We start from the raw sequence: 280,527 nt of genomic DNA, 5'->3' as shown, positions 1-280,527 counted from the left end.
CCGCCTGGGCACGCAGGAAGGGGGGGGCACGGTCGCTGCCGCGCGCTGTGGGGTGACCACATGGCCGGGGCGGGCGCTGGGGCTGCCCCGCGGGTCACAGCTGGCCCGAGGCGATGTGTCCGGAGCCATTAACGAAGGAGGTGCTGTAACGTTAGAAGCCAAATGAAAACATCCTGAGAAGTGTGTCCTCAACAAAGCAAGCACGGCCGGTGTGCCCTTAAATACCCCGTACATAGGATCGTACAGAATGGTTTGGGTTTGAAGGGACCTTGAAAGTCATACAGTTCCAATCTCCTGCCACGGGCAGGGACACCTTCCGTTACAGCAGCTTCCTCCAAGCTCCGTCCAACCTGGCCTTAAACACTGCCAAGGATGGGGCATCCACAACCTCCTTGGGCAGCCTGTGCCAGTGCCTCACCTGCCTCACAGTAAAGAACTTCTTCCTAATGTCTACTCTGAATGTACCCATGCATACTTGTTTCCATTTGGTGAGACAAACATGAGTGACTCTGTGTACAAGGAATAATTCAAAGAGCCACACATTTATTTGTATGTCTTGACATGGCTGTGCTTTACAAGAGCTTGATATTTCACGATCAAGTTGAATACAGGGAAATGAAATGCCACATTGCACTTGGAACTGAAACTCTGCTTGAAACTGAGTTGAGTCGGGCAGGGAGCCACTGCATCGAGAGCATTGGCAAAATTAGGAGCCGCAGAAATAGGAGTGCGAGGAGTCCCACTGAGCGAGAGACACCTAAGATGGCCCACACCATCTGACCTTCAGCGTTCGGCTCAAGTGCTTAATGCAGGAGCCTCACTGGGATTATAGCCGAATGAAAGCACTTCACTTTTAGGTTCCCTCAGTTGCCCTCTGAAGATCACTGACTGCATCTGGAGCCTTGGCACCAGAGATCAGGCACCTATTGTAGATACCTAGAACGAAGCAGCATAACACACACACCCCCGTTTTGGTGTGCTGGTGCAGAGACACACACTGGAAGCACTGGAGATCGGCTCCAGGGCCTTACCACAGACTGCAGAGCAGTGCCTCCATCCGTTGGCAGCCCACTGCCTTCAGCTGTATTGAAAGGGGAGGCACCTTCATCTTCTCCCTTGGAGCATCAAGGTGCCAACTGCCAGCTCACTCCTCCAAAACACAGAGAGCCACAGGAGTGATGCCTTCTTATGTCTCCATCGCAGCCCTTATTTCAATCCCCTCCCTTCCTGAAGGGATTCACATCCATGTCCCCACTGTTACTAGACCGCCACCAGCTTACAGACTGGTTCTGGTGAGAGTGTTTCCCTTGGGAAGCTGTGCCACACTACAGAAAGGAAACCAAGAGACATTGGGCCAGAGGGAAGACAGAGCACAAGTGTGACTGCAGTTCAGCAGTAACCTGCTCATGGGCATTATTAAATAATTGTCTTTGCACCAAGGAAAGGACCAAACAATTCACCTTTCAGGTAAGAGTGCTAGTAACTAAGATACAGGAACCCGCTCGGGTTTGTGTCAAGGAAGTGCCAAGCAACTCACCCAGAATAAATCTGGTTTGGGTGCCTAATAATTGCACGTAATAAATCATTAATCTCTGGTCCATGACTTGCAGGCATTAGTCTGCCTGCAACTCTGGACAATGGCGTTCATCACTGTAGGAAAAAGGGCCCATGAAGTATTATACAGCTTGGAGGAAAGTATGAACCTATTTGGAGGGTATTACTTATTCAGTATCATTCCTAGGGGGCAAGGGGACCTGACACTACTACATCACTCAAATATATGGTCCCAATTTTAATCAAACTATTAACAATCCTTAAGTTTAAATGAAAACCTAGACATCTGTAGGATTTAGGCTGTAAATACTGACAGACACTAGTATCAAACTTCCGATTTGAAATAGCCAAAGTTTGTGGTTTTCATTAGCTGAGATTTTACCATTTGCCCTTATCTGAACACCTCCTGCCTGAACATCTTGCTATTTAAGTAGGAAAGGTAGCCTTGAATATTAAAGGAACATTCAGTATTGTATCTGTAGATGTGCACATCATAAACCATCCCTACAGGAGACGGTTTGTCATTAGGATCATAACTGTTTCTTCTGGGGGGTTAGATTTACATGTAAGAGGTACAATATGTTATAAGAATCATTCATCACAAGGCGTTGCCAGTAAACTGGTGAGGAAGATGTGTGCTTTCTGTCATTTTTCTACTTAAGATGCACATATGAAAACACCAATTCTAAGGCCTTTAGCAAAATTTGATCAGTCCTGTCTCACAGAAAAAAAGAAGAAAAAAATCTTCCCTTTTCAACTCTGCTTATCTGTCCAACCTGTATAGAAACAAGATAACACCACTGAAAAAGAAATCATTTCACTTTAGCCTTGGCAGTTCTGTAATGAATGATATCAAGACCTGCAGACATTGCCAGACTTTTGGCTGTAAAAGTGATGATTTAATGCAAAGGAACCAGTAAAACTTCCGAACGTCCTCTTGAGGACACATGCCTGCAAGTCAATGTAATAGTACTGGCATTATGCTTATTCTAACTACTGGTAAAAACATGGTATCAAACAGTAAACTAGAAAGGTTGAGCTAGAAGTATGAAGGTAGCAAATAATTCTTTCACCAAATCATAGATTCACAGAACAGTTTGGGTTGGAAGGCACCTTAAAGATCATCCAGGTCCAAACCCCTGCCATGGGCAGGGACACCTTCCACTAGACCAGGTTGCTCCAAGCCCCGTTCAACCTGGCCTTGAACACTGCCAGAGTTAGGGAAGCCACAGCTTCTCTGGGCAACTTGTGCCAGCGCCTCAGCACCCTCACAGCAAAGAATTTCTTCCTAATATCTAATCTAAATCTTAGATTTCTTCTGATGATTATTCAGTGATTTTTATTTGCCTCATTCTGTTTGCACAACTTCCTTAATATTAGCAAAGCATTTATTCAGATGCATTTTGAATGCGTAAGTTGCAAAGTGCTTCCATATACAAAATGAAGCATTTCTGATAAACCAAAGTCCCAGCAATGGTCTATAGAGACCTTTTTATTCCCAGTGAGCTCAGGAAGTAGTTCACATTATACTGACATAAACCATACACTTTTTTTGCCACAACATTTTGGATGTCATGGGGAGAAGAAACTTTCTCGTTATCATTATTCAATATTGGCCTCAGCAGGCTCTATTTGTTTAATTGTAAAATGAAATCAGGATTATAATGGAATCAAAAGACACTTCTGTGACAATATTTAACTGTGAGAACTTGCTGTCACATGCACATATTGGATATTTTCATAAAATCCTATTAAATATCAGAGTTCCACAGCTAAGCTAATATTGCCCATTGAACTTTCCTAACTCAAACAGTGTGGCAGCAGAGACTGGCCAGGAAACAGGCTATGTTTAAACCTCTAACCAGTGACTAAATGACCAGTATGTAAATGACCCAAACACCAAATCATTATTAATATCCTGAAAACTTTTTATTCCAAACACGAAAAATTGTAATTAGCAATTCTCTTGTTTAAATAATGCTGCTTCTCTGCCATGTCTGCTTGGAATATGTTTTTTCATTATTGTAAGTATCTCTACAATTCCAGTGATAATTTTTGTAATTGCCTGACTTGATTGTTCAGGTTACACTCTTGCACATACTTGTTTATTATACTTGTTTATAATTAAGTATACATGTTTAAGCAGTCCCATTACAGTCAGAATCTAATTCATAATTAATCCAAACCAAAGTTTAGCTATAAATAATGCATTATTGTATACAACATCTGTAAAGTGCAGGTGTGTTGTATGCACATAAAAAGAGCAGACAGTACAAGTAGGGGAATATGAACGGATGTAGGTAGGCAAACATAGGCTAAATTGACAGATTTGTTTACTGGAAAGCATTTGTTAACATTGAGTACTTGAAATTAATTATGTTTGTAATTTTAGAAAGTTCATTATACTATCAGTAGGTGCAAGGATTTTTTTTTTAATCAAGCAGATCAACTATTTTAGCTTATCAGTTGCTGCCTAAGGAATGTTTACTGTCTATCCTACTGTCATACCAATTAGTTTGGCTATCAATCTACTAAATTTGATAGTTCAGGGTTAACAAGACATTAACAGTAAGTCATCTCCTCCCCTGCACATTATTGAAACCTGAAGGACAGTTTTTCCAAATCAAGATCCTTCCAAAGCTGTTCTCTGAACTATCATGCTGTGGGGTTAGTTGGTTGCAGTGTAGCTTTAAATCAAATTGCTTTGAAAATGAAACTGTTTGTATGCTTAAAAAAGGGTGAGGATTTTTCAAAACAGAACAACAGTATTCCCTGACTTTAAAACAGTGAACTGGACACTTCACTGGAACTTTAAAGAGCAAACATGAAGGACTCTCTGGAAATCAGGCTCCCTTAAGCCCTCAGTTTGAAAACTAGAAATTAAGTCTCTTTTGAAAGTCGTGACCTAGGCACTAATTTTGAGTAACCCTGTTGGGGATCCTGCAGTTACCTTAACTGGAAATTAGAGCTTATCTTATTCAGTAGCATGTTGGTTGTTCACCACTCTTGAAATGGTTGAAAATCAAACCTTTTCATTTTAGTACCACAGTTTGGAAAAAACTTATTTTCTAACAGTAATATTTTAAGTTATACTGGCTGAGGTTTCTATGGAGCAATATTTGTATTTTCTTCTATTAGCAAAGATAGATAGAGTGGATAAGACTTGCATCATGTGCATTTCAGCTGAGGCACATATGTTTTACCAGAGAGACTGCAACAACAAACCTGTTCTTGAAGTGTTTCTGATGCATCATTAAAAAGAGCATACAAGCAGTGTTTGCAGTCTCCCAGCCTTGTACTCTGCCCTCTAAGGAGAAGTTACAGAGTTACAAAATGGGCTGAGAGCCAGAATTCTGCAAAGGTTTGGGTTTCATTTTGTCCCTCCTTATATTTGTTAGTAACTCTTGGATATATACAGAGGCATTTGACTTCTGGGACAGAAGGCATTTCTTAAGTCATCTATTTTTGTAATTTGAGGCATCTGACTTGGTTATTACAGGAGCATGCAAACAAAATATCCCACAATGAGATTCAGACGTCTTCAAACCTAAACTTTTGTTTTGTAAACTAACCAAAGAGTTAATGCTGATCAAAACCTTTCATTAAATTCTCACACAGAAAAAAAATAATAAAACCAACACATAAAGCTTTTAGTTTGTCACTTCAGAATGATATGCTTTACGAATTCTCTTCATAAGGGAATATTAAACACTGTCACTGCTTTGAGGAAAACTGAATCTCTTCCATGATAGGAGCATAAGTAAATAAAATAGGTTGATTTTTGTAATCTGAGTTCTCTCTAAAATTGTCTTCATTTTATCATGTCCATGAGGGTAAACACTGGGTCTACACATGCATAGTAGGAATCACAGTGTGTTATGTCTTCAAAGTGAAGACATAATAGGAAAGTTAACACATACAAACTTGTGCTGATAAACAGTTAACTATATGCTGGGGTCAGTTTCTCTTGTTAGAAAGCTTACAGCATGCAACACCACAGAAAGAGGAAAGATATGAATAAAAGAGGAATGAATAGCAATCAATATCTACATTATTCACTTTAGCCTAGTAACTTTTCTGAACTACAAGAAATTATATTATATTCTTAGTATATGCCCACGAAAGATGTGGAGAGAGAAGAGGATTTGATGAAACTCATCATACCCCATGACACAAATGAATTTCCTTTTAGTCATTTGAGAAAAGTCACACAGCACAAATTATTTGAAACAGGTTTTAAAAAGGTTATTAACACATGGTGGAACATAGTTTTTCATGCTGTTTGACATGGAGACGCATAGACTGCATCATAACAGCCAGTGAGATTGTATCCTGTACCAAAGCTTGTAATGCAGCTCCTTAATCCCATTAATTTCTTTCATATTGCTCACACGTGTAAAATCAACATCGGCTCTTGTCCAGCAGGGATTGTAGGCTTGGGTATGTTGCACTAACCAGCACAGGTCTTAACACAAGTCAATTCTACCATTTAATTTGTTACCTAATCTTTCAACTTCTGAAGCATAAGTCAACAGTCATATTTGTTTTCTTTATTTTTAGCTGTAAAAATGCTAGTAAGTTACAGTATTTATAGATGCTTTCATATGCATATTCAAAACTTCTCTACTAAAATAGCTTTATGGTTGAAACATCTGGTCAGAACTTTAACTAAGTATCTATTGTACCACTACCACAAACTGATAGGAGTGCAGTAGGCAGGAAATGCTCTTCTTCATTTCTCTAATACATTTATATTTCGCATAAACCATCCATGAAAATCCAGGGTCCTGAGAGTTAATGTAAATTTTCCTATATTCTCTGGATTTTCAGATAAATCTCACTGTTAATACACGGCACCATCATTTTCTGAGTAAACAGCAGCTGAAGTAATGGGAAGCACCACTTTTCTTCTGCCAAAAAACAGAAAGGAAATTCCCCACTTCTGTTCTTTGCTATGGCAACATACTCCTGGAAGAAGAGTCACCAGGAGGGGAAATGTCTAGACAATGCCAAAACTAAGCAGTACTTGAAGAATTTCTAGTTCTCTCACCTTTTTGCCTGCATGTATCAGGTGCCTGGGAAAACAAAGTTGTTCCAGCTGGCACTCCTCTAACTCCTTTTTGTACAGAAAAAAATCCTTCCGTCCTTCATTTTCCCATCCAGATCCTCCTTCTTGTTAGGGGTCCACACATTTCACTTTCCTTGGACTCATTGTACAAATTGCTTCTTCCTTCTCCGTCTAAGATAAGAATCTACAAGTTCGATCTTCTCAGCAATTTCTAAGTTGCTGCCCAAGGACAGATGGAAGAAACACCAGAAAAGTTAGGAAAATAGTATATAGGGGAAGAGGATGAATGAAGAAAATTAATGAAAAGGGACAGCAGAGAAGGACAAAAGGACATAATGGTAAAAACTATTAAAATTTACTTATAACAAGTTCCAGGATAATTGTCATCATATTCCATAGCTGTTATACAGTGGCAGGAAATGTAGAGTGAACTGTGAGGTAAAGGGCAAGTCAAAACTGGAGAGGGAGATAAAGCCGAGGAACTGGTGAATGGAAAGACATGGTAGGAGAAAGGGAATAAGAACTGTTAGCCACTGGGATTGGGAAACAGAGTTGAAACCAAAAGAGGACAACATGAAATAAAAAAAAATGTTGATTGGATAGAGAAAAAATACAGCAAAGAATGTCTTGAGATACAGTATTACAATAAAATTCAAAGATCTTACTTAGCTGTCAAGGGTTATGACTGTACAGAGAAAGAAGAAAACTGGACCGATCTCATGACATGATTGTGAATGCAAGAGCTCCTTATGTCCAGATACAATGACACAGGCTGAAGAAGGGATTTTCTCTTTCAGACTATACTGCAGACATTGATATGTTCTGCATGCTTTTTGTCCAGCAGAAACAGCTGAGGCCTAAATGCATGCTTCTGACTGTATGACATTAGTCATTTCAGTACTTAATAAAGCCACTTTCAGGCAAAAAAGGATGCTGGGGTTTCACTCCATTGAAAAATCTCTTTTTTTCTGCCTTTAAGCTCCTAAATCCTTCCTAAGCAAGAAACAGAACACAAATTTGCATATCTATACAGAATAAGATCAGATTACTGATTTTAATCTTTTTAAAATTTATCATATTTGTATCTGCATTACAGAAAAGACTAAAGGCCCCAGTCAAGATCAAGGCTCACAGCTGTTGCCACTGTATAAATATATGGCATCATACACTTCAGAGCTGGCACCTAGCCACCCAGCTTGCAATGCAAACTGTGTGATCTTGGATCTGCTAGCAAAAGACCACAAAGACATTCTTTGGGTAATTTAGGAAATGTCTAACAGTTGAAAATGGATCCAGGACTTCAAAAATTCCTGACCCCTTTTCTAATCATTTGATCATTTATCTTCTCTGGAAAAATGTCTTCTGGTGTGCATGCATGTATCTGGAAGGAATTTGGGACAAAGAGCAGTGAAGAATTGAAGCACTGCGTGTGCCCTGAGGATCCACTAATGTACATCAGTAGGCTTCACTGATTTCTACAGGTCTGCACCTTTGTATTTTCATTTAATTATTTTAAGGCACCTCATACACTTGAATATTATTTGAAGTCTCAAGTAAGAGGCTCTATAAAAATACCAGCCGTTTTACATGAATGATTCTGTACAGGTGCAAAGGGTGACGGTGTCAATGAAAATTATCTTGATTAATCTTCATTAAGTGTAGCATTCTAACATACAATAGGCAACGAAATTCAGGGACTGATTTACTCAACTTCACATCTTTTAAAGCCTCACAAAGGCTCCCTGGGCATTTAGAAATGCAGGTGTGTTTATCTCAAACCTTAAGTTCAGCTCTTTTTCTGACCAGTTATTTCAGAACTTTCAATTCTGCTGATTTCAGTCATTGCTTCTGATTGCGGAGGTACCACTTCAAATGTTTAAATATTGTCTGCCTGGGCAAAAAGAACCAGAAATAGTTTCTTCAGCTTTTTTTTTTTTTTTTTTTTTTTTTTTTTTTTTTTTGCTTTCCAGCTTGTTGAATTATTAATAATGCTTTGTTTCACATTGTTTATCAGCATGGTTTCTGGATGATGAGTATGCGCGCACACACACACACATATTCACAACTATTTTCTTTGTTTCCACATTTTGTGGTGACAATTCTTTGTTTTTCCCAATAAAATACAGAGCTATGCTCCGGAAAAATATAGATGTAGTTACACAAAGCAGATGAAATAGATGTTTCAGGAAAAACAAACTACGAGAAAGGCCTAAATAAAGCTAAAGAACAATATACAGCACTGTTCCCCAGTATGGAAAGCACCTCACAAATACTGGTTGTAAACATAAACATGAGAAAGGAAAAGAGAAAAACTGGCCAGAAATACAGTAGGCTCCATAAATAGGTACTTTATTTGAATTTCTGGGGTTTGGAATCGACTTAAGATTTTAATATAGAATCATAGAATAGTTAGGGTTAGAAAGGACCTTAAGATCATCCAGTTCCAACCCCTCTGCCATGGGCAGGGACACCTCACACTAAACCATCTCACCCAAGGCCCTGTCCAACCTGGCCTTGAACACTGCCAGGGATGGAGCACTCACAACCTTCCTGAACAGCCCATTCCAGTGCCTCACCACCCTTACAGTAAAGAATTTCCTCCTTACATCCAATCTAAACTTTCCCTGTTTAAGTTTTAACCCGTTACCCCTTGTCCTGTCACTACAGTCCCTAATGAAGAGTCCCTCCCCAGCATCCCTATAGCCCCCCTTCAGATACTGGAAGGCTGCTATGAGGTCTCCACGCAGCCTTCTCTTCTCCAGGCTGAACAGCCACAACTTCCTCAGCCTGTCTTCATACGGGAGGTGCTCCAGTCCCCTGATCATCCTCGTGGCCCTCCTCTGGACTTGTTCCAGCAGTTCCATGTCCTTTTTATGTTGAGGACACCAGAACTGCACACAATACTCCAGGTGAGGTCTCACAAGAGCAGAGTAGAGGGGCAGGATCACCTCCTTTGACCTGCTGGTCACGCTCCTTTTGATGCAGCCCAGGATACGGTTGGCTTTCTGGGCTAAGAGCACACACTGAAGCCGGCTCATGTTCATCTTCTCATCGACCAGCACTCCCAAGTCCTTTTCCGCAGGGCTGCTCTGAATCTCTTCTCTGCCCAACCTGTAGCTGTGCCTGGGATTGCTCCGACCCAGGTGTAGGACCTTGCACTTGTGGTTGAACTTCATAAGGTTGGCATCAGCCCACCTCACAAGCGTGCCGAGGTCCCTCTGGATGGCATCCCTTCCCTCCAGCCTATCAACCGAACCACACAGCTTGGTGTCATCGGCAAACTTGCTGAGGGCACACTCAATCCCACTGTCCATGTCACTGACAAAGATGTTGAGCAAGACCAGTCCCAACACTGATCCCTGAGGGACACCACTCGTTACTGGTTTCCAGCTGGACGCTGAGCCACTGACCACAACTCTTTCTGTGTGGCCATCCTGCCAGTTCTTTATTCACCGAGTGATCCATCCATCAAATTGATACCTCTCCAATCTAGAGACAAGGATGTCGTGTGGGACAGTGTTGAACACTTTGCACAAGTCCAGGTAGATGACATCAACTGCTCTACCCCTGTCCATCAGTTCCGTAGCCCCATCATAGAAAGCCACCAAATTGGTCAGGCAGGATTTCCCCTTGGTGAAGCCATGCTGGCTGTCACCCAGCACCTTGTTGTTTTTCATGTGCCTTAGCATGCCTTCCAGGAGAATCTGCTCCAAGATTTTGCCAGGCACAGAGGTGAGACTGACTGCTCTGTAATGCCCTGGGTCTTCCATTTTCCCCTTCTTGAAAATGGGGGTTATATTTCCCTTTTTCCAGTCGTCGGGAACTTCACCTGACTGCCATGATTTTTCAAATATGATGGCCAGTGGCTTAGCAACTTCATTCGCCAGCTCCTTCAGGACCCACAGATGGATTTCATCAGGTTCCATGGACTTGTGCACGTTCAGGTTCTTAAGATGGTCTCGAACCAGATCCTCTCCTACAGCGGGCCCAAGGTCTTCATTCTCACAGTCCCTGCATCTGCCTTCCAGGACTTGGGTGGTGTGGTCAGAGCATTTGCCAGTGAAGACTGAGGCAAGGAAGTCATTAGGAACCTCAGCCTTCTCCAAATCCAGGGTAGCCAGTTCTCCCAACAGCTTCCTCAGGGGGCCTATGTTGTCCCTAGTCTATCTTTTATTTGCAATGGAACTACAGAATCCCTTGCTGTTATCTTTCGCATCCCTAGCCAACTTTAATTCTAACTGGGCCTAAGCTTTCCTAACCTGGTCCCCAGTTTCCTGGACAACATCCCTGTATTCTTTCCAGGCCACCTGTCCTTGCTTCCACCTTTCATAAGCCTCTTTTTTCCTTCAGAGTTTTCTCAGCAGCTCCTTTTCCATCCAAGGAGGTCTCCTGGCCCTCCTGCTGCGCTTCCTTCTAGTCACAACACAGCACTCCTGAGCCTGTAGCAAGTGATCCTTGAATATCAACCAAGAGTCTTGGGCCCCTCTGCCCTCTAGGGCTATATCCCGTGGAACCTTACTAAGCAGGTTCCTGAAGAAGCCAAAGTCTGCTCTCTTGAAGTCCAGGGCAGTGAGCTTGCTGCACGCTCTTCTCACTGTCCTGAGGATCTCGAATTCAACCTGTGAATGACCTACAAATCCAGCAGAAATCCAAAATGAATTCAGCAAAAATATCTTTACCCTACAGCAGCAAGATTGTTTCATTATATGTGAACTAGTTTTCCTGATGTTGTCTAGTATAGTTTTCAACTTAAATAGGAGTATGTAAAATATACAAACTGCATAGTAATTCTTCCTCTTTCTTGTAGTTAAAGACTGACCTATCAGTTCACTAGCATAAATTTCTCTGAAATACCAGCCAGGCAAGGTAAATATTCCATCTTGACTGGACATTTTCATACAATAGTTTGAACATTACAAAACCACCAAGTATTAAAACATATTATTCAACATACAGAGCTGCTTTTCTTTCAATGCAGACTATAATTAGCCATAGCCTCCCTCCTGCTCTACCTTAGCCTAAAGAAATAGTGCTAGCTAAGCTGATAAAAAGTTGGTATAATGCAAACAGAGGACAGTTATTCCCAGAGAAGCAAAAAGTGCTGGGCAGCAGCTTGACATTATATATTTTTACATCTTGCAAGCTATGACTTAATTAAAACTTATTATTACTTATTACTTATTAGCTCAATAGCTGTATTTTGTTCTGTAACCTAGGGCTCACAGGGTATTCTTTATCATGCTTTCAACTAAAAAGAACTACATACAGGATTTTTTTTCTTGTGGAAACACAGCAGTTGAGAAAGTCAATGCATAAAGTAAAGACCACATATATGAAGTTAGGTTGGCTATGTCGACAGAGTGTGACTTGCAAGGCCACAGCTACATTAGCTACCCTGAAGGGAATTCTGTTTGATTCATAGTGATGTGCTTGGGCTCACATGTATTCAATCGGATCAAGATAAAGAGAAGAACATTTGCATTTAGATTTTTCCATTTTTTAACAGGGCCAAGAGGATTCAGCTGCACTGAACCTTTATGGGCTGCAATTCATGGACTTCAGACCCTTCAGAAACTAGGGATCAGGAGGGAAAGGGTGTACTCCAATCTTCAGGAAATCCAGTTTTGAAGCTTGATTCATTTTTATATGACCCCCCTTCACAGCTGGGACTCAAAAGCAGTAACGTATAAAATAGTCCTCCACTGCAAAATGAGCGCTAAAGAACCCATAACTCTGAGTCACTAAAAAGATAATCATGATTGCGAAGTCCCTCCGCTTTCCAGGCTTACTGCATGTTTCAAATACCTAGTGATGTTTCTTTTCCTTTCCCTGGTATTGCTGTCGTTTATTAATGATAAACTGCATTCCTTAAATAAATGAATAACTATGTTACAGTGTGATACTGTCCTTTTTTATTTTGCTTCACCTTTCTGGGACTCTGCAGACTACAAGGTCTTCTTAGGGCCTTGTCTTAGGAAAGACAAAATGTTCTGGCCCTAGTCCAGGAAAGCACTTAGATACATGTTGACATTTAAGTAGATGAGTGGCCTTAGTGAGGTCAATGGGACTACTTATTTGTGTAAAGCTAAACCTGTCCTTTTTTGTTTGATGGACACAGACTATTCAGCACTTTGAATGACTGAACCTTTCATGAGATCATACACAATTATTATTATTGCACAGATACTTTACGCAGTAATAATTGCCTTACAAATTACCTAAAACACGCAAGTTTATACTCAGTGAACAAAATCAAATTTTGATCTAACCCCATGGAAAAGGTATGCAATCACTTCCAATAATTATAAGGTATTTCTAATTGTCACAGTGTATTTCTGCAGTGTTGTGGGGTGTTGAGATTGAAAGAAAAAAAGTAAGGCCTGAGTGTGACCCCAAACCTGCCCTACAGAGCATGGGTAAGTTTCTGTCACCCCTGGTTTGCTCTCTGGCAAACGTTTGCAGCAATGATAGTTCCTGTGTCTTTGTGAGAGAGCTTTTTTTAAGATTGGGCAAATGACCAAACCCCAAGCTTGCTAGCATTTGTGGTGGAAAAAGAATATCAAGATACTTCAGCATCATGTTGCCTGTCTAATCATAAGCTAGTATTGCAGTGTGGCAGCTGAATGTTGGTTCTTTGCCCTACAATCCAGCAAGTCAATTATACAGTGTGAGACATAGCTCAGACTTAGTTTTTATTCTTCCTCTACAGTAACTGAATGACTGTCTGACCTTGTTACTGATATATTTTTCCTGTATAGCATCAGTAACAGTAATTCACAAAGAATGAGGTTTTGTGGTCACTTACTTGTTCTTTCTTTGAGGTACCAAGCACAGAAGGAAAAGAGAATTACACAGTTTATGAGGCCTGATAGGAAAATCCACCATGTCTGGCCCTTACAGATCTCTCCAATAGCGCTTGTTTGTGCAGGATGCAAGGCTTTAAGAGCTCAGTGAACCACTCTACTAGGAGGAATTCATTTTTTAACAAGTGACATGATCATGGAGCCAGAACAACAGTGTTCATATTTAAGCTTCCTTCAGACTTTCATCAAATAACTTGGATTAATGATTCTAGCAAAAATTCCAAGGCTTTCTATTAGGCTAAAATTACTTCTTGGTCCTGATATGCATACATTAGGTATATATTATAAAAGAAAATATTAATCAGTGAGATCCTAATTAAGATTTTTCCAGTGCTTTTGTACTTAGTATTTTTTTGTGATATTCTGGTTGTTCTGGAAGAGGAAATGTGAAAAGCTAACACATTGATTTGAAGGGTATCATCATCTTCATGCTTTCCTCATCCTGCATATGAACTCTCTGCTACCAGCTGAATGCCACAGAAAGTTATTACAAAGGAATTGATCTCTGACCTTAATTTTTCCAGCACACAGTAATGAGTGAAATGATCAACATCTAAAGATGCATCACTCCTTCTTCATAGTATACTGGTGTTCAGCATGAAGTAAAACATTATTCTACAGGTAAAATCAATAAGGTTCACAAAGCTGCTGAGTTTACCTAGCTGCGGTAAAAAGAAAAGTTGCATTCAGTGCCATTCACATTAACACCTTGAAGTTCAAAGACTATCTCAAATCTCACTTGGGCTACACAACCCTTTTAACTTCCCCAAACAATGTTGTAAATCTTGCAGCAATAAATTGCCTTGCAAGCTTTCAGCACTTCCTGCTCACTCTACAGTAAGAAAGACCACGCAGAAAAGACCGCCTGCCTCTGACACTGGTCAGAAGCAGGAAGTCAGGGAGGCGTCAGAGAACAACACGTTAACCCAGTCTGTTAAACTCCTCACAAGCTCTTTGTCTGATCTTGGCCAAAGGTTAAACTGGTTCCTATGAACTAATCTCTTCTGCCTTAATTTTAAACTGACGTTCTGTTGCATGTAAAACAGGAAGCAATGGCCAGACTGAATTACAGCTAAAATATTGTCTGGTTTTCTTTCATGTTCACTTGTTTGTTTGACTCAGCAAATCTATTGTTTATTAATTGTTTTTATTACAACACCTCACACCTCAGTAATTCAGGAACTGCCAGAGCATTTTGTCTTTGAAAATACATTCATGATCAGTCAGAGTCATTATCAGTTCAAAACACTTCTGCATATTTGCTTTGTTACCGCACTATCAGTGCATGATTCTAAGGAGAACACACCTTCAAAAAGTATTCAAGAATGTATGTTCAGAAAAAGTAACATTCCTCTTTCCAAAGTACGCAGATTTTAAACATGGCTTGAAAAAATAAGCCACGTCATCAAATTCTAACACAAGAAAATAACCTGCTGGGTATTTTAATGGGGAAAAACTCACAAAATCGTATGAGAACCTTGACCCAAACTCTTTTCCAGACCTACCTGGAACAAATACCAGTTTCATAAGTCTTCTGCTCAAGTGTGTGCAGTTAAGCTTTCTCTTTCTCTTTTTCTATCAGTGTTTCTGAAGTGCCTCCCTCTCACTGGTTACCAGGCAACTGAACAATATTGCTCTGCATGCACATCCAGCAGGAACTGACATTATACCGTATTTTTGCAGAGTTTCTCAAAGAAAATAAAGATGTCCTGGAATACTGTCTTGCATGATAAACAGCTACTGCCCAGAAAACATTTAAATGCTTAAAATGCTGATTTCTTTCTTCATAAAAATGTGGAGATTGAGAGGAAAAAAACCTTCTCTAATAGAGGAACTCCCATCCAAAGTGAATTCATGACACTAAAATAGGCCATGGTGCAGAAGAAAGCCGCTTCAGTTGTTATTTCAGACAATTAACAGCCTTTTAGGTTGTACAGCCACTTGCACAAGCCCTTATCTTACAACCAAGGCAGAACTAATGAGGCAGATACAGACATCAAGTTTAAGTACTTTTCAGTGTCCTAAAGACTAAAATGCTGTCTGTATGACAGTTCTTTTGCCCTTGTTTTGTTTGCTGGTTTGATGTCAATAAAAGTCAAGAAAGTTCAGCAGTTTGCCTCAAAAAATCTTTGCTTTTGAGGCCAATTATTAAAGATGAGCCCAGATCCAGTCTCACCACACACCTTCTCTGAACCCAAACCATCACTGAGAGGGAGGGATGGTTTGCAGTCCTTCACCTGGAATGAAGTTGCATTCCAGGAAAGGTCAGGTTCTAGGTCTTGACCAAAGGAGCTCTAGGTCCTTTGATGTAGTTGTGATTCAGCTTCAGATTTCACACTGTAGGTCAAATTCACATTTATGTAACATTAAAATAAGAAATTGAAGGCTTTTGCAGTTTTTTCACTCCCAAAACAGAAGAGACATCTTTCATTATAAATAAGTATCCCATGCAATCCCACCAAAACATGCAATGTACTGAATTCTTAATCCCTAATTCTTACATACTAAAAAGGTATGCAGCTGTTACCAGTGAATAGCTTTCACAGGTGTGCTACACAAACTTATCTTAAAACAATGTCAAGGGTGAATTCTCAGAATACTCAACAGCCTGGTTTTTCATTCTGCAGGGGTCAAATTGTATAATTTTATCATTGCAACATTTTTTATTTACATTTATAATGGTAAGCTTTCATTTTTGTTACACTTCTGTTAGGCTTTTTTTGTTTGCTTTACTTTAGATGTAAAACTGTGAGTGATTAACATAGATAAAAATCTGTTCCCAGAATGATTTGAATCATGACCTTCAGGACAGTGTGTCAGGATATATATGACACCTGAAAAAAATGGTTCCATTCCCTACTGGTGTTGGTGTAAATGTGGTGTACAACTGCTTGCTAGGTAACAGCAGAAAGATTTGTGGTTTGCTTCCTTGGATCTGGGAAAGCACGGTATAGCATAGTGGTGCATTCTCAGCTTGTCTAGGTAACATAAATAGCATTGCTCAATGCATAGATTGACACTTTATTTACTCTGAAAGCATAGATAAGCATTGAGTCTGTCCAACTAACACCTTGGTTCTGTTCCTAGCTCTTGCAGGAGGGACCAAATGGAAACACTGGATTAACTTATTTACAGCATGGCTGGAGTGTCAGCTGTGTTTTGCCTGTAGTGGGAATATTATGCCTTGGTCAAAAGAAAGACTCCAGGCTGCACTGAAATATAAATGGCAGTCACAAGAACTAACACCTCAAGGCATGACCTGGCTTGTAGTTTACTTCCATTTCTTGTATGCCAGTCCTTCCCATGTATAACTTCTTTTAACTGAACAAAAAATATCTTCAGTTTGTTTTACAACGCACAAAATCCAATACACTCAAGAGTACTTGTTGAACATTATATAAAATCCCCAAGTGGTAGGCAACAGCATATTTTCTCTGCAGAAGAGAGCAAGCAAATCAGATGGGATGAGAATAAGCGAATAGATGATATGTCTACAGAAATCAGCTAGATCCCTCAAGCGTTCATTCTAACAGTTAACTTTATTCATAGATTTGTTTTGAGAAAAAAGCTCAAGTTGGGCAGCAGAGGGGAGATGGTGGCACCTGGATCCCCATGAAGCCAACTTCACTTTTTATCTTATCAAAGTTATATTTGAGCAGTCCTACTAAATAGCAGGGGAGGAAAAAAACACTTAAAAATACATTGCCAGTGATGAAAACCAGGATTTGCATATTGAGTCCCTTTCCACATATACAGTCACTCAACTTGCAATCCAATTTGTTCAAGCTAACCTAAATGAAAAAATAGATTGTGCTATCTCCTAAAAAACAATCAATAGCCACTGTAAGGATCAATAGTCTAAAAATCTATTGCCTGCTCATGTCACAACCTGCACTTTCCATGCTACACTAAATACAATTGTAGATCAATATTTGCCAGATGTCCATTTCGAAACGAAACATCCTGGCTATGGTCTCTGTCCTTAACCATGAAAAAATATTGCTTTTTACATTTCATTTAAACGTCCCCTGGTGTGCTGTAGGATCCCACTAACAGTGACTCCCTGAAGTCTTGTTATCCTCCTTTTCTAAACATAGTGAGGGAGGAACTTCCATTAGTTAGAACTGTCTTCCATTAGAGCTGTCATTAGTCCACCTGACATGGTATGAATCAGACTTCACCATTCTGACAGTAGAGATGTGTTTATTCAGAAAGGGATGAGAGGAAAGAGCCCGATTTAGTAATGAGGGGCAGTTCCTTATCTTTAAAGAGAGTTGACTGTCAAGACACACACCCAGCATCTCCTGCACACCTGTATTATGGATGTATCTCCTTCTAGAAACAAACACAATACAAAAGCTCCTCAGCTATTAAAATCCCACTGCTACTCCCCCAAAACAGATTTGAGACACCAAATTTCTTCAGTGTGAACATGTTCCTATTTCTCAGTCCTAGGTAGCCTGGGCACAGGACCTGCAGCACTGACCAAGGCTCCACTGGTGTGGCGGGGGGGGGGGTGGGGGGTGGGGGTGTTGGGGAGCAGCACTGAAGAAACTGAATAAGTGCTGTGGCACCTCACATCTGAAGGAGGAGCAGGATCTTGTGTTGTCAGAGAGGGAGAGAAGGTTTAAATAGGTAATTTTTAGAGGCTGTCAAAACTGAAAAGTGTAAACATTGTTAACATTTCGTTAAAATCCTGGCAGGGAATGAAAGCCGCCTGGATGTGTGCCAGCCTACAGTTGCAAAACCATTTAGCAAACCATATGCTGCCCTAGAAGACAGGTCCTAGACAGATCCTCCGCAATAGGTTTAGAGCAGCAGCAAGCAGGCATAAGAGTGCTGTTGCCATTTCCCCATCCAGCACCACTGGCTTTCCTGTTCCTGCAACAGGCTTTGCTAGATGTGCTGCTGCATAAGGTCTGAGAGATAGTGGGCAGCTCTAGTTTTGATGTGGGAAAGTATGGGTGCATCCCTTTTCTACTGTAAAGAGTACCTCTGTCCATTTGCAATAGTATAGTAGGGATTCAAATACTTTTCTGATTTACTTGTGGTTGTTAAATAGTCTAAATTTCCTTTGCATTAGATTTTGCATAATACGGTTCTACAGAGAATTGTTCCCCTTTATCAATATAATTGCGCAGTAACTTTATGTGCATCTTTCGTTCTACATCATGTGAAGTGGGTGTAAATTATTTCAGAGTCAGACATTAGGATTTTTCACAGGTTTTCTGTAGCTTAGAAAAACCACAGATTTAATAACTGCAATGTAGATGTTTTTAACATGCTGTCAATGACTGCTATGCAGCACGACTCCAGAAATTAAAAAGTCAATTGTTTACATTTTACTGTCATGTCTGAGCAGTCCCGCTGAATTTATCAGTACCCCAGTGTAACTGAAGCAGAATTTGGCCTGCTGATGCAAGATGCCATTAGCATTTCAAAACAGGCAACATTTTGCAATAACGACAAATATCCTATAACTCACATAAATTACATACACTTGCACAGCCTGCTGTTTGGTCACACAAAAGACTCATTTTTTTCCTAAACTCCAAATGGCTATATCTGGATCCCTTGCCCTCAATCCGAGGTTCCCGCATGCCTACCATCTCAACATAAATTAATTGTACACTTCTCAACCCTGTGTCTTCTCAATCCCATGAATTATTCTGGCCCTTTCAGCCTGACATTAATTACAGTGCCTCACAATTCACACTGACACACTTTGTCTTGGACTCAAACTAAGTCTAATGGTGATAGCTCCAGCCATACATACCAGTCCTTCTTCAGTTCATACTGTTCTCTCCCAGCATTAGTACCTGCAGCCTATAACTATCAGCTTCACCATCCTGTCTTGTCCACTGCCCATCTCTGCTCCTCCTGCATTTACAGAGGTTCTCCACTCCTTTTTCAGGTCCAGGGAGGAAACTTCTGGTACCGTTCACAGCAGGGAGAAGGCGAAACAGGGTATTTTAGCAAACACTGTGGCACAGAGAAAGCTTAAGAGCTTTTCTTGTAGATTAATGTCTTTCCTTAGTAGATTAATAAAGGACTGACTTGGTTTAAGCACTATATTCACACCAATAGATTGCAAATTTTTCAGCTACTGGTTATAACGGGGAACTGCAAAGACCCTAATGGTGACTAATCCAGACACCCCGGGCAGGCTTGCCTAGCTGGGCAAAAGAGCAACAGCTTGGTCAACTCCTGTGGGAAATTTCCAGCCCGATGGCTCTGCAGCATCTGTATTTTGTGGCTTCACCGAGCACTCGGGAGCACGCAGCTGCCAGCTGGAAGCTGGCACAGCCTGCAGGGATGATTGCTGCCGGCAAACGCCCTGGGGGCCTCGCTGCCTTCCCCACGGGCTTCTCACCAGCTGTGAGCTGCTGGTGCTGAGGAGAGAAGCCACTGCCCCCAGGGGCAAACAACGGGGAGGCAGAGAGAGGTCTCAGGAAGGCTGCCGCAGCAGGAAGGCTGCAGAGCTCTGCACTGAAAATTATGAGATGACAGCAGGGAAAAAAAACAACCTACCTGTTTTTCGCTGTACTGTGTTCTTCCTCCCTCCTCCCATCCCATTTTTAGGATATTTAGGAAGAAACAGACCACTACCACCCTCTAAAAACCTCTGTCTTTACAGTGAACATGCCCTCAGCAGCTTATGGCACTTCTGGGACTCTGGCTGTGTATTTCAGGCATAGACACGATAAGGCTGTTCCAGCCACAGCCAAACCACCCCAAGGAGAGCAAGCCCAGTACTGCTGTCTCGGGACAAGTTCCATAGGGCCACAAAGATGACCAGGTGGCTGGAGTTCCTCTCTATGAAGACAGGCTGAGAGAAGGTTGTTCAGCCTGGAGAAGAGAAGGCTCAAGGGACACCTTAGAGCAGCTTCCAGTTCCTAAAAGGGGCCTACAAGAAAGCTGGAAAAGGACTTTTTGCAAGGGCATGTAGGGGCAGAATACAGGATGGTGGCTTTAAGATGAAAGAGGGTAGATTTAGACTAGACATTAGGAAGAAATTTTTCCCTGTGAGGGTGGTGAGGCGCTGGCACAGGTTGCCCAGAGAAGCTGTGGCTGCCCCATCCCTGGCAGTGTTCAAGGCCAGGCTGGATGGGGCTTGAAGCAACCTGGTCTAGTGGAAGGTGTCCCTGCCCTTGGCAGGGGGTTGGCACAGGATAAGCTTTCAGCTCCCTTCCAACCCAAACCATTCTGTGAGATTCTATGATTCCCTGCAGCTGCAGGGAGAGACTTAGGCTGGATGTCTTACATTGGTTGGGGAGCCTGGAGCCCATGGACTGGCACACTGTAGTGAGAAACAGGAATGGAAGCAAAGTAATAGCACAGCAAAGAGCTATGGTTCCTAAATATTGTGACTGCTGGCCTCTGTGACAGAGAAAAAAAAACCCAAAACTAAACAGAGAGAATGGAACAGCAAAGCAGAGAAAAAAATCCAGGCTTGGGGATAACAGCAACATTCAAGGGAAGAATTATTTCCAGTCAGGGAGGAAAATCAAAGCTTAGTAGTAGGCATCAGAAAGGCACAGTGTCCATGCAGGAAGGGAACCTGCTCAAAATTGCATTTTCATGTTAGAGAAATGTAATATGATCTTTAATAACAAATATGCCAGATCTTTCCCTTACTCTAGCAGGTTATTATTCTTCCTCTCAACTTCACAATCAGAAGCCTAAATTCCAGTAGTATGTCCCAACCTTTTTAAAAATAGCCTACTTAGAATTTTCTTTATTTGATTACAGGACCATAAATATTTCCAGATGCATTTTTTGGGATTACACTGCCAAGAAACTGAGAACCTTAACTGTCGCAGTCAGCTAAGGCAGTCACTCCGGACAGCTGTATTTCAAGGACAAATACCAGCATCCCAATCCAAACAACAATGACTTGGAGAAGCCTGAGCAAACCAACAAGAACGTGATGCAGAATGCTGTAGAAACCATTGACATAGTTTACTAATTAGATTAGAATTAGCTGGAGTTTTAGTTGAAACATGTAAGTATTTACTGTGTTATGTACCCTGATGATGTTAACATGATGCTGAATTGCAGTTATGTAAGAACAAAAGCTTTTTCAATGAGCAATGAAAATCAATATTTTCCTAGTGAACTTTTGAACCTCTATTATTGCAAAATATATTAACATTGCTGGTAAAGGAAAAGAGACAAATTTATGATTGATAGTTTGGAAATTCTTGCAATGTGAGGCACACTGAGGACAAAACTGTCATGAGAAATAACATCTACCCCCTATCTCCCCAAGCAATTTGTGCTCTAAAGCTTACCAGGAAACAATCCCAGACAGTATAAAAATGAATGCCAAGAACAAATATAATCTGTTAAAGAAAATATGTTAATAATGCTTTAATCCCCAGTAGATGTAATCGATACATAAACAAGCTAACAAACATATGGCTGGAGATCTCACCCTAAGACTGGAAAGAAATGAGCTAGCCAGACCTACCCTGATGGTAGTCAAGTAACATTTTCTGCTAACTTAGTAAAGCTGTTTTGTTTGTCTGTGATTCAACAAAATCACTGTGTCACCAGTAAGTTTGGATTTGAATAAGACCAAGATAGAAACCACAGTATTCTTTTTATTTTGGTTGAGACAGAAACCTCTACTGCAACTGGAAAATGTATTCTGTAACGCTGACAAAGACAGGTGAATATAGTGAGCATTGGCCCAAGCCTTACATGTAGTAGGACTTGCAAAGCAACTGTGCAATGGCAACATCACTACATATCCCAGTGCTGAAGAATGTCCCTGATATCACCTGGCACAGTATTATCTAGTAATTTATAACAGAATGAAATATTCTGCAGTTTTCCTATTTGTAATGGGATTAATGAAAGTTTTCAATAGTGTATTGGAAAAGTTATTTCAAATCCATTAATGAAAAGCACATTTTTAACAGATAAGTACTCATTCCAGTTTTTATACTTGTTACTGTCTCTCTTGTAACCCATTTCTCATTGTTACCTTCTTGTCCTCCATGTTATCATCTGCTGAATATGCTGGTAAAGCCTGACTAGTCTGACCGCAGGCATGACACACCAGAGAACCTAGCACAACCATCTATGCACCAAGCCCATATACTTTGGTTGGGTTATGCCCAACAGAGATGTCTGTTCTTCACTTTGTAGCTTTAGTGCTCTTCCTCTACTCTTTTCTTCTTCTCCAGGAGGCTGAAATAATTTATTACACTGGCGACATGGGAGCTGTGTGACTCATTTCCTCGCCTCTGGGGTCCATCAGCTGAAAGATTGTGTTTTTTTCTTTATTACATAATTTTAAAATACAGTAATAAATTGTAGCAGAACTTTGAAATTTACCACAGGCTACAAAGAGAAGCAGTGCGTTTTACTGGAGTGGAGTCTATCTGCACCGATGTTACAACTAACATAATACTGTATCGCACAAACTCCACAAACTGGGATTTGATTTAACAGATTGGGAATATTGTTTAAATGGTTAATTTACTGACTGCCTCTCTAAAACAGATTATGCAGAGAATTCAAGCCCTAATTATTTCCAGCCCTGTAAAGAGTTTAGGGAGTATCTAATCAAAGGTGTAATGAGTTGTATGTTGTATTGTATATTGATACTGTATTTGAAATAATTTTTGAGACAAATTGCTTTTTTCAGTGGATTCATACTCACAGGTCAGTGTAAAATCTCTCCTTCCCCCTCTCCCTACTGCTCTTATCTGCCTATCACACTTCTTCCCTTATTTTTAAATACCTCCCACACTTCCTGCCCTCCTGTGCTCTCCCTCTCACCAGTCTCCATCTTTTCCACTGTTTTGCACTTTTTTTGTTTTCTTCATTCTTTCTTTTGACTATCAGGATCTTCATGTCTACTACTGCCCTATATGAAGTCTTTCCTTCAGTACTGTTCATTATTCCCTCCCTCCGTACAGTATCAGAAATACCACAGATGTCTGCCTGCATCTTTCACTCCCTTCTCAGAGCCTCTCCCTGTACCCTGTTCCTCAGAACACTTTTTGTACATGCTGCATACTCTGCAATCTTCTCCTATTATCCCTCCCGCTATTCATTCAGGCTCTTGAAGCCCATCCAGTTTCTGTTCTATATTCTGCTGCCAGAAAATGGTCTAGTTCTCATATTTCTGGGCAAGGAAACAATCTCCATTTCCTATCTCACTTCCTGGATACTGTTAGGCTATTAAATATCTCTGTCCTTTATATTCAACCCCTCTTTCTCCTCAGTCCTAGCAGATCTTCAATTTCTGCTTTGCTTTCTGCCATTTAGAGGTTCAGGTATCACAGCATGATTTATCTTTAAGGCATATCTGCCTCTTTTATGTATAACTAATCCAACATCAAATACAGATAATCAGCTTACCCCACACTCCTTGCAGAGTATGGATTTATTGAGAGCCAGTTCTCTCTAGGCAAATTATTTACAGGTCAGATTTCATTGTAGAATAAGGAATGACATATCCCTCTATATGGAAATCACTAACTCTCAAAGGTACACCTGAAAATCCCATTCAGCAGCATTTGGTGCTCTGTGGTGTTTTGCATTTAAACCAGCAATAGAGATTTTCATTAGTATTTTGGCCAGGTTAAAAGCCTCAAAGAACTAATGCTGTTTTCTCTGAATATCTTGGTTTTCCCTCATTCATCTGCCAATGCTTGTTCCTTGTTGTAAATATCAAAGATCTTTCAGGTGATAACTGCTCTTGTGGTCACTTCTACTTAAAGTCTTGTACATTATTTTGATCATAATTTCCTTACAGTGTCCCAGGTCTCTAAAACCAAGGTCAAGCTTCTCCTTTCTCCTCCCAGGAATGCCCACTTTACAGGTTACATACTTCATCTTCAGCTCAGAGGGTTAATTCTCTGCTAGATTGTTCTGAGATGACACAAGTCATATGTGTCCTACCTGTCTGCTGCTTCTTTGGAAGGATTAATTACAGTAGTGTTTGCTTCAATTCTCCAATAAAGTGGTTGGATTCCTCAATATAGTATAACCTTTCATACTCAAGGAAAAAAAAAGAACAGCGTTTCAGTTGGGCTTACAGTTAACTCTTCTTGTCTAGACTTTAAAGTGAGACTGTGTTTATGAGATACAGTGAGTCCTGAGAGCTCTTACCCTGAAAGTCACTGCAAAAGTATCTGAAAAGCAAAAAGTTTAGAATCTTCCCTCTCCTCATGGAACAAAGTCAGGATTCATCATCAGCAAGGAGGCTAAAACAATAATATCAAAAATAAAACCAGTGATTAGAGTCCAGTCACGCCGTATCCAGCATACTAAGGCTCAAGACTTTTTCAGTGAAAGCAAATTCTGCATTTCCCCTTAACAATTGCTGAAGAGATCTTATCCAAACTGCCTTCATTATGGACAGATATTAATGTCAGCTACTTAGAAATGAGTCTGTAATAGTAACCAGTGATAAACCCTGTTATTTTTCAGTGCTGCCAATTCTACAGTTCAGTTAGAAACCTGAAGATTAAAGCTGCCCATCATTTGTAGTCGTGATCACTGCTGCTCCTTGTGGTTCAGGACTACCCCCTTTATCTTAGAGGAAGCTTCTTGTAGGTCACAAAACCCGGAAACGTATCCAAATAAACCTGGCCAGAGAATTCCCTTCCTTTAACCCTCTTCCTTTGCTTTGATATACCAACCATGGGGAGAGGGAAGTAGTAATGTTGCTAGATGGTTTCTATAGCACACACTTCAGTTGAAGGAATCCCTCCTGTGCCAATTACTCTGTCAGGGGGCCAGCTACTGCTATGATTTTATAGCACAAAGTGACTGTACTGTGTTAAAGACTGGGACCAGTTATTTTCCTTACTGTCTATACAGCACGTGTCATGCCACCTTGTAAATTCTAAATGTTAAAACAGTAGTTCAGGTTATATTTTATACTGGATGATCAGTCTGCTTTTCTTGAAAACATTTCCTCCTTCCCTCGCCTCCAGCATGCCCATAAATGATTTCAGTCTTTTCAGGATAAGGATTTCAAAGTGTCCATTCAATTAAAAACCATTTTTACTAGCTTGGATGGTACTCTGGTTACAGCTTGGGTTTTACAGTTCTATTTTGAGGAATATGGTAATCTGAAACTACGAGCGAGGGAATACCACTGGCTCTTCCAGCAGCTGGAGATGAAGCATATTGCAGGGTTAAAAGGCTCTTGGTTAATACTTGCAGTCATTTGTCTATAATTATTCCCAATGCCTGGGAAATGTCTGAGTAAGTGGGAAGATTATGGTTCTGTGGTTGTCCAGAGGTTCTGAAATCCTGCTTCCTCCATTGTACTGCATCTGGGAGTCTGCTAAAAAGTTAAAATACAGCTGAAATTTGCCATTTCAGAAGACATGGCTGGTGCAGGCCTTGAGGAGTGAAATTTGTGTGGTGTAATTAGAGGAAAAAAAGGTAGCTGGAATTCTTCCAGACATGCCATCCTCAAGCATGTTACCACAGACATTCCAGATCAAGCACTTTTCAGTTAGCGGTATCTTTAGGAAGGATGTACAGATACCCAGTCTACTTCTGCACAGAGCACGGGCATAGAGCGTGCATTATCCCTCCTCACTTGCAGAATTTCCAAGAAAATAAAGGGACCCGGAAAGAGGGGATGGATTGTAAATGATGGAAGCACACATGGCTAACGTATCCTGGATCTCTGTTGACAGAGTGGATCTGTGCACAGGCTGTCCTGCTCACTGTAGGCCACAGGCACAGACAAAAGAAGAAAAGATTTAATCCTTTTCAAACAGAAGGATGAGGCTTGTTTGCCATCCCAGGTGTGACACGATGCCTTGTCCTTAGAAATGTAAAGTCTGTGAAAAAACATCAGCAGGCTCATGCTCTGATTCTGGTGAAAATCAAATTTAGCACAGGCAGAAACTACCTGAGAGAAACAACAAATAACTTGTTTTGTGAAAAAGTCTATGTAAAGCTTTTTGCTTGGTTTAAAAAACCAAGCCAAACCCCCCACCTTTAATGCGCACCACTAGTGCTACAAAAATGAACTCAGCTAAACTTGGGCTGAGGAGGGCAGAAGAGAATAACGATTTTTTAAAGTTTGGAAACTCTACATAGAACAAATCAAAACCTACAAGACCCAGTAAAACTCCGAGCAGTGTACCTGCAGTTACAGTTCCTGCCATGAGAGCCACTGCAGAATTACCCTCAACTCAGCTCAGTCAGTATAAATAAGCAAGCTATCTGAAACCACGATTTAAATTTACCCAACTTTATGTTTTGTACGACTACAGGTAACGTGGGCAAGACTCCTCCAAGTTTTTACATTAAATGCTCCAAGAGAAGAGGGGACAATACGCAAGGAATATTTTCTGGGCTTCTATATGTATATATATTTTATATATGCTGAGCTGGGGTAGAGGCTGGATGACACTGAAAGTCTCTTCAGAAATGCCTAGTGCCTAAAGGGATGAGATGAGGTAGGTGTGACAGGTAAAACAGTAGCTCTTGCTGGCTGCCTGTGTACAGGATCTGCTGGCCCAGTTTTAAAGCTGAACGGGTATCTTTATGAAGGTCAGGGGAAGGGAGATCAAAACAAGACTCCCCAAAACCTTGCTCAGAAATTAAATGAAAAATTCTCCTACCTAGTGTACCCAATTGTATTTATCACCAGTTTTATTTTATTTGGTTTATTGTATTTTTATCATTTTTAAAGTGTATTAGTATAGTACTGTAGGCATTCAACAGGGACCCTAAGACAGGGTAGCTTTATGTTACAGACTGTACAAATACAAATGTTTTTTGCTTCAACTTCAATCTGCTATTGCTTATACAAAGTAAAAACAAAGGGGAGGAAGAGAAAACCAGAAGCAGAACAATCACACCATAAGTGAGCAGCATGGTCTCATTTTGATGTTGCTTATACTGAAATAAATCTGGAACTGGGTCCACATCAGCCAAAAGCTCTACCACAGAAAAAAAGCTGCATCAATCACAAGAAAAGTAAAGTAAATTTTGTGATTTCTGGGGATTAAAGAAAAGCCACAAATGCATTTTTCCTAAGAAAAAAAATACAAGTAAAAAAATTACACAGGGTGGAGAAATAAGATGTTGACACTTGTCTAGGAAGCCTTTGATAGCATTTATAGCAAACCAGTGCCCTTTCTGTGAAGTGAACATAGATGGGCTCACAAGGGACTTCATATAAGTGAAAACAGTTGGAAATTTGGAAAACAATTTTTTTGGTGGAGAAGCAGCTTCTTCAAAATACATCAGGATGGGAAGAAAAGATAAAAATTAATATATTAGCATGAGAATATACAACATAAATGATAACGGTGGGCCACTAAAGACACAACTCTGAGGGTTACGCTCTCCCCATTCTCCTCCCTATACTTCCCACACGGGGTTCCCCAGCAAGCCTTCCACAGGTCTGACTCCTGCTGGAAGGGCAGGAAGACCTTACCTGGAAGGACACACATGAGGGGAAGCCCAGCAAGAGCTCCCAGGCCTCACGTTCCTTCCTCCCAGGCTACCAGTGCCCATGTCAGCCAGCATTTTGCCTACAAGCACCTTCCCATCAGAAGACTGGGGAAAACAATTCATTGTAGGTGGCCCCTGCAGCCAAAAACTGGGTATTGTCTGTGTGGCTGCAGGAGAAAACTCATCCCTCGACTGGTTTACCATTTCCCAGGGTGACACATAGCACCACCCGAGCCACAAAGGAGTCAAACTGTGTTTCAGCTGCCGATGGGCAAAGACGTTACTTGGTGGACTAACTAAAAGCCTGGATGCAATGCAAGGCACCTCCTCTTGTTTGGGTTTTTTTTTCCCTTTCCATTAGGTGACAATATAATGAGTCTGTATAAAACAACTAGGAGCAAGCACAGTCAGCAAGATGAAGCTGGAATAGTGGGACTCTATGAACAAGATGTTTTAAGTTGATTGATTTTCCTCCCTGTGTTGCCCTGTGATAAATGAATGCATGGCCAATTGAAAGTGCAAGATAGGTATATGGGTAATTCTAAAATTTTAACATCCTTCTTGCACTGGCTGATTTCAATGTCGGAGAGGGAGAAATTAATTCCTCTTTTGTATGCTGCTTAAGTTGGAACCACCGGATTAGGCATATTGTTTCTGTCATCTTATTCTATTGTGCTGTAGCTAGAAGAAGAAATCAATAAATAGACACTAAAAAGGTGCATCTCCAGAGAAAGAGAATCAACCTATTATTGACTCACCTATGGTTATTTTCTGAAGTGAAAAATATTAAGATGAGTTTCAAGACTCAAGCATCTTGATTGAACACAAAGCCTTGGCAGCCCATACAAGAGCCATCATAGCAGCAGAAAGACAACAGGAAACAGCTTTCACTGGGCAGAGGTCACTGCTAGAATATAGTATTTCACAACTAAGGACTCACTATGCATTTGAAAGGAATACAGAATTTGCATTATGTTTTCACCTCTAAATACTGTAACCACAGCAATAAACAATGGATGTGGGAATGTGCATATGCATATTTGCATATCTGATTTCAATAATATAAACACTTATCCAAAGTTAGATGCTCTGTCACTTGAAACCTTTTGCATATGAATCTTCCTAGCGGGAAACTATTCATCAATGTCCATATCCAGAGCGGACAGACCCTTAGATGTGATGAGTAATGCAAGAGCTCACTCACACTGTGCAAGTTCCAGTACAATATGTTATGTACCATGTAACATTCCTTAGTCTTTCTGCAGGGCAATGATTTCATCTGCAGTACATCTGCTCTCTCTCCGCTGGAATAACTCACCTCATTTATTCAGAGAATATTTTCTAACAACAGAGCTGCTCTCATGTCTCAATTTAACAAGGACAAATAGCCCTTTGAAAAACAAGTGTCTGGCCAAAACTCCTGTAATAATTGCAAATGTTATCCTGTAATTTAAAGGAAAGATCTTTACTGAACAAGGTTGTTTCCCCTCATACACCAAGAAGGCTTTTGGTTACTTTTCCTGCTACTCAAATAAGCTCACATTTTGTATTCATTGTATTTCAATTAAAGAATTACTAGAACCTGCAGCATTTGCTTCCTAAATTGATTTTTTTTTCCATCAGCATAACCTATTAAACCAAAAGCATTCAAATCCTTAGGCCAAACTTGATCTTCTGATGCACTCAAGTTTTATCTTAATACAGCATTCAACTTTACTTTTTCTCTACAGATGTGAACAGTAAGCTGGCTTACAGTTAATTCTGTAATTCCTCAGAATTAGATTAATCAAATCACTGCTTATTGATTTAACAGATAAGGGGTTTATTTGATTTTGAAAATGTTATTTGTTATAGCTAGGTATGTTTTTATCTGCATCCATCAGTATTTTTAAAGTGCAAAATACATGATGGAAAAGTCAACTTTAATACACATAAAGAACTGTATCTGCCACCTTTATGTCTAATTCCTCATCATGCACGACACTGAAATTCCAGGTAAATCAGTATTTCCAACTGCTCTTACAAACAGTACTGGTTAAAATGTGGATGTGGCATAGTAAGTATAGTAGCCTAGCTATCAGGAGGAAAGCCTGTTAAAAAAAAAAAACACTGAAGAGAGTTGGATGTAGCCACCTGTCCTCAGCAAGTAGACTGAGACATCAATCTTCTATCAAAATTCATGTACATCCACCGTGGATGAGACTGGTGGACATCAGAATGTGACATTCTACCTGCCAGAGGCTGTAGAGTTACTCTTTCTGACTCCACATCCTGCTCTGCAAGACAGAAGTTACTGAGTTATTCCCCAGAGTGGTTGGTTGAAGTTCTGTTCATTTTATCAGGCTTTCTGATACCCATTAATGAATGCATTTTGCAATGAGTAGGATTTTCAAATGCCTTTAAATTATATAGGCAGCATAAGACTTAAAATCCCACCTTGCCTAGATTTTTCTTTGTACAGGATCTGTTTAGTTATGATGCTTTAAAGAGAAAATGAAAGAGATGTTCCTTTCATAAGTTCTAGTCCTCCATATGAAATTCTGAATAAAATCTGTTCCCAAGGGTTTTATAGCAAACCTAAGGGGTTTATAGCAAAGGAGTTTATAGGAAACCCAAGGGGCTTATAGGAAAGCCCCTTCGGGAGACAGTTACTCATAACTTCCTTTCCCAAACACGGCAGTGCCAACAGACAACATTAACACAATTCAGGATTTCACATACTGGTTGATGTATTAGCTGATGGTATTTGAATTGCTTTGAAATGCTGCCTGAGCCTACAGGTGCTGCCTTGAAGCATCAACAGCCACTTTGTCAGGTGGCAATAAATCCACTGCTGCTGTATTCAGGAATAGTTATCTCTTGCTGTTAAGGCTGCTCCGTACTGTACTCCCTGCCTGAGATATTCTCATACAAAATACATTGAATCAATGCACTTATCTCCCTCCTTCCTGGTATTTAGATAAGGCACTTTTTCTCCATAATCTGCATCCTTCTGAGGTAAAAAGACAAACAGTCATGGAACCATTGCTTATTTCTTATAGCAGCACTGCTTTTTTCAAACATTATTTTCCACAATATGGGCAGGCTGTCATTTTCACAAGGAAATGGCACACTCCAAAGCCAAAACACAGGGGTGGCTTGCTCTATTTACCTGCCTCTTCATCCTTCTGTGAGTCCCCAGCATTTCTTGTATCAGTTTCCAATGATATGATCATATTGGGCTTATGAAACCAAAGGTTGAATGAATTGTAAGTACTGAAAATCTAGGTTTCACTTGTTCTGCTCTCTAACTTGGTAACACTAAATATGATTTAGAGTTTAGCTTCATGTATTTTCAATCATTTATTTATTATTGTGACATTGCCACCAACCTGTAAGATTGACAATCAGGGTAACTAACATTGGTACAGCTCAACCGCACTCCTCTGCAAACTACCTAAAATCACACCCAATAAACGATAGCCTACAGCAAACCTGGATGTACGTCATTTGTAGCCAGAATTTCCCCAAAGGTTTATCAGCAGTCTAAGTTGTAAACACACTTTCTAGAACCAGCAGAAAGAACTGTAACTCATTGTAGTACTGGAGGATCAAAGAAACACCTGCCCACATAAGCCAGAAAACAAAGAACTGGGGAAAAGCTGACCTTGTAGCAGAGAAAACGTTACTTGCCTTCCACCCAGTTTAGTGGTAGCACAGAATAGGTGAGGCAGTTCTGGAGACCACAACAGGGAGGAGGGGATGAAAGTCAGGGTTGGCCATCCATGGCAAAATGGATGGAGTCCCCAGTTTCTAGATGAACCAAGTTCCGCAGAGCACCCAGGAGCTCCTGGGGGGCTCCATGTCCTGGGCTCAGGCCCAGCTTTGAAGTAGTACAGCTGGTGACCCAGAAAGCAAGAAGAGACCTCATCAAAGAGTGCACTGCTTACCAGGGAGCTGCTTTTAAGGCGAGGTTCTCACCTCAGCTCCTGCCTGAGGTATGCTGCAGCTGCGTCACAGCTACACCTGTGCCTGCCATGGACCCATCTATCTGAACCCAAACCTCACCCTGTAGATTGTGCCTGTCCCTCTGTGCCAGCGATGGGGACTCTGGGAAGACCCTGCCTGCCCCCCAACCTGTCCTGCTGGCCCCTTGAGGACACCCCCTGAATCCTGGTTCCCCAGGCCCCAAGGAACAGCCTTCCCAGCAGGTGTGAAGAATGAATCATGGGTGTGAAATGGAGAGGTGAAAATGGAAAAGAACGTGCTGGCCCTAATCCCATCCAGACAGTGCTCCATGAGGCAAAGAACAGCAAGGTGCTCAAGATGTGTAAAATATGATCAAATCTCACCCACAGCTTTTCTAATCTGGAGTAAGCAGAGAGTTAATTCAATGTAGCTTTTAGCTGCTGGCAATCAAGTCAGGCCTCAGGGGACAAAGTATGGTCACGCCACCCCTGCTTCTCCTTTGAGATGGTGTGGTAACATGGAAGCGCGATTCATCCTCAGAGGAGTATCAATATCCTGCATCACAAGGGATTCCCTTGCTCTCTTACTTTTATAAACCAGCTGGTGAGTGGAGTGAAAATCTTCCTTTAGTTATCTGGATGGAACACTGAAAGGCAGGAATCTGCTACTGGTGTGCAACAAACAAAGATAGATTGTATCTTCAGCCTGTCTCCACAAATCTATCCTTGGTTTGCTTTAGGAGACCAGCAATTTCCTAGCTACCACCTTGGACTCTTTTGCTTGTCTCTGCTTCATGTATCCATTTTCATGTATTCTAGTGTAACACCAATCTCTGTCCTTTTTCTTTCAAAACAGATAAAATTGAAACCTGCCCCTTGAATTGTCAAGTCAGGGCTGGGTAATGCTGTTCTGGTCATTCTATGATAATCTCTTTAGGACTTCACAAACAATTTAGTTAATCAGACTCCATTATGGCTATGTTCAGCCAGGTTTATTTGGTTGGTTTTACTTTTCAGATCAGTATATGTATAAACAAGTTTATGTATAAAGCAGTTTATTCCACTGAACCACCATGCAATGCTCAAGACAGTGTCTGCCACCACTGAAGTTTCTTTTGGAGGTGCAGTCTGCTTGTGAAATATATTTGTAGGTGAAAACATGTCCCCTGCATTCTTAAGGAGGTTTTTAGCAAGGCCTTTTTGACACGAACAGCTTATGACCAGTTCTGCCTAATGCTAAACTCTCAAAGACAAGAGGCTTTTTCCTCCTGCAGATGCCTACCAGAGCCTGTGACCCTGCTGTGCCTACAGGCTTTAGCTTTTCAGTATTGACTGTGATGCTCAAGTGCTGCACTCCAGACTTCACACCTCTGCAGCAAGACAGCTTCCTTCCACAGCAGCAGTGAGATGAGGCAAACATTTCCCCTCTTCATCTTCACATATTCTCGCCTTCAAGAATAAGACTCAAGTTTCGCCCATTTCCCTTCTGCCAACTGTAGCTTCTCTTCCTGAGCTCAGGCGGCTGCTGCAGATGCAGCAGCGCCTGGTGCACTTCACTCTCGCTTAAAATTGACAAAGCACTTTCTATTTGCTTGGGAAGCGACAGCCTCGCTCGCTTTGTGCCGCAATGCTCTCCAGCAGCTCTGGGAAGGGTTGCTGCCTGCTGCACTGCTCAGGCTGTGCGTGGCTTGAAGCTGCCTACAAGATTTATTCCTGTGTCTGGAAGCAGTCTCTCCCTGCGGTGTCCCAGTCACAATATGGGCTTTTTTAATAGGATCTCTGTCCCCACCCCTACTTGCAAAATGGCTCTTCTGCCTTAGATCAGTCGTGAGCATTGCTCTCTCATACTGCTCTGTTTCCACTAAGTGCCATTTCTTAACACGTTTTTTCCCCTGTCCCAGAGTTCAATCAATCAAAGCCACGGAATAAAGCAGAAATCTGTCTCACTCAGCATGTGATTTTTTAATTGACTTCTAACTATTTTTCCCCCCAAAACAAATTAATAAAAACAACTCTCTGAAGAACACCAGAAGTACTGTGGCCTTCAATAAAAGACAAGTACCAGGATGCAACAGCAAGTGCTCAAAATTAGGACCCAACAGCCTGATAATTGACTGTGTAACCTAGGCATAGCCGAATACTTTCTCGCCTAGGGCAGAAGCAGACTATGGGGCAATAGAACTGTGTTTGGACAAGCAACCTTAGCTTGATCTTCTGGATATAGCATATTTGACTACATTGTAGATAACGTCTGTGTTTATATTGGCTTATATTGCATTATTTCATACAAAACAAAAAATCCTCTCAGAAAGTCTGCAGTGAAAATCTAGTTGCTCTTATTTCACATTCACAGTTATGCTGTGAGAATTACACTGAGATCACGCCTTTAAGTTACTTATCACTCCTCCTAAATGTCTCTTCTGCTGTGCTCCCATTTTCTTTTCTCTCTAGACATATTTAATTCCAGGATCATGAACGTTTAGCCCATGTAGGTGCGTAACAAGGACACTGAGATTAAGTGTAATTAAAATCCTTCTAAATAAAATTATTTCACATCCAATTAATAGAAACATACTTAAAATTCTCCTTTGATTTTAATCTGTTGAGAGTGGCAGCTGCTACTTCCAGTGGTCTTTCTGTATGCATTGACTCTTCCAGTCAGCAGTATTACATCAATAAATGCATATGCCTGTCATGGTCTGATTAAATAACAAAACCAAATTATTTGAATTCTATCCAAACCCTTCTGTGTCATCTGATTTCAATTTTAATTTCAGTAGTCTGAGCTTCAGACAGCTACAGTCAAGGCAAGTGGCTTCTGAAATTATTCCACTATGTTTAGGTAGGAAAAAGAATGTAAAAAGGATGCAAATCCTCCAAGACCAACCTACAGTTTGCTTTATAAGTTGTAAACACTTTTAGAGGGATCATTAAATAGTTAAAAGAGACAGTACCTTGCAAGATGCAACCATTTGATTTTGCTCTGTTTGTCTAGAAATCAGCATTACGAAGACAGAAGCTCAGCTGGGATTGCCATTTACTATCAGAGAAACTATATAAGTAGCTGAAATGATGTCACTTAAAGAAGGCGCAAAACAACAGTTGAAAATACTGAAAAATAACTTGCAATATGAAGAAATATGTTACAAAATATATTACAATACAAGAGTAAAATATAAGGAAGCCCAGGCATTGTTTTCAATATGACAAATGGAAAGTACCTTTGCTATAAAGCTTCCAGACTTTATCATGTCAGGTTTACTTGCTTTGGCCCCAGTTACCTCTTCTCACAGAGATTTTCCATGGGAAAAAGTGAAAAAAAGAGGAAAAAGAAGTCAGGAGTTAGCACAATAAATTGTACATAAAATTAAAATAGAAACAATATCCTTGAACTGTTGGGAAAAAAACCCCAAGAGTTCCCAGAATGCTCTTCACACTTCAAAAAGTGCAGGAATGTGGTCAGTGTGGTGTCTGCTTTTGGGGACTGATCATCTATTCACTTTGGAAACAAGGGATTTTTTTTTAAGCTTTAAAGCACATGGAAACACCACCTGGAGAAAACATAATTTATGAGCAACCCTTATGAAACCTTTGAAGTCTTTGGGCTGCCTCTTGCATTTGGAAATATCAGTGCTATGCATGTACTGCAACTGCGTGGCCAGCTGTCTGAGACACCCGATAGCATCATGCACTGATTGACGTACTCTGTATGCATGGCCTGAAATAGGGGTGAAGGAAAGCAGTGGAGAAACACAGTGACCCGAGGGATCAGGTTTTAAGCTTTTGGCTTAGGAGAACATGTTTACACACCAAAATTACACTATTTTATTCTACAGAAGTCAAAAGAATGTAAGTAGCTTGTGTCACCTCTGGTACATCAACTAAAAGGTGTTCAATTAGTAATACTTCATTCTCTCATAGAACAGCAGAATAAGCTATAGGAGTTTGTTGCTCTATAAATGGTGCATGCAAGGAACTGCGCAACGTAGCTCTACTGGAAAAGAAATTGTAACCCTACCACCTCACATTCTTCTCACGTTGCTGTAACTACGTGTTGATCAAGCCTTAACAGGGGCAGCGACTTGCCACAGCTGAAGCTGTCCCTGCAGATAACAGAGAAAGGCAAAACAGTCAGGAGGAAAAGACTGAAAATACAGTGAAAAGCATCATAACTGACTACAGTCTTATTAGTTAATGCACAAAATAAGCCAATATTTTTAATGACGGCAGATAATACTTAGTCGAGAAGCAGCCATGATTCTTTTTCTAATTCAGGAAGTGCTCAAAACTGATTGGGGAATTGGAGTGCATATTTTTTATGGTTTAGTGACTGAAAAAGATGATACAAATGAAACCACTGAGCAAGAAAGTTCATTTCAGGCTAATGCACAAACAGAGCTAAAAGAACTCAGGGCTCCATTTATCTTATAAAAGTAATCATGGCATTCATCTCTACCTGATGTAGCATGCTTTTCTAGTAAACAGCCATACAGATGATGGGCTTAACCATCATTTTTCAATAGTGGAGAAGTTGTTCACAAATCTAAACATAATTGTGAAAAATCAGTTTATTAAATACATACTTTTCAAAACTTGTAAGACGAAGAATGTCATTAATTATAAGTACAGAACTGTCCATCCTGCCTCCGGAGCTTAAGGATTGCCACTCAAGGTGTGTTCATTTCACTCTTTTGTTCACTCAAGGATGTTTTTTACAAAGAGGGAGATGGAATAATGGACAGTAAAATGCTATTTTCTTCACAAAAAAAAAAAATCTTTGTTAACTGCTAACCACAACTAAATGAAATACAGAGTGCAAAACTCTTCATTTTTGATCTGAATAGCACCATACAAAGACAGCCAGAGAGGACAGGGCAGGATCTGTTCTCATTACTGCCAGTCACCCCTGTGCTCACTGTTGCAGCACAAACTGCACAAACCTTTTTCCCCACTGACTACATCGTGGCCACATCAACTTCTAAATGTACTTAAAGTAGCCCATTTACACTATTGGAAATGTTTGGTTGTCATGGAAGGGAACTTGATTCAAAGACCACATCCAGTCCTCTAAACATGTCCTCCCAGGCAGCCTCCCAGCCCAGGAGTACAGAGCGACACAGACCAAAAAGCAGTGGTAGCTGTGCTCATGTGCACAGCACTGATTTCAAGTCTCCCCTGATGCCCTTGCAATCCTAAAACATCACTTCGCCCCCCCCCCCCCTGCATTTTTCCATCCCAAGTGCCAAAACCAAATGTGAGGACAGTGTTATTGTAACATGATGCTGAGGGCATGTGCTGCACACCATGAGGGCAGGGCACGTAGGGGTTGAGATGATGTTGGGACAGCGATGGAGTCAAATTTAGTGTGGCCTCAGCTCTACTGCCATCTGGAACAGTAACTGAGGCAAAGCCTCCAGACACACACAGGTTTTCTCCTGCACAGGCTTTGATCCATAGGAGACTCTGGGGTCAAAGGAACGCGCACGCAGTATACACAATTGGGCACGGGTGCAGGAATGAACCAGAAAACTAAGGCAGATGAATTTTATTGTAGCCCTTTTTTCCATAGGAAAAATTGGTATCGTCCTACCCTGTCATCGAGCAGAAGTCATCAAACTAATGGAAACTGAACCTGGAAAAATTCAAACCAAAGTGAGATACACATTGTAACGGCAGAATTAATTACTCATGGGAAATGATGTATGCATTGTAACTGCATCTGGTTCGACATTATAGAGCTCCTTCTAATAGCAACGCAGTGGAGTGATGAGCACAGTATAACAGTTTGTGACAGAACAAAGATAAACGCATCGCAGAAGCAGTCCTGAAAACCAATTATTTAACTGCATAGGTTTGTATCTGTCTTCTATAAAATAATATTAGCTATATATGACACAACTGATATGTTAAGAATGCCTCCACGGTTTGAGAGAAATCTATCAAAAAAGGACACACTGTTTTTCTTTGAAAATTCCCTCTGCTGATATGCTAATCATATTATTGCTTATCCACAGGGATGTGGGAGGGGATAACCTAACACAATGAGAGAAACAAGAACCTGTGAGTATAAAGCAAGGCACAGACATACATTCTCATAAACCTCAGTTCACAGTCAATGTAATTGCTCAGTTGTGCTGACAAACAGTTTAAATCACAGTGACAATGAAAATGAAAAATTCTATTGGCTGTAATATAACTATCCTGAACTTCCTTATTTTTTTCCAGCAGCTTGAATATATTCAGACTAACAGGCAAAAATGTGTTCCAGTTTATAGCTGCTGAGCTGAAGCTGCAGATTCATTTTTTTAATAAATGACACTTCTTTCCGGCCTCCAAACAAGCTTTCAATTAGGTTGGGTTAGCAGAGGTCACAGAAGATAAGAATTTTGTAGTATTTTTCAAATACCAAATCCCTTTCCAGAGCAACTCAAACCCTGTGGGACCTCCTCATGTCTTCCAGTGCCCACTTGAGCAGTAGTAGCCCCTTACCGAGGGTTAAATGCAACAAGCTGTCCCTTGTTGCCAAGATCTTCCATACAGTACTGCAGAACAAAAGCAAAAAGCTCAGGAAAGAAATATTTAGGAAGCAAATAATTTCTCTAATTAAAATGCTTGCACGTGATCCTGCCCCTCTACTCTGCTCTCATGAGACCTCACTTGCAGTATTGTGTGCAGTTCTGGTGTCCTCAACATAAAAAGGACATGGAACTGTTGGAACAAGTCCAGAGGAGGGCCACGAGGATGATCAGGGGACTGGAACACCTCCTGCATCAAGGCAGGCTGAGAAAGTTGGGGCTGTTCAGCCTGGAGAAGACTGCATGTAGGCCCCATAGCAGCCTTCCAGTATCTGAAGGGGGCCTATAGGGATGCTGGGGAGGGACTCTTCGTCATGGACTGTAGTGATAGGACAAGGGGTAACGGGTTAAAACTTAAACAGGGGAAGTTTAGATTGGATATAAGGAGGAAATTCTTTCCTGTTAGGGTGGTGAGGCACTGGAATAGGTTGCCAGGGAGGTTGTGAGTGCTCCATCCCTGGCAGTGTTCAAGGCCAGGTTGGACAGAGCCTTGGGTGAGATGGTTTAGTGTGAGGTGTCCCTGCCCATGGCAGGGGAGTTGGAACTTGATGATCTTAAGGTCCTTTCCAAATCAAACCATTCTATATTCTATGATTCTAAGCCTACATGTGTTAAAATCCAATTTTCAACAAAATTGCCTTTCTTTCCAGTAACATTCAGTGATGAGCACTCCTGTGAATATATATACATATATACACATATATATACACTCAGAACTTGTCTACACAAGCGCACCCATACCCCTGCTTCTGCCCAAGGATCTGCACCAAGTACCACATTGTTCAGCCAGCACATTTACTTCAAGCAGCTCCTTCAATGTGTCCCACAATAGCTTGCTTTCTATGAATAAAGATAGGCAGAAGCAGCCCACCCACCTTCCAATTCTGTTTTTTCTGCTGCGGCTGTAGCTGGATTTTCTGATAACTGGATGGTCTTTGTCTTACAAACAATGGGTCACCAACTGAGAAGCTGCAGACACAAAGGTAGGTAATTACTAGATGTGGTGAAAGTCTTACTACGATAGGAGCCAATTTTATCTGCACATGAGAAACCACAGCTGGATCACTGGTTTCTTGAATAAATGAGAATTCAGCCCTCTGTGCATTATTTTCCAGAAACAACAGATTTATGAGCTGAAGTCCAATGTTAAAAAAACCCCAAACCAACAACCCTATACTATTAAAGCTACTTCACTGTATATCATCAAGCCCCAAGTGCACAAACACACACAATCTCTTTCCCCTTCTCCCCCAACCCAGGGGTCTGGCTGTCACTCTTCAAGGTCAGCTCTGAGATGGTGGAATTGTGTAACTTTGGATCAGACCCCTCTGAGAAGTGTTGTGTGAGAAAGAACTGCAAGACGTTATCTGGGGCCTCTGCCCCTTGGCTCACAAGCTGCATTTGAGCTCAGGCCCTTGCTATCAGTCCTCGCCTGAGCTGCATTGTAGATATGGCTGTGCCTGGCTATATCCTTTGCTGATCCCATGATTGGCTTGCTGATTTGACTTCACAGCTTGGCCTTGGATCTCTCTCATTGCTATGGACATTTCTGTGTCATTTCGTACTGTTATCATTCACAAGCAGTGGAATTAGTGAATCCTGATCTACTATGGATTCACATATACTGCAATTACCCTCCTCCACCCCTTATATACTCCACTCACAAGATACCAGGGGTGCCCTCAATGTGTCTACAAGACCTCACATGTATTAAAAGCCTGAGTTCTCAACCCACATTACCTCCCCATCTCCAAATCTCTGACTATGCAAGACCATGCATGATGTGACTGCCCTACGAGTGCCCTGACTAGTCATCTGTGCTGACGGGGTAGCAGCAGATTATCTAGAGCAAGTAACTCCTGCACACACACATCAGCCTTTCCTTCACTGGGGCACCCATTTGCCCAAAGCTCAAAGGAATTTTGCATCTTTGTAATCCTCTGCTCCTCTGCCAAGTTTGCATTGACCAATAGATACAAAAGCTATCAAAGGGTACAAATGATACAGTCAGAGACCAGATAAGAAGCATTACTTGAGCGCTACTGATGTGTCAGATTTTAAACATGATTACGTGTTATCTGGCCACGTAGAAAGAAGCTTCAGAAGTTTATCCTATCAGTATTCACTAATTATGCAGCCAGGAAGTAAGCAGCCAAGTAACTAAGAAGCAAATTGACAAACTGCTGTAGAACTAAATAATTCCCATGAAAGGCTCCTTCAGGTCTTGCACATAACTGCTTGTATCTTTACAAGCAGTTGTTTACAAGGAGGTGATTTGAGTAGGTTTGGCGGGATGTTGGTCGTCTATATCCCGTTGTGCATTTTACACTGGAAAGACTAACACAAAGCACAGATTACAGGTGAACATACCAAAATGCTTCCATGTTACCACAGGTAAGACATGCACAGTTCAAAACTCTTCATGTTTATCCATCAGATAAACTGTAATAATAGATCCATTTTTTCCCTCAAACAGCACTGAGATGTAAACTGTGATCCCCTCATCTAACGGGGTTATGCATCCTCAAACAGATCATTGCAAACTGCAGATCCTTGGTAGCACAGAACCAATCTATTAACAGTTTTCATCTCTCCTGTTTCCATTGCATGGTTTCTCTTGAATCCTACCACATTGGTTTTTCTCCTCCAAGTACCTGTAACAGAACAACATTCACCTTATGCTTTGAAATCCCGATCCCCACACCCACCCCCCCCCCCCACTCCCCTGGCTTTGCTGCATTTCACCTGGCTGTTCGTATTTTTAGGACATTTGAAGTGAAAGTTTCCCTACATTTTCCTCTCAGTTTCACAGCCTCTTACCTTTCTTTCAAAGCTTTATTGGAGTATTTAGGTCTTCATTAGTCTAAGGATACAATGCTGATGGTTGTCTATGTACAATGACTCTTTTCCTCAGGAAATGTATTGAAGTTGCAAAGAATAGGAATCGTCATCTGTTTGTGTACAGTAGTTTTTTGAGCTTTCTCTGGTAAAAAGACTAAATGGAAAGTCATGACCAAAGCAGATAAACGTGTGATAGAGGCTACTTCAGGCCATTTACTGAAGAAATCTATTAATATGACACCATAATATTCATCAATAGTAAATGAGCAACAAGGTCTGTAGTGTCAATTGCCACCTTTTCAAATAAAAAGATAGGGTGGAATTAGCCTCTACCAACTCATGTTTGTTCTGTCAAGTGAGAGAAACTTTTAGTGTAGCTTGAGCATCCAGTTCTGGCTACTGACGGAGAACCTATAATCACCATTACAACAACCCACTGATATGCATCGTGAGCAAAGTGTATTGATTTTGCCTCTTATTCTTCCAGAATAACACATTTATGAGTTATTCCCCTGTCTTGCAGAGAAAGTTCAGTCCAGTTCAAAGCCTAGCAGAGATGAATTAAATTTGTGATGAATATGAGTCTATTTTATTCTCAGGATGCCATGTAATTTCCGCTCAACAAAGCAGACTAAACAAGCAGCTTTCTATTATTCTTCTGAAACTTCAGCAAGGACATACCCAATTTGTCCAACTGCTTCCATAGTAGAAGACAGTACTTCCGAGTATTCAGAGTATTCGGGGAAGATAAAGATGAGCAAAACAAGCAGTGAAACATCACATTTTAATCTGATTTGCTTTCAATGTCACATATAAATAAAATAATATTACTTCACACTTCTCTGAGTCTTTTCCATGTTGACTGTACAATAATAGGCAAACATGATCTGTGTGAAGCTGAATTTGTGGCCAAAAGGCAGGGTGTCCCTCTTCCACTTACTCCTGTGCAAGCCAGTATTTCTTCTCCAAGGCCAGAATATTTTCCCTTTGCTTCTGTGACTGTTCTTGAAGACCCCATAATGGCTTTCTCAGGGTTGACCTCATATATTTGAGTAACTGTAGCTACAAAACACTATCCCAATGCATTTCTACCTCATTCAGCAAAGATAAAGTAACACAAGATTATAAACTCTGGTCACTTGTAATTATGGTTTTCAGCAGTTTGAAATGAAGCTGTGCTCCATTTGTTCGGGACACACTCTTGATTTTGTGCTTTGAACAGTTTTATAGATGAAGCATAGTTTGGAATGAAGTTTTTGTACTGTAATGTAAGAATTTAGGAAAATAAAAATACCTGTAATTGTCTTAGTAGTGGGGCAGCTTATTCCGCACGTGGTTCAGTTTGCGTAGAGAAATGATGTTTCCCTGAAAAGACAATTCTATCTGAAGTGGCATTTGAGAAAGAAAAATGTCAATTCTGCTAAGCTAATATATTGTACTATATCCTGTAGGTGTTTCTATCCTTGTTTATGGCTCACAAGCTAACACTGGACTCCAGACTCCTTATTGAAAACACTGATCATTAGTTCCTTTACAAGCATTAGATTCAGTTTCAAAGATACAACATCATTTGTTTTAAACACAAAAATGATCCAATGAATATTACCTGAGGGCTGTGAGGGCTCTCTTAATTTGCAAAACAGAAATCAAGATTTAAGAGCATCTGTTCACTCTGAACACTTGCATTAAGCCTGTATGTAGACATGGTTGGCTTGAGAACATTACAGCTTTATTGAGCTTCCCTAGATCTACCCAAAGACAATATATTCTTTCTTCCTTGTCAAAGCCAGTGGAAATACCCACTCAGGAGATATGATTTATTTGATAGAAATGTTTGGAGCAGATCTTTAAGCTCTGGCAATGCCTCATTTCTACAGAAATTGACAGCTGACTCAGAGTTTACTGCCTGGTTATCACACTATGTCAGAGTCTAACTCTGAATAAAACACTTCACCCAGCTATAACTACTTTCTGAATTACCTCATGTAATTGATTAAACTTGAATCAAAGTTATGGGAGTGTTTTACAGCGTGGAAGTATTTTTGCTTGTTCAATGCGGCCAATACAAACTTACTCCCTGTAGGAGTATACACATCAGGAGTATGAGTCAAAAATCACATTAGCATGCAGGCAGCCAAGCACAGGATTTGTTTCCTCAGGTGGTTTATGAGATACAGTCTTGACTGGGTAAGTGCAGCAGCCCTCCTACATCGGGAACTCTTCCTTTTGCGCTGGGAGATTGCCGACCTCTGGCTGTTTTCTGTGTCAACTGCCAAGGGCTTTTCTTATCAAAGGCTATCTGAAGGGCACCCTCTTCTGTCCAGCACCTACATTGCACCACTACGTTGATTTTGCCAGAGATGTCTTGATTCTGCAAGTTAAATTGCAGTACTGGTGGTTTGCCGGGAGACCAATAATGCCATTGTCCGTCCCATTCCATTACATGTGTTAATGAAGACAACAGGTGTAAAGGAAAAATTATCACATGGAAAAGCAGGATAATTTACAATGGATAGGACTGATGGAAAGAACTATTTTTCCAGTGGAAATGCAGGCAACAGAGTTATAAGGACTATGATCTATGTTACTCACTGCATAATTCTCCAAAGAGCTGTCCTTGCTGAGTAAATAAAGAAGTGTACTGTTTTTCCTGTGTGGATTGTCTCGAACTCCAAGCTTCCATCAGAGCTCCAAGCTTCCATTAGAGCAGTCCAGGACCAGGAATTACTGCCATGTCTGCTCCAGAAGGAGGCTGTTTTGCTCGTTTTTGTCAGTGTCTTAAGGAGACAGTGTCTGTCCCAGTTCACATCAATCCTCACAGGTACCTATTTATTTAACCAAAACATACCAACCCTTTAATTTTAACTACATTTCAGGTGATTTTAAAGTGGCCATTCTAAGGAAGCAAGGCTTCTGCAGCTACTTTGTCTCTCCACTGACCCCTGATAATGGCGGAAACAACTGGTCCATGTCAGACAGATCGGACAGATGGACAGAGATCTCAAACACAGTAAGCTCCTACCATTTTCTGATGTAATTGGCAGCTGGATAGAAGAATCTAATAGAAAAGGCATGCTAATTAGTGCCCCCACTCAGCATGAGTCCACAGTCTGTTCAGATCGTGCCCAGCCATGCCACGTCCATGTGCCATCCCATGTCCTCAGTGGCTGCAAGGAAGAGGAGAGGGAACGGTGGGGAGGTCAGGGGAGGTCCAGAGGAGGAGGAAGCTGGACAACCACACAGATATGGAATACAAATCACCAGGAAAGTACATTTCATTAGGTCAACTAACAGATCAGCTTAGTTTCTCTCTCCCTTGTGGCTCACAGTGTTTCAGATCCATGTTATTTGGATTGACTTTGGCAGCAGGTAACCAGAAGATCAAAATGCTGTCTATCCATCTGTCGTGTCGATTACTATAATTTCTTCCCCTATATGTTCTTTATATCATGATTAGATGTTATTTTCAGATTTTTTTTATCAACACGGTAATAACTACCAGTGCATACAGATCTTTACCACTGTAAAAGGGGAAAATAAAGCTAAAATGATGTGTTTGGTAATGTCTAGTGAATTAAGAGATGGCTCTTTAAAACTTAGGGGTTTTACCAATTGCTTGAGTGCCGTATAACAACTGCTTGGAGAAAAAATATCTGGTCAATGGTTTATCAACTTTTGGTATTGTTCAGCTTTTAGGACAGAATGAACCCAGAGAACATTAAATAGGTTTCATTGATCAGGTCATGTCAGGTTCACACTTTTTCCATGGAAAACAAGAGCTGACCTTCACCTTTATGTCACATATAATGCTCCAAGGCAGCCGTGAATTTTAGATTTCACAACCTATCTGTAGGCAGTGAGAGATACCTGTTTCAATAAAAGATACACCGACATAAAAATGCGTAGCTCAAGCACTAATAGAATTTCTACCATACTTCATCGCTACACCCTGTGTAATTTTAGGCCAGAAGAACATTTACTTGGATGTGGTATAAAGCCAAGTGTATCTCTTTTGATCCTCAATTTTTCATTTTATCACAGTAATCATGCAGTTAAGAGTCAGGTGTCTCAGGAGGATAAAGAAAAGATCCCTATGTTTTCCATGATTGTAGGAATGAAAAAAAAATTCCATTAATCTACTTTATTTTGCATAATTTGTCTTTAGAGTAGAAACCAAAAAATAAATACTTTAACATAAAATCAGAATTTTAACTCTGCCCGTATAAAGAAAATTTCTAAAAAGTGGGAACTTTGTTTAAATATTGAAGATGGGAATTGTTAACCATGTGTACTGCAGCTACAGAACTCAACGGTAAGTCTCCTTGCTGTCAGAGCTTAGGCACATCAGACTCCCCCCCGCAACTCTCATAAATACAGTTGAGGAGCTGCAATAAACTTGCAAGGCTGCACTAAACTGAGCAACACCTACGAGATGCTGGAGGAGGAGAAGATGAATGATCCTCCCTTGTGAATTTGCTCCGGCATGCATGGGGTACTGAACCCAGGACAGACCAGGATATAGACTAGGAAAATCTGGATGCCCTTAGAGAACAGAATAATAAAATGGAATGAAATATAGTGTAAATGCTCTGTCAGGAACAACAAGAATCTGAACTGAGAGCTGGAAGTAGCAGAAGAAAAGAAACAGCACAGTCACTGAAAACTGTCAGAAAACTATCAGCCACTCAAACTATGGGGCAAAACATGCATAGATGTGAAAAAGGCAAGTATCATTAAAAATGTATAAGGGAGGTGTTTCCAACAAAGATACCTGAACTCTACTGGGTTTTGAAATGCTAAATTCCCATCTCAAATGCTGTGTACCCTTTGTGTATGCTTCAGGAGAGATTTTACATTGGACCACAGCTACTCAGATGACAAGGAGAGCACAGAGCCCCTCTCTGACGTCCAACTGAAAGAGTGCAGTGTACTTAGTCTGAAAAACTAAGGGCTGCCAAGGAAAATGACCACACAGAAATCAGATGGTAAATGACATTCTGGAGAAAGAGATACAACCTAAAGGATGTGGGTTTTCATAATGGTATAAATGGATCATAAGTACATTTAACCGAGGAACTAGAAAAATATTTTGAATACTCAGAGAGTTTTGAGGCTCTGGAACAGATTTTCAATGGCAGTAACAGTAACAAAAACCCCGAAATATTTAAAGATGAAGATTCATAAATTTGTAAATGAAAGGATTATATGTGGTGTGACCTGCATTAGGGAGAGAGTAGCAAAATTGTCCCAGAAGTCCTTGCCATGCCTACATTCGTACCTACATCCTCAGAGAAACAAAAGCTCTCACTGGTACAAGGATATTGTAAGAAGTTCTGAAACATAACTCTGTAAGTCCAGATACCACCATTATTAATTATTATACTGTTGCTAATTCTACTGGAAATCTCTGGGTAAATCAGGCTTCTGTTGCAGTGATGCATTTTCTTCCAAACTGGAAGACTAAGCTATCTCTGAGCTCTCAACATTCCTATTTTCTTAACACTCATCTTGCATTGTTTAGATTTTATTTACCTACTTTCTGGACATGCCACCTTCAGTTTTCTTGCTGAAGGGCAGGGTTTCTCTGAGATCTGATTTTGTCTCCTTAGAATCCTTCTGACTTTGGAAATTTTCAGATAAATTCTCCATATCTTTTCATATTTACCACTGTCTGCATGGCTTAGTGGAGCCATAAATTCTCTTCTATGTAAAATTACAGACTCTATTCATGCAGAATTTCACAGCAGAGTTCCAAAGGCATTGTCTTTGCTGCCACTGTTTTAATCGCTCCAAGGATAACTTTATAATATCTGCAATCCCAGTAGGCAATAGTACAGAAAGGAAAGACACAGCCGCTTTGTTTTTCAAAACCTGTCATGTACTGTAAGCAGTGATGAATCCAGATCCAGAATATCAAAAGACACATACAGTGTTCCCTTTCGTTTAACAAGTATTTCATTTTAAAACATGTATTGACTGTCAACTACAAATACAATGTTTTCTAGATCAAAGAGTCTCTGTGAGATACAAAATCACTGACAGTGGTTGTCATCACAGCACTGGATATGCATATTCTTTCAGAATACTTTAAACAGGTGCGGCCAAGTCTATAACCAGGCAGCAGAACCAGACCAGCTTGTAAAAGGGAAGTTCATGGTAAGGAAAAGCTCGATGCTGCTGGCACTGGGACACTTGCAGTACCTGTGCATATATACACGTGTAAGTAGGTGATTTATGCATCCACTGCATTGCAGTGTGCAGCAGAAGTACATCTGCAGATTTGGAAGAAGCAAAGGGAGTAAATGGTGATGCTGAAAATGATGCACTGGATTTCGGGCAAGCAGCTGGGATGCTGAGCATGCACAACAGTTGAAGGACAGAGCAGAGATTATCTACCCTGCACCCTCCCTGCAGGAGGACAGGCAGTGAGGATTGGGTCTGAGAAAGGCAAACTCAGTAGGAAAATCAGGAGGTTTTTAAGGTGAGGCAAAACTGCTGAGGTTTCACTGCTGATACCAACTGTCTTTGAAAGAAGGCTAGAAATGGCCCATGTAAAGGATGACAACCACTCTACTGACAGGAGCTGGCTTGTCAGCTTGAGTTGGCAGGAGTTTCTACAGTTAACACAGCAGTTACCGCTTTCCTGATGACCTCTGTAGATGTCAGCAATGACATTTCTTTTTACTCAACATGCATTGATAAAACCATGGGCAATGGCACATTGAAAGAAAAGAAAAAAGTAAATGTCTTTAATAATGAAAAAAAAAAAGAAGCATTTTACAAGTTTTTAAATGCCAGGATTAGGATTACCTGTAATGCTGTAATTTCCACTTGTTGTGCATATTTATACTAATACATTCTCTAATTAAATGATCATATAACCCCCTCCCAATGCTTACTGCAGAGGGTGTTGCAATTGAGCCTTTTTTCTGTAGTAGCAACCTTCCTCACTTGCTGCAGAGATGGAAAACTGCATGGTTAATCTGAAGACTACAAGAAAAGAGAGTCCCATGATGTAAAATCACATACTGCTGCCCTGATGAAAAGTTGTTTTGAAAGTGGTTCTCAATTGCATTTTCACTCTTAATCTATGCATCGGTGAGCATGCTCACTTAGGAATACTGGTTGCTCTTTGACACTTGGTATCTGGAAGGTTTCAAACTGCAAACAAGGTTGACATAGCTTAGGCTTCTGAAAGGAGAGAGATGTGTTCATAGGTAACAAACTGATACCCAAAAGCAAGCTGACAGTCTGACATACACTCAGCAATAGCAACTTAAGAGCTCACGCCCTTAGGAGGAAATGCAGTATCACATGCTTCCTCATAAATAAGCACCAACTATTTTTCTCCTGACTGCAGCACAGCCCTTGTGAAGAAATAGTGTGACTGTGAAATCAGGAATTATATTACACACACATAAAATGACTAAAGGCAATTGCTCTATTACAACATGAGCAATGCTGTGTGACTTTTTGTTTTTGCTTAACTCTGCAATATTAGTAGCATTCTTTTAACAGTATTTGTCAGTAAGTTTTATAAGATAAGATGAAAGGTACTAAGGAATTACAAAATAATGTTATAACATTAGGCTGAAGTACAGCAACGCAATTCAGTTCATTTCAGGACATATCCATTAGGATCAGAAACTGATGACAGTCTTTAAAGTTATCTAGTTATGCCAAGAGTTACAGTTCCACAAATTACATTTCCTTGAACAAAAGAGAGATCAGTCTTTGATTGCTGAAGCAGAAGAGAGCAACAAGTTAGTTGGGATATAGTGAAGGATTGTCTATGGTAGGATTAACGTTAGAAATTTCCAGGACTATGAGAGGATTAATAACAATTATTTACATTTCCCCATGTGCTGCAGTTTGGCTGTACTGTCTGATATTACTGTATATGTTAAGCCAGCCACATACAGATTTATTTTCATTCTGTATTTCGCAATTGTTACATTTTGCCACTCATAGCTGGAACTCTGAACCAATTCTGAGATTTTGATCTCTTTTTGTAAAGGACCATACTTTTACTGTGTATCTGTACCACAAAACACTGGTGCTTTCCTGATACTGCAACAATATCAATAAACTAATACGTACCACCAAAAAAAAGAGAAACACAGTCACTTTCACTTACTAAAGCTTAATTAACAAGTATCAGTGGGATTTTCTAAGGATTACAGAAATCGGGTATTTTTTTCGAAGAAAGTAAGGAAAATTAGCAAATATTTGGACTAATAATTATTAGTGGAATTATATTGAAATAAATGAGCTGGTAATCAGGACAATGGATAATAATTTATCCTTGGTTTACTAACATTAATTCTTATATTATTACAAATAGAAATTATATCCACATTTTACAAGTGAAGAGAGAAAGAGCAAGGATTTTGCCCGGTGATCAAACAAATACTACAATCAGAAGTACGGAAACTCAGCTGCTGCATGTAACATGCAAAATGTAAACATGAATATATATATGAACGTCCTGCTCTATTTAGGAGTATATTATCTACATTCATTCAGAATATCAGAAGTATTTTTAATCTCAGCTTGAGTCTTTGCAGTAAATTATTTCTGTCATAAGAATTAAATTTCCATTTTAATTTACAACAAATTGCTTGAGAGAGGCCTGGCCCCTATGCATAGAAAAATATTGTATTAATAATCATTCAGATGGTACTTATACATACGCTATGCTGAAAACTTTGTTTTGTGAAGCTCACTTTCTTTTTGCTTTGAAACCAATTTTTAAGCAAACCACATGTGAGTTGGTGCCAACAGTGAAGAGAAGCAGTTTGGTTTAGAATACATGAGCCAATGAAGAAATGTGCGTCATTCTTCCAAATCAAGTGAATTATTAACACACACAGGTTTAAGCAAGTAAAAACATGAGTGGTAATGTGAACAGGCAGAAAAGGCATTGAAAGTGGTGAAAGAACCAAGCAGTGAGAGAAAATTAGCACAGACACAGAAAGCTAAGAGGAGCTGGTGGACTAAAGAAATAAAACTGGGAACCAAGTGATCCTTCAATTAGCCTTTTAGGAAAGTAAGTTCATAGAGTCATAGAGAGAAGGCTCATAGGAGTATTAAAAAGAAAACAATAAAAAATGACAAAATTAAAACCTGTGTCTTCTTATATACTGACTGTGCCCAAGAGGCCAAATGTAATCTCATGTCAAAATACAATATATTTTAGATAGCTTACTATCAACATGATTTATGAGACAAAGACCAGATACTAAGAGTGAAAAAATAGTAAAGCAAGGAGGCAGAAAGGGGAAAGCTGCACAAGGTAACATCACAGTGAGGGATGAATGCAGATATGTTCTGTTTTGGTTTAGTACGCATTCAGTTCTATGATAAATACGTGTTTCAAAATGCAGTAAATTGCATACATAAAGGATATGAAAAGAAACATTGCTGTAAGATTCTGCACTTATCTGAAGAAGTGAACTGCAAATTCAAGATTAAAATTCTGTATATTTCACTAATACATCTCCATCAACTATGGAAAAAGAAACATTTATCATGCTGGGTATTAAAATGCATTATTTTATGTTCTTATATCAAACATGAACTTCACTGTTGCTTCCTCACTTTATGTCAGCCCAGTGAACAGACAAATCCTTCCGATCATGGACATGCCTAGTTGTGGACAGTTATTTAGTAAATGGCAAACTAACAAACAGCCACATACCCCAAATTTTAAACTGCTCCTTGTTTCTAGATGTGGAGATTTAATTATAGAATGGTTAACTACATATGCACAAAAGACAAGTCTGCAGCCAAGGAATATGACTGCCATGCTTACTGGTAGTTTAGGGTTTGAATACCCACAGCAGTGAAGCTGCAGCAGCACAGATTTCTCCCTTATCTGTCCAGGCCACTTGTCACACTGCTCACATGCATTGCAATAGGCAACTAATCTGGGGTAGGACTGCTGACATCTGCTGCACTCACGTGTTTCTATGATCTCTAGATATAACTTCAAAAAAACTGGAAGGGTCTCTAAGGGAGGCACCTGAGAAGACCAAGAAGGACTTGTAAGTGGCATGAGAGAGAATGATAAAAGGCTGATTTGTAGTTTATGTTCTAAATGCTCCACTTGTCCTAGCTTCTTAAGTTATTCAGCAGACTTAGCAGAACTTTTACATTTGCAGTTTGTTTTTCAGGTGTGTGATTTTTGCTTGGAAAAAAGTGTGTAATGTTAAAGCTTCATTAAGTAATCCCTTAAGAGCAACTTTGAGAAGCGTCTGTGAGGGAACGAAATGGAGACGTTTACTCTGAGCTAAAAATACATACTCACTGGGTAGCCTGGTGCACAATGTTAACTTCAGGTGGTGTAAGAGGGAAAATAAAATCTCAAGGACAACTGTACTTATGGACTGGGACTTCCATTCAGAAAAACGCATCATAAAACAATTCTAAGCCTCAGAGAACTGTCTACCTTCGAATTTCTAAGTATAAGGATATAGGAAGCCATGCAATAGTAGGACAATGAAGTAGGTAAGACACCCCCCTAACAAAAACCTGACATTAGTTAAATTGCTCAATAATAACAACAGGTTTTTTTTTTTTTTAAATGACTGAGAATACTATGGTACATGTTAAGTGATCCAAGACAGGAGAGCAGGTAGTTTAATGGTATGAATAGTCTATCTTATAGTCAACACTATACATGACAGAGATATCTATAACCAAACTGATTCCATGTTACACAACTATAAAGGTGGACATATACTCTTAGTTCTAGGAAAAGCAATATCAAAGTAAACAAAAATCTTATTTAAAGGAGTTGGGCAAGGAAACAGAGAGAAATAAGCAAGTATTAATCTTTGCAAATATAGTAGAGCATGAGGATTTATTGTGGAAAAGATACAGTTAATTTTTTCATTTAAAATTAAATATGATACAAAGGTGCTACATTTGGGAAGGGCCATATACATTTCAGAGTAAAACTAAGAAGAAGAAGACAAGTGATTAAATTAGATGTTAGATGCAAAGAAAGCAAGGACAGTAAATGGCCATCTAGGAGATTAAAACATTCTCAGACATCTCTCAACAAATTTACTGATGGGATGAATATTCTCTACAATGTAATAATTGCATGCAGGGTTCTTTTTTCACAGAAGTACAAAAACTCACTCATTTTTCTTTCACCTATATGCTTTTTTGCTAATATTTTAGATTATTTGGCTCTCTTGTGTCCCATTCTCTCAACCACTATTTAGATGAAGGTTACTGTTTCCAAAGTATTCACAGAATCACAGATTCACAGAATGGTTGAGGTTGGAAGGAACTTAGGTGGTCATCTGGCCTATCCCCCCAGCTCAAACAGGACCACAAAAAGCCAGCTGCCTAGGACCATAACCAGACAGCCTTTGAGTATCTATCTCCCAGGATGGGGACTCCACAACCTCCCAAAGCAACCTGTGCGAGAGCTCAGTCACCCTCAAAAAAGCGTTTCCTGATGTTCAGACAGAGCCTCCTGTATATCAACTTTGTGCCCATTGCCTCTAGTCCTGTCACTGGGCACCACTGAAAAGAGCCTGGCTCTGTCCTCTTTGCACCTTCCCTTCAGGTATTAATGTACATTGATAAGACCCCCTTGAGCCTTCCCATCTGCAGGTTGAACAGTCCCAGCTCTCCCAACCTTTCCTCTTAGGAGAGATGCTCCAGTCCCTTCATCATCTCAGTGGCCCTTCACTGGACTCTCTCCAGCATGTTGATGTCTCTCTTGTACTGGGGAGCCCAGCACTGGATGCAGTACACATGGTGTGACCTTACCAGCGCTGAGTAGAGAGCAAGAATTTCCTCCCTTGACCTCCTGGCAACATTCCTCCTTAATGCAGCCCAGGATATTGTTGGCTGCCTTTGCTACAAGGACACACTGCTGGCTCATGTTCAACTTGGTGTCCACCAGGACTCTCAAGTCCTTTTCTGTCAAGCCACTTTCCAGCCAGGCAGACCCATTGTATATTGAGCGCAGCTGAGGTTGTTCCTCCCCAGGTGCAGGACTTTGCAATTGCCCTTGTTGAACTTCATGAGGCTCTGTCGGCCCATCTCTCCAGCCATATAAATCTCCAAATTAGAATTCCTGTAATCATGACAGTTGTAATCTACCAAACGCTGTTGAACAGCTGAGTGCATGCCTAATCTTAAGCATGAGTTTACTTCATCTAACAGACTTGAAAGAACAAAGAATGGTTATACAAAATGTAACAAATGACATCACCATAGAAAAATGTTTGGCACAATTCAAACCCATGCAAACAAGAATTATCCTCAAAAAAGTAGCTATGAATAATTATTTAACAGTAGATGAAATTCAGGACATAGAAAACATGGCCAGGGTGAAAAGGCCAAATCCTGGTCTTGGTGAAGTCAGTATTTAAACTCAAAGAGATTTCAAATAAATCAGGATTCTGCATTTCACACAGCTGCAGTGGACAAAGGGCTCTTACAATCATGAAATCTTGGTGAAAAATGTGAAAGTAACAGAAGTACAATATGCAAAGTGCATTGGGCAAAGAGATGATGAAACTTTCAAAGATTATTTCACAAAAATGTAGGGCCAGATGAAGCCATAGGAAACCATTTAGACTGAGCCTCTCATTTCTGTTGGTTTCTTCTGCACCTCCTATAGTTTGCCTTCATCTTTTCAGAGTGTGGTGCAAAAACCAAATATAGGATTCCAACTGAGGTCTCACCATTGCTGAGCATACCAGAATAATTTGTTCATTACCTAATTCATTACCTTCCTGCAAATACTTCCCAAAACTACATTATTTCACTCCTTTCTGACACTACTGTATTATTTGCTTATATTTTTCTTGCTATTCGGAATAGGCTCTGGATTCCTTCTGCTGTGTAACTGACTGATGGTCCTTCCTTGTTTTGTTTGTACGTATCTGATTTCTGACTTTGTAAATCTTTATTTTCCAGATTTATTAAGTGAATTTATCCTGCTTATTGTGGACCATGATTCCAATTTGTTAAGATAGTTCTGCCCTTCACAGTACTTGCCCCTTCTTCCAGCTTGCACTTACTCATAAATTTTGTAAGCACATTCTCCTTTCCACTACCCAAGTGCTTAATTATAATATTAAATGGAAATGACCTTAGGACAGACTCTGCTGAAACCTAACTTAAAATTCCCTCTTATTTTGAAACAAAACACTGATAACTCATCTTTGAAAGTTATTTTTCACTCTGCCTCTAGACTCTAGTTTATTGTTTGCTTGCAGTATGGAACAATGTCAAACCCATTTCTAACAGCAAAATATATCACCCACAACCCCTTTGGTCATAAAGCAAATTACTTCCTTACACTGTAGCTGTTGATGCCTCTTTTCTTCTCAACTCTTAATAAAAGAGCGCCCTGTAGGTTCACAGGCTGAGAACAGGAAGGCAGCCCTGCATCCCTGATTCTTCTTCATCCCTCACTGAGGCCCTCACCATTGCTCTTCTCTTCCAGACAGTAGTAAAGCATGCCCAGAAAGCAAGTAAAAGAAATACCACTATACAATCTTATCACTTCTGCCTCCTTCTCATTCCCTGTTGCCCAGGTCTGCAGCACCTTGTGTCTAGAGAGGAGAGAAAGCATTACAGATGCAAAGGGTAGCATGAGGGAAGTTGCAAAAACTGCCTAAAATGGTTGTCAACTGTCGGTCTAGAGTAATGTGGTTATATTCTCCAAGTCTGAACATCCCTCACTCTAAATTTCTTTTGACTGTTCTGCCTCTCATCAGAATAAATTTTAAAAAGCAGGTGGTAAAGCAACTAGCTCAGTTTTCAGATTTTGCTTTTAAAATCCAGATGTTCATAACAAAATGACATAGTCCATAAAATGCAATATAATTTGTTTATATTAAATTTATATATTTTTATAATTTTATTATAAACAAAATTTATAGTAAATTTAAAATACTATTGTAAATGAAAGTATTTATATCACATAATAAAATTGTTACATTTATATGTAAACATTAAATATACACACATGTGTATTATATGTAAATATTATATACACAATAAAAATTACCGTAAATAAATTAAATTTATTGTAAATATTAATTTACAAATACATCAACAATGCACTGAAGGAAAATGTTAATAGCTTAGTGCTCATCTCAATAGCAAGAGAAATCAAATTACTCAATTATACCTATAACCCATCCTTCCCCCTTTCAGAACACAAAGCAAGGGACAAGTAGCTGTGATGAGGAAAAGCAATCACCTACAACATCAAAGTTTGAACAATCACTTGTTTTTCAAGAGATTAGAAGTCCTGTTTTAATTCTCCTTCTCCTTTTCTTCCTTGCTGCTAAATCATATGGTTAATTTTGAGCATATAGAGAAGTTTGCTATTTAAAGGCATTCAAAAAAAAAATAAAGTTTCCTTTTTTCAGGCCTGAAGCAGGTTAAGAAGCCGTGAGGTATGATAAAGTAGTAGAGCTAAAGGGGGGAGATCTGCATAATAACTTGTACCACTGCTGAGACCAGCTAGTGCTCTAAAAATAATTTGCACCCACTGATGTGAACAATAAATTTTAAGCTAAGACTGCGATGTCTGAATCACTGTATTAAAGGTGATGTGCAAACAACACAATGGTAGAATTTCCTAAAAAATAATCAAAGCTGCACACTACACAACTAGAACACACATCTTCTAGGTGAATGGAATAACTACTTTTAAAACCATCCTTACTCTCTTAAGAAAATAATTTAAAAAGAATAGAGAGAAGTCTGCAATGTTTTCCTTTGGGCACTCCTTAGACATTCTTTTATTCAGGGACAGATGAAAAGTATTCTGCATACTCCTACTTTTTATGAAAAAAGTATTTTGTGCAATTCCTAGGCTCCAAAGGATTCCTCAGAGATACAAGACAAAGAACATGCATCTCACCCATATTTTCCTTCTGGTGTACAAAAGGAAATATTCAAACATTCAAAAACCTGAAATCCACTGATACTATTCTATTTGTTGGTATGAGCATGTTACATGAGTTAAAATCTCTTGTGAATTCTCTTCAGTGAAATGAGTTGAAGTTTATGCTTACATTTATGCATGTATATGGTATGAGCTTTTGTGAAATTTTCTTTCTTTAAAGAAAATGTTTAAATATAACAGAGGTTTACTTTCTTTGTCTTTATAGTGCTGGGTAAAAACACTTAAGTTGTTCCAATGTAGGGCCATAGTATTTTCTCTTTTTTTGGCAGCCATCAGATTGCTTTATCTTCATTCAAACTCAAATGAGCAGTGCTATAGTAGCAGGGAAGGTTGGATTTCATATTGCATGTAATGTGGTGTAAATGTAGGTTTCTATGACAGAAATTCTCCTGTTTGTGTTACTATTCTCTTCCCCTACTCTCACTCTTAGCCTCAGGAAAGGATCTCCCACCGCTCTAGATTTAGTAATTAGGAGCACAAGAAAAGCCCTTCTGGGTCCACCCAGCGGGCTGAACTGTCTCTGACAATTGCAGTAGCAGATGCTACAGAGTAAGAATAATCTCTGCTCAGGATAAATTTTGACACAAATTTTAACAAGGGAGTACAGGATCCAGGACAATGGCAGACAAACATTGCTTTCGGAAATTATCAATGTTATGATACTTTTAAGAAAAGAAAACAGAATATTCTCTTAACATGGACATGTTCTATCAACTCTTAATAGGAACAGGGAGAAGAGATTTTCTCCTGCTTGCACCACTGCTTTACATTTACCTTTTTGCTTTTTTGTAACATGCCCCTATTTCTGTGACCCTTCCTGCTGAAAATACTTGGACACACTTTAACTATTTTAACCCCATTTAGCTTCTCTAATTTGAAAGATGCAGTTCCAGATACGGTCCAGTGTTTATTTACCTCCTGAGCACAGTTTCTTGGTTTCCAGTAGGCATCCGGTTCATTTTTATAGCTTGATCTCTTTTATTGATTACACTCACTAACGCACTGCTCTCTTTCCTTCATTCAGTAGCATGAATATAGCATATATGTGTGAATTTAATGAATTTAGCTGGCTGTTAAGACCTAGAAACTGAGATATGTAGCCACTTACAGGAAATGCTGTACAGCATAAGAATTATTTTGCAGAGATGGGTCTCTCCAGGCTAGGGTCTTTCTTTAAAATTTATATATTCAAATGTCTGCTATAATAACTGAAAAAAACCCAAACAAACAAAACAAAACAAGAAATAGAAGGATTACAGCATTCCACTGGCATGGTAAATATCACGTTTATTCCTCAACTCTTCCTCTAAATATTTTTTTCTCTTATTTCATTTTTGCTTTATATGCTGCTACCTAAGATTGCATGTAACTCATGCTTAAGCCAAATAGATAATTCAAGAATGATTACACTTTATGACACCATTACGAAACCACAAAGCACTATTCATGTTTTTATTACTATTTTTGATAGTTTCCTTGTATTTTTGGCAGCCATACAATTGTATTCACTACCTCAGTGAAAACCTCTCCCCCAGCCCCACCACAAAACTGAATCACACAGTACCCCTTGAAAGAACTTTGGTACTTTTTTTCATCCCCCGTCATAACCTCATCAAGGATTATTTGCTACTTCAGGCATAGCCATCCACAAAGACTGCCAGTTTTCATTCATGTGACTCCAGATTTGCTACAGATTGTGGGTTTTAGAGCATTTGCTGCCAGCACTTAAACTCCACTGATACAGAATGCTTCTGAGCAGCCGTACAATTTGAGAGGGTGGACTGCCTTCAAGTACTTTGTTATGGGCAAACACTAAACTTTGGCATTACAGTCATGACATCATTGGCATAGTCACAGAGATAAACTAATTTTTCAGTTCCTGCAACATCTTTCAGCACTCAAAAGAGATAGATGGTTTATTGCATTTAGTTCTATACCTATTGCTTTTTCCATTTCTTAGATACTTGTCTAACTCTGGAAGCCCATATGTTCAGTACAGCCATTATGATTTGTCAGCTATTATGCATCATGGTAGTAAATCCTTTGTCAGAGCTTTCACAGATATAGGGGACAACTGCAATTGTGTCTTTTTCAAGCAGTCTTGCAGGATGATTACTTTTAAGTCATGAAGTCATTAAGCCATTAAGTCATTAATTTTGCAGATAATAGCATTTGTAAGCATACATATACTTTTACATTAGAAAATGTGATGATGATCTCATTGACTGAGGGTTGAGAAGGCTCTTCTCAAGAAGGCTGAGAGAAGACCAGGAAATATGCTTTCATGTTGTCCATCTGGCACTGTGAATGACTGAAATGTCACAGCTATTTCTTCTGAACATAAATGATAAGGCATCTCTAACTTGGACTATTGGAACAGTCTGAGAGCAACTTCAGAATTTGTGCACATAATATTACAATCTCTTGAGGAGCTGAGGGGAAGTGAAATATAGTAAAAGTAAATGAAGTCTTGCAATGACTTCTTAGTATGCTCAGGATGACAAATTTGTGTCTGCTCTGTACATTTTCATATGCCTCAGGTTTGCAGATATATCACCTTAAATATTGTAGCATTGAAAATATGCTACTTCATAGTTGGAAGATATCTAAAACTACTTCATACGATTAATGTTTTAGTATTTTCTATGACATGACATTTTTTTCATGTACTGGTTGGCTCTTGATTTGCAAGGCACTTTGTAAATATTTTTCTATGATAACTTTTAAAAATCAGGTATGTCAAATGTTACAGTGGGGAAGCAGGAAGAGGAGCCAGACTAAATATTATAATGATTGGGGTTAATGAGGTAAACTATTAAATTCTTACTATTGTGGTAAGTTCTTAACCGGGCCCCTAAGAGTCCCCATTTTTAGCATTCAGGAACCATATTTGGAAAGGTTATTGACCCACATCCACTTAACATAATAATGTCAAGTTGTACCTGACAAAAGCAACCCAACTGTAGGTGTAAACACACAAAGTGATTATATGCAATTAAGACAAATGCAATTAAAAGTAAATATTCACCAATTGTACTGTTTTCTGCAAGGTTAATAGATTGAGTATTCCAATACTAGGAAATCAACTGAAGACAAGATTGTAAGGCTGAGTGCGTATTTCAAGTCCATGATTTGTTAATCCTTTGAAATTCAGTTAGCCTTTTTTCTTCCCTGAGAAAAGCTCTTGGCTTTTAACAAGTTCTTATATCAAAAGCCTTACTGGTCTCCAAGTCATCAGCTAGCAGAAGTGATGGCTTATCACAGTGATGTGGGCAGCTACTCAATAAGGAAAGAATAACAATTAGATGGTTCTTTTAAAAGCATTTCCTGCCTTTACTATTGACCTGTCATGAGGTCCTGGCTGAGACCTCAGTTTGGAACTCCCTTGATGATCTCTAGCAAAAGCCTGAAAATACTGTAATATTTCATCACCAGAACGTTTTGAATCTTTTCATAATTCTTGAGTGGATAAGGTCATTACAAATGTAAAGTGACTGACATCAACATGAATACAACTCTCCTGTATACGCAAAGTCCCACATAAAACCATCCAGTGACTTCTAGTCACTTGAATTTTATGAGACAGAATAAGGAAGATAGATAAGCTAGCTAAAGCACAGTGATTTCACATGAAAATACAACTTAATACTGTAACAGCTGAGAGAACATAAAAATTAAGTGGACAACAGCTTAAAAGTCTCTATCTCTCCTACAAGAAATCATACATATGAGCTAGAAAAAATATAAAAGCTTCAGTAATTATATTGCATCATACTGCTCTCTCCACCCCTTCATGTTCAAGTAATACATTAAAAACTGAAAGAACACAAAAAGGTGGATTTTCTGTTCAGTTTTCTTTTTTGTTTTGATTCCCACAATAACACATGGTAGAAAACTTGCAGATACCAATCCTTTCTTGGCTACACTATTACTGGCCAACATTATGTACTTTCACTGAAGTCAGTGAAATTGTAATGGTTTAAGTTTTGAATTCCTGACAAGAAGGAGCAACACCAGTATCCAGCTGTGTAACTTCTAACTCAGCTAAATTTAGTAAAAAAATAACCTAGCTAAAATGTAGTAAAACAGGCCCATAATCATGACGCCAGAAAAAAATTCAGTTCAGATTTTGTGCTATCAAGTCCACAAAATGAAGGATAAAGGCTTTAATACCTCTATCAGAGGTGGCTTTGAACAGCACAGGGCTCTTCCGTGGCTGCTGCAACAGCACTGCAATTTTTCCCTCCCTGATGATGTTAAAGAAATAAAGGGCAAGATGAGACCACCCTGCTCTGCCCATTCCTTGTCATACTTAAGAATAGGCACCAAGGCTGATTTTGTTCTCCTTCCTGATGTCTGCTCTATCACAGAAATAGAACAGTAAAATCCTTGGCTGGAAGGCTATAAAACATAGCTCTTGTATAGTTTTTCTGTATTTTTTTCAGCAGTCTACTATGCAAGTTAATTTAGCTGTATACAAAGTTGCTTATACTTTCACTCACACTTCATTCCTGTGTTCTTAGCAGATGCTGCATCACAAGTAAACAAAAAAACCTTACACTTCATATGGAAAATGGAGCTACCTTGAAATTACACCTTGACCATCAAGTTTCTATTTCTTGAATAGTTTCAGAAAATAGGATTCTTCTGCTTCTGATTTGAGAAGCATTCACTTGTCACAGAAGAATTTACAGAAGTGTTTATTTCACATAGTTATGAAATTAGCTTCTATGCAGGGTTACAGCAGTGAATGGATTTAAGTCAGCTGGAAATGTGTGGAAAGACAGTTTCAATACTTTTGGAAAAGCTAACAAAAACTACAGTTAAACAAATAAACCATGTCTGAAAACACCAAGATAAAACCACTGTCATTTAATTGTTTTTTTCTCAACTATGGATAATAAAAAGCAATCATGGCATCTGTGCAACAGAGGATTGCTGTAGTCCAACTCAGATTCTATATATAATATTCCAGTTTTAAAGAACCCACCAGGGAAATTATACAGCAAAGCTGAATATACAATTGAGTCAAAAATCCATTTCCTCTTATTTGAGTAAGGCCGTGATTATTCAGTAACCATAATATCAGTATCAGAACTATTAGTATTGCATATATTTTTTAAAGTTTGACTTTAAAGTAAAAAGCACAAATGCTGGTTAAAGTCAATACTAAATTGGTTGTAATCGGCACCACTTTTCTGAGGTTTCAATAGGTGTTGATTTAGATAAACCATTTATGTTGCTGATTTGAATATTTCAGTTTCAGATAAACTGAATAGTATGGTTGTAGTTGCAACCAGAAGGTTTGTTCCAAACACAACATGGTGTTTGTCTATTCCTCACATGCTTAAATTAATTTGGCTAAGAGCTATCCTGTAACAGAAGAATTGCTGCCACTCCTTGTGACAATGCAGGACATGAGCACTTTTTTTCTGGACATCCCCCACATAAGCAACACTGACAAACTATCAGAGTTATGTTGACATAACTATATTTAGGGTTAGTCAAAACAATGTACCAGTAAGCTTTAGTAGTATAGAACTGGTATTGTAATTAAGACTAGCTCAAGGTCTAATGAAGACACAATATTCATTTTTTTTCATAAGAACCAGCAAAGCAGAAATTGGACTCCCTGATGGTTTTCAACTTCTTAGCCATGTAGACCGCGGAGTTCTGAAAAACAGGTCTTCCTCTGAGGTCATGCAGGTTAAAAACACACTTTTAATGAAGATGAAGGTTCTCCACAGAAGCTGTGGCTGCTCCATCTCTGGCAGTGTTCAAGGCCACGTTTTGTTGGAGATTTTTAGGCAAAAGTCTGTCAGTAATTGCCTGATTAGTATCACTTCCATTGCTGTTATTTCAACATTATAGTCAAGGACCTCACCTCATTTTAATGCTGGACTGCAAGCACGGCAAGCTATCTAAGGTCAGTGTCTGATGAAATTATTACAGAAATGTTAACTTGCTCAGTGAATAGCTCATACAGACTTAGGACTGAAAACACGTGAGAACTGCTGGCTTTAAAATCCAAGACTTTTATGACACAATTCTGTATATGCTTTATGCTTTTCTAATTCATTTTCCTAACTAGAAGCATCCTGACCTATCAAGACTTTTCTGACCCTGCCTTACCTAGTTAGTTGTTAAAGGGCTACCTTTCCAGTGCTTTAGTGCAGACTACACAAGGTCAAACTAAAATGTCACATGGGTCAACAATATTTAGTACTGACCATCTGCTAGCTATTCCTTTGCTTTCTGGACATGAACAGTAAAGTCAAGTGTAACTGTTTATATCTTTATTTTAGGCACCTCTAGAACATTCATCATAGCAGTAATAGTAAGTAGATCTTATTTTTGGCATCAGAAATAGTATTTTAACACATATAAAGGACATAATTCACTTTGCAAACCTTATTCTCTGAAACTGATTTCATCTCACGAAGGTTTCATATTTTCAGATCCCCTTGCTCTACTGCAAAGCTGGTAAGCCAGATATCAAGTAGATGCATGAAGATAATGCAGTAAAGTAACAGACGCAGTTTTTATCACAGGTAGTACATTTATTGTTCTTTAAACTAACAGAACCATGTGAATGCCAAATTTCTTAATTACAAAAAACTCCACAGAATTTTAGTCTGATTATTAGCCATTTAGGCCCCTAAAATATGAAGTACATGCACCGCAAAAGCTTGACACCCACACAGAAATTTATGACAAAGTATTTTTATACAATGCCGTACTTCTAAAACCGATTATTGTTGGAGGCCTAATTTCTGGTTGCTAAAAAAAGCTTGAAAATGCAAATCCGCTGGAAGTCAAGAAAGCAGACAAAAAGAACTGAAACATGCGTCTTTCTCAAGCTTCTAATTTTTAGGCCACATAATGGTTACTTGCTTCCTGAACTATGATTTTTTTGAATGCTTGAAATGTCAGTATCATACACACATGAGGCAGGATCACTAATAAGGTATCAAAATTTGCTTCCAAGGCCCAGTCATAGGTAAGGACTAGAGTGACAGAACTATCTAGGATGACAAGAACTCACTACCCTGCACTGAATGCATGTGACACCTATCAGGATTCTTACTGCAGATCCTGAAGTATGAGAGAAGTGACCAAGCTAAGCGTAAGCAGCTTGGCTTGGAAGTAGAGAAAATTTAGCTTCAGCAACAGGTAACTACACGTGTGGAAACAATATACATGCAGAAATGTTTACTGGGGCTGTCAAGAGCCAACGGCTGCTGTGCAGGATGCATGGAATGTCAGAGTCCTCACTTCTACAGGGCCATGTACAGCCTCTCAAGGCAGTGGAAAAAAACTGGGGCTGTCGGTATTACCATATCACTAAACTTTATCCTTTTCTAAAAGAACTTAGCTTTATAGGGTTCAGCCTTCTTTGAACAGCCTTCCTTCACCAGCAAATCTGAGGCCTTATTCCACCATTTGTGCCTTCCAAGTACAGTGGTACTTACTCTAAGCTCTGAATCAACTTGGTTAGATCATTTCTGCTCTTGTAAATAACATAATTTGAACTAACTCATCTATCTCTACACAACACCACACTGTGACATGCAGTCATGCACAGTGAAATTAAGCTGGATCCAATATTCAAAGTGTTCAAAAGAAGGGCCACCTATTGCCTTTAGGACTGTTAAAAATTTCTATAGAAACAGTTTCTATAGAAGAGTAATTCAAAACTGACAGAAAAGATTCCACTGTGACTAAGCAAATGAAAAGGTGAAATAAAAACCAGAACTTCCAAAATCTTGCTTCCAAAATGAACTGTTAAATTCCTTTCCTATCTTCCTTTAAGCAAGACTGAGAAACCACCTCATTAAGAAAGTTGAAGCATGCCAGAATCTGTTTTCGAGGAGATAATCAGAAGGTTTGAGAGGATGGACAATAGCATGCACGAAGAGACTAGGGAAGATTCCAGTAATGTTAATAAAAACAAAATACATACTGTATTTTCTTTTGGAGTAATCGTTTCCCCATTACTCTATTCAAGTGTGAATCTGGAGTAATCTACATTCATAGCAGCAAATACCTGAAGCCAAGATTAAGATCCGTAAATAACATTTTTCATCAACTGCCACTACAAGTCAACTCTGAGAGGCTACAATTCAAGTATGTAAACAACTAGAGTTTCCAAAGGTTGACAAAGTGATTATATTGCCAAATTCACATGCTTCTGCCTATCAGCTCTACACCATACAATGGCAAGTTAAATGCCAGGTAAAATTTCATTGTTTTTCATTGTTTTCTTCCTTCCAAAGGTAAGGAAGGAATAGAGGTAACAATTCCACCTGTATTGAGTTCTTTAAATCCTTCCCCCCCTGCTTTTTTATTTTAGTTTCATAGTAAGTTTAACATAGAGCATTTTCTTGAACAAACCATCTAAAGGCTACGTGATCTTCTGTAGATAGTCCCGAGTAAAATGCCAATATTCTTACTTAATACCGAACCTCTTACTTGTTGGCATCTTCAGGGTCAGAACATGAGTTATTCTCACAGCCCTGGACAGAGTTTCAAGAATATGCTCTTTCAAAAGTATCTTCGTTTTACGTGCAGCCCTAATGCTATTAAATATTGAAAAGAAAAAAAAAAAGGTCTTGAACACATTACATCTTGATTAATTATACTGAACAACTGTTATCAGGCCTGAACACTTGAGTTACGTTAGTCCAATACTACCATCTCAGTATGCAAGTCTACCTAGTTATTTCTGAGCACCATTTCTGCCATCCACTTACTTTGCTCTGTATAATTCTTTTCCAGCCTGCTGTGGCAACTGTGGGGAGGTATCCATGTTTTGAAAAATTGTAGGCACGATAAAGTTATGAACACTCGTGATTCTTACAGAAAGTTTTTAATTTCAAGCAGAAACCCTCACATACTTCTGATGAGCAAGTCAAGGAATGCCTGTGCAATGCATGATACAAAAGAAACAGTGTAAACTGTAATTCAGACAATTCTGTTAAGCAATGTTTTTTCAAGCAGGTAGTAACTGATGCTTCCACTAAATAAGAAAACGAATGGTCCAGTCTGGAAACGAGATTGTGAGGGCTTTGCTTCTTTTTCCCCCTGAAAATAAGCATTTCTTAACCTTTCTTAACTCCAGTGTGACACACACAGGGAACATCAGTCATGCAGTGTGATGTAAGTATCCTTGACATCAATTCTATTCAGGAAGGAAAGAAAGTATTAAAAGCAGAGAATTAAATGGAGACTTTTTCTTTACAGAAGCATAATTAATGAAATTGTGGAAACATTTTATATACATAGGCACTCAGAAGTATTGGGAATCTGCTTTCTTCTCCACCACTGCATCCTCTCTTACTACATACAAGTCATTGAGATAAATCAGGGCTGACTAGTGGTTTTCTAGACACCACTAAAACCCCCATGTTTTTAATACAGAAATTATTTATACATACAAAATGATAATTTTAACTGAATACAAAGAAATGTCTGTCAACACAAGACTAACACTGAAATCTAGCCAGATGGTCAAAAAACTTCAATATTCAAGGAAAACAGAAAGATCTAACTAAATTACTGCTAGCAAATACTCAAAAGAAACAATTAAAAGAAAAATACTTTTTTTTTGTCTTAGATATCCTTCTGTATTCTGTAACTGGTATCAATTCACTGGCAGAAGTAATGTTCACCGATAGAACAATGAAATTTACTATTTGATTGTATCAAAATGTATGGACTGGACTGTATTTCAAACTGAACAGACTTTAATTACCAGTATAAACCAAACCACTAGGCTATGATGTTGTCTTTTTGTCAAACAGGTAAGAACGACACAAAACATGTATAAACATTAAGTATCTATTAACATACTAATTTATAAATTTACCTGAATAAAGAAATTTCCAATCATTATGGCAAGAAAAGCTGACTGTGAACATTTACTCCAGAACATTCAATATTACTTGGAGTACTTTGCTAATTAAAGCATGTAAGAAGTTTACAGTATTTATTATTTCAGCAAAATCAAGACTCCAAACTTAAAAAAAGAAAGCCTAACATACTGACTAAACCCCTAAAGATTCATTTTCTGTTTTCCCACCAATATGTAAGAAGAGTTTTGAAAGAAAAAAAAAAAAACACACAAAAAAAAAAAATTCTGAAGACTTTGGCAAAAACTGTAAACCAAAGATTTAGTGCTCTATTTGCAAGTATCCTATATATATATATATCTAGATCCAAATATACATTCCAGCAAAGACACTGCAAATGAAACTCATTCAAAAGTTAATTAAGGCTTTCTACACATGGAACTGTTCCTGATTAATTCCATATGGGGCCATTCTTATTACAGAAGTGCCTCATTCCATTTTACTTAAAAGAAACTGGTTTGTTCAGGAATGAGTGTTGCCCATAGACGGAATTAATCAGAATCATTGTAGACTATTTTAATTACTTGTGACTAAACAGGATTTAAGAAAAAAAAAATCAAATCAGTAGGTTTTAATTCACAACAACCTTTGTGCTGGCCTAGAGGTCTATCTGTAGGGATCTTCCTGTAACAGCATCTTAAATTAAATATCTGATCAAAAAATACTGACTAGTAATGAGTAGTATTTTGGCCTTTTCCAATAGGTTTAGGAAAAAAATTTAAAGTAAATACACTGTAGTGAAAAGACACAAACGTCTCAAGTTTCTGAACAAGGGCTTTTTGGTTTCAGGCTTTGCAGCTGTCTCCCTCCTCTCACTTCATGAATAACCTGATCTTACCTGACAGTCACGAGTGTTTCCTAGGCCATAATAACTGCATGACAAAGATTACACCAGAAGACGGCACACAGGACTGAAACCTCTTTTTTTCTGTCTTATGCAAAGGAACTTGTATGCCACAGCAACAGCCCCTCCTGATTGTGTCATACAAGGGTATCACCTTGGCTTTGTCCTGATACAAAGGACGGAATAAGGTGCCTCAGCATGCTTGCACTGAAGTGGAAACTTAAGTTTTCCGGTAAGGGTTTCAGAGAGCTCAGGCCACAAGACTAGTACTGCAAACAACACAATAGGATCATCACCTAGTCTTTTGGGCATAAGTCTAGACTGACAATACATTTGTAAGACTTTCACATAGCCCATTCTCAGTATACTTGCTATTCTTCTTTGTTTCCTTTGATTCAAACATTTCTGAATGCTTAAAAAGCTGTGATTTTGGCTGCCTATTCAGATGACTGATCACCAAATGATAATGTGATTGTGTGGAGAAAAAATAACTAAAAAAGAAAAAGAGTGAAGTGCACTTTGTTTAACATTAGTTTTGTGACAGACACACAACAATGATAGCCATTATGCAATCAATACCCTATATAGTTCTTATTCATTATTTTAATATATGATTTTCACCTGGTAGATTGTGAAGGATTACAAAAATTCTCTCAAATCAGGTGTACTTTGCAGGGACTGAATGACTTCCGGATTACTGAGTACCAACACTGCAACAGACAAAACATGGTATAATACCAGAAACTATCTGAACATTGTTGTTGGCTCCCTTTGGCAAACGCACGTTTAGGAAGCTATCATCCTTCCTAAACAATTCTAGCTGCTTTAGAAAGCAGGCTTATGTATGAAGTTTGCAAAAGATTTCATAGGATTTACTTACACAGCAAGAATATTTGTCATAATATGCTTGCTATACAGACTAAAACGTAAGTTTGTTTGGTTTTTTTCTTGGCAGTATATATGTCTTAGCTATGAATTCTACTTCAAATGCAGTTGTATTAAACAAGCAACTTGGATATTGCACCTTATTTCTTCTCTAGTTTTCTAGTTCAGCAAATGGGCCTTGCTACCCATTTGTCATGTAGACATGAACTGTGTTTACATCATTTGACTTTGTTGGTATAAGCAGTACAAGGGTAGCTTTACCAGCAAACCTGTCAATTGTACACAGTCATATGTAAATAATCCTCAACTATTCAGTATGGCATCTGTAAAAGGTCTGCAGTTACTGTTCTAACAGCCGTGAAAGGGCTCACTCAATCCGCTATTAACTCTCGAATAACCAGTGACAACTCAAATATCCTACTATTGACTGTTTAACTCTTTGTAAGAAAGAACACAACCCAGTAGTGTTTACTGTAAATATTCCATTCCAGTACTGAGCTCAGCAGGTGATAAATATCATTCATTGTCTTCCTTCTTGCTTCAGTCAGTAAGATGTCAGCCTAACAACATCCATAAATAAGGTCTAGCAGCCTCATACCGTAACAAACGCTGCTGTTTGGTGACTAGGGAAAGGTTTCAGGTGACTCCTTACATGACAAGTGGCACACCTTCCTAAAGAAGTTTTAATCCCTGTTCCAGCAGGGAGGAAGTGTCCTACAGTAAACTGATGTTGCAAAGGAAAGAGTTCAAACCACTGTTATAAGCCCTTTTACCCTAAGAATGGATCAGCTATTTTGCTTCCAAAAACTGAATGTAGGTTCTCACCTGCTGTCTACAAATGTGTCAGTCAGCACTGGTGTAAGGAACTCACTGCTAGGTATTTGTATCGAGATATAGTTTTCCTTACAGGAGCAAAAATGACAAGGATCCACCGCTGTTTTTCCATCTTCTTCACAGCACATAGGATACAAACTTTCAGAGAAGGTAGAATCTGGTTTGCTTGAATTTAAGAGAATAATAATCCCACTAAGCAGAGTTCAGTGCAACAGGAAGCCAAAACCTTTGGACAGAAATCAGGACCAAAAGACCTAAGAGATCACATGATACAGAAGACTGTCAACTTTAAGCCGTAGATGAAGACAGCCCAAATCAGAAAGGCTTGTCAAGATTCAAAATACAAGCAGACCTCTGCAAATTCAATATACTAAGTTGTCAAGGTTTCCCAATTTTATACATCAGTGTACAAGAGTCTGATGTGCATCTAAGATTGCAGCCCACTATTTCAACCATGTCAAATGCCTACGTGATTTTTAATCTGTGGTTAGAAATAAAAAGTTCAGTGCATTTCAAATATATACTGTAAACAGCATTTTGGATTAAGATTTTGCGTAAGAGATTTAAATGTACCATTGACACTTTCTCAGTTCTATTCCCTTCAGTAGATATTTTTTTATAGAAATGAAAAATAGGAAAAAACAAGTTGTTGGGTTTATTTCATCAAATATAAAATGCAGGTTCTGTGGAAGTTGTTGCTTTGTTGATGTCTTGGTTGAAATTTAGGCAATAAGGAATTAGTTCAAACCATGTAAGAAAAAGGTATATTTGGAGTCAGAGGCATAAAAGGATAAACAGTTTAGTTCTCAACAGCACTGAATTAGAGGGGGATTTTTAGTGTTTCTCCAGAAAAAACTATCCACAGTACATAGTGTACCACATGAGAACCCATTAGGTCCTGAAGCACATTGAAATCTTTCAGAAACCAACAGCTGTGCAAAAGATGTGCTCAGTCAGGGCCAAGGCTGAGAGTTGAGAGGATTCTCTAAGCCATAAAGGCTGGCATCCCACTCCGGAATATACAGAAAAGCATTAAAGGATGCTGCTTTCCTTCCTCCTCTTTCTTCTATAGCAGATCGAAAGGTACTTCTCTGCAAGGATGTGACAAGATGACATTATTAATGCCATCAAACAGTGAAATTGTGGACAGACAGTATTTGTTCTATTTGTCATTTCTGCCTTCTACATTCTGTTCTTTTAACACAAGAGGCATGAAGGTGAAACTCCCTGAAGGGACACGGCTCCTGTCATTGCAAGCAACTTTCATTCCTACCATGCTAAGGAAGAAAAATTTTCTGAGTCTGTAGGGTTAGAGAAAAGACAGAAGAATTTGCAGCACACCCAAGCAGACGGCAGAAAAGCAGACATTCAAACTCTCCTTGCAATGAAAAAACAACTCCTAGAAACTAGACGTGTACAATTTGTTACAATTCAGAGCAGCCCTTGCCTGTCCACTCAGTTTCAGTCAGCTCTGTAGCATCTCACCTCCTAACAAAGCTGATTTATGGAAACACAGGATGGCAATGGGAGATTGTGAACAACTTTTATTTCTATTCTGCCTTATTTAGTGGTTTGTGTTTTTTGTTTGTTTATGGTTTTTGGGGTTTTTTGGTTGGGTTTTTTTTTTTTTGTGTGTTTTTTTGGTTGTTTTTTTTTTTTTGGGGGGGGGGTGGGGGTGGGAATTCCTTTTCCTGTTTAATTACCAGTTCAAATAATGTCAGTCTTTTGGCATTTAAGACTTTTTCACCTTTGAGAAACACATTGTAAGGAAAAGACCTAGAGATACCAGCTACCAAACTTCAGCTGTCAGTGGTTTCATCACATTTAGGTAACAGTACTGGATTTCTGTTTGGAATGCAGCATGATGCCTTGGGCATGAAATAGCTGGGAAACCGTGATGATTGTGGCCTGCCGTCGCTGAGGCTGTGCTGTAGCACAGGAGTTAGCGACACAAGGAGGCAGATCAGTTTAAACAAACTCAGGAGCTGCTGCCCTGCCAAGGCAGCCGGCAGCTCACCCATTCTGAAAGCTGCTGACCTGAGGAAGAAAGGGAAGAGGGAACCCAGGTAAGGTTCTTCAGTCTGAAATCTAAGACAACTGAAAGGGAGCTATGAGAAGAGCCTATAAAATCATGAATGGCATCAAAATGTTGAATGACAAAAGGACAAACGTTTGCTGTTGTTGCTGTTAAGTCATGAATGAGATGGCTCTAGTTAAACTATCAGGAGAAAAGCTTAATCAAACAAGTACTCTTTCCAAACAATGTCTACAGTGCCAAACTCTATTGTGCAGGCCTAGGTATAAATGCAGTAATGAAGGAGCCTCAAGAAATGCTTTTGAGATTGCCAAGCATAAGGAGAAAATAAAAGCAAGAGAAACCACTCCAACACCTGTCCTGTCTTCACATCCTTTCCCTGAGCAATTCTGCTGGTTAACATGAACAAAGATACTGAACTAGAGGCACTTCTGACATGAATCACGTATAGCCGTTTTTGTATGTTCTTATGTACTTGTCTCATTCACAATTTTAATTTACAATAATTATTATAAAATGTTTGGATGAAGAATATTACCTGTCTGTACAATGTATTAAAATCTTCCACTCATGCCACGCACCACAGTACACACTAAAGCATTTATCAGCCTTTCTACAGTGCTAAAATTATTCACATTAAAATGTAATGAACTAGTCAGAATTCAAATGCCTAAAGGTTAATCACAATGAATTGATGGTGTTAAATACTACCTTGACCATAGAACAGTATCATACAACACTTTCAGCACTGTCCCAGCTTAGATTATGGATAACTCAAGTATGTATAGTTTAGGGGTTAAATTTTCACTAAATTATTGCTTGCATATTGTATTAAATTTATTATCAGACTAACTTAAGTGTTCTAAAATAATGCAGTTTCTAGAAAAATAAGCTCCCAAAGGAACTCCACTTCTGAAAATTAACTAAATGGAGTAATGCTCAAAATAATATTCTGGTTTTCATCCAAATCAAGGATAAAAAACGTAACTTAATTGAAATTTTCCACATGCAGCTACTCACTGTGTCTTTCAAAAATAAGTTGTTTGTGTTCCATTACTTCTTACAGAGTTAGGGAAAAAAACAAAATTAAAAAAATCAGTCAGCATATGATCCACCACATTTCAAAGGATTTTACCATACCCATAGGAGCACAGATTCTGCTTTGTTTACCGAAGCCAATGAAAACCCTACTAGAATGCGAATGATAACAGCATGTGGTTTTGATTTTTATTTTTAAATACTGACGTTCATCACAATATTATGGTACATCCTCTTAAATAACTACCCCAATGCAAACAGCAGTAAAGGAAATGTCCAAAAATTAACTAAATACAGCATGATCCTTTAAAGCTGACTGCTGTGAAATGTATGTGGCATTCTCTCTTCAGTATGAAACAGCAATTCAGAAAACAGACATTCAAACCCTATTTGGTAACTCACTACCTTTTTCGTAAGCAAGCTTGCCTAGCTGTCTAAAAAGTGGAACCTTCTATTGTTTTGACTATCTCTTTTATATCCTTCTTTTCATGTTCATATTATTTCCTTATAGAAAGGCTCAACATGATTCTCAAGAAAAGGTCCTAAAACTGCAGAAGAGTTCCAAGAAATGCTATTATAATTCAAATGCTATATGACACTCTTGCTCTCCAATTTTAGATCTACCTCTAGGAAGACTAAATCTAACCTGGTATTTAAAGTATGTACCTCTGATTATTAAATTATAAAATGTAGGCACCACTATTTATAATAATTTTTAATCAGATTTTTTTGTAGAATCCTCACCCACCGCAGCCTATCAGATCCTATATCGGGGCACTCCCTGAATTGTATTAATTTATCAGTTACTCTAATTACAAAACCCAAACAAAACAAAAAGCAAACAAGCAACCTAAAGACAAAAAGCCATACATCTTTATGGTAACACTGAGGCATAACAATAACTGGTCATAACTCCTAGATTACTTGAAATCCTAAGATTCCAGAAGACAAACAATTTCTCTAAGATACTAAGTATTTTAAATGTGCATTAAGTAAAAAGTAGTGTACAGTATAGCAAAACGTAAAATTTGTTTCTTATTCTGCTACTTAGTGCATTTAACAAGGCTGTTCAGCAACAACCCTTGCAGTAGCAATATTAATAAAACAAACTTAAGACAATTTCCTACTCACTCCACCCCTTTTGAGATTCATGTATTGGAAGCAGAAAAATAAATGCCGCTCTCCTTTGTTTTAAGCAACAGATGTTCTCCAATTTTAGAAGCTAATACAGAGTTAAGGAAAAATGGGAGACATCCTGACCCAAAGCCAGTCCACAGCAGCTCAGGACAGCATCACAAAATTAGAATCAATAATGCCTTGGTAAGGATCGGGTTTTTTTTATAGCAACACCACCACTCGGCTTTTGCATTGGAATCACACTAATTTTACTAGAAGAGTACTAGTACTAGAACAGCATCCACAATTTCCATGATAAAAGGTAAAGAATTCTTTTTTCTTAAAACAGGATTTGTATTATAATTTCCAGGTCAGTTATCTTTCACCTAATAGCAAACAGGAGATGCTTCAGAAATCTTCTAGTTAGGGCCCAGGGAGGAATAAATAAGTCAAACCACACAACCCACCCACAATCTGGCTTCTGCTCTACTTCGGATTATAAAGACTAGTCTTAGTTTCAAGAGTAGAAGAAAAATCACTCTTTTTGCACTTTAACAGTGGCACTAACGTAGTGCCACTCTTCAGGATAAATATGAATCCATTTTATTGAACTAAATGTTAGGTAGAGTCTACTCTTGATTATTATGACCAGCATCTGAAAAAGCTGAACACCTAAAACAAAAGTTTATGCATTAGAAGAAAGACTATGTCATGGGGGGGGGGGGGGGGGGGGGGAGGAGGAGGAGGGGGGAGCTTACGTTTCAGTTTATCAGTTTCGGTTTGTACTTCTATTTTTCATTCTAAACAAGTCTAATTCTTATGCCTTTGCCATTAGAAAGCCCCACATAAACAAAAATCCTCACTAAGCTATCCCAGTCAGTGGCTGGGTTTATTTTGGCTAGACATTTAATATATACATTTCTCCTCTCCCTGAAATGTTCTAAAATCAGCGTACGTTCTAAACATTTGATACCAAACAACCAATTAAAACTCATTTCCAAAACTCAGCAGAAGCATGCTATTACTGTAAAACCAGAAGGGCTGCCAGAGAAGTTTTCTTCTAGAAAGGTCTTGGGCAAGTAGTGAACAGAGTAGGTTGGTTTTCAGTACAGACAGTAAGAGTCCGTGCAAATATTCATGAAAAAGCTTCAGTTTTTGTCTCAAAGCGAGTGAAAGCCTCTTCCTCTCAACAATATACCTCTCAAGCCTCAACAAACCCAAGTGCTAGCTCAAAACAACAGTGCGCTACTACCCCCCTCGCTCAACAGTAACCTCCCGCTCAACAATAAGGCCCGAAATAATAATCCTACCTAATCTAACGGAGAGAGAAAAGCCGCAACACCCTGACACCCTTTGCCTACACGCTCCCTCCCGAAACACGGCACAGACACTGGTCCGTGCGGGGCGGAAGGGGGCCATCTGGGGGCTTGCCCCTTAGGCCGCGCCGAGGGGGCTGTGAGCGGGTGTGGTTTTTCCCCGCCCCTTCCCACTCGGGGCTACTTAAGGGGCAGAGTGGGAACAAGGAGAAGCTGCTTTTCTCTACCTTGGGGAGCAAGAAAGGGAAAAAAAGACAAAAAAAAAGGGCAAAAAAAAAGGGGACTGTCCAGTGTTTATTTTCTCAGGAAAATTGGTGGTGTTTTTGTTTTGAAGGCTTCGTTTATTTTTAAGTGTGTGGGCTCTACCTCGGTTTCTGTGGATGATGGTGAGTAGAGGAAGGACGAAGGAGGAGCCGTGGTCGGTATGGTGGGAAGTGGGTGAAGAGGGCCCACTTGAGCGCCGAGCCGTGGGTGGCTCTTTGCGGGGGGCTGTAGTGGTTGCTCGGGATCTTACGCGGTGAGTGGACGGGAAAGTCGCCCATTATCTTCTTTCACTTGCTCTTAGGGTGAGGAACAGCGTTGCCTGTAGGAGTGTCACCTCCTAACGCAGTGAGGGGTACGCCGGAACCTCTTCAGGGTTGCTGTGACTTTTTATACTTTCAAAGTTTTAAAGTTTTAAGAGGAAGTGAGGAATCAAAAGTCAGGGGAGGAATCCTGAACGCCTGAGGTTTGTGTGTGGGGAAGCGTCCTGGCTTGCAGCTCTTGCGAGGACTTTTGAGGCAGGAGGCACTTCACACCAGCAGTGGCCATTTTGCGGTGAAGCTGCCACACGGCGCCGTGCCCCACCGTCGGGCTCCTTCCGCTCTGTGCAGAGACTGACCGGGCGCGCCTGCGCCTGCACCTGCCCTGGCCGGCCGGGGCTAGGCGGGCGCCGCGGCTGGGAGCCCGTCTGCCTGCCCCCAGTTTCCCGTTAGGGTCAGACCGCAACCCTTGTCGCAGGGGTCGGGGGCTTTCAAACGCTATCCTTCGTTCCTATAGGGGCACCTCTCCTTTTGTGTTCTCCCCCACATCTCTTGAGCGTGAAACCCCCCTCTGCTCGTTCGGGAATGGTGGGTAGGTGAGGTGCGAAGCCGGCCGGACGTGAGGCCGCTAGTGTCTGCACTGCGGAACGAGCGGAGCGGCAGCCTCGCCGGCTCCGGACGCGCCTGCCTGAGCTTCCCCGGCCGTGTTTCTTTCTGGTTTTGGTGGTTCTTTTTACCTGGCTTCGCGCGGCGCGGACTCTGTGTTGTGGTGAGGGGGACCGACTGCGTGAACCCGCACGTTGCTGGCTCAGCGTGGGAGTTGCTATTTCATCCTCGTGATTTTATTTAAAAAGTGGAATTTGCGACTGTAACGCAGGCTCTCCGATAGCACCGTAAAAGCAGGGTATTAAACCCCAAACACCGCTTCCAGCCTCGCAGGTCGTAGTGGCGCCTGTTGCAGTACTTGACTGATGGCTCCACCTGCTGCCCGCTGGGCAGGCGTTCTCCCTGTCGCGGGAGCCATGTTCTCCTGTGGGGAGTGTGCTGTCATGGCAACTGTTCTGCTCGCACTGAGGCTGCAGAGCGGGACGTACTTAGACGGGAAAGCAAAGCAAAATGTTTCGTACTTGTTTTTTAACAAAGGGGGGATGAGGCCGGGGAAGCGCTGGGTGAGGCCTGCGAAATCGAGGGCTTGGGTGGCTAAAAGTGAAGGTTTTCCTCTCCCAGATGTGCGTGAGGCTGAGTGATGTTTGTAACCCACTTGGGTTAACGACCCAGGTGGGTAACCACCTAGCGCAGAGGATAGTCCTTTTCCACCCTGTTTTGTTAATGTACAGAAGCCTAACTAGCCTCATAGCAACTGTAATGAAGAGGTTAATTCACTTTACTGGCATCAAGTTAATGCTTGCTGGGATAAGGGCAAAGAGCAAACCAATTAAATTTACCTTGTTATGAGGGGAAAGTGGGGAACACCCCCTTCTCCTCCCTCCCTGTTAACTGCAGAAAGCTGAAAAACTTAAGCCCTATGTTTCCTGACATCTAGAAATGTGATTTGAAATATACCTCATGAGGTGGATAAGGCAAATCAACCCCATTTAGTGTGTTTTTGAAGGGTTGGGTCACTTCAGCTGGTGCTGTAATTTCAAGGTAGCAAATTCATCAATTGAAGGATTTTGCCAGATTTGAAAATTAAGTGGCTTAGGCTTTGGATGGTGGCTCAGCAGAAGGCTGAGTTCTTTGCCCACGTTGCAAATAGAAGTACAATCATTTACATAATGCTATGTAGTAAAATAACTACATGTTGTGCTGGTAAAATAACTTGGTTTTAGATGGGACAGTACTTTTACCAGTCAAATGTTTTGCACTGTAGTACTGAAGACTTGAAAAGTAACTTTGAAAGGAGATTGTTTCCTTTTGTTGTACTATGAGACACCACTGTGCATTTTTCAATAACTTTTGAGTTCTAAGGCACATGCGGTAACAGATCTTAAAACATACTATGTTGACGGGTTTTCCAGAATGCCTAAGTAGTCTGTTTTTCCTTTTAGATACTTAATGTGTAAAAGCATTAAATAAGTGTATTTTCATTGAAAACTGTGTCCCATATGACTAGGGTGGGAAATGCTGTGCTTCCAAGGTCACCTATGACTTGTGTATCAGCAGTATCTGTATGCTTAACCACTTGTGGTGGTTCTGGCACTTGCTGGGTGCCTCTGCTTTGCTCTGTTTCCTGTTCTAGGCTGGAGAGAATTCACGCAGAAAGGCGAATACTTCTCTCTTAGTCTGGTTCACTGAAACAAATGCAGAAAGAAAGAAGCAGAAGCTAGCAATTAAGTCAGCTTAAGACTCCCAACTACTCAACAATCTTAGGTTTCAGTTCACATGCCCTTTAGGTAGGGGGTGCAGCCAAATAAGTGGTCTCCTCACTTCTTGCTTCATTTTTGCTCTTTTGTTCTTCTGCTAGTTCAGTGTTTATGTAACTACAGAATGTGCTTGGATCAGAAGTGGGTATGTCTGAAAAGTACTACAAAATGTTTCTCCTGTGAAATGTAGAATGGATTTCCTTGCACAGTGATGTAAAGAGCTTTTGAACAACAGGAGAGAAGGGGGAGAACTACCCTTTTTCTGTTTACAGCAGTAATGTTCTATTATACAATCTATTACTGTGGAAGAGTGGAGGATGTGGTCTCCAAGCTCACTGCAGGGTAGAGGGAGTTCTGGGGTGTCCAAGCTCACTGCAGGGCAGAGGGAGTTATGGGGTCTCCAAGCTCAATGCAGGGTAGAGGGAGTCCTTGAAGGATAATGGGGAGAGGATTGAATTGTGACTTTTGTTGAGAGTTTGCACTAGGAAGCATAGTCAATGAGTAAATTGAGTGTAGGTGACAATATCTGTTGTGATGGAAGTGGATTTTAAGGTATAGCTTTATGAAATAGTTTTGAACTGAACTGATGGTTTAGTGCTTCTCAGAAGAGGCTGTGCCTCCTCCATCTTCATTTACTCTTCTGCATCCATTGATCTGGTGCTTGTGATAGCCTGGTAAGCTGATTCAGTTCTGTACAGTAGTAGAATATTAATAGGGTGAAAAACTATGCACTTTGTCAATCTTCCTGCCAATTCTTGTTAAGCCAGCTTAATTTGAACTGACAGGTGTTAGAAGTTGCACAGAGGAGATGCAGGAAAAGTGGTGGGCAAACCCCCTCTGGCTTCTATTAATGGTGTGTTGTTAATTTGGTTCAGTCACTTTGAAATCACATTTGAAGGGCTGAGTTCTAGTTTTGGGTTTGTGCAGTTGCTGGGTTCTTGTAATTTTCTCATTCCCTTATTGGATGTCTAATTTGAATGAGTACTTCTCACTCAGCTACATTTAAATGTCCATTAAACATAAAATTCTTGCATAGAAAAAATTGGATGCTACTTACTGCAAATTCCTAGGCTTCAAAATACAAGATAACTTTGACTAAATCAAAGTTTGCAGTATCTGAAGTAGTGATAGGTTGCTGAATTGTAAGGAAAAGCTCATTAATGTAGAAGGATGAGCAACATTGAACTGGTCAGTTGTTTATGTGCTTGTCAGGCAGAGCATGGCGCATAGCTAGAACCATTAATTCAAGATTGTATAAGATGAAGGCTTTGAGTTTGTAGTGCCTGTGGTGCTTATGTTGTATTTTAATTCTTGTGAATACCTTCGTAAAACACTTCAGACCTAATGCAGTGTATGGAACACAACTAGCATCAATATTCATCTGAACAAAATACTGAATTTACTGTTTGTTTAGTGAGTATTTTATCTTCTCTGCACTGAATGAATCCATAACTGACAGGTTGTGACAAAATACTTTAGGACCAAAAGTGTGCATCTGAAGTCTGGGTGTGCAGAGGGTGTGACTGTAGTTTCTCTAGCATAATATTCTTTGAAGTTTTTCTTTACATGCACTGCATGTAGAAGATCCTGCTTTGGTGTAGACTACTTGGAAACAGTTTGTAGTCAGTCATATTCCTGCTGCAGTAAAGCCCCCCCCCTTTTTTTTTTCTTTTTTGTCCCCTGAGAAAATGAATAGTGTGAATATCCCATCAAGGTCTGATTGCTCTTCTTACAGCTAACTTGTAGTTCTAAGGCTGTTACTTGTGTTCTAAGGCTGTTTGTAAGCTTAAGTGTATATTAAGGATTTAAAGCTTTTGACCAGGAAAATGATGAAATTTATTCTATTGAATGATTAATTTACACAGTAATTTGTATCTTAAAGAATTTAATTCCTTGCTTACATCTGAAAGGAATTTCTTAAAGTTCTGAAATGATTTAACATTTTCACTGTGGTAATAGCAACACTGATCATGAAGCTTTATATAGTCAGGGCTACTTAAGGTAGCTTAAGTGAGGTCTAGATTGAATTTTTTAAAGCTCCTTAGAATAATTACTTAAGCTTTTTGCAATGAATAGTCCATTTGCAGCAAGTACTTCCTTTAAGGAATTGAAAAGGTGCTATTGAAATCCATTGTCCCATGCTATATCTATAGGAAGATGAAGGCATGCTAGTATCTTAAAGTGTACTATAATTATTTGACTGAAATACGTATTTCTGTTTAAATTTTTCAGTCTGCAAACATGGAGGTCCAGTGTGGAGGTGCCTCAGAGGACAATACCCGTTTGTCAACAACCAGTCAAGGATATGTTTTGCCAGAAGGAAGGATCATGCCAAACACAGTATTTGTTGGTGGAATTGATATAAGGGTATTTACTTTTATTTGTCTTAAGATTTAAGGTATAGGGCACTTAAATGAGGTGGGAATTAAGGTATTGCAGCATCATGAAAGAACTTTGGAGCAGTTGGGTAACTTCAGTTCTTCAAGTAGTAGAAGATGGGTTTAAAAATTTGTACTGGCTCTGTTCTGAGCAGTTGAATGTGTTTGAAGATGTTTAAGGTTCTGTTTCTTATAGATGAATGAAGCAGAAATTCAGAGTTTCTTTGAACAATATGGTGCTGTAAAAGAGGTGAAAATAATCACTGACAGAACTGGTGTTTCCAAAGGGTGAGTAGAACATGAGTAGTTGTTTTAAGTTGCTGCCTATGTGGACCTAATTCTGCCATAGATGATATGAGTGACTACTTAGCAACACAGTTGACAGGCTTAAGCCTTAAGACTAGCTGCAGTTTTCTATTGTGGTGAATTAACACTGAAATGTGTAAATCTCTAGCTCATAAGTCTGTGTAATTTTTACAAAGAATAGCCTGAATTTTCTGACTTCAGTCTGCTTAGGGAAAAGTGTCACTGTCGCTTAGCCAGTGGAAGCAAAGCTGAAAACTTTGTGATGCTTATGCAGGCAGTTCTTTTGTAGAATTTTTCTGATGGCTAGAGTACTTTGCAACAATCTAGAGAGACCTCAGGGTAGTGAAGAGGAGGGGTAGATGGCTTATTCAGGTCAGTGGCACTGCACTCTTCTGACACTTTGGAATAAGTTGGAGAAAACAACCAAACACTGTTGGGTGAAGAGTGAAACTTAGGTGAGCAGTTAAAGCATGCAAAATTCCCATTGAATATATATATGAATATATGTGTAAAAAAAAAAAAAAGCATAAAAATATTCTTATTTGTTGGTGGTGAAACACTATGTGCAGGACCATAGCTGTTGAGTTTTGGGGAAGCTTTCCTGGTTTTGAAGTTATTTCTGCTTTGAGAAGGAGGCTTCAACCTCTGGAAGTTCCAGCCCTATTTTTTTTTTATTTTCCCCCTATGATTCTGTGAACAGACCCTAAAAAGTTGCTTTTTTTTTTCCTTGGGCATATGTGGGAATGCACAAGCTGGGAATTACTTTCTCATACACTTTCCTAGTCTTAATTCTGATATGCACTTAGCCAGTGTGTGTTCTGACTATTGATAATGCATTGGCATGCACCCTTAATTCACACAACTGTTGCTATAATGTTCTGAAACTACCTTCATTTTCTAGACCAGATAAACTGGGGGGGTGGGGGGTGGGGGCAGTGAAATAAGTTGAGAAACCCAATCAAGGATCACTTCCCCTACTGATGTCACTGTTCTGTGATGTTTACTTTCATCCAAATCTCTGTAGTAAATGTAAAACTTGATAATTCAGATCTTAAAGGGTTTTCTTACTTTCTGAGTTAGTAGTGTCAACTGTAGTGCTCATTTTGAGTAACTGGAATGGAAGAGCAGCCCTTGTTTCTGTTTCATACTATTCTAGAATCTGGCAATTGGTTCTTTTCATCTGGCCCAGTAGTATATGCTGCTAGTTAGCAGTAAATAGATTTTTATGCTGAATTATAAAATTATGTCCTACTTGATACTTTTGGTGTGCGATATGATGCACCTGGCATATATGCTGTTAACAGTTCTTGTTCAAAATAATTTGGCTAACAAATCCAAATCTGGTTATTGAATAGCCTGTCTTTTCTTTTCAGGTATGGATTTGTATCTTTCCTGGACAACGTGGATGTTCAGAAAATAGTAGAAGTAAGCTGTTTGTCTAAATTATCTGAAGAAGCTGATACATGAAGGCTGGAGACATGTTCAGGGGAAAGAAGATTAATGTACCCTGTAGTGTCAAGTAGGATGAGGGAAGCGTAGTGCTGCCTGAAAAGTAAACTTGTTAAAATCTCTACTGGTTGTAGAATCTTAGTATGTTTACTTAAACAGGAAACCAGATTAGTTTTAGCATTAGTGTGCTTGAATGTCTCATGTAATTGTATTTCTAGTAATTCTCATTCATTTATGTGCTTGAAAGCTTCATGTGTGTGGTTTAGCTGCTTACTTTCTGCATTGTATCATTGTTATAGAACCCATGTGCTTATGGCAGATACATAGACCTATCAGCGTTATTATTGGGAATTTAGGTAACAGAAAAATAGCATTATTGTGTTTTACTTGCATCTCAGCAGCTGAAGTATGTGAATTATTTGTGCATTTGGATGCTATCTGGAGTGCAAATGTGTGTTAAGCCTCCTTGACTACAAGATGTAACTGTTCGCATTTCATACAGTTTTCCTGTAGCTCACACAGGAGATAAGGGGTGGAATTGTTGCAGCCTTTCTTGTCTTAAGAGTTCACTATCAGAAATTTTAAATCTCAGTTACAAGTTACAAAAACAGGTTACAAAACACAGTGAAAGCTTACTGTTTTCATCATTGCTGCACTTAGTTTTAGGAGAAAGTGGAAGACGTATATTTCCCTCTGAACTCTTTGCATCAGAAACTCCCAGGTCCTCTAAAGGATAAACAGTCTCTTGTTTGCTTCTGAAGCTCCCAGATAGTAAAGTGGATCTGAAAGACAAATCCAGGCACAAATTTAGTGTTCCATGCTATGTTTGGATGTATTTACCTGCTGTCTAGCCCCTTAAGGGGGAAGAGAGCATGTTTGAATAAAGTGGAAAGCAGTGAAGCTCCAGCAGGAGATTGATTCTCACCAAAACACTTCAAAAGCTTCCTGTTCCTTAACTCTCATGGAAAAATACTGCTGCAATGAGCTACAGACTTGCTTGAGAATCCTTTTTACTGTACTAGATCAGTGTGGAATGCCTGCTCTGAGGCAACAATCTCTATAGAAGCCTCTCAAGTAGCATTGTCACTTGAGCCATGTGTATTGCTGATTTTCTGTGTACATCATGGAATAGTTAGGGTTGGAAAGGACCTTCTAGTTAATCTCTTCAAAACTGAAAGCCCTTAGTGTGTAAATATTAATACAGTATTGATGTGTGTATGCCACAAATCTTGAAAGACCAAGAGGTATATGGCAAATTTGCTTTTCAGCACAAATTTTGGGTGTACAGGCGGTACACATTACTTCTTGAGAAGAAGCACGTCCAGATAGCAATAATCTTACAAAGGTGTTGATTTTTGGAGAGGATGGAAAAAGCAAAAGAATGAACATCTGCATTTTAGAACTTCAGTCATGCAGTGAGGTGATCTCTGCTTCGTTTCAGGCATTACCTGTACTGAATGGTTCCAGTGTTCTATGTAACTATACAAAACAGACATGCGTGGTTAAATCCATTCTAGATGCCTATGTTGATCTGCCTAGCTCTGTAGCTTCATGCAGCCTGAAAGTATTTTTCTTCTGATTTGGGTCTGATTCAGTTTGTAATGCACTCAGGTGTAGGGTTTCAAGGGAATCCAGACTGTGGTTACTCTACATTAATATCATCACTGAGGTAAAAATTGTCAAATCTGTGTGTTACAAAACCAGAAGGCTGACAGTCACTAAAAGGCAGTTGCAAACTACTGTCAGTGGATGTTGTTATAAAGGCAAGTGATACATAATAGGTTTGGAGAGTTGGTGCGTAGGCAAACAGTTTGCTGAGAGCATTACAGGAAATTTAAGATAAAGGGCATAAGTTCTTGAAGTAGATGAGAATGCAGGCTCTTGAGTCTGTATACCACTTGGTGATACTGTCGTGTAGAAAGGAGAGTACAGTCTCTTAAAATCAAGCAAACAACTTGCCTCACTGATTCCCCAGTTTACAAAATAACCTGTCTTTCAGTCGCAAGTTAACTTCCACGGCAAAAAGCTGAAACTGGGGCCAGCGATTAGAAAGCAACAAAACTTATGTAAGTATACACGCACAAATTTCTTTATGACATGCATATATTACAATTTCTCTTAATTCTACATTAACACCCTTGCATTTCCTTTTTATCTGATCAATTCTGAATTTTATGACCTTGCTCCTTGTGTGATGTACAGTTTTGATAATACTCTCAGGTTGGTAGCAGTACACAATATAGTTAATGTTGCATTAAATGTAAGAGTCAAAACACTTTTTTTTTGCAGTCTGAGTTCAGATTAGTAATGAAATACATATTAAGATGTTCTAATACTTTATCTTTCTTTGCTTTAAAAAAAGGTTCTTATGTGCATCCCAGACCATTAGTCTTCAATCCTCCTGTACCGCAGTTCCATAGTGCATGGGGAAATCAAAATACAGAGACATACATGCAGCCTCCAGCTGTAATGAGCCCAGTAACCCAGTATGTTCAGGTAAGGCTGTTCATGACACTGATTTTGAATCATAATTAAGTGTTTTTGAAGGTGAAAGCACATGCAACTTCAGGAATATGTATCAAGACTCCAATCTCATCTTCCCTCTTGCTTTCTTATCACCTTCCCCTATAAGCAGTGCCCAAAATCAAACCATTTTAAGAGAATGCCAGTAACCTTGGAAAAACTTACTCAGCGATGTCATCCCTTTAGAAACTGAAAGGTGGAGATACTTTCTATTTTGAGCATGTGAAAGCTGTTGAAGGTGGTGGAGCAAATTTTAATTATATAATGTTTAATTATATAGTATGTTGCACTTTATATAACTTAACTATATAAATGGCTACTTGTGACAGATGCACTTCACAAATCAAATGCATCTGGATGTTTAGCATACTGCTGTCCTGGCTCAGATTAAATAACAGAACTTAAAAGCTTTTTTTTTTTTTTAAAAAAAAACCAACAAGTATGGAACCATAAGCTGCCTGTAGTACTTTGTTTCCTCCTACCTGAACAAATTCATATTTCTGAACTGCTCTTGTGTTTAAGAACAGTTGTGGCATCTGCTCTTAACAGCTGTGACCAGTATGGTATGCTTACAGGATGTCACTTTATTGGTGTTTCAGATAAGCATTCTTACTGAGGTGTAGACCCAGTACTTCTGGTCCTGTTATGAGTCCTGTACTGCAAAGGAGAAGGCTTTACAGATTATGGCATCTTTCTATGTTAACACTATCATATGGCAATACAACAGGGCGGTATTAACTGGAAGCTGTTCTATTTTGTATATTTTCATGAAGTAAATGTATGAGCAAACAGGAACGACTCACAGAAATACTTCTTTTTCCAAGGCAGAGATCTTGATAATACTCTTGCTGGTTCTTCCCAAGTTTATTGGGAGAGCAAAATAGTGAAATAATAGTGTTGTCTTAGATGCTGGAATGTGCCTTTAACTCTTCTCTGAAGAAGCTGAGAAAGTTCCAGATTAACATTATGCCAAAATAGTTGCGGTGAAGAAATGCTGGGAAATCATCCGAATTGTAATACTTGGCTTGCTTTGGCTCCAAGAAACTTCTCTTCAGGCTGTAGTCCATTATTTCATGGTAGTTGGGCTGGGATAAGTTGTACTTCTGAAATGACTTGAAAGATCAGCTACAACCAGGTGTAGGATTTTTAGATACATATTTAGAATCCCACATCCTAGAGATTTTTAGTGCCTGAAGTGCGGAAGCCACAGTGGAAACCTGTAAGGGTTGCTTTGAAATAATGAAGCTAGTGTGAAACGGGGATTGAAATAACAATGTGACCACATCTAAAAATCTAGTCCTGACTCCTGTCTTGCTTCAAACTTGGGGGTTTTTTTTGTTTGTTTTTGTTTTGTTTTGTTTTTTGTTTTTTTTCAAAACCATGAACTTTATTTGCAGACATACCCATACTGTTCACCAGCTGTACTGATACAGCAGCAAGTTCCTGTAGGTTATCAGCCAGCCTACAACTACCAGGTATGTAACTCTTCAGTAGCAGCAGAAAGGCTCTTGATACTTGGCAAAACTTGAATGGAATGAACAGTGTTAACTGGAGTCTGACCTTTCTGTGTTTCTCTTTCGGGGAATTCTTTTTCCTTTCAGCTCCTGCTTCACAAACCAAGAGTAAAAACAAAATTGGTGATATTTTTGTTCTAATGCAGTGAAAACTGTTGAATAACTTGGCATGCTCTTCAGTTTGGTACTTGCTTTTTGGTGGGTTTTTTTCTCTCTTAAATACTCAATTATAAATCAATTTCCAAATCAACAAAAAGTACAGGGATCTAATACTTTTTCTCATAGGAAGGAGCTTTGCATACTATAGTGCAGCTAGTTGATGTTATGTAAAACAGAAACACTTGAGTCTTACCAGTCTATAAAAATGTGGGATGTATTTAGAGGGGATGTGCTCTTGAGTTCTAAAAAGGTCTTGGAAGGCACTTTACTTGACAATGATTTTTGAACTTGTAAGTGAAATGTGTTTCAAAGTCCTCTTATTGAAGCTAAACCAGAAATAGTTTAGTAACAGGAATTAACTAGAGGTGTGAGATGTTTTCAGTGTGGTTGCTGTGATTTTCCCCTATTTTTCTAAAGTTCAGAAATCTTATTTTAAGAAAACCCAAACACCTTGGAATCAGAAGAGAAAGGAGATGGTTGAATCTTTGGTAAGGGTGACCCTTACGCTAAGCGCTACGTGGGATACATGTGAAAAAGCTATCTTGCTGGATAGAAGACTGTAAACTACTGTTCAGTGAAAAATCCAGACATGAATTGTTATAAATGGTGCTCTTAAAGAGCAGCTACTTGCTTGTGTTGGAACCAAATGAATAAAAGCTGGGTTTTGTCCAATTTTTTGTTCAAGGTTCAACCACAATGGTTTGCTGGGGAGCAAAGAAACTATGTTATGCCTCCGGTAAGTCTACAGTGTTAAACTTTTGGAACTTTTGTCTTCTCAATTAGTGCACTGGTTTGACAGGATGATACTTTAAATAACAATAAAAATCGTTGTTTGTTGGCTGGAGCTGTATGTAATCTGGTCTATACAGATCTGTAGCTGCGGACAGAGTAGGCAACTGTGCAGGGCTTCCTACTGACATGGTGCTCTTTTAGGAGCTGCTTGGCAGAACACAGCTACCTGTTTTATGGTGTTATTCCATATGTTCTGGTCACAGAATTCTGGAATTTCAACATGAACAGGATTGGTTTTTCATGAACGGTTGAAGGATAAGTGGTGACCCAATGCACAAGTCTGACTTAAAGATCTGTATCATATTACTGCTTACTGTTCCAAATTTTTAAAAAAGCCTCAAAATACTCTGCTTTGCAAATACTGATAATTTTTGGCTCTTTTCAACAGCTTTTAAAATTACTTCCCAGGCTGCTGCAGGCTATAAATGGTGCTGATAGCTTCTAAAAATTACTTGCTTTGTGTGACTCTACACACATTCACAAGAGGAAAAAATAACATATATTTCATTAAGTGTTGGAACTTGAATTTGCATCTTGGGTTGTTCTGTGTATAATCCTGTATTTATTGAGTACAGTTTCTATTAAGTGTTTAAAAGCTGTAATACTTAACTTTCTTCTGAACAGTATCCTTTCAAGCTAATTCCCAGCAGATGTCTGTAGAATGTGTAAGGTAAATGGGGGGGGAAATGAAGAAAAGTAGAACTTCGTGTATCTGTATTGCTGCCTGCATGCATTTGGCAATTCGTTCTCTGATCGTATTAGGATTCCTGCTGACTGCCGATCATGTCTACTAATACTTGCTTTCAGCTTCTCAGCAGAGATATGCAGCCTTTTTCTTTCCATGGAAAGTCACTTACTAGTGAGACCTACCTTTGCTTTAGTGGGAGCAGAAACACTCAAAAGGGTTCAGAAGTCATTGGAATGCTGATTAACCTGTTTGCTTAAAATAATTTGTGTTGAATAACATCCATGGATATGATACAGCAGCAGTACAACACAATTAGATAACAGCAAGCTGAAGAGTATTTGGAGTGTGTGTGCATGATGGTTTTCATTGGATGTTTTAAGCTTTATTATGAGCAGACAACTGTTTTAGGACTGTTAAGCATCTTTTAAGTACCATTCTTAATTCAGACTCAAGAGGGCAGGCCTATAATGAGATGGGAAACTTCATCTCTTGATCTGCTGTTTTATACATACCTATTCAGTGGCTAATCAGTTCCCATTCATAAGAATGTCCCGGTTGTGATGAGGTCAGATATAATGCCTCTTCTGATGAAAGTTAGAAGTGGTGCCCAGAAAGAAATAGTCTGTTAATACTGTATCTCCCATTATCATCAGTTTGAGATTACAGTTTCAGTGTTGAAGTGCTTTTGGGAATGTCAGGTGGTACACCTGGTGTTTGCTTTGTATAATCACAAATAACATTAAGAATGATGTTACAAGAAACTGAAAACTACTGTCATGTGTGGGTGTGAATCTGATTACTTCGGGCATGGAGGTTGGATGGGGAGTTTGGCTCCTGGAAACTGAGGATGCTTAACCCTGCCATTGAGTACCCAGTAAAATTAGCTGTAAAAGCTGCCAGTCCTCTTTGGAAGCATCTGGAAGGATATTTTCATAAGAATAGGTGCTTTATCAACCTCTTGGTTATTGTAATTTAACTGCAGTTGGTTGCCAATTGTAACACTGCCCTGTTGGCAGAGGGAGGCAGGGAATTTCTGAAGGAAAACAAAGTGATTTGTGCTTTTCTAGGTCTTTTTAACTTTTTTTTAACTATATTGGCATGGAGGAAGTTTCAGACAAGAAAGGATCTGCATAGAGCAAAGCAGCTTCTTGGAAGGGCAATGGTAGATGATGCTTTGCTTCCCCTTTTGTTTGATTTTAGTACTTTAATCTCTTGAAGTTACTGCTGGTTGTCTCATTCTTGAACACCTTCATTACTCATTATGCTTGACAAAAAGACCTCATACATGGAAGAAGTAGGCTGAGGAGTTAACTGTTGAGTGGTTACAGTGGAGATGGCTATTAGAATATATCCTTTTTGGAAGGAAGTAGAATTTTCTTTAAGCAACATACAGTATTTCCCCCACTTGACTTCACACTTCTGATAGTTTCACAAGGTTGGCATAGCTTATGGGTAACTGAGCACTACTGACAACACAACTGTGCATGTTTTCCCAGTGTTACTGAAACACTGTAATATTTAAACTCTACAGGTTTATACTTCAGTAAGCTACCACTGCACTGGGGATCCAGAATTTATACAGACAGAATGTGCTGTTCCAGAGCCCACACAGTCATCTACTAATAGTCCACAAAAGGTAAGTGCTTTCTCAAAATTTCAATGCTTTGCCATAAATCCTGTTCCCAGAAATTTGCATGTGAGCATTGTGTGGCTTGGTGAAGAGGGACTCTGACCAGTATCCGAGAAAATAAGGTTATAGTTGCTGCTTTAGGCATTTTCTCCATCTACTGTATCTGATTTCTGAGTACAACTTCAGAAGCCTCAGATTTCCTTCAAACTACTGCTTGCCTGTAGTGCTCAAGTCTCTATAAAATGTGTTTGACTTCATTAAGTACAATAATATTTTTAAATGATTATGCTTAATCTGCTGAGAATTATGGGGGAATTGCAGGTACTAAAATGCAGGTTAGGTAGCACTGCCTGCTATCTTATGCAGACTTATTTTAAGCTTCAAATACCTGAATTGGTAACAGTTTTGGTAACACTCTTCACTTTTTTTGGGAAGGTGACCCCAGTTTGGCTAACAGTTGGCTCAGAATTCTAAAGGAGATGTCATTTTTCAGCTCTTTGCCTACTTCACAACTAAACTGGCATGTCATTGGTTAGAAATGTTGTCTTGTAAAATCTAAGGGTGATAATGAAGTTACCAGGATTAAAAGCAGATAAATAAGAGCTCAGCAAATATAAGGCAATTGAGGAATCCTGAATGCAAAGTAAACTGTGACAGACATATATTGCTACTATTGGGCTAAGAATAAATCAGTATGGTTGTAGATACACCTATAACTGTATTTCAGAAGTCTGTGGACAGGAGCATACAAACAGTAGTATCCTGTCTCTTTAATCCTGAGAACCGTCTGAGGAGCACTGTATCTCAAGAAGACTACCCTAAGGTATGTAGTGAAAGCGAAATTAAATCCCTGAAACACAGCTGACCTTCAACTTGTTCACCTACAGCACACCATAAAGATGAAAGGATGCATATCTAGAATGTTTGGTTGTGGTGTTTTGTTTTTTTTCTTGTATGCGCTCTGATGGGTGGGTTTGGCTCTCAGCTAGTTAATGCTGGAGATACATGCTGAAGTTGGGTTTGGATTTAATGAAGACTACATAAAATGCTGAACAGGCAACCTATGGATACTTAAGAGGCTGGGTAATTACGTCTCAGAGACAAACTGCTAAAGTGGGTTATTCCCTAGTTTAGTTAGATGATGTTGAGTTTGAGCCTTGATAGTCTGTACATCAATTAAGTATCCACTGTGTGGTGTAGCTCTCCTTACAAAGTGTAACATCTGTGCTGTAACCAGTAAACTGTAGTCCAGGTTGGTAGCTGGTCATCACATTCTTGCTATCTCTTCAGTCTTTGTAGAATTGCAGCTTCTGATTATATTCCTGCTGGTATTCCTGTTTACTAATGTTTTATTTAAGATTTTGCATCCTTTGTTTTAAAGGACAGATGTGAACTAGGCACATGTACCCTGAAACAGAAATATAGAACCTGTTTATTTGCTTGTTTTAGAGGGAGTGGTGGTGAATAGAGTACAGAAGGTATTCAGATACTTCTGAAACTTCAGTTGCTTTATTGTGGTTATTACCTAGAAATTTTTTCCTGTCTTTTCTCCTACCCTGTTCCAGGAGAGGAAGGCGCATCACTTCAGAAAAGGAAGAGCAGTACTCAAAAGTGTTTGATCAATGAAGGCAGAATGTGAAAGTGTTTGATCAACAAAAACTTTAAAGTATCTGAATTCATTGACTTGATGTTACTACAGTTCAGTTTAGCAATGCAGTATGATGTTTTTCAGAAGGTTGCTTCAAGTTGAAGTTTGTGTTCTGTTCTGCCTGTTTCAATACAGTTGGCTTTACTTGAGTAGTTTGAAGTTTAAAGTTGTAAGAGTTGACAGACTTCCATGTTTTATTGTTTGCATGCTTCCCCTGATAACTGGCATGTTTAAGAGTTTATATTGGAAAAACACTCTTGGTTTGTTTGCATGTGGATTTTCTTTTGAGTTCTAAGATACAGTTTGCATGTTTAACATCTATTTTTTTGTTAAACCACAGTTTAAGTGACTAACTCTAACTGGTTATTGCTTGCAGTTTAAAAATGGAAGTAGCTATTTGCCCAAGAGGTTGTATTTTAAAACTGAGCTCTTAATCAGTGAAGTGGAAGATGTCAAGTTGTAACTCAGCTGAAGCCCTTTAAGTCCTGGTTGTCTTAGACTACCTAATCAATGTGTTTATGTTCATTAATGACAGTTTATGTACCTGCAGTCTTGACCATCAATACTAGCTTTGGGAGAGTAATTAGGAGAATCCTAAAATTCCTATATCTAACTTAAAATGCAAGTATGTAGTTAGCTCTGTTGGCTACTCAGAGTATGCTTTTTTACTTGACAAATTTTAGCAATACCTGCATGTTAAAATTGTGAGGAAAATGCTGCCTTTAAAATACGCCTTTATGTGATGCAAACTGTTAATCAAAGAATACCTGTAAGACTTTTAATAATTATGTAGATTTTAGTTGTGTATTTTGAAACAATTAAAATAAATTTTTATTTTGACTTTGCTTCTGAAACTTCTGGTGATGTGCTGATACAATGCTAGAGCCAATTTTAAGCTACCTTGAGAAAGACATGTAATATAATAAGGATTTGTTGAAGCTATTGGAGATCTGTTACCCTATATGAGAACTGGAGTTTACTACACACTCATAGTAACCAACTTCATTTTGTATAGTTTGTAGCTGCAATTTTGAAAGAGTAGAACTGAGAACTGTATTTAGTCTGTATGTTAGGCCCTAGCCTGCTTTTTCTCTTCATACTCCAGCACCTCAATGTCAGTAAAGGGGAGACTAAGAAGGGAATTGAGCCTCTCTGGTCGAGGATGTATGCATGAGCTTGAACAGGACTACGTGTTCAGCTTCAAATTTCTGGAAGTAGTAATGGCTAGGAAAAGACTTCACTAGAAGTAGATGCTAGTGAAATGCACACAAGGGAACGTTGCTACAGACCTGGACATGTGAGGGAATATGGCTGCAGTTTGAAAAATGTCTGAGAACTGCTTCTCAGGAGTGTTCTGGATGGATGGAATTTCCTTGATAGAGAAAGGGGTGGGGGTAGAAATGATTATATGTTTTAGAGCTGCTTTATGAAGAATTATACTAATGTTCTAATAGCATACATTGACCTGAAAAAGCAAAGCTGTTAACATTTGCTCTGTTCCATGTCACTAAAGATAGCATTAAGTCTTCCCATAATACCAATTTGCCATAGTTGTCTCAAGACTACAGTTTTAAAGATAGTAGCTTGATTATATTTAAATTCTACAGTTATGCAGCTAAACTCAGTATTTTTATTTTAAGAATAAATCTGGGGTTTGCTGACTATCCAGGACCATTTTCTTTGTGACTCCTAAGTATCTAAACCAGCCTACTCAGGCTGTTTAAAGCTGTGATGTCAGTTTAATGAAGGTAATTGTTTCTTTGCAAATGCACATTTTTGTCTTAATGTTCTAGTTGGCTTGATTGCCCTGGGATGTGTTTGAGGCTTTATGCTGTAGCTATAAGAAAACAAGTGCCTGTGTGTAGTTTGTTGAAGAGTCTCAACACCCAAAGAAAGAGATAAAACAGAAGATAGCTATATAGAGTGCATATTTTATGTTTATTTGACCAAGTGTTACCTGAAGGACCATCTGGTGAGTGAGTTGATTGTTCAGTATGTTTCAGATGGTGCTGCTAGGTATGAACTGTTCTTAAAAGCATGCTGAGATGGCTTATCACACTGAAATGCATAGACCAGGCCTTACAAGTACTGTTTATTTTCTCTTCCATTAGATCATGTTGTGCTGGTTTTGTTAGCCATATCTCACCCGTAGGAAACCAATCTCTTTATTTCCATCTGGGAATTGTACTTTTTGTGGTATATGCCAGTAAAAGTAACAAGTTATAACTGAGAGCATGCATTTTTAATGTTCTTATGAAGTACCCTATAAGCATAACACAAAAACTAGGTAAATCTCTTTTGTGTTGCATTCAGAAAGTCAAAACATCTGTTTAATACTGCTGTAGCTGAAGGCATTTGTAAAATAGGTGCACAGTTGGTGCTTCTTGCAAATTTGTATCTCTTCTATTACCAAATCAAGTGGACCATGTTAACTGAACTAGTAGGCAGTACTGAGTTCTTGTGAATCTGCCTTTGCCTGTGCAGAGTATGTACGTTGTGTGGGACCCCAAATGATGCAAGTCTCCTTTCAATAGTAAGACAGCTTTTTGTTAAACAATTACTTCGACAAGATAGAAAAATAAGAGTGCTTGCATATACTTGGTATTACAGAGCTATGACATTTGTTTCTTTTATGGTTCTTACCTGAAGTGTCCCAAATGAGCTGCTTTGTGCTGTGGCCTTTTCATATTCTTTACAGGCTTTTCCACCTGACAGTTACTCTTGGAACGAGACAACTAGCCAGATGATGTTCTTGGATCTCCATTAGAATGACTGACACAGACAGTAGTTCCCTCTCAAAATGGAAATACTTTTTTTTTCCTTCTAGGTATTTGTGTGCTAAACCAAGATACTAAATTCTGTTCTACATGAAGGTGATCTGATCCTTAAATGCTACAAAGAAACAAAATATTTTCCCTTCCTTGCCTTCCACAGGGTTTTCTTTTGCATGCCTCAATGGAACAAATTGTTTTCCAAGTCCTCTAACCCAGTATACAGTCTGTTTTACTCGCAGGAATGACTTCATAGATTGGTATTTTAGGATCAGTGTTGTATAATTTAAAAGCTTTAATGTTTGCCACTTTCTAAGTAGCGGAGGGAGGGGAAAACAAATTAAAAAATCTAGACTATAAACAGTATTGAGGCTTCAGATGAATTATGCATCTCAAAAAGCCTAACTAGCTCACAGTCTCGTACAACTTCATACTACATGTCTACTCTAAATTCACTAACTTTTCCTAAAAAAGAAGGCACCAGCTGAGTTTAAAGGCCTTTGCGTTGCCCCAGTGACTGTTTGACTTTAGCTCCTGTGACTAAATTCAGAGGGGTTTTTGTTTCTATTTTTTATTTCTTTTTATTTTTCCCCCCTCAGTAGTGTGAACTTCAGTGTATTTGGTGCTCAAAACAAATATGAAAAAGGGTGGTTCATTCTTTTAGTTTAGGATTGGGAGGCTCTAGTAAAACCTGTCCTCATTACTGTACTTAGATTTAATGTTACTGTAAAATACAGTGTCTTGAGTTGAAAATCTGGAATTATCTTAAACCATACAGTAATTTTTTAGGACTAGCAGAGTAATTAAAACTGTAAAATCTCTCAAAACCTCTAAATACATAGCCCAGTGAAGATGTATGCTACAGTCGTTATATTTCTGGAACAGTGATAGTGCTTGTGAGACACTAATCTACCTATAGATCTGCAAAACTCCTGCTCTACTTGGGCTGTGTGTTTGTAATTAAACTTTTAGCTGCTAACCTGTACCTATGAGTTCTTTAATGTAGGTGTTTGAATTTCAGTATATTTCTTGAACTGTCAGGGAGGCTGCTTTCCTTTCCCCCTACCCCATTCAAGAGAAGTCTGGCCTTAACCTCTATATGCTTTCTGTCTTAAATTTAGAGGAGTACTATTTTGCTGTCTTGTGTTCCACCCTTCTCCACCATGCACCTCCCCCCCAAAAAAAAATTTGTGGGTTTTTTTTTTCCCCTTATGCTGATTCACATGGTGCACTATGAGTAGGTGTTCAAGGAATTCCTAAGCTTCTTGTAAAGCTTTCCTAGAACAGTTTAGGGTTAGAACAACCAATTAATGGAGGCTGTTCACTTTTTTTCCCTGGGAAAAATTGGTGTTTAGAACTGTAAAATCATAGTTTGGGTTGGAAGGGACCTTTAAAATTTTGTTTAGTCCCAACTGCCCTGCATTGAGTAGGAACATTTTCAAGTAGATCAGGTTGCCCATCCAGCCTCATTGTGAATGTTTCCAAGGATGGGCATCTACCATGTCTCTGGACAACCTGCTCCAGTGTTTCACCATACTCGCTGTATACTAACTGAAGACTGAGGCAAAGAAGGTATTAATTACCTCAGCCTTTTCTTCATTCTTTTTATCACTAAGTTCCCACCCACCCCCCCCAAGGGATGGAGATTCTCCTTAGCCTTCCTTTTGTTGATAATGCATTTATAGGAACACTTTTTACTGCCTTTTATGGCAGTACCCAGATTTAAGTTCTAGTTGGGCTTTGGCCCTTCTGACTTTCTCCCTGTAAAGCTTTGTGACATACCCTTAAAGCATTTTTCGTTCTCTTAACATGCATACTAGGAAATTTCTGAAGGAAGTGTCTTAATTGCTGGGAAAAACAGGACAGGACCCCGTTGCACTGAGCAGCTGCCCTGTGATGTGCAGGTAGGCTTCAAATCTGCTACAGATGCTGTTTTTCCTGTAGCCATTAGAGGGCTCTCACATTCAGTGCTACCTGGAAAGATCACTGTAGTTAGACTACAAACAGCAATTAAGCTGGAAACATCATTGGTAAAGATATGTGTGTATAGCACATAGGCAAAACCTGATGTAAGATTTCTTTTTAAGATTTCCCTTACTGTCTCTTACATTAAGGCTGTTAATTACCTTTATTTTGAGCAATATGCAGAAATTCCTTGCTTGTGATACTAATCCTTTTTAGAAAAGGAAAAAGTAGGCCTTTTCCTTCTTGTTAAGATGTTTCATTAGTGCAGGTGAAAGTCCTCGATGCAACTCCTAGTAACATTTAGTGGTGTTTGCTTAGTGCTCCTGATTCTTTCACTGGAATAGAGATCTTTGTATGTAGCTTACCAACTTGTTTGCTGAGTCTTTTCTAAGGGAAAATGTTGCAACAACTGATCTGCATTGATAATACACTTCCTGTAAATGCTGGATTTCATTTATTTTTGATGATAAGTCTGTGTGGTCTTTCTGTTTGAATGTTACAATAGGTTTCATAGATCTGAACTTGTCAGTTGTGCTTATCTTAGTGTTGCGGTGGCTATTCCCTGACTTAGGAGACAGCCAGACTCAGGAATTACTTGTTTTCTTAGGTGGTCTGTGGTAGTTTCATTAATCAAAAGTGCAGTTCTGTTAAATGAATTTTAAATTCAGATTTTTCAAAGATAATTGTGGTGAAGTTTCAGAAATAATGTTTCAGTGTTCTGTTGCCTGTTTGTAAGCTGGGAGGTCTGAGCAGATGAGCTTTGTTTGCTGTGGTATCTGGGGACTTGGTAAGGTGCACAGCACTTCAGAACGCTGGGCTACTAGATGAGAAGCTGTGCTGTGGGACAGTGCAAACCACAGTGTGATTTCTTAAACTGAGAAAGTACTGGACGTGTCTACTGGGGTGAAGGAAGCCCGAATATGGAATTTCTTTTGCTACATGTAACTTGATAGTGTTTGGTCAGCTCTTAATAAGTCTTAACACAGTTGATTCCATGCAGAGTATCTGCAGAAGGATCTGGAGTCTTGAGCTGAGGAGTTGGTGGTTTGAAATAGAAGACAGGAATTGACACCTTAGCAAATCCTTGTATGTCCAGGGAAAGAACATTTTCTAGGTCCCCATGTAAATTCAGGGCTGCTGCAGAAACATGTCTGAATAGGTGTCTGCTGACTCCATTTCCCTTGCCTGGGGGGGAATGGATGTGACAGCCAGACACATCTGCTGCTGAAAGGTCCCTCATCTGTGTGCATTCAAATTATTAAGCAGGTCCTGAACTCAGGCCAGCACAAACTGCAGGCAGAGCTCCTTAAAACCAAGTGATGTTTGGATACTAAGTGAACAATACACTGTACTTACTCTTTATGATAAGCTAAGCTTTAAAACTGTTCTTCCAGTCAGCATTCTTAAATAAATGAATCTGAAATAACTTCCACAAGCCTTGATTTGTGTCTCTTCTTTTTAACTCTTTGATCCATTTTTAAGAAACTATACCTGAATATAATAGCCCTGTATGGTGACTGAGCTGCATGCAGCTGAAGGTGTAGGAATCTTTATACAGACTAAAGATACATGAGTTCACTGTTTTTGTAGTATTTCTTAGTTACATTATGCTTTGTAATACTTCAGCATGGTTAGTGTGAATGGATATTAAAAAATCTTAAACATCTGTTTTAAACCACCTAGGTTCTATTTCTGTATGTTAATCTTCACACTGTGGTGGACCCAGCTGTGCAGTCCATCTTCTGCAGAGAATTGTACCAGTTGCCATGGCAGCATATAGCTACCTACTGGTGACAATAATAGGCATGTGACTCCTTTGATAACTGTCACAATGCAATTTAGTCATCAGCCAGCAGGTGGGGCATTAAGCTAACAAAACCCTACCAAATACTGTAATTTAAATAGTTCTCTTAGGGAACACTATAGCCTGTCCTTTTTATGATAAAAGCTCTCTGTCACAGAATGTAGCAGTTCTTATTGTAGGCTAATTTAATTTATGCATGGAAGAAATGCAGTGAAAACACTTTGTAGATTACCAAAGGTTGTGTTACAGTGTGTGATGGGTTTGACAGAAAGGCAGGGTTTCTTAGCAGGTCTGAGTGTTTTGTCAGGACAGAGCTGGGCACTCCATGGAGGAAGCAGGACAGGGAAGTTTAAACCACAGTTTTATTCTGTAGCTGATAAATTCCTGTCAGCTTATCTGTAGCTCTCTTCAGTTCCTCTCTTTTGGTAAGTGAGAAAAGGCTTTCATTTTTCTTTCTGCTTTCAGGTAAGTCCAGTTTATTCTACAATCCCAAGAATTTGAGAAATATAAAATAGTAAAAAGAAAAGCCTGTAGTGTGTATTTTCAATGGATTCATTTAGCCTTCTTCGTTCCCATTTTTACAGAGGTAGGTTTGAAATGAGTAAGAACATGGAATACTTCTTTAAACTGTATACTCATTCTGAATTTCTCTGTTCTTGTAAATGGAACAGGGTCGTTGGAAATGGATGAGAACTCAGCCATGTGGTTTACCTTTGTTAACAGTGCTTACTGTTACCTGCTGTTTTCAATGTTTCCTAGGTCCAAAGTGCTTGGCTGAAGAAGGGAGGGTTTATCTAGCAGAAACTGTGGGTAACAGTTTTTAGTTCCTGCATCTGTTTCTCCTAGGGAATTACAAGCTCTCTGAAATGTTTGCTTTCTTGTGTGACATTTTCCAATATAAATGATACTTTATGACAAAAGGTATTATGAAGCCAACAATGAACAAAAAAGTGAGTGTTCACTTGTATATTTGCTTATCTTGTTATAGAAGCACTACTGAAGATGAGAAAAATGTATTACTTTGTTTAAGGGTCACCATACTTTGAATTCTTGCATTTGGTGGTGACCTTTAAACAGTTTCAGTTAAAAACTACAGTACTAGTCCATGTCAGGGTGTGTCTAGGTCAGTTTGTGTAGTAGCTGTTACTGAAACCTGTATATAACTGGAAAAATAAAGAGACAAGAAAACAGATACTCGAGAATATGCTCAGCTTCTTGTGTTGTGTGTGCCTCAGAATTTCTGAGCTTGTCTTTGATCCCACCTTTTGGTATATATTGAACAGAGTAGCAAGGCAGGCTGTACTAGTGTTTTTGCCACAGTGTCACAGAATGCAGTTAAAAGGAATTATATGTGCTGTATGAGTCCAATATGTTTTCATCATTGCCTTTACAGACTTAGTAATGCTTCAACCTAAATAGCAGTCAGCTAACTTGAAACAAAGCTGTTAAAAAGTCAAACCATGAAACTAACTTCTTTTATAAACCATTAGGATTCTTTAACAGATTTTCTGCCATACTCAGTGTTAAACAATTTCTTTATATTTATATATATATATAAACCAAACAAACAATCCTGTAATGGAACTCTTTAAAAAGAAGGCAGTAGGAGGTAATACTATGTATTCATATGTAGAGCTCTTCAGAAGTACTTGGTATGTGTTGTGAGTATGGTAATTTCAAGTACTGTACACATGCTGCCTAACTAGCAAAAAATATCCTGTTTGCAGAACTAGAAGCAGCTCCTGAGGCCACAGACAAGCTAAATCAGGAAAATTCTAGGATATATGGTAGTGTGAATAAGATTCTTTAGCAATGTTAGGGGGATGTGTGTCACTAGTGATGACTCCTTAACTGTGTCCTGAAGCTTTGAGTTTCTGGCAGTGGATCCTGTTACAGCTACTAGAGTGGTCTCTTAATCCAAGTGGCAGAGGTCTGTATTTTGGCAGCGGATGATGTATTATCTCAAAGCAGCCTGCTTGGCTTGTAATGTGCTGCCTCAAACTATAAAATTCATGTTTCTGTGTCTGTTCCCTCACATATGTACAAGCAAAGGATGAAACAGAATTGTATTATAGTACTGTTAATTATTTTTGAAAGAATGCTTTTCAACTTGGAAAGCAGAAATCTCAAACCTAATTAGAAACAGAATTGTGTCTTAAGTTTATGCACAGAAGCAGTTAGAGAATTGGCTGAAATGTCCATTAAGTACTCCTTGCAAATCACTATGGGAAGCAGACTTGCCTTATTCAGGAGCAGAGTTCTTTTTAATTTGGTCTAAATTAAGTAACATGGAAACTCAGACTTCAGTCTCTTTGACTTGCTAGTAAACTTAAGTTTAAAAACTTGAGTAATAATCTTACTACCTGCTCTTTCATCCTGTGTGCTGTCCTTCATATCAGGTGATAAACAGAAGGTGGAGCTAGCAGGGAAAATGGAGTTGCTGTGAGTAGTCACAAATACCACTGTATTGGTTATCCGTGTAACATGGATATACTTTAAATCTGCATACTTAACTGTAAGGTCAAGGATGAAACTTAATGATTTTATTTTTCAAACACTGTTCCCAAAGAGCATAGCAGAGCAAGGTTTCTAAAGACTTGCAGGTTTTGTAACTTACTGTCCTAGAAAACAGAAGTAGTGCAGAAAATAAGCTTTAGCTTTTACAGTAAGTTAGTCAACTAAAGTATTTATTGAACAAGTAAACAGATAACATCAGACAAGCTTGTATCTCTGGAAATGCTGGAGAGTATGGAGACCACATTTACCTTGTTCTAATGTTAGTCACTTTGTTAATTATTACATGTTTAAGCATCTTCTGTTTAACACCACTGGCTTTCTGCCTCTGGTGGCATGTATATAAAGCTCTGCATGCTGAAATCACTTTCACAATGGAACTGCCTAGGTCAGTATGGTTTTACAGTTTTCAAAATCTAAAACTAACGTGTAGCTCCTCCACTCGTGCTTTTTTCTTTGTAATTGAATCTCTTTGGAGAAGGTTAGTCCTGTCCTGAACTGTTACTTCTAGTTGGCTCTAGTATAGAAAGTGGTGTGTTTTTTTTTTTTTTTAAGTTCTTTATACTGTTTCTTAGGCCCCTGGGTTAGATTGTTGTTCTTGTTCATACTCTTGGCAAGCTTTATCTTGTTAGCTGTACCTGATCCAGTTATGCAACAAAGATATCCCAAAAGAGTCTTTCAGACTTAACTGTGGAAGGTAGAGCACTGTTTGAAGACTTTTAGGTTTGAGTAGTTTAAAGTAAACTTAGAGGTAGGGTAGTTCAGGCCAAGGTGATACTTCTGGCATATAAAACCTATTAATGCACTCAGAATGAACAGTTTATGTACAGTTTATGTAAGATACTAACGTTTCGTAAAAGGATTAATTAATTACAACTTTCTCATCCAGTAAGTGGTGCCACTTTAGTGGTTTGTTTTCAAACTAGCTTGGAGATGCACAAGTTGGGTTTGCCATATTTAGCAGTGATTTATGTAGATGTGATGGGTTAAGTTGTCTTCAGCTGCAGATCAGGAATCTGGACATTACTAACTGATGAAGTTACACTCAATGTGACATGTACCCTGTACTGGTTGCTGTCTGTGCCATTGAAACAGCTTGGCTGCTGCAAATTGGGGGGATATAGTTTTTTTTTCTGGGGTGTATCTTACCTGTCCACCTACTATAAAGGTAATAGACTGCTAACATTTATTAAAATTTCATGAATATTCTTGCATTATTTAAAGTGCCTGATTTGTCCTTTTTCCATATTGGTGAAATTTATTCAAATGCGAATCTTTGACCTCATTAGTACAGTTGGGCACCAGGTATCTGGTAGGTGGAAATCTAGAACATCAGAAGTTCTGAGAATCACTTGCCATTATATGTGAATTAGAAGAAATTGAAAAATGCATTGTATATAGTGCTCTTAAGGAATGATCAGAAAATAGAAATATGGATGAGTACATATCCAGTGCCTTACTGACGATACTGGTTCTCTCTTTAGCAGCAGCATAGACCTGACTTCTCTTTCTATTCTGTTTTGGTTCCTTCTATGATTTGGATGTAGTTTTTGTGGTATTTCTGAGGAGCTATGGTTTAGTTCTGAATAAGGCCCTATGAAATAACTTCTTTGCAGTGAGAAAACAGCTAATACAAAATTAAATCTATGTATGTGTGTACTGGAACATCCAGGAAAGGAAAAATAAATAGGGATGAATTAATAGATTGTCATTAATTCTCAAATGTAGCCACAGCTTTCCTCTTACTCCTATGGAGGCATATCCTTTCAGGTCCTGGTAAGTAAAAATTACCTTCATATAATGTGTAGCTTTCAGAAATCTATGGCCAAAATACAAACTAGAAAGCAAAAAGGGTGGTTTATCAACAAATAAAATTCTGATCCTTGAAAGAATAATTAGGATGTTTCACAGCAGTTGAAATTAGATCTGAAACTAATAACAATAAAAGAAGAAAACACATGGAATTACTTGACAGTTCAGTTTCTCTCATATTGGCTTTTCTTTCATCTTTTGTTAATAAAAATCTCAGCAGATACTAAACATGCTTTTGGAGATGGTAGGTACATAACAAAACTAACTTTCTTTACTAATATTTTTGTCTGTTTCTGATTAAGTTAATCAGTAGTAACTCAGTTCTGCTGAATCCTGTTCAATATGATGGTGAAGTTGCAGGTGTCTGGGTTTTTTTTGTTTTACTTTTTGACAGAGGAAACATTTTGTTTTAAATTAGCATTAAATATTTTTTTCATATTGGTATGAAGAACAGAAAAATGGGATATGGTTAACCTGAATGCTGGAGTCTGTAGTCAAAACAACAGTAACTGGTGTAACACTGAGTTTCATACAGAAAAATAAATGCTTATGCTTATGTGGATCTTTCTCATTAGTTGTTCAAATAATGCTTGGAATAACCAAGCAAGACATTATCTAGTGGCATAACTAGAAACACCTTGCATGGGAGAGAAATGCTGTGCATGTGATTTTTGACTGCTTTTCACAATATGTAATCTTCTCTGCCTATTCCAAAGCAAGTACAGATATTTGGCAAAGCAGAATTCTGCAATGCCCTACCAGTAGCAATTTACACCTACATCGAACTTGCCTTACCCAGCTGTACCCAGTGTTACAAAGTGCAAATGGAAAATGTGATCACTCCTGCTTGTGACACAGGAGGCTGTAGAGCTCTGTGCTGCTAAATCTGTGGCTTTACAAGAAAGATTACACTGGCTGCAAACAAATAAAAACTATTAAAGCACTTAACTCCTGAGGTAAACTAATATTTGCTAATGGAGTGTCTAGTGGCAACATCTTAGTGTCGATTAAAGCAGCAAGGTCCTTCAGTTGTTTATAGTTAAATGGTTGTTAGAGCAGTAATTTACTAAATTTACTATTTAATTACTGAGTCACTTGTGTTTTGCAGTAGTTTATCTGAGGGGGTGTGTATATACATGCATTTATATATATATATATATATATATACACACACTGAAAACCTCAACTGAAATGTCTGCAGGATGCTTGTTTAGATTTTTTTTCCAGTTCATCAGATTTATCAAGGGAATAATGTTGGCTCTTCTTAAGAGTACCACGTGAAATAGCTGTTACAGTCAGAATACATTCTAGATCATATGAAGTCTGCACCGAAGTGGTTCTGAAAGAGGCAATCTTGAAATGTGGGAATGGTGTATTTAAAAAAATATGAACAGTAATGAGCCAGCATTCTGGAATTCTGAAATTCTTACAGTGGTAGCCTAGGAACAATGGTTTAGAAGTACAGTCTCAATTTAGATTGTATGCTGTGTTTCAGCTTACATGCCTTGATGCTGAGCACTTGAACCATCTTGTATTTCAAGGTAGATACACCTACATAGGTGTAATAAATCTGTTGCTTATGTAATAGACTTTTGTAGTCGGAGAAAAACACCATGTCGTGTTCTATGCAACAGAATTTCAATTCTCTACAAAGTGCATGATGGGTTTTATATTTAACACTGGAGTACAGGAATTCGAGGCTGGAGTTGGTGCATTGAAATGTCTTGCATCTGATAGCTCTTAAGTTTGCAGGCATATCTGATAGTTACCGACTGTGAAGTGGTTTGTAGTGCCTGGGTCTGTGCTGTGTGACCCACTGTAAACAATGTGAACACTTCTGTGCAGGACTGCTTCTTCATAGCAATCTGTGGTCATCTGGGAATGTTATTTTCTCAGTGCTGATGTCCCTTTCTGTATCTGAGAAGACTTTGCACCAGCAAAACTCTTTAATATTGCCAGACATTCAGTTCAACCCCTGATGTGCAGACTGGCAAATCCTATAGTGTCAGCAAGGTCTGGTGCCTGGGATGCTCCTTCTGGAGCCATCTAAGACCTGATGTGTTTAAAATACAGAGAAAGCTGCACATTCACTTCTTCCTATATACTCAGAAATCTTTCCCCATATGCTTTAACAGCAGCAGTAGAAAAACAGCTCAATTACATGGCACCCTGATGTGACTACATGCTGCTTTCTCACAGAGTTGGAAAGTCAGAGATACTAATGAGTGGAGGAAAATTATGAAGGACAAGGAAAGAGGAAAAAACTCTAAATAATTAAAAGAAACTAAGAGGAAAAAACCAAAACACACAGAAGGAAATGGAAAAAGAGACTGACGTTCCCATACTAGTGTTTGCTTCATAGTTCAGCAGTGGTAGAGAAGTAACTTCATTTCCATACTTCCCAGTGTTTTGATGTTAATGCTTTTGGCTACTGACTAGGAGCCAATGCTGATAGTTATGCTTTAAGAAGACATGAAAGCAGACAGAGGCCATTCTGGGGAAACTTCCTTGTTCCCTTATGCCACTTGAGGGAAAAGTTGAGGGAGTACTTTCAAATAGATATAATCCATCACAAAACCAACCTCAAATACAGAAATATCCTGCTGTTAGGAGTTGAGGTGTTAGTGTAGTGTTTGCTTATATATTTTTTTACATAATTTGATTAGGTTTATGCACCTACGCAGTAGGGAGAAAGGTTCTGAAGTGGAAAAGTGTAACAAATGTAATTGTGTCTGCTGGGCACAAGGGTTTCAAGCAGTTTCAGTGTTAATCAAGGTTTAGGAGTTGCTGAACAGGTTTCTGGCCTAATAAGGGTAAATACAGTAAAGGTGGCAAGCAGAGTTCCAGACTTGGTCCACAGGCATGACAATTAGGATGGATACATGTTTTTCTGGAGAGACGGGGAAGATGAGGGTGGAGGGTTGCCCCCTTAGTGAAAAGAGTGGCTGGAATGAATGGAGCTCTTGGATGAATTACAGGCTGGTTGAGAAGGCTAAGGATCAAAGGAGAGGCTACTGAGGGTGACAAGCTGGTGGATTACAGACCAGCTACTCATGAACCTGACCAGCAGGTTGATTAAATTAGCAACTCAACACTACCTATGGGGCATAGGTCCTGATCCTTGGGGAGGTGTTGATCTCCCTGGCAGCTTGGAAGGGCAACATCGTGGGATGCAAGCAATATCCAGCAGGTTAAAGGAACCTTTCTTGGTAGATACACTGACTGGGCCATGTAGGGGTGTTGCAGAAATGGATGTCCACTAACAATGAAGAATTGTTTAGGAATGTGGTAACAACAACTCTGGCTGTAGTCATGATGATACAATAGAGCCCAACATCCTAAAAGGAGTGGGGAAGGCAAGTCCTTGGATTTCCTATAGCAAATTTTGGCTTATTTAGGGAACTGGTAATTAGAATGTCATGGGAGGCAGTGCTGAAGGGTAAAAGGGAGCATACGAAAGCTGGCAGTTGAGAGCAACCTTTTCCCTGTGCAAGAGTGGCAAATGAACTGGGACACCAGCTGTGCTAAATGGGCAATATTTGACTGATCCTCCTTGCAAAACTATTGTGGAAGCAAGAATGGTGAAGGAGTTAGTAGAAATGTTGCCAAGGCATGTAAGGATGGTGTTAGTGCACACTAGGGCTTGTGGAGTCTCGCATTGCTCTCAAATAAAACATCTTAACAGTAAGAGGCTGAACAGAGAACATGTAGGCCTGTTGTTGCATGTGAGCACAGGTAAGGCTGATGTACTCAAAGCTGCCTTTGCCTCAGTCTTCTGACCTGTGTACTTGGAGGCAAGGTCCGAGCAAGCCAAGACCAACCAGCAGTGGATGAGGATCAGGACAGACCCATACAAATCTGAGACCAGCTGGGCTGAGTGTGAGGGTGCTGGAAAGAGCTGGCTGGTGCCTTGAGAGCAACTGCTCTCTCTGCTTTTTAGAGTGGGGTGAGGAGGGTCCACAACAACTAAAGCAAGGCAAACGTTGCACCCATCTTCCGAAAAGGCCAAAGGACTGCTTGGGGAACCATGAGGAAATCAGTCCCAGGGAAAATGACCCTTTGGAACAGATATGCTTCTGTGTATTTCCTGTGTCTAGAAAGGGTGCCATCATAATTGCCAACTGTCTGTCTTATATGATGAAATGGCTGCATTTGTAGGCATGGGGATGGTAGTGGATGCCATGGCAACTTTAGTAAGGTGATAGGCACTGGTTCCTGTGCTGGTTTTGTATGTGCTTGGGATTCTGTAGTCGGGGTGGGCGGACAGCTAGGTGGGTGAGAAACTCAGCTGCACTGTAATGAGCTGCACTTCGCCTGAAGAGCAGCAGCAAGTGGAGGCCTGTTGCATGTTAAGGTCTTTCTCAAGGACCTGGAGGAGATAGGACCCACTGCTGCCATGCTTGCACACCGCCACAGAGTGGGGGTGCAATTGACACGCTTCAGGGCTGGGCTGCTGTTCAGAAGGGCCTGCGCAGGCTCAAGAACAGGCCAGCATGAGTTTTGTTTTTACTTTAACACAAACATGTTCTGCATCTGGGATGGGACAGCACCTTGCACAGCTCCAAACTGGGGACTGCCTGTCTGGTTGGCAGCTCTGAGGCAAAGGCTGTGGGCATGTTAGTAGGCAACAAACATAACTACAGAATGCCCCCAGCTTGGAAGGAGTGATTATCCTTGTCTATTTGGCACTCATTCGGGCACTTCCAGCCAGTGTGCCCAGGTATATCATCCACCCCTCACAATCCTGTGCCAAGACAAGCTCAGTGGAGGGCCACGCAGACCACGGCTGGAGCACATGTCCTGCAGGGGCAGGCTGAGGCAGTTGAACTTGTCTGACCTGGAAGAACGGAGGGCTCGCCACCATGTGAGGGAGGATGAGAGAACAGGAGACGTTCAGCCTTTGGGTATAAGGAGGCCGGTTCCACTGCGGTGAGCACCGAGGCAGAGCCCTCCCCGGCCTGAGCCGCAGGGGGAGCGCTGGGGCTAGGGTGAGGGCCGAGGCGAGCAGTGCCCGAGACCCTTCCAGCCCTGGCCGGCGGTCGGAGCGATCCCCCTCCGGTCCGGCTTGGAGGACCGGGCGGGACGTGCCGCCGCCGCCGCCGCCCGTGTCCTGCCTCGCTGCGGCTCTAGCTGGGCGCGGGGCTCGGCCCCACAGCTCGGAGGAAGAGGAAGTGGCCGCGGCGCCCGGGCGGGCTCGGCCGTGCTCGGCGCTGCGCTGCCCCGCCGTGCCACCGCCCCTGCCCGCGCCGCGCAAACTTTGTGCCGGGCAGCGGGGCCGGGCGGCGCTGCCCCGGCACCTCCCTGTCGCGGAGCCTGGGCGGTGCGGGGGAGAGCGGCCCCGGCGCGGGGCGGGCGGGCACGGGCGGCAGCCGGAGGAGGCGGAGGAAGCGCTGTCAGCGGGGCCGGCCGTCTCCGCCCGCCGGGCATCCTTCAGCACCGCCGGGCTGAGCTTCGCCCGCCGCCTGTCTGAGGTACCGCCCGCCAGGCAAACTTGGCGAGGGGGCAGGAGGGGGTTCGGGGGCGCCCTGGGGAGGGTCGGCGCGGCGGAGCGGGGAAAGCCGCTCCGGGACTCGGACTCGTCCTGATCCGCGGGCTCCTGAAGTTGGGGGGGACCGGCCGGTCCCGTCCTGCCGTTCTCTGGGGGGCCGTTAGGCCGGGGCCCGCGGCGGGAGGCGCGGTCCTGTCAGACGGTGAGGAGACCCCCGCGGCGGTCCGGGGGGCCGGAGGCGGCGGGGCCGAGACCCGCTCCCAGCCAGCGCGGGCGTGCCGGTCTGTCCCCCGCCGCGGTGAGGCAGAGCCGGGCCGGCGGCAGAGCTCCGGGAGGAGCCGGCTGGGGGCTCCTGCCCAGCCGCGCTCCGCTCCTGCCACGGCGGGCACCTGGGAGCATTGGTACCGCGACGTGCCATCGTGTGGCTATCGGGGGTCTGTGGTTCTGCAGCTGCTGTTTTCAAAGGCTGCGCTGGATATTGCCTTTATAAGTCCGCGATACTGCTCCGGCACGGTTTTGTTCCAGTGTGAGGAGAGGCGGCATGACCGTGGGTCAGCAGCTGTGTATCTGTGCATGAAACCCATCTGCCTCCTCTCTGGTTTATCTAGATTCTTGTCAGAGCGGCAACTTTTCATAGCCTGTGTATTTCTGGAAAGGGGAATTTAGTTGGATGGACTTTCAGAGCGCTTCAGCGGTGCTTCCAACTCGGTCAGATAATTAATGGGAGACATTTGTTCTCCATTCCGAGGGAGCGTGCTTGGCTCCAGGTCGGACCAGCGGAACAAGCTGAGGCAGAGGCTGCTGTGTGGCAGGACGGGAGCAGTGCTGGAGCCGTCCTGGGGTCTCGGTGCAGGGTGTGCTAGAGCACTTCTTGCGTGTAATAATAACAATACAGGACAAAATGCTCTTTAGTGTTTTCAGCCAAGTTTGGAAGCTGATTGTATATATCCTGCTTCTGTTTTTATGCTGTAAAAGACAAATTATGTTTGGCTTTTATTATGTATCAGAATAAGTAACGTCAAGATATAGCTGATCTCTAGTTTGTAAGGGGAAATCTTTCTGTACATCTGCTTTTACGTTTTATTTTTAATGAATCCAGTCCATTTCTGCTCTTGGTATTGAATAACAAGCTACTGGCAGTAACCCTCTTTTTCACAATACTAGTGGTCACATTTTTGTATTTAATGTCTATTTTTTTCTAAGGAAAAAAAAAAGGCTGAGAATGAAGAGTTATTTTAGGAATCTAACTTAACCTCAAGTTAGTTACATTAGACAAGGGGCTTTCCACTGCTTGAATGCTGGCATTCCCCTGGTCTGAGAGCGAGAATGTGGCACGAAATGAGTATATACAACTGTGATTAAATACCTAGGGGAGTTCTGAGCTGTGGTGCTGGGAAATGCAGATACCATACTGGGTATAATGAAGTGGCCTTATAATCTGTGGTGAAAAGCTGGAGCCACAGCCTTTGGAAGGACAAAAATCAAACTCAAAGTCTGTATTTAAAGTAAATAAAAAATAAATCACACAACTATTATTCCATTTCCCGACTTCATGTGAGATCCCACAGCTTCACACTTTGCTCCAGTGGTCAACTTTACCTTTTACCCCAAATCGGCTGGCCAGGGTTTTACTCCATGGCAAACTAGCAACAGAGAGTAAGCATAGGGCTGTGAAGCCTGTCTAGCTTTGTGTTTTACCATAGTTTTACTTGCTGTCCTTGAAACTACTGTGCATACATTGCATCATGCATCTGTTTTCCATGTCTCTTTTCTGTGGGTTTAGAGTGGTATGGGATTAACTTTAAAGGAAGGCTGGATTCATATCTCACATTCCTATGCACTCTTCTGTCAGGTCCAGTCAGTCTTTAATTTGCGAGACAGTAAATGTTGGCTGTTACAGTTTTCCCTTAAGTTCTTGAGAGCAGCTCTCTACCCTTTCTTAGCATCTCATAAGTCTTGTGTCTTCATTTGGAGGCATCTTGCTTGAACATTTACAGCTGTGATATGTCTTAAGAAATTTCACCTGTACTTGGTCTACCTTGACCAGAAATACCCTACTTGGTCTAGTGCAAGGTGTACCTGCTGGTGGCAGGGGGTTGGAACTAGATGATCGTCAAGGTCCCTTCCAACACAAACCCTTCTATGGTTCTATGAAATATGTGGTACCATCTGAATCTTTAGCTATACTGAAAGACAGCATCATGGTATCATTAGGTATTGTATCTTCTGGATGAGCATTACAGGGTGGTGTGGGTGGGTGGGGTAAGAAGCAAGGTTCTCCCACCAGCCTACTGTTCCTCAGGGTGCTCCCGAGTACCAGCACACTGGCCTTACTCCTCCACCAGTGTTCTCTGATGCTGTTTGCTTTTCTTCCTCCCGCACTCTCACCCACACGAACACATGCTCAGAGCAGCTTTGTTTCCTTAGGGAGGATTGAGTGCAGCTGGTGGCAGCCACTGGTGACAGAATGGGAGCCTGCAGAGGTGGCCCACCTACCTGCAGGCACAGGACAGTGCAGAGGAAAGTTAAGTGTGTGTTATTCAGGGCAGCAGAGTTAAGCCCAGGACTGGTGTTGTGAACACTGCAATAAAAACCATAGCACCTCATAATGTTTTGTTGAAATCACGTTATCACGGTGGCGTGTTATTTGACATGTTGCATGCTAGGGCTGTGATTTCTTGTGACTTGTATATATAAGACCTATCAGGGTAGCCTGTTCTAATTCCACTGAACCCATATTGTATTTATCCATGTATTGCTTTGTTGTCTTCCTAAAGCTTAGAAAACTCTTGAGGCGAGACTAACAATTGTCTTAATTGGCCATATTATGCTTTCCTCATTGTTTTGTGTAGGCAGCACATTTTCTTGTCTCCCAGGGAGATGGTACCAAACCCGGTGCAATAGTTTGTCTTTAATTGTAGCAATCAGATCTGTAGTTCATCATGACAGGTCTTCCAGAGTGCTTGGTAGGAGTCCAAATTAGTCCTCCTGATCTGTGTTCTGCTTCCGTTTAGTTTTGGTATCTTTGGCCTCTCTAACCAGGCTGGACTTCTGGCACATTTCACTTTATGCTGGTGTTTCTTGATCTGAGACAGTAGTTTCCTCTGCTGAGCCTTTTTTCCTGTCCCTTGAAATCTCTGCTTATTCTACCTTTCCTTCTTTATTAGGTAGTTCATCTTTCTGTGTCTGGAAACCTTCTTATGAATTCTCTTGTCACTTCCTTGGGTTCCAAATTCTGCAGATACTCATATTGTAGTTTAAACATGTTCCAGACCTCCCCTGTGCTCACATCCTGTGACTTTTCATTCCTGTTCATCTCACTAATGAGTTCCCGTAGTTTTTGAGATTTGCCTTTTGAAATTGAAAACCTTAATTGCAGATTTACTTGTGTTGCCCTGCCATTTAATCTAAACCAAAATCAATCACATAGAATAAATCTGGGATTATTCTTTCACCAACCTTTCTATAAGATGAGATTTAGTTATCAGCTGCAAGTCTAAAATCCTGATAGTGCTGCTCAGTATATGGTGAAAAAAACCTGTTCAACTGTGACATTCAGCAAGAGCTAAGACTGATTTATGGTGATTGTTCTTTGTATTGCAAAATAAGTCTTTCAGAATTTTTCAGATAATTTATTAAACGTTAGATATTTAAACCACTGATCCCTCCCCACAAAGAAAAATTAGTGTGGTGTTTATTTAATATAAGCTTACATAGTTACCTGTGTGGTAATGCATCTGAAAAGAGACCAGGTAGGTATCTCTTGATAAGGAATTTCCCTCCTGATGGTGTAATCTCACAGAAAGCCTGTGCAGTGGTAAGCCAGGGTGGGGAAAAAATGGGATATGTCAGGAGCATGGCTTTATTCTGGAACCCTGTAGAGGGTCGTGCTGTCATCCTAGCATAGTATTCCCATTTCTTTGTACACCCAGTTTGTCACGTCTGGTGTTTTTAACGCTCTGCTTGGTTATGCTTCTGTGCCTGATGGTTTGTTGCTTTGTGGTTATTGTTGTTGTTGTTTTTCCTTGTTATTCCTCCTCTGATTCATTGCTTTAACTATGCAAGGAAAGGGACGTGACCATAATTTGCAAGCTCTCTCAGGGTTTGTTTAGAGCTGAATGGGGAACCAAACACTGGTGTTTTGTAGACTGGGAAGGATGCAAGGATTAAATGGCCACATGCCAGCAAGTGAACTGAGCTGAGCATGAGCTGCTTTTTATTTTGAAAATGGAAAGGTCAGGATTGCAGGAGTGAGGGTTTAAGGAAATAAGTGTGTCTCATTACTGCACAACAAATGTGAAGTCCTGTCATTATTTGTAAAAGCCTTCTAGCATCCCTGTGAGGTAGCTAAGCATTACCCATGGGAAGAAGAACCAGGATGAAAGGACTTAACTAAAATCAAGAGAGAAAACCTGTTAATACCTTGCAGTTATCTTGTTTCCCAGCTGCCACACTCCTCAGTCAGAGCATTGTATTCCATAATTTTGTGAAAGAAACTTTAGCAGTAACTTACAATATTTTAAAAAACAAATTAATTAATGATAAAGCTTGCAAAATGAAATGACTAGTTCTGGACAATAAACATCTTAAATGTGTTAATGCAAGCAAGCTTGTTCTCACTGATTGAACATAAAACCAAACTGACAATAGCATGATTTGCCTGTACAGCACATTGTCTTTTAGTGCCATTGTAAATATTAGAATTACCTTGTTTCTGTTTCAGGTGTTAGTGTATTGTGCTTGCACCTGTATTAGAATATTCAGTCTTATGGTATGTACTTAGCAGTTGATTCAAAAATTGTAAGTATTTAAAAGAACTGTTTAGGAATTCTTTTCAAATCATCCCAGTAAGTAGCCATTGGCATAATGCTTCCCATAATATTGATATAGCTAAAATAAACTGTTTAGCCAACAAATACTTAGTTGATAAATATTCCTTAAATTACTTAGTTTGGTAATCTATTCAAGTTCCATTAGCCATGTGGTTCTGTTATGTGTCAGTGCAGTTTTCAGCATTACTTCTTGGAGATAAATTGTCATGGAGTTCCATGAGGGGAGGGGGTGATACCACAGAAAATTGGCTCGATTTCTTCCCCCTAAAACCCCAAACAGAAAAGCAGATAGAAGGCAAAGGTTTTGTTTTCTTCTCTTCATTGTGCTCTTTTCCTGCTGCAAAAGAATCCTGGGGACTGAACCACTATTAACAAGAAAATAAGTTGTTAGCTATGGAATTATTTTGTGCTTGTTGTTCTTTGCTAATTCTGAACTTGTTGTACTTCACCTGTTTTGAACAAAAGCTAGTAAACTGAGAAGGCAAACCCAGGCTGCAGAGGGTATTTTAACAAAGCTTAGGTTCAGAGATGATGAGTTGCCAACTTGGCAGGTCTCTAAAAAAGCAATAAAAATTCCTATATTCCTTCTAAGATACACTTATTTTCCTGGGCTATAGGGTGCTTCAAATGGGAAGTACTCTTTGGTTTGTTTTTTTTTTTTTAACCTCTTGCTGAGTACAATTTGTTGTATTTTTTTATTTTTCATGGCAGAGGATGGTACCATTTTCAGTAAAACTTGTATTGAGAAGGAGTGTTCAGGGACAGGTCATTTGCCATGCTGGGGTGGGTTTCTTTCCTGTTCCTTCAGACACTCCCTAGAGCTCCTCTGTGCCTAAAATACATGACAAAGGACAGTAACAGGGATAAGGAGGTGGTAGCAACAGGCTCATTCTCTGGCTTCCAAGTAGGACGTTTGCTTGAGATGTACAAATCCTGGGTTAAATTTCTGAACTCAGTTTTCAGAAGCAAGATGCTCATTTCCTAACCAGTGGGAGCCTTTACTTTCATTTACAAGACAAACTTAGGGATTAATAGACAATAGGCTTTGCTATTGTTCTGCAGCTCATCGTAGCTTCCATTTTTGGTATTTTGCAAAATTAAAATGAGATATACACTAAAAAAACCACCCAGTTTGTTGTTAGATCTGGGTTTCAGTTTTAGTTTTATCAGCACGTGGTTGAATACAAGAACAGTTTTGGATATTATCAAGATCACACAGCATGCATAAGATTAATTCGCAGTCTCAAGTGTGTCCCAGATGTGTATGTAGTACACCTTAAGCATCCCTTATAGCAAAACAATATACCTGCTGAAAAAGGGGATTGGAATAGGTTTAGATGACTTTAAATGCATCAATGAAGAATATTTCTTACAACACCCTGATAACTTCATTGTAGAAAACTAAGAAGGTGAATAATGTCCTGTTGACAACTAGATTTGTAACTGAAAAGCAAGGAGTTATTTTCAGACGAGGGTGGAAAGACTGAACAGCACTAACTTTGCTGCAAAGGAAAGGAAGGAAGAGGGTAATAACTGATGTTAAAGGATCTCTGGAAGGTTATGAAGCATGCTGTCCCAGTAGGAAGTTTGTGGGTTAACATTGAGGAGAATTTGGTGATTCAGTGATTACCTGTCATATACACATCATAGAATAGTTAGGGTTGGAAAGGACCTTGAGATCATCTAGTTCCAGCTCCCCTGCCATGAGCAGGGACACCTCACACTAAACTGTGTCACCCAAGGCTCTGTCCAACCTGTCTTGAACACTGCCACGGACGGAGCATTCACAACTTCCCCTGGGTAACCCATTCCAATGCCTCACCACCCTTACAGTAAAGAACTTCCTCCTTATATCCAATCTAAACTTCCCCTGTTTAAGTTTTAACCCATTACCACTTGCCCTATCACTACAGTCCCTAATGAAGAGTCCCTTCCCAGCATCCCTGTAGGCCCCCTTCAGATACTGGAAGGCTGCTATGAGGTCTCCATGCAGCCTTCTCTTCTCCAGGCTGAACAGCCCCATCATCAGTATCTTTTAAACAACTTCAAGTATTCATATATCTCGTATTTATAGTTCTCATTGTTTTTTTAGTACTTAGACTCCTGCATTAAAGTAGGAACATTATTTCTTTAAATTCATCTTTTATTGCTGCAGCACTTGCATCCTAATTACTGTGGAAGAGTTTGTGATGCTATGAAACTTATTTTTTTCTACTGATCTCTCATTTTTATTCAAGTGAAAACATTGTTTGCCGTATATGTGCTTTAGTAACATAAATATAATTGTCTATACTTAACAGAATGGGGGAAAGAGTTTCTCTTCAAAGATAATAATTGAAGTTTTAGTCGAGCAGCAGGAAGGTGAAAATCAGTCTTGTGGTAAGCACTCACATACACAAAAGAGGTATGTTTCAGTCCAGCCCCAAGCGGGCAGATATGTCCATGCTGAGTGACTTGTGGTTGGCACTCTTTGCAGAGATCATTACTTGCATGGGCAGGGAGGATGGATTGTTTTTTTCTCAGAAGGGCCGAGGAAATGTTTGCTGGACAAGCACAGGAGAGCATTTGTGGCTGCTGCTGGAGGAGCAGGCTTCTATTTTCTGGCACTTTAACCCCAATTTAAGAAAGAATGCAAAACTCTGTGATGTGAAATACGGTGTCCCTAAGGCCTCCTTCTGCAGCCGTCACTGTCTGAAGAGTCCTGTGGATTTGAGACTCTTTTTGTAACTAAGGGTTACAGGCACTGTGGCTCGATGACCTCTGAAATGGAATTCTTTTCCTTACGAAATGCTGTACTGTGTACTTATGAAGTGTAAGAATTACTGAGTCAGCTCTGAAACAGGAAATTTGATACACTTTCTAGAACTTACTGCTATCTTAATTCTTCACTCTACAATGTATTAAATAAAGCACAGGCATACTGCTAGATGTGTTCCATTACAGTCCATGGAAATGCACATAGTATCTTGTTAGGCATGTTACTATACAATAGAGATCTGTATATTAAAATGAATAACAATTTAGACTTAAGCTAATCATATTGCACATGCAAAAGAAGGAAGCTGCTGCATACAGGAGAGAATAATCCTCTGCTTAATGTAGTAGTTGTCATTAAAAAAAAGGCAGAAAGTGTCATTTTGGGAACAGAAAATGATCTGAGGATTTATAACCCTAAATGCCAAAAGAGAAAAAAAAAAAAAATCCCAAACTTTAGCTTTTGTTTATAGAAATTGTTAAAGTAGTCTTTACTTTTCTCTCAAAATAAGCAGGGCAGGTTATTTTCAATATTTGCTGGATTCACAGTTCAGTAACACACTGAATTTTGGCTTTTTTTTTTTTTTTCTGCTTCCAGTTACTGTGCAATCATATTTACTGTGGTGTTTTTGTAAGGTTTGATGTGTTGGTCAGTTCTATCTAATGTATTTATTAGTGACTTTGCAATAAGATGTAGGTGTGCCCTTACAGACTCTGCAGACGATGTGAAGGTGGATGGGATTGCTGAGCCTAGAAAGACTTTCCAGCGCTTCCAGGGGTGAGATTATTACTGAGTAGTAGAAATGCAAAAGGATAGAAAAGAGTTATGGGGGATGAGTTGCAAACTTGTTGATTACCTGTGTTGGATAAAAACCAAAAGGAAACGGGTTTGTCTTCTGGGAAGCTGACGGTAAACTGTGAATGTGATTCAGCTGTGAACGATGATTTTAGGTACAGTAGTCATGCTATTTGCAGTAGAGACATTGAAGCATCAATGTTATTTTAATAGCCCTTGTTAAGATTTCATTTTGAGCATATGGTCACCTGTGTTAATGTAGAGAAATGAAAACAGGAGTGATGCAAATGAGAGTGAGTGGGGTGGTGAAGGAAGAAGAGCTTCTGTCTTGTAAGTGACAGAAAAGGAACAGAGCACATTTATCCTAGCAAAATATGAGAAGGGATTTGATAAGTATTCATAAAACTGATTTCAGAAGGCAATATGAGGGAAAGACAAAAATTACAAAAGTTAAAGCACAATATATGTTAAATAAATTTCTGTGAATAGATCTCAAGTACATTGGGGCTGGAAATTTGACTCACTTTCTAACTATTTGGGAGTGGGGTGGTATGGAGCTTACAGGGCATAAACTTACAATAACCTCTTTGGAAGAAGGGAACCTGAACTGTTTTTTTCATTCTCTGCTTTCGGTTTAATAACTCTTGACGTAAAGGCAGCCCTATTCTGTGACTGAAGTTTTTCAGGTGCTTGTTGCTATCTGTTAGAGCTTGCAGGGAGGCTGAAATGCTGATCTTGGTGATGCTGAATGGATCCCATGCCTCAAAGTGTCCGGGTTGGACTGTGGGAGCGTCTTTTCATCGCTGAGTACATTTCCCTTCCCATTCCCAAAGCATGAGTTTCTCCACAGTGGAGGAGGCAAGATGTTGGGTGGGTGATAAAAACCTCAGGTGCCTGGCTGGTGCGTCTTCATCTTTTCATGATGGCGTGTTGTCATCTCTTCAGCTCACTGCTGGTTGAATAATTTGCCTCAGTCCAAGCAGCATTGTTGAAAAGGAGTGAGAGGATTTAATAGAATCATAGAATGGTTTGGTCTGGAAAGGACCTTGTGATCACCCAGTTCCAACCTCCCTGCCATGACCAGGGACACCTTCCAATAGTCCAGGTTGCTCAAAGCCCCATCCAACCTGGCCTTGAACACTGCCAGGGATGGATTTGGATGATCTGAGTATTTTCACCAAGCAATTACTCCATTCTTTCATACTTAGATGAGCCATGATGTGCAGGATACTGAGAAACATTTACTGTGTAGCAGAAATGGTTGTCAGGAGTAATCCTTTAAAATGCTGTGGACTGGCAGCTGATTAAAGAGAACTAGATATATCTAGTCCAGTTCTGTGGCCATTTGCTTTTTCTGGCGTGAAGGTGGCTTCAATAAAGTGCCATTATTTCCTGTGGTTTACCTGAAAAAATGAGATGGAAGGAAGTGAGGTAGTTTTCTTAATGCTGGCAGTTCTCTGCAAACCTGCCTTTTCCACTGAATTACAGGTGTAGATACTCATTTGAATGTTACAGAGGTTTCTGTTAATACTGTCTGCTCTCATAGTAACTGCATACATAGAAATTGTTATTAATTTGTCAGCCCTTATATTAGCAAGTTATTTTGCATTTTCAGCCACTTTTTATAATGGTGTATGCGTCTTCCAGAGTTTATTATTGAATACATGTGAAAGATGCAAAATACATGCATTAAACTGTCAATTTTCCAATAAAATAATAGCATGCCTGAGGGTTGATATGAGTAGTTTGTACTTCAGTTACTGTCTGAGCATTTATTTAATGCTACTATTTAATATAGTTTGTAATTTAGTTTTTTAGTTTGTATTTAAACCTAAAAGTCCCCATAATGTACTAGTATGGCGCATGGAACTGGAAAGAAAAAGCCTAAATGAATGACGTTTATGCATTTTTCCTTTTCCCTTTCCCTGCCTCAGGAGCTGCTGAAATGGGTTGTGGATTGAACAAACTAGAGAAGCATGATGAAAAACGACCTGGTAATATCTATTCAACTTTGAAGAGGCCCCAAGTAGAAACCAAGATAGATGTTTGCTATGAATATCGATTCCTGGACTTCACGACACTAAATGATAGTAAGTTCACAATATTTTTCTTTACTTTTTTTTTTTCCTATTCAAATGAACGCATTAATAACTCCATAATGGTTTTGAATAGTAGTTAAGTTTTTAAAATGCCTTTGGTTTCTTTAAGTAAACGTCTTCTCTTCAGTCATAATGCTGATGGCCAGAGATGTGATTGAGAATTTTCTGTATGTTTTTAACCGTAGGGCTGTTTATAGATTGTCAGATTTTAGGTTCTTTTAAACTCTTTCCTTCCCCCCCCCCCCCTTTTTTAAAATTTTGTTACTCTAATTTGGATGTTTGTTTCCTTAATTTGCATTTTATCCAAGTTTCATATGGTAAAGCAATTCAGGTCTGCCAGGTTATGTACTTTACTGCTCTTTTTTATTCCTCCCCGTCTGCTCCCTCAGGAGTATTTTGGGACGTTGAAGTTAGTGTTTTCAATTTTGCTAACTTACCTTAAATAACTCTTATGTGGTTACAAATACAGAAGCACCCGTGTGTGTAGAAATGGGCTAGTGGGAGACACTGAAGGTGTAAAACACCAAAAGGTCAAAGGTCTAGTTTCATGCAAATTTTACCTTTATCTTCTCCTGTCTGAAGTAGTCTTGCTTTAATCCACATGACAATCCACAGATACTCCATTTCTTTCCTTCCTGATTGACATCAAGCATCTCTGCCAGTATTGTTCACACCATCGCCTGTGCCCTCTTTCACTTCAAAATTAGCCTGTTCTACAAGCAATTACTCCTCACACCGTTTGGAAATCTGAAGCTTGAGCAGAAGGCTGGGACCTGCTTCTTGCTATATATATAAAACAACACAGCACCAAAATCTGTTACAGCTCATTGGCAGGATGCCAGGTAGAGCCTCTATGCTTTTGCCCTGCAGTGTTCTGCTAGCTCTCTTGATTTTGCAAGTCGGGTCAAAGGAAAAGCCAAAGCGGTACGTCTCTCACTCTGTGAGACAAAGTGCTGCATGTGACACCTCTAGTGCAGTTCAGTATGTTCAGCCCAGGGTAACGGGAGCTGGTTTTTAAAACTTGCTGCAAGTGAACTTGGATGTGGAACAAGGTAGAGGTTTGGAATAGGTGGTTGGACAGGAGCATGCTTTTGTAGGCAGTGTGGGAGCTGAGAAATTCTGTCTTCGCAGACTTTGCCTATCTCCCACACTCGTGGATTCTTGTGGGGTTTGTTACGCTAATGGGGTGCACTGCAGTTATTGAGAGCACCAAACAAATGGGAGAGGGATTTTTTTCATGTTTATGTATTGCAGTTGTTTCTGTGCTTATGTATTTATATTTCAAACTGAACTGTTCATGTCCTTTGATAGTTTGACAACTTTTACTGAGCTGTACTGCACACTGTGTCATTAGTGAAAATGAATTAATATTGAGAACACGTTTGTGTGGGCTTTTCTGGGATGCTCGTCACTGTTCTGTCTGATTGCTTCACAAGCTTTAGCATTCTCCTGATACCTCATGAAGTCTCATCTTTGTTACTGTATGGAGGAAGAAACGGTACAAGTGATAGCAGTGTGACTTGCCTCAGGCACAGAGGATGTCTGGCACAGAGCAGAAGATGAAACCCAGGCTTTCCAAATCTGATTAAATTGATAGGTTTGTTGTAAAGCGTACTTGTACATTTTTCTTACTCATCGAAGATTGTTTTATTATGGTTTTAGGAGGCATGGTTTTAAAGGGGACTATAGTAGAAGTACTCCCATCAGACGCTCACCAAAGCTATCCAGCTCCCATTGAATTGTGCTTTGGCGTGTTGTATCCCCATCACTCCAGTCTCTGAAACATGCCAGCGGACAAGCAAATGAGGAGGGGATGTCGCTGTTGTTCCTGCTCTTTTTCCTTAAGATCACTCCCAACTGTGTGCTCCCAGAATTGCCAGAGCAGCAGCCTGTGGTTATGCAGCTCCCTCCCTATTCATGTTGTTGGCTTATGTCGCACTGTGTAGTGTTATAGCATTCCAGGTTTTTCTCAATGGTGACAGCGTCACTGGTTCATTTATATTTTTGCTCAGAAATAATCTTTGCAGATAACCAGAGTTAATGATGAAAGGTTCACCTGTGTCTGTGTGGATTCAGGGCTTCTGAAAATGAAATGCTCACAGCTGTGTAAAAAGAACATTCGGATTGTGAAGTCTGTCTGCTGTGAACCTACTTTAGCCCTTTCCCTGTGTGTGTATATATACTGACATCATTTTTTCCACAGGTTTTCTGCTTCGTTAGGCTTTTAGAATAAGCCATGCTGAATTATGCGTGGCTGCGGAGTCTTTTATCACATCCTTATTCTAGCCCTTATTTAGAACACTAGTGAGGCTGGCTCTAAAGACAGGTACTCATTTTTCTCTGGGGTGTTTCTGTAACGTTTACTGCTCTGATAACTGTGTCTCTCACAGGCATGTAATCTTGATGGTGAGAAGGATGTGATTATCTCCATATTACAAGTGGGATCTAATACACAGATTAACGCCAGAAGTTTTCCAAGTCCTTAGCATTTCTTCATGTGTTAAAAGCAGCTGTTAAGTGTAAGTTTTCTGCAGCTATACATGGGGAAATACTGTTACCCTCTCTTGCCTCCTGTCAGCTCTGTGAATTGATTTAACTCATGGATCTGGCAGAAGGCTATGCAGTCTTTTTGTTTGGTTATCCTCTGCCAGATCAGCATCTTGTGGAAGGATCTGAAGAATGCTGGAGCTGGTAGAAGTGGTGGGAGTAGGCAGTCAGGAAAAGAAATAGGACCTTCTTTGAGTCAGCTCACACTGTTACAAACTCATTCCCTTAGCATGGCTCTGTTTAAAACGAATACAATATTGTCCTGCTGGTCATTTCCCTATGTTAGCCAGAAACTTAACTTTGCTTGCTTACTCTCTTTGGTTATTGTTTAGCTTCTGCCATACGCAGCTGAAGGAACATAAGGAAATATGCTCTTTTATTATACTTTTAACTTTTTTCAGACTTGAGCCTTGCTCAGCACTGATGCAGATGTCCAGTGGAAAACAGTGTTTGATCACTTACTTAAATACTGTATTAATAATGCATAGATGCAAAAGACACAATTAAGGTTGCAAGTGTAAACCTCATTCTGACATTTCCCAGTGTTACAAGATCGACATGCTAGTGTCTAGAGAAAGATTTCCCAGGCTTTCAAGGAAAGCATGCTATGAAGAACCCGTCAGTTTCCACTGTGTGCCACAACACTGATAATCTGCGTGGGTCTTCAGAATTAAATGGTTAATTTGCCACTGTCCTTCTTGAGCAAGTGTGATAATTGATAGTAGCAAAAGGTTATCATCTAGTGTAGATTGGCACTTGAGGAAAAAAGAGCACTTCGCTAAGGCATTTCAAAACCTTGAGGTGAGTATGCTTGTTTTGAGTTGTTGGCATTGTAATGTCTGCTTATGATCCTTACCTTTCTTACTCCTGCAGAGCTGGCCTCTTCCAAGAAATCACTGTCTCTTTAATGTTGGCCCTTGACAACATCATCCTGTGATCTGCTCTTTAGTCATTTGTACTGTCCAAAGCTTGTGGGCTGCTGCTGTCCCTCAGGTGAAATCACATTAGATTTCACCCAAATTAAATGGATAAATTTCATCCCATAGTTTTACTCATCAAGAAGCCATTAATAGGTTTGTAAATTGGATGGCTCATTGCTGGGTCAGCAAAATACTAGAGGAGGTGCTCCCTGTTGGCATCAGTGAGCTACTAGGCTTCCGTCCCTGTAACATGTAGCTTGGTGTGTTTTCCTGGTGTGCTCATCCAGCTCAACTTTACCCACCTCACTGTCATCTTGAAAGACTCATTCCTTCAGAGTCAGGCTCATCCATCACTATACAGTCTAGTCCTGCATCATCTCCATCTTCAGCTGGTTTGTCTGAGAGGTTTCTACCCCTTCATTTCTTCTGCTGCTTGTCCGAGTCATTCTATCTGAGAGACCCACGGCTCCCAAAGGTGGCATGCAAGGGGTGCAGGGTAATGCCTTGAAGAGGGTGTACACTACCTTTATCTGCTCTTTGTATGTTCTAGCTCTCTGCTGGCTAATCCTCTTCTTCAGAGTTCCTCAGTTGGTTGCCTTCTTGTTGACTTTGAGACAATACTAATGCTAAGCGGGAATGATTGAATTTTATAACATTAAAAAAACTGAGGCAAGTCAAAGATGGCAGCATTAGGTTAATATTGCAGCAAACCCTTTGGTACAAAGCTGCAAAAGATTAATTATGGCCTTTACTGGAAGAAAACAACCCCAAAAATTATATCACCTGCCCCAAAGTAAACTGTAGTTTATTTTGCATCCCTCTCCATATAAATAAAAAGAGCTGAATAATGATCTTATTGTACCTTTTTATATCCAAGCCTTATTGGAAATTAGAAACAAATGACGAGTGAACTTGAAGAAATGTGCTGACAAATGGAATAGCCATTTAAAGCAACCGCATTTTCAGCAGTGACTCCGTGGGGCAAGCTGTTTTGTTTCGTTGTTTTGCTTGAAAGAGAAGTATTTACATAATGTGCATTCCTTCCCTGCTCTTATCTGATGGACTTATTTTGGAAAAATTCACTGGCAGTGACAGGGCGTGCTGAAACTCTCCCTCTTCATCCTTTATTTCTTTACTTCCACCTCTTTTCAGTTATGATGACCTCCTGAGAGAAGCCAGGAATCTGATTGTTATTTATCTCTTCCCTTCTCCTCAGAAGAGTGTAGAGGTTTTCGGTATTTAGGGTTTGTTTTTTGGTGTGGTTTTTTTTTTTTTTTTCCTACTGATTTGATTGAATCTTTTTGCTTTGCTTTACATTCCTGTAGTAATTCATTGGCCTGATGAGTTATGACAGGTTTTGCCCTTGAAAAGAGTTGGCATGAAACACATGCTGGCCATGTGATGAGAGTGAAATGAGGGTATAAATTTTTTTAAATGGGGAAAGGCTATACTCTGAACAAGCCATTTGTGCTATAAAACCACTAAAATCCAGATGTTTTGACTGACAGAATGAAAAATAGCAATACTTCACATGTCCCAAAGAAGTTCCAAAGTTATAATGTGAATACAAGGGCGTATGGTTTCTATGCTTATTGGCAAGAATCTTGTGTCTTTAGCAAAAAGAAAAAAAATCAAACCAAAAAAAAATTATTTGAAAAGTTATTAGTTACATTCAAATGTTTCCATCCTATTTTTGCTTGAGTGTTTTAAGTGTTATGGCCTAAGTACATATATTTCACCAGGACAATACTCCTAGTATTATAAGTTTACTACACACATAAAACCTGTTTTGACCCATTTTCTAGATACGTATGTGTATATATATATTTATATGCATGCATCTATGTATAAAATTTGAAAGTGTATCTATATTTCAGGTTCTGACAAGTTTTTGGATACTACACAATAATGTTTTGGAACCAGTTCTGCTGCTCAAAAATTATTTGTTACAGTCTTATGAGTGCTGTGGCGGGGCTTTTGATTGAATTTTATTGTTTTTTTCTAATACAAAACACAAACAATGCATTAACCTTTGTAAGATACATTATATTATGATCAGTAGTTAAATATTTCCATATGCACATACTCTGAATTTTGGGTTACATTTCAGTTGCATGTAGGCTTAAATGAAGAAAAAACCACCCCAGTTTTCCTCTCAAAGAGGGGAAAGAAGTCGTCTGATGGGAACTTGAAAGCATCATGCACTGGAAAGTGTCTGAGTTAAGGACAGAAAAGGCATTTTTCCTATAGCATATGTATGCATTTTTTTTAATCAGGAAATTCTGTTTGCTACAGAACATGATTTGTTGTTGACTTCAGTGATTACTGTCTCTTCCTATCGGTAATTTTTATATTGCATTAAGCAGTTATTTGTGCCTGGCTTCTGCTTTCTGTTTCTCTTCACCATTCACTTATAAAACCCCACCATGAAAACCACACAGAACCGTTCCACTTCTCCAAGCAAGTGACTGTACAGCTGAAAAAAGAAGAAACCCTGCCTTTGCAGGTGTTACTATTTAAGACTAGTAAAAGCAGTCATTTCCCCAATGGTGAAGTTATTTAATTTCCTGGTTTCATTTCTGCAAGCAAAAGAACATAAATGAAATTAGCATTCCATTTTGCGTTTCAGGTTGACCAGGTCTGTTACCACCATTTTGTCCTCAGGAGTGATGAAATAAAATTAGCACAGCCAAATATTGTTAGGGTATTAATGTGGTATGATAGCTTGAGCCAGACTCTGTATAGATTATCTACAACAGACTAGAACATTGCTTCAGAGGAGATTCATGTGTAACAGGTTCAGAGCAGTAAGACGATGAGCAGAAGAGGCCAGTGGCTTACTTCTGTGCAGCCTAGGTTCTGCTAATGCTTCCCCTTCATTGAAGCTTTGTCTGTGTGCATATCCCATTCAACTTAGTTTGACTGTATGCACATGATGAAAAGAATCAGCATAAAGAGGTTCCTGGGTCTGGGCTTCAGTCCTCTCTACTAACGCAAACATGAAGAAATGAAATTTTTTGGCTTCTCTTGGTATTCTATTTCAAATGAATTAGTCTGTAGTAACATGTAACCCTTCAGGACTTGCCACTGGAAGTCACAGCAAAATGGAATGTTCATGCTATAGCAGTTTATAAGACTTATTTGTGTGTCTTGGGAAACTTGCAGCTTGACATAAAAGGAGCATTCCATATGTTAGTAGTTTAATAAATGCAGTAAATTACATCATAAATATAATTGCTTTAAAGAATTGTTGGGAAATAATTTGAACTCCTTTACCATGGTTGCCTTTTTAATAAGGCTGCATAACTCAAGTAGAATCTGTTAGAAATATTCTAGTTTCCAAATGCAAGCTTTGCTTTCCATAATGACAGTCTCTGGTTTGTTGTTAATGGTACCCTGTATGCACACATTCTCTCTTTATATGAATAAGCATATCTTTACCTGTACATCAGTAGTGTGTGTAATGCACGTGTTGGATATATGTTTATATTATTGAGGGGGTAGTTCATGAGGATATGAGCATGATGAAAAAATTGAAAATCTTTTACATTTTGCTTTATAGCTACACTTAACTGTACTACAACAGAAAGTACAAAGGGCTTTAGATAAAGTCCTGTCATGACTATGACAGAATAGGGAATAGGTCCCTGGAAGTCCAGTGCTCTGGCTGGCATGGCCTCCAAAGCACCCTTCTCACTTAATCTTAAGCAAGAGCTAGTCAATATTATGAATTAAATTTCCTAGCCATATTATAACAGTTATATACGTGTAAAAAGGCTGTACTTTTCACATACCTTCAGATGGAAAAAACTGTAATTTGCTGGCATTGCTTGTCTTCTCAAAATTCAGCTGAACTGTGGCATTGCTATTTTGTGTTGGAATAGTACATTATAGGCTAGATGAAAGCTTAGATACAACATGCTATGTGTATTAGAAGTCTCAAATATGTTACAGAGCATGTTTTTTGGTACTGTATTTTCAAACTGTGATTGGAAACATGGTTACGTGGTTTTCTTTTAGATGCTTTTATGGACTCTCGCCCCCAATACATCTAGCAATGGAATAGCCACTTTTCTCCATGGATTGTGCATGCGTAGTTGGGTAATGTGTATGTGCCAATGAAAAATGGGTTAGGGAAGGAAGGAACATCTGCAGGATATTTTCTATTTATGCATGTTCCACATTGTGAAAAAATACGGCTGCTGCAAAAGTCACGTTTGTGCTAACTTTCCTATTCTGTACCCATTCTTAGACTGAAGAACGGGTAGCTACAATACTCCATTCTTACCGTGCAGTCATTTATTGTATCTACTGTGTTAGCTGAAGCTTCTTCTTAATGTAGTTAGTTAATTATTACAAGAGGTGCATACCGCACATCGCACATACATGAATGTTGTAGTTCACTCACATCATGGAAAAATAGTTCTGGATCTGTCTGAAAAGAGCTCTGAACTCCATGTCTTTTTCTCAGGAATTGCTCATGATCCAAGTGGTCCTGTCTTTTCTTTTGCCTCTGGCTTTGTACATTTTTCTAATCTGCATGTGGTTTTCATTCTTGTGATGCTGTTCAAGAGCCATGGAGCTGGACTTGGCAGTCTGCAAGGCTGATAGACAGGCATTTCTGATGGAAGGCTGAGGTTCTTCAAGTCACAGGGGCCCAATCCTGTTTTCTCAGAAACAAAACTTCCCTTTTGTTTAACTGGAACAGGAGATCACACAGTGGCTTGTAACTTTGAGTAATAAATGCCTTACGGGTTTATTATGGCAGAGAAGTGATTTGAAGGTAGGCTGAGAAAGTTGGGGCTGTTCAGCCTGGAGAAGAGAAGGCTGCATGGAGACCTCATAGCAGCCTTCCAGTACCTGAAGGGGGCCTACAGGGATGCTGGGAAGGGACTCTTCATCAGGGACTGTAGTGACAGGACAAGGGGTAACGGGTTAAAACTTAAACAGGGGAAGTTTAGATTGGATATAAGGAGGAAATTCTTTCCTGTTAGGGTGGTGAGGCACTGGAATGGGTTGCCCAGGGAGGTTGTGAGTGCTCCATCCCTGGCAGCGTTCAAGGCCAGGTTGGATGAAGCCTTGGGTGGGATGGTTTAGTGTGAGGTGTCCCTGCGCATGGCAGGGGGGTTGGAACTAGATGATCTTGTGGTCTTTTCCAACCCTAACTATTCTATGATTCTATGATTCTATGAAGACATCTCTGTGGTAATCTGCTTAGCCTTTCCAGTACTTGTTATTACAGCTTCCTTGACATCAGCCAGATAAAAGATAATATATAAAATCTGTGCAATATTTTAATTTTAATGGAGTTCTAAATCATTTACCTTGTAAATAAGTGTTGTTGTTTGGCTAAAATCTCATACAAATGAAAGACACAGAGTTGATTAATCCTAAATGGAAGATACCATACCCACTTTGGGACAAAACGGGAATTGCTGGTGTCGGTTGCTCTTGACTGTGAGAAGTCACTTTTGATTGTACTGAAAAGAAAATGCTGAGGAGATGTACCTAGATTGTGTGGGATTATTTCTGTTTGCATTTATTTTTCTGATCTTCCTTTATGAAGAATGAAGAGTCTCTATTGTGACGGAAACAGTGTGCACATCTAGCTATTTCACATAACCTATAACAGACTCTTGGTGTCAGACCCAAAGGCACTGGCTGGTATCAGGCTGTGTGTATCTCAAGCCAGCAGTGTGGTGCAAGAGGGATAGACAGCCAGGTTGGAGCAGTTGGTTCTGGGGAGTTCACACTGCATTGAATGTGTTTTGAAGGTTTTACTTTGGACAGAATTTGGTGTCCTCCTGTACAATGAACATCCCACTGCATGTGCTTCAAAGCAGCCTGAGGGAAAGGTGACTGAACTGTGTTTGGTTTCTGGCTTGCAAGCCCTTCTGGGAGCCACTCTAGGACATGCTATTTTGTCCCAGTGCCTGTGTGACGCAGATGACTATAGCTTGTCATTGCATCTGCCAGTGACACTTGTCAAGAGATTTCACATGCAGAAGCGAGTCTAATTTCTGTTCTACTTCTGCTCTGGGTTTGTTTTCTGTTCCTGATTTTCCATACATGCTACCATTGCACCTACTGCCTTATGACTTCTGACTTTTTTGTCAGTGGCAAAAATTATGAGCATCCTCCTACAGCTGTGGCAGCTGCTGTGTGAGCACACTCCAGATGAGCTGACTCCCTCCTGCTCCCTCCCTGTTTTTGTCTGAGGATGAAGACATGGACTGTCCTTTACTTTCTTGAGCTTTCACTCTTTGTGCTCTGCCCTACACCCACTGGAGGGTACCATGTATGTGTGACATAACGTCGGACTGGCTGGGTTAGTGGTTGCCGCTCTGCACTGATGAGGGTGTGGTGGGTCAGAACTTGCTGTTCTTACAAGCTACTGACAGACTTTGCTGTTAGTCTTCAAAATTCTGGGAGTCCAAACCTGCTCTCACAGGTCTGGCTGTCATCCTGTGGCGTCCTGTGATTGCAGGACCTGTTGGTCAGTGGCTAACTGGTTTGGAGAGGGAGGGCAAATTTGCAGTGCACAAAGTCATGATCAGGGTATGCAATCCCATCCTCCAAACAGTGTTTCAAACACTGCCCTTGCAGAGAGACATAGCAGAGCTGCGTGTCTAGAAGTGAAGAGGTTCGCCCTTTTCCTTGTGGCATATGACTGTTTATGCCTTTCAGGTGGGCATAGTTACTTTGCCTCTTCCCTGACTGTCCATGCCTCCTTTGACTTTTTCTTCCTGTTGGCAAATACCTTTGTCTGCTGGCTTAGTGGCCCTCAGGAAACCCAACAGACTTGGGACTGAGTTGTTTGCTAGGGAAAAGCACAGCTGAAAAGTAGCAGCAGCACAGCATGCAGGAAAAGGGAGGAGTGAGGGCGAATCCTGTGCCCTGCTCTTCTGAGAAGTGACAAAGGAGGGAGAACTGACAAAGGGAAAAGTGATGAAGTCTGTGCTGCTTCTCTGGCTTGGAGAGGAGAAACTTGTGAGGACTTGGGAGATAGTACAGGTTGATTAAGTCCTGCTGTGTGGAGATCAACTCTTCCCTGTTCTCTGCAAGGAAACATGCATCTCTCCCTGGGAAGCATCCGTTCCTTCCCTGCTTTCCTTTTAACTTGCAGAGGAAATGGCCTGCCAGTCCTGTTCCTAGGCTTTTGGCTCAAGCACCCTGTTCAGAGCAGGACCGTGTCCTGTCAGCTGCTCTATAGGCTGTCAACACTCAGCTGACATGTCAGCTTATACAAAGCTCTGAAGGGTCTTTATACCCAGAATCCTTCAATCCTAAATACTGCCTCTACACTCTTTCCCACAAAAAAATGCAGCAATCAAGATGCCTGTCAGCTTTGTGATGAGCTGTAACATCCCTAGACCAGGCTCCCTGCCACAGATTTCCTGCTGCTGAACCCTAGAAAACGTGTGCACTTCAGGCTTCTGTGCTGATAAAGTAGAAGGCACAGCTGCAGCTAAACAGCAATGGATCTGAAAAAGTTCGTGCAATGCTTTTGCCAACTTTATTCTCAGAGAAGGCCAGCATGGCCCAAAAGGGAGTGAAAAGCAAAGGAGGGAAAGAGACATCTGGAACTTCTGGAGCAGGGACAAAAATAGGGGAAAAAGGGTGATGGGGTGCTGATCTGGCCCACACCAGAAACGTTCTCCAGCAGACCAGCATGTCCAGAGATTAACTGGAACAAAAGCTAAATGGCAGAGCCCAACTTGGGCGTCTGCCACTGTGCTGACAGTCATGGGGAGAACATGGGAGGTATGCACTTGTCTGCAGGCTTCATGCTGAAATCCTCTCTGCAGAGGATCCCACATTCAGCTGAGAGGAGTTCAGGAGCAGGACTGTTTTGCTGCTGCTGTTCCTCTAAGGGAGTATGTGATCAGGTGCAGAAGGGAAGGGCACCTATTGCTAATGTCTTCCAGAGAGGCAGGACCACCCTGGCATGGACCCATGCTGTTGTAGGTCATGGGCATGAAGACCCCAAACGGTGTATAGTGCCATTGTGATGCTGCTGACTGTGTTTGGGTAGGGAAGGGGTTTCACAGCAGCATCTCTCTGTGTCTGGAAGCCTGAGGGGACTGTGTTAGTGTGACACTCCATATGCTCTGCACACTGTTGCCAGGATAGATGTGGGCACTCATACATGGTGGGAAGAGAGACAAGGTCTTCAGAAAGGAGAGGGCATTAAGAAATAGTAGAGTAGATAAAATAGGGAAAGAATATCAAGGGCAAGAGGAGCTGAACACATGAACTGAAGAACCTTGGTGGTGATGGTAGACAGTAAAAATGGAGGGGCATGTATCATTTGGCTTGTTAATAGGAAGAGAAGATGTGGCATTGCATGACTTTTCAGTGTTTTGGGAGCTTTCTGGTGCCAGAGGGATGCATTTTTGTTGCGTTGAAACCTGCCACAGCAGGGACTGTGGCTGTCATTCTGACAAGATTTGCTGTTGAGTTCTTCCTGCATAAAACGCATGGTATCACACATGGGCAGGCACATGGTCTTGTACTGAAGAAGGCAACTTACATTTCTGGGTTCAGATCGCTTTTGGGTCTTCCATGACAACTGCTTTTGTTCTTTGAATCTGAATGTGACACAGAAAACCTCTCCTGAGTGCGTTAGACTTAATTCATTACTGAACAGGGAGCGGCTACTTTAAACCTTAAATGCTGTCATTCCTAAGGAGGATCAACATCTGATTTAATTTTTTTCTGAAGGATAACGTGAGAACATACAGGTAGTTTACATCTATCATTTCTATTGTGTGTGGAAACTGCAGGCTTTCTTGATTTCTTTGCCCAGTTCTGTAAATAGGTAGAATTGTTGCTTTAGCAACAAGCGTAATTGTGACTGCAATTTAAATAAGATTATGAATATTGTGCTCAGCAAAGTAATGTAATTTGCAAACCTTAATGGTTGTGTATCAAGAGCTAACTGTTCTTCAAGTTAGTCTTCTTACATTGTTTGCATGGGTTTTGTTTGTGAATGCCTGACCTGCTTTTTCTGTACCTTGACTTAGTACTGAGAGAGGCATTGATCCTATATCTGTAATACTGCATTATCGACATGAGACCTTTGTTTCTGTTTTTTCAGTGCCTGTGTGTATGTGCACAGGTGATAGCCTAACACGTGTTCTGTCTGTACAAGATGTAAATGTAGTGCCAAGCAAACTGGGCCTGGTGTAATGTGCCTTTTTGCATTAGGTTAGTTTAGGGCTGCATTTCAGGTGCTTCTGACACCTGCCTTCTGGTTCATGGTCAATCTGCAGCAATTTCAGAACTCTGCAATGTGATTCCTTGGTGAAACACTGTTTGAACATCACTGTCTTACAGCTATTACATATTACAAAGCTGATAAAGATTGATCCGGGCTTCCAGATTGTGGCTTTCTCTTTTAAGTGATGAGGCAGCCTGGAAAAATGTTCATGTGGAGAACAAGAACTTACTAGCATTTGCTGAGCATTGTGCTAGTCTTGCTTCCAATTCCCAGCCCAGCTCCTTTGGCACTCAGTCACATACCTTGGCAAAACCTTGGCATGTGATGATTAGTTTTGGCTTTTATCTCAAACACTAAACCAAGTTTCAGTGACTTGGTTTCATCTTATTGCAGTCATACAAATATGTGATATCCTGGACATAGTTACTGTATGAAATCGCAACTTGCTTTCTGTGATAGAACTTGCACATCCAGCAAGCTCTTGGTTTGTGTGCAGTTACGCTTTTGCAAGTGGTTTCATACTTGTGACACACTGTGCTATATATGATAAACTTAGGATGAGCAGCAGTGTCAGGGGGTTTCCCAGGTATAAGGTGCATATGAGAAATTTCAGCTCTATCTGTTGCTTACTCAGCTGCTGTAGCTACTTGGTATGGCTCTTACTGACTGGTAAATGGTAACCCATGCATTGTGATAAGGTCTTGTTCAGGAACTTCAGGTTTAAGCTTTTCTAGCCAATTGTTTTTTTGCAAGCTCTGCTTATTTCATATCAATGCAGCTCTGTTTAGTTGAAATTGTAAAGAACTCTATTCTTTCCTTCTCTGCCCAAATAATGTCCACTAGAGACTTGCAGTGATTAGCTATAGATCTTCTTGAAAGAAACAGCCCTTTCAAGGGGAAGCGAATCTCATTAAGCCTTTGCTGTGAGCTGCAGCTCTTGATCAACACACATAAGACAAGCTTGACAGTCATCAGGTGAGTTAAGAACTGGAAAAATATTACCTGTCTCTGTTAAACAGTCGTCAGTTGAAAGAGTTCATCTCAGTCTGAGAATACAGAGGCTTCTGCATACTATGTGGCACATGAAAAATTAAAGACATCAAGGATGTGAGAAGTCCTAAAGATGCCATGTGTTTCCAAATGAATTGATAAAAGGCCTTAAATCTTAAAGAGAATGAGGTATGAGGTTTACAGATGGAATTCTGAGAAAGTTAGAGGTAAGCCAAGACATGGTTACTAGTGAAATATAAATAAACAGCAGTCTTACTGCTGTAGTTCCTTGGTTGCTAAGCCCTCTATTGGTGTTCTTTCATTTCAACAATTTTTTCCTTGAATTTCTTAATAACAACTGATACAAGAATTGACAAATGGTGCTAAGTTGCATGGGTTAATTCACTAGCAATTACTGTACAGATTATTAGTAAGCAAAAAAATTTCGCATCTACTTTTATCTCCAATCACAAAACAAAAGAACGAAAAGAGAGTGACAGAATAAATGGTCTTTTGTGAAGTTATTGTCTCAAAGTTTGGAACTGTGTCAGAATCACTTCTTTGTTTTGTTTTGGTTTGTTGTTTATTTACTTAGGAATGCTCAGCTCAGATGCAGCATCTGTCTTTCTCCTCAGTCCTTATTCTGCTAGATTTTTCCAGCTGGGTTGAATGTCTTGATGAAGCCTTTCAAATGATCAAATAGATAAAATTGTACATATTCTGTGGGATTATTTTCATTGTTCTTCACCACATGTTCATTGAATAAAATACTTTATAATTACAAGACTTTGTTTTCAAGCTGCACTCTTGCACTGCTTGTCGGCTTTGTTGTTTGTTTAGTTTTTTCATTATAGTAAATTTTGGAGCAAAATTGGTTTGCTCATCAATATATACTTCCAGGGAGCCCTTCCAGAATGACTGGTGAAAACTCAGACTGTTTTATCACTGATATTTCATTATGAGCCAGTAGCAGGTCTGGCCCTTCTTGACCTGAAAAGACTTAGAAATGATTCTCTGTTTTGCAGAATATTTAGGAATGGAGAGAAGTGAAAGTGTCTGTAACATGGACTGTCATATGATTAGAAGTTAGAGCCACTTGAGACTGCTTGTGACCTTCTCAGGCATTATTAGGAACTCTGATAAAACCGTGTTAGGCAAGGCATAGAGGCATTGTGCTTTGCACACATTCACAGGTTTGCTCCTGAGGTATTGTGTGTTTGCAGTGGCTGACAAGAACAATAGCGAACAGTTCTGTTGTATGCTGGCTCTGAATATGCATCCTCATGCACCACTGTGCTACCTAAAAAGATTATTTTCTATTCCTTGCAAAGCAGAAAAACTGACCTGTTTATTTGCTTCTGTATTTTATTATTTAATCAGTAAGAATGTGCATTTATGAAAATAATTTTTTGATGTCATTAATCTGAAGGGGATCCTATCTAGGGATAAGGAAAGTCTTAAATCTGAAGATTGTCTACATAATGCTTTTTAATTACCACCTTCATACCGTGAAGGAATTCTGTCCCTGTTGGACAGGACATCTGTTACATCTTTATTGCATATACTTATTACTTTGGGATTAGATTATAATAACTTCATTAACTCATTCTTTGGCAGCTTTGAAGATAAGGTATCTCTGCTGCTTATCTTCTAATTCACAATAAATGTTTTAGATGCAACACTTTTTCTGACACAGCTACACTGAGAAATTAAGGTAAAATTATGCCTTCTCATAAACATTTGAAGAAATACTCTGCTACCTTTTGCAAACAAAATTGCAACAACATCCATTTTATTGCAAAATTTAAATATATATGTATATAATTTGACTTTAGTTGCTCCATTCTAATGATGCTTGAATTTGTGTCTGTTTTCCCATGACCCATATTAAACAATAGATTTGCTTGCTATCAGTATTACTGTGTGGGAATTCTTCACTGGAAAATAGAAACTGGCCACATTTTTTTTGAAACAAGGGAGTAGGAGTTCAAATTCTGGAGAATGACAGGAAAATTTGCTCTGAGCAAAAAAAGCAGGGTTTTTTGCCAAGGAAAACTTTTTTCTTTAGTAAATCCATCACCCATGCTCTAGCAGACTTGCTTAAAAAAACAAAGCAGTACTTTTGGGAAGTGCTTTGTTAACTTTTAACAGCCTTTTCCACTACTCTTTGGCTTTCTATCAAGTGTTCTTGCCAAGCTGAAGTGCTGTGGTGTGTTTGGCAGTGACATACTACTTTTAGGTGCCAGTGGTGAACTATTGCTTGCTAGTAGTTTTCAGTATTCTGTGAAAGCTTTATCACTGTTAAATACACCGTTAGAGGTGTTACAGAAGGCAATATCCCATAATACCTTTAGCAGGATTTTCTTTCCAGACCCTTATTTGTGAAGGGTATTTTTCAGAGGGTTTGGGGGTGGTAGTGTGATGGCTTTTTCTGTTTTGTTTCTGAACTGGTTTCCTAGGGAAACGAGAGTTAAAAAAGGCTCACAGTCTGTCTGTCTCATTCCTCCAAATAATTATAACCGCACAATTTCAAAGCAATTTGCTTGAAATTTTTCAAGACGATTAGACTGCTTCTACTTTTGTGGAAGCTGTCTGTTGGGTAGAGGACAGACATCTGTATCGATCAGGAAAGGTGAGGAGAACCAAGCCATGCACGCTTGCCTTGGTGACAGCTCACTGGCCAGCAAGCAAGTGCATTGCTCCAGCAGAGCCACAAATCACTGTTGCTCTTCAGCTGAAGAATCCAAGGGGTGGGAAGAAAGGAGGAGGGTGCGGCTGCAGTGAGCTTGGAGAACAAAAGCCTCCTCAGTGGGAATCACTCTTGATTAACTATGCTAATGGAAAAAAAACTTGAGGGGGATTTTTATGATAGCACTGTATATAGTGACAAAGGTAGCAAAAAGTGTTTAGTACTGGTTTTAATCAGATCATTAATTACCATTGCGTACCCATAGAGTCAGCAAATCCAATAAGTATTGACTATAAAGTACGTCCTCCTTGCTATAGCTGTAACTGACCCTTACCTCATTTCTAAAGCACGCCATTGCCTAATTTGTTGCAAAAGAACTGACTGATTTGGTGGCTCTAGCTTTATACCTTCTATAATTAGTTTTTGTGGTCATGCTGAATATCGCAGATGGGGTAATATATGGCTCTTGCATATGCCAAATTAATCTGGGACCATTGGAGAAATACTTGATAGGGGTTACTGCCACCTTGTATTTTCATACATTCACACACAAATCTTTACACATCGTGTCATTGGAGAGAGGGTTTCCTGTGGCAGTTTTAAACAGTGAGGATTTGGATCACAAGTTCTTCCACTTCAGGCCTGTTTTGCTGTGAATTCAAAAAAAGGCTGTAGTACTAACTGGGTTGCTCCCTTTAATGCTGTGGCGTAGCTGAGATCTCCAAGTACAGCTCAGTGGTGGTACTGAGAGCAGGTCCTGTGAGGCTGATATGAGGTCTGCTGCGACAGTTAAATTTAAATCTCTGTACAGACACAGACTCTTCACATGAAATTCACATACGCTAACAGAGGTATTCTCACAATTTCCAGTGATGGGAGTATATTCATGTTATCAATACAGCTGAACAAAAAGTAGAGGTGTGGGCAGAAGAGCTGAGAGGAATGATAAATACTTCGTGGAGAATGTTTTGCATTTGGCTTTTCATTGCAGCTCCCCATCAAGCCTAATGACTGGAAATGAAGACAGATCTAATTTACTTTTTATTCCTTTTTAAAATTTGGAGTTTTCCTGGAAAGTTCAACGGATCAGTTTTTTCTCTGTTTATAATCTAACAGCTGTTGTGTGTTCTGGGTCTTGTATAGGTGCCCACAGAAGTGTTTGTGTTAGAATCACTACAGGTAGAGTGTTTAAAAACAATCCAAAAGTATTGTATCTCCCTTCCCTCTGAATTTAATTTACCTGCCCCTGAATATCTCCTGTTTATACTGAATTTCATCATGTAGCATTCTCTTGCCCACCTTTCTTTTTCAAACATCACCAAACCTGGGGCCAGAATCTAATTGAGAATATAGTTTCAAGTAACGCTGCTTGCTTAGTTATACAATGTATGTTACATTTTTGGCTGTGTTAACATTTACTTAGTTTTGCCAGTAAAGCTGAAAACAATTTAACAGATATTTATGAAAAATTACAGGATTTCCCAAATAAGAGAATTTGATTTAAAGGAGTGCCAAAAGAGCACTGAGAAATTACATTTCATGTTATTTATCTTCCAAATGAAAAACATGCAGAATTTGGACATGTCCTTTCTTTATCTAAAAAATAAAATGTCTCAAGCCAGGAAAGAGATAAAAAGATGAAAGTCACTATGATACTTATTCTAGTTTAAAATTTAAGCGCTTAGTGTGTACCACCGCCTTTTGAAGAAAAGGAATGTTGCTGGTTGATGTAGTCAAGAAATAAGAGCATCTGAAATAGCGTAATATATAGACTTAAGTGACAGGATTGGAAAAAATCCATTTCTAGCTTTAAAATAAAAAACAAATCAAACAAACTTGGCACACAGTATCATCCTAAATAAGATTTTACAAGAAAGACTGAAAACACCTATTATAACAGAAGGGGAAAATGCATGTGAAACATGAGATTTGAAGTGAAGAGAAATAGATACCAGCAGGTAACTTTTGAATAACGTCTTAAAGAGTTTCTAAAGCTGTGTGTCCTTTTCTGTATATATAACGCAAAGTGTTAGGTATAAAATGCATACAGGCATGACCTGCTGAGAAAATTTTGGTTTCCCTGGAGACTATCAGTTCTCTGTTGCACAGGTTGGCTTGGGAAATAGGAGCTATCTTGATAAATCCAAACGTTTCTTCCCAAGGTTATGAGATATGTCAGTAAATTTAGATATTTGTGATGAATGCTGAATTTAAAAAATGCAGACTTTTGAATGTTCTTATTTCCATGTCCATATGATATTCAGCAATTATCTTGTGAGTTGGGGAAAACCACCATGCTTTATCGTAATACTTTGATGGCAGTTTTATCTTCTCATTTGTCTGAGTTGTGCCAAGTATTTGATTTTAATCACAATGTTCAGTGTATCATGAAAAATGTGCATCCTATCATAGTGGATGTATTCAGCCACAGTGACTACTGATGACTTTTCTTCTCCCTTTTTCTTAAAAGTTTTGATATTTTCTTGTCATTTGTCATTGTGGAAGCTAGGCTTCAATCAGATTTACAGTTCTTAACTATCTCATGAGTATGGGAAAAAATCCCTAATACAGTGCATGCAACCTACTTTGTTCATCTGTGCTTGGTTAAAAATAAAACCAGTAATCTCAAGGTTGGTCCCAGTTGTTTTGGATGGAAAAACGTAGATTGATATATGAACCTTCCTCCTTTTTAACTCCTTGAGGATTCAGCACATGAAGTATTCTATTGTCATTAGGATATAGTGATTTGGAAAGCTTAGAAAAACCTACAAATTCCATTTCAGAGGAGGTTTCTCTCATCTAGAAAAGTGTACTATAAGATGAATAAATTCTGCATAATTTGGAACTTAATGAAGTAGGTGGGGTTTTTTTTTGCTACTTTTCTGAGGATATTATCTGTGCTTTTTACAGTTCTTTTACTGCAGTCCAAGTTTGGCCCTTGTAAAATTTGCAAAGAATCCACTGTTACTTCTTTGTCGTATTCTGTAGTTCTAAAATCTGAAATGAAAATTTGCCAGAAATATGGAAAGAATATCAAAGTGAAGCATAAAACAGAGAAAAGAAGAAAGGGAAAAGGAGGGGCCCGGGAGAAAAGGCATATATGCATTAAAAAGTATTGGAAGAGAGAATGAAAAGATTCTGTAGGATGCACTTTAGCTATGAAACTCTCTAGTGCTCGTTAGTATTGCTGCTCAGAAAACCAGTGGGCACGTTAGCTAGAGAGCAGTCAAAGCAAAAAAGGTACATTAGCCCCCCAGATTTTATAATGCCATCAACTTTTAAGATATCAGAAGATCTCTTCAGTGAGTTTTACTTTGTCTCCCCTTGAGTAGCTCCTCCTTCCCTCCTTTTTCAAGTGTTTGATTACTGGCTAATTGCTGTGAGAGGACATAACTTGCTGCACCACCAGTTCCACCAGAATTATTAGGAAGTCCTGGTTCACTGCTTAAGCTGTTAAAGTCAATGGCATGCAGTGTTTGACTTTGGCAGCTAAAGTATTGCCATCAGGAGATTAACATGATGTCTAAAGGCTTTAGGGCAAGGAACCAGTACTTTTTTGGGGGGTTGAAAAATAGATGTGAATTAACATGTTGGCCCTTCCTGTAGCTCAGAATTAACCCCTTCTGTCCTGTAATTCAGTGTAATTCTTGCCTTTTTGGAGCCTAGGTAGATAACAAGTCTGTATGAATAAAATACCACAACTTTGAACACTTTCTCCTTTTGGTTAGACATAATTGGAGTTTTCTTGGATTTGTGAAATGTAAATGATCTATGTTGTCTGTTTGGTCTGCACCAATTTAGGAAAATGGAACCAAGCAGAGACAAGTAAAAAATACCATTTCAAAGAGCTGCTCAAGCACAGAAGGGATAGGACTTGGTTCTTTTTTCTATGCACAGTTTAAATGAGAATCCATCCCTCCCACCCCACCCCCCTTTGCTTTTTGCACAGTCATTAACCTTTCTTTTGTGTAGTAGGTGGTCTTAATTTTGTCCATTTTCCATAATGCTGCCACAAGCTAATGTATGTAAGCTGTGAGTCATTTAAGAAGTGCTTGTCAGTTTATTTAGGTAACTAAACTTCTGTTTAGTATTGTTTTTTCACTTAGTGGAGGTGGTAGCCTGGCTGTTTCCTTTTTCTGAAATACCAAAGATGAAACCATCCCGTATATAACCACATAGTGTTTGCGGCAAATGTACCCAGTTCTTAAGATATTTATCTTCTAGTTGCAAGATACAGAAATGGAACTTGGCCTGGAGAACAAAGAAGATAACTCACAGATACAATGAGATTAGACAACACGATTTATTGGACAAATTTGCAGGCAATCTCGTTGCATCTGTGAATTATCTGAGTACTTTCTCAATTTGACTAATCCACGTATCTACCATTTCCTAAAGGAAAAGAAAGAATGTTGGTGTATGTCTGTGTTTGTGTGTACATATACATGCATGCACAAATACATTCATACATATATATGCACATGTATCTATATAAATACATACTTTCAAAGGGCATGCATGCAGTTTCACAGTATTTCTTTGGTTTTCCCTCTGTCTACCCTCTTAAGATACAGTGCTTTGCTTTTGAATATCTTTTAAGTTCCATAATTACATTTTCACTAAAAGTAAACACTAGGAGCTTACTGAACAGTCATCCTTCATTTAAAGTCCTGATTCCTCCTGCATATTCATTCTTCCTTTCTTTGATGAGGACATTTATTGTATTTGCCTTGAAGACTGAAAGAAAAATCACTGCTGTGTCATGTAGCATAACCAAAAAAGCAAAGTGATGCATTAACATTGAGTATCTTGCCTCTTCTGACAGCCTGAACAGTAACACACTTAAACTGTGTGCCTTCACTTTGAAATTAAGGGACCTCTGTATACACCTCATGGAAGCTCAGGCTCTATCAGAAAAGTCTCTTTTAGACTGTAGTATAGCTTGTATAGTTGTTACTCCAAAAGCTTGAGCTTTGAACTCATTAAATTCTACCATTAGTGTGTTTCAGGTAATTAAAGCTGTGTGACAGTGTCAAAAGCACTATATATTTTCTGCTAGGTTTCTCATATTGATTTAGCATTTGTTGGGTAGGTTTTAGTTCAGAAATAGTTATTTGGAGTTCCTCATAAAACTCACCAGAAATCTGTTTATTGCTTTGTGTTAAGTTACATTATTAGTGGGTTTTCCTTTATTTTCTTTGGAAGTACTCTGATTCTATGATAGATTTTTGTTATTGTTGACAAGAGACTATTTGTGGGATGAATGAGGAAAGAATAGTTACAGTTATGTGAAAGTACAATGACAGTGTTGTTTTGCCATGCAAACAATTTGTGCTACATAAAAGAGAGTTCCTTAGTGTTTGTAACAAGGAATGAAAATTTGCAATAGACGTTTTGAGATCAACGCTGCTTGGAAATAACTCTGTTCTCCCAGGATCAATCAATCAGTGTTTTGATAATATTCAAGTAACAGTTTGCTTTCTGTTCTCCAGAGTAACAAATTGGCCTTCCTGAGTCTTAATAGTTGGAAAGGATGATGATCTGGATTCCTTCAGCTGTTCCCAACCAACTGCTAAATAACTCAGTGAAAAATGCCTTAAAAACATTCTTATTTATAGTGCAGAGGAGGTCCTTTCCAATCTGTGCTGCATCCTTAGAGGAAAGCTCACAATAGATTCTTACCCTGCACCTTCCTCCAGGTGAATTCTGATGTTTACCCACCTCTCTGCAGGGAGCTGTGGTACCATTCAGCCCTCAGAGCCTGCACAGATAAACGCGAGAACTTTGGCAAACCAGAAAGAGACCTGACAGGATGGTCCTTCATTTAGCAGTCAGTGTTCAGCCTGCAGAAACAAGCTGCTCAGAGTGGCACTGGTTTGTTTGTGTATCCTAGTTGTTGAGAGTATGCCCCTTTTGTCACTGCCGTTGTAACTTCCAACAAAAAATCACATTTCCAGTAATACACGTAATTCTGCAATTTGAAGTGGAGTGGAAATTCACAAAACCACTGAAAAAAAAAGTGCTTTTCTAACCACTTTGATAATGCAAGACATTGATATATTACTTTTTTAAAAACTCATGAGTATTATCCAAATTAAAAACTATGCTGCATTTGACATGTTCCTATGAAATGTTTTAATGTAGATGAAACTGCATCTTTTAACAGTTAACTTTCTAGGTAAATTTTTTTACTGACCCTACTGCAAAGACAATCTTTTGCTCTACTAGAACTTTGTCTGCTGTAGATTTGATTTATTTAAATTAAATTAAAGTTGCTGGAAAGGAATTAATATTAAATTCAGGAACAGCAATCTTCATACTAAATAGAGGAAGTGTGCTTGCTTTCCTGTTCTGCAAAATCATCAGGGCTGGTATAAACAATCATAAACATGCTCGGGAAGGTCCCTGTGTGAAAGCATGGGAAATTTTGTGGACCTGGGCCAGATTTATGTGTCTGCTCACACACGTGCTCGGTGATGTGCTCTCTTGCCACATTATTGTCTCCATTTGTTGTTGCTATTTAGTTTCCTGCTAGCAGACATGCAATTACGACCACCTTGGTGGGATGCGTGAGGCACAACAGAGCGAGCTAATGCCGCTTTCCACAGGGTGGTCACTAAAGGCAGGAGGTAAATAGCCAGATCTATTATAAAGCCCTGCAGGGCATCAGTGGATGGTGTTGGGGTAATGACTGTATTTCTGTATTACCATATGACCATAATTTTGCTTGTAGCTTGTTTTCATCTTACATGCCCATTGCTAGGTCTGTCAAGGACTATGGACGCTAATGCCTGGCACTATCCGGATTCTTTCACGTGGTCTCCTATGTGCTTTGCAGAGTGGAGGAGGGAGATTTAGCTGCTTAGAAGGACAGCAGCAAAAAAATCATGCTAGGCAGGGAGATGTGTGGAAGTAGTGAGTAGGAATGACTAAGTGAGTAGTGTCTGAATGTTTGCTCCCTTAGGCAGGGCCTTGCTTTGGGGTCACTACCTTCCTTTGAGCCTGCAGTGGGGAGAGGGAGAGCTTCACTGCAGTTGCTCTTGTGGCCCTTCTGTCAGACACATTCCTCTTCCAGGGATTGCTCTGAGATTCCTGGGGAGGAGACACAAGGACATGGTCATTTCCATGAGCCACCTGGAGCAGCTGTAGCTTTGCACAGGGGCCTGCAAGGTTTGTGGTGCTGGAAGGAAGAGGAGGTGTGAACAGGAGCATAAGTGGCTCCATAGATTACTGGCTGTGGGTGCTTTGAATGGGAATAGCTTGCAACAACCATGGGATTGGGAACAGCCTCATCCTGCACTTCGAAAAGGAATAGTTATGACTGCATTACTTGAAGGGTCTGAGCCTGCTGATGTGTGTTAGGCCTGATCAAATAACATAGCAAGTTTGCAGACAGCACCAAGCTGAGTGGTGCGGTTGACACACGAGGGACAGGATGCTATCCAGAGGAACCTGGACAAGCTCGAGAAGTGGGCCCTTTTGAACCTCATGAGGTTCAACAAGGGCACGTGCAAGGTCCTGCTCCTAGGTCAGGGCAATGCCCAGTATCAATACATGATAGGTATTGAAAGCAGCCCTTCCAAAGAGGACCTGGGGCTACTGGTGCATGAAAAACTGGACATAAGCTGCCAATGTGCACTTACAGCCCAGAAAGCCAACTGTATCCTGGGATATGCCAAAAGAAGGGGGTGGCCAGCAGGTCAAAGGAGGTGATTCCGCCCCTCTCCTCTCATGAGATCCCACCTGCAGTACTGCATCCAGCTTGGGGTCCCCAACACAAGAGGGGTGTGGACCTGTTGGAGTGAGGCCAGAGAAGGGCCACAGAGATTATCAGAGTGCTGGAGCATCTCTCATATGAGGAAAAGCTGAGAGAGCTGGGAGGAGAAGGCTTTGGGGAGACCTTATTGTGGCCTTCCAGTACGTAAAGAGGGCTCATAAGAAAGACATGGACAAACTTTTTGGGAGGGCCTGTTGAGACAGGGTATGGGGTAATAGTTTAAAACTAGAAGAAGGGAGATTAGACTGGTAAAAGGAAGAGATGTTTTATGATGAGTGTGGTGAGACACTGGAGTGGGTTGTCAGAGAGGTGGTAGATGCCCCATCCCTGGAAACATTCAAAGTCCGGTTCGATGGGCCTCTGAGCAACTTGGTCTAGCTGAAGATGTCCCTGCTGTCTGCAGGGGGTGTGGGCTGGGTGACCGTTGAAGGTCGCTTCCAACCCAAACTGTTCTGTGGTTCAGTGGAGTAGGAGTATTGTGCTTGCAGTTACCAGGGAAGAGAGTTGCTGCATCACGTAGTAATGTGGGTCTGCTGAGTTTGCCAGTCTGTTTTCTGTGGCAGACCCCCTTATATACCCTGTTTTGGGCATGTACTGGTGCCAAGTGATTTCTTGTGTACCCGCTATAGACAGAGAATGTGTATGTGAGGGGAGAGGAGGGGCGGCCATGAGGGGACATTGTGAGGGGAGAGGAGGGGTAGCTGTGAGGGGTGAGAGATCATAAGGGGAGAGAAGGGGTGGCCATGAGGGGAGATTGTGAGGGGAAAGAAGGAGCAGACATGAGGGGAAATCGTGATGGGAGAGAAGGGGTGGCCATGAGGGGAGATTGTGAGGGGAAAGAAGGGGCAGCCATGAGAGTGAGGAAAGATCATGACAGGAGAGGAGGGGTGGCCATGAGGGGAGATCATGAGGGGAAGAAGGGGCAGCCATGAGGGGAAAGTGTGAGGGGAAAGGATGGGCAGCCATTGAGGGGAGATCATGAGGAGAAAGGAGGGGCAGCCATGAGGAGAGATCATGAGTTGAGAGCAGGGGCAGCCATGGGGTCACCATGGGGGGAGAGTATGGGCAGCCTTGGGGTGTGAGAGGTGGCCATGAGGGGTAGGGGCGGCACCTATACACTGTGGGCCACTATGGGGGGCAGATGAGGGGTGGCTGTGAGTGGAGATTACGAGAGGCAGCCATGAGAGGAGATCTCAAGGGGAGATCCGTTTGCCCTTAGTGATATGGTGTAGGGCTGAGCTTGGCAGTCATGGGGTAATGATTGGACTTGATGATCTTAAAGGTCTTTTTCAACCTATTTGATTCTATGATCTGTGTACATACCAACTTGATCTTTGGTTGTTTTAATGCAACAGGAAGAGGCTTATTTAATGTTTCATAATAAAATGAGGAACATTAATTTGAAAATGCAGATGAACGTGAAAAAAGTAAAGGGGAACAGAAAGTAATTAAAAGGAATCCAGTATTTGTGTTGAGCATTTTCATGGGTAATGTGAACTGTCATTAAGGGCTTCATCAGTCTGCAATAGCTGTGACTGGAATAAAAACATGGAAGCTTAATCAGGAAAGCATGTTAAAAAATTAAGACCAAAAAAATCCCAACAGTTTGTTCCATTGGAGGAAGCAAACTAAGTAAACACCTAACACAGGATAATAGAAATATAGAACAGTGTGCTTGTCCTTTTAAATGAAGTATTAAGGATAAGCCAGGAGAAACCAAGACCTAAACTGGACCCAGACTTTGACCATTTCAGTAAAGAGAAATTAAGTAAATGCCATTTGGCATTGAACATACTGTTTTTCCTTGAGCATAGCTATCATTTAAGTAGAAAGAAATTAAAAAACAATAAAGTTTGGGTTAGCTTTGTTATAAATGTAACTAGCAGGAAGGGAAAATTGCTACTTATCAGAGAGTTAAAAGCATCTGATGCTGTTGTAATGTAGTTGATGATTGCTGTTATTAAGCATGGGCTAATGGGTGAATCCATGCTTTATTTTACAAAGCATAATAATGCTTTTCTTATTTGAAGGTGTTGGGTTACAGGATCTAAAAGGTACCCAAATCTATTGTTTTAATATAGAAAAATTACCCTACTTACTGTAGACAGTTGCTGTTAACTGTCTTTCCTCATAATGTTTGATCAGGATACATGTGCCTCTTTAGCATGGACCATAGCATAGTTGTTGGAGGTCATATGGGATGCTTCAGTTTGAAGCTGGTTGGTGGCTGATCTTAGTGGTAGCAGCCCTGGATGATCCATCAGGAGAAACAGAGTGGCTCCTTACCATAGGAGGAACAAGTTCTCCTCAATACCAGCTTCCCCAACCATTTTTTTCAGCCTGCTCTCAGTCTCTCAGGATCCCTGTGGCAGAGTGCATCACCTTCTTCTGTTTCCCATAAATTGCTTCTTGGAGCTGCAGACATGACCCCTTTCAGATATACATGACTCAACCTGGAGATTTTTATGTCAACTCAATCCTTTTACTGATTTTTCTGTGGCAAGATGGGGACGGTGTGAGTGTTTGGTCGGTTTTTTCCATTAGCAGCAAAGAATGCATGAGTCACTAGACCCAGGAAAGTCACCTTATGGGTATCAGTTGTGTAACACAAACTTTCTTTTCTTTTTGAAGGATCTCTAAGCTGTAGTGTTCTGTATGTATCCGGGCATTGCTGGACCTGTTTTCAGCTTCAATTATCAGTCGGGCAACAAACTAATTTGCCTGATAATCAATTCCAAAAGCAGCCAGCATTTCCATTTCCACTTTCAGTTTTAGCAAGATTGAAAAACACAGCATTTGTCATTTACAAGTTTCTCACACACTAGTGTAAATGTAGAAAGAATAGACAAAGGAATCTGTTGAGGTCAGATTGTGAAGTGCAACAATAAATACAGAAATGTGGAGCAGAATACAAAACTTAGAGCTAACTACATTTGAAGAGCAACATGAAGGCTGCTAAAAGAATTCAGCTTTATCTTTTGGCAAGTTAGAGGTTTTTCATTTGCTCTTTTACCTTACACAACTCCCTGTTGTACACAATTTTGATTTTCCTTTTTCTTTCCGAATTGGCATGTTTAGATATATTTTTAGCAACTAAAAAGTTTTAATGAATTTTATTGAAAGTTGTATAAAGTTTCCTGAAAATATTAGCATTTTTCTAAGGTAAAGTAAGCTGGTTTCATAAATCAGGCATTTTCAAGTAGGTTGAACCTACAGGTATGTACCTTAGAGGAATTAGCTGAAGAAATAATTGAATTCTTGCCATTTAAGTTTGAAGACTGTTGAAGAATGAATATGACTCTCCAGGAAACTGTGTTGTACTTTTTCAACCTGCTTTTAAAGAGGACTGTATGATTATTAGCCTAACTTAATGCTCAGAAAGATTCTGCAACAAATAACTTATACAATATCCAGAGGATAATTAGTGGCAGGGATTTTAGGGGAGGAATCCGCATCACATGAACCAGTCTGTCTGTGGGAGTACAGATCTGCAGACCCAGGAAACCCATGTTGGCCTTCTGGGCATCAGTTGTGTAACAAGAGCTGTTGTCTTCTTTATGGATCTCTAGTCCAAGGGTAGAGCAGTAGTTTAGCACCAAACCAATACAAAAAGATGTATTACCTGTAAGGCTTAAAGTAGTTCTATCCAGAGTTTGTTAAAATTCATTATTTTCATTAACTATTCTAGCAATAGACCGCTGAGTATGTTTATTGAGGTTTGCCAATGTGAGAAGTGCTGTTCACACTGTGGAGCTCAGAATCCAGAATGACTCTGGAACAGTGAAAGAAAAAAGCCCTAAAAATCACTAAGGGCAGGGACATTTGGCCACCATTAGTCATGGGGAAAAGAATTTCCCTTTTTTTTCCCCCAAAATGATGTAAACTGGTGTATAATTGTGAAAAATCTTTTCCATTCCACAAAGCCGTGAAGAGGCTTGTGCTCGATCACTGTGGTGAGTAGGTACTATACTTGAAGAAAGATGTTGACCAATGGAAGGGGGTCAGGAGAGAACCATCAAAGATTACTTAGAAATCTAGGAAACACAAGCAAACAGGAAACCTTGAAAGGACTGAGTTTGTACAGTCTAAAGAAGGTAAGATTAAGGCATGGCAGGTAGTAGGAATTGTAAAATGCTGATGCAGAAAACAAATACTCTAGCAGGGAAGTAGCAGTCTTGAATTTCAGGGAGGGAAGTTTAGGCCACATGCTAGGAAAAGGTTTTAAATAGTAAAAATAGACAAGTACTGAAACATGACTTATGGGGCTTGCAGAATCTCCATTACTAAAGGTTTTTAAAAATAGATGAGAAAAACTGTGAGAAATGGCTAAACTAGAACTGATCCTGCCTCTAGGTAATAGGATGGACTAGCTGGCTGATCCTTCATATCTTTATTTTCTATTACCTTTCTTTTTTAATCTCCAAGTGTACATCCCAAGGCTCCAATTACATGTTTTCACGCTTTCCCTTTGTGTTCATCTTTCAGGAAGAAGCAATTGCTCTCCCATGTTAATGAGTAGATTTTCTATTAGTTTTACCAAGGCATCCTCAGAAGAATCCAGGTACTAGGTATACATGCAAGGCAAGAATCAGTTTTCACAGATGAATTAAAATTGGAGCACCATTACCAGAATTAACATTACTGAATAGTGTTTAGTCATTCCATTGTATTCAGTTAAAACGCTCATTCAGAAAGGTATTCCAGCTTTCATAGTCTTTAAATTAATTGCATTATTTGCAGGGTAGTCTACAGTTTTGGAGTGTCTGAGCCACAAGAGGGAAAAAATACTTCTAACATCTGGGTTTCCCCATTTTGATCCTCAGTAAAACAAAAACCCAGTCGATTTTATTATTTATTATGCCTTATTCATCATTATTCATTCATGCCATCTCTTTTTATGACTGAAGGGATTCATTTGCTGTTGTAAAAGGTAGAGCCCTATTTTCTGTCAGTGTACTCATTGCTTGGATTTCTCATTTTATTGGCAAAAATAATAAAAATTCTGCATCTTCAAGTTCTTGGTCAAAAAAGTTCCATTATCCTCTTCTGGAACATGGTCTTATATGAAGCAAAATCATACCAAGCACATCTATTATTATTTAAATTATACCTCTGTATTATTGGTTTTGAATATTTATTAGGCTTTTGAGAACCTCTTTCATTATTCATAAAGGGTAGCCATGCAGTTTGATGAAAAAAGCAGTACAATGAAACCTTATTTTGCATTGCTGGTGTCTTTCATACAAGCTATTCTCCAGTGCTTTTTTTTAATGAAGGCCTGCAAGGTGCTGGGAACCTCTGTCATGTTTCTTGCAACATCCCCTCCTTATTGGTTTCAGTGGGAGGGGAAGTAATCCAGCACCTCACCACTCTATATGGCTAGGAATGGAATAAGAAATATCCCCCTAGAAATATGGCAATGAAGATACAAAGGTAAGGAAAGAAGGATGTCTTTTCACATAAGATATTAAAAACATATGAAGAATTACTGATGTAGAGAGAAAGAGAATGGAAGGTTGGTTTAGGTAATTTATGGAGTTTTCTTTTGAAGCTCACAAGACCCCAAAGAAATAAGGGCAGTTGCTTTACTGACTGTAGTATTTGTGTGTATGTTGCCTGTCATGGGAGTCAGCATTAAATGCTTCACAGGAAGGCATGAAACCCCACAGTAAGCAGATTGGGGAAGGATTATTTTCATGCACTAAGTCTCATCCTTATCTCTAATACATATTGGTTTGCTTAAACCCTGAGGTATAAGGTTTAGTGTCTGTTTTAAAAGGTTTCTCATCACTACAGATATGCATTGCTCTTGTTATCAATATACCTATAAAGCTCTCTTTAGTCATATTTGTAGATATTTGGTCTCAACAGCATTTTGTATCAGTGATCTCTTAGTCTGATAATGCAGTTTTTGTGTAGATGGATGCTTCTGTTTATTGCTTTTGAATTTGTTGTGTTCTACATTTTTTTGACATCCCCTTTCTCTTGATTTTTGAGTCATGGCTCACTCTCCTCAACTTGCATTACTATGATGACTACTAAAACTTAGAATATCTTTTGACCGACTACCTTGCTTTTTTCTAAATCCTCCACTTCATCTCTGCCAGACTATGTAGTGAATCTGGCATTTTAATGTATCTCACTTATTGTTTAATTGCACCAGTCTCTCGTGTGATACAAGTCCTTTGCCAAGACAGCCTGCTTAAAATCTGAAATACAAAATGGGCCTCAGGAAAGGTCAATTTTGTGTTAAGATTGTGGATCAGTGTGAAGCTCGTTAGACTCTCAAGAGCCTGGATTTTAAAAACCAGGATAGTCTGGTGAAGGATTATTGACCAATTTCTTTTTGTTTCCAGCTGAGCTGCCAGGATCATCTGCAATCAAGCTCTCCTCCTTGTGTGATCTTCCAGCTCAGCTGCAAGAATTGTACCAGCAGGGCTTTGTCTTGGCTGCTGTCCACCCTTTCGTGCAACCAACTGATGAAAAAGAGAAAACTCCCCAGGAACAAATCTTCAGGGCTGTGCTTATCAAGAAAACAGAAAGGTAAAGCACTTCCAGTGAACTGGGATAAAAATAGACAATGTTATTTCCTGCTGAGTTTTGACCTACATCAGGAAATTATAGCAGAGTTTACTGTGCAAGACTTGATTTTTTTAAATATTTTTCCCCCCCTTTTTTTTTGGTGGGCTTGCATAGGCTTAACATGTTTTTCATGTTTACAATTCATTTGCAGTTTGGCAGACAACTCGAAGAATAACAAGTTGAAATATGCTCTGTATTTTAGGATGTGTTGTCATGAGAGGCAAACAAACAAGCCCTATGCCTGACAATTTGTGAGGATGGTCCCGTTAGTACCCTTTAAGAATGTATTAGATTAAATTGAGACAGAAGAAATGTTTGCTTAGGAAAGGCTTGTTTTGTGTTTAGACGGTTACAGTTAATGCAGTTAATTGGAGAACTGCAGTACTAATGCATACTTTAAAAATTTATGTGTGGACTTCTTTCCTCTAAACAACACAAGTTCTTTTAATTTTTCAGTCAGTGCAGACTCCTTAAATAAAAAGATGATTCTCCTGCTTTGTTCAGTCTCTTCAAACGCATTAAGAATATTTTACATAATCAAAGTCTGAAGATGAATAAACAGAAATACTGTTCTTTTATGGTTTACTCTGATATAAATAAATAATCACGACAATGTGCTGTTAAATAGGATAAAATTAAAATATGACTATTTATAAGTGCATATTTATAATTTTTAATTATTTAAAACATAATATGACCTATCTGGCCACCTACAACTCTGCAGCTACGTATGTTGTTGCAGCAATTCTGTTACAGTTTTCCTAGGTTAGTTGCATTCCTCAGTCCACCCCTTCTGAAAGTGATCAGTACTGAAGGTTGGGGGATATTTAAACCAACATTTGGCTATCCTAGTCCCTCTCTTTGTGCTGATACTTGCAGGAAAGGATGTACCTGTTTTAGACGCCTCTTTAAAAAACTAAAGTAAAACCACCATTCAATTTGCCACAGCCTGGTAATCAATCGGTAGCAATTACAGACAGGGTCGAGTAGGAAAAAGTTTTGCATTTCGGTAGGGAATAAATGTAGGCATTAGATGTCAAAGGCACTTCTAGCTTCTAAAATAACCCTCAATTTACCTTGACTTGCTTTTACTTTTATTACTACAGAACTTCATGCTGGCTTTGTCCGATAGTATTGTTTAAAGGCTTTCCAGTTTTATGGTCAAAACATAAAATGTTTGGCTAAACAGTGGACTTCCTGAGTAATATTGCATTGAGCTTGCCCAGTTTTGGAGCCTTGCTTCCCCTGCTTACAAAATACCCTGCTGCAAATAATGAAAGTATTTACATGCATGAGTTTGCGATATTAAGTAAGCACTTAAGCACTTCTGATGGATTGGGATCCAAGGGTTCAGCATCTTTCAGGAATGAGCTGCAAAGGCACGTTAGGGAAAAGCAGCATCCTTCCCAGTGCAGTGATACCGTCTTCAAGCCAGAGCACTCAATGTGTCACTGCTGTCTCATGCCATATCCAGGAGTTTACATCTGTGAAGAATGATTGTGCAAGAGTAAAAATCCTAATTGCCTACTCACTCACTTGGGTGCCAGTGTTTCACACACTTGAGACAGCTGTAAATGACTACAAAACTGAAGACAGTAGAGAGTCTTGAACCAATTATATTTCCTTTTATGTTCACACTCCATTTCTTTGCATTCTCTTATCTGTCATTTCTGACTGCATAGGGAAGCGGAAGAGACTTGGTGCAGTGGGCAAAAACAGACAAGCACCAGAAAGGGAAGTTACATGAGTTTGGTGTTTCATGTAGTTTAAATGTTCCTGAGTCTGGCAGAGAGTATGGGAGAAGAGTGTGGGTGCAACAAATGCATTACCAAGTGCAAGGGAGAGATGGGTGTTGCACAGATTTTGCATGAGTACGGCCTGCATAGAGACCAGCTATATTGGAACTGTGAGTTTATCCCTTTCCTGGTTAGGAAATAAAAGACATACTATTAATCTTTTTAAACATACCTTTCTCACTACACTGCTGCTGGAGAATAAATTATGCTTTTTTTACTGAGGGCTCTCAGGTGTCTGGCATCTGTAGGCTGCCTCTGTATAAAACAGTTGAACTCTTGGGCAGAAGTTAAGGCCTGCTTATGATATTTGTTGATCAGATGAGTGTTTATGTCTGTCATAAGATTTTAAAAGTACAAATGGTCCAGCTACAGTTGTAGGATCACTAGCAATGCATTTATGCTCTGAAGTACAAAGTGGTCTTCGTCTGCTTTCTGTCATGGTGGTTCCAGGTGTTCATGGGGAGCCAAGGAGCCATAGAAGGCTCTGTACGTTGGTGTGGGGCCCACCCTTGAGTTTCCCAGGAGCCTTCCACAAAACACCTGAGGCTGTAGCTCCTTTCTTACTGCAGATGTTTCAGAGCAGGTGTCTCCAGTGCTATACAAATACAACTCAAATACCACATGTGGTTTTTCACCTTGCTATTTTTGTTGCCTGAATGGAACAAAAATCAAATTGTTGTATTTTAGTGCCTTTTGGTACAGTATACACGGTCAATTCTGTGTATGCAGAGACAGAACTGAACACTTGGACTAGTCTTTACTCAGTGTTACACCTTTTAATGTCAGTTTTGCATTTTAAAATGGATACTGTTGACTCACAGTTTGAGGACATAGTTTTATAGCGCTGCCTCTCCAAAGCTAGGAAGAGGCTGTACTAGCTGCAGCAGATGATTCACATCAAGAACTGTGTGCTGCTGCTATCACTGAGATTTGCAGTGCCTTAATTTGTTAAAAAATAAAATGGAAAAGATAGTCCTTAGTTATGCATTAATGTTATGCATTAAAACTTGAGGGGAAAGTACCCGTTAGTGTTACTCCTTCTATTTTGCTGTTGCCCTCGAGTTTTGAAAACTCAGTGTGAATTTGCAACATCATTGTACAATTAAGATGACTTTTAGAGCCATTATGATAGCTTTGTGTTTAATCTCTACTGGTATCTCTGTGGCTTTGTTATCTTAGCTGTCTAATAATTTCTGGTAAATAAGGAAGTAGGAGACATTGCTGCTGTATGACATTTGGGGAAACATATCCCTAACATAGGTAGAAGCTATAAAAGTTGAAAAGGAAGGCTTATCCCTTGGAATATTAGGAAGAATATGAAAGTAAAGGACAGATTTACTTTTCTTTTTTTTTTTTTTAATTAACAGTACAGTTGTTTGCACTGCAAAAAGTGTCATGTTCAATTAAAGTAAATGAAGTAAATATAAGAGTGTTTAATTCTTCAGTAGCATTGGGCATGAAGGTAGCCTGCCACATAGCTGAAGGACTCTGCCATTGCCCTGATTAAATTTAATACAATAAATCGAAATATTTCTCTAGCACCTAATTGCATTTTGCACCCTAACCAGTGATTAGAAGGCAAATTGATTAGTGTCAGATAACTTCAGTGCTCCTGTGAACACTTTTTCTTTCTTTAAATTTCAATTGACTTCTTCACTCAAAAGCAGCTGACTGTTTTACTGGCTGTGCTGAGTTCTGGGATACTTGGGTTTCTTAGAGAAGGCATCTTGTAAAAAAAAAAGTAGGCAAAGAAAAGTCTTCAAGCCCAGGTTTGTCCAGGGTGTTTTTGCTGAATGTAGGGAAGGTTCTGAGTGTCGAGAGAGTCCTCGCCTGCGGGTTAACGTTGATTCACACTTGAGAAAAGTTGATTTGCGCTGATTTACACTTCAAAACAAGAATCTCAGGAAAAGGGAATCCCTGGAAAGTGTGAAGGTGTGACAGTGAATCTCTCCTGGAGGAAGGGACAGGCAAAGGTCTATGCATTTGAGAGGTTCTGGCTAACTCAGGTGAGGAGAGTAGCACATATGTCACTTATATTCCCTCCAAGTAACAGAGATAGTTCTTTGTGTGTGTAATGATCTATCTTTCTGTGCCCGTTTATTTCCATACTCAGTATTTTTAAATATAACAGTCTCTGTTAGGCACACAAGTCTGTGTATTGTGTGTTACTGTTTTGGACAGCTTGTGGCTGTTACAGATAACCTGTTCTCTGCAAAGAAATTGCCAAGTCAGCCCCTGGATAAAAACTAACAAAACCATAGCACAAAGCTACTTTAGTTTATTCCCAGCTCCCTGTAGTGTGACACCCCTGTCTATTATCTTAAAGTTTCAAAATTCTGTATCAATTAAAATGTTTTATTTTCCTTTTCTAACTACTGGTTACCAGAAAGCAAGCTCCATTCTCTTCCACTTGGAAGAGGCATGTAATGGGCTTGGAACTGTCTGCTTACAATAGTTTTGATGTGTTTGCAGATGCTCCATTTCACCACAGCAGAGCGAAGCATGGGATGTAAATCAAATTCAGAGGGGTCTTTCTCTTCACTGTTCTATCTATGTCTCAGGACATACCCTCCTACAGATTTTATCTCCAATCAATAGAGCTTTTGGCCTGGAAATATTGCCATGCAGAAGTAGACTAAGTAGTATAATTTAAGAATAATTTTTATTTTAGAGTAAACTTCTATGTATACCTCAAACAGCATTGCAATGGATTTCCCTTTCTGTAAAATACTGAGGTGTCAGGTGTTCAGTGATTCATTTGATGAAATGATTCTGATTCTATTATGATAATTTCCCTATATCCATTAATCCTGATGGAATGCAAACTTTTCATCACTCGTCCAAAAATAAGTCTTATTTATCTGCAGAGGAATTTGATGGACTGAGTTCAAACATTTAATAGCAAAACAGGATATTTTATGGTTTCTTTTTTTTTTTTTTTTTTCCCCATTAATTCCAACTGGTTTCAATTAATGGCATCCTCTGAGATATACCTAATTTTTTGTCTTCTGTGTCATTTAAAATCTGGACTTACAGAAAATGTGGAAAATGGATTTCTAGAAAATGTAAAGTAGCTTTTGCACTCTGTATTTTTCCAGTCAAACTAAATATTTAATAGTAGTGGACAGCCCACCCCATGAAAGAAGGGAGAACTGTGTTATGCCAAGTAACTGATGAAGTACGAAAAGACATAATTACATTGGGAAGAAGCAGCAATCCCCAGAAGATATTCTGCAGAAAGTAGGAACTCCAGTTGAAGGCGTTCCACAGTGATACAGTCTGACAAAAAAACCCAATGATCTCCAGTACTTATGTGCTTGCTTGAGTTGGTGGAAGTAGAGACTTTGCATTGGTACAGTATAATTTTAATTTCAACATTAATGCATGTGTATCTGTTTGGTTTTCATGTAGGATTTAGGCTTGAAGATGGCAAATGTCTGACTTTGTCTTCATTAGGATCAACTGTGTTTTGTGTGTGAATGCAGTATGTGGTGTTGCTCTCAGCAGGCTGATTTCAGCTTGCTGAAAAGATAATATTTATTCCATACTCAGAGGTCAACAGATATCTTCCTTTAGCTCAGGGGACAATGGCTTGAGTTTTTAAAGTTTGCTATTTGTTTCAAGTTCAAAGAAATACATATTTCCTCACAACTTTTAACACTGACCCAAAATAAATGTTCTTTCATCTGTGTTCTCAAAATTATAAACACTGCACATTAAGGATGTGTATGTATGCATACATGCCTCAACTTTTCTCAAGAAACTCTATATGCTGTCATTAAAAAAAAGTTTATACAAAAGCCTGTGGGTTTGTAATTGCTTCTTCCTTGGTTTTCAAATACTCTAGTTTTGCTACATTTTTAACCCAGAGTTCTACAGATACCAACTGCTCATGTTAATCACCTTAATGTGGTTTTAGTTGTTTTGTAATGTGGATCAGTTTGTTATAAATGCACAGTTATATTTTAAACTGTGGAGCTATTCCTGTGCAGTCAAAATATCTCAAAACTGCACTTACATTCCTAGCATCATCTTAATTAAATAGCAATTTTAGTGTCTGTGCAGTTTACAAGTGTGTCAGATTGCTTACAAGTGCTTACAAGTGGCTTGCCAAATTTATGGGCATGGAGAACTAAAGGAGGATTAGGACCAAATATTGGGTCGCTCATTTCCTTCTTGTGTCTGAAGAGGACTGGAAATCCAGTTTGTAACAGACACCGAGTTGTCAGCTTTAATAGTCACTGTGTAAGTTGCTGGTACTCTACAGCTGTCTATGGTTTATCTACCATGAAATGGTGCTTAACTCCAAACAGCTGTGCAGGAAATGGCAGCCTACTGAAACAACCATCATGAAATAGTTTTGGCCAGTGAACTTCCAATTATAGCTGAAAATCTTATTTATTCTATGTATTTTCTTCTTTAATGGCACTAGAGGTCTTATTTAGGATTCAAGATGACACTCTTTTTAAGTCTGTGGTCCTTAGCCTTTTCTGTATCAGTGACACTTGTGGGTAACCTCTACCCCTGTGAATGCTGTCCCTCTGCACAGCACCAGTAGCCTGAAATTCTCTGTCAGCTCATTGCCACCCCGTGTTTAAGTTTGTCCATGGTGGTCACTGAGGTTACCCACAGTGACAGAAAAATCCCTTCTTCGGGGAAATAGATAAACAAGCAGTGAGATACATAACAAAGGAAGAAAAACAAATAAAAGCCTAGGGTGTACAAGATGCAGTGGAATTTTCTGGCCATCTTCATGATTAACCAGTGGTTGCTCTTTCCTGGGGTGGTGCCAGGAAAACACTGTTGGTGTTTGACTGTCCCTTCTGTTCCCTCTCAGGTATCACAAAATACCGCACTCATTATAGAGAGTACTAACGAGTAATATTATGAGTCGGGGTGTACCAGCTTCTCCAGTTCGTCTTAGCTGCCAAGAGTACAGCGCTACTGCATCAGGGTGTGCTTCTTTCAGGGTTATTTCTCAATGACTGACATCAGTCCTTTTTCAAAGGAGAACAGGGGGATGTACTCCCCAGGACAAGACTGAAGACTGGAGACTCGAGCTCTGCTTTTGACTTTTCCTCTGACTTCTGTGATGTTGGTGGATGTGCTTATTTTGGGGCTTCTAATTCATAGTCTAATAAAAGTGATCCTAAAAGTAGTCCCATTACATTAACAAAACTGAAAGTATAATAATTACTGTTCAGTACAGGATTTACCTGTCCTATATTTAGCTACTTCTCTGCAGCTATACTAATAATATTCAAAGAGCATAATGAGAGTCTTTTATGATAGTTGTTAAATACTTTGTGATTCCTAGAAGAAATGCATTGTTTATTCTATAGAGGCTGGGAAAAAATTCTTGCCCCCCTGGATTTGCTCAGAAAATTATTTCTGTGGTCTGTGACAGCCACAGCTATTTATTATTTTAATGTAAGAAGCTATGGCTTTTGTTTTGTTTGTCCGTGACAGAATACCGTGACAGAATACCGTGATAGGTTCTTAAAATTTGCCTGAAAAGGTACAGTCAAAGAGTCACTTTTAACATCTATGCACATACTTTACTTGAAAGCATGGAAAAATGCTTGTTGGTAGTGTACAGTACTTCTGTTGGAAGATTTTAACCGAAGATTTTATGGCCTTCAGTAAATTCTGTTACGTGTGTTCTGTAAAATAATGTTCATAACAGAGTGCAGTGGTATTTGATACAGTTTCTTTCATGAGTCCTAGAGCAGAGGCAGCCCCCAGACTGTTAGAGGAAGAATTCACTGCCTCCTGTTCACTTAAATATTTACAAGCAGCAAATGTATTTCAAAATAAGTGCTTGTTAAAGTGGGAAAAATAAATGGGTCATTTTAAGCAGTAAGAATCACTATGTTTTTATGGATATAACCTGCATCTCAGGTAACTCATACTCTTTTCAAAGAACTTGGAAGTAGGTCCTCCAGAAACTGCACAGAATCAGAGTCCAAGGAGCTGTTGAGGGGGATGAGAGGAAATAAGCGAGGGTGGTTCAAGGGCAGACTTCTCTCTTCCTTATACCTGCATATAAACCTCACCAATATAGGTTTAAAATAATTTGTTTTACAGATAGCCAGTGGGTTTAAATGTGTAACTCCTCATTCTTTTGGCACAATTGGAATTGTGATTTTTCACATTTGTCACAGCAAGCATCACTGTTACAGCAGTGCCACAGTTTGCATGGAGACCTGATCGCAGTGTAAGGAACAGGCTTTGGAAAAATGAGTGGACACAGAAGTAGCATGGCACATACTGAATTTCCAGGGTTTGATAGCTTTGAATTTGAGCTGTATGGCTTCCTCAGCTGGGCTGGAAGGGGGCTGTGATGAGTGCAGTGGGTTGTTCCAGCAAGGGAAGTGGGGGAGGCGTTTGGTCCTCATGTTTGTAGAGGTTTGATGTTGTTCCCCCAAGGTGGGATTGGTTGTCTGAAAAGGGCTTAGTTCATTGCTGCCTGTATCTGGTAACCTGCTTCTGGTCTGGAATTATACAACCACTGAAGCACTGGAGAATTTGATGTTGTATGGACTTCGCATTACAATATCCAGTGGCAGTTCTGATGTTGTATTGACTGCTAGAGCATTAGAGAGCCCCAGCTCATACTTGCTTCTTTCTATCTTTCCGTCATTATATCGTGGCTAGATAACATCAGGGCTACATTTCCATTTGGTCATATACAGATTTTAGAAGAAAATGTAGGTAGAGCAGTAAGTGCTTTAGCAGGGAGACTTTTTAAAGTGTATTATTATGTTCTTGAATTCATGGAGTTCATCTGTGGCAGAAAATCTGCACAGAATAAATTACCTAGACTTACCTAGTCTTGTTCTAGACTATCTAGAACAGCAAAAATGGTTGTCTGCAGTTCATGTGTTCCCCTCACAAAAGTTGGGTTTTTTTTTTTGTTGTTTTGTATGTTTGCTCTCTTGACAAAGTTGTTCTTTGCTGCTTAAATTAATTTCTCTACGTGTGTTTCAGAGGAGTAGTGATGGAAAGCTTTCAAGTCCCCCTGTAATGATTTTTGTAAATCCTTTGAAGATGTTTTGAGAGTTTCCATGGACAACAGTGTTTTGTTATATTTTCTGTCAAGAATCAAGAACAGAACGGGACCACAGGTTGTAAGAACCACTCTTTATGACGAAGGAGGGAAAAAACAAATAGGGAAAAGACTTTAGTGTTCCCAAACAATTCACAGTCTGGTACCACCTGTCCTATGTGTAAGTGAGATAAGAGAAAGGAAGTGAGAGTGCAGCCCGCGTGAAAGTGGGAGGATCAAGTACAAAATGCCGTATCATGTGGTATGTCAGAAAGTTTCTGCAGCATTGCCTAGGAAACACACTGGCAGTTTACATTCAGCAGCCTACGCATCTCGTGGCTCTGAGGAACTCTTAGCATCTTGGGAAAGCCCCTGGAACCATCTGTAGCTGAAGCATACTTTACGTGTCACCCAGTCTCAATCCCCAGAACAGGGCTTCTGCACAGACTTGCTTTTGCTAGCATGGCAAGCCTGCAAAGCCCTTTTCTTATTTTAGGAAGCATTGCTTCCTCAGCACTCTTGGTTCAAGCTTCTGCACCTTTCTTCCTGTCCAGTAGGTACCCAGTGCATTACATGAGTGCTGGCCAGGATGAGTTCTGTACTTCAAACTAGATCTTTGGATTCTCCATATGGGATGTTAAGATCATTACATGAGTGCTGGCCAGGATGAGTTCTGTACTTCAAACTAGATCTTTGGATTCTCCATATGGGATGTTAAGATAACTACTTTGTAACTAATCCCAATAATTACATGCTAGCTTTTATTTTTCTACATTCCTCCGTGTGTTCTCCTAAAGAACTGATAAAACAAACGATTCTCTAGATTTCCTCTGTTGATCAGGCATGCAAGTTTTCTTTCAAAAAATATGAGATAAAGGAGATAAAAACTGCCTTCAGTAGCACTGCCTTACAGTGCATGCCTATGGACAGTTTCTTAAGATCATTCAGGATAACTTCCAAACTTCCCCTTGGCATATTTTGACTGATACCATATTTCTATAGTTCTGATTTGTTCTGCATTATCTATCTCTGTATATGTATCTGTTCTGCTTTGTATATCTGTATACACAATTGCAAATTGTATATGGCAGATGCCATACACTTTGAATTATTTTAGGAGTTAGTGTCTTCTGAAAGAGACATAGCTTTACTTTTGTCAACAACAAAGCGTAAGGTAAGACTGAAGAATAGATTACTTTGATTAGCTGCTGGTTTTAAAATGTTGACTTGGAATGGTGGCAGATAAGAGCAGGGATTCCTTTAATTACTGTCTGTGAAACGCATCCTACATCAGGCTGCCCTATGGGGTCCGGAGCATCTGTCAGCCTGCTGCATTGGAGCCTGCTTTCTGACTATTCTGAGTTACCTCACCTGGACATTTCCTTGGCATTGGCCATAGATGCCAGGCTGACAGAGTGTTTCTTGGACAGATTAAGAAATTTGGAAGTCCCCGAGGCATTCCACCATCCAGTTACTAGTATGATTTCCTTCCCTAGCAAGCAGGTGCATGCTGTAGCTGCCACTTGTCAGAACTGTGTGGAGCTGAATGGAGTGAATGAATTGGAACTGAAGTTTTGTCTGAAGGTTAGCTCTCCATGAGAAATACTTAAAAAGGGAATGTCTTGGTGTCCGATCTTCACAACAGAAACTGATTCTTTTTTTTCTGTCTGCCTCTGTAGGTCTTCAAAAGGTGACATCCATAGTGAAGGATATATCCTGGAGGTGGAGTGCTGCTCCTCTTTAAACCAACTTTCAGACAAAAAGGAGATTCCTGATTTTATTAAGAAAGTGAGTAAAAAAAAAAAAAGCGGGGGGAGAGAGGAAGAGGGGCAACCCCCAAAGCAGAGTATCTTTTTATTTGCAGTATAATTACTGCTGCTAGTTCTGTCAGTCTGACAAGAGGAGTATGTGTCCACTTTGTGCAGTGGTTTGTAATTTTAAGTATCTGAAGGGTAATTATATTTACTGAAACAATTCTGATTGTTATGAGAAAACGATTTGTAGTATCACAGGACAGTGACCTCTCACAGATATCAACTAAGACAGTAGAAGAAAGTCCTATAATGGATAACATTTTAAGTTGAAACAATATATATTATTTCTATTTTAGTGTAAGAATATCCTGTTGGATAGTACTGTAGCTAAAAGGCCCGTTAACACCTAAAATCCCCCAGATTAGTTTTGTTTCAGTGTCATATGATGTTAGCAGTCAGAGATGGTAACTTAGATCCCTTTGTCATCCCTCTGTTGTTTTCAAGAAACTTCTGTATATAGCGGAGAGTTTGAAGAGAACCCTGCAATTCTGTATTTGGTTTCTTCTTTTTTACAATTATTTTTGATGATGTAATATTCTGCCAGACTGGAAATTAGCAGGTTATGTCCATTTTAGTGAAGACAGATTCATTGGGCATCTTTCAAATACTGCAGCATCTGTTGTGTCCTTTTGCATGTTTCAAAAACTATCGTTAAATACCATATTTACTTAGCCACATGGTGTAAGAATACTATGAGTAGGCATACTCCCCTCACTTTAATCCTTCTCGCAATGATAACTAATAGTTAAGAAAATTTTGTAGAACAAATTGCAGCACAGGCTGTATGAGCTTGAGAGGGACTCAGCTTGACAGACTACACTCCTGTTCAGTGTTTCGTTTTTACTATGAATCGTAAACAGTGGATTAAAAATAATGCAGCTATGATTATCTGATCATTGTTATCATAATTAAAGATACATAGATTTTGGTGTCAGAACAAACTGAAGTTTTCTGAACGCTTAATAATATATAGAAGTTTGAGTCTGAATTTCACTTCAGGATTCATTCATGTGTTCTTGCACTACTAATCTGATGTGATCTTGGATTATTTCTATATATTCACACTTAGGCAAGACTGGTGTAGTTATTGTGTATCATTTTCAACATGTTTGGTGTTGTTCTTCAGTTCTTTGAGTGAGACTAGAAATGTAGGCTTATCTGTCACAACTGGTAGCAAAATTCTACATCATTGCAACAGAAAATTTCTTTGCACTTGTAACTTCAGAAAGAGTGTGCCTAACAGGAAAACAAAATGACAATCCAGGAGTCATCTTATTTCCATAAATATACAATTCTGAGGCTCTTTAGAATGCTTTTCTAGGCATGGAAATGTTTCTGTTGGTAGGAGCCATTTGATTATGGGGTTATGAAGATGCCTTCTTGAAAGATAAAAATTTAAATTTTAATAGCTAAAATGTATATTTACTGTTTCTCTGTAGGCTGAGTATGTCGCTCATCCTCAGATGTTATTTGATGTAGAGGAATTTGAAGGTCTTTGAAGCTGTTGCTGTCAAGTGTGTGTTGTGTCACTGTCTATATCTGATTAAACACATTGTGAAAGTCTCAACACTTACGTAAATCTAACTCGGGAAACAGGACTTGTTTCGGAGTAGGAATTAATTGTCATATTGACTAATTTGAGCAACAAAAATGTCCATTGCTTTTAACGGCATCTAAACCAGATGTTTGCAAACAAAAGAAATGAAGAATAAAGGATGTTCTTCAAAGAAAGTAGTAACAAAAAGCTGTTAGAGGGGGCAATTGCTTTCTTTCAGAAAAGAGCAACCCTCTAGTTCTTCTCAAACTGTGGTGTACAATTGAAGTTAATAGAGTGTTGTAATTGAATAGGCAAATCCATGATCACAGAGCTTTTCATAGCAGAGGTGTTTAGCACAGGTTTATTGTCTTGCTGCATTGCAAATTACTATACTTAAAAAACAGATATCAACTAGAATAGCCAGAGTTTCAAAACAAAATATCAAGTCAAAATTTTCTCCAACTGTGAATTTACTAGAAAAAATTCCGCCACCCTGAGAAAATTAATTGTATTAGTTTTATTATGCACTGCTGAACAAGTATAGTTTACATGGAGTTTGAACAGGGTGCAATTTTGGTAATTTCTTTTCTCTATTGACTTTTTGTTGCATTGAAAATGCATGTCATTGAAAATTAATTGCTTGCTCCTGGCAAACACAAAACAATTTTTCAGTGGCATAAAGCATAGGTAATATATTTTTTCTTGTTCTGTAATGCCATATAAATGTTTAAGAATAATGAACTAGAAATGAGGAAGTTATTTCACCTGGAGAATCGTTCTTGCTCACTGAAGCAAAGTGTCTCAGTACAATGTTGACTATAAAACATTGAAGAAGTGCCAAAGAAGATTCTCTGGGAAAACCTGTGTTTTGTTGCTGAGGTCCCTCTGCGCTTTGAGGTGCTGACCTCATTCTATACTTTGTTCTGTATGTTCTGCCTCTACTGGAGTTTCTGACCATGGTAAGAGCCAGGAGACAATTAAATACTGGGGACATAGTGTTGCATAGGTACCATAAAATCATATTGACATCACCACATTCTCTTTGTTTTCTCATATCAATGTGGATCTACTGCAGTTCCACCTGTCTTAAAGAACTCAAACAGGCCTAGGGTGTCTTCATCATGTAATTCCTGGGCAATGAAAGATGTAGCTGTTGTGATGTAGCTAATACTTTACTGCTGTATTAGCACTCCTGTCTTTAGCTCTCAGGCAAAACAGAGATTAAGTATTTGCTCATCTGCTTTTTAATGAGCAAAGCTAACTTCTGAACTTCTGATCACTGTGGCTCAGATCATTCTGAAGTTGTTGCAAATCAGAGATGTTACTTTTAAGGTACGATATTTTGTAGTAATTTGACTTGTCTTGTAAAATGGGGTTGTCTTTAATTACTTCCATAGTTTCTCTTCTGTGTATCCTGTTCCTGTTTTTTTCATCTGCTCAGACAAGGGAAGAAGAAGCTAGGCTGACATCCCAAGAAAAGAGTTATTTTGGATACACAGTCGTATATGAATGCTGAGCGTGTTTCTCATGACCTTTCTTTTCCACATTAGTCTGAGTTACGTGCTCTAGAAGAACTGTAACAGCAGAAGGTTGTACAGCAGTGTTCATATCTTGGTGGTGTTGGTGAAAGGTTAGGAAATAGAAGATAGTTTCTCTACTATTTCTTCCTAGTTCTGACTTTTTAAAATTTAGGAAGCACGTCTTTGCATCCTTGGTTGCCTGCTTAACAATGTCTGTTAACAATGTCAGTGTCTATTAACAATGTTCCCTGTCAGAAGGAAACTCTTTTATGTTAACTCTTTTTCCAGTTTGACCCATTGCAGACTTCATGTTCCTTCTGCTGTGGATATCATACATCCCTTGTATGATACCCTTGGGGATGTATGATAAGCACGGGAAACATAGTTTAAAAATGCTGCAGCTTAACTGGAACCCAAACGCAGGCATCTTCCTTCTGTGATTTTGACTAGACAAGGACCTCTCCCTCCTGCTGTGTCCTCACTTGACTCAGAAATTAGTCTAATTTCTTGCAACAAACTTAAGGCCATACAGATAAATAATTGGTTTTGCATTTTCAGAAGCGGAACGGTTCAGCTTGAAATGTGACTGTTATCTTGAAACACCTGTGTCACACTTATCTTTAGATGGAATCTGCCATATGAGATTGTTTGTCAGATCTGCTCATTACTATTCCCACTGTTCATAGTCTTGATGAAGTTCAGTGAGTATACAGATGCTGTCACCAGCACTAGCTCAAAAGCTGCCAGTAACTTGTCACTCCCATAAGTGATCCTCGGAACAACTGTAGTCCAGTGTACCCTAGAAATAATCTTGACTCCTGCAGTAGTGACTTTGCCTGTAAGTTTGTTAACCTTTGTTTTCTAGTAATAGCATTGGTAGGCCAAGGAAGTGATGGTACCTCTTAGACTTAAGCAAGTGGGCCCCCCAGGAGGAATATGCCAAAAAAACCCACTTTCCAGGGACACTGCTACCTATGTATTTGTTCTAGAGTTGGCATCTGAAACAGTGACCAGCAGTTCTCCCTGGTGCAAAGGCAAGTTGCAAAGGGAATTGGACTGTTTTGAAAGGCAGGCTATACAGTACTAACACTTGTATGAAGAGCCCACATCCTATATTGCTGAAAGGATCTACTATATTTGAGCCCTCGTGCCAGTTCTATGATTCTATGATTCTATGAATATATAGTATGAACTGGTATTTGCTGGAATTTTTCTGTATGTCTCTTAAAAAAAAAGAAAATGTTCTCAGGAATAGAATTAGCACAAAGAATTAGTATGTTTCAGTTGTTTGTTTATGGACTGAAAATTAATACACATTACTACCAACAAGTTGAAACTGTAGCTGAACTTGCTTAGTGCGCTTCTGAAAGCCGAGACATTCTTGAACGGGTTCAATCCTCCTGCCCTTCATCTGCCCTCACTCCTTTGAAAGGAGCGGCAGGCAGGAGACAGGCTGAGTGGATGGGTAAGAAACTGCTACACACCCCAGACAACCATAGGTCAGTCTCACTGCAGGTTTCTCCATACTGATGTTTTCATCAAACTACTGAGATACTTCCTTTCCTGCTTTCTTGGTTTTTCCCTCCATTCATCTGTAGCTGGTTTGATATTATCAAGGTAACTACCATCTTAGTTTATGCACATCATTTTCTGGAGGGTAATGTTATGTCTGTAATTAGTGAAGAATTTTTATATTAGTACTGCTGTCAGGTTAATTCTCCTGCTTCTTTTAAGTTGCTAGGTAGAAGCAGGGTTGGAATATTTAGGAGGACCCTGTTTCTTCTATAAGATAAAAACTGAATCTCTATATGAATTCTCAGGAGCTTTTTAAATCTTTTCTGTTGATGTTCACAGTCAAGGGAGTGATTTAGCCCAGACCTGGCGTTTTGTTTACTTCCGACAAATTTGCTCACATCAGAATGAACATTTTTGTTTTACATGATCAAAACAAAGGACTTCATATAGCCATAATATTGTGTGAAAGCAGTATTAAATGATTTTGAGCTCTCAGTTTCTGAGTGTTAAAACTCTCTTCAGCATCTAACTATGAAATGGCAAAAAGATGTGGAAGATAAAAAATGTGTCATAAGACAAATTTGTCCATAATAATATGTACTTTATATAATTGTGTTTGTAATAGTCTGACAAGCAAATGAAAAGAAAAAAGTAAAATATTCTAGATAAAATGAATGTGAAAATTGCTAATCTTGTATTTTTTTTACTTCTATTTCTAATCACTAAGAAAAATACTGTGTTTTCATACAGCTATTCCAGTATTTCTCACATTCTTGTCTCCTTTTGTTCATAATTTTTTATTCTTCAACTCTTAATCTTGGCCCTGAGATTTCTTTTTTAGAAGGAACAAAGAGATGCAGCTTAACATGTTCTGAAGAGCACTAGACTCCTGACTGTTGATACAGTCTTACAAGGATCTCTTCTGTGAAGTCTCTGATTGCTCTGTTGATGCCAGGGTTCCTTAGGTGGTTATTGTAATCCTAAATATTATTTTAGATATGTTTTAGCTGGCCTATTCAGGAATTTCCTGCAGGGTATACAGTCAGAGCAGGTGGCTGTAAAAGATAGAAGAGGGAGAAAATCGAGTCTTTAATATTGCTCAGAGGATCATTCTTCAAATGAATAAGCAGTTCAAATTTACTTCTGTGGCTAGAAAATGACCCCTCCAGAGTACTGTTTATTACCTGGGATTACTTATCTACATGTGATCTCAACCTCCTCTAAAATCATTATCATGCTTAAAACAACCCCAAAAAAACCCACCTGAAAACTTTCACTCTCCAGGGTATTTGGAAAGAACAATACAACATTTATTTCTTTAGCACATTGTAATGAAAACCATTGCAGAGCACTTAGCTGACTGCTTTGTTTTCTACATGTTTTCATCACAAACAGAGCCCCTTATTTTATTTGTAAGTATTTGGATCTTAGAAGTAGATATCGTCATGAAGCAGAAGTTGAGACTAACATCAATGGTTCAGCTGTTTGTGACCTGCTGTGATAATATTTATTAAAGTATATTTTGTTAACATTTTGTAAGTGGATATATAAGAAGAGATGGCAAAAAATAGCATATACTGTATTTTAAACAGCCTGGTGTGAAGGGAAACATCTGTTCCTGGGTAAGCTTCTTTCAACTTGTGTTCTTTTGACTAAGCCCTGTAAGAGTGGTGTTGATATATATCTTCCATGAACATTGCAAAACTGTTTTCAGGACTCTCCCAGGAGCCTGGTTGTGCTTTTCTAATCCTTTGCCCCCAGCAGCTTTCAGAGTCATCCCCTTGACCAGGATAAAAATAGATATTATAAAGCGTGTAGATGTTTTTAATGATCCCACTTCTGTCTGGTGGGAAAAATATCTCTTTAAAAATAACAATAAATAGTATAATATTTTATACAGTACTAAAATAAAACATGGGCAAATTGTTCAAATTGTAATTTTGACTACGAGTAGCAGATGGCTTGATGAAACAATGTGATTTTAAAGAAACACACTTGGGTTGATATCAAAAATAAAAGAAAGTGTTCCCTGCAAATTAAATGCAAAGTCTGTAAGTTTGAGACTGAAATAATTTTTAAACTATTCCTGTTTTCCTGAGCCTTTTGGGGGTTTTTTTGTTTACATTGCTTAGGACAGAGATGGACTAAACCAGTGTCCCAGTTTTGAATCACATTAGTGCTGGTTGGTCACAAATAAATAACTGTTTTTTTGTGTTCTACAAAGAATACTGAATTGTGTTCATCCAGCTAAACCAGTTATTAGATACAACACTCAACCATCCACCTCTATAATGCTTTATTTTCTTCTTGCTTATGTTCATGCATTAGTATAGGAGTTTCTGTCACAAGATTCATGCGCAAGACATGGTCTGTATGTTGAAAATGCTTGTTCTCTAGAGCAAGTGCTTGGGACAGAGTTTCTACACCTGTATTTAGGTTGAGTGAGCATATCTGGCTGTTCTGTAGCAGTCTATCCCAGGTCAAAACCACTTTTTAGGGAATAAATCTTAAATGATGTGGGTAAATTCAGGATTTCTTTTCACAGTTTAGGCAATGGTGGGAGGATGCACATACATTACATAGCTTTTGGGCAGATACCACAGTCACTGAACCTTTGTAGCCTGTGTCCAACAATGTCTACCCTTTGCCAGCTCTGTGAAGGAACAGATGCCACAATAAATTAGTAATTGGAGAAGAATCATTGCACTCAGGACCACAGAGGATGAGACATTGTGGTTTCAAGAGCTGTAATCTAGTGAGATATGCTGAAAGGAACAAATGTACTTGCACCATGCTGCACTACATGTTTAGTATAATGGTATTGTTCTCAGGAATAAATGTACAGCTAACACAAGCTGAAGAGGAATTTCAAGTTGTTACTCTGATCCCTGCCTTGGCTCCAGTAGCAGGAGACATATAGCTTGCTGTAACTCTATAGCTGTTGGCTGTCTTAACAGCCTATCTTCTGTTTTATTCAGCATAGCAGTAAGTTGCAGTAGCTACTTGGTTTACTACTGTTCTGTTTGTAGCTTTCAGTTCCCTTTTGCAGAAGCTACTACCATTGAGCATACTGTACAACTGCAAAGCTTGCTCTTTTCGTTTTCAGTGCCTTGTTATGCTCTACCACAAATGCAACAGGAGCTTAAAATGTCAAGTCAATGTTTCTGTTGAATGGGCTGTGTACTGTAGAGACAGAAAGGTAGCATACATCTGTTCCTTCAAGAAACTAGTTTTTAGCTTCTGGGTTTGGTTTTGAACTCTGTTATCTTCTCTTGAGTCTGTCAACTTCAATCTAAGAGTCTTATCTAAAGTTCCTAAACAATAATATTGAGGTCAAGGTTTCATTGGAAGTACCAACATAAACATCGTCACCAACACTGCTTAAAGGGTGACACTGGGGTTTGGGATTATGGTAACATTTCTTAAGGCATCCCTCCAGTCTTTCATCCCTGATGGCCTATTTTGATGTAATTGATAGTGAAAATATTTGATAATTTGAGAGCCTGAATGGAGACTGGGGTTTGACTTTCTAAAAGCTACATTTATATCTACTTACATGAACATGAACTATATATCTCAAATTCAAATCGCCAAGTATAAACTGGAAAAGTTTAAAAATGCATGGGAAGTACAGGCTTAAATGATAGAGTATCCTAGTCAGAAAGGTTGCATGGTCTGGAAATCTGCAAGTAGTGAAACAGAGTCAGAGTAACAACAGAGAAATGTTTTGCAGTTGCTGTTTTGCTGTTTGATTAGTAGAATTATCTTTTTTGTAACATAGTATTAGAGATGCAAAAATGCCAAAGTTGTAGAAGTTTTGAGCTGTTCAGAAAGAACTAAACCTCTCCTTCAGAACATTAGCTAAGCTTAGTTGGTTTTAAAATAAGCAGTAACTCTTGATGACTGTTCTTTTCTTCTCATGTGAGACCTACAGAAAATAGCAGAGGCAAACTAAAAGCCTGTCTTAATTTTAAACATCTGTTTTCATAAGTGAACAAACTAGAAGGGAGATGTGCAGCTATTTATGATGAAACTTGTACTACTAAATACTAATGACTGCAGTCCTGAACATCATTTTCCAGTTCCAGCTCCTGGCGTGCAAGTACATAGCGTTCTCCTCAAACCACAAGATCGTGTTCTTTGCATGCAGATCCCTGGTGCTATGTCATAGGAGATTTGCTTGAATCCTAAAAATAAGGTAGAAAAATGCAGTGATCTTGTTTCTGGTGCACATTATGAGATCTAATGCCTCTAACATTGTTCTTGTAAAAACAACAACCAAATAACACACAGACAGACAAGCATTTTTTTTATTGGCTATGACAGTTCATGCTTGGTTTAAATAGCTCTCAGCAAATTAAACAGCTATTGTTTCAAAGGCCATATGTTTGGCCATCAGTAAGACTAAGTAGCAGTCTTTCTTCCCTTAGTTCACTGCAGAGCTAAATGCATCTGACCACTCAGAAAATCAGTTCATTGCTCCTAGAGAATGTTGTCTTTTCTCAAAGTACATTTTGGCTATGTGTGAGCTTTGTAAATTGTTTCTGTTATTTGGTTTTATTTTAATAGCAGTCCTTTCTGGGTTGCTAAAACATTCTTTCAGTATCTTGTTATATCATGAACCATACAGCAAACCTATTAATGAAAGGTTCAGTCTGGTGCCTAGGTTTTGAAGGGCTTTTTTTCCAGGTGATCAGAAAGTGTAAGCCTTGAGAGCATTTAGGACTACTGTAAACTGGAGTGCCCTGATGACATAAACTGGTAAAACTGGTTTTCTTCTAGATGCATCCCAAAAAATGTCCAGTTCCTGGAGTACAGGAGTTAAAAGAAATTCCTTATACATGTTTTATTAAATCATTTGTTTGAAAATCCCTATCCGAGGGAGACATCCTCATTATTAAATTGCTCTGTGTTATTTCCCGTGTTTATTGATGTGGGTGGAATACTATCCCAAGCTTGTGGGAAGTGTTTTGATTTGCTGTGTGCCATCCCATGGGAGAAATGTACAGTATCACCCTGTAAGCAATTGCCAAAGCTGACAAAAGTATATCATTCTGTTCAGCATGGGATCTACATCCTTGAGCTTCTGTATTTATAAGTAAGAACATCATGCTCACAATGAATAGGAAAATATTATGGAGCTGATGATACAGCAAGAAATGTAGAGTCACAAAGAATATGTGAACCATACAATGAAGTTGCGAAGTGTCTTTAAATAGACTTGACATGAAAACCTGTATGTGTCTGTTCAAAATAAGCTTCAGCCTGGAATCTCTGCACTTCTTTCGTGGCTGGGAGGCCTATAGTTTAAAAGCAGGTAGTTTCCAGAAAAGAGGATTTCATCATTTAGCCATACTGTTGCCAGGTGTGGTATTACAGATCTTTAAATTAGGCTCTCAGCCGTTTTCTAATTAGGTAGGGAGCCTTCTCTTGAACCAGAAGTATTTGAAAAGATGGAACATAAATTTGCTACATCAACATAATATTTAGTGACACTGCTTTGTGCTGCTAAAGGTTCTTTTATTTTTTGCAAATGCAGCAAAAAAATATGGGTCACTCAGTTCTGAAATAAACACTAACACTTCACAAATGGTAAGAATGAGAAAACAAGTGCCCCAGCTAAAATTCAGTTAAGGTAGTCACACTGGGGTTGGCCCTGGTGGTTGTTCCTATTCCTGCTAGAGTAAGTGGGAGATCTGAAATGCATTCCACAGATAGCAAATGCTAAATCTGTCTTTTTTCCCCCCTCAGGGAAAATGCCAGGTTTCTAATCAAGCAAATTACAGGGATGACATTAAATTCTTTAAGAGCCTCAGCCCTCTGTACACTTGAAATTTCGCCCCTTTTTTAAGCAGCTTCTATTTTTAAACTGGCATAAATCTAATTTGTTGCAAGATGGTTATAAACAAATTTGGATGTACCCATTTGGGGATTTAATGAGTTAAATGAGTTATGTTCTACTTCTGTTGTTGAACAATAACATCTTTTGTGATGGAGACCTGTTCTTGTATTTGTGGTTAACATCATCCAGCCAGCACTTAATCAGACAGTAAAAATGTTTCTGTTCCTATCTGGGGAAAGAAGCAAAGAAATTTTGTTGTTGTTGTTGTGGTGGGGTTTTTTTTTGGGTTTTTTTTTTTTTTTGTTGTTGTTGTTGTTGGTATTTCCCTTTAAAAAATTTCCCAGGATGTAAAGAGCAAGTCTCTAGCATGTTTAAAATACAAAAACTGTCAACAAAATAATTTAAATTAGTGTGGATCACCTAACGTAAGGGCAGTTTTAATCCAGCTTTTTTTCTGGTGTGGTGAGTGGTGAAGGTGCAGTTGGTCCGCTTTTTGTGCTTTTTCCTCTCATTTAGTCATACAAGGTAGTATGACAAAGACCTTGGTTAGTCTTCTAAACTGGCACATAAAGACAACTGATGGTGCTTACCTGCACTGTGACAGTAGCATCATGTTCTTCCCATTCAATTCAGCTTTGCCCCTGCTTTGTGCCATGTGTTGCCCTCTTTCTTAGATCTGCTAAGATGTTTTCCCAAAAGGGTGGAATAAACATATCTGTGTGAACCAGTGCAGGATGCCTCAAAAGGTCCAAAACCCGTCGGTGGCTGGTAGAAACAGCCTTTCTGACATGTGTAGCTCTGGGGTATGACCTGTCCAGGTACTGAGGTTTGGGCTTGTTTAAGTCTGGGTTTTGTTTTAGGGCTTGGTTCTGGTTTTCTGTTTTTTTGTGGTGTGTTTTTTTGTTTGTTTGTTGTTTTGTTGGGGTTTTTTGTTTGTTGTTGATTTTTTTTTAATATTCAAATATTCAGTATTTCACATCCAGGAAACAGGAAATATGAACGTCTGGATGTAAAGGCATCTACAATTTGGTACTATTTAACTCTCAACAGGATGCTGGAGAATCAAATTGATTTTTTAGTTTGGAAATGTTCGGGCTTTGTACTTTATTTATGATGAGAGTTAGCCTCTCCATGGTCATGTGGAAAGTTGGAAGGAAAGACTGTTCATGTCTGCTGATACATCACTTTGCTGTTCTGCAGCTTACATTGCCCTGTTGATGTAACATTTCCTGCTAAATTGGCTTTATTGAAAATAATGAGATGCTTGGTTCCTCTTCATGTAATTGGGAAAATTTGAAATATAGGTTTTTCTGTATTCTGTATAATATTGATTTCCTTAAGGGCAAGGCCTTGAAGACACAGTCTCTTTTCCCAGTCTTTCTGCTAAACTGTTAGGCTAACGCAGTTTAAGCTATCACTTGGTCCTTTGATCCTCCTATTTCTATTCTGATAACAGGAGCCTCAGAAGAAAAACCTCAGCATCAGGTATTGCTTAGAACAAACATTTTTTTTTTTTTTTGAGTGAGCCAAGATAGTAAAACATTGCTACAATAGCTGTGAAAGTTGTTCTCGTCCAAATCACAGCGTGGGAGAGTCTGGTGTAGATTGACAAGCAGTCTTTATTGACCAGGAGCAATAAAATTGCTACATATGTACTATCCTCAAACTCTTAACAGTTGTATACTGGTTACATTTCTATAATTAGCTGCCCTGCAACCTACTAAACAAATGTAGTCATATGTCTATAGATCAGGGATAAGAGATGGACTGAATTTGTAACTCTGTCCTTGACTGTATAAAAGGTATTTGTATAGTTACAACAGGGAGTCAGGACCATTAAGCATATTATGAATGCGTCTATCATTATCATTCACTTCAGCCTTTCTGAGCAAGCTAGTTACATGCTAACTTCCTGTGTAGACAGGTATTTGATCAGGATACTGCTAGTAGTGTTTCTGTTTGGAGGTTATTGCCCTCTTTAGCAATGAGCTTTAGGTAGGTCAACATCCCATGTTCGCGAGGCTAAACACCTGGGAAGCCCATTGCCTTGTTTCCTGGAGAGCTCTGTTTAAGTTCCTGTGATCACAAAATCAAGAGTTAATTTAACATGGAAAATATAATAGTGGTGAAAGAGGAAGTTCTTGTTGATCAGGTGTCATCTGTAGGTTTGTGTGTTCAGAACAGTAACACGTTGCCAGGAAGCAGATGATTCATTATAAAAAAAATTAATTCTGGGTAGAGAAGATGGAGAAATGACCTTCCTCCTAAGTTGAAAAGAAAAAGCCTGGACTGTTTCTGAACTGTTTCACTTAAGTTTCTACTAAACTGAGCTTCAGAGAATAATCAACACACTTTAACTCTCTGGAATTGCATGGTATCTGGAGAAAGTGGAATTATTTCTCCATTTTCAAGGCATTTCCTTAAGTGTGTTTGCATTTGTTATGCATTCCTTACATGGAAACATGGAAACCTTTCCTTTTTGGTGGGGGATTCTGATAAATGAATCAGCAGACATACGTTTTCACAGAAATCTGGCTCTCACTGCAGCTTCTTCTAGGTTTGAGGAGTGTAAGGCCAGTGACTCAAATGGATGGTGCATCTGTAGTGCTGAGTCTGCCTAGAAGAGATTTCTTCTTGCTTCACCTCAAACTTTCCTTTGTTAATTCTAACTTTATCTAATTGTCATTACCACTAGCCCAGTATTTTTTTTTCTTAGAATCTTTTGTGATTGGACTCCTTCATTTTCCTCTTTTACCTAAAGTGTAAAGGATTAATAATAGCACCCCTTAGTTTACAGTTTTCTGCTTAGTTCTGCTAGTTCATCTCACAATACCTTCTTCTGTTCCGAGTTCTGTATCTTCCCAAAAGTGATATATTAAAATAGCTTTGCTTTCAGGAAGTTGTTATGTGAATGTTTACCATTTGCATCTCAATCTGAAATAGGGCAAACAACAACTATTGTTATAATTGTGCATTTGACAGCAAGAATTAGTAACTTTTTCCTTGCATGGATGTCATAATCATACACCTAATACAGCAGAAGATGAAATATTAAGTCCCAGACTTCTTGTGCTTGATATTAAAACTTTTGCGAGTAATACCACTTCGGATAGTTTAGCATAAATAAACTTTTAAAACACACTTTATCCCTTCTGAAGAAATATGTAGGTATTTTCTCTCTCTCTTTTTTTTTTTTCTTTCTTTTCTTTTCTCCACTTTCATATTATTTTGAATTGTTTAGGGAACTTCTCATCCTGCTTCTATAAAATGTAACTTTTTATGTAAATGTAACATGACAGTTTCTCATGGTAGTGGACAAAAGTAGCCAAGTGACATGCTAGCTGCCTTGAAGGGTGTTATTTTCTGTGTTTTGATTTAGCTTAGACAGTTTGACAGTTAAAAATATAATCTTCTTCAACTTGTAGATTCAAGATGCTGCAAGTCAAGGCTTGAAATTTGTTGGAATTATACCTCAGTGCCATTCCCAAAAGAACTGTCTTGTCAGCGCCTCCCTGACACCCACCAGTAACAACTCTGTGCAATCAAGAGATAACAAAAATGTTCCAAATTACCCTGAGGATCACGCTTCACCTGATGGTGAGAAAATAGATCGCATTAATGGATGCAGTACGCCAGCACTGAGTGAGGAAAGTGCTGACCAATGTGCCCCATCCGGGGAGGACTGGAGGGGTGAAGGACAGGCTGCTGAAGATGTGAATCTCAGGTCTGCAAAGGGAAATGAAGAACAGTTTCAACATGCAAACCCAAGTGTAAGAGAAGCAGCAGACAAGCCAAATGGACTTGCAGAGAATGAAACACCAGCACGATGCTTAAAACCACTTACTGGCGGTAAGTATTGCAGTGATCTCTCATACATAAAAGCCATGTTAAAATTGCCTCCATTATGTTCCCAGCTCCTCTTGGGGGGTGGGGATGATGGGACGACCTTACCACTGTAGTGCGAAGAAAAGGTGCACCAGATGAGCCTCTTAACCTGATTTCAACATGGTTACATGGTTCACAATGACTGAGCATAAGTCGCATGGCAAATAAAGAGGTGACATAAGCAAGTGCCACTTTGTTACGGCCTGTTTGTATGCCTGAGTGTAAAGACTTATTTTTATCTGCTGTTCAGCTGAATTGGTTTATTTCTGTATTTGTTGAGATACCCTGAGAGCTCTTGATCTTTGTATCCTTTTTGTCTGTTTGCATAAAAAGCCCTGCTAATCTGCCTGATAAGGTTTTGCAGCAAGAGGAAGGAATAAGTCACGAAGCCTTATCGCAGCTAGCCCCTTTGTAGCAGGTGAACAGATAGCTGAAATTAAACCACATCAGGAACAGCAGGAATGTATGTGATCTGTACTCTGAAGTATCCTAGTATCCTGTAGACAGGCTGGGGTCAGTTGCTACAGTAAGAATTGTAACTGATGGAAAACAGCAGTTATTTTTGTTAATGGCTCATGTTTGCTAATTCATAACAAAGGTCCTCTTTGTAATGGTGCTCCTAATAATTTGTCTTGCAATTCTCATTTCTTGGTAGGATTATTCTTCATATACTGGTTTTCTTTCTTTCATTTCTTTGACATATTTCTCTTCAGGTGTGCCTTCCCCTTTTAAATGTCATTCTATGCCATCAAAGCCCAAAAGTCTCAGCTGAGGTCTCAAAATACCCTCTTTAAGGTGTTTGTTGCGTAGAGGTTACTTGATTAACAGGAATTGTAGTTCAAAATAGGATGTAGACAAGAGTAATATAGAAAATGGGAAATCATAAGTAAATAATTTCTGCTCCATTTCCAGTTTAAACCTCAAAATAATTTTCTTTCCTATATTTGCTTAGAACCTAGAAAACTCTGTACATTCATTTCTCTTACCAGTTTGCTGTTTTCCTTACAAGCTACAAATCTATGTAAGAGGAACGTAGATGGAATTTCTTCAGCGGGTACTGTCCTTGACTTTAATTTATCCGTATTCTTTATGTCTTACATAGATTCAGTCAAACAATCCAACCCCTTTGGGGATTTTTTTTATATAGGACCAAGAATGACTTTGTGTTGTACCCTCTTTGGACTATTGTCTTGGTTTCCGTTGCATTATGGTCTGATTGTCTTTTTTCATCAGATTTGGATCACACACTAGTAACCTTTCACCATATTTTCCTTAATTTTTGTTGGGTAAAAAGGCAAATTAATCATATGTTCTGGTTTACACTAAAATCTTAGACATTATAAAGCCTCACTTAGTGTTATAGTTCTAAATTATTTATCTCCAAGTCTAATCAGACCAGTTACTTCTGTCTTTATGTACGCTGTCTTTGAGAGAGTTAACCTACCAAGTTAATAATCTTCTTGATGCTCTTCTCCATACTGAACACAAAAAATCTTTTGTTGCAAGTAACCATGTTCTTAATATTTATACATAATGTGAAGCTGATCATCTCCAGTATTCCCAACTTTTATCTGTCTGTAACACTCTGGGATTTTATTACAGCTGCTGATTTGCCATATAAGAAAGGTTATTTTAGAAATGCATTTAGTTTCCTTATTTCTCTTTGTTTCTCTGAGTCTGTTTTGGCTTCATTTATTTCTTGTTCTTTTTTTAATTGGTGAATTATGCAGTGTACTTTCCAAGTCTGAGAAGGCAGTTTTGTGTGACAGCTCACCTACAGTAGGATCTCTTGCGTGTACAACACTGCTGATTTCCTTATTACTCTTGTATGAATTTTTGTTATTACAGCACTCCCTTTTCCTCCCATGGAAAATGTATTTCAGTCTTTGGCACCAGTTCTCCATCCTTCCTTGGGAACATGAAGATAGAAAGCATTGGGTGTTGTTTTGTATGGGGTTTGGGGTTCTTTGTTTTGGTTTTTTTTTTCAGTTAGCCTACTTATTCCATAGGAAGTTACCACTCTTTGAACTCCTTCTTCCATACATAAAACTTCAGGAAAAAAAAGGATGTTTCTTCCTATTTGTGGAATCTTATTCTTTATTTTAACTTTTATACTATACAACTGTTAATTTTATGCTGCTTTTTTTTTTTTTTATATTTTTTAGTGCTCATACACTTTCCCTTTTATTAAAGGGCTGTTCAAAGCAGTCTGGAGAATGATTTGCCTGCGAACAAAGCACAGATATTTCAATAGTGTGTCCAGAAGTGCTGTGTTACCTAGAACCAAACTGAAGTTGTCTTCGTCCATGCTTGAGCAGTCACGCTCACTGGGGAAAACTGTTGTCAGTCATTACTTGAACAGTGGTTAGGACTGGTATAGTATAAAGCTAGTAATGACAAACCATGTCAGCCACTGATAGGCTCCCACATGTCTTAAATGCATGTTGTCAACAGCCCAGTGTAAAATACAAATTATCATTTCCCTATGGATTTTCAGTTCCGTGTTTTGCTATTGTTTGTATAATGTCTTACTACACACCAGAAAGATCTCCATTTCCAATATAATTCTATTTTGAGTGTCAGAATCAAAATTATCATAGAAGTTTTCTGTGTATGCTCTTCTGAGTTAGGGTTGGCCTCTTTTTCATGTTTGGTTATATTATGAGCTTCCTGCTCTCTGCTTCAAGTGCTGCCAGCCTGACTCTGAGCATCTCCCTTCTAATATCGTTTTCAATTTACACAGTACTTGCTCAGGGACATCTGTTAGAGAGCAGTCTTAACATTTCTCTTGACATCTCTTTCTTTAATACTTGAGGTTAGAATATAATACCTTGGAAACAAGAGCAGCTTCTTGAATGAAAGAATTTAATATTCTGTCTTTACTTTTATATTAATTTATTTGGGGAGAATTCTTGGTATTTGGAAATCAGTAGGAATGTTACCTTTCATTTCCATGTCGTTTAATAAGTAAAATCTAATGTAAAAAAAAAAAAAAAAAAGGTAATTTTATTGATAGTTGTACACTTCTGAGAATTTGAAGGTTGTACCTGCACTTCAACTTGCTTCCAATTTATGGCTGTGAAAGCTGAGCTTTGCTGTCAGCAATGACTTTTTTGTGATGGTAAGTCTACATCAACTGTTTCTACGATATCCTGGAGAAGATGTGGAGCAGACTCTAGAAAATGTTCTTATTTGTAAGACCCTTCACAATTTCATTTTCAAAATTCATTTGCAGGTGTGTTTCTCACCTTGGCTTAGACACAGAGAAAAATCAACAAATCAGCTAGCATGGTCTCTATGCTACATTAAAGATTCATTGTGTTTTCTTTAGATAAGACTGCTGCTTGCTTGTTCTATGCCATTCTATTATCAAAACCAAGTTACTTAATGCTTTAGCTTAATGGCCATGAGCTACAGAATGCATTTCCTTCTAAATCTGCAGTAAGATTTCATATTTGAACTGTCCTCAGTGTCACAGCTTTTTAAAAATTCAGTAGAAAAATAAGGTACTCTGTGCATTGATTTTTAGTGATTTGTTGACTGCTACAGTACTTAAAGCAGTTTATGGAGCATGTCTTCCTATCTCGGCTTACACTGGTAACTCCAGTAGGGGTGTTGTGCATTAGTCTTTAAATGTCCTGAACAGTGAATCCATTATTAGTAACAATTATTGTAACAGCAGTCAGAATATCATATTGGGTTTTGGGACCCTAGCATGTTAGACACTGCAGAAATATATTAAGGAGTTAACCACATCCCAGAGTATTTTTTGCAGTTACACAGTGTAATCAGGCAAGGGCAAACGGTGGGTTATACATTGTTTTAGCTCAAATATTATGACATAAGTTGTTGCATTACTCCATTTTTTGTTTTTGGTAGAAACAGAGATCTTCGCTCTTTTCAACAAGCCTAAAACCCCACAAAGATGCAGCCAATATTATACAGTGACTATCCCTATGAGGATCTCCAGGAATGGGCAGACTGTCAACAGCTTAGAAGCAAATTGGCTGGAGCACATGACAGATCACTTCAGGAAAGGAGGCTCATTGGTAAATGCCATCTTCAGCCTTGGAACGGTAAATGGTATGGAAATTACAGAAAGCATTACGCTGTGATTATTTTCCTTTCTCCTCTAATAGAGGTCATTATCTTTGAAGAGAAGGCATTTGGGAGGTGCTTTAGCATAGGCTTGGGGCAGATTTGTTTTAGATCAGCCCATTTCAGCAAAATGGAATGAAAGCACAGGAAATATTTTGGCGTTTGAATAAGGAAAACAGATCGTGTACTGTATTTTATAAACATACTAGAGATGATCCTGTAATTGCTGAAATACACAGAGTTAATAAACAGTACCAAGTAAAATGAATTAAATTAATAAGACTGTAAAGCAGATGACATACGTGGAAGAGTGGCTTTCCTCTTAGCTGTCCAGCCACACACTGATTACAGGTCAGTGTAAGGACCCTTAAATTTCATCTGGTCAACATGTAGTTAGTTACTTCCAGTTCCTGTAGAGACCAACCCTTTCCACTTTAATGGCACAATGTTTTGCAAAACTGTCTTCTGTGTTTGTTTCATCCTAGCTAGTGTGTTCTTATGAGTGATGGATGAATGCTGGTCGTAATTTAAGAAGAGAAAAATTCAAAACCAGATTTTGCATGTTGTGAAAATGTGTCACTGAGTCCAGCTTAATACCGTAGCCAATCTGTACTACACTCATGGCCACCATGGCTTTGAAGACAAGCCTGCTGTACAAAGAAAGACTTTGGTGCAGAGTAGGGATCTGAGAGACGTGACCAAAGGGACCTTGAGAATAAACCAATACAAGTACTTGAGCATAAGTGTTGGTTACAACCAGATTAATTTTACTGGAAAATTACATGACTAATGTATTTCATGGTTAAAGTGCTTATGGCTGAATCTTTCACTTAAGTTTGGTTTGTTTTGCGTTCTTCAAAAGGAATGTGGTTACCCATAGACTGGGCACTGCTACTAAGATTAGTGGGTTTGTGCCTTGAATTGTAGGGGCACTGCTTCCAGAGCATCTTCTTCTCATTTTGCTGCTGTTCAGAATTCCAGGACCCATGATGAAACACAGTAATATGACTCAGTTCTGGAAAAAGTCAATCAGGAAATTAACAGGCAATCCTAATTTTTCATTTTGCAAGCAAGTAGCAAGAAAGGAAGGTCTAAAGTTCAGCTGATGGAATGCTTTCACACAGCTTCCTGGAAAGCCTTGTAATCGCTAGTTAACTTGCTTAAAAACAAATGGTCATTTACTTTATGTGTATAAATTGCAACTCATAGAGGCAAACCTAATTAGCTCTATCAGGCTCAATGTTTTCTTTAATAAAAACTGCTTTATCAGTGCACTCTAAAATGCTTTAAACACAGCATTTTTCTGTTATTTAAACTTTTAAAGTTCATTTACATAACAGAGGCCTGGGGGAGGTTCATGTACTTGGATGCCAGATTGAGGAGCGCTGGATAACTGCCTGCAGACACAGATAAAGTAGGCTTGAATGATGACAGTAAAGTCTCAGTGCAAACAGGACAACAAATTACGTAAAAGTGGACAGATTCAGGATTAAACTAGAGTAAAGATTGAAGATGAACTATTAATAAACATTTTTATTAGCATTTTACAGTTTCAGGAAGAACAGGTTTAGAAGCTAAAAAGCTCAGAGCTAAGGTTTCTAAAAGTGTATTAATTGGAACACTTATGTTAAACCTCCATGAACATGCCCATGCTATTAGAACATTTGCTAAGAACGTCTGCAAGTTGCTTTCAGTTGCAGTTAAATGTTTATTATTTAAATCCTAAAATCTTCCTGTGCTGCGGAGAAACTAACAGCTTTTTCACTCATATGCCAACCACTATGAAACAGCCCAGGGTAGAGAGGAGGGAAGAAAGAGGGAAGAAAGAGGGGGCTGACCGCTTCTTAGCTACTTACTTGTTTCTTTTATAAAAGCCTAACCATCTCTTCATAGCATGTCTCCTTACTCACTGATTAACCCTCTTCCAAATTAAGGTAATATTAGCATACTTTCTTTAATTGGTTGTATCACATTTCTTTGTTCTGGGGGCTGGTTTTCTCTCTGGCTTAAAGTATGAATTCATTATTCAGCTTATTAGACTTAAAAGCAGGGATATTATCTTCTTTTCCTCCTTGTCCTTGGAATGCCCAATGACGTGAAAATTTCCAGATTGTCAGTAGTCATAAATCTGTTTCTTCCTTCTGCCAACAGTTTAATAATTAGTCTTCAAAATAGTTTTGAACAAACAATTGTTTCTTTTTGCTTATTGTACCAGATAATTATAGACAGAAATATACCACAGTTGCAAATTACACTATGTAAACCACACAGAGTCACACCATATATTAAATGTATTCAGATTTTGCTAGTAAGTTAGAAACAGCAGCTTGCTTGGTCCTTGGATGTTCTTATGTTGTCAAATAACAGTAATTTAGATTTGAAGTTTAGTTACTGGCTGGTGGTTTTCATCCAGCTCACGTCATTGCTAATTCTGCCTGTAGTCCCAGGCATGAACTGATCCTCCCTAATGATCTAAAGTGATCATAGGACTTTACCTTTCCCTCTTCTAGTAAGAGGTAGAGGCTGTAGTAATAAGCTACAGATTAATACCATTGAGAATGGAATGGATGTAACAGGAAAGGTCATCTTCTTTCCTATAACAGCAGGTCTCCAATCAGCAATATGAGAAGATGAGAGTGGTAATGGAGGAAGAGTCAAAACTAAGGTTATATTTTGATGCCTTAGCAGTATGATCACAAGCCTGCTCATCTTTACAAGTTTAAAACTGCAGGTCTTTAAATGCCTGGCATTCTTGTAGTTGCTTTCCCATTCTGTCCGAGAATTTCCTGCCTTTCAAACTTAGAAAAAGCCAGACAACCAACTGTAGACAACATTGACAGTACTTAAGGACATGGCAAATGAAACAAAATGCAAGTTGCTTGGAAAAGGAAAAGTAGTCGGTTTTTTAGAGGGCCAGATTGATTGTGCATTTGGCCAATTATAGTCACCTTAGCCACTGGGGCTGGGATTTTTATCATCCATATGGAATTATTTTCTCTGTGTGTACTGAAGGTGAAAAGATTCAGGAGGAGAGAGGAATACAAATATGAAGCAAATGCCAGCATTCAGGTCATGTGCAACATAAAGCCACAAATAGCTAGTTTTCCTCATTGAGAGCAACAGCAGCCTAAAGGTTACATTCCTGGGTAAGGGGGATTTGTAGTTCAAAGACAACAAGGGGAAAATTGTTGCCCACTAGGTAAGCTGTCATGGTAAAGTAAGAAGTCTTTTTCCATATACCTCTTTTAAATGAGAAGCAAGAACTTCAAAATAGCTTTTAGTCAACTGAGCTACGTCAAATATTTATACAACCCAGTGGAAATAGCTTTTTGTGCACAGTAGGATACCTTAATGAAAAATGCAGTGGTAATGGAATGTTTTCAGAGGGAGGACAGTGATTGTAACCTTTACATTCAGAGCCTTTTCTTTAGGAGATAGTGGAGTTATGTCAATTCAAGAGTAGAGATTGGGCAATGATACCACAAACAGCAAAGTCAGAACAGTTTGGCTTGTTGGCAGTCTTTACTGCCCGATTGCAAATGAACTAATGTTTGGAATTAGGAAGACCTGTTTAATGTAGGTTAAGTTCCAGGAGCTGAATCTTGTTAAACAAGAGATTACTAAAAGCAAATACAACTGCATCAAAACCAGGAAACAGTGGAAACTGGAGCAACTCACTATCAAAAGCTTCAGGTGGCTGGTATTTGTAGATAAGTAGATTCAGCTGAATAAATGTAGTAAGCCTTCTTGTAACATATTTCTGGACATATGAAGTTGGAGAAAGTGATTCGGAGCAGTCAGCATGGCTAGAAAGAATAAAATGACTGGATTTGTAAATGAAGAGAAAGCAGTAGATGTCATTCTGGGTGTATTTATCAAGGAAGTTTGACAGTGGCTTCCACAATATTTTTGTATCCAAGTTAGGACTCTGCAGCTTAGATGGGACGACAACTAGAAAGGGTAAAAAACTGGTTGCATGGCTAGGCTCAGAGGATCATGGTTAATAGGTCATACTTTACCTGGAGTGACAAGTGGAGTACCACAGAGATCTGTCCCAGGACCTGTTGTGTTTCTTTGTCAGTGATGCGGTGGAGTCAGCGGGGCTTACTTTTGTCAAATTTGCAGATGATCCCATACTCAGGGGTGCAGCTGATGTGGTTCAGAACTGGGCTGCTGTCTAGTGGGACCTGGGCAGGCTGGAAGAATGTGCTAGCAGGAGCTTTTTGAAATTCCATGAGGACAAATACTACAGAATCACAGGATTTCCCCTGTGGAAGGGAGATCTAGAAATCATCTAGTCCAGTCCCCTGCCAAGGCAGGGCCACCTACAGCAGGTTACACAGGAATGTGTTCAGGTCTCTGTGAAGGGAGAGGCCTTTGCACTAATCCAGGCTGGGGAGTGCCTGGATGGGTAGCAGCTCTGTTGAAAAGGTCCTGAGGGGGATATTAATAGGCAGCAAGATGAAAGTGAACCAGCAGGATGCCCTGGCAGGAGAGAAGGCAGTAGCATACCAGGCTGTAATGACAAGAATATAGCCAATAGATAAAGGACAGTGATTATCATCTTCTACTTGATGCTCATTAGATTGTATTTAGATCACATGTGTCCAGTTTTTGTCCCTCCCCCAAAGGGAGCAAGAAGGATGTCGACAAACTGGAGCTGGTTTAGCATAGGGCCAACAAAATAGTCAGTGGCCAACAAAATAGTCAGTGGCTGGAGCTCTGTGAGGAAAGACTGAGGAGCTGGTTGGTTTAGGCTGGAGAAGAGAGAGCTTTGAGGGATGTAATAGTGCCTTGCAGTGCCTGTCGAGGAGACTGTAAAAAAGATGGATCCAGGTTCTTGATTCGGGTGTATGGTAGGAGGATGAGAAAAATGTATATAAATTGAAACAGGAGAGGTCCTGGTTGTTTAATTAAAAAAACCTTTCTCATCATGAAAATAATCACATTGTGGAAGAGGCTGTCCAGGAACTTGTTCAGTCTTCATCCTTGGAGATTTTCAAGATGCAGCTACACAAAGCAATCTGGTCTGCATTGTGCTAAACCTTCTTTGAGCAGTTCATCTGAATGATTCTGTGATTCTAAGAAACTGGGTCCTGAATGAAATAATGGTTATTTCTCTCCATGAAGTGTAAAGAGAACCTTAAATAACTAACTCAGCTGTAGACCTCTGTATCGTAAATATCTAATGTTAGGTTATGTAAATCTCAGTGGGTCAGCTGTAGAATGTGACTGTAGACTTAACATGCTCTTAGACCTAGAGCATCTGGTGTGATAAAGATACTGCAGGTGGACTCGGTGCATGTGTCCATGTCCATGCCCTTCCACACCTCTGTGTAAGAGTTTCCCTAATTCTAATTTATTTATTTAATAAATTAATAAATATTAATAATTTAATAACTTCCAATTTTAATTTATTCCTGCTAATCCTGATGCCATAGCATGGGTTATGTGTGCCTTTTCTCCAAAATATGACCCTGTTAGCTCTCTTTCTGCTACTTTCTTCTTTCCCCTAATTATTCTCAGCTTCCCAAATGCTTCACATGTAAAGGAATTAATGATCCAATTATTCTTTCTTTTACTTCCTCCTTTTCTCTGGAAGGGTAGTAGATGACCAGTGAAAGGGAAGATGTACAGCCAGGGTGTGAGAATTGGCAGACATGCATTCATGGCATCAAAGTTTAAACACTGTGGCATACAGGTAGAGAGAAGGTTAGTTATGGTTAAAGAAGGAAAATTCTAATGAGCATCATCAACCAGTTTCTCTTACAGAGTTTTTCACCAGCATCCCTCTGTTGATCAGACACCAGTATGCTACAGCTGCCTCTCCCTCATCATTTTTCCCCTTCCAGATTTCTCATTTTCTATAGGTTTCTTTCCTGGCCAAAAAATTGATGGATCTTAGGACTGACTGGATGTAGCATTCAGCAGTAATCAGTGTACATCCAACAAGGAAGCAAAGTCATGTAAGCATAGGATCGTTTAGGTTGAAAAGACCTTTAAGATCATTGAGTCCATCTGTAAACCTAACACTGCCAAGTTTATCTGCTGCCCGTAGGGTCTCACAAGCTCAGCTATTAGTTTCCAAAACATTACATGTGTGCCGTAATGCTCACATATGTGGAAGCTGTGAACTGGATGAGTGGAAAGCACAGCAGAGTGAAACATAAAGGATGATATACGAGTGAGCGTAAACACATGCACGCTGATTGTGTTTTGATCGCTTAGTAATTAGCTGGCGAGTGTGTGGGGCGAGCTCAAGCTGCAGTGATGCCTACAGCACAACACTAGATTTCGTTAAGAGAATTCAGGATACTGGAGCAGTGTACCAGTGCTGTATAAAGCTGCCCTGGCAAGATCCGCATGTCTGTGTCTAATACGGACCTACAGGATTCTGCTTTCAGCCTTGGGTGCTGTCCTTTCACCCATGCTTTGGAAAATTAAAGTGTTATTTATACATTATGCATCCTAATATAGATTTGGGTATGGGTTTAGGTGTTGGAACATGATATATTGGACAGAAGCTGAGGTGGGTCTTGCTTTGAAATGTAGGGTCTAACAAAGTGCCATTCCTGGATTAAATATAATTAAATCTCGTACTCATTTGTATATGGCAGGTTTGTTCTCCCCATGTTTTGTAACCTGTAACCCTGTAATATTGATCTGGCCTATTATTTCAGAACAAAAATGTCTATTCTCCTCGCTTGGATGAGAAATCTGTCTAGATGACAGGAGTTACTGCTTTGTAGTCCAGCTCATCCTCTTCGGAGCAATGCAGCAATGTGTTATACTGGCTTGCTCTAGTGGTGAGGAGTTGTCTTCTCTCTTTATTCTAAATGGAGTTACAGGAGACCTGCCTGGGGAGAGAGTGTGAAAATGGATGGTGTATTTTTGTACTTCTTTGAATCTCCCAACAGAATCCCAAGGAGAATCCCTAGTAAGTGATTTACAGTTACTTTCCTGCGCAACTAAGTAAAAATAAAAAATACACTTTATTAGCTTAGATACAAGTATTTGCATCTGCTCGCTTACAACTTAATGACTTGATTGAAACTGTGTCAAGAGAGGGTAGTGGAATGTGCAGATAGAAACAAGGGGGTGTGCAGATGCTTGACACTTGCACCAACAATCTTACGACAGTGTGTTTGTAGACATAAGCCTCCAACTGTAGGAGCTTGGTTTGTTGTGCATTTTACCCACCAAAAAAAAAAAAAAATTGTTTCCAGATAGTAAATTAAATTTAGATCATATAATGACATTGGAGGATGTTGACTGAGATTGTATCTGCAAGAGGTAAGAAGCTTCTTAATTCTTTTCACTGCCTCCTTTGTGAAAATTGGTTGTGAGTTTGATACATTTTTTCCCTTGGAGGCAGCAGTGCCTTCTTCCTGGCATTTTTTGACCTTGTAACATCCACCAGCAGAAGCAGGAGAAGCTGATGGAACAGCTAAGCAGACTTACTCAGAAGACTCTCCTGTCAGTTCAGAGATCTGTTGGTTTGGCATGTGTGGTTGCATTTCAAAAGCATGTAACATACCAGTGCAAGGGATATAGTTTTCCTAAAAATGTAAAGAAGGGCAAAAAGCTTAATTTTTTTATAAGGCAAAACATAACACTTGGGGAGAGTATGAGCAAGGTCTTTATAATCAGTCATACACAGTAATTGTATTATTTAAACTAGAAAGACTGAAAAACATGCTTTGTGTCAATGTAAGAGGAGTTTTCTCTGTTCATAAAGAGTACAGTATGGCTTATTTACAGTTTTCCTAAATGTAATTCTATTGCTTCCTCTTTCTATTTAGTTTATTTTAGCAAAGAAAGGTAAGGTTTGGACTTTTATCAGTTATCCTGTTTCTGTTGTGTCATTGACCTACAAAACTTCAGTTCTTCCATATGGGAGAGATTGCTGATTATAGAATATATGGCTAAATTGAAGAAAAAAATGTTGCTTATGTAACTTTAATAGTATGTGTTGTCTGGAAAAAGGCTGAACATGCTGAGAATGCAAATGAGAATAGAGAGGCACTAAACCAGATGGTCAAAATGCCTTCATAAATTTATTAAATAGTTATGAATGTGCCTTTTCTTTAACACTGTTCAGATATGCCGGATCATCCTTAGTCCATGTAGATCAGTGTAACTGCAATGGCTGATCTGTATATGGAGTTCTGAGTTGTGTGAATGAATGGGTGTCATAATACATGTTTTTTAGCCCTCAAAGTGTGTGTACAACTTCAAGTAGGTGAGCAGTACTCCTGAATGAGGACTGAACTAATTGTGCCTGCTCAAAATGGGAGAGCTATGTGTTTTAAGGACAAACTTTGCAGTAGCAGAGTGGACAGTGAGGTTTGCTGTTAGAGAGTAGGATTGCTCTTAAAAACTGCTAGAGTTTTTAGTAGCTAGTAGTCTCATTTAATAGAGCTGGACTATAAGAGGAAGGTCTATGCACTTTTTTATTAACATCCTTGGAAGATTTTATTATTAATAAATTCAAATGCCTCACTACACATGGAGTGCCTTCCATAAAGCTTACAGATAATCCTATGTTTTCACAGATGCTTTACATGGGACAATGGATGGAATATTTCTCTTTGAAGATGTTTCTGTGGAAGACAATAAAAACATACAGGGCTATGATGCAATTGTTGTAGAACAGTGGACTGTCCTGAAGGTATGTGTGCAGATTTTGTTCTTTGATTTTTTTGTAAATCAGAACACTCCAAGACCGTGAGGCAAACTCTGACATACTGATCTGTGCTTCAACAGTACTAGACAGGCAACTGAGGTAAAGGGATGCAACATAACAATAGCACCAGTTAAGCACACTCTGGGTTTGTACGCTGCACTTTTGATTTTGATAATCCCTGTGCTTTATTGCAGTGGGGGAGGAAATGCAAGTGATGGTGAGCAGTGATCTGTCCCAAAAGTACATATATGTGCTAGATTAACTGTAAAGAGGATCTCCATTGGTTGTCAGGGCAACATGATCACACAAGTCACTGTAGCACTGCAGTTCTAAAGAAAGAGGCCCTTTAGGTAAGCTTAGCTGCAGTAGAATTGCACAGATAACTGCATTTGCCTCTATCTGACCTCCTTCATATGCTGAAAGAAGCGTATATTCTGGAAAGGTCCCTATAAACAATGTGTATAGTAAATTGGCCTTTTACTTATCCAAGTACACACCGAGAGATCAGTAGAAATGCTGTTAGATCAGTCAGTACTGGTCTTCCACAGCAAATTTAATACAAGGTATTTGAAAAGCTGGGCTTAAAATTCTTTGTGACTTGAAGCAAAAACATCATGGAGGAAAAGAAGATACTGCTGCATAACTCTCTGAAGGTATTTTTTTTGTTATTTTATTTGACAATGCCAGAAATAGTTGTTACATATCATCTATAAAGGCAATACCTGATCTTTTCACTTGAAATATATTGCAAATGGTATAAAATCCTAAGAAAGACAAACAAGGCACACACATGCCAAAAGGATGGATTAAGGGAAAACGGGACAGATGCTAGACTAAATGTCTAAAATTCGAGGAGACTAGGATCAAGAGTTTTGTTATTAGATGATGACTGAAGTGTAGCAAGAAATGGACATACAGTAATGGCTAGAAACTTCTTAAAGAGCAGTGTAATGCATTAATGGCAGGTTTTCTTGTGCTAACATGCATCTGAACAAACAATTCCTATATTACATTTAATGTTATTACAGATTTGACTGTAAATTCTTACTCATTTTTAGGATCAAATTATGCTGTTGCCACTCAGAAGCAAAGTTTTAGGATAACAGCAGATGGTTCCATGTGTGCATTAGGTCAGTGCTGATCAAGAAGGCAAATGTTTAAGAAGCATTAATGTTGACCATATGTTAAAAATTGTTAGGGAAGGAGTAGAAGGTGAAACAGCAAGCATATACTACTACATCCTATTCTATAGCCGTGGTTTGACAGCAGCTTATTCAGAAGGTTATGTTAGCACTGTAATTGTTCAGAGAAGAGCAGTGAGGATCATCAGTGATACAGACAGCTTCTGTGTTAAGAAGACTTTGCATGGTGTGTCCTTTCAGCCTGGAAAAGAGTTGCAGGGAGTGGAATAGGTAGAGGTCTCCTAAATTACTTGAGGCATGTATGTTTACCATATTTTCCAGTATAAGAACTTTTTCCAGTATAAGGACTGTCAAATGGGACTAGTCATGGCCAGGTTCAAAGCAAACAAAAAGGAGATAATTCAGGTAATTCTTTATGCAGGAGTCTGTGGAACTCCTTTCTGGAGAGTGCTGTGGGTTCAAGAAGTTTAGGTAGATTCAATGTTCTTTTTCCTTGACCTTACCTATCTCTGTTTATACAAGCATTTTAATTCAGATCAGGAGTGTGTTTGAAGTGAACCCCCTGATCCTCCTCACTTAAATGCTTCACCTCACATCATAGAGTGGTCTCATGTTGCACAAACTGGATTACTTCCAGTGGAAACTAAACCAGATGTGCTGAGAGGAAATGTGCAAAATCTTTGGGGCAGGTAATCTTACATGTGTTGCCCTGATATATACTACTCTTCCTTAGCTGTCGCTTATAGCCATGTTTGAGACAGCTTTCTGAGTTAAATGAATTCTTAGTCTGAATCAGCTTGGCTTTTAGACAACCAGTGAAAGGTTCTCTGTCTCAGTAGGATAATGCAACAAAGTTATTATGGCCCCCATGCACCTCTTAGTTTGCTCTGTGTGAACACAAGAAAGTTTGTCTCAAGCTGCATGACAAGGATAGTGTCTGATAATGTGGATCCAGTGGTGGCAGAGTGGTGACCAAAGCACTAGGACACAGCAGAAGAGTAACTTCTACCAGGGCCCCTTGAAGAGTTAGAGCCCTGATAGGTTGGAGTATCATTTGCTTTCAGTTCTATCAGTTCCATGGTGGAGACACAACTGGTCAACAGATCAAGGAATCAACCCCCTAGTGTCATCTGGTGTGTCAAAAGATGCTGTACTGCTGCACACCATGTCTATATGAGGGCTGATGTGGTGAATCTCTTATTCTAGACATAAAATTTGGTATGTGCAGTTTTAGAAACTGTTAGTGTATACACAGCTTGTTGGTATGATCAGATTATACTCAGCTGCAATTTAAAATTTGGATGTTGGGTGTTCTCTGGCAATTTTGCTCTTCTGAGATCAAGTGCCCGTCTTCTGGGGACATTATGAACGTGTTACCCACCAACATAAAAGTAGAACAATATGGAGAAGAAAAAGCTTGCTGAGGGAAGGAGGTGGAGATATTGGGAGACTCTTGCAAAGGTCTTACCCATTCAGAGGAAGAGCAGAGCTGACCACTTCTGTGTTTTTTTGGGGTTTTTTTTTCCTGATATTTAAATAACTGCCTGGATATTTTGTACCTCATGCTTTCTGAGACAGCAAAGGCATAGGTAGATAAAGTCATCAAATGAATGAAAGAAAAACTGGAAGCCAGGGGATCTTTAGGGACTTGCCCAGTGTCGTACCCAGAAGATCAAGTCAACTCTCTGTTAAACCCAGTTGGAATTCACCTTTATTTATCATAAATGTGGAATAATGTAGTGGTAGAGGAAAGGACTATAAAATGGGAGATGTAGAGAGTGAGGGATGGAGTTCAGTAGTGACTGATAGTAGTAGATGTTCAAAAGCCATAAAGGCTTTATTTCTGAGCACTTCAAAGTATAATTACACAGAGATAGTTATGGAGCAGTGGAATGACTCATTTATGTAGGCATTCGCATTTTTTTTTTATAGGTTCACCTCTGATCCAGATTAATCTTTTTTCCTTTGTCATTTTTGTTTGTATCAAGGCCGTGGAAGAAGCCCTGATGGGCAGCATGACATAAATGTGTATAATGGATCCTTATTTTAAATTTGTATCAGATTTGATTATCTGGGTGAGCTATGGACTTGTTCAGATGTGGTCTGAATCGAACATAAATTGGTTGTGCCACAACAAAAGAAGGTTGCTTGAAAAAGGAAGACATGTAGGATATATGCCTGTAGTAATAAACCAAGAACCCATCTGAATGAAAAGGTAAAGTTTTGCTGTTTAACCATAAAGGCAAAAGAGAGGGGTTGGCACACCTCTTGGCAGAGAAAGTGCTGCCTTTTTAATTGCTACGGCTAATAGAGAAAACAAGCTGAACAGTGTGATGCACTCGGTATGTGTGTAAAATGTCAGTTTGTAGAGGATGTAAAGCTCGCAGCTGTCACAGTATGTGGTCCCGCCAAGCTGCAGACAGGATGTAATAGCTCTGAGTAATTTAACTCTTTCTTCTCTAAGTAGAGCTGCGGCATCCTCTGCAAATGACCACAGGACTTATAATGACAAAATGCTGCTCTCATCATTTATCACTTCAACTCTCAAAATGTCAGGGTATATTATTTCCACCTCAGCCTCTGAGATCTAGCCCTAAAACTTGTTTGATGGTTTTAATTCTGCTAGCATAGGCAAATGTGGGTAGACAGTTCTGATTAATCAGAGCCTGCATGATTTCCCTCTTCCCAACTCTAATCTGTCACCTTTCCTTCCCCATTGCCCAAGACAAAAGAGCTAATACTGTCTTTCAAATTGAGTGCTATAACATTTATTTTAGATATCTGAATCCTTGTTAATTTTGAAAATATTGGCCTTAACTTCCAGGTATTTTCTCATTGAAAATTTTCAGCTGGTGATTCATCACTTTTTTATTTTCTGCTATACCATATCTTTAGTGTGCTAACATGAATTAAAATCTCAAATACATCACGGTGTTGCCATTGCCCTGGCAGAACTGAATGGGGTCAGCGTCTCCTGTAGACATAGTAAACCTTTTAAAGTGGGATGTATCAAAGACTTAAAAAATATCTCTGCTGAGCCTAGGCTGCAAGTTGCCTTAATGTAAGCCTTGGAACAAATTCTCTGGAAATGAGGATTTGATTTGTCTGTAAATCTGATTTAGGTCATATGGCAGCTAAGCTATGTTCTGCAGTTTCTGGCCATGGGAGAAAGGCATGACCAGGTCAGCAAAGGAACTGATGGTGATGGGCATGAAAAGCAGTTGTGTGTGTAACCCTCTTTACTACCCAGAGAACATCTAGGTTGCCTGAGCAGAGCATTTCATCATTATGCCCCTTGTTGCTTTTTAAGAAAAGCTGAACAAAACCCTTCAGGAGCCTGTTCTCTTCAAAAGGTTTTCGTAATTCTTGTTTCATGCTTTTTATGTAAGAAATGAAAGCAGCATAGATACATATGTTTTTGTCTACTGAACTTAGTAGATATATGCTCTAGACAGGATTAAAATCCACAGGCTAATCTTTCTTTGGTTTTGTTGATAAATTTTGTAATAAAATCTAGCAATATGAACTTGAAGCTTCCCTGATGCTTTCTTGTGGCAGTGGTGGTATTGAACATCTAGCAAGGTGAATGCTTCTTCGAAGTGAATAAAAGGCATTTGAAGTAAACAGGCAGAGAAGTACAGGATTTATAACTGTATGAATAAAAAAAATCACATCCTATCTGTCATGGTTTGCTTAGGTTTCTGACAAGAGCAGAGATAAGAATTAGTCCTCTGCTCACACGTAATATCTTTCCGGAATAAGTAAGCATACCAGATCTCAGTTTTCAAATTTAAAACAAGCTGAGAAAAAGCATTCCAGTCCTCTTTTATGCTTTATAAAAAACCACAAAGGGCACAAGTCATGTTCCTTTTCCCCATCAGGTCACCTTTAGTCAGGCAGTAGTGTCCTGCTAAGGCACCTCTTTGACCCTGTGCTGCTACCAGGCAGGTTTGAGAGGAGCCTCAGGATTTTGAGGGGCACAGGAGGCAGGTGCTGAGACCCTATGAATCACATACACAGCCTGCATATATGTGAAGGGCAGTGCCAAGGTTTTCTCTCCTGCTGCCTGAAGCAATAGCAGTAGAGAGGGTCTGTGCTTCGGCTGCGTTTCTTACATGGAAGGAGATTATTAGCTCTATAATGGAGTGAGGCACATGGCCTTTGTGCAAAAGCTGATGTTTGAGAAAAAAATTATAACCAAAGGAATAATGGGGAAGCTGTATGGAGATGAAGTTCAGGTTAGATAAAAGGAAGAAGTTCTTTACTGTGAGGGTGGTGAGGCGCTGGAACAGGTTGCCCAGAGAAGTGGTAAATGCTCCATCCCTGTCAGCGTTCAAGGCCAGGTTAGACAGAGTCTTGGGCGACATGGTCTAGTGCGAGATGTCCCTGCCCATGGCAGGGGGGTTGGAACTAGATGATCTTAAGGTCCTTTCCAGCCCTAACGGTTCCATGATTCTGTGATTAAGCTGTGTGTATTAAGGCACCCTAGAGCATGCAAGTTCTCAGGTAGCGTTTTTCTGTCTTGTTTTTTTTTCCCCAAAACAGTTGATGGAGAAACAGTAGCATCAGCACACACGTTAAGGTACAGTGTGCACAAGTGTTGCAGGGATTGTGAAACTAAAAGTGCCAGAGTTATTTAAGAAAATGTACTGATGGATTGATAGATCACATTTAGTTCTTGTGCTTTGTGGCCAGTTATTTGGAGTTGTCCTACCTATCACATGTATGTTACCTGTGCAATGGTAAGTTTAACTCATTTCATAAGATGCTTCTGTGCTTCCTTTGTGAAGAACCCTCCATGTCAACACATTCACTTTGTGAAGCTTTTGCTACCTATCCTGTGTTTCTGTAGATGCAAAGTTGCATTGCTATGGACGTGTTCCTGTGTTACAGGTGCAGGCAGTATCAGGAGCACTCAAACCTTTTTGTGAGTTTATACATACACTAGCAAGTCAGATTTGCATCTGCAGAAGCAACTGAGAGAAGTGGTCTTTGTGAGCACAGGAGGGCTTTTGGTCGTTTTTCATTTTATCCTAGACATGGAAACAGATGTGAATGCTGCTCAGCAGCCTGTGTGTATATGGAAATTGTGACTGGATACATCTGAATCACAGAAAAGCTGTCTTAACAGGATGCTACCCCATATAGTGTTACAGCTTTATATTCTCAAAAATATTTCACAGTGCATGAATTCACATATATTAACTAATCATAAATAACTCTGCATTACATATGCCCAGAATAATGTGCAAAAAGCCTGTCTGTGGACTTATTTTTTCCCTTTTTTTCTATAAACTTCCCACCAGGGTCCCAATTTGCAGCTAGTCTGTGTTGGTCAGTGACCTGTCTGCTGCCAGAAGGTGCTGGTGGTTTCTACATCCCACACTCCTCTGCTATACAGCTAATAGATGGGTAGCAAGTGTCTGCTATCAAGGTGCTGTCATGTATTACATGTGGAAATTTAGGAGCAGCTCAATACTAGAGGAGCTCAGTCCAACTTTTATTGCTGAAACACTTGTGAAACTTCTCTTTTGCTTCCAATGAAAATTTTAATAGATCAATAATGTTATATTGTTAGCAGAAATTACCTTTTGGTAGAAGTCTGAAAGGAAAAAGGCAAATAATTCACAGATTTAAAGCTCAGATTTAGGCCACTTGTCGGCTGTGTTACTGCAAACATAAAACATTTGCAGCATGCTTTTACCAGGTCATTCTTGCACAGCCCATATACTACATTTCTCTCATTTTCTTTTCCTTCTTTTCCACTAAGGTGCAAGTCCTGCCTTCACCACTTTCTCTTCCTCCCTTCAGTGCCCTAGGAGAGAAAGCACTGACTTCAGCAGTGCTGGGGACTGGTGAGCAGCCCTGGCTGGGGTGCATGTTATCTCCCTCATGGGCTCTCCCCTCTGTTATTTCTAAGAGCTGGGTTTGAACGCACTGTCTGTTTTCCCCAACAGTAGGTTACACTTCCAAAGCGACTCATGTTTTTAACTTCCCATCCTCTTTGCCATCTGTCTGTAAATCTTAGTACACAGTATGTTAGGATTTGCTGATACAGGTTTTATTAAGATTCATTTAATGGGATTTTCAATCTTCCCCTCTTTAATCCATGCTGGAAAAAATATTAAATAGTGAAAATCCACAGCTGCCTTGTAACTAAATCACATTCACTCAACCTGGGGAAGAATGATTTCTACAGAACTTCCGTCTCGCAAGAGCTTAGTAGTTGTTTTGTTTATAATCTTGCTGTGGTTAAAACTGCTGCAGTAGGGGGGGGAAAGAAAAGAAAAATGGTTAATGCAGTTGTTTGTGTGGCTTGCCCTAGATATTATTGTTACCAGTTTTTAATCTTTTCCTTTATTCTTTTCTTCTTTTTTTCTAATGAGCAGAAGCAACTGTGAAAGGAGAAATTGCTGAAAACAAACAATACAACTATAAATAAAATGAATTCTTTTCATCTGATGCAAGTCAAGGGAAAAACCTAGCTCAATATGCTCTGGCTTCTTGACACTCAAGGTGTGATCAGAGATTACTTATCATCCACAGGAGAGTGGAAGCAAGTTAATTAAAATTTTCCACCCTTTCACTGAATGAAATGTCTCCCAGTTTGAGATGCATTATTTGAACACTTCTTTTTCAGTAGAGTGCACTTTCTACTTCTTCTAGTGTTCAAATCCAATATTTGCTACCTAGAAAGAGCATTGCAATTTCATCTTATGGAATTCTATGTTTGACATTTTATTTCCATTGTCTCAAATAATAGTAGATAGAATAGTTTCAATTATTGTATTAAATATAAGTTCAGCAAGACTCTTTTCCTCTCTACCCATCTCCCAGTGCATTTTTTGTTTAGAAGCATTTTTGCTTTGGAAAGCATTTAATATGATACCAATTAAAGGCCTGTGTGACCGTGACTCCTGCGGGCACACAAATTCCAGTCTTGGGATAGGATTACAGCTGATGATTCAGGAGGAGGAGAGAGAAGTCATTTCTTGTCATCTTAAAGAAAGCTTCAATTATCTGTATTTGCAAGTAAGGAGCTTGGAGCTCCTATGAATTACACCTGTTTATTCAGGAGTGACTGCTTTCTCTTGTCTATCATCTTCAAATGCAGCCAATTATGAGAAGTAGTTTATTCCTCAGGGACCTGGGGAAGAGGTGCGGTGTCTGACTCCAGCGCAGCGTCCTGAAGAGTGAGAGAGAGCTTGTTAAGGAGCATGTGGAGCTCAGAGGAGGTGTGCACCTCTGCTTTCATTACATTTCCTTTCCTCTAAGCAGCTGAGCATGCAGATTGTTGGGAAAATCAAGCCACCTTTTTTGTAACAGTTGTACAGCACTCATTCCCCAAATGTTTACATTTCCAGATTTAAAAAAAGAAAAATCTATAAGCCTGATTTTAATTTGATCTTGGATTTATTTTCTGAAAACCTCACACTTCTGAATGTGCTTACCTGCTCTTTTCCTTTCTGCACCATTGGGATTTTGAAATACAACATCATCTGCTGCAGATGATGCTTAACCCTGACAAGTCAGACAGGGCCAAAGCCGGTCTTGTCTCACTCCTCAGAGCCTGCAGGGACAGTGGGGCTGTGGCAGGAGTGATAGGCGTCCCTGAAACAGTTCGGCTTCTGCAGCAGCCAAATGAGCTCTGCGTGGTATTGATGTCCTTCCTCATTGCCCTAATCTCCCTCTGATTTGTGATGTTTGTTGCACATCCTGATGCAAGGAGAAAGTTCTCCATGCTAATCACCAACCTTAGGCAGTGAATTCAAAATAGAAATCCTCTTTGCCACATAGGATGTTGCTTGGGGCACAAACAAGGTTTGCTCTGCCAGTCTTTCCTGACCTGCTAGTCTTCCACCCCCTAAATGAGTGAGCTCTTTGTGGTTTTTCCTCCAAACACTGTTTGATGGAGGAATGTTTTGGTCAGGTCCTTTTATGCATTCTTCCAAGCACTTCATGGCAGGCTTGTGATGGTGGATGCTCTGACCTTATTTTTAATGCTTACATTGCATATTTTCATCTTTGTTTTTGGAAGGCGTTGACCAGACTTATGACTCACCATGTTGTTAATATGTTTTCTTGAGACATTAGCTCTTAAAGGCATCTAGATATGTCAGAATTTTTGCATTACCTTTGGATGTTCTATTTTAGAAACCAGAAAGAGGGAAAAATATGTATCTTATGGGGAGAAATGGAAGTCTGAGGAGACGCTAAATCTACCATGATCACAGCTGTAGTGTAAACCCCGATAGCTTCAGAGGACATGAGTGGTATTGCTCCCCTCTTGCAGGGCATCTCTTTCCTCTCCTAGAGTTAGCAGTTCTGGTCTGTACATAGTGATGTTGTACAGCAGCAGTATCTCTGTCAATCTCTGAAGGCCTCTGTACAGAAGTTAGAGTTTGTAAATGTTCGCCTTTATAAGCAGGAGTGATACAGATTCTTCAGCTATTTGCATTTGTAGTTATGATCAGGTTTTTAATAGGTATAGTCAGTCACTCAGTTATAAAGATACCAAGTGACCTAAATTATATTTGTTAGAAGAAAGGAATAGCTGAGATTGGAATTCACTAAAATACCTTAAAATAACTACAGAAGGATTTGGATTAGTTCTGATCAAATGACTATTTTATTACTGCGGAATAAATGGATTTTTTTGAGCTTCAGAACTATTGTGCCTTACCCGGTGTCGAGAATTGGCAGTTAAAACTCCTTGCATGTACATGAAACAGTGTGAAGTGCCTGAGCTTTTTGGCAAATGTAATTGTTATTCCAATAGAATATAGTTGTATTTGTAGAGACTGGTAATTACCATCTCCCTGAATTGTGTTTATTAAAATTAAAAACTAGTAAACGTGCTCTAGCATCTATTTGTTAAATTACTGGACGTCAAGTAGACATCTCACTGGAGCAATCTTTGTTGAAAGCACCAGTGCTTCTCTCTGTGCGAATTACAGGGCCTGCCATTCAGCAGAAGGAGCATTAGCAAGGCTCGGCTGGGTTGATTGTGGCTGGAGCCAGACTTTGTACTAAAAGGCAATGCTTTTGGTCTCGCCCACGGATTCCTGATTCAAAATAACAAGGAAGCAAAGCGTCTTTGTGGGTGATAAAAGCAATAGACCTGTACTTAGGTTTTATTTTTGTTGTTGCTGGCTATTTTGCTTTTGATCCATCATGGTAGAGTAACCTGACTGATTTCTGTACAGATCTTTAGGATTTACTGTAGCCTAGACAAGAACAGAATCTGAGTAAAGCAGTGTTGTCTTTTTTTTAATTACTTGAATGTCTTTTTGCCTAGGAGGAGATAATTGATAACATACAAGGAATTTGTCCTGTTCAGATCTGGAGTCATCTGAAGCTAGATGGATGACTCAGGCAGTGTGAAAACAAGATCACAGATGTTTACTGTTTCAAACAAACTCATATAACAGTTGGGATGTATGGACGAATGGTCCCATGTCTCATGGTTTTGATAGTTTTCCTTCCTGCCAAGCTGAACATACAAAGTGACCCACTTCACTATCGAAACCCTTTCTCCCTCCCAGAAAACACACGCATGTTTTTTCTTAAGGGTTTTTTTTTTTTTTTTTTCACGTCAAACTGAATGTCACACTCCAAGTGATGATGCTAACTTGATTTTTCTTTCCTAGGGAGTTGAAGTGCAGACAGATTATGTTCCACTGCTGAATTCACTTGCCATGTATGGCTGGCAGCTGACATGTGTGCTTCCTACTCCTATTGTGAAGACAAACAGGTAGGGAGGGGTGAGCACTGCCTTTCAGCCAGGGCAGTTGCTGTTGGAGCACTGCAGTTTGGGCAGTCAGTGTGGCTTCCCCTGCGTGTGCACGGTAACTGCCTGTGCAGACTCTGCTGTAGCTCTTCTATGGGCTTTCTGAGCCTCACAAGACACATGTGGCAGGAAACATGTGTCCAGGGTGGTCAGAACACTTCAATCTGGTAGTGTGGTTTCTGCGCAAGTTTTCTGGGTATTGTTTCTCTGTAAACTCCTTGACTGTAAAATTTGTGCTCTGGATCTCCCAGTAACTCCTCTTAGAGCAAAGACAAAACGTGTGGTAACATTTGGAGTGAGATGTTGCCTACCTGAAGAAAAGTAATTTCACTTGTGATCGATGTCTGTCTAATGCTGCTGATACACACGGTCTAGCTGAGCAGGGCCATGTGAGATTGGTGTTTCATTACTATAGTAGCCTTGTTTGCATACATAATCATTGTGCTGTCTACTTCGCTATTATTAATATTCTGGGGTTTTAAATATAAATGCAAGTAATTTAAAAATACTCCTCATAACTGTGGTGAAAAACAATTATCCCAGTTGTTAATCATGAAGATGGCGCTTTCTGAGCTTTCACTGGTCAGGAATATATTTATATATATACACCAATATAATGAGTTATGATTTTTCTAATCTTAAAAGAGTAAAAATATTCCCAGCACTTGAGGAGATCTAGATGGAGACAACTCCTACACATAAACCCCTAAAAAGTAAAGGCCATCTGTGCTGGGGGAAAAACAGTAGTTAAGTTTTTCATATATATTTAAATATAGGAATGAAAAGAAAATCACAATTATGGTTCGGAAGCCCTGTCTCTTAAGGGTATATCTGGTTTTCTTTCTCTTCTGGTTTTCTGAATCTCATTTATAACAGAGGTCAGGTTGGCAGTGCAGAAGGGTCCCCACCCAGTCTAACCGCTGGTGGCATTTGGTTGTGACTCCTGCCATGCTGCAGACCTCTAGGGAGCACCCAGCCCCATTCCAGATTAGTGCCCTGCGAAGGAGGGAGCACTCCAGTGTCCCTGAGACACTGGCACTGGAGCACTTGGGTTTCTTGCTTTTCATTCCAGTTTATTCTGTGCTTACACACTAATGCTAAAACATTCAGCCAAAGTATGTCACAGGCTGACAGGCTGTATCAGGCTGAACAGTTGCTCTTTTTTTTGCCCCAAAATACTAGGCTGCTCAAAGACACGGGGGACAGGCAGTGTTTAGGTCATTCTTCATTTTATTCTTCTTTGACCTGCAGAAATAAATGACTGAGATAGATTTTCACTTTGAACGATGCTGGATGTAAATTTAATTCATTCTCAGGAGTGTGCATTTGTTTCTTTTCAGGGAGGGAAATTTATCTACAAAGCAAATTGTATTTCTTCAGAGACCTTCCTTGCCCCAGAAAGCAAAGAAGAAAGAATCTAAGGTAAACAACCTGCAGTTTCTGGTTTCTTTGTCTTTTACTTGATGGTACTTTAATATTGTAATTTATTTCCTACGGAAGTAAAAATGGCCTGTTCAGCATTTCTCTGATACAGTAGCAAGACATAAGGAATCAAACTGTTCATATGAAAGAAACAAAAAATGCTCAACTGCTGTGCAAGCTCTTATATTTCAGTCTGTGCTGAACTCATGGCAGCAAAAGAGACGTAGATTTCTCTTCACATAAACTGGCCATAAACTTCCATGTGACCAAAAATTCTCTACCCATGTTCACTGCCTGCAAGGTGAAGCCAATACTATTTTCTTTCACCCACTGCCTGTCTTTTCTGTTTAAACTGCTCTTTCTTTCTTGCTATGTGTTTTGGTAGAGCCCAGAACAATGGAGGCCTGATCTTGGCTGGTGTTTCCATGTGTTGTGTGAATGTTAATGAATTCTACTTGAACTGAAAAGAAAAAAAGCCTGAATCCAGCTAAATTATCTGAAAACATAGCTGACAGCTAACGGTGTATTTATGTGGATACACACATGTATTCCCATTTCAACTTTTAATGTGTATCTGTGGGAACTCTGCCCTGGACTTCAAGAGAGCAGACCTTGGCCTCTACAGGAACTCTAGTAAGGTTCCACGGGATATGGCCCTAGAGGGCAGAGGGGCCCAAGACTCTTGGTTGATATTCAAGGATCACTTGCTACAGGCTCAGGAGTGCTGCGTTGTGACTAGAAGGAAGCGCAGCAGGAGGGCCAGGAGACCTCCTTGGATGGATAAGGAGCTGCCGAGAAAACTTCAAAGGAAAAAAGATGCTTATGAAAGGTGGAAGCAAGGACAGGCGGCCTGGGAAAAATACAGGGATGTTGTCCAGGAAACTAGGGACCAGGTTAGGAAAGCTAAGGCCCAGTTAGAATTAAAGTTGGCTAGGGATGTGAAAGATAACAGCAAGGGATTCTGTAGGTACATTGCAAATAAAAGACAGACTAGGGACAATGTAAGCCCCATCTGGAAGCTGTTGGGAGAACTGGCTACCCTGAATTTGGAGAAGGCTGAGGTTCCTAATGACTTCTTTGCCTCAGTCTTCACTGGCAAATGCTCTGACCACACCACCCAAGTCCTGGAAGGCAGACGCAGGGACTGTGAGAATGAAGACCTTGGGCCCGCTGTAGGAGAGGATCTGGTTCGAGACCATCTTAAGAACCTGAACGTGCACAAGTCCATGGGACCTGATGAAATCCATCTGTGGTCCTGAAGGAGCTGGCAAATGAAGTTGCTAAGCCACTGGCCATCATATTTGAAAAATCATGGCAGTCAGGTGACGTTCCCGACGACTGGGAAAAGGGAAATATAACCCCCATTTTCAAGAAGGGGAAAATGGAAGACCCAGGGAATTACAGACCAGTCAGTCTCATCTCTGTGCCTGGCAAAATCTTGGAGCACATTCTCCTGGAAGGCATGCTAAGGCACATGAAAAACAACAACGTGCTTGGTGACAGCCAGCATGGCTTCACTAAGGGGAAATCCTGCCTGGCCAATTTGGTGGCCTTCTGTGATGGGGCTATGGAACTGATGGACAGGGGTAGAGCAGTTGATGTCATCTACCTGGACTTGTGCAAAGTGTTCGACACTGTCCCACACAACATCCTTTTCTCTACATTGGAGAGATATCAATTTGATAGATGGACTGCTCGGTGGATAAAGAACTGGCTGGATGGCCGCACGCAAGGAGCAGTGGTCAATGGCTCAACATCCAGCTGGAGACCAGTAACGAGTGGTGTCCCTCAGGGATCAGTGTTGGGACCGGTCTTGTTCAACATCCTTGTCAGTGACATGGACAGTGGGATTGAGTGCGCATCAGCAACTTTGCTAATGACACCAAGCTGTGTGGTTCGGTTGATACACTGGAGGGAAGGAATGCCATCCAGAGGGACCTTGACACGCTTGTGAGGTGGGCCGATGCCAACCTTATGAAGTTCAACCATGACAAGTGCAAGGTCCTACACCTGGGTTGGAGCAATCCCAGACACAGCTACAGGTTGGGCAGAGAAGAGATTCAGAGCAGCCCTGCAGAGAAGGACTTGGGGGTGCTGGTCGATGAGAAAATGAACGTGAGTTGTCAGCGTGCACTTGCAGCCCAGAAAGCCAACCGTATCCTGGGCTGCATCAAAAGGAGCGTGACCAGCAGGTCAAAGGAGGTGATCCTGCCCCTCTGCTCTGCTCTTGTGAGACCTCACTTGGAGTATTGTGTGCAGTTCTGGTGTCTTCAACATAAAAAGGACATGGAACTGTTGGAACAAGTCCAGATGAGGGCAGCGAGGATGATCAGGGGACTGGAGCACTTCCCATATGAAGACAGGCTGAGAAAGTTGGGGCTGTTCAGCCTGGAGAAGAGAAGGCTGCGTGGAGACCTCATAGCAGCCTTCCAGTATCTGAAGGAGGGCTATAGGAATGCTGGGGAGGGGCTATTCATTAGGGACGGTACTGACAGGACAAGGGGTAATAGGTTAAAACTTAAACGGGAAGTTTAGATTGGAAGTAAGGAAGAAGCTCTTTACTGTAAGGGTGGTGATGCACTGGAATGGGTTGCTCAGGGAAGTTTTGAGTGCTCCATCCCTGGCAGTGTTCAAGGCCAGGTTGGACAGAGCCTTGGGTGGGATGGTTTAGTGTGAGGTGACCCTGCCCATGACAGGGGGGTTGGAATTAGATGATCTTAAGGTCCTTTCCACCTTATTCTATTCTATGATTCTATGAACCCTTGCCCAAACCTCTCATACTATCACCGATGAGAGGGAGGTAGAAGGACTGGAAATGGGAAGTGCTGACCTTCCTACAGTGCTTGAGTTTTCCTTGCCCTTTCAGTATGCAGAGGGTCAGGAAAGTCAGGTGAAGTATGGAAGAGACCTCTGGAACCACGTGATGAAAAGGTTGGTAATGGATACAGCCTTATTGTTGCCCTAGTTCTACGTGCTTTGGCAAGTAATGGCTAGTCCAGTGTCACTGGGAAGAGAAATGAGCTCGAGGCCTGCAGAAGCTGATGGGGAATGCTAAGCAGAGCTGAGCAATAAGAGCATTTAATCCAGCATTTCAGATAATGACAGATTTCATCTATAAAGCCCTCACTGCTTTGGAGCCTGGTTCTTTGAAAGTGATTTTTTAAAGACAGTGGAGATCAGGAGGGTGTTTGAACTGGCTGAAGTAGGGGAGAACTACTGGGAGTGTGACACCATGATTTAGGATTTACCCTCTCTCATTAGCAGAGCTGGAGCCCGGAGTATTCTGTGAACATGTTACAAAGTCCATCTTACTTGGTTTTCTCTTTGTTTTCATGTGATTAAAGGGGTCTTGGTATGAGGGTTGGAATGCCTGTATTTGGTCAAACCACACACAGTGTGGTTTTAATGGAAGGGGTGGGAGCCTATAGTGATTGTACGTCTTCAAATAGAGAAATCGGTCTGACACTGATTTTTTGTGTTACAATAACAAATACATACCATCCAGATGACTCAAAGCTTTGTTTAATTTTTTTCATTCGGGGCTATAAAAACTTATTTAACAATGTCTGGTTGACAAAACAAAGGATTTACTCTTTGGCAGTATTAAATATACAGACATATTTGAAGGCAGAATCACTACAGCACATTTTCATATTGAAGGTCAAGGAAAACTGGGATATGTGGATTATAGTTATATAAAGAAATGTAAGACTGGTTCTACATCTGTACATGGTTGTTGCCAGTCACATCAAAGATGCCAAACCTAGCATTTGGTTAAGTTGCTGAATATTTTGCACATACAGTGTCAGACTCTTGAGGTTTTTTTTAACTTGTGACATGGCATGTCTGAAATGTTTACAGATAACCCCTCAGAGGGGGAAATTGTCTGATAAAATTAAAAGGACATTGCAGTCTTGGAAACTGACCCATCCTTTCTATGCACACCAACCACCTGCTGTTCAGTTTAGCCAGAGGAACAGAAAAGGAAACATGCAAGGAGTGGTACAACTTATTTTTCTATTCAGTAAGACATAAGTACTTGTAACAGCAATATCCAGTCAATAATGAGATAATCGTGTTCATTCACTTTTGTCGTGGTTTAAACTGATCCACACAGCTTGTCCACTCACTCCCCCCCTTCTTTCCCTCCCTCTACTCCTGGAGGGACGGAGAGGGGAATCAAAAAGAATGCAACTCCCACGGGTTGAGATAAGAACAGTTTAGTAACTAAGGTATAACACAAATGGCTACTGCTACCACCAATAATAATAATGATAAAGGAAATAACAAGAGGAAAGAATACAACAGCTCAACACCAGCCGACCAATAACTCGCCCCACTCCCCCCAGCCGAGCACCGACCGATACCTCATCCAACCCTGCTGTCCTAGCCCTTCTGGGTTACTCCCAGTTACCTCCCTGGGCATGACGTGCTGTGGTATGGAATACCTCTTTGGCTGGTTTGGGTCAGGTGTCCTGTCTCTGCTTCCTCCCGGCCTCCCCTCGTCCCCGGCAGAGCATGAGACTCACAAAGTCCTTGGCCGGAATAAACATTACTTAGCAACAATTAAAAACAATTGGTGTTATCAGCTCTCTGCCCAGGCTGGAAGTCAAAACACAGCGCTGCACCAGTTACTAAGAAGGAGCAAAATGGCTACTGGTAAACCCAGGACAACTTTGTACAAAAGTGATGCTTATGTTTGCACATTTGTGAAATACAATATAAATATCTAAGTATGCATACATTTGCACATGCACACAATCTCCTACAGTTTGATCTTTATCACATTTAGGGCCCTGACCTTACCTTCCACTGAAGAGAGCTTTGAGTTAAAGGGGAGTTGTGGGTGCCCAGCACTTCTGCAAGTCAAAGAGGAAAACACTGTGGTGTCTCTGAATTTGAAACAGTTGAGCTTTAGAACTGAGATACTATTTTTCCTCTTTCTCTAAGTTGTGATGATATTTAATTGAAAGATTGCTCCCTCTAAGTAAAACCAAGAAGAATTTGCTGAAAGCAAGTTTCTACTTTTTTTCCCTTTTCTTTTTACATTAAGCTCTGGCTAGCAGAAGGAAAGAGCATTGCTCCAGCTTCATAATCTAATAAACTTAATAGGTTTTGAATGGCTTTTTGATTAAGGAATAAATAGCTAGATCAAAAATTTACGAACATGAGTTCTTCCTTGGACCGACTTCAGCATGGACATGGCTACACTGGAGGAAACAGCTTTTGGACCGCAGCCAAATTTGCTGAATGTCTTGATGAGAGTATTTATGCCACCCAAACATTGCCTCCTAACCCAGCCCCGAGTTCCCATCAGTTTGGACACTGCTGATACAATGGTTGTGCACATTCACATGTACTTTACTTAGCAAACTTATGCAGGCTGGCACAGAGGTGGCTAGAACATGGTCTGGCTTTCCTTTGGAAGGACCATTTATTTGTTGACAAATGAAGCAGATCTATTAGTGGCATGTTAGCCTTTGTGTATGTTATACCTGTCAAGTCAGTATTTCAAGGTACTGCTAGTTCCCTTTTTTAATAGTTAAAATGGTTCTTCTGAAGGGGCAGCTGTGATAAGTCTTGTGGCAAGTGGTACAAGAGGCAGCCTCATGATTTCTTATGCAAAAAATTTCCTACAAGTGATGCAGAATATTTTAGTGTTTGGGTATAGTCTTGGGTATGGTGTTAGTTCTGCTGCTAACCTGGTGAAGAACGTTGGAGTAACATCATTCCTCTGTAGGCCTCAGTGGTGACATAGCATGTGGAGTGGTACGCACTAGGCCTGTGAAAGAGCAGAAGCAGAATGCGTCACAGTCTCATTTCTCTGTGTAATAGATATATCCATGTAGGCACAAATGATCTTAAGCTGACCAATTTAGTCTTGCAGTCTTTTTTTGACCAAACTTTATTTTTGGTCAAACTAGTCTTTGAGTTAAAACTAAATAATGAAAGCTCTTCTACTCAGGAAAGTAAATGTCCATGTCAGAGTCTCTCTAATGGTCTCTTAACATTTGTGTCTCTTACCTGTAGTTTCACTGGAGGTTCTCCAAAGAAGATGTGCACAACAAACAAATGAAGAATTCCACAAAGGCTAAACTAAGTACTAGGGAGAAGCAAAAAGCAGCAGAGAGGCAGGAGTTTGAAGTCACGGAGAACACAAGAAACTTAGAAGCACAAATCTCAACAGCAGACAAGCCTGATCAGGAAGAGCAGCTGGATGATGTCATAGACTTGGGTGATGCAGTAGCTGGGACCAACAACAGAGGTACCCATCACAGCGGGGTGTCAGAAGAAACATGTCCTGCCGGTTGTGATACTGGTGACAGTGATGCCCAGGTCTGCCTCAGCCAGAGCACATGTGGCTGCAGTGTGGAGCAGGTCACAGAGCAGGGACACTGTGCTCCAGTGTCAGATGTCTGCAGCGGCGGGGACGTGTACAGCTCCTGTGAATAAGACCCGCACTTGGAGAATCCTGTGAGTTGCTGATACTTTGCCAAGAGAAAAGAACAGATTTTGCTTATCACTATTGCTCACGCCATTGCTCAATTCAGCATTTCTTTGGCATTGTACTTCCTTTGCTCTTTAGCACACCAATATCTTGATGTTTTAAGTAACTCTAGGGCCTGGGCTTTCTAACCCACAGAAATTAATTGCAAGATTCCATCTGCTGTACAGAGTGGGAAATGCCCTACACCATCTCCTAGAGTGACACTTGAAATTAAAAAGCAAGGTCAGAAAACATACTTGCCTTTTTCTGTGAGTGACCTTAGCAAAATCGGTTTGCATCTAGATCAGGGCAAACGTTCCACTCAGATCTTACTCTGTAATACTTTCTTGTCCATGTATCTTTGCTGGAGAAGTTATTGTGCCATATGTTATTTTGTCATTAAGCTTGTAGTGTCATGGAAATGGTATTTCGACTTAAACAGGCTGAAATGGGAAAGCATAGATAAGATGGCTGTTATCTATATTTATCTCAAATAGCATACTTACTGATGAGTTTTACTCGTCTGAGTTTTATTAACTCCTGCAGATCTTTAAGCAATGAGCAAATTGTGTACCTATTTTAGGCACTCTGGGTAAACAAACCCCAGGATACCTTTGTGTGAGGCAGACAATTCCAATATAAAACGCAGTTTGCTATCTGCTCACATTTCTGTTTTCTTTGCCAGTTCATCAATAGCATGGGGGCTTCAGAAGATAGAAAAACAGGAAACAAAAAAGCAGGTAAAATGTGCTGTTTTCAGTAGCTATCATTGCTAAAATTGGAATGAGATGTTACCTTCTGCCCCTTCCAGGTGGTCATGAACCACATCCTCACTGTTATGGGAACTGAAATTATACACATGGGTCAGTGTCCAACAAATGTCACTAAATGACCTTATCACATACCTTAATAAAGGGGGTTTTATACAAGTAACCATATTTTTGGACTGATACCTACCAAAATTCTGTAAAATTACCAACATTTTTATGTTTGGAGCTACATTAAAATATTTACAAGTGAATGTACATGTGTAATATAGTTTCTGTGCCAATGTTCTCCAAGTACTTCAATATTCCTAAAAATGTAGGAAGTAGTGGTTTCTCTTTTCTTATTTGTCTACATCCCAGTTTAGAAGTGGTCAAGTAATTTGGTAATAAAGTGAGAAATACATTCTGAATTCCCCTGGTTTTGTTGTTTCTAAAGCAGGAGCTCAGTAAGCATTTTGCTGGTTTTTCCCTTGGCTGATTTGTGCCTGGTAATTTCCCTCAGTTTGCAAATCAAAATGCTGTATGTACAAAGAACTGTGTTCTGTATCAGGTGCATACCTCGAGTGGCTCAAAAGCATCTTCCACACCTCAAAATGGTACAGTTGGCAGAACATTGCAGAGAAGGGAAAAAACACACCACTTTGAATATTCATCTGATCGGGCCAGTAGCACTCAAGTTGAAACCACTGGCTTTCACATACGCAAAGCACGGTGGTGGGTGGTGGTTGGGGTTCATTGCTGAAAGAGTTTTTCTATTTTGAATTCAGTGGTTTAACCACGGGACTGAAAGTAACTTCAGTTTCTAGTGGTATTTTTCAATTCTTTCATTCTGCTCCTTGAGATTAGACTGGAGTTCCAGTAGCCTCAAAAATCGGTTGTTTCAGTTGTTCTACTTAGACACAAGGTCTCTGCTCTGTACAGTTTTAAGTACTTGTTTGCAGATTTTATTAGTGTAAGATCTTTTTACTGGTGGTTTCTATTTCAAGGACTTGCTTTGTATTACTATTGTTTTAAAATTCGCTATATTTAATGAACATTTTACTGGTAGAAAGTGTTGCAGTAGAGCAAACTCTCCAAAGTATTTGGAATAGAAAGTGTTTCCTGGGTTGCAGTTTGACCTTGTGTGACTGGATCCCAACTGCGTACAAAACTGAAGAGAAATAAAGGTCATGAGGAGATTTCTTACTTGTGGTACTTTCACAACTGCCAATAATTTGTCCCCAAGACGAACAGGGCATGTTTAAGTGGTGGTGAAGGGAAGCTCCTTATTACCAAATAGCAGTAGTTACTAGCGCTAAAGAACTGACTACTTGGTTTTCTGTCTGACAGAGCATGTCAGGGTCTCTAGGAAAGTTGCACTTGTTTAAGTGAAAGCTCAGTTTAAACTTTTGTTCCCATAAATGCCGGAGTGGCTTAAGGTTGGGGAGATGTGAACTTTCATGGGGTTTCAGTTTAAAAAGGGCAAATAGTTTTGGTTTTATAGTCACATAATCAGTTCTGACTTCTGAATCATGGCTCTGTGGCTGCTCTGGGCATCTTATCTCAGCTGCCTTTGCCACTGGGGGCTTGAAAAAGCAAGACCACCAGAGTGGTGGAGGAAGTGAAGGCAAGCAGTCATGCCCTTATCTACAGTAAGAATGGAGAAGGGCTGGCCCATGGCCCAACTCCTGTGTCTGGAAACCTGACCAATGCGGGGAAATACACCAACAGTGGTGAGGCTGTGTGTGGCCACAGTGGTACAGCCTTAACCTTCAACTTGTGGTGGGCGTCAGGGCTCCATGCTGACTTCTTGCTCAGAGAAGCCACAGTTACACTGAGCCACTGGCTCCAGTGGGCTTTGGCACCCCAGCAGAAGGTGGAGAGAGAAGCCAGGCCCTTTCTTTTCCTACAGAGAGCCACCATTTTAAGCCTAGCCTATTTTTTCCCACAAAACTAGGCTGAATCTCCCAGTAAGGATGCAAACTAACCTTACCGTGCCTCTCTTGAAGGGAAGGAGGCTCCAGTGAGTATTGCTGGCAGGCCTGGGGATGGAATGGATGGGTTGTGTTACCCTGTGTTACCAATGGTTACGCCGGCTGGTGACAGAGAAGCACAGCAACTCACACAAGTGTCATGCTGGTGTATTTTAACCTGAATGTGTCCTCATTTGTTAGACCAACAAAATTCAGGTGTGTAGGTCTGTCTTTGAAGGAGGAGGAATTGCGCATGCCAGTGTTCAGAGCAAGTGTTTATCTGGACAGTGGTGAAATGGGATGAGTTCAGCAGAGAAAATCCAGCTTGGACAATGAAGAAATGCTGGTGGGTGAGTGAAGAAAGAGGAGTTGCTGAGTTGAATGAAGGATGGAAAAGGAGGTTTGCATTGAAACAGCAGGGGGGCAGGGGGGCAAAACTGTGGTGGGGAGAAGTCCAAAACATTGAAGCATCATCACAAAAACAGTGTCTGTAGAGTTTAGGAGGCATTAAATGCACAAACAATTTGACTGGCACTTCATCTTGCATATTTTCATTATTGGATCTGTACACTTGAAAACAGCATAATTGAAAATAGCTCAAAGGAGTTTTAACATATGCATGGAAATGAAGCATTAAACAATGTATTTTTTGCTAATTTGGCTCCTCCTTCAGCTTCAGTTTCTGAGGTGAGCAGAGGAAGGGCTCTGCATTAGGAGACCCGTCTTTTTCACTCTTACTTTTACCTCAGGGAGCCAATTATGGGGCAGAAATAAAGCACCATCAGCTATTCATGAGGCATTTCATCCTCCCAAACTGAAGGGGTATAGGAAGAGCAGATACTAATTTCTTGCTGATAAATGCTTCTCAAAAGCAGGAGGAACGCTGGCGAACAGCACCAGCGCAGCTATGAATTCAGAGCTGTAGATGCAACTTGTGTCTCTCCCAGCCTGTCAGTGGAGCTGTGCCACTGGCTGTAAAAGGCGATCCTTGCCAAGCCTCTGCTGGCTGATAGGTGCCTGTGATGCCACGTGCTGCAGCTGACTCTAATCAGGACCTTACCTGGACACCGAAGCAGGGAGAAAGGCTTTTCCATTTAATTGCTTTCTGTTGTTCACTCTAAAAGCTCCTAAAATGAGGTAATGATGACTGAATAGCCACTCCGCTTCCAGTTAATGAATGCAAATCCTATAGGAATACTTCATATTCACTGTACCAAATGAGCACGCAGTGAACTGGTAAAGTGTGTGTCACGGGAAGGAGAGAAAGATTCGGTCTAATAAGGCTGTAACACGAGGTAACTATGATCTACCTCACCAAGTTTAAATGTGTAGATGGAGACATGAGCATGACGCATTTTATTGGAAAAAAAAAAGCAAGCATCAGTCTGCTTTTTCTGTGGAGCTGCTCCTGAGCTGACGGCACAAACGTAAGAGGAAAAAGCAGTTTCTAATATGGCACGTTATGGTTCAGTGATGTGATGAAGATGTTTCTCCACCTCAGTAGCTGCTGAAGAGCAGGGACTGCTCTCTGTTCCCGCCAGTGTGGGCTAATACCATATTCATTTCATTACTTGTAGAGATATCTTCATGTATAGGAGAATTTTCTTTCTTTTTTTTTTCCTTTCCCCCTCTTCAATTACAGAATCACAGGATGGTTTGGAAGGGACCTTAAAACTCATCCAGTTCCAAACCCCTGCCATTGGCTGGGACACCTTTCACTAGACCAGGTTGCTCTAAGCCTCTCAAGTCCAACCTGGCCTTGAACACTGCCAGGGATGAGGGCAGCCACAGCTTCTCTGGGCAACCTGTGCCAGAGCCTCACCACCCTCATGTTAATTCCTGATATTTAATTATGATGGAGTCAGATCCAATAACATAGTTTAAGGTGAAACTGACGTTCTGCCACAAGACCATTAGACTCTAGGCTAAAGATGAGTCTTCTAAAATATTCTTAAGTAGTGTCAACAGGAACAGGCTATGGAGGAAAAGGGATGTTAACACCTTCCCTGGCTTCCTGGCTCAGAAATGGCATTTACTCACATTACAAGCATGATGGCAAGAAGGAGTTCAGTGCCTGTTGGCAGGATTACTGTGAGAGGTAAGAATTAACTTAGAGCTGAGGTTCCTGCTATTTCAGGTGGGGAGGTAAGGAATTGTTTTCTTCCTCCATCTTTCAGTGCTCTGTGTGTGTGTTTAATGCTGCTCCTCAAGCGGGTGAGCCCATACAATGAGCGAGATGTGTCCTTGCCCCACAGCGCTGGTCTGAGTATAACAGGGGATGACAGAAAGAGGTTAGAGGGAAAAGAGGAGGACTGCAGAAGCAAGGGGGTTTGAAATGCCTTTTGTTAAATGGACATTTTGGTGCAAGGCTGAGGAGTGGTTTGTAAAAGAGATGTCGTTTGGGCTGATGAAAGTCTGTGCATTAAGGGCAAAAAAAAGGGTAAACCAGTTCATTATGCATGTAATGATTTAAAAGTCATACGAAAAACAGCATTTAAAGGCTTCTTGGAATCTCTTTGTCATTACACTGATAAACATGCAGGAGCCTCATGCATGATTTTTATTGTAGGGCACCAGGACTTTCCAGTAGCTATTAGTGCATGTTTCTAGAAAAACACCCAGCCTGCTTCCTCCAAGCATCAAGCTCTGACATGTCAATTGCCATCTCCGACAACACAAACCACCGTGGTTTTTATTTTCTGTGACAAGTACGCTGTCCTATTTACATTCCAGAGTGAACAAACAAGGGACCATCCCCTGAAACAGGGGGACTTGGAAAGAATCTTCCTCTCATTTGTGCAGGAGGGAATGTGATGAGACATCCCCCCTGGGGCTGCAGCCACAGCTCATTTTGGCTGCCCGTAGTGCTGCACACTACAGAAAAAAAAACCTCAGTGGATGAGGCTGCAGGCATCAGAAGGTGAAAACTCACAGGCACTCTCTCATCATGGCACCCTCTTTGACTCCCAGGAAGCACTAGGACATTTCAATTGTTCACTCAGCTTCTGCAACAACTGCAGCTGTATTCCTGTGCTGCAGACAAAAAAGGGGCTGGAGTTTCCCAGCAAGGCTATCGCTGAGGCTTGAGGTGAATGTGGATGTGGTAGAAGGTATAAACTTTAAAACCTATCAGGGACTCAGATAAAAAGAGGTTAAGGCTCAAGGCTAAACCCAGCATCCAGAGCTGAAATGACTCTCTGGGAGGACTAGAGCTAGGCTGCAGGCTGTTTTAGCCAGGCACTGGAAGTTATGCTTGAAATATATAAAGTGCTGCCCACCAACAGTACTGCTGCAGCCTGGAAATCAGGTGATGGGATCGGTGTCTTTGCAACCTCTACTGAAGGCAAAGCAGAGGGATGCTGAGAGCAAGAAACTTGCTGCGTTACCTAGTTGACTGTCGTCTGAAACATGTACCTCGAGAAAAGGAGGCACTAACAAACAGAAGGCCTTACATCTTTAGTGTTTTTAATAATTCAATAATAATTTAAGCTTTTAATAATTTAAATGTTCCTTATTGAGGTCTTCAAATGTACAGTGGGAATCTCCATCACTTAAGGACTTGAACTGTGTACAGCGGTATTTAAGAAACTTATTATGGCTTTTTGTTAGTCTCATCATTGCTAGGATGAGTTTTTCTACAAGTCGGGGGAAGAAGCTTTACTCAGGAAGGGACCTGGTGTCAGTCACTGCACCCAGAGGTACACACCTACCCTGAAAGTGCAAACTCTTCAGAAACTCTTTTCCAAACTGAACAGGTATGTCCTGGAGACTGCTAAAACTCAGTGCTGCAGCAGGATTATGGAGGTGCCCTGTCTCAGCTGCTTTAGAGGATGCAACCTGTACAAGCTCAAGCTGGATGGGCACTCACAGCACCAGCAAGAGAGGCAGGTTCCTGTGAGTAACTCCCATCCAGCTCCATCAGGGGCTAACACTCAACACTCCTAGCTCAGGTCTGAGTCTGATTATGAAAACATGTTTTCTACTGTCACCACAGTTGCCTTACTTAAATAAACCACATAAAAGGCAGGGGTTTTTCTTTTAAGAAGACACAGCAAGAGGGAAGTCACAGCAACTTGACTTCTATAAAATATAAATGAAGGATACAGGCCTGGGGAAGGCAGTGTGTTGTCATTAGCACAACAGCTTGGAGCAGAGTCAGAAGTTGTGGTCTGAATTATTATTTCTTATAAACTGAGCTGGCCTTTCTGCACAACTAATTCTCTGCAACTGCTGAATCAGGCACTGCACGGCTTTCAAGAAGCTGACTAACAAACAAGTGCATAAAGTGAAAATATGCTGCTACCTGCAAGAAGTTAAGCAGCCAATCAAAAAAACAGAAGAGTTGATGTCTTTAATATAAAATCATTTTTTTCCCCCAAAGCAGCAGCATTACCGTTATATTATGGTTACATTAAAGGAACATTGTCATGATTGAGGACATCTTCCTGTGTGAAATAGAATCTTCCAAATAATTCATAGTCCATTTCTGTACATTCTAGCTTATCAAAATACACTAGAAAAAAAACCCAGTATCATCTTCTCTGTTCATTCAGCAGGTGTCACTACCACCATTTCTCAAAGAAAATACAGTTTCTAGGAACACCAATGTCAGACAGGAGTTTGGATATGGATTCTATCATCGGAGGTGGACCACAGATGTACCATAGAGTATCCTTGGATACATGTTTTTCTAGATCCTTTTCAGATATTCTTCCCTCTGACAAAAAAAAAAAAAAAAAGGTAGGAAATGAGAACAGAAATATTAATCGGGAAGTAATTTCAAGAAGAACGACTGGTTTGAGGTATTTTAAGCTCTCATCTCTTAAAAATGCCTGGCCTGTTGAAGGATAACCGCTACTGAGATTGGAGGCTTCCAAACCCATTTGCTGTTCAGGGGATTTCAGTACTTCCAGTTCGAAGGCACAGGGCATTAGTCACTGGAGAGGAACATGGTTTATGTATGACTAAAAATCCCACTTTCGGATGAAAAAAAAAAATAGGTATCTCTAACACAAATGCAACAGAAGGGGAAATGTGAAGTGTCCCTCAGAAGCAGTTAGCTTCTCCTTCATCAATCCCACCTTCAGCAAAGTAAACACTTTGCTTAATAGTTTCTGGAATAAAATTTGTCATGGGAAATTCTTGTATAAAGCTTGGAATTAACAGAGGAGGGTTATTAGAAATGAAAACAAAAACTGCAAAGGTAAAATGTTTCTGCAAAGCACAATACATACACTGAAATTAGGTTTAACTTGCATCTCATTTTGAATCGTTACATGTAAAAATACTATTATGCATATAGCTAATTTATGCATTTAACTTCATCCTCTAGGATGGAATCAAATTTAGACTGTAGATATCGTGGCTGTACCTTGCCATGATCTTTACCTGTAACATGTGGCCGAAGCTCTTCACAGATGGGTGAGCTCTGCTGGGTGACATGGAAATGACACATGATCTTTCCAGGAAATGCATTCATCAAACCAAGAATGTTTTTCTGTAATGTTAAACACACAGGCCAGTAAATCAGAGCAGATGTCTGCCTATGGTCCCACAACACCAGTGATTACTACCCAGCACCAAGACTACTGCGTTTCAGCACTGAGACCTCAATGGACTTGACTTCACAGCACTGACCTGCGCATGTACATAGAACTTCTGTAACTGGAATGTGAATATACTGCCAGCTGTGTTGTCAGTGCTCCTGTTTTACACTAGGTTGCAATTTGTAAGATTTGGACCCAAGAACCATTTATGTCCTCTCTTGACTTCTTCCACATACAAATTCTCATTATTTAGATCCTTACACATCCATGGGTTTTCCATTCAAAAACCAAAACTCTGCAGTGTGCATTTACCACTTGGTAGGAACTTTTTGAGTCTTGTCTGCTTTATCTGGTAAGATTACTGGACCCTTTACTCTTTCTCTCGTGTTCTCCAATGAAAACCAACTACAGTGTAATGCTAATGCTATTTTTACCAGAACAGAAACTGTAATTTTCAGTTCCTTAAGTCACAACTGTGATAGTTCCCACCAAAACCCCAGCAGCTGCAGTTCAAATCACAGTAAAAAATAAATCAATCTGTCAGATGCTGCACTTAGTTCTGAACCCAAGATGCAGTTACTGCCTAGACTGCGCTAGTTGGGATTTTCACTGCAGGAATGGACACTGGAAATTCTTTCTTAAAATATCCTGAAATAAAAAAATAATGTCTACTCTGTGAACAGGTAAATTAGCTCATTTCATTATGTGTTTACATACTCACTAGTTACAACAGTGGACAGTCTGCCATAGGTTGCTTAACACAAATCCCCAGACAGATTCTATTTTACAGACAGATATAGTTTCTGATTCCCTAAGAAGCCACAGCGTGACAAGCAGCACAGACAGTGCCATTCACTGTTCCACCAGCACCTGCTTTCACTGTTCTGGATGTGACTTAACTTCAGTCTCCTTCACATGGAAAAATGTAGAATTTGATAGCACCTTTGAAACTAACCACGTCCTCTTGATTTAAAGTCCTAGGACTAGGCCACAAAGCATGCCTAAGGTAGGACTTAACCTGCTTAAATAACCCTGCAGTCACTCACAACACCTCTTAGTAACCCATCACTCTCTAATTCAGTGACATGGACACAAAGTGGCAAATATACACGATATCAACCACCAAAGTACCATTTTCTAGTATCCTAAGGCAAGAGACAGGTTCTCTAACCAAATGAAGGAGAATTTCAACAGCTCATCAGCTCTTTGCAGCCTGGTGATTTAGTGTACAAAATGAAGCTGACCACTAAGGGAATTCCCTGAGGAAAAAGGCCTAGCCCCAGCATCTCAGCCACAGTAAGGAAATACAGGTCACATTCAGTCCACATGAAATCAGGAAAGCCCAGCCAACTGCCATCTCACAGTAGCAAAGTTAGGATGCCATCTCTTGTCATTCTAACACTGTATGCTTCTGCCATTTTAAATAACGGGATTTCCAGAAGCACACACAGTGCCTCTGCCTGTGAAATGACAGCACAGCCAACATGAGAATTAAACCAATTTCATCAGCATCATCCTCCATGCCTGTCAGCCTATACACAGCTGCTTCTGCAGGGAACTGGTCCTTCAAACCATTAGTGACAACCAAGCAGTTCCTCCTGGAGAGTTGTGCAGATGTATCTCACAACAGCATAAAGACTCAAGGGATCCTCAATTCCTCAATTCTCTGCACAGGAGATATTCCATATACATGTTCTGGACTTGAGGGGAAGGATGTATTTTAAGCACTGTGACATTATTGCGCTCTCTTCTGTCCCAGAAGTATTAACACAAAAGCTCTGCTGTCACAACACTGCTGAAGTGACACTCAGGAAATGGTAGCTCCTGCACTGAAACAAATTCAGTATATGCTTAGAACAGGCTAGGAAATCACTAGCTGGTCACAGAGAAGAGTAGATAGATAGGTTCCAGTTTATCATTCTGCTTCTAACAACAAACATGATTTTCTGAAGAAAGCAATCAATCACCTTCGTATCCAGAAATACAGAAATAACAGCCAATACAGAAGAGAAAGTAATGATGGATCCTACACACAATTTCTGGAGTCATGATAAATTTTCACTTCTTACAATCAAAATCTTTCAATACTTCAAAAGAAACTTCAGTCATTAGGGATGATTTACAGAAGCTGTGCCAATTTGACCCTACAATGTTACTGGTGACCCTTAATGGCTGAGTGTGACAAATGGTCTTTAACTGCTAAGTAAATGTTACTGACACACTGTATGAGCAATTTTACAAGTAGGTATAAATCCTTCATTCATATAGTAGTACCCAATAATAACTAAACCAATGCATTATCAATAAAGCTCCCCTATTATATTGGGAGCTATCTCCTTTGGCTATAGTTGCTCTTGCTAGTCTAAGTTCAATACAATCTATACTTAGACTATGTGGTTACAGTGTTTTAGCATACAGCATTATGCATACTATTAGTGTGTGTATATATATTATATATACTCTTTCATACATAATGCTTTTATGACATGATAGTAAAATGTGACTGACTTAGTGCAGTCAATGAGACCAGGTATGTCCAGTAACATGCTTCATTTGTCCACTGGCAGAAGTAACAAAACACAGATGGGTTTGAAGCATAAAGTGAATTTTGAATGTGTTTGTGCAGTGTCTTCCATAGAGGAGCTCTCTGGAATTTGGCAACAGGATGATACACACACTAATAGCCGAGTACATGAGATCTACATTTAAAACCCCCCCAACTTTTAATTTACCTTAAATAAGAGTTGACTTGAATTTTTTGCACTGTAGTACAGCTTCACTGTTCCCATTTTGTATCCATTTCCTTTACCCTCTTGGTATCCATGCAGATCTGCTATATGCAGCAGTATAGAAAACAATGGGTTAATTCCAACACCCCCTGCTATCAGCACTAGTTTTACAGGGGAGTCACCAGGCTGAGGATCAAAGAAGAAATCACCTCCCACTCGCAGGGCAACTTCTGAGTCAAGAGTACACTAGGATGGAAAAGAAGATATTTACTTTCAAAACTCAAAGCAAAAGCTGAAATGCACTTCTTCTTGCACCACAGTCACAAGACTCTCTGGGCTGGGATTTTTACTGACCAATGAGGGAAAGCTGAAATACTTCAGATAGCTGGAAATCATGTTTGTTTTAATCTGCTTCAGTGTCTCTAGGGATCTAGTTCTCCTTTCAAAAGTTTCACTCTTCTGATAAGGCAGGATGGTGACTCCCCCTCCTCCCCCCCATAAGAGCTGGGACAGGAGTGATTCATGCAAGAGCTTTTCCATAGCAAGATGTGGTTGTGAAAACCCGAGGTTAACGTGTGAGATCACACTTTTACCCAAACCCAGCCTCCTGTCAAAAGAGGCCTTACTATGAGGTCAGAGAAGGAAGCCAGAATGACTGGCAGAGATGCAGAAGGCTTTTCCATCCCCATTCCTGAAAAACAAAAACCACCCAAAGTGAAGCAAGCATCCATGAGAATATTCCTGCAGAACCTCTTTGGCATTTCCAACTTCAGAGTTGCAGAAGAAGAAAAATCAGGGGAAAACCACCTCTCCTCCTCTCTGCTTGTACATAACAAATTCTTTCTTAGAGAAACTTGCCAAAGCGTGTTATTTTGATACATGGAAAACTAAAGCTGCAACAAAAAAAAACCCCATTTGGGTCAGTATATTCTTGGTAAACCAGCACTGCATCCCGGAATGAAGGGTGAAACTACAGTACAGAGAAGTCAGGCGAGTTCTCCCACCTCACTGCAATCTGACAGAACAAATAGGAGCTGAAAACAGAATTCATTTCAGGCCATATACTGGGTTTAAAAAAACAAAATAAAGAGCAGAGGAAATCCAAGAAGGTGGGAAAGGAGGAGAAGAAAAAAAGAAAAAAAGCAAACTACAAGAACTGCTGAAAACCTGCAATGAGTCACTTACAGAACAAAAACACTGCCTCCACAAAACTGCTGATATCAGGAAGCGGTAACTGAACAAAAGGACTGCCATTAATGACAAGTGTACAGTAAGCAAAGGTCTGAACACGTAACAATTGTACCAGGAAGAGGGAGGCAGCTTTTGAACACAGGTACTGCACACAACACAGAGGTTCCTGAAGTGGTGAGTATGGCCAGTAAAAAGAAGTTTCCTGCCTTTCTTAATTATTGCATGAAGTATTTGCTCTCAATGAGAGTGTAAGACAATCAGCATTCATTAGCTAAAACTAATTTGTCTTCCCCTTTCCAACGTACACTGCCAAGCTTTCCCATGTTTCATTCTGGTTCAGAGATGCATGAGTCCAGAAGTGTTCCAAATGCCTGTGGCAGGAGTACATAGAACATGGTACCCTTTACGGAAATAGACATTTTTAGGGAGAAACAATCTCATTATAGTCTAATCTGCCTCCTTAACCAGCCAGAACTCATCAAGACTGGACACAGCACACAGGAAGAATCTCTCTTAATCAGGAGTCTCCTATGTATTTCAGTGCTTTGGCCATGGCAATGGTAACAGTAAGTCAGTATTCAAGAAAAAAACCAAACACTAAGACTCTGGAGTAATATGGTGAGAAAGTGTCCTTTTGCCCAGTCTGTACATACAGCACTGAAACAGTTTATGCGGAGAAGTGAAGCAACCAATACATTACATGTACATTTTTCTAAAGAAAAGGCTATGAATCCCTACAGCGATAAAGTACACTGTACTAAAAGTTATGGTTTTATATATAGTATTATTAAAAATTAAATACCCCTAAAACCCCAGGAACAGTGAGCAAATGAGTACTATTTCCATAGCATCTTTTACCCTGAGGTACCTTCTTTTAGAGCTAACTTTTAAACAATTAAGTATCAGACTTTTCTCATCACATACACAACCTTATAAATTCTAGGCTGCTATTTTCTTCTTCTTTCCTAAGGAAAAGCATTCACTTTTGTTTAGCTAGGAGAGTCCATATGTACCCTGGAGGCTTCTCCACAGGATTATCAGGTTTGACTTAGCTTACCAGCTAACTAAAGATTTTCCTATGAATCCATCCAGAAAACTCAGCAACAGCAAAGCGATTTACAGCATCAAAAAATCCCAGAAGAGTCTTCAGAGACTGGGAACGATGAAGTTAGGCTTTCATATTCTCTAAGGAGCACTATCAAAAACCAGACCAACCTCTTAGCAATTACAGGGTCTGCTGGCATGTGCACTCCAAGTCCTGTACAACATCGCACAAAGGTTATTCTGTTTATGTTCCAGTGGAGATAACTTGATATGACACCAGTTAAAATCCATCATGTGGATGGTCACATGCTCACTACTAGATTAACACCACTCTGCATGTTCTCAATTCTAGTAAATTTGCATCAACGTTTATTATAAGTGTTGGCCACTGAACAAAACTGCAGCATTTGTAAGCCTGCAAGAATCTGCCAATTTAAACTTTGCAGCCACACTTAAGAAATATAAATGCCAGGCTGGGAACAATAAATAGGGCAGATCACATGTGGCTGTGAAAAGAACAAGGGCTGATAGCACAGATCACCTATGAAATATGATCAGCAACAGAAACAGGACTCTTCTGATTACAACTAAATGGGATAAATGGACAAACGAGAGACTACAAGAGGCCAAAGTGTCAGACTTTACTTTTAATACAGCAAAAATCAAGCCTTGGGGTATGCCAGTATTACAAAAATATTACATGTTGAAAACAATACTATAGAAATTCCGAAGTATTCTGCTGGTTTATCATTTCAGAAAACCTGATCTAAATATCTCCCTTTGCTCCCCCTTAATAATCTCTATTTGTATTCATCTGACAATGATTCCCAGTTTGTATTTGTTGAAATAGGCAGGAACCATGGCAAGTTACCAGATGTAACTGCAATGTGTAACACAGCCTGCTCTCAGGGACACAAATTAGAACAGAGTTTTTTCATCCAATTTAACATCCAATTTCAGTCCCTTACTGAACAAAAGATTAAGATTTACATTGTATTAAAATGGTTGAATAATTCAACGGGAGGTTTGCAGGTAATAGTAAAATGAGGTCTGAAATCACACATACCAGTCCCTCCATATTCCCCCTCCCAAACAAAATAAAGGAAGATAAAAAAGAAGCCAGATCTCACAGTTAATCTTATTTACCTCAGTGTGAATCCATTGGGCAGGAGGATGATCAGTGTGCTTTACTGCCAGCTCTAATATTCCTTCTCGTTTCAACAGGCCAGGGCTTGAACACATTGAGAATCCCCCAACTACAGAGAGTCCAGGAATAAAGAAATCAACCCTAAAAATAGACCAGAAACAAGTCTAAAGAATCATAAAAAGCCAACAGCCTCAAACATGGAAAACAATAACACAATCACATGGCTGCCCTTGTTTCAGTTATCCTTCTGTACAAAAACATCTTCCTTTCCATAACACAGCTTTTCCAAAGAAGGACTTAATCTTGAGTAACGCCATGTCCTTAGAACAATTTTCATCTAGAAACACGTCACCACCTTTGTTAAGCCAGCAGGTTTTTAAACCATTCTGCTTCTAGCATTAGATGCCACATCTTACAACAGACTGGAATTCTAAGCGCTTAAATAAATTATTTGCATATTAAACCAAAACCGCAATATGGTCTGATAGAGTGGCTTAAATCCCACTCCTTCTGGTCCCTTTGATGGGCTCTTCAATTTTCCAGCATAAGAAGATTGGGAAACTAATTTTAGGGAAATTACCTTAGATTAAACACTTTCTTTTTCAGGAAATATGAAACACCTGAAGTACTACCTCAGTCTGTACAGAATTCCTCATGTGAGAACGCAGCGCCTAGCAGCAGCACTGCTTTACCTGCGGTGCCCTCTGGTGGCAGCCATCTCTTGCGAGGAATTTAGCAGAAGTTACTGCAAGTTTTTTACAGTTGAAGTAAACCAGACATGGGTTTCTACAGATTAGAAGGTAAGACACGGCTAAGCTTTTGCAACACCAGCACTTAGCGAGTAGGGAGGGCAAGCCACTAACACATACGAGCTATAATTCATTTTCACATTTCAAATAGCATCAGGAAAAGTTAGAAGCTGGTTTATGATCTAACATTTAAACTCCTCTGTGTTGCATACGTCTTTAAATACTTTGGTTTTCTACAGTACATGACAAACTCCCTGTATTTCAAAAGAAAACTAATGTTTAAAACTAATTGTGCTGCTCCACTTAGGAACCAACTAGACTGGTAAGCAATGCCAAGTACTACAGAATCATTATGCAATACAAGCCCAAGTTAGGCTAGTTCGGTATTAGTTAAATGAGAATACAACAAGAAACACAGACTGCCTTCCACAGCACAAATGTTTTCTTTAAACAGCAAGGCCGTATTCCTCATGGTGATCACAAATTCCTGAGGGAGGAGAAAAGCCCTTTGAACAGGTCACTGCTTTTAAAGAAAGAATCTTGTCTGCTTACTCCACAAAGCTTCACCCTTCGAAGAAAAAGATCCTCTCTTTCTCTTGAAGCATGTACAGTGATATACACAACATTACAGTGATACCACTTTTAACTTTATGCTTGATGGTGCATAAAGGTATCTGAGCACAAATGAAAGGTCAGTAACAAAAACAGTTGAGAAGGCTTCTGCAGCACCACTGACCATGGGCTCAGCTTTCTGGGTAATAAGGATCTAAGAGATTAGAAAGGACTCCTGTATTGCAGCATTTATTGTATCAAAGAACACCTCAAGATGCTACTAAAGCTCTTTACTACCCTCTGGTGGAAAATAATCTTACTACTTACATTAATGAAAAGGAAAAAGGAAATTACACTTATGCTGCAAAGTAACAGCTTACATTTAAGTCAAAATGTTCTGCTTGAATATAAGTGAAATATTATTTGTGCCTGCTGAGGAAACATACATACAAAACCAAACATTGCTGTAAAACCCAACTCAAATGTACTTTTTGCCTTTCTAAAGTACTAACATAGGTGTATATTTCTTTTTATATTAGTATTTCTTTCCCAGTTACATAATTATATGAAATTTCAGGGCATGGTATACCCTACTATAATGGACTGGCTTCTATTTCTGATGGCCTGCCTCATCTTAGTTGTGTGTAGGAAAGATAAGAGGACTCCCTAAAGAAATGCCATCTGTGACACCTGAAGCAAGAAGAGCAGTGGGAGTGGGGAGGGAGGAAACAAAAAACCAAACTACATAAACCTACAACAAGTTGAGGTCTGAAAAGATGTAAAATAGATTTGATGGTGTTTTTTCATTTCTCTCCTTTTAAGGGAAAGCCAAATCTTTGAGAAACAAACAATAATTAGCAACTGTTTGATCAGAAACATTAAAACCATAACACTACGTCTTCAAAGTATTTATAACACACATATACCTCAATGCATGTTTTAGTAAATCAAAATGGGCAACTGCAACAAGTCTCTTCATTATTACTTGAAGCCAGATCAAGACCACTATCTGGCAGCATGCTTACAAAACAAATTCACTCTTGCTTCTGAAAAACTTGGTAATTACAACACTTTCAAGCAACATATACATTTTAGTGACAATCTTTGTAACATCTTACTATAGCAAATTCTAACAAGTTGGCCTTCTCTACTCAGGAAACTGTGGCCTCATGTTTTGCAGTGCTCATCAAAAACTGCAACCACAGTTTATAGCTACAAGTATAGAAAAGTTGCTGTATACCTTACAATAGCATTAGAATACTTTCAAGGAAGAAGAAAATGAAAAAGAGTAATTATAATTAAAGCTTTCCCTTTTCGACATGATAATTTCTACATTTTTGGAGGGTAAATGCACTTTCCAAGTACTGGCAAGCAAGAATTTAATATGAGTCACTGCACATGTGCAAGAACTGCAGCAAATTACTCCACAAACAAATTACTGCAATCAACATCCTGTGTTCTGGTTCTAAATTTAAAAGCCAGCATATTAACACTACATGAGTAACATATGCTGTTAATACCCTAGCAGCTATACTTTGATTCCAGCAAAACCACTTTCAGATGGCCTAAGCCAATAAAAAGTTCAGGAACCTTTAAATGCCCAATGCCAGAAGCAACTACTCCTAATTTTAAATTAATTTCTATGAGGGAAAAAAAAGAAAGTGATGGAGTGGGAGTATTTTAACAAGGAATGAAGATAAACATGGAAATCTACTATTTCCCTAGGAAAAAAAACATTAAGGTTGCTTAAACAAACAGCTCATTATTTCAAAGGCTTAATAATTCCAGGGGTTTTTATTTTCAGGTTTGCCTAACTATATGAATCTGACCTAACAGGCTTAATTTTCAGGGTGGAAACTTCTAGGGCAAGAAATAAAAGTTAACAGGCAGGTTTGATTTAATTATAAACCCAGACTAAGTAACTTGCGAAACAGCAGTCTCAGCTCCACCATGTAACTAACTAGTAAACAAAGACAGTACAGACAGCCTGCAGAATGAAGTTCAGTGTACTTCAAAGCACTCTTGAAGAAACAATGTAATATGCATAAACCAGAGGAAAATACCAAACAATCAAACCAAACATTTTAAAAATTAGCAGGTTTTGCTCTTTTTAAAATTACTATTAGCATATTTAATAATGACTGGTTTAAAATTATGCCAAGTATCAGCTGGTTGACAGAGCACCCAGTAAGAAGCCATTGTATTACATCAATTAAGGATTTTTATCAAGGCTCAAGTATCAGAGGCCTTTTAACATTCTGCTACAGTGTACTTCGGCTAGTAATATTCCTCTCAAATACTGGAAGATCTTACCACTGTCCTGCTTTGAAAGTAAAATCTTTGTTTGCGATAGCCAAACGAAGCCTTTTGACTGTCTCCGATTCATTGCTGATTCCACACACTTTTGCTTGTGAAATTACCTAAGAAAATAAGATCTTGTGTTACACAGAGATCATTTGCAGCAAAAGTACTCCAGAAATCTGTGTATGAGAGAACATGTGAAATGATGGGTATCTGTGGCACGTCATTACCTAAAGCACCAGTATTTTTTCACTGAGGTAGAGAAAGAAAAATGGATTCACTTACACAGTCACTGAATGGAGAAACAGTTTACTACTTACAGTCCACCACGGCTGTCATTTTTGTCAGGCTTATTCAAAGACTGTATACAAACTTATTTCAGTTGAAGAGAATGTAACAATAAAGAGAAGCAACTGCTAGTTATCACTTCTCAGATTCTTTTGACATCTGTACAAGCAATCACTCCTGTGTCTTCCAGCAACAAATAAAAAGATCTCTGATACAAAGACTGACAAAGGAAACTTGTACAAGATCAGCTGCTGCTGAAGAATTCCAGACCTGTATCTAGTTTTAAGTAATTAAATGCATTACTGAAAGATTATGCATTAATACATAGAGAATTAAGGAAAAAAAAACCACCAACAAAACACACCAATCAACAAAACAACAACTCTTATCTTACTGCATTTACACACATACCCATTTGACCACATGTATGAAGACAAGAAAACTGCAACACAAGCATTCATTGCTAGTTAACAGATGAATTTTTGTTTGGCAACCAGATAGGGGGGGATGCAAGAGCCAGACCTGACACCACTTTTAAAGAGTTTAAATAAGAATTAAGAGACATATAATGCTTTTCTAAATGAAAAGCAGATTTTGCAACAGAACTGTTCATGGGGAGAATCCCACTTCAACTCTTTGATGCCTATCAGTACAACATGGATTTTCATCCCCTCCCTGACCTTCATTTTCAGGTATTTTTGAGTTATAGTTATTAACCTTCTTCCTCTACAAAGAAAGCAATACACTAGGTATTTTCTACACAGGGCAATATACAGATTATCCTTTGCTAATAAATACTGGTGTCATTTACCACACAAGAAAACACTAATAATACCCCCACAACCCCACCACTTCTCATTTGTATAAGATCAAACAGATGAAAAAAACCAAACCCCAAAACTTTAAGCAACTATGCTCTAATTTAAAACACATGACAGGAAATTAATTTATTCATAAGGCAACATCTGAACACGTCCACTGTCCCATTAAACAGCAGGACATGTGCCAACTTAAAATGAAGTAGCATACATTTCTTTTCCGCTTCAGCAGACAGTATTAAATGGGGACTGCAATCACTCAAAGTTAACGAGAAATGTCAGACCCATGACTTACATGCTTGTTCTGAGGGAAGAAAGCGTAAGTGCAGGAAATGGACATTAAGTTTGGATCTTCTTCATTCCCTTTTGTACCCCTCAGCACACTCCCTAATTTGTGCTTTGGCTGGTAGGTCTAACAGAGCACTGGAAATTCAATTCTTCATCAGTATAAAGTTATTACAAAAATGAAATCTGAGCCAGGGTGATCGAAGACATTCAACCAGTACTTTGGACCACCACAAGAGTATCCAACTGGCCCAAACCAAGGCTGCAGAGAGGAGGAGGACACAGGCCTCCAGACTTTGTATTTCAAGAAAGCATTAGGCACTTTTTCCTTGCCCTGGTCCTTCACATTACCGCTCCTCAACAGGAACGATGTGTAGCATGTATGCTAATGCAACACAGATCTATGGTTCTTTCATCTTTCTACAGGGCCGAAATGGCCAAATAAGGCAATACAGACTGAGGGAAGCCAACTGCTGATTACATGGAATTCAAAACCAAGCAGAGGATTTAACATAAACGGATTTTAAAGTGGTCACAAATGAAGTAACAAAAAATAAATCAAGCATTAAAAAAAAAAAACCAAAAAAACAGCACAACCCTCCGATAGGCAGAAAAACTGTGGCAGCAAGAACTGAGCCCTGCTCTTTCATCTGTCCCATACAGCTTCCTTCTCTTCCTACGGCCTTACAGCTCCCATTCCCTGTTCAGCCTCAGGGCTTCCAGCACCTCATAAGGATCCATTTTCCACACATTTTCCAGGTACTTACTTTTTCTGCTCAGCATAAATGCTAAGCAACCCTAGCAATCAGAAATAGCCAAAATAAAACAAACATGGTTGCAAAACCCACAAGTGTAATCCCTTTTTCCATGTCAGAAGCAAAGAAGAATGTGCATCTACCTCTACCTGACTCTGCACTCATTTTCTCCATGTACTGAGTTAATTTGGCATAAATTGGATTCTCCTGAGCAGCTGTATGTCCACACACAATGCTAATTTGTACTCAGGAGCTGACATTAGGTGTGAGTAGCTCAGGCACAGCTCTGAGACACATAGTTCCTAAAGCTGGCTCACACCTTGACAGCTCTGGTAACAGGCAGTACAAGGCTGCATTTGTCTCATCCATCTGCAGCCTGTAACAAGTTCTGAATGTTCAGGTTTGGGAGGTTACCTACATATCCCCTCCACCCAGCTTCCTTTTGAGAAGGGAATTCACTGTGACTTATTCTCAACTATAGTTAGGGAAAAATCTACCAGAGAGGACTAAATTATGTACATGAATGCACATTAACATCTGTGTAGTGTGAGAATAGATTGCCCTGCTGCATGACACATGAAATGCTGGCCTGTCATGTCTCTGCCTATTCAAGACAGACAAGCTAACTAAATAATGGAGAAAAATTCAGCACTGTTTCCCAACTCCTGGGAATTAAAGATGGATTTTTTTCAGTGAAAAAAGTGCCCTACTAATCCTGAAAAGTCTAAGAAAAATGCAGAATTGTTTTGCTATGGAAACATTTTTGAGAATTGAAGTCATATTCTCCCAGTATTAAAAGATTTCTAAACACCTACTTCAGCTAATTACAGGAAGGAAATACCTGCATGAAATACAAGACAATGTTCATCTCTGAATGTTATGAAAACAATTGCTTACTGCACAAAACCAAGATCCAGAACAAGCACTTCTGGATTTTGGTGGAGAATAATGATCTATCTTCCTTGTAGGTAAATTAAATTGGATACAAACTAAAGATCCTTTTTATAAGTGTCTATCATCTCTCCCTTCAAAATGCCGACACTTTTTAATCTTACCTCCTGTACTATAAAAGGATATTCTCCACGGTCTTTAGTTTCAACTTTGAACCAGAATTACAGAGGTCCACAAAAATCTGAGAAGTTTGTGTAGAGATCATGGGTATCCGTGTGCTTTCATAACTTACCAGAATCTAAAAACTTGGCCAGAATGCTATCAAATTTCTTGTCCAACATAAATTAACCGTCACCCACAGTTTTTATAGCTCATTACATTCAACCCATTTTCTACAAAATACACTTCTTTTTATAACAGTATCAAATACAAAAAATGAGGAGAACAAGAAGTAAAACAGACTCCAGCAGAGAACAATATGAAACCAAATGCAATTACCCAGTTTCTTCACAGACGCAAAAAAATTACTTACATCGTAAAGAACAGAACACTAACCTCCTGGCGAAAATTGTTTGCTGTCCTCTCCAGATGATCCATTTTCCTTTTTGATTTTATTGTGCTGCAACAAAAAGCCAACAAAGATAATTGTCATTCTGACAGCTGTGCTACTGTCCCTTACTGATACAAATTTCTATTAACATAACAATTTACCAGTGTAATCTGGACTACAGATGACATAAATCTAAGTAAGAATTAAGTAAAAATATATAATTGGGAGTTAAGTAAGCATTTCCAGGTCTGTAATAATTCGTCCGCTTCGCTTTGACAGTGTTACCATGACATTCTCTTTGGGTAAAAAAAAAAAAAAAAAAAAAAAGAAGTTTTGTCTGCAGATAACCCACCTGTTCACTGTGCAGTAACAAAAAGCAGAGTGCCTCAACACCACCAATGCGGAATGAGTGGGAAGAATTCTGCTGACACCTCTCAGTAACTGAGGAACAGTAAAACCCACATGAAGAGTAGCACAAGCCATGATGACTGGGCCAGAATCACCAGCTCCTGAAAAATACACATACATATTTGTTAACTGAAATACTCACTGTTTGACATGGCTTGTTTTCACCCTTTACTTTCTTTAAACCAGAAAGGCAAAAGCTCACCTGGAGCTGAAACTAGCAATAGACATAGAGGGTAACAAGAAAGAATCTGAAAAGTACAAAAGTATCATAAAGAATTGAAGTGAAAATGTGCATCCATCAATTGAAGGGGAAGACAACCTAGTCACAGATGGTGTAGAAAAGAATGAAATGCTCAACACCTTTTCTGCCTCAGTCTTCACAGACAAAGCTTGCACCCAGACCAGCAGTGTTTGGGAAGGAGAGGAATAAGTAGGAGTGGGGCCAGCAACTGTTTAGAGAAGCTGGATGTATTTAAACGCAGAGCCAGATGGGTTACACTCAAAGGTTGCCAAGAGACACAGCTGACATGCTTGTGAGGCAACTGTCTGTTACCTATGAAAAACAGTTACCAGAGGAAGTCTGCAGTGGACTGGAAAAGGACCAATGTGTGGTCATTTTTAAGAGGGGCAAGAAGCATTGCCTATGTCCAGTCAACACCACCTCAGCCACTGGTGTGGGAAATGCTCAAAGCTTGTCCCTTTAGCTGTGCGAAAGCATAGAAAGTAATCAAAGAGATGCAACACAGATTTACAACCAAATTATATTTGGTAGATCTGAGCACCTACTGTGATGAAATGTGGTCACACAGCTAAGGGGACAGCAATTGTACACCTTGAATGACCTACCGGGCTTTTGACACCATCTCCCATTAGGTAATTGAGGCCACACAGCTGGAATGGTTGAAAACTGCCTAGGCAGTCAGAATTGAAGACTTGGTGGCTTCAAGTTGCTCCAGTTGCTGGCCAGTAACAGTAAGAGTACCTCAGGGTTGACAGAGTTGAATAAATTTACCAATAACTTGGATAATGAGACAGGATGTACCATCAGCAAACTTGTGGATGATACTAAATTAGAGAGACAGTTGACATGCTGAATGGTAGAGCTTCACTTCAAAGGGGCACTGAGAAGCTTCAGGACTGGAAAACAGAAACCTCATGAAGCTAAAGTAGTACAAAAGTCTACATATGGGATTGGCTTAATCCAGTGCTATCAACTGTATTGCTCCAAGCAAGAGCTTTGACTAGATGAGACACTGGGACAGAGAAATTGTGGCTGCCCCATCCCTGGCAGTGTTCAAAGCCAGGCTGGATGGGGCTTGGAGCAGCCTGGTCTAGTGGAAGGTGTCCCTGCCCATGGCAGGGGGTTGGAACTGGATGAGCTTTAAGGTCCCTTCCAACCCAAACCATCTGCGATTCTACGACTCTATGACACTCAAAAGTCCCTTCCAGCCAACATACCTGTGATTTTAAATGCTCAAACAATATTTATGTTTGAAAGAAGACCAAACACTGGATATGCATTCCCTTTCTGCTGGTAAAGAAAGGGTTCCGGTTGGAAATTTTTATAAACATTAAATAAAACTTTTCGTTTACAGGTTTATTTAGAAACATGCAAATCCCTCATTCTTCTAAATACCCTATGTAATACTTACACCTCCAATCAGTTAAGCAAGTGGCAGAGACTTACATGCACTGCAATGGACACATGGTGTGAAGCTTCAAAACCGCATACTCAAATACAGCTCTGACAGAGAAACTGACACATACAATATCCAAACTAAGTCAGAAACACCCGTCATTTACCAAGTGTAGGAATAGGTTCATAGTGAGCCAACAGATATTTCTCACTGCTTGTAAATCTGCCTTTGTTTTTCCTGAAGTGGATTAGCATGATTCTCTATCATATTATCACCACCTATCAAATTCTATTACTTCTATGATGCAGTCCCCTTGCTTCTTTAAAGCACTCTTAATCTTTAACTTTCAGTTACATGTCCTTTCCCACATTGTTTTAAAGCATGTAATTTATTTTCAAAATGTTTTTGTTTTTCATCTTGAATCCTCCGAAATGGCAACGATCCAGCTTGTTTAACTCATCAGGCCTATACTCTCTGGGCTTTCACTAACAGCTGCATTGGCTGGTCACTCAGTAATTTGTCTGTTTGTAATCATGTACAAATGGGAGGCAGAGCTTTCATGAATCAGGCTGCTCAGAAATGGAATACATTTACTGTAAGTGCTCAAAATGCCCACTTTCAAGCATAAGTACTTCCTGCAGCTTTTAACTGCCCATAATTTTTAATAGCTTTTTAGCATTTAATTCCACAGCAGCTTGCAACTTTTCAAAGCATAAGTATTTAAAATTATTCTACCACCAGTGAGCAAAATTACTTGTTTTATTTTCCCCCACGGCATACACAGAGTACTCTATTTAAACAAAATATTTTAGCATTTTCTACACACAAATGTGCAGAATCTATTGATACAAAAGTATTAATCTTAAAACATTTTAGCAAGGAAAAGTACACATCCAGTGAAGAAACCGCATTTCTCTATCTCAGCATGTTCAGTCTGTAAATCCAGAGTGCTCAATCACTGTGTTACTTAAATTCATGAGATCATTTTATAACCAGGTAGCACATCTTGGTTATATCCATCTACGTAATCTTTTTTTTAGGCTTTTGAGTCGTGATTTCAAGTTTTCCACTCTACCACATTAACTAATTCAAAGTAAAAACGAACCAGATTTGAAAGTGGTCATTCTTATGCAAGTTGTTTACACCAAGAGCCATGACTTTAATTAAATCACCACAACAACAAAATGAACCACGTAATGCCTGATGCTTTGCTTTGGAGGCAAAAGAATGAGATTTACTCATTCTTATTTCTTTATTTATCTATTTTTAAATCCTTCAAAACCCTTTCTGCAGTCAACTGCTACTAAATGCAGCGACATCTGCTGGTAAATTAACTTTAAAATCCAGCACAAAGGCTCTTGACTGCGTATTTTACACATTTCGTTTAATGCTGCTGCCAAGGTTGACAGTCACTTAAGGCCGGCCTCATTTTCATTTCCCCTGCTACCACTTGAAGAAGCAAGTGTGAGTGTGTTCAGTTCTACACATGAAAATGAAAAAAAAAACCCAACCCAAACAAAAGTTCAATATCAAGACATAACACTGAAAACAAAATATGCCAGCCTTATTTTACTGTAGCAGCTACAACTCTGAAGTCAAAGCTAAAAGATCCTATTGATACAGACTATTTTAAGAGTGAGACTCTACTGTAAATTAAAATAACTAGAACAGTAGTTCAAGATACTTGTTCCATTTACATTATCATCAATTACGCTCCAATCCTGAAAGTCACAATAAAAATCAGTTGCAATTTTTCCTCTGCAAGTAATACATTCCAAAAGCTCTTTTAATAGATCCTGGTTCTCCTTTACCATACACAAATATGAGTCATGCCTTTACAAAACATGAACTGCCTCACCCCCATATCACCTCTGCAGCCTTCTTTGCTCATCCAGCCCTTCAGCACTTCCCTGCCCTTCACATACAGTGGTTTAGCCTCCCAAGCTCTTGTCAGAGGGACATTCTCCCTTGAATTTTTATGCTCTTCTTACCCAAGTCCTTACAGAAACAACCACTTTAAATACTCCCTTTCTTCCTTTCCTCCACAGACAGAAATGGGTGCTGCGTTTGTATATGACTCTTCTCCTCACTTAAAATCAAGCAATTCACTCACTCTCCTTATTCTCTGACCCACTGGCCCTGAGTTAATATCGCTTGAGATCTAGAACTGCATCTCTTCTTTTGGTCAGTCCTACATCAGCATTATCTGAAGGGAGAAAGCTACTTCTAGTTAACCTGTACCACACCAAATTACTACATAAACTACACGCAAGCGAGTGCTGAGGGGGGAAGCAAGCATACTTAAGCAAGCACGACAGGAAATCTTTCCCCAGGAGCATGCACACAGACCGGTAAGAGACACCCTTCTGCCTGAACTGTCCCTCCTACCGGTCACCACCGAGACAAGCCTTCCCCCTCGACAAGGTCGCGGCTGTCCCGACAAGGACTGCTGCCGCCCCGTCCCAGCCACCACAGAACCCCGCTCCGCGCCTCTCGGACGAGGAGCCGGCAAGGCCGTGCAGGGCAGGGCACGGGCCGGAAAGGGCGGCTGCACCGGCCGGGAAGTGGCTGCGCCGCTTCCAAAGGGCGCACGGAGCGTCCGGCCGTGGGGCCCGAACAGACAGAAAGGAACCCCACAGCCAACCCGACCCCAACGGCCCTCCACGCTCCGCCGTACGACCCCTACCCGCCGCCGCATCACGTGACGCCAGCCTCTCGCCCCGCCCCTCCTCGTCACGCGTGCCGCCGGGCCGCTTCCGGCGCGTCTGAGGGCCGGCGCCATGTCGGTGTTCCACGATGAGGTGGAGATCGAGGACTTCGAGTACGACGAGGAGACCGAGACCTACAGCTACCCGTGCCCCTGCGGGGACCGCTTCCTCATCACGCGGGTAACGGCGGCCGCGTAGCGACGAGGCGGCGGGGGGGGCATGGAGCAGTGTTAGCCCGCGTTCCCTCCGGGCGCGGGGCCCGTGTGCAGGCGCGGGTCGGTGACGGCTGTCCCGGGGTTTTGCAGGAGGACCTGGAGAACGGCGAGGACGTGGCCACCTGCCCCAGCTGCTCCCTCATCCTGCGCGTCATTTATGACCAGGTGGGTGCGGGGCGAGGGTTGCCGGGCGCGGTGCGGCCTGCTCCCCTGGCGCCGGGCCTGCCAAGCCGCGTTCTGGCTCGCCGTGCGGTGAAGAAAGCGCGGCAGCAGGCTTTAGAAGTGCCTGGTACATACCGGGTAGGGCTCTGTGAGCTAGTGGGACTTCTGTTTGTGATTACGGTTCCTTCTTTGTCTCCCTTCTTCTGGTTCCCTCCTCCTGCCGTGTTTGGGCCTAAAACACGCTTGCTTGGGTGAGCATGGGGTGGAAAACCCGCAAAACAATCTCTGCGACTCTAAGAGCTATCTATGACCTAGCATAGATGTATTTATGACCCTGTCATGTAGCCTTGTACTTGTGAACCTGTCAGGTTGCTTTCCATACCTAGTGGGCATGTTGTAGCTTTCATGTTTTAGGACATGGATTCATAGCAGTTATACCCAGGCTTGAAAGCAAAATCAGTGTCTGGTATTTTCTGGGGGGGAGAGGAGCTCCAGAAATAATGAAAATCAGCTAAAACTCTACTTGCTGTCTTTAGGAGCAGTTCATGCGTGATGAAGTCATTGCAGAACCTCTGACAAACAAGGAGTTGGTAAAGTGCTGATGAACATATCACGAACTGTTACGGCTTTAGCATAAGAAAGTATCGGGATGACAACTGCAGAAAGACATGGTTTTCCTCCTGGAAGTGATCGCTGCTGTGAGATACAAGTGCAATAACTGTCTGTCTTCATAATCTGAATAAGAATTTGTTGGGACATCAAGCACATGAATGGCTTTTGTTCAAAGGGGAGTTGCCATATGTATTCCAGAAGACTTGAGGATTATGATTGAATTATGATAGCAAGTCAATACATAGAAGTGTGTGGGGTTGTGAAATTACGACATTTGTCTAGCAGTGGCTTCTTAGCCTGTGGAGAAAAGAGGGCTTTTTGTGGGCATGTAGCAGTGTGAAATGGCACAGAGAGCTGAAATACTGGGAAACAAAATTTAAAAGTCCAGAGGATGTGATGCCATACAGAATTACCACTTTGACATAGCGTGACATCACCCAGGATGTGGGCTGATACTTGAACTCAGAGTGGACAGAAATTTACCTATGTTTTCTCAACAACTTTGTGATTTGACTTGCAGCGAATATAAACTGGGCTGCAGTTCTTTGTGCCATTTGTAGTAGTGCATTTACTGAATTCCTCAGCCTTCCTTTGTGAGGTTCTGTGACTTCCTGGGTAGGAGAGGCACACATTCCACTTAAGTGATAAAAAGGAATTTTTTAGGGTAAAAGGGAGTTGGAAATATATATTTGGAAGTATATACTAAAAAAGTATATTAATACCAAGACTACTTCAAGCCACTGCACTTAAGTATTTATTTAAAATTGTGGTCATTCATGTGTTTTAGTAGGATTTGACATCTGTGAAGTTAAATTTGGGGAAAAATACTTGTGCAGCATTTATACAGTTATTTTTGCTCCAGGCACTAAGGTTAAGCAAATCTTACTAATTTCTTGTGTTTAACTATTTTGTTCTTCCAATGTTATGTAGATGTTGAAGATGAGCAGTCAAATTTTTTATTTTTTTAAGGGGGTGGGGTGGGGAGAAAATAAAGGAAAAAATAAAACTACACCCTTCAGGTGGAAGTGCACAACCCAAAGTTTTTTCATGCTTAAACCAGGAGGTGGCACTCACGTTACTTTGGTATCTGTGCTTCAAAAACCTGCAACTGTGGTACTTTGGTTAGCTGTCTTTTATCAAATATTTATTTTGTCTATTTAAATAAAGATACTTAAGACTACACTAGTGGTTATAATGGGCCATTGCTTATTCTGTTTGTGCAGCAGCCACAGTGTTTTCCAGAGGTGTTGAGTTGCTGATGTGGTTCATAGATTCTATGAGTCTGTGATACTGGAATTTCTTCAGATTAGTTAATAAACTGTTTCAGGCTATTAAGCGATGCTATAAAGCAAATTTACAGGAACCCTATTCAAATTTCTATTGCATGAATATATTAAGGGTTTTTGCAGAAGTATTCTACATAAAACTGAGTAAGTTTCAAATGGGACATCAAGGAATGTCTGCTCTGATATAACTACATCAAAGTAAATTGCAAGGTGTAGCATCTCTAAAGGTGCATGGATTTTACAGAAGTAATTTGACTGGATTTAGTGTTTATAATGAAGGTTAAGGCACTGTCATAAAGACTCTTATGAAACTTGCGTAGAGATTTATTTATACTCCATATGGTTGAACTTCCACCTGCTTGCAAAAAGTGTTTATTGATTGATTTTTATTTGGCATGTGCTAGTGAAAGCTTTGAAGTGATTCTTGTAGTGTTCCCCACTCATCTAAAAATACAGGTAATGACTTTTTAAAGAGTAATTTTGGCAAAATTAATTACTTCAGGTCATCAGTTGGGACTGTCAGTGCTGAAGGTTTCATGGTAAACATACTCTTACCAAGTAGGAGTAGGATCCAAGTTGTATAATGCAATTTATGTGTGCATTAAAATTATTTAGTTATATAGTATATATTAGTGCTTTAAGAAGTATGCATTGTGTTTGCTTTTCTGGAGCTTTTTTACAGTGTAACAACAGTATTGTGACTGATGCTGTTAGGAAAGGATATAGCCACATCTGCTCACATAAATTGCTCCCAACTCAGTCTCATTGCAGCATCTTGAGAATCTCAAGAAGTAGTTGCTGTCCCCCCAAAGAAAGAAGGCAAAACAAGGATGGATGTCATGTATCTCTCTTGTTGCTCTTTGGGAATCTGAGAGAGATGTTTAAAAACTGTTAAGCTGTTTTGTTGCTTTCCCTTCTGCTCTGCAGAAAGGAGGGGAATTCTGTAGCAACAGAGTTCATGAGAGCTCAGTGGTGCTAAAGCCAAGGAGCTGCTTGCTTTTGTCTTCTGTAAACTTGTGAGAAGCTTTTGATTCCAGTGATTGCAGACAGCTTCAAAAAAAATTCCATACTGTATAATTCCAAAACAGCAGTCAGGGCAATCCGAGGAACTTGTCGAAATGTTCCTCTTCTGGAATTCAGTCACAAGGTTTCTTCACAACACCACAGGGAGCATTCGGGCCTCTTGTGCATTACTGATGTATTGCATGTTCTTACAGACCAATGGTTCACTTGTTTTCTAAAAAGGCAATTGTGTAGGACACAAAGAAGTCTTTTGCTTGCTGTTTGTATCTGACAAGCAGGTTGATTGATTATGTATTTGATTAGGTCCTTGACTCTGCGTGGAGGAGTGCTGTATGATGAAAACAATATCACATGAACGTTAATGGAGTAAGTTGTATTTACTAGAGATTAGAGAGGGTAGAACAACTTATTATCAATTTCAGATACTTAAGCTCTAAAATAGCCAATGCTATTAAATAACACTAAACTCCTGGATAATTTTGAAAACAAGTAATATACTGTGGCAATGATTTCATGGGAAGAATTGAAATTTGCTCTTCATTAAACTAAAAAGTCCCTGCTTCTCTAAGCAGTCAGATCCTTTGCATTTCAAAGACACTTGCTGGGAAGGTCATGTACTTTTGGCTCATTGTGCCTGTATGTCAGTGGCATACATGATTAGTCTTGAATAGTTGCCCTATAAGTCGTGACAGAGACTCTGGACCCCCAAGAGCTGAGGTCATAAGGCCACCAACTTCAGAGGTGGCACTTATTCCATTTGTCTGTACTCTGGGGAAATGATGGTGTCCTGAAGTACCCTGATATAAATACCTCAACAGTTCCTCCCTCCATCATGATGTTTAATTTTGATCCTCAGCATCAATCAAAAAAAGGAGAAAGTCCTTTATAGAACATGTAATAAATCTATAATCCATGCAATACAGATCATTACATAGATTATGAGTCTGTTTACCAAGAAGCAGATACTGATTAATTTCAGAATTTCAGTGAAGAAAGTGAACTGACAACTATGTATTGTCACTAAGCAAAACAGTTTTCATATACCCCATTTCTCTCCTCTGTTCCAGTTTAATGTTCAGAACAGGCTAACTCTAGGGACAGGTATTTATTACACTGAAAACTTCTTAAAATGTTTTTACAGAGAGGATTTAAGATATTTAACATAGTAACAAATGTTTGCTGTGATTTTTTTCCTACTATAGTTCCTTGCGAATTGCTTTCTCTTTAGTTAGGACATAGCTTTGATTCTTCTTCATGGTAACTTAAAATGCTGATTTCTTAATGTCTCTCCATAGTATCTGTGGCGTGAAGGAGATAGAGGTTTCCTGTGTAATGCTGAAGGTGGTGGGCTCATCAGCTCTGAAACTTGTTGAACTTTATGAGTGACAGAGGCAACAACTGACAGCTGCTGTGCTGAGCTGGAAAACAGCTGTCAATGTCACCTGCAGCCAGGGAGGAGGTGGGTCAAAAGGGACTAGCTGAAAGGGTAGAAGCTTAAGTGACCTGTCATCACTATTTCCTACCCCTTGCCTTCACCATTTCACTCTGTTTGCATACCAGATCGCCTCTCCAGAATTTTTGGCAGCTCACCAGTCCATGCAGGCTTCCTGTCACGTGGGATATCACTGCCTTGCCGCTTACCCTGTGGCTGTGCAGTGACCCAGGAGAACCTTGTTCTGAAGGCTCGGGGTGCTCCAAGGTCAGCAGCAGAGCTGCCCCAGCCAGCAGTGCCATTGTCCAGCCGAGCAGGCAGTCACCATTGCTACTGTAAGAATTGTCTTTCTAAAACAACCCAACTGAACAACAGATTGGTATTTTCCACATTAGGTTATGTGCTGCAACACGCGAATCTGGCCCTTTAACCAGGTGAAGCAGAAAGTGGGGCTCTCAGTTCTTTAGTGCTCTTCCTCTGAGTTTTTTTTTCTTTTTTTTCTTGAGGTAAAAGCTTTATCACAGTGTCCACCAATATGCTCTGAGGCAGAAATAGCTCTCCAGGCCCTTTCTCTTCACTTTCAATGTCTGCCTCCATTTTTGGTTTTCTCTGGGGAGGGGAAGAGCTGTGCTGGTATATGGTGATCTAAGGGAATAATTTGAAATACATGTGATATTGCTGTGAGCAGCTGTGTAATTGAGAAGGAAACTTTCGAGACACCCAGGTAACAGGTCATGCTGTGAAACATTTCCAAAGGAAGCATCTAGACTAACTCATGAGTATTACAATCTTATGCCCGCTCTCTTTCTCCTAGTGGAAAAGTGATTTAATTTGTGTTCACAGAGTAGTAATAACTCAATGAATATTTGCCCCATATATATGTAGTTACCTAAGCATCTTCTCTGTTTGCTCTCTTCCATATTTTCAATTGTTGTGATTAATGCAGATTTTTTTCCCAGAGTCACTTCCCTGACAGATTTTCAGTCAGCTCCTTGATGTTGCTGAAACCAAGCTTTCAAAATGCATGAGTTGGGCCCCTGAAGATCCCAAGTTTGTCTTAATACAGTAATATTAAAAAAGTATTTTAAATTAATTATTTCACACTGAAACTCTTAGGGGTTGTATTTTCATTTTGCTACCAAGATTTTCTTTTCTGTTATGTGGTGGTCATTTTTTACTTTTAAGTCAAAGCCAGGATCCTTATTGTGTTGTTTGAATGCTGAAGCTGTTGCTCTAGGAAAAGATCCAACTATCGTAAGACTCAGGGTAAAACCAACAGGAGCTGGCAATACACTTAGGCATAAGTCACTCCTTCAGTGCCCTGTTTGTGCTGTTTCTGCTCCATAGTAAATGTTTTTACTTTGGTCTTAGTTATAGTCGGAAAACAACTTTTTTTGACACATTTGTTATTTCAAGTTAAAGTTATTCCAGTTCACCTGAACACAAAATAGCTGAAATGTTTTTGAGGATGATCTTTTGTGTGTAATCGCATGGTATTTACAAAATATGGGTTTCTGGTATAATCTTAGGAAGAATAAGGATTTTGCATTCCCTAGGAAAAATCAGATTTTTCAAGGGAGTTTTTTTTGGGTTTCATTTAGTATTTAATACGTTGAGATAGGTACTGCTCAACAGTTCTCATTTCTGCCTGTGTTTGATCATAGGCCCATTGTTGCTTCTTCCTCTGGAAATCATATAGCTATGCAAAGCCAATGTAAATATTGTCTGGTATTTATTCTATCTTTCAGACAATAGCAAGACTGATGACCTCTAACAGAGCTTGTGTACTGCAGCATGAATGTATCATTTTGTATCACACCATGACAGAGGACTGGTTTTGTAGCTTTTAACAGATTTTAAGATTATAGAAATATAGAAAGTAGTAGGTAAAATATGACCCCTACATTATCCTGCCTTTTCGCTCATTGTGGTAGAATACATTTGTTTGACTACTGTTATGCAGAGGCTTCTGTGACCCCCAGTGCAGTGCATAGCAGAGGTATAACTGTATTGGTGGATTCTGGTGTACATCGCTTAGCTCGATTAGGAGAACCAGACTTTGAATTTAGGTATGGAAACAGGAGGCAGAGATACAGACAAACCAACTGTCAGAGTGCCATTTCAGAGTTAGTAAAGAAAGCTGCGCTCCTAGAGGCTGAGATGAGCTGTGGCAGCACAACAGGTAAGTCCATCAGAGCAGAACTGACTGTTCCAGGGCAGACCAAGGGTCTCCTTGGTCCTATTCCAGCCCCAGCGCTGCCCTGCAGCTAATGGATAGATTTTCTAATATTGGCCTGGGTAAGGGTAGGAGGGCAAAGTCTTAACCCTGAATAAATCATGGGTGGTGAATGTGCTAGAGTGAAGAACTCTTTTACTTTTCAAGAAGGGGTTAATTACAACTCACAATCTCTCTTCTCATGCAGAACTACTCAAGATAAAGCTGTTTCTTGGAAGAATCCCCTTAGGAAGTCAGTGACCTAGAATGAGCTTGGCATAGAATTGCCTTTTAGCCTTAACTGTGATATTCGCTGCTGCGTTCTCCATACACAAATGGGTTTTGACAGGCTTTGCAAACAGCCTGGGGTCATAGCCTGCGAGCTTTCCTTGGGCAAGTAAAAGCTGTGGAGCCAGGAGCTTAACCCATTTCTTGTTGATACAGCAGAATTCCCAAACTCTGGGATGATGCACAGTGGGACACTGATGGGCAAATTCAACCCCTCATAGGACTGTGAAGGGGACATGGCAAGAAGCAAAAGATGATCCCTGCCGGGGATGGTTCATGAAGTTTAAGCAGTCCTTTGAACTGGAACCAAGATTGTGTTTTTAATATCCCTTGACAAGAGGCCAGGGGGAGAGCAGGTGACGGTACACCAAGCTGACATCCTGCCTTGGGCATCAAAATATGTTTCTGTGGCCACTACTCCTCCACTGCAAGCTGCATGGTAAGGTAGAGATGTGGTTTTGCTGTGGAAGTGAGGGGAGCAGCAGAGGGCTGATGCCTAAGCCCTTCCTTTAGGGTTTGCTGTGTATGTACACTGAGAGTGCATGGTGGTGGAACAGCCTGTGAGTGTGCTGCTTCAGGGCCCACCTCCTCCTTCTTCTGAGAGAAAGGGCTTTCTCCCCACCCCAGCTCTTTGGTCAGGCATTAATCTGAGAACTTGTTTCTTGCTCAATAAACCACACAAGTAACCTAGTGGTTAGGGCTGCATGGGAAGATGTATAGAAGATACACTCTGAAGAAGTTAACGTAGTCTCTACAAAACACTGTGATCCTTGCAAATCCTTTTTGGTTTTTTTTTTTCCCTTGATAGTTTTTTCAAGTCTGGGATTTTTGTAGCTGAAGAATTCAAATAAATCAGCAACCGGAGAAAATGCCAAACAACCGCAGTCAGGCTTTCTCAGTGTTTCAAACCAACAGACCCCCTTCTCAAGATATTATGCCTAACAGGATCTGATTGCACTTTCTCAGCCAGAGAATTTCTGTCAGTACCTCTGCCAAATGCACGGTCTCACGGAGGGAGGATTTGATAGCGATCCAGGTTAAGGCAGCCTCTTCATTCAGAGGCAGTGACTGCCAGCCCCACACAGGCTGCAGCGGGGCCACCCAAATGTCGAGTTTCCACTGAGGAAGGCCAAGTTCCTCATGCTCTTTTTATTTTTGCAGCCCTAACAGGGCCGTGTCCTTGGTTTCTTTCCATGCCAAATAAAGCGTCTGCACATTTTGTCTAGTTCAGTTTTGTACTGTTGAGGCCTTTATACCAGGAGCACCTGCAAAAATAGAGGTCTGAAGAGAGAGATGCATTTCTGACAGGTTAATCAACCCGAGCAGTGAGAAATTATTGTGCTAGATCTGTAAACACATTTGCAGGTTGCCTTGCAAGGGCAGCCTGTGAAGATTAAATTGGCTGGGGATGCTCTGAGCCCTAGGCACAGAGCACCCAGGGAGACGTGGCTAATATAAAATGCTCCAAGCTAGATCCTCCCATCCAGCACAGCCATGTAAATCTGCAGTAACTGAGGCTTCTTTGGGGATGTTACTTAAGATCCACTTCCCCCAACAGAAGGGCAGAATTTAAATGAATTACCCATGAACAGAGAATAAAGACCATGTTCAGTAAATAATAGATTTCTGGTGTTCCTGCCCTTCATGACTCTCTCTCATAAATATTTCAGACTCTGTCTGATTGCTGCTTCACTGTGTCAGCCAAAAGATCAGACTGGGCAAGTGCATTTTGGTGTCATTCACATCGGGGGCTCAGGGTGAGGCAGAACCACAGACAAAACCCTGATTTCTTAAGAGCATGATGCTCTCCTCCCCAGAGCTGTATTTGAAATGCCAAGGGCACGTTCTGTGACTGCTCTTGGTTATTCTCTCACTGAACTGAAAAATAGGAGAAAGGGGAAGCAGTTTTAAATCAATAGAACTCAATTTGGTACAAAAGTGTCAGCTGAAGCATGTCAGTATTTATGAGATTATTAATTTCATTCTGAAGAAGTCAATATAAGATATCACAGTATTTCTTACCCTGCATAATCCCTCCATGCAGGCTGGTGCTTGGCACCAATCCATGAGTAGGTTTTGTTCATCCAAAACTTGATTTTTCAGGGGACTTTATTCAGTGAGTAATGAGTCTGATTTCTCTTTTTGTACATTACTGCTGGATTCTTTCTGTTCACTTATTTTGTTCAGCAGCAATACAATCTCTTATTAAAACACCCTCCAGAGACTTGATAAGACTCAACCTCTGTCACCGTAACTTGCTTCATGAGGTCAGGCTGTTGGACCTAAACACATCCCTACTGTGTTACACACACTCCTGATGCTCCTAGCCAGTTGTCCAACAGTATCTGAGAAGCAAAATGCCTCAGTGAGATCTGAAGAGCTATGTCCATGCCTGGAGGCACAATGACTGTTAAAAAACAGCATTTTTAGAAAATCTGAAACCAGTCACTGAATATTCTACTTTCTTATTGGGTTGACTGTTGTGTTTTAAACCTGTCAGATGGGTTTTATCAATGTGAAATACTGTTTACTTTTGCTCATTCTTGCACTATCCAGATCTTTACCATGTAGATGTTTTCCAGTATTTTCCCTGAGATTTAGCCTATTGTAATCCTCCACAGCTCATGACTGCCGTGAAATGACAATGCCAGGACTGTCCATAGTTCCCAATATAGATGGTTTGCTGGTGGAAATGCCACCATTTTTTTCATGATAGCCAGTCCAGCAGAAAGCTCAGTGAGATGAGCCTCTCAAATAGGGCAGGGAGGAGACCTCAAGGATAGATTTGTGCGTATTTGTGACATGCCCAGCCAGAAGAAGGGAAATCTTGGTCTCAGTAGATCAAATGACCACCTGTACATTCTCACAGTCTGAGAAATAACCTCTATCCTGCCGCTTATGCTGTTAGTTGCTCTCCTGTGTTTTCCATTAGGATTGTCATTCTGTTGCCAAAAAGAAGGAAAAAGGATCCATCTCTCCTGTGTTCTTGTTGGCTGAACAAGCCATTGTCCACATCTAGGCTTTTTTATTAATTTTACTATTTATTTTGCAGGTGTGCTTTAGACATTCTTAATAATATAATTGCACTGATGAGACCTGTAAAGGAGCATGTATAAATTGCTCTTGCCCTTTTTGCAGCCTAATATTCTCCTTGGTTCCGAGGTGGAAATCAGTGGCCTGGCAGAGCTAGATCTACACTGGGTGTGGGGGGATTAATGGTACTGGCACTGCTGGAATGATCTGCCTAAGGGCTGCAGATAAAAAACAACCATTTTTTGTTGTAAAGGATCAGAATGAGGGTTATCTGGAGGGACAGTTTCATGGTCTGCAGTACATTTCCAATGTTCATCGTGCCAAGAGTATTCCTATTGAGAAACAGAAAATTATGGGTTAAACCTTCATCTCCAGAGTCACCTTGAAACCCCATAATGGAAGATCAGTAATTGAGGGTAGCTGTTTGCTAAAAAGATTACTGACGGGCATAAAACAGTAGCTATAAGTATATTTTATATCTTGGATATTTTCCTGGCAGACTTAAGTCTTTCATTGAGTTACGCAGTAGCAGCCCTGGATTTGGACAACTTGTGCTCAGAATAATAGTAGGGTGGGTTTGGGGGTGCCAGAGGGGAGAAAAGGTAGCGCTTTTTTACATCAGTGCACTGTAATTTTCCTTGGTTAGAACAAAAGAATTCTGCACTCCACAAATGGAGAGGCCCATTTCAGTTTCTTCTTCTGCAGTATTCTGTACAAGAGGGAGGAAGATGAGATAACTCTTCCTGGATAATATCCAAGATGTTAATTAAAGAAATGGCACTTCAACACTCACTCCTTACTGGCTGGAGTTCATGGCCATACTGGTATTTCATGCCTTGCTTTCATGTTAAGATCTTTTCATGATCTTTTGTAGAAACATCTTTCTTGTTCTGCCACTAGAGGTCCTAAAGATAATAAGAAAAGGAGGCACAACATACCTATGTATTTGGCACTGGAGAATTCTTGCAAGGTGGACCTGAGTATCACGTCGCTGAAACCCCTCATTAGTTAGCTGACAGCATGGGTTAGTGCTAGGCAAACTGAAGGAACAGCATCTGCCTGTTGGACCCAAAAGGTTAGCTTCGTCTCTGATCCAGAGTGATTTTCATGCGTTCCTGCCATGCCCTAGAGGAGTGGGAGGTAGACTTTGCTTATACTTGGGCGATAGCTAATTCGTCGTGCCACTCAAGTTAGAGCAGGGAGGGCTGAGCTACGGATGATGGCTTTGAGGTTGCTTGGATCTACCTGACGAGTGAAATGTGAGGACCAACCAAGAATTTATCAAATGCCATGGTACTAAACAGCAGGGCAGCTGCTGAAACAGCTTTGAGGACTTGCTTCTGTTTCCTTAATCCTCAGTCTGCAGTGCTTTGTCCTTTCCCCTCCAGAGCTTGCTTTTGTAGGTAGGGAGAGATGAAAAATCACCCCAGGTGCCAAAGAGAGCAAAGAGAAAGCAAATGGCCTGAATGCGTGAAAGTTTAGAGAAAAGCTTTCCCTGCCAGGCATGCCATTAGGAGCCAGTACTTGCTATGTAAACTTGGGGCTGCTGTTATTGTAGCCCTGTTGTGTTGCTGTACAGTGCTTCAGTGCTGTGAAAAGAAATGGGTGGACATACCTGGGAACTGAAATTAAATCCAGCTTTTCCCATTTGACACTTTTCTCTGTTCTTTCCCTTTGTTAAAATTTGAGTATTGATTTTCCTCATTCTGCTGAGTCTGCAGTCTTTGATAGCATGTAATTGGTCTAAACACGTTTGCTAAAGAATAATAGAATCCGCTGGCAAAGAAAATTCCAGCAAAACAATTTCTTATCAAAATCTGCCAGCTTGTTGAAAGCAATGCATCAGGTATCCCAGAGGAAAACATTCCTTCGTACGATGGGATGATAACGAAGCAGAGCCCGTCACCTTGCCATGGGCAGCCTGGCCTGGGGACCTCTCTCATCATGACTAATGAGCATCCCAGCTCTGTTTCAGAAAATAAAGGAAATGCTTGGTCTTGTTCCACACTGAAACCAAACTGAACTCAGAAACCCTGGAAATTCTGCAAAATGGAATTACCATTTCTGCCAAGCTTGAGCATCATGTTACAGTGCCTAACGTTGAATGAAAACTTAGAAAATACTGTATTTTTCTGAAAAGACAGGCATTTTCTTGTAATTAGCAAATTGTGGCCTCTTTGTACTTACTCTGCTTATCAGGTTACTTCACAGTGTCAAGACCTATTTTGTTCCAGCCGTCCCTCGCATCACTGATTTAAGAGTTGTTCTTGGCACTAGGAAACCTTAGGGGTGCTGTCCCGGGCTGCACGCGGGAGGTTGTTCCAACAGCAGGAACTGGAGCTGAAACTGCTCATTGTTTATGTAAAACTAAAAGTTATTTCCTTAGCGCCAGCACCAGGCTCTGTTCCTGAGGCTGTACGTGCACATATCTGCACAGGCACCACAGCCTGAGCACAGTGTGTTGCACTGGGAAATTAATGTTTCCTTTGCTTCTGCAAATAAAGGCATCCACAGCGCACTGCCCTGAAGAAGCAGCTCTTGCCACCACTGGGGAGCTGATGGTGATCCATCAGCTGAACCATATGAACTCAGGAAGCATTTGTGCCTCAGTCACACTGAGGGGTCTTCCAGGCTATATGATTTGTTGACCGATTTGTAAGTAGCAGCAGCTCTTGGCAGCCCAGATGATGTTTTTGATGGGTATGACACATACGCCAATTAGATAAGATGACAAAAAGCCAGTGTTTCAGATAGAAAACTTGGCCAATGAGAACTGCAAGGCTTCTTTTTAATTGGTGTGATGAGTTTTATGTCTGCCCACTTGAAATACTCTGATTGATTATCAAACTGTCTCTTTGTTCACTGCTTGGCTTTTGACTTCTAAGGAGGCAAAGCAGGCAGTGTATACTGTAAAATGGAAAAAAAAAGATGCTGCTAATGCACTGAGCGGTCTTCTCTATAGGACTGTTTGGCATTAAACAGTTTGGTTACAGCCTTTGATCCCTTTTAATTCTTTCAGTCCCAAACCATATGTATAAATGGTGATTGACAGAATACTCTGTGTTTGAAGCAGCCTCACAATGGCTTGTACTCAGATATAAGTATGATATTCCAAGTCTTGAGAGATGAACTCCTGATGTATCAAAGTACCAGCTGATTTTCTTTCATATCTGCAAATAAGTTCTTCATGTAAATGTCACATTACATAGAATCATAGAATCATAGAATAGTTAGGGTTGGAAAGGACCTTAAGATCACAGAATCACAGAATCCCAAGTGTTGGAAGGGACCTCAAAAGATCATCTAGTCCAACCCCCCTGCAAGAGCAGGGTAACCTACAGTACATCACACAGGAACTTGTCCAGGCGGGCCTTGAATATCTCCAGTGTAGGAGACTCCACAACCCCCCTGGGCAACCTGTTCCAGTGCTCTGTCACTCTTACTAGATCATCTAGTTCCAACCCCCCTGCCATGGGCAGGGACACCTCACACTAAACCAGCTCACCCAAGGCTTTGTCCAACCTGGCCTTGAACACTGCCAGGGATGGAGCATTCACATCCTCCCTGGGCAACCCATTCCAGTGCCTCACCACCCTAACAGGAAAGAATTTCCTCCTTATAGCCAATCTAAACATCCCCTGTTTGAGTTTTAACCCGTTACCCCTTGTCCTGTCACTACAGACCCTAATGAAGAGTCCCTCCCCAGCATCCCTATAGGCCCCCTTCAGATACTGGAAGGCTGCTATGAGGTCTCCACGCAGCCTTCTCTTCTCCAGGCTGAACAGCCCCAACTTCCTCAGCCTGTCTTCATACGGGAGGTGCTCCAGTCCCCTGATCATCCTCGTGGCCCTCCTCTGGACTTGTTCCAGCAGTTCCATGTCCTTTTTATGCTGAGGACACCAGAACTGCACACAATACTCCAGGTGAGGTCTCACAAGAGCAGAGTAGAGGGGCAGGATCACCTCTTTCGACCTGCTGGTCACGCTCCTTTTGATGCAGCCCAGGATACGGTTGGCTTTCTGGGCTGCGAGCGCACACTGAAGCCGGCTCATGTTCATTTTCTCATCGACCTATACCCCCAAGTCCTTCTCCGCAGGGCTGCCCTGATGAGAAAGAGACTGTAAACCCCCCAGTTTTCACCTAGTAGCATATTAAGCTCAGAAGTTGAGAAAAAAATGCTGTGAAAAACATTATACTAAAGGATGTAAACCTTTAAAGGTTGTTTATGCCTATGACAATCTAAATTACATTATTAGATTTTTTTTTATCAGTGTGTAAGGCTGAGAGACTAATAAATACATGGAAAAGAAGAGAGATTTGTGGTAGGAATCTTAACTAATCACTAATAACTAATATATAAAATATATTATTTTAAAATATATTTAGTATGTATGCATATTTTTAAAAATGGATCATTTTCACCATTTTCTCAATTTGCAACACAAAATTACTGTTAGTGTAAATACATATCATAGTATTTCCAAAGGGCATGGACTTTAGCAAAGGTCACTGTGTAGCTACTTAGAAACCGAATGTTGTATTCAGCCTTTAGGCTGCTCTGCGTGTACCTTAGGTTCAAGCAAAAAAGAAGAACCTTGCTAACAATCCCGACATTGTATCTGTTCTGTATGGTGGAAATTCTGCTGTAACTTTCTAGCCTATTCAGCAGAAAGAGGCAGGAGATTTGTCGTTGATAACAGCGTTAGCATCTTCAAAATATTACAGACTTTTCTGAAAATTCACGTTCTCACTGTGTTGGGACGAGGTTACGCAGTCACACAGCATCCTCGCAGTGGGGTCTCTCAGTTTGTGAACAAAGAAGCTGTCTTAGGAAGAGTGCTGCTGGATGTAAGCTTATCTGAGGAAATTGCAGATGGTAGCGAGGAAGTCTGGTTTTGGCTGTCATCTCTGTGCCTGAACCCAAGCCAGATCTGGGGGGAATTGGAAGAGCTGGGCACTGGGTTTGGGCTCCTGGAAGGGATTTTAGCCTGGGTGCCCTTTGGGTGATGTTCCTTCCACCTGACTCCCATTTAAAGGCTACATATGCCATCTAAATTGATCATTAAGACTCCCTCTGATCAGTAGAGAAAGTGAGCACTTCCAGATAGTGATTGACCCGTCTTGTTTAAATACATTACCTCTGGAAGAGGTCTCTGCTAACCGGTAGAAGCAGCCTAAACAATTCACTTAGTTGTTGCTGTTCTTCAGGTGGTTGCAGTTAACAGAGGTGAATCCTGTCCATATTTAATGCATAATAATCCCCAAGTGGGATAGCTGTTTTGCAAAAAAAAACCCCCACCATTTGCAGCTAGAAAGACATCAACCCTGTGCCTGCTAGCCCAAGTCATGGAGCCAGACTGTTTTTCTAGTACCTCCTCCCAAGCCACCTGGTGAAGAAGCAGCTCTGAGCTGTCTCAAGGGTGTGCCAGGGATTGTGCTTTCCAGAGATTCCACTTCTGTAGTCCCTATTCAGACCTTTTCACTGAAACTGGTAGGAATTTCGGCACAGGACTATAAAGACAAACCCCCTCCAAGATGCGAGTGGAGGCAGGCTCCTGCTGTACATTCCTGTAAGGCCGTTATGTGATGGCTAAATGAAGGTATTGCCACTGGAGGCTTTCCAACAGGGTTCTTTTGCAGCTATTATGCAGCATAAGGAAAAAGAAGCATTGACCAATCATATCACAATGGAGAGAAATACAAACATTTCACTGTGCACTGGTGTACTTTATTCAGGGCAGAAGTGTGCAGTTTGCATAGCTTAAAAACATAAGCCAAGTTACCAGTATTTGCAAAACACTCCTTTTTCACATTTCACATTCACTCTTCCAACACATTTGTAATTTGAATCAAATTGCTGGAGATCAAATGAGATACGAAGGCAGAATTTGAAAGCTCTCACTCACGTCACCTTCCAACTGTTATGAAAATCTAGGCCGTTACTGTCCTTGTTCTGGTTGCCTCAGCATAGCCCCATTCCTTCCTGGGGAAATCTGTAATAGAAGCTATTGTATTTTAGTAAGCAGACAGTATTACAGCTCCATCAGCATCTCTAAGGGAGGACCTGGAAGCACTGACAGATACCCTGAACATTTCTGTGCTACAGGATTTATCCTAACAGTGGCTTTAACCTTCCCCCTGTTCAAATTTCAGGTTAATACATGGAACAAATGCTGCTATTCTGTTTTGCTGCACTGCTGATGACACCTCACCTAACAGGACAAGCCCCAAACTACGGCCAATACTGGTTGAATCAGTTAGGTTTAGGTTTAAAAGTAAGTTGAAGATTACTTCAGGCTTTTATATTCTTCCATTTCCAGTTAGCTGAAAGAGGAATAAACCAGGCTATTTAGTAAGTGCTGTCAGCTGAAAGGTGACCTGTTCTTGAATCTGGCCTTTTAGCTCAGCTTCATGGGTGGGTTTGGCTCAAAGCACTAGTTATGCCTGGGCTGCCAAATTCAAAGGAAAAGGTGGAGTTATGCTGTAAGATGTTTACTTGTGTTATGCTGGAATTCCTTTGCTCTTGCCCAAGGCTGCGCTTTGCAGGCCTTCAGAGATAAAATCGTTCCTTCAAGCTTGCCTGAAACATTGTTTTCTTACATTTTCCTCTTGTCAATGGGAATTAGAAATGAAATGTTGTCCCTGACCAAATACAGAACTAAAAGTAATTCCATGTTTTGTGATGCTCAAAGCATTGCTGTCTGCTGGTGTTGAGTTGGCAAAAGATGGGCAAAAATGAGGAAAACACACCAGCACCCTTAGCAGAGATGCTTTGTTGAGCCCCTTGTACAACCTGTGTGAGGAGAAGAGTCTAGTTGATGGATCTAACCACAGGGGCAAAAGTGTAAATGACCACAAATTGGTTGGTACAACCAACCAACCAGCCATGTAAAAGGCATACAGGAAGGAAACTAGGAAATACAGGGGATAGATGTTTTTCCTTTGGATTTTTTCTGGTTGGTTTTGTTTTGGGTTGCGGTTTTTTTAATGTTTATATTAGGGGAAGCGTGCTCCATGGTATGGCCCACAGTGTACGTCCCCTGGCTGTCCCCATATGGAAACCAACCAGACCACACACCCTTCTGGCCTCTACTCTGGAATTCAGTTCCCTTGGAAACTGAACACACACTTAACACTGTTACTAAAAGCAACAAGTATAAAACCAAGTATTTTTTAAATGGTACCAAACCATATATTTTCATTTTATTGTTGGAAGAGGTATAATGTAACATACTTTTCTCTTGTACGCGTATCTACAGCAAACCTTACTTTCTAGGTTTTGATCATTGTGTTATAAAGCAGTAGAGGATGTCCACATCTCTTCAATTTAATTCCAAAGATTTCCTCTCAAAACAAAAAATATTTTCATTCTTCTTTGTGATAAATCTCACTTGTTATCAGTGATCATATTTGTATACACATTTTTTAACATTAAGCTAAATGCTGAAGGAATGATATTCCCAGTGTAGAATCCACAATAGAATAAATAATACATAATTTAAAAATCTGGCATACTTATAATTTAAAACAAAGGAATCACGTGTCAATAAAACAGCATTTCACTCAGCTTTTATGCCATTTTAGAAGTTCTCTTTTCTTACCCTCAGTTTGGGCAATGATGAGGGGTCAATTGGGGTTCTGGAAGAAGTTGCTACCATCCTTTCAGCTGAAAGTTGAAGCATTGTCAACAACATCACAGGAAACTTTAAATGACACAGCAGCAAATGGTACTAGATCCTGATGCTATCAAAGAGTAAGTGGTAATTAGGACGATTGGAGCAATGCCTGAACATGGTGTAGAATCTGTAGCACTCAAAGCAGAGACCCCACTGGGAAATGTTTTGGACAACACAACACAGAATGCTGTTCCTGTCTTCTGTCATAATCAATTTTATATGCCTGAAATCAATTTATTACTATTTAACAAGAGTAGGTGACTGGAAGGCTCTGAGCAGGACATTCTGCTGTTCTTCCTTTCTCTAACATTCAAACAATGTGCTTTACATTAAAAAAAAAATAAAATAATCTCTTGAAAAAAAGAGTCTCAAAACCAAATTAAGCTTTGTTAATGATGCCCTTACCCTTTACAGTGTGAGAGATTTAACTCATGCTGCAAGAAGTGGAAGTAGGCACCAGTATTTTCTTCTTAGGTAGCCACTATTGAAACAGGCTCTTTCCCTTCATTTGATGTTTTCAGCCAGCACTTCTGTCACTGTAGCTTTTTAAGAGCAAATGGATGCCACTGATACTTTCCATTTCAAAATAAGCAGGGAAGTTCTTACCCTTCTTTCTAATCTAGTTCAATCATCTCCCATAGTCCACAAAAAGTTTCCTGAAGAGTTGTTCTTAAATTGCATGAAAACAAAACCAAAAGATGTTGACATTTTAGTCTGGTTCTCCCCTCCAAATCAGACTGTGGACAAAGGATTTAAGGAAGGGTGTGCCAAACACTGAGGACTGTTGGTATTCCAAATCAATTAGAGCAGTTAGTGCCTAATTAAGTGCTAATTTATGTTCTATGCAGTCTCATAGAGGGTAGAAATTTGGCTCAGGCTGGTTGGAACACAAAATTTGAGCTATTACATGTGAAAACTTCTACTAGTTTTGTGCATAGAAAATCTACTTTGTTTTTTGCGAGTCAAGTGCTCTGTAAAACAAGGCTAAATTCTTATCCTGGTTTGGCTGGCTTCCTCCTACAGTTTCAGAAGTTTCACAAACATTTGTTTTTCTGTATCCTCACAAGTTACAGAATACGCTGAAGACGAGTTGGCTGGTAGCCAATTTTCCATTTCCTTCAAAGGGCATACTCAAGTGTCTTCTGCAATAGCAGAGTTGAGAATCCCTTGATGCTCACAGTATCTTTATTCCCTGCTTCACAGAATAAATAGAATTTTTAGCTAGAGCTGAATAGGCAAGGAACTGATGGCAACTATTTGAGCCAGGCTTTCAAAGGAGAGACCTTCATAACTTCCTTGCATGCAACAGCAAACACATAACATTGTTCTTGCCCATGCAGGAAATATATCTTAAATCCCAAACAGAAGTAATGTTAGATTTTGGAGGCTTGACCTCCACAGAGACCTGTCAGTCATCTCTGGCGCAGCATATGGGAACGTTCAAATTGCCACACCTGATAGGCATTCTTGTTACATGCAGACAAAACCAAGTCCTTCTCATCTTCACTCTTTGCTGCTTCTATGCATTTGCCAGAAAGGACGTGGACAATCATTCCATTCTACAAGATGGGAGAAGAAGGGAAAAAAAGAACACATAAAAAAAAAAAAAAAAAAGAAGGGATGTCCAGTAAAAGCTAGGCCATGTTTCTGAAACTTTTTACATACAATAGATCACCAGTAATGACTGGTTATTCAAATTTTTGAAGTATTGCTCTAAACATAATGGCTGGGTTTAGCTTTTAGCCCAGGGCATGGTGAGTATTCATAATTCCTTTCAAAGCGCACAGGACTGGTAGGTACAGACCCAATACATTTCTTTCCACCACTATTTGTTTCCTGTGGGTACAGGTTGTCATCAACATCAACTACAGACCTACAGACCACAGACTTTCAGAAGGACCAATGCTTCCTTAGGAATCAAAACAAATTACAGCAGGAACTGTACCAGAGGTTTGCAGCATCCCTACAACTACAGTCACTGCTATTTTCCAAGGCTGCCCTAAAGCATGACTTTTTTCAGTCTTGTAGAGGAGTTCCTGCACTGCCGAGTGAAGTCCACTCAATAATACCAAATTCCTCTAAATAGGAAGTTTGCTCATCTCTTAGGATGCAGGAGATTTAATGTTCCCCTGCTCCCAAAGGGCTCTCATTTGACTTGATCCAGGATTTACAGAGCCTTCCTGTCAAAAAGAAGTGGGCAAGATTTGCCCTGCTCTTATTTTCACAACCACTGATTCTGATTCTATTCCTATAAAGCCAGTAAGACAAACAGTTAAAACAAGGACATATGAATTTAGGTAGGATTCCTGTAATTTGTGTTTTTAAACCAAATTTATTTCACATAGACAGTGTAGAGGGACAAGAGGCATCCTAAATTTCCTGGCTATAAATGGCACACAAGTGAAACTTCCCCTGCAAATACCTCATCCTTTCCCCACACAAGAATCCTGCCAATCACCCAGTGATCCCACAGTCACCATCAGCTGCCTTCCCCTCACAGCAGTCACTACTGACCTCCTGGACATCCCAGTGCTGGTGACTGTTGTCTGTCTCCTTTGTACAGTTTTGAGGGATAACCTTCCCATGTCTGACATCTAAGCAAAACAGTGGAGCAGAACCAAGCCGGATTTCCTTCATGCTGTTATATTCAAAGTGCTGGAAAAGGGAGGGTTTGTTTGAACAAAGATTGAAGGACAACCCAATTCAGTTTTAAATGCTAATTCCAAAAATAATTTCCTGTACATGTTTGCTAAGATGCAACCCAAACATGAGTGATGGTGACCCAGCAGCCTTGACCTTGCAAAGTGATCCCCTCAGCTAGCTAATTCTGTTGTAATTATTTACCTAAGGTAAGGCTTTGTGGAATGTAATTATGGATAAAGTAAAACCATCATATAATAAAATTTTCCGGTTTAATAAATATTTGAACAGATGGGTGTTTCTGCCAGTGTCTGCACACACTGCAGTTAGAAATGTGCCTCCAGCTCACTCTGAGCTCCATGTAGGCAGCAGAATTTGGTTGGGACTTGGAGTAAATATCTGCAGTCTGTATTCGTTTGGTTTCTCTTGGTGATAGTCTAATGCCAACCTGGGAGCCTACATGAACTGCTGTCTTTTGACTGCAGTTTAGGCACTAAGCTAGGCACTAATGAAGAAACCCATCCCCATTATTCTGGTATTGTTACATTTTACTCCCAGTCTTTGTTCTCCAGACACCACCAAACATCCTAGCAAGTAGGCACTTAATGATGTCTGCTGGAGCAAAGCATGGGTATCTGGCCTCAGTGACAGGTGGAACACTGCGGTGTTTCAAATGACACTCAGCTGCAGAAAACTGGGCGTCATTGCCTTAGCTCATGTCTAATTTTGAACACATCAGTATTTCCACTAATGCCAACCAGTCATTTTTATGTTGGAGTTACTGTTTTCTGAATGGTTCCCTAAATCTGATGCAGTGCCTATATACTTAAAATATACAGTACCTGGGTTAGACTGTCACTGCAAGGGAAGAGTTCGATAGAGCCTTCTTCAATGGCTCTTCCAGGTCTGTAATCTGCACAGAAGCCAACACCAGTATTGTAAAGCTGTAAGTAAAGGTTTATACTGAAATAAGGTACAACCAGATACAAACAAAATATCCTTCAGCAAACTATTTTGGTGATTGTATCCCTTTATGATATATGTTTTTGCTCATAATTCAGGCTTTTTTTTTCTTTTCTCTCAAACTAGATCTTGCATATTGATCTTGCAAACTGATCTGATATAAAAGACCATCTGCATGAGGCAAAACAATTCTTTTCCTTTACTAATGGGACCTAAGGAAACTAAGGTTAGGGTCCTCTGAGCTGTAGACAATCTGGGTTCAGCTCCTGGCTGGCTTTCAGTGTTTATGTGACCAGCTGTTTGTCTCTGCTGTTCTCTTCTTTCCCCTCCTATCCTTCTTGCATGGTCTGTTTGGACAAATGTTTCAAAGCAGGAACAGCCTCTTACTTTATGCTGAGTATTTAGTACATGGAAGCAATACTGTGGTCTTTGAACAATGCAAACCCACTGATCATTCTTAATAGCGTATTTTCTCTTACCCTGCCAGAGAATCCTGGTATGTCTTCAGGTTGGGAGAGCTCAGGGTACACATTTGACACAAACCACTGGAAATTTCTACAGCCCAGTCTCTTTTGTAGCTGAAGGCGCTCACTGCAGTCTGGCTTCTCTGCCTTTATGGAGAAGGCATAGGGACAACAAGGTTACTGGTATATTTGTGTTAAGAGATGTTAGAAGTGAAAATGACTACATAGGAATTATTTCTATCATCTTTTCTATCCTGCATGTTATAGATACTGATATATATCTATTATTAGTACACAGAGGAGGAGGACCAGCTATAGCCTTCCTCCAACTTTGTGTTAAAACAGCATTTAATCTGGCATTATGATGGAAGCAAATGTTTCAGAAGTAGCATACACTGTGAAAATAAATATTTCCTCTAAAAATTATTATTATACTTCAAGATAACTTGGTCATTTTTTAAATTAAAAAGTCAGGACCAAGCTTGATATTTGTTAAACTGAAATCAGTGGAATTGCATTAGATGTCATTCAGTACAGAATTTGCCCCATCTATTAAAATTCTATTTCCTGGCTTTTAACAGACCAAATTACCCAGTTATTTTCAGTCCTCCGTGATAGGAGGATGTTAAGTGATGAGAGAGTTTAACCCAAAATAAAGTCTATCACATTATTATCTGATAGTTAATAAATCTTGTAAGTGAATGTGTTTTGTGGCTCTAAAGGCATAAAACCTTTTCTACGATTTATGTGTTTTCTTGAATTACACGCACACAAAATCAACTCTTGCCCTTCCTGGTAGCAACTCTGTTCTGAAAAAAGACAAGTGCCTTCAACCCTTGGTGAAAATAGAGTGAGCATCTGCACTGCAAAGGACTGACAGTCTGAATATTTGAGGGTATTTAGCACTGAAGATGACTAACATTTCTGAAAACCTCTAGGCAGGTAAGTGTCTAACCCTTCAGCTTCAGAATTGCATGAAACACTTCTCTAAATCTCTCAGTGCTCAAATGCTAAAATACCTCACCACCCTTGAGTCTCTCTGCTCTTTCTCGCCAGCTGTAGACCTCCCCCTTCACTTTTCTACTTCTTAAAAATGTAGGCTTGGATTCCAGGAAACTGGACTGATTCCTACATCAGAAATTAAAATTGGTAACATAAGCAAAGAATTACCTGTAAATAACTTTTCCTCAGACCAGCTATCTCTCTGCATCCGTAAGAAAGGGAAAAGGGCTTTGTTTTCCATGCCTGGAAAACACTGACAAATGAAGGGCCTTTGATATGAAGGGAGAGGTATCAGTTTCTGAAGGCAGGGAGTGATTGAAGAGATCAATCACGCCGTGTGGCACTGTTTGCCAGCCGCTGTAAGCTGCACCAGCAAAGCTTGAGAGTTGCAATATATTAGAGAACCTCGTAGTTTAGTTTCAATCTTAAATTCAATAAGCGTAACAACAAGGTTCAGCAATTTTGCACCACACAAACCTGCTCCCAAGAGGTTTTCTTGGAAAAGGGAAATAAAGAAGTAAAATGCTCCCCTAAAATGAGGTGTTTCTCATGAGACTGCTTTGGCTGAAGAAGGTGATGGCAGTAAATCTCATTTTGTCATACTAGTTACATTCTGCATTTGATGCTGAATAAGTGGTAAATAATGTAAAGAAAATAATTATCAGTGTAAACCAATCTGAAAGGAAACTATTCTTGTAAAGGAAATATATCAACTGCCACACAAGAAAAGGAGAAAAAGAGACAGTGGCTGAAATAGTAGAGAGCTGGGAAGAGCCTTGTTCATCTGCATGAACACTCATGCCACAGGCATCCTGTGCAAGATGTGATTCAGACCGTAAACCAAGAAGACTTGTAAAGCAAGCTAAACGGGGCCACTGGTTATTTTCTGTAGGGGGCTCTCGGATATTTTTGTGGTGGCCAATAGGTGGCTCCGCTCACCCTCTCAGTGCAATAAATCCCCGCAGGGCCCATCTGCAGCTGAGCGTCAATAATGTCATCACTTGCTTGTGTCTTTTGAGTAACATCTCACTGCACTGACATACTGAAAATATTGGCTGTGAAAGAAAGGAACAAAAGAAAAGGGCCTTTTATGTTATGGTATGCTGAACACAGAGATCATAAAATTGATCGTTTGAATGAGCATCATACTTAGAAGTATTAAGAGTATACTGGCTAGAATGAACTTTCAAGCAAAAGGTCATGGTGCTTACAGCTAGTCAACTGCATCATTGGTGGCTGTAGTTTTTAGTACAGAAAATTGCTTCTGAGTTGACAAGAAAGGCCTTCAGGAAATTATTAAATGATTTAAGGGCCTAACTGCCCATCTTAAAAGACTTGGCCTAGTGTTCTCCTTCCAATTACATGGCTGTAACACTTGCGAGTCAGTTAATGGGTGCCTGGCCAGTGGAGTTCAAATAAAGAGGGAGAAGCTTTTAAAAAATGTGAAAATAGAATGAAAAGGGAAACATGATGGACTCTGACTCTAGGATTACTGTAGCAGGCTGACTCAGGCAGGCTGAGAGGCAGGTCCACTGGTGGAGCGTGAGGAGTTCAGACTAGGCTGACACACAGCTCTTTTCTTCTCCCCAGTCATGCAGCTCCTGCTGATCTGGCTTTCTTAGGTGATAGCCAATGCTGCAGGGTTGAAATGCAGGAGTAAAAATGAATGGGACACTTTGCAAATAACTTAGCCATGCTTTGTCTTAGTGTTTCAGTGGATCTTTTTTGCCTTAGAAGCATGGCACTGCTAAATTAATAGGAAGATGAATGATATGTTTTCATTCAAAACTGCCCAAAGTTTGTCCACTGGCTTGTAGGACAGGATATCATTATAAGAAAAGGTACTGGAGCCAGAGAATTCCAGAGAGCTGCAGCAACATTAGCAATTTAACATTATCAACAATTTACCATTAACAACATTAACCACAGCTGCATGATTCTTCAACAAACATTCACTGGTTTGTAATACATGGGATATACAGTCCCTTGACTGACCCTAAATTGCAGTGAATTATACAGTGATTTAAAATCAAGTGTGGTCATTCTGCAGTTGTTGGTGGGTGTGCAGATGATTCAAGTGTGGCTGCATGCCAGGGCTACACCACACACCTGGTTGTAAGCCTGTCTTGGTTTACAGGCTGCTGGGAATCCAGATCCCTGGAGGTCAGACTGCTGTCTGAGTGATGCTTGTAATGAAAAAGTAACATGTAAATAAAGGCTACGTTGAGATCAGACCTTCTCAGTTACAGGCAGGTGCTTCTGGATGTCTGCCAGTTCAGGGAGAAAAAAAAAAACCACCTTTTTTTGGCACTAAACCACTCAGATAAGTCCTCTTTCAGTAGGAGAGGCACCAGTTTGCCACATACCCATGAATATTACTGAATATCCTCATGAATCACACGAGGAAGACCTTCAGTTACGACAAATTAATCTTCTAGGAGGGCCCTTTGAGCACACACTGCCACTAGCTTCCACTTCAGGTGCACTGCAACCCTCCACATCCTATCAGTGGAAAAATAAATCAGAGCTTGTTGGGCAAGCTGAAGGAGTCACTCGGAGGAGTAATACTCGAAGAGATTTGATAACTTCAGCAAACAACTCCTAGGCATAAGTTTCTTTCCTTCTTGGTCTGACAGCTCTTCCACTGGAAGGTTTCATACAAAGACTATGCCCAGCACCATGCACATAGAATGTTTGACTGCATGCTGACACCCCCTCCTGTATTCCACCCCCTTTACTACCTCAACACACACTCGTTCCCTCAGAAACAAACCACTACAGATGTCTTTACCTTGCTGATTAAGAAAGCCACTGTGTCGTGCTTGTAGAAGTTCTCTTTAAAAGGGCCCAGCCAGGTCTCTGCTATTCGGATTTTATTCCTCACAATGGCATCTTCATAGGAGAAAGCACGGGGAAAGTGATTTCGATAGACATGCCCAACTCGGGAGCATGGAATAATTTCTACAGAGCCACCACAGAGCCAGGTCTGAAACACATGAAAGCATGAAAAGAGTTTACCTTATGTAGGTTACCTATATCTGAACAGGAGAAGCTCCCTTACTATAGACTCTGCCTCAGGAAATGCTAATGGCTGGAAACAGCAAGAGCATTATTACGTGCTTCTTCATACATTGTTTCCCACAAATACAGAGGCAGAGAAGATACTGGGCAATCAGACATTTGATTTGACTGAGTATGGCTATTTATAGGCTTTTTATGTCTTTCTGTGCACGAGCAGTGCAGTGTAGTGAAGACACCAGGGAGACACCTTCTTTTGTCTGGAACATTAAAGACTCTACACCCTTTGTGTCTGCAGCTTTCGTTGCTTTTTAATATCAGTTCCTCTTTGTATCCAGAAAAAATCAATACAAACAATTTAATATAAACAATTTGGTATTTAAACTACAGGTTGGCAAAGAAATAAATCTATTCTTCCTTTGGTGCATGTTAAATGCCAAAAAAAGACTAAGCAGCTTTGAGAAGGTGCTGAAACCAGTGACTCAGTCCTCAGGAAGATAGTGATAGCCAATGAAACTTCCTTCTCCTGACATAATGCTCCTAACTTACAGCAGCCGCATGTTCTGATATAGTCCTGACAGATCATGGAGCGTGGGGATAGATTTCTGCAAGGAAAGTCTTAGTCCCATACCCCAAGATGTTCTGCACATAACTGCTTTCATAAATTACTGATTGACTTTTCATTCAGGTTCTTTAAAAGCCAATACTTATCACAGCTTGATGTTTTAAATTAAGGTTCTTACCCTTATAGATAGCTCCAGATTTTCTGCTCCCCATGTGGTCATGTCAGAGTCATAAGCTCCAATGTTTTGGAAGTAGTGTCGATCCATGGCCACCACTGCACCAGCTACCACAGGACTCCTGCATAGAAAAGTTTGGAGGTGAATGCTTTGAGTTTTGGATAGGGAATTATGTAAAGGGTGAAAATCCCACCATTTGCGTAGCGATAGTATGATTCTATGATTCTATGATCACTGGAATCTAGAATGAACTGATTATCTAACCAAAAGAAAAAACAACTAGAACCTAATTCTAGGATTTGCTTGGGGGAGGGAGCAAAGAGCTGAATTATCAAATAGGGCTCATAACAGTGAGAAATGTTACATACATGTACAACCAAAACAAGAGATAAACAGATCATGATTAAGACATCTGTTTTAACTATGTATGACCCATCTTTTGCTTTCCCTACAAGCGTCCACACCTTGTCTGATCAGGTTGTGTACTAGTTGTATGTGCTAAATATATTTGTCTTGTTTAAAGTATGACTGTAATCTAGTTAGAATGATTACTAAGGGCCAGACAAAGTCAGCGTAAACCAAAAGCCTATCCCTTAAAAAAACATACGCTGAGCATATGCAAGTAACCATGTCTCTCTCCTGTTAGCTGGAAGATGAGCCAAATTGTGCAGTTTTGCTGCTGAGCTGAGCAGAGACAAATTGGCTGATGTACTGTTACCTGATAGGGCTGATGGGAGACTGTCGTACCTTCTCTTCGTGCTCTGGCACTGGTTCCCAATGAAAATTTAGTTTCCAATCAAAAACACCTCGATGCAGACCCATTGAGTGATAGTACTGAAAAGTCTTCCAGTCTATGACATCTATGACGGGGGAGACGACACTGTTTCTGAAAAAGACAGTAGCCTTGATTTTCAAAGCTAAAGCACAAATTAAGTTCAAAACTCTATTAATAAACAGTGTTCTCCTCTTTGACACTGTCAGACACAGGCATTTCTCTAAATGTTGAGTGCCCTTGCTTTCCCAGCTGGTAGAAGTTCAGGTGCTCAGTGCATGGGAATACTGAGGCTGCAGTGAGGAAGCTAAAGATCAATAATGTATTGATAACCTGCACTTGTGTTGTCATATAAAGCTATTCAGGATTTTGCTGCGAGTTAGCCATCAGAATTCTTATATTTCACACAAAGGCCCCAGTCTCTTATGTTATAGGCTTTGCAGGGATGCAAAGTGTAGAGCAAAAGATAATTTTGACCTCACTTTGCAATCCTTTGATTTTGCTGTAGATACTCAACACACTTCATGAGTTTGTTGCTTTTGGTCACTTACTTACCCTTATATTGTTCTGCTGGTTGTTTTGCAAAAAACATTTATCACTGAGTTAATAAATCAGTTTCTGTTCAAATTTTATCACATGCTTAAAATACTCCTGCAAATGTACTGTCACAGTGGGGAATCTACTTTTAAGAGCTAGAACAAAGCCATTGCACTGTAAGCAGCATGACTCCAATTTGTGTTCTAGAGCAAGAGAATCCATATAGGAAATCATTCTGGAGTAGCTCTTGCCCTAGAAAATAACTTCCTGTTAAAACTGAGGGAGAAAAATTGAATTAATAGTTTTGGGGCCGAAAGTAGGAGGTTTTATCTTCTCTTTTTAAGATTTATAAGTTGGTCAAGAGCACTCTTGAGAGAAATATGCTTAAAACATAGTATTATCAGTAAAGAAAGGACATCTCAGGAGTTTCCAGTGCACTTTGCCCTTTTTACTTTTCTGAGGCAGAGACCAGCCAGCCGAGGAAGATGGTAGCTCCAGGTCATGTTAATGTAATCTTGACATATCTTCTCTGCCTTTACAATCACTACAATAATGTTTTTTCAGTATCAGGATGGGGGGAAACTCCAAACTTTGCTTTATCACAGTTACCATTTCCTGTAGCATATTTTAAAAGCCCAAGGAGAAACACAGGCTACTGTTAGTGAATTGTATGAAGATGAACAGTGCAGAGGATAGTATTAAAATGACTCAGTTATTCCTTTGTTTCCTAATAAGAACAGACTGTGATGAACTAACAGCAGAAAGATTTAAAATAAAGAAGTGATTATATTTCTCCATTCAGTGTAAATCCAGCCTTTGCAATATGCAATAATAGGCACTCTTAGAAACAAGCACTGGGTTCATAAATAGATAAGACAATTTCATGGTCACCTGCCACATTTGTAGGCATGCACATTAAGGCAGTTATTTGCTGTTATTTGCCTGCAGGACTCAAGAAGAAATGGAAAGAAATGATAGTAAAGACAATAAAGCTGATATACTCCCCTGATCCTCTTCATGATACCCGTGTGACACAGTTTGTATTCAGGACAGGAGCAACCACCTCCAACTCAAGGCAGCAGGAGCCTTCCTACTGCAAGCTGTGTTTAACCTTTACTCACTAACAGCATGAAAACTAACTGCTTCTAGAAGTTACTTAAAAGGCAGTGTCCTCATAGACTCACACAAGCAGATGCTTTTTTCTTTAATATGCTGGGGAAAATCCAGCTCACAAATTAAATGGATTTTGTATGACTAACCTTCAAAAAAATGAAAAGTCACTGTAATTTCAGCAGCCTGCTGCATTCTCCAGTGTATGAGTATCTGACAACTGTGTGGTTAGGAGTGTAGTTGGCACTGTGTACTTCCCACCTCCGTTTGATGCTACTTGCTGAAATGCATGTTATCTATTGCTATTTGTTTATCCATCTCATCCAGACAGGACTGAAGAACGAATAACCCCAGGGTACTTTATTTTACCATTTTGGAGTGAAGAAGGAAATATCAGGAGGGCATATTTGAGTGGAAGCCAATGGAGGCAATGTAGACTAAACCATTCAAAAAACTTTGACCATGAAGACTAGACCACATGTGCATATATGAGATAGTTCAGGCAGAGACAATGTGCATACTCGGTTATGCTCAAACATATTCTGGATCAGATGATCCAGACATTTCAGATTATCCTACATTTTCATAGAATTTTAGCCCTTTGAAACCTGTCCTTTTTGCATCTACCTTAAATTTATTGCCACTATAAAACTCGAAACTCCAATGTTTCTAGTATCAGTGCAATTGCTCATAAGAATATGCACCACAGCAGTAGTTTTTATTGCAACAATAGTTTATTTTTTATGCATGCTTTTGTTTTGCTTGTAATTGGGTATTAATTCTTCAATGCCACTCAAGAAAAATTCCTGCAGTGTTGTAATGGATTGTGATGGCTTGGAGACCAAGCGATTATCCAAACTGTCTGCAAATTGTGACACAGAAAATTACAGTGTTGAAGACAGCTGCAAATAGCTCACTGGATGGGTCACATTCTACCCTGGTGAGTAATGTTAGGTCTTCACCTAGTATAGACTGGTGTAGTTCTGCTAAAACCAAGAGAAACACACCTTAAAACTATAAAGGTTAGGAGTACCTTTGTGACCTGAAATAGAGGACTCTGGTAACTTTATCTTGTGTGAAAGCTGGTCAATGTCCAATTTTAATCTTAATCAAGCAGTGCATTACCTCTCTTTTGGTATTAATGTTTTTTTCCTTTTAATAACATATCTGTTTTCTGCATATTCAGTGATAGTTTGATGCTTGAGTCTAAAGGCAAATTTGCAGCAGAAGGCAATTGAAAGCTGGAAAATGTTCTTAGCTATTCTGTTTCGTTTTAACTGGGTAACTGGCAGACAGTCAGCAGCTTCTCGGCACTTTGAAATGAAACACACACTGGCAAACTACTGCTAATTTTGCTCTGTGGGATCCAAGGAAAGGGAAAAACAGGAAATTCAAACACAACTATCAGCAAGGCTTTGAACCATTTGACTCATTTCTGCATATTTCAAATGCTTGGAACACACATGAACTACAAAAGGTCACAATTCCATGAAAAAGAGCAACCCAAACAAGAACAATTTCCTGGTTTGGGATTTCTCAACCAAATACAACTGCAAATCAAAAGTCTTCCCATGACCCTTTGCATTCACCATGAACATTATGTTCTTTTCTATTTTTAGAACAAGTAATATGAGGAGAGAAAGATTTCATTAACACATCTGTTTTGAAGTTTTGGATACACTGGTTTTTGGAAGTGCTTTTCATTGATTTGTGCTTTCTTTTGCTGGGAAAGAAACAGATCTTAATATGTTTGAAACCCCCTTTAAACAAGGAGAAACGACAACAAAAAGACCCCAAACCCAAACATGAAAGTTACATATTTTCCTCAATCAGTTTCAGAGTGGTTTACTCAAATATTGCTCTACAGACCAGCTCCAGACTAACACAAGGCATATGAACAGCCTCCTTGAATTGATGGACCACTCATGTGCTAAGCACTAAACATATATTTCAGATCTTTGCTAGGTAGTCTGCCAAAGGAGTGCTTTATTTTTAAAAAAATAATCTTTCAAACCTGTCTTCTTTGTTAAAATATGCACATTTGTATGTGGGGTATCAAAATCTGTAGGAACAAGCAATAGCTTTTCACACTGGACAGTCAGGGCACCGTGCCATAGATCATGCCTAAATCCTCATAGCTCCTACTTTTGGCAGTAATATTTGCTTTTGGTTTTAGATTCTTGTCTTCAGATTCTTTACCTCAACTTCTTTAAAATAGGTCACCTGCTGATCCTGATCAACTGTGAAAGACTGTAAAGAGATAGCATATCTTCACCTAATGTACCATGTGAATGCAGAACATTAATTTACTGAATTTGAAGTGAGTGTTGTTGGCAAATGGAGGACATAAAAGGATCAGCAAAAGGAGTTGTCCCAGGAAGCAGGCTGTTATATGTGAAGTATATGGAAAGTTTTCATAACAAGGAGAATAGCAAGGAACTGCATGCTCAGATGCTGGGGTTCTGCGGGCTCTGGATGGATAAGATCATGCTTCCCTGAGTCTGAGAAAAAGTAGAAAACAGATGGCTTATGTATTCGGTAATTCAAAAAGCTGGGATATAGGCCACTGAGAAGTGGAGAATCAGATGAAAAGAGATGAAGGACCTGTTAAACTGTAGTGCAAAGTATTTCCCTTCTCTCTAGTGTATTACCATAAAATTACAAGCACACAGAAATTTTCTGGACAGCAGAACTCCTGTATCTACAAGCAGAGGCTCCAATTCACTCCTGAATAGGCGTAAACATTGGGAGTGAATGAGTGGATGGGAGTGGAATGAGAGCATCTAGTGGGAGTGGATGAGATACCTTTCCACTGCTGTGTTAATTTCTTACTGTTTAACAGCATTTCAGTTAAAGATTAGTGACCTAGAATCACAGTCCTAAGTTGAGGCGTTTGAATTTTAGAAACTAGGTAGGCTTCTCTGAATAATACCACATGCTGCTGTTTCCTAATGTGATATTTGAACTGTGGTGTGGGCAGTGCACCAACACAGGGGGAGTCAGCCCTTGCAACAAGGAGAAAGGGGAAAGATCCTAAGGGCAAGCTACCCCTTTGCAAGCCGTTCCTCTGCCACAGTTATGGTGCCTATAGCTTTTTAAGAGGTGGAATTCCTTGTCAAGAATATAATCAAGGCTCATTTTGCTTTCATGAATTATTCTCAGGAACCACATTTAGGATCTATTTTTTAAAAAGCCATCCTGCTTCAGCATGATGGTCACTGGTTTTAGGTTGAAGAAAGAATCTTTTCAAGGCTTCATGGCACAGTTCATTCTATGCCCTCTCCACCTTTCACTGCCTTTGGACCGAACACATTCTAGCAGCTGTCTCCTGCAGTCTACTGGAAAAGGCAAATGCCTTGAAAGATGACTGTAATAATGGCACAGCTGCATTACTATGCACCATGCTACTCACCTGGAATTAGCCTGGAACACAAATAGTTGTCAAATGAAATGTTCTGTGAGGCATTTCATTGAATTTTCTAATGTTGTCCGGATATGTATGGTATTCACCCTTGAACAATCAAAATGTCACAGGATGCTACACAAACCATTGAACCATTCTCCAGGCAATATACTAAGCTGATGCACAGCTTCCCAGTCAATTCGTTAGGTATGCTTCACAGAACTAGTCCCAGTCAAGGTGCCCATAAATGCATGAGTAATGAGTTTAGAAAGAATACTTTTCTGAATTTTGTTTGGGTTAGTGAGTAAAGCCATCATGTAGGGAGGTGAAATGTCAAATATCTGTCCAGTATTTCTATACCTGTTAAAGTGGGATAATTTTTCTCATGTTTGTCCCATCTGTAATTACCACAGTCTACTAAGAACTGCAGGGATTTCTGCTTTTGTATGTTCAGCTCACAGTGAGGTCTCAGTCTGGGTAAGGATCTCTCAGCATCGCTAGAAGACAGGTCACAGTAAGTTGCAGATCTGATCAGAAATCTAGAAAATTAGGCTTAATCACAATTTTCAAAGTTAAAATCTCCTTCCAGCTCAGTTAAGCTGCTGCAAAGGTTTGAGCTTTGGAAAGGCTGCTTTTTGCCTTGCCAGCAAACAACTCACCCACTCTGGGTGATTGTTTTCCCATCCTGTCTCTTCAGCAAAAGTGCTTGAGTAGGAGCTTGACTAGTACATTAAGAAGAGGAAATACGGATATTTCTCCAGTCACTATGAGCTTTTTTTTTTCACTGTACTTACCTCATTTGGGTAGTCTCTGGGTGTACACATGGTTCAATTTAACAGCTCCTCGACTGCTAAATGAGGCCGGGTTGACTATGCTAATGCTTTACATTTCCATAGTGATCTCCATGCAAGCATTACAAGCAATGTAAGAAAAGTCACGAATTAACTTATCAGGTCAGTGCTATTATCACCAATCTTCAGCTGGGGAAAGAGGGACAGGGAAGGAAAGTGATTGCCAGGTGCTCCAGAGCATGTCTTCCCTGTGCACAGGAGAATGGGACAGGTTCTCTACACTAGCAGTGACAAAGCCTCCAGGCTCAGACTCAGTGACTGCTACAGCATACAGAAAGGAATAGCTTAGGCCATACTATTAACCAAACGCTCTATCAGCTTTGCTCCATTAATCCAATTAGCCATTAGTTAACTCAGTGTTAAATTCTGCCCTCCTGGAAGAATGAATGAGCATATGGGCCCTTACAGAGGAAGAGAATCCCTTTCTCATGAAATCTCAGAGCAGTAGTAGGCTCAGTGGCTTTGCATTCCCTCAAAAGGGGTATTTTTTGAGAGTGAATCACCACACGTATGGTGGGGTCCTAACTTTCTGTAACTCTCTTAATTTCAGCAATACCATGTTGAATAAGGACAGTTTTGCATGAACATCAACAATAGACTATAGCTCACGGCAGAAGAATCATGAAGCATAGTCGTAATAAACCGTCTAATAAGTCAGCAGACAAAAAAACTATCTGCTTTTCCAAGGAGGACCTTTTAAAAAGAATATCCCTGACATCCTAGGGCAGCATTACTCTTGCTTTCAGTATTGGTACTGTTTTTATCTGAATGATGTTATAATTTCTAAAAAACTCATATTAATTGTCCTATAAGCAAACATAATCAGCCTTAAAAGCAGCTTGTTCCAGCTTCTTTTTCTAGGAAGAGCCTTTGAAGGTCTTTAGTATGACTATTTAACAGTCTGGTAAGAGTTTTAAAGGTTGAATTTTTTAATTTTACTCTCTCTAGCAATTCATTTTTTTTCCAAATGGCAAATGGGTAATGATAGAGATGTTATTGTGTAATATTTTTCTCTCAGAAAAATCCATTTAATAAAGGTTTTACTCCTATGTAATTCTTGAAACATTTGCAATGATTTAATTTCTTTGAAAGGCTTGGGGACTGAATAGTTGAGCTCAGCTGTACGTTAGAGAGCAGGGCCAAACACCAACCTAAACATGAAGACTCAGAAAATATGAATCTGTATCTTCAGAGACAGTACAGATGACACTGATACGTAGCCAAACTGGCTCAGCAGGACAAAGCATTTCATCCCTGGTTTCATCACCAAGACATCTAAAAAGTAAAAATGATGAAGTCTTGCAGTAGTTTCTCTGGTGGCTGTTTGCCAATTTGTGAACAGCTTGAGACTGCAACCTTTTTAATTCAGACCACCAGCAAGATTTCTTATAGCTCTAAATGGATACAAACTCTCACAGTTTAGTGATGCTGGATGTGAAGTGAGGGTTACGAGCTGAGTGACCTACCCTGCTTCTCACACATCAGAGTGATGCAGAAAACAAAAGCAGTGTGACCAGAAGAAAGAAGGTAACCAATAGAGGATAAGAAAAAAATATCCAAAGTTTCCCAGGTACATCTCTTTTAGCAGAAATTGGCATATGAAGGAGCTTCAAGGTCAGGAGGATATTTACCGATTGCTGGACAGCCTGGCTAAGAGGGGTTCCAGCCAGCCCTTCTGACACTCGCAGTGTGAATCCATGAAGATGAGCACATCCCCAGTTGCCCGTGCAGCTCCTAGCATCCGACCTCGGATGACTCCAAGCCTCTTGTTGCTCCGAATGAGTTTCACACCATCCAGCTTAGAAATGTATTCACTTAGAGCTGATTTCAGTGGCCCTGTCAGAAACAGAATGGTTACCAAAATGTTTTAGCTTTGATTCAAGATGTTATAGAAAAGCAAATTAGTAGTAGATGATACATCTTGCTGGTAAAATGCTTTGGGGGCATTTGTTTTACCCAGCCAAGTAAGCCAGGTTCTAAATATCCCCACAGCAGCAAAATGCCAAAGAGAAGTAGAGACTGATGGAAACTGAGATTCACTAGGTATGAAGCTATTCCTGTAAGAAACTTTATAGCCTCCTACCCTGTTTTTAGCAAAAGGTGGTTGTTCTCATAATCTCATAAAAAGCACAGATCAGAATGAGACACTACAGGTGTTTGGCTTTCCCAGGCTCTTGGATTGCTTTAGCAATGTGGAGTTTTCCACTCTATGCTTCAGCCAAAGTCCAAGTCTGGAAATTATGACAGCAGATCTGGTCCAGTGGGAAGACTAAAATTTGCATACTATGATTTTATTTTAAAGTAAAAAAAGTTCAGGATGATTGGAAATGAGGGGGAAAAAAGAAAGTATTCAAAAATTGAAAGGCTAAGCTGAATTCTAGGGATTGAAGAGTGAAACCTGGCAGCCAGCTCAGGGCTCTGCTTAGCTCTCTTCCTGGGCGTGCTCTTTGTCTCCTGCTTTCCTCGTGCACTTCTTGGAGGAAGACAGCTTCTTCCCTGAAACTTTGGAAAAAGAGCTCACATACAGAGAAATGGGGGATACCTTGCTGGCTGAGATCATCAACCAGGATGATATCCTTGAGGGATGCCTTTGGGGCTGTGTCCATAATGCTGTGCACAGTTCTCAGCAGAGTAGACCAGGCTTCATCATGGAAACAGATGATGACACTGGCAGTAGGCAGACTGGAGTCATATTCTTGCTGTAGGCACCTGCATGGGATCAAATGAGGGAGACACTGGCAACACTGGTACAACTGGGTACTTTTTTCTCAGAGCAAAGTTGTAAGCTACACCTAAACCTTCAAGGATCGAAACCAGTTTAAGGATCTCAAGTAATTTCTAATGAAAAAAGGGGAGTATTAAGGTGTCTTAGACTGGAATATAAAGTGAAAATATGGGAATGAGACTATAAAAATTAAAATACATAAAAGAGGAAAGTTTTGCTGTGTTCTGGGATACTTTCTTCTGCTCTGACTGCCTCAAAACACAGAGGTCAAACAGTAATGGTCCAGAAGGCAAATTAAAACTGAAAAGATAGACAAAGCAGAGAAGGAGATAAAGCAGGTCAGTCAGCTTCCACCAATTTCCACATTTTCTCAAGTAACAGAGAAAATAGCAAACTGGAATGCAGTACCTTTAAGACTAGCACGTAAAATAATTCATCTGCACAACAGATCAGTATACCCATGCACTGCCTGACCAGGATCCTAGGGAAGAAAACCAACATCTCAATTCTGATCCCAGGACTCCTCATTTTCCCGTAGGGCCAAGATTTCACCCATGACATTGAAACAACTTCCATCAAAGTAACTGTGAATTAGATGTTGCTTAGACAACTCAAGACTGAAAAATACTTTCTATTCACCCTCACAGTATATGAAAACTACAAACCCTCATCAGACAATGAGTGTTTCATAAATGTAAGCAAAGGATCTACAAACCACATTCACAACAAAGTGTTTTCTGATGTACCAGCCTTGGTTCTGAGACATAGGACATGCTACATTGGTGTAAGAATGCATGTCTTCCAGAAAAGGCCTTCAAATGCCCATTATAGGAATGCAGAGAATGTGCCTGTATATGTGCTTTGCTCACATTAGAAAACACATTTTAAAATCTTTCCATTTCCTGAGTAGTAGTTATCTGGTTTCCTAACTCATTTAACCTCTAGCAACAAGAAGTTCTTCGAGAAATTACAGAATTGGCTGAATGTGGCCCATTGCTATTTCAGCATTTTTGTACAGCCAAGCAAATCCTCACACAGCTTTTACAGTGGTTGTTAAACAATTAGCTACTCAGCAGAACCTCATGTAAGGGATATAATTTTTATATTTCTATGTTTATTACCATTTTACTTAGTGCTTCTATTCATGGACTGAGGCCCTATGATGCTAGACACGATCCAGGACACAAAGCTGCTTATCATTTAAAGGAAACCATAGGTGAATGATGTAATAACAAATAAAAACAAATGAATACTACAGAAAAAACAGTGGAATATCAATTTTAAATGAGCACAATTATAATAATTTATTATAATTTATAGTATTTCACATCAATATCTTTTTGCATAAAGAGATTTTCTTGACGATTTTTATGTTGTAATGAATTCATGTTGTCCTTGGTTTACTGATTTTCTGTAATCAACAAAGCTGTTACTTCACAATTTCATACGGGGTAATTGTTTCCATTTTCAGCAGGATGGAGAAAAGGAGACTCTCGTGACTTGGAAGTGTTTGTATTTTCAGGCAGAAGAATCCAGGGGAAATTAAGAGAAGTGAAGATCTGATGCAGTCCTTTTACTACCAGACAGCTTCCAACCAGGATTATTCAGTACAGCTATTTAGCACCTGTATTTTCCACCATAATGCTACAATGCCTTTTTGCTAGTGCTGTGGTTATAGAAAGAAAATCAGGCTGTTGTGGAATCTTAATTGGAAAAGAATTGAAAATAACTGTACTTGAATACATAACCTAAGTTGTGCGTGTTTAGTTGCCATGGAGATTTGGCAAAGACTTGCAATAGAGACATCTAATCTTCAGAAAAATGCAAAAGGGTACTGGTATACAGAAATATATTCCCTGTAATTTGAGGCAGTTTCATAGACTGTCCATCGTAAGTTGGCATTTCAAAAAGCCAAGGCTGTGACTGGTAGGAGACATAGTGGTTTAATCCCGTTTGTGAAAAATAAGGAGTTGTCACATGCCGCAATGAACAGGAGAGCAATTCTGACACAGCAAAGGCACTGCCAACTGCGACTCCCACCCACCTTCAGGAAAATGTCTCATTGAGATTCAGCTCCCAACAGCACTCAAGTGGAAGCTATGCTTTTGTAATGAAACTCAAAACCTTTTTAGGTACATTGTGAGTTTCTCTTTGCCTGGATATGTTAGACACTCAAGCTCAAGAGAGGAAAACAGATCTTTGTTTTTCTGGCAGAACTCCCATCATAGGAGTCACAATGGCAGGCCTGATTTGGGTCCACTGTTGCAGGAGGGTGTCAGCAGCAGCTGGACCAACTGATAGCAGCACAAAGCACTCTGAGGGATGAAGGTACTTCTGAGGATGACCCTTAGTGTGGAAGAACAACTTTCTAGTACAACTGGACAAGTTATTAAGCTTCTTCACCCAGAAACCCTATCTGTGTCAAAACTGGTTCTCAAAGTAAAAGGGGAAAAACAAGGCACTTGGTTCATTTGTCAGGGGCTGTTTTACTGTGGGATCAGTAGGAGTGCTCGAAGAGACCATTTTATGCATCTGCTTTCTGAGAAGCAGCATAAAACATTTACCTGGACAGGCATGCAAAGAGAAGTAGGTTATGTTAGATGCTGGTGTTGGGTGAGAGAGGTCCAAGTAGCACTTTCCAGGGTAGGATGTTTTTTCCAGGCTGTCAATTTCAAATGAAATGAGACTGATTCCATGGAGCTAACTCACTGAAATGCTTCTAACTGGTTGGGTTCTCTCTGACTAAATAATATCAGACATTATTAGGAACAGCATGATTCAGTCAGAATAGAGTAATAATAGACAATCTGATTCATCACTGATTTGCTGTCATTTTACATTGCTATGAAACTGTTGTGATGTAGGTGTGAATTAGTCCCATCCCCCCCCAAGTAAATTATTGCTAAAAAATAGCATTGTGGTTTGTGTGTGGTGCTATAAAGGACAGCACTGGCTTAAAGGTAGACCTCTGCTGCAGGTTTAGATCTGGTTTTAGATATGAACAGCAGCAAAGCCTCTGATGTTCATATCTGTGTTTTCAACTTGGGCTTTATATGCTGTGGTGTTGATAGCTCTTTGGTCTGTAACTGATCAGACAGAAAAATCCATCCAAGAGACCATGCCTTAAATCTCACCAAGATTAGAATTAACTAAACCTGTGTCTTGTTGGATGGCCTGTCAGCTGCCAAAGTAATACTGTTTTTTGGCTCACATCACAGGCAGGGTCATCATTCCTCCTTTGAACATTACGTAGTTCAAAGAGTTGCTAGTGAAGCATGGTGAAAAAGGGCTGAAATTATTCGGCATTTCATTATTCAATGTAATTGCTCAAATTAGCACTGAACCTAATCAGCAAGCATTGAAAACAGTTTCATTTCTTTTTCCTTAAGATTATTCACTTAAATCAGAGCCACCAGGTGTCTTTAAACATGTGAAAATGACCACTAGAAATATTATTGTTATATATATTCTGTGTCTTAACTTCTGCGTTTTCTGATGCATCTTTCCACCATGTGCTGGAGGAAAGCTGCAATAGCTTTTGTTACGGGAGGCAAGCAAACCAGGTTGCCACTAACGTCTCTTCCCCTCTCCATAGGTATACCTCATCTCATTTTTAAGAGCTGTGATGAATGGCCCTTCTTGGGCAGTTGGAGTAACTGGCTCTCAAGTGTCCAGGTTTCAAATGTAGTATGAAGGGTTCAAATGTAACATGTGGGGCTTCACATGCAACACTGTTGTGGCCTTACAACCTGGCCACAGCTGCTAGCCGCAGTGGTGTTGGCAGGTCTGGTCAGACACACCAATCTCCACCTTCTTTCCTCCCAGGAATTTCCTTTCAGTGTTTGTCGGGTCACTTGTTATACTAAAAAAACCTGAAAGCTCCAACTCCTGACTCATTATCAGCCCGTAAGCCCAGTGACTCCATAGCCCTGGCAGGGGCCCATGGTGAGGCCTGTCAAGCCATAGAATGAGTTATAGCAGTGGGAAGCAGAGGGGTGGCTGCCTGCATTGTAGCGTTCAGCACCTGGGCAGAGCAGGGCTGGGGAGAACACAGCTACTGAGCCTGCAAAGACATTCCCAACCAGCTGCACCATGGCACTGATGGCAGGAGTGAAAGAACAAACACTTTATAGTGCTCCATGTAATGCTTTGCCTGTGACACTGCAGGACCTAGATCATTGATCCTGTAATGACAGAAAGGACATGAATGGCAGTTCCTTCCTCTCAGGTGTGAATGATTGCTACAGCTGTGCTCCATGAGGATCAGCTAAGCAGGTCGAGAGAGGTGAGCCTCCCCTTCCACTCAGTCCCAGTGAGGCTGCATCTGGAGTACTGTGTCCAGTTCTGGGTTCCTCAGTACAAGGAGCTACTGGAGAGGGTCCAGCGGAAGCCACAAGGATGGTCAGGGGTCTGGAGCATCTCTCTTATGAGGAGAGATTGCGGGAGCTGGGCCTCTTTAGTCAAGAGGAGACTGAGAGGAGATCTCATTAATGCAGACCAATACCCCAAAGGTGGGTGCCGGGAGGATGGTGCCTTTTCAGTGGTGCTCAGCAAAGGACAAGGAGCAGTGGCCATAAACTAAATCACAAGAAGTTTCACCTCACCGTGAGGAAGAACTTCTTTACACTGAGGGCGGCAGAGCACTGGAACAGGCTGCCCAGGCGGGTTGTGCAATCTCCCCCTCTGGAGACATTCAAACCCCGCCTGGACACGTTCCAGTGTAACCTGCTCTGGGTGGCCCTGCCTTGGCAGGGGGGTTGGACGGGATCATCTCCAGATGTCCCTTCACTAATGACTCTGTGAGTCCCCTCGCCGCAGAGCGGGTCAGGGACCTGGCCGAGCGGGGCAGCCGCCTTTCGTGCTTATAGCCCCGCACACCCAAGGCGCCCAGCGCGGAGCATAGGGTCGTTCGCCGTTCCCAGCCCCAGCTGGCAGGCAGGCAGGCAGACAGGCAGGCGGGCGGGCAGGCGGGCAGGCGGGCAGGCAGCCGCTGGGACAGCAGGGCGTCCCGGGGCACACGGAGCCCTCCACTACCCGGCATCTGCTGCGGCGGAGCGCGCTCGCCCGCCGCTGCCGGCAGGGGGCACTGCTGCCCGCCCTCCTGCCCGCAAGGCGCCGCGTTGCCGGGGTGACGGACCGGGCCGGGCCGGGCCGGGCCCTGCTCAGCCGCCCGGTGCCCGCGGGGAGGGGTGCGCGAGGCGCAGGTAGCGGCGTACCGCAGCCCTCAGCCGGGCGCTGCGCTCGCTCGTACCCCGCTTTCTCACCCGGCGCCCCCAGGGAAGCCGTAGCTGCCTTCACGCCCCTCCCTGTTCCCCTTCACCGTTGCCGGCAGCCGGCTCCTGAGGGCTCCTGGTGTGCCGTGTGGGCTCTGGCAGGACCTGCCGCCGTCCCGGGCAGAGCGGGGGCTGTGTGTCCGGGCCGCGGCTGGGCAGCTGGGACCCGGCTGGGGCGTCTCGGGCTGCCGCAGCCTGCGACTGGGAGCATCCCTGGGTCTGGGGAACCGGCAGTGCTCCTCGCACAGCGCCCGGGACGCATTACCCGAACCGGAGGGGAGAGGTGGATAGGAGGGTCGCGGGGCTTGGAGGAGGAGAGGTTCAGAGGGACGGCGGCAAGAGACAAGTTTTCTCTCAGAAATGAAATAGGCTGTTTTACTTACAACGGGTGTCGTACCTCAGGCAGCTCCCTGCGCAGAGAGATCCGCTCACTGAGCGCTTCGTTAAAGCCATGGGTGTCCAGGCCGAGCTCTCCTGCAGCCTGCAGAGGAAGGGGCAGGAGCTGGGACTCGGGGTCTCCCTCTGCCTTCCCCTCCGGCCGCCTGCTCTGCTGCTTCACTACCCGATAGCCCTTCCTGGCCTTGCTGTGGTTCCTTTTGCCGGTGGGGGACACGACGGCCACGATCAGCTCATCCTCCCGCAGGGAGATGAAAGGTGACAGCCCATCCAAAGGATAATACTGCTGGCTCTCCTCCTGGGTCTCCAGCATCTCCTGGGTCTCTGCAAAGTCCACCTGATAACCTTCCCGGGGGTTGAACTCCACAGGCTGGAAAGTCCCTTGCTTGCTCTGGTTGCTGTGTGGTGGATTCAGCGTTGTAACCATCAGAAGCAAAAAGCCCAGCATCAGCAACAACAAGAGAAACTGCAGCTTACGTGATCCATATCTGCACTTCTTCCTCAAGAACATACTGTTGGTGACAAAATTATACAGATGGTCATGTTAAATATTACTCGGATCTTCCTCAGACTCTGGTCCTCGGGTTGCAGCAAAGCCCTGGTTTTCACTATCTGCCAAGAGGATTTTTTTGCTCCCCTCACATTTCACTGATGCCGTTTCATGCTTTCCTCTCTATTTACAGACAAAATATAGCATTCCTATTAATATTGCACTTACTGTAGTAAAACGTAGCATGGATCCAGTGAGAAAAGGTAGATCCTTTATGATACAGAGTCCCAGCTTAGTTAGGAAAGCAAATGTTTATCTGATGAAAAGAGTAAGTAAAGTTTAGATTTTTTTCCTTTATAAATTCTAAGTGAAAAGAAATTCCATTTCTTATAGTTTCCTTCCAGAGCAGACCCTGTTTCTTCAAAGTTTGCAGTTGCTGCCTGGATTGAAGCTGCTTATCTCTGAAAGCAGATCTGACAGCTCTTCCCCGTTCAGAGGCTTCAAGTTAACTGTGATCAACAGATGAGAACTAGTCGGTCCCTGACTTTGTTTCACACATAACTACGGCACTCAGTCAGGAAGCACTTTGCCAGACATAATACAGAGCAATGTGTGCGTCTTTCTCTTGGTCCTAGTGCTCTCACTGTTCGTGTTCTATCAAATCAAAACTTTGCAAAAGCTGTAAGAGGTGAAATATAAGAAGCAAAATGCTGTATTAAAACAGAAATCAAGGCATATCACGAATCACTCTGCTTCTGAGTAACAGTATTAAGCTAAGAAAGCTCAGAGCAAGAAGCAAGAATTTTTTAAACTGAATAAAAGATGTAGTGCACATGATTTATTTAAGGTTAGATTTATTCCTATGGTAATGTGCTAGCTGGAGTATATGAGTATATTTCATATTCACTAAATATTTACAGCTGCAAGGGTTTTAACACTGACGTAAGAATGCCAAATTATCACCTGGCAGACTGAAGTTGTCTCCTCATCCATAAATTTGGTATTGCAGGGCAAGCAGCACTTCAAGGTTTTGTTAGTCCAGGAATAACACGTAGAAAGCTTGGACTGGAACAACAACTACTGACACTGAAAGAAAACAGTAACTTCTGTGACTAAAAGAGGAGCTCAGCCTCTGAGGTCTGTTTGCTAATATTGCTGGCACGGGTGCTAGTGGGCAAGGACAGTGACATTTTTTGCTGCAAGATGGATGCTTGTCCAATGGGGAAAGGGATGAGACAGTCCACATGCTTCGGTGTCACATGCCTCTTGGTCTGGCAGAGATCGGGTATGGATATTAACTCAGGTGTTACCAACCGTTTTGATGCATGGGATGTGGTTTTTGCATATCTTGTAAGATTTGATGAGTAGAAAGCTCCAGCTCTAGGAGGCATGTGATTACTTCAGAACTTTCACATTCACCTTCTGTTCTAAAGTACATTTCTAGACATTACAGGTAAAGGAAAAACCTAAAGAATTTTACAGTATATTCTAAAGGGAACCAAGGATTTGTTCTGTTTTCCCTTCTTCCCCATAACTTCCCTGTAAGATGTTCTGTAACTTCAGCCTATGGTTCCTGGTAAACAGTTTCCAGAAAAGTTAAAAAAAGAGAGGACACTTACTTTCAAACTAAAATGAGTCATGTCCTTCAAGAGGAAGGGTGGGATAGAGCACCTTAAAATTGCTGAGGGCATGTAGTGTCTCTCATTTCTGTGTGTACTATCCCACCCAATCTTACATACAACACCTTGAGGTGGTGTGACCAGTCTGCTGTGTCTTGGCACCTTTCCTACCTCAGCTGTTCTTTAAAAGATGTAATACTGCTTTAATCATATCTTGGGTAGAAAGAAGATTTAGCAAGTATTTTTCTATTTCACTATTGTGTGTGTCTCCCTTTTTTAGCTTAAATTCACAGAAATGCAACATCCCCACCCACCTTCAGTTCTGAGAATATTACTTTTTATTGTATTTTTCATAGGGAAAAAAGTATTGATGTTTTTAATTCAATAGGGGAACAGCACACATTTGCATTAAAAATATATGAGTTCAAAAGCATTCATTTAAATAACAATATGTGTCAGCCATAGAAAGACAAAATGAAATGGAAATGAAGAGACCTGTCCAAGGCACTCTGCAAAATGCTGGCACCAGTGACTTGCAAAAGGCTCAGTTCCACAGCGTCCTATTATCAGACAAGTGGAAGAAAAGAAAATGAAAGAAAAGGAGAAATTTAAGAGCATGTGGAATAAATGGGAGAAATCATTACTGGGTTTTGTTTTCTTTTTCTTTTCTTTCTTTGTTTCGTTTTTTGGGGGGATTTTTGTTGGGTTTTATTATTTTTTTTTTACTTTTCTGATCCTCCCAGAAGTTTTGTTTTAATTTAATTAATATTTTTTCCCTGGCTAAAGTATTATAACAGCATGCTGTAACAGCTCTGATCAAGATAATTCTAGCCTGCAGTGGTAACTCCTGTATAAATTCTGTCCTGGTATGTTCTGTCTTGCTGAACAAATCCACCTGGGCCAGTTCTGCTTCAGCTACAAACGAAAAGAGACCAAATTGACAAATTTACAGCAATCTTTCCTACTTTTAGGACAGAGCTGATAGATAAAATTAGCACTGAAATGTATGCCTGTGGAATCTGGCCTTTGACCATTTTAACAAAGAAGAAATGAGCAGTTATAGAAGATGCTTGGAGGTCAGTTTAGTAAATTGGACATGCAAGTATAAAACACTTGAGTGGCACACTTCCAGTAGCATCTATTCCCTGTCAAGCATGCACCTGTCTATTGAAACTTTCTCACAACCATCTTCAGCTCTGCACAAGCCTTCCTGAACCATCTCCCGTTAACCTGCATGTTTTCCAACTTCATCTCTTAAAAATAAGCAAGGAAAGCACTGTGTTTTTTTCACTGTATACAAAAGAGAGATTGTCTTTCCAATGAATGAGCCCTTCAGTGTCTGATAGGGCATGAGTTATTTCCCAAATGTACTTGAAGAACAGCTTTGCTTTCTCATCAGCCTGGAAGTCAAGAAGACCACGTCCATGGTATCTTCTTTCTACCTGTGGTTACTAAAAAACATACTTCAAAGTAGGTCCTTCCCTGGGACACAGAGTGGGTTGCTCCTCCTCCTTAGGTGTGGGAGAATCTCCCTCTCCAGGCACCCTAGGACACTTTCCTGTACATCTTTTGATGGAAGAGGAAAGAGCACTGTATGTCCCAGGCTCTACCTTCAGGCCTGGAGCCACTGCCTTCTTCCCTGCTTCCAGTCTCTAAAGTGCTGCTTCATGCAGGTAGCCCATGAAAGATATCTTCCCACTAAAGATATTGTCTTTGGACTGTTGTTCTACAGTAGGAGAGGAAAATGTTACATACAGGCTGAGCCAAATACATTGGTTGAAAGGGCCAGTCTCTGATGCCAGTATTGATCAGTGCCAGTATTGTGTTGTCTTTCCTGCTGGTCAACTCATGCAAGCATTGAAAGACTTAGTCTCCTCCCAGTCCTGCTCAGGCAGACCCAGTTGTGGAGAGTGTACATGCCTTTAGTAAATACGAAGTCAAGACGTATTGACTACTCCGTTCCTTAATGCTTGCTCATGCCTCTGATTGATGAGGAAGAAAATATTAACCACCCTTTACTGTAGCAATTTTTGCTCACTAATGGCCAAGAGGTAGAGCATGAAATCAAATAATTTTAATTTTAAAATTATTAGTAAACATAGTTGCCTTATCCAGAGTAATAAACCTTTCAGTCATTGTAGTGTAGCTGTTTGTACTTACCCTTTCCTCCCTACCTCATTTTGGCTTGTGTTTTTGTCCAAACCATTCCCCATCACATACTTGTTAAATATTATGTGACATGTTATCTGTATATGAAGAAACAACACATACTTTCAATGTGCAGAGCCCATATTTAGCTGCCAGGAAAATAACAAAAGCAAGAACTAAACCAAGTCTGGATGGAAGAAAGAGCATGTGGACAGGTTGTTACTTACTCTTTAATAAGCATCTTGGATTGATTTACACTTCTATGCCAAAAGCAGATGTGCCACCTTCCATTTAAAGACTCAATACGTAGCAGCACTCATGGTTTCATAGCTGCATGTATACATGCCACAGCTCTTTGTGCATTGTAACAATGGCTTTATTTGCACGGATGTGAAGAGAGTCAGTGCATAAAATGAGACCAATTACATGGGGAGCAGGATCTGTGGTGGCTTTATAACCTTTATAACCAAGTTTCTTTCCCCATTTTTCCCAGGATACAGTAAGAAATGCACATTTTTAGATTATCATAAGATACAATTTATTTGCAGGTGTTATAGATGTTTTGTGTACTTGGCATTATACCAAATATTTTTAATTCAATGACAATTTCTAAGAGCAAGTTAACAGTAAATTAGAACAAGTCTCCTTGGACTTTGGTTTTGGAGGCTATTAAAGCTTGATAAAATGCGTTAATCACAGGCAGGGATTTTGGCACTAACATTATATTTTATAAGATGTTTGCCAGGCTGTCAGTGAAGGAAATGCAGCTGAAATTCCATTTTTATAAAATTTCTGCTCATAAATCACATGGCCAATGTAAAATGGAGGATGGAAGCCATGGACCTTTGCACTGCTTTGCAAAAGCAGTTCTGTAGGCTTGAAGGTCAGCAACACTTGATGGCAAGTAGAGGGAATATATCACAGGAGTGACAGCTTCTGGATTTACTGCACCAAAGCCTTTAGCGGACTCAGAAATGGTAACTCTCAGGACTTTAAGGGCAGTAGTATGTACTCTGTGCCTGAAACCTACCCTCAAACATAGCCTTAGACAGTTACCAGGTATTTGTGAAGCATGAGACTTTTCATCATTATTAACCTACCTAGAAATGATACATCTCAAGTACTGTGGGCAATACATATGCCATCACTACGTTCTGTCTCTAATACTCAACTGCTGTTAATATCCTTAAATTGTAGTTATACCTTCAACCCCCAGTACCCCACTCAGGGGTAACCTGAATCCAGCTCTAAACTGGGACTGGTTTGGACTATTTTAGTGTCAACATCCTTTACAAAAAAATTATCCTGTGTTGACTGTAAAATCTAACTCACCATTAGAGACAATGGGACAGGTTCTTAACAGGCTCTAAATTCCTGTAGCCACAGAGGTGGAAATGGAAATAAAGTGGGTTACTCCTTTGGAGTGGCTGGCCTGGCCTTTTTGGCTTTAAAAATGACACAAATGAGGTAAGGGAAGTTGATCCCTCATGTAATACTAACAACATCAGTAGCATTACTTCAGTGGCAAATTCAGCTCTACAAGTGAAAGGTCACAGGAATGAAATCCTCCTGCCTGGGGAACTCTGCTGGTAGAGTTTCACCTGTGGTCAGAAACCTATTTTACTTCCACAGAACAGGCCATGAAACCATTTGCAAACAAAATATCTCTAGAAATCTGAGTTATACTTGAGACACCCATAGCAAAGCCTTTTCTCCCTACCATGTACTCTTTCTCTGGTGCGCAGCTCTGACTTCAGATCCACTCTATTTCTTTCTGCATATACAGGAGATAGATAAACAGTGTGTGCTTCCCAGAAACTTTAAATAGGGACTGCATTTAAAAGTCACAATATTCATATGGAGAAGCTGTTCCCAGAAGAATAATTTTAGTTGAAATGGTATTTACGGTAAGCAAAAAGAAAAAGCTTTAAATGTTCTTGAGTCTCTTGACATACTAAGCATTTAGTGACATGCAGAGCGTGACTGGTTGCATTTGTTTCAATGCAATGGTCATCCACATCACTTAAGCTGGAAATCATCTTTTTTATAATTATTTTTATTATATTTTTTTCTGAACAGTTACGTATTTGTGAATACTTGATATAGTGAGTAACTGTTCTTTAGATACCTGCTGAGTATTATGGGTTTGACTTATCAAGGAAACTAGCAGACAAGATCATAATTGTGAAAGACCTGATGAGAAGACGCTAATGATGGCATGAAAAGCAAACAAGTTCACTGTTGCTAGGGGGGATTAAGAGCTGAGTAAAGCCCAAGTTAAGTCACTGCAGGTGTGCAGCTTAATGAGCTGCATTTGGGTAGCAGGTGAGCATAAATTGAGAGCATAGAGGCCATGAGTGGGAATGCTGTTATGAAGAAAGAGCTGGAGTAAATATGGGGTTGATATTTGAGGTAAGGATAGAGTAGGTATTGTGTGTGTTCGTTCGTTTTTAGTTTGAAGAAAATGAAATTCACAAAATGAAAGTCACCTATGTTAGTGTAGCAGGTGTGAGAGCTGGACTTATGGCTTCTTTCCATATCTCCTAAGCAAGATTTCTATTTTTTAACACTTAAGTAAGAATGTGGAAAATACTCATCTTTGCAAGCTTGGTGTTTTTTTTTTTATTATTTTTTTCATTTTAAAATTCCAATTTTAAAATACTTTACATTCATAAGAATTAACACTGAAGTTAAGATGCAGTTCAACTGTGTGTAGGTAAAAATTCACTTCCAAGAATAAAGGACTGGATTCCTTCTCCTCACTCTCTCTCCCCTTTTGAAATGCAGGTGGGGGGGGAGAAAGGAATGGGTGGGTATTCTACAAAATACGAAGCATTGTATACTGATGTAGGTCTTGGAAATGTTTGTTCAAGTATCCAAAGCAAACCCTGTGCTTTTCTTTACAATTATTTGGGATCTCTGATACTCATATAGAGTGAATAGAAGTTATAGTATTAAAAAATGAAGGTTGGCTTCATGCCTAAGATATGCTAGATAAACTATGTTTGGCTCAAAGATGCACATATGCACTCCCACTGATATCTGTGGGAGCTGTGTGTGTGGCCTATGTATTTAAAAGCAGGCTTGATTTTAAAGAGAAAGAAAGGAAATGTGTAGTGTCTAGAACTCCAGTCTCTGTATATACTACATGTGTATGCATAGATATATATGACAATATAAATTTAGAAAATAAAGCCAGCCTGGTCTATTCCTGTGGCTCACACATCCATTCACACCTGGATTATCCTACTGTCCTGTGCTGTGTGCTTTGGTTTGTGGCAGGGTGACCAAAGAAATCAGTAAAACAACTTGTGAAGATACTTCCTTCCTTGCCTTTTCTTCTTTTAAACTGGAATAGATAAAAATCTGTTATTCCCACTCCTCTAGCAGTATAGAACTGAATTCTCTACAGCTGAATTAAGTATATGATTCTAATTGATTACTGTACTTTTAAAACTTGCTATCTATATACATTTTGTTCAACAATGATGCTCTGGGAAGTTGCTCAGTAGTGGCTAGAACTTAGAACAATTTAAAGCAAATGCTCTAGCAGAAGCAGACTTGCTTCCATGTTGTGACAATCATCGTGAACCCTAGTTTGTTTTGGATCAGCTGTTTTCCCCTGCCTTAAAATAGGAGGCAACCTTGATGCAAAGGTTGTTCCAAAGGAACTGGTAAAAAGCAAAATAGTGTCCTTTCTAAAAAATAGCCTTTGAAGGAGGTGAGGCATGCAGCTGCAAGGAACCCTTGCTATACGAAAATCCTC

The 280,527-nt window shown here is 40.1% G+C and overlaps 5 protein-coding genes across 21 annotated transcripts; 3 read left to right on the top strand and 2 right to left on the bottom strand.

Annotated features, from left to right (window-relative positions):
* The first annotated feature begins 74,458 nt into the window (after nucleotides 1-74,458).
* DAZL (deleted in azoospermia like) lies at nucleotides 74,459-91,059 on the top strand. 2 transcript variants are annotated; one of them, XM_065669199.1, is made up of 11 exons: nucleotides 74,459-74,620; nucleotides 79,351-79,485; nucleotides 79,693-79,784; nucleotides 81,176-81,227; nucleotides 83,251-83,317; nucleotides 83,614-83,747; nucleotides 85,172-85,249; nucleotides 86,133-86,183; nucleotides 88,459-88,563; nucleotides 89,288-89,380; nucleotides 90,123-91,059. In XM_065669199.1, the coding sequence occupies exons 1-11, from the start codon at nucleotides 74,615-74,617 to the stop codon at nucleotides 90,174-90,176; spliced, it is 867 nt and encodes a 288-aa protein (XP_065525271.1). In that variant the 5' UTR covers nucleotides 74,459-74,614; the 3' UTR covers nucleotides 90,177-91,059. The 2 variants fall into 2 exon arrangements, with proteins under 2 accessions (XP_065525271.1, XP_065525270.1); XM_065669198.1 differs by having other exon boundaries at nucleotides 89,285-89,380.
* Nucleotides 91,060-105,872: 14,813 nt separating this feature from the next.
* Nucleotides 105,873-205,527, top strand: RFTN1 (raftlin, lipid raft linker 1). Of its 3 annotated transcripts, none has more exons than XM_065666015.1 (10): nucleotides 105,873-106,000; nucleotides 116,876-117,031; nucleotides 147,543-147,729; nucleotides 158,292-158,400; nucleotides 172,266-172,689; nucleotides 176,605-176,808; nucleotides 185,379-185,494; nucleotides 196,302-196,405; nucleotides 197,782-197,863; nucleotides 203,894-205,527. In XM_065666015.1, the coding sequence occupies exons 2-10, from the start codon at nucleotides 116,887-116,889 to the stop codon at nucleotides 204,314-204,316; spliced, it is 1,794 nt and encodes a 597-aa protein (XP_065522087.1). In that variant the 5' UTR covers nucleotides 105,873-106,000; nucleotides 116,876-116,886; the 3' UTR covers nucleotides 204,317-205,527. The 3 variants fall into 3 exon arrangements, with proteins under 3 accessions (XP_065522087.1, XP_065522086.1, XP_065522088.1); XM_065666014.1 differs by lacking the exon at nucleotides 105,873-106,000 and adding an exon at nucleotides 106,075-106,542; XM_065666016.1 differs by lacking the exon at nucleotides 105,873-106,000 and adding an exon at nucleotides 106,632-106,761.
* Nucleotides 205,528-211,401: 5,874 nt separating this feature from the next.
* OXNAD1 (oxidoreductase NAD binding domain containing 1) lies at nucleotides 211,402-230,721 on the bottom strand. Of its 5 annotated transcripts, none has more exons than XM_065666012.1 (8): nucleotides 230,647-230,721; nucleotides 226,268-226,424; nucleotides 225,921-225,984; nucleotides 222,341-222,447; nucleotides 218,726-218,867; nucleotides 215,348-215,590; nucleotides 212,458-212,566; nucleotides 211,402-211,786 (listed from the first exon to the last, which is right to left on the bottom strand). In XM_065666012.1, the coding sequence occupies exons 2-8, from the start codon at nucleotides 226,396-226,398 to the stop codon at nucleotides 211,632-211,634; spliced, it is 951 nt and encodes a 316-aa protein (XP_065522084.1). In that variant the 5' UTR covers nucleotides 226,399-226,424; nucleotides 230,647-230,721; the 3' UTR covers nucleotides 211,402-211,631. The 5 variants fall into 5 exon arrangements, with proteins under 5 accessions (XP_065522084.1, XP_065522080.1, XP_065522083.1 ...); XM_065666008.1 differs by lacking the exon at nucleotides 230,647-230,721 and adding an exon at nucleotides 230,349-230,642; XM_065666011.1 differs by lacking the exon at nucleotides 230,647-230,721 and adding an exon at nucleotides 230,262-230,330.
* DPH3 (diphthamide biosynthesis 3) lies at nucleotides 230,438-232,839 on the top strand. Its single transcript, XM_065666013.1, has 3 exons — nucleotides 230,438-230,848; nucleotides 230,974-231,048; nucleotides 231,582-232,839. Exons 1-3 carry the CDS (start codon nucleotides 230,741-230,743, stop codon nucleotides 231,645-231,647), a joined length of 249 nt encoding a protein of 82 aa, XP_065522085.1. The 5' UTR covers nucleotides 230,438-230,740; the 3' UTR covers nucleotides 231,648-232,839.
* A 13,801-nt stretch (nucleotides 232,840-246,640) lies between these two features.
* GALNT15 (polypeptide N-acetylgalactosaminyltransferase 15) lies at nucleotides 246,641-274,128 on the bottom strand. Of its 10 annotated transcripts, XM_065665997.1 has the most exons (13): nucleotides 273,958-274,123; nucleotides 272,492-273,016; nucleotides 266,653-266,819; nucleotides 265,742-265,946; nucleotides 258,156-258,323; nucleotides 257,441-257,558; nucleotides 256,471-256,665; nucleotides 254,619-254,734; nucleotides 253,848-253,932; nucleotides 252,693-252,824; nucleotides 252,093-252,194; nucleotides 251,125-251,265; nucleotides 246,641-250,169 (listed from the first exon to the last, which is right to left on the bottom strand). In XM_065665997.1, the coding sequence occupies exons 1-13, from the start codon at nucleotides 273,981-273,983 to the stop codon at nucleotides 250,023-250,025; spliced, it is 2,127 nt and encodes a 708-aa protein (XP_065522069.1). In that variant the 5' UTR covers nucleotides 273,984-274,123; the 3' UTR covers nucleotides 246,641-250,022. The 10 variants fall into 10 exon arrangements, with proteins under 10 accessions (XP_065522069.1, XP_065522070.1, XP_065522079.1 ...); XM_065665998.1 differs by lacking the exon at nucleotides 251,125-251,265 and having other exon boundaries at nucleotides 273,958-274,124; XM_065666007.1 differs by lacking the exon at nucleotides 273,958-274,123 and having other exon boundaries at nucleotides 272,506-272,661.
* Between the last annotated feature and the right edge of the window lie 6,399 nt (nucleotides 274,129-280,527).

This window comes from Lathamus discolor, chromosome 2, assembly GCF_037157495.1.
Source record: "Lathamus discolor isolate bLatDis1 chromosome 2, bLatDis1.hap1, whole genome shotgun sequence".
Taxonomy (NCBI): domain Eukaryota; kingdom Metazoa; phylum Chordata; class Aves; order Psittaciformes; family Psittacidae; genus Lathamus; species Lathamus discolor.
Note: the sequence above shows the minus strand (reverse complement) of the source record. Positions and strands in the feature narration are given on the sequence as shown.

Excerpts from the sequence above, each read along its gene's own strand:
- RFTN1 (XM_065666015.1), top strand. The coding sequence starts at position 116,887 with ATGGGTTGTGGATTGAACAAACTAGAGAAGCATGATGAAAAACGACCT. Across the intron at positions 185,495-196,301 it reads AACAGTGGACTGTCCTGAAG|GGAGTTGAAGTGCAGACAGA; the intron begins GTATGTGTGCAG and ends TTTCTTTCCTAG. Across the intron at positions 196,406-197,781 it reads CCTATTGTGAAGACAAACAG|GGAGGGAAATTTATCTACAA; the intron begins GTAGGGAGGGGT and ends GTTTCTTTTCAG.
- OXNAD1 (XM_065666012.1), bottom strand. The coding sequence starts at position 226,398 with ATGGCTTGTGCTACTCTTCATGTGGGTTTTACTGTTCCTCAGTTACTG. Across the intron at positions 225,985-226,267 it reads TGTTACTGCACAGTGAACAG|CACAATAAAATCAAAAAGGA; the intron begins GTGGGTTATCTG and ends TTTTTGTTGCAG. Across the intron at positions 215,591-218,725 it reads CCCAATGGATTCACACTGAG|TGTACTCTTGACTCAGAAGT; the intron begins GTAAATAAGATT and ends TTTCCATCCTAG.
- GALNT15 (XM_065665997.1), bottom strand. The coding sequence starts at position 273,983 with ATGAGGAGACAACTTCAGTCTGCCAG. Across the intron at positions 258,324-265,741 it reads GCCAGGCTGTCCAGCAATCG|AAACAGTGTCGTCTCCCCCG; the intron begins GTAAATATCCTC and ends TGTCTTTTTCAG. Across the intron at positions 252,195-252,692 it reads TACCAGGATTCTCTGGCAGG|CTTTACAATACTGGTGTTGG; the intron begins GTAAGAGAAAAT and ends CTTTACTTACAG.
- DAZL (XM_065669198.1), top strand. Across the intron at positions 79,486-79,692 it reads TTGGTGGAATTGATATAAGG|ATGAATGAAGCAGAAATTCA; the intron begins GTATTTACTTTT and ends TGTTTCTTATAG. Across the intron at positions 81,228-83,250 it reads ATGTTCAGAAAATAGTAGAA|TCGCAAGTTAACTTCCACGG; the intron begins GTAAGCTGTTTG and ends CCTGTCTTTCAG.
- DPH3 (XM_065666013.1), top strand. The coding sequence starts at position 230,741 with ATGTCGGTGTTCCACGATGAGGTGGAGATCGAGGACTTCGAGTACGAC. Across the intron at positions 230,849-230,973 it reads ACCGCTTCCTCATCACGCGG|GAGGACCTGGAGAACGGCGA; the intron begins GTAACGGCGGCC and ends GGGGTTTTGCAG. Across the intron at positions 231,049-231,581 it reads TGCGCGTCATTTATGACCAG|GAGCAGTTCATGCGTGATGA; the intron begins GTGGGTGCGGGG and ends TGCTGTCTTTAG.